Source organism: Phocoena phocoena, chromosome 16, assembly GCF_963924675.1.
Source record: "Phocoena phocoena chromosome 16, mPhoPho1.1, whole genome shotgun sequence".
Taxonomy (NCBI): Eukaryota; Metazoa; Chordata; class Mammalia; order Artiodactyla; family Phocoenidae; genus Phocoena; species Phocoena phocoena.
The window spans coordinates 81,895,557-82,183,914 of NC_089234.1; the positions used below are offsets into that span (position 1 = coordinate 81,895,557).

General features: G+C 50.3%; 1 protein-coding gene and 2 pseudogenes across 1 annotated transcript; 1 reads left to right on the forward strand and 2 right to left on the reverse strand.

Annotated features, from left to right (window-relative positions):
• Positions 1–22,925: 22,925 nt before the first annotated feature.
• GALNT2 (polypeptide N-acetylgalactosaminyltransferase 2) lies at positions 22,926–195,615 on the reverse strand. The gene is made up of 16 exons (XM_065893867.1): positions 195,490–195,615; positions 100,288–100,381; positions 78,920–79,073; positions 55,426–55,524; positions 55,122–55,189; positions 54,799–54,864; positions 48,758–48,879; positions 46,581–46,668; positions 43,309–43,396; positions 42,231–42,334; positions 39,119–39,245; positions 34,027–34,119; positions 33,585–33,668; positions 31,568–31,694; positions 27,323–27,442; positions 22,926–23,081 (listed from the first exon to the last, which is right to left on the reverse strand). Exons 1-16 carry the CDS (start codon positions 195,613–195,615, stop codon positions 22,926–22,928), a joined length of 1,716 nt encoding a protein of 571 aa, XP_065749939.1.
• On the reverse strand, positions 173,686–174,078 carry LOC136136541 (mitochondrial import inner membrane translocase subunit TIM14 pseudogene; annotated as a pseudogene).
• A 3,854-nt stretch (positions 195,616–199,469) lies between the features above and the next one.
• LOC136136073 (actin-related protein 2/3 complex subunit 1A pseudogene) lies at positions 199,470–200,621 on the forward strand (annotated as a pseudogene).
• Positions 200,622–288,358: the final 87,737 nt, after the last annotated feature.

The window sequence follows — 288,358 nt, forward strand, 5'->3', positions numbered from 1 at the left end:
GCCGTGGTCTCCGGGTGATCTCAGCTTCCAGAACCGTCCCCTCCTCTGGGGTCCCCCCTGGGCGAGCCAGGTGACCCTTGACTTCTGACTGGGAGTCTCCCAGCTTCCATTTTGGCCACACCCCCAAAAGGCCAAGGAGAACATAGAGTCTGACCCCGCAGAGTTGGTGGGTTCAGCATGGGCCCCCGACACCCTTTGGAAGTTTCCAGAGGGCTGCCCAGAGCTCTCTGCGTGTCCCCTGTGTGTCCCTGCAGCCTCAGAGGGGCAGCCTGGAGCATCTCAGGAAGCTTCTCCCCACCATCGTGACAGTGGCCGAGTGGGAACGGAGGACAGGATGCTGCAGGGCCGGGCCGTCCGGGGCAGAGAGAACTGGCCCACAGGGAGGGGGAGGCAGAGGGAAGGTGTCTCCTGTGAAGCCCAGGTCCCGCCGGCCCTGTACAGCCTGGCCCTGCCGCGGGGGTCCTGGGGATCCCATGCTGGATGACCCCCTGCAGGGGGGATGCTCTCTGAGGTTTCGGAACTTCCAGCCGAGCACAGGCTCCGCCCTGAACGCGCCCACTGCCTCTCTGGGCCTCGGTTTCTGGGGATAAAATACCTACCTGGCTTCCTTCCCAAGGTTACCCTGATGATGTGAGGGGTGTAGACACCCAGGCACTGCTGACCCCATTAACGACCGCGAGCTCGGCGGCTGAGTGACAAAGCCGGTGACACTGGAGGTCAGCTCTGTCCCACGCCTCCTGCTCTCAGGCCCTCCGGGGGCCTGGTGTGCAGCTACGCACACCCCCCGTTCCCCCACCTCCCCACCCCCCGGTAACGGAAGGCCAAGTAAAGGATGGAACACGCAGGGCGCGTTCCAGGAAGAGGCCGATCTTTCCAGGGTGAAAAGTTAGACCCCCTGAAAGATGAGATCCCGGGGGGGCGGGTTTCATGGGGGATCCCGTGTCCCCTTTTTCTTCCAAGCCACGCACCAGCAGAAGCCGGTGGAGACACAGTCCGGCTCAGGCTGGGGTTAGGGGAGCCGAGGGACCCCACGGGTCCAAGGCATGTGGGCAGCGGGATAACGGCAACGGGCAGGGCGCCGTAGGGGGCGCCCCCTGTCCACATCTTAGGAGCTGGGAGGCCGGAACAGATTTCGGAAGCCTCCTAGGTCCTTCCACCCCCAGCCCTGTAGGGGTTCCTTTCTTCTAAATCTGTGTCTTTCACCAGCCGCCCCTGCTTGCAGAGTGCCCACCCTTCCTTTTGGTAACAGGCGACATTTGCTACTAAAAGGTTCACTAATGTGTGCACATCTCAGGGCACAAGAGAAGGTGCTCAAAATATGGGGATAGATAGAGGACACCCAGGGGCCCAAAGCTGACCGTGGATGTCCAGGTGCTTTCAGAAGAGGGTCTGCCTCCAAGTCAAATCAAAAGGCTTTAATTAGGTATTAAGACTGTGCTCTCTTGACCAACTACCATCAGCGTCCAAAGTAGAAAACAGAGGAGTCTCCAGGCTGGTTTCCGCAGCCGCTGCACCGCTTTGCATCCTCCCAGAAGACGTCCAAGGCTCCCAATTTCTCCACATCCTTGACAACACTTGCTGTCTTTGTCTTTTTGGTAATAGCCAGTCTAACAGATGTGAGGTCTCATTGTGGTTTTGATTTGCATTTTGCTGATGACTGCAATGTTAGCTCCCCCCCCCCACCCCGCCCGCCGTGTACCTGTTGGCTATTTGTATGTCTTCTTTGGAGAAATTAAAAATAGAACTGCCACATGATCCAGCAATTCCATTTCCGGGTATTTATCCAACAGAATTGAAATCAGGATCTTGAAAAGACATTAGCACTCCCATGATGATTGCAGCACCATTCACCACAGCCAAGATGTGGAAACAACCCGACGTCCACCGACAGATGAATGGATAAAGAAAACGTGGAACATACATCGTTGATGAAAAGTTGACCAATGGTCAACCAAAGAAAGAAGTGGAAGTTTTTATTCAAGCCAACATGAGGATTATAACCCAGGAGACAGTCATTCAGAAAAGCTCTGAGGACAAAGCACAGTTGTGTACATTTTTGAGACAAAGGATCCCACATCACGGTAACATGTGGACAGAGTACATAGTCCAGCAAGGTGAGTAGCGGGTCACTGTGACCCCTTACAGGATTGAGAAGGGAATGTTATCTCCTGAACACTTACTACGCTGGCGCCGGGAGGAAATTGTCTTTCTCTTTTGGCGAGCAGGCTTTCCTGCATCCTCTAAGGGACGTGGTTAACATGTAATGCAGATGTGCCACGCACACTACAGAGGGGTAGGGCCCAAACGGACAGAGAGAGCATTTTATGTTTAAAACTTTCGCTTGTCCTGCCTTCAAAAGAATTTTTATTTCGTCAACATAAGATGGAACGTTAGTCTTTGAAAAGAAGGATATTCTGCAAGAGTGACAATGTGGATGAAGCTTGAGGACCTTAGCCTTAGTGACAGAAGCCAGACATGGCAAGACAAATATGGCAGGACTCTACCTACATAAGGTCCCTAAAATAGCCAAATTCACAGAATCAGGGAGGGGAATGGTGGCCGCTGGGGCTGGCGGGCGTGGGGCGGGGGGAGGGAATCGCGTTGCAGTCAGGGGGCATAAAGTCTCATGGGGGCGAGAGGAGTGGGCGCTAGGATCTGCCGTACGACATCCTGTGTCACGTTGGCCGTGGTCAACAGCACCGTGTTGGACGCGTACAAACCCGTCAGCTCTAGGTTCGCGCTCCCGCTGTGCTCTTACCACAATAAGATAAAATGTAAAGACAGAAGACGCAGCAGCCAGACACCCGGCAGGGAGAAGCTACGCTCCCCACCCGTCTCCACTGTGTGCTGGGCTCCAGCAGCTGAATCAGCAGGGCTTCCCTGCCGTCCAGGGGGGCTGCGGCCTCAGGGATGTTGCAGGAAGGACTGGGTGCCTTTCTTTCGGGATGTCTTTTGGGACAAGCGTAAACAAACTGAGAATGAACAGCGTGGACACAGGGACCTCGCGGGTCTCTGATTACCTGAGGATTGGCTCACTCAGCAGGAGTGCGTTAGAATAAGCAAGTTCTCTGCTCCTGCAGATGGTACCCGAGGGACAGTCACAGCTGACACCACGCTCTATGCAAGGAGCCCGGCAGTGGGCAGTGGGCGGGGTGGGCCTCACCCCTATGATCTCATAGACCCTGCACTGTCCCCTGCCCACCTCACTGCCCACCGTCTCTCATTTAAGATAAAAAGTCCCAGGCTCCCCTGGTGGCGCAGTGGTTAAGAATCCGCCTGCCAATGCAGGGGACACGGGTTCGAGCCCTGGTCCGGGAAGATCCCACGTGCCGCGGAGCAATGACGTCCGTGCATCACAACTACTGAAGCTGCGCTCTAGAGCCCACGAGCCACAACTGCTGAGCCCGCACGCCACAACTACTGAAGCCCGCGCGCCTAGAGCCCGTTCTCCACGACAAGAGAAGCCACCACGATGAGAAGGCCATACACCGCAACGAAGCGTAGCCCCCGCTCGCCACAACCAGAGAAAGCCCGTGCGCAGCAACGAAGACCCAACGCAGCCAAAAAAATAAAATAAAATAAATAAAGAAAAAAAATTTAAAAAGAACAGCATATTAAAAATTAAAAAAACAATAATGGCTTCCATTAACTGTTTAATGTAAGTTAGTTCCTTGCCATCATTCATTCAATACATTCAACCAGTCATTCAAGGAAGAACCTTGCACAAATAAAGGATCTTAACTATTTCCTAAATGCCAGCGACACCCCTCGGTGAGACCCAGATCCTCCACAGCAGCGGTCCTGCCAGGAGGGGACGTCCTGATGCAGAAGCAATGAACCCTTGCACACTCAGGTTAGAGTTCTGTGCAAAGTGCCTCGAAACCTGAAAGCCTGCCCTAGGGAGAGCAGCTGACTGAGGGGAAGCTGGGGCTTCAGGGGAACCCGCTGTGCCCCCGGGAGAGATGTCCGCTGGACAGCCACTGTGGGGTGAGGGAGTGCTGAGAAAGGGACCTGGTGGGGACGGCAGGGCAGGGAAGGGTTTGTTCTGCTCCCCTGTAGGGCAGGTGTAGGGGCTCCAAGGCTAAAGGAAAATAGTGTTTTGTGTATGCATATGTTTGGTTTTGTTTTCTGGAAAGACGGCTGTAGAGTTGATCAGATTTGCAAAGGAATCTGTAAGCACCCCTGCCTTGTGTGAGGGCAAGACTTTGGGAGCTTTTGAGTAGCGGTGTGTCTGTACAGAAACACACCGCGCTCTAGAAGGCCCGGCAGACAGCTGCGCGGCCAGAGCAGGACGGCGGCAGTACCACGAGCGTCCGGGCACAGACAGGCCTTTCCTCCTGGACCTCGGGACCCCTGGGCCCTGTGTGAGGGGAGGGCAACCGTCCACCGTCTAGAGCACGAAGCTGGCGTTGGTGCAGTGATTCTCTCTCCGTGTAGAAATTGTGTGTACAGCTCTGTGAAGCCACATCACGTGTGTAGCCCCCAGATGCCACCACCACTAGCAGGATAGTTCCATCCCCACAAAGAAATGGCTCATTTTTTTCTTTCTTCTTTTTTCTTAAGAGAGAAAACGTGTGTGGCAAGTTGTGTCGGTTGCACTAATCTTAAGCATATAAGCTGTCGAATAAAAAAATAAATGGCGACGAAAATTCACTTTTAGTGTATAGCTGTATTGAGACGTAATTTAGATACCCCAAAACTCCCCCATTTGAAGTATACGGCCCAGTGGTTTTTAGTATATTTATAGGGTTGTGCGGTCATCACCGTAATCGAATTTTAGAACGCTGTCATCATCCCCGAAAGAAACCCCCTACCCATTAGCAAACACTCCCCTCTCCCACCCCCGTCTCACCCTCTAACCCTGGGCAACCACTAATCTACTTTCTGCCTCTATAGATTTGCTTATCCTGGACATTTCATATCAGACAATACGTGGTCTCTTATGACTGGCTTCTTTCACACAGTGTAATGTTAGCAAGGTTCATCCATGTATCAGCACTTCATCCCTTTTCAGGGCTGAGTACTATTCTCGTATGTATATACCACATTTCATTTATCTGTTCATCGGTTGGTGGACATCTGGCTTATTTTCACTTTGACCATTTGAATAGTGCTGCTATGAACATCTGTGTACAAGTTTTTATGTAGACATATATTTTCATTTCTTTTGGGAAGATGCCTTGGAGTGGAATTGTTGGGTCATACGGTAAGTCTATAGCTAACCTTCTGAGGACCTGCCAGACTGCTTTCCAAAGCAACTTTGCCACTTTACATTTCCACCAGCAATGTGTGAGGGTTCCAATTTCTCCACATCTTTGCCAACACTTATTATTATTGTCTTTTATATTATAGCCACCCTAGTGGGTATGAAGTGGTGTCTTCTTATGGCTTCAGTTCGTACTTCCCTAGTGATTTCTGAGGTCGAGTATCTTTTCCGCTTGTGATCTCTTTCTAACAAATCACTTTAGATGTTGGGAAAGACAGTATTGAAGAAAGGCAAGCATGGATGCAAAGGGGCCCATCTCGGGGCTGCTGGCCGGCCAGAGAAGGTAGGGGCTTGGTCTGGGGTAGCTGTGGAAGATAGCGTCACCCCTGAATCGGGGTATGTTTTGGAGGAAAGAGTGATGAAGCCTGACTCCCAGGCCTCGGGGAGCATGTGTGGACTGGGGGTCAGGAGCAGAGCCTCTGTTTCCGGAGGTACATGAGCCTGGCTGAGGGGCCTTGACTATGTTGCTCAACTTTTAGCTAAATCACTTATTCTTGACTTGTAACTTGGAGCACCATTGCGGACCCTCGAAGAGTTCCTCGTTGTCAAGTATTTGAAGGGCTGTCAGATCAAGAGCAAATGGACTAATTCAGTAAAATTAGTGGTCAGAGTTAAGGGCAGAGTTGGGCTCCGTGTAAGAGAACTTGTTCTGATAATGTGAAGATCTGCTGTGAGCTGTGCCATCCTGGCAGCTGGGAATCTGTTCACCGAATGGTGAGCTGCTGGCATGGTTCGAAAGGGCTTCTCTCAAAGAAAGTGCGGGTAGATTTGATGGAGGGTGAGGTCCACTATGACCCCAAGCTCTGGACTCTTCCTAGATTCCAGTTTCACCATCCGTAGACGGAGAATTGAGACCAGACGCTATGTAAAGTCATGCGGGTGCTTTCACACAAGTGTTCTTTCGGAATCATTAATAGTTACTGAGTGGAGGCACTGGGTGCCTAGTATATTTCTGGGTGCTGCAGGGCTTATAGAAAAGTTTAATGATAACAGCTGACATTGTTTTCAAACCACTTATTAAGTACCACACACTATATTAAGTGCTGTACATAAATTAGTTCTTTTTAATACTAACAACAGCCCCAGCAGCAGGCACTGTCATGGTCACTAATCTGTAGATGAAGACACTGAAGCACAGAGAGGTTATGCACTTGGTCAAAAATCACACAGCCAGTCAGTGATGAAGCCAGGGCGTGAACTCGGGCAGCCTGACCTCACCCTCAGCTATCACACGGCACCACTGAGATGCGGCTTCAAGTCCGTTTTAGCCAGTTTGGGAAAACAGGATTTCACCGTACGAGACCATTTAGAAAACGCGCAAGGCAACACAAAATCCAGGTTGGTTGTTGTGGCTTCTTAGAAATGCTATTTAGGGACTTCCCTGGTGGTCTAGTGGGTAAGACTCGGTGCCCCTAATGCCCCGGTTCCATCCCTGGTCGGGGGACTAGCTCCCACATGCACGCCCCAACTAAGAAAGATCCTGACTGCGGCAACTAAGGCCCAGTGCGGCCAAAATAAAAATAACTAAATGAAAATGCAATTTACGTTGAGAGAAGCGAAGGTTCAGAGTAAGAGCCCCTGCCCCACATAGCGAGGGGTAAGGGGGCCTGGGAAGCTGCTTCCCTAAAGGTGGGGGGCTGCGGGAGCCCTGGCTCAGCGCCAGGGGGAGGGAGGCTCCAGAAGGGCATGGAGACAGGACCCCAGCCCCACGCCCCGGTCAGCTGGCTCGTGCCGGGCATCTCGGGACAGGGGCCCAGCGGTTCTGACCGCACCACCTGACCCCGCGTCCTGAGCAGCCCGGGAGCCAAGGAACCTCCGAGAGGTGCCTGGGAGGCCTCTGCCCCTCGGGACAGCGTCTGGCCCTTGGCCCCGGGGATCGGGCCCGGGACACAGCAGCGCCCAGCACCCTTGCCCCCGCCAAGCAGTGACCTGCTCACGCGATTCTGTCACCAACCGGTGATGCTAAAGCTTCGCACTGAGCAAAACCCCCGCTGTTATTTTTCTTTTTTCTTTTCTGGTGGAAGTTCAGAGGGTGGAAGTGGGGGCTTTGACCCCTGACTCTCCTGGGAGGTCAGCCACCGGCCAGCGCTTCCCTCTCCCCAGGCTCTGCGAGGGGAGGAGGTCTGCTGGGCTTCCTGACCCCGGAGAGGTGGGATGGTGGTGGGGAGATGGGGGGGTCTGTTAATACAGCCCCCGGAAGCCGGAGCTGATGCTTTTTCTTTCACAGCAACAAATGTGAGGACACCTTCAGCTGCAGCTTTCTCGGGGCGTCTCTAAGCAGGGGCGTCCCGGATCCTCCCTGCACCGCAGCTCCCCTCATACAGGAATCCGATCTCTCCATGCCCAGAGGCTTCATTTCTCTTCCTAAAGTTGCAGGCATTTGTGAGCACAAATTTCTGCCTGTCTTCACATCGCCTTCTCCTCCTTGGTGGCAACTCTCCCCTGCCTCTCTTTTATAAGGACATTTGCTATTGGGTTTAGGGCCCTCTTGCACAATCTAGGGTCATCTCCCCATATCAAGATCTTTAAATTAATCACAACTGCAGAGACCCTTTTCCTTCATAAGGTAACATTTACAGGCTCCAGGAATTAGGAATTAGGACCTAATATCTTTGGGTGGCCATTATTCAGCCACCCTACAGCAGTCCATCCTCTGGCCCCTAAAGTTCATGTCCATTCCAATTACAAAATATATTCACCTCGTCCCAACATCCCCCAAAGTCTCAACCCATTACAGCATCAATTCAAGCTGAAAATCTCATCTAAATCTATAAGCTCAAAAGCCTCAAATCACAACATGTAAATCAGGTTTCGGTAAGACTCTGGATTTGAACCGTCCTGGGGGAAGTTTCCTCTCCACCTCTGGACCTACGAAACTAGAAAATAAATTCTTTATTCCCAAAATACAAATTGTGGGACAGGCCTAGAATAACAGCTACAGAAATTCTCATTCCAAAAGGGGGAAAATGAAAGGGGAAAGGGGGCCACCAGTCCCAAGCCCTTTGGAAACCCAGCAGGGCAGATTCCATTAGGTTCAAGGTCTGCGAGTCACCCTCTGGGGCTTGAGGCTCCATCCTCAGGTCCCGTGGCTCAGGCACCAGGGATTAGGACCTATTATCTTTGGGTGGTTATTTGTTGACTCTGCCGCTAGCACTATGCTGGTGTCCGTTGATATTATTGTGTCAAAGAGTATCTTTATTAAGAGTATTTAGCACAATTGTATCTTAGCTGATAGAATACATTTTAGCACAATTGTATCTTAGTTAATAACAGACAAGCCTGACTGATGCAGGCCGCCTGACCTTTACTGAACTAAACTTTCCAGCCCCGTTTTCTTCCTGGCCTGTGGGTCAGCTCTGGGGTAGCCGTCCACAGCTGTTTCTTTTTTTTTTTTGCCGTGCGCGGGTCTCTCACTGCTGTGGCCTCTCCCGTTGCGGAGCACAGGCTCCGGACGCGCAGGCTCAGCGGCCATGGCTCACGGGCCCAGCCACTCCGCGGCACGTGGGATCTTCCCGGACCGGGGCACGAACCCGCGTCCCCTGCATCGGCAGGCGGACTCTCAACCACTGCGCCACCTGGGAAGCCCCCACAGCTGTTTCTTTCCCTTCTGAGCAAGGGCCTCGGCGAATGTGGCCGCCCCGGCCCTCCGCAGGCCCCCTTGGATGCTGAGGAAGACAGGGGCAGGGGCGCCCGCCTCTCCTCCACTGGCCACCTGTTTGCTCACAGCGACCTGTGAGGCAAATCACTTTGCACAGGGAAGTGACCACTGAGCTGGGAACCCAGCCCTGCCGGGCCAAGTCTGAGCTCTTCCGTCACCCTGGCCCCCAAATTTCCCAGGAGGAGCCCCACGGATTCCTACGTGAACGACAGCCTCCTGTGAGACCCCATCCACAGCCTCTCCCCGCACACGGTGCCTTGGAAGGACCCACACGTCACGTGCTCTGAGGAAGCCAGCACAGTCCGTGCAGGGCAGGAAGGAGGCAAGTTGGGGCGTGGCCTCGTGGCGTGAACGTTCCTGGGAACAACGGGCCCAATCACAGATCCATGTCCTCTTCAGCTGCCGCGAGACCAGGATGTCCCGAGTCCGCAGGGGTGACCAGGGCTCTGCCCTGCAGCAGTGTCCCCGCTGCCCTCTGCCTAGCATCTCACCTCTGCCTCGATTTCTCTCCAGGTGCCTTCCGTTGCCCAGTGTCCCCTCAGCCTCTTCAGAACTCACCTGCCCGTGTCCTCAGAGCCCGCACGCTAGTCTGGACGCCAGCATGGCATCTGGCTTAGCCTTGTGTGCGGTGAGAAGCCGTGTGTCTTCTTAAGAGGAGAATGCCTTAATATAAAGTGTCTTAGGAAGAAGCTTTTATGAGCCTCCTGGAAGTGAGGGCTCTTCATTTCCATGATGACGGATGACTCAGAGAAAGAGCCCTGGGCCAGGCATCGGGGCACAGGCAGCATCTGTCAGGACCCCCATTGCCCCATCTTGTGACTGAACGGGGGTTCTGGCTCCCCTGCAGGTGTCTGCCCACTCTCGCTGCCTGTGAGGCTGTCATCTGGTTGTCAGGGGAGCTCAGTCTGTGAGTAGTTGATGGTCAAGTTAAAAAGCACCGTGGTCCTCCCTTCGATAAGACTCATATCCATTGAGGGACAACTGATTTTAATGATAATACTGCTGGTGGTGTGACAGATTGACAGGTAATGATAGTTTGAGGTAAGGGGATCTTTTAAAATCCCATCACCCAGGCAACCTCTCCGTGTAAGAGCTGGCTTTAGACGCTGGCCACTGGGATGCAGACACGGACCTGGCCATCTGGTCCTTCTGCAGTGGTGTGACCACGGGCATGCTGGAGGCCCTCGCTGCCACAGCGGGCTTCTAACTATTGGAGACATCCCTCACAGTCTGGATCCTCTGTCTCTTGGGGTGACTTGGCTAAAATAAAAGGATGCATCAGTGAAAGCCTGTGTTGGGAGGGAAAGTCTGAGTTTTCATTGAGTGAGAGAGAGAGATGCAGCTAATAAAATTCAGGTCCGGCATGTGGGACTCAAGCTGATGGTCTGAGTAGCTCTTTCCCCAAAACTATCGTCATGAAAAGAGACTTGACAGACGAGAGCACTTATCACTTTGGCAGTTCTGCTTCCGGCCCTCCCTGGGTGGGAGCCACCGGCCCTCTCAGGAGCCCTGCTGTCCCAGGAAGGCAAGGACACGGTGGGTGTTTCTCAGAGGGAGAGGTCAACATGCCCAGGGCCTCAGGAATGCATCTCCTCCCATTCCGCACGTGCTCCTTGCAGCTGAGAACACGGGGTAAAGGCCCGTTTATTACAGGGACAGAGGGACACGTGGTGAGCTCTGGCTGCAGGGCTTGTGAGAGCAGCCACCCGGAAAGAGGACCCGTGTCCCAATCGGATCCTCACTGCTTCCCCTAAAGAACTGGCCTGAAGTCCATATGCTTCCTTAAGGAGTTGATACCAAAAAAACCCATTGAGCTATCAGCACAGACCAAAAGAAGAACCTGCACTAATGTACTTTCTGTAAATACATTTCTCAGCTCTACCTCCTCCCCCTTGAGGGAGGTGATGGAAGTGGGCCTGTCTATGTTAGTTTATTTACCACCTAAGTCCCCGATCCAGCAGGGCTGGTTAGAGGTGTCGGAGATACACACAGACCTTCTCCCAGAGTCCAGGAGTGAGCCGTTGGCCCCAGGCTTGAGCCCAGGGGCCACATGGAACTGGATTCTCTGGTCCCTGCTCCGATCAAGCCGTTCTTATCCCCCCAAGAAGCTCTCACTGTCTATATTTGAATGTTTTCTGCAACCCTTATTCATTTTATTGTCTACTTTATCATTATGATAAGTTCTGTCACTCAAAGGCCTCTGACCCTAAGGATACTGGCTTGCAGGATCTTAGTTCCCCAATCAGGGATTGAACCTGCGCTCTTGGAGCTCATCATGGGCTATGAGCTTAGAGGCCCTGTCCAGTGCTGAGGGCTGTCCCTGCAGATGTGTGCACCCTATGGACATCTGGTTTGGAGCTGGCAGGAGGCCAAGCTGAGCTGTGCACGTGGCTTTGGGGATTCATGAGGGCAACAGTGTATTAGCCAGTCAGAACTGCTATAACAAAGTAGAGTGGTGGGGCAGGCATAGGATAGACATTCACATTCCAAAAGGGAGAAATTGGAAGGAAGAAAGGGGTGACAGTCCAAAGGAAGTCTGAAACCTACCAGGGCAAATTCCATTAGATTTTAAGGTCTAAGAATAATCCTCTTTGATACTGCAAAGAAAGAAGATTGCAGGTCAATAACTTCTTTGGTGAATATAGATGCAAAAATCCTCAACAAAATATTAGCAAACAAATTCACCAATATATAAAAGGGATCATACACCATGATCAAGTGGGATTTATTCCAGAGATGCAAGGATGGTTCAATATCCTCAAATCAATCAATGAGATACACCACAATAACAAAAGCAAGGATAAAAATCACATGATTATCTCAATAGACGCAGAAAAAACATTTGACAAAATTCAACATCCATTCATGATAAAAATTCTCATCAAAGCTGGTATAGAGGGAACATATCTCAACATAATAAAAGTCCTCTATTAAAAACCCACAGCTAGGGCTTCCTGGTGGCGCAGTGGTTGAGAGTCTGCCTGCCGATGCAGGGGACACAGGTTCGTGCCCCGGTCCGCTAAGATCCCACATGCCGCAGAGTGGCTAGGACCGTGAACCATGGCCGCTGAGCCTGCGCGTCCGGAGCCTGCGCTCCGCAACGGGAGAGGCCACAACAGTGAGAGGCCCGCGTACCGCAAAACAAAACAAACAAAAAAACCCACAGCTAACATCATACTCAATAGTGAAAAGCTGAAAGCCTTTTCTCTAAAATCAGGAACAAGAAAAGAATGCCCACTCTCACCACTTTTCTTGAACATAGTATTGGAAGCCCTAGCCATAGCAATGAGACCAGAAAAAGAAATAAAATGTATCCAGATTGGAAGGGAAGAAGTAAAACTGTCCCTATTTGCAAATGATATGATACTATATAGAGAAAACCCTAAAGCCTTCACCAAAATAATTTTTGAGCTAATAAGTGAATTTAGTAAAGTTGCAGGATACAAGATTAATATACAGAAATCTGTTGCTTTCCTATACATTATAATGAGCTATCAGAAAGAGAATTCAAGAAAACAATCCCATTTACAATTGCAGCAAAAATAATAAAATACCTAGGAATAAACTTAACCAAGGAGGTGAAAGATCTATACTCTAAAAACTATAAGATATTGATGAAGGAAACTGAATGATACAAAGAAATGGAAAAATATCCCATGTCCATAGATTGAAATAATTAATATGGTTAAAATGTCCATACTACCCAAAGTAATCTACAGATTTAATGCAGTCCCTATCAAAGTACCTCTGACATTTTTCACAGAACTAGAATAAATAATCCTAAAATTTATATGGAAACTTAAAGACCCTGAATAGCCAAAGCAATCTTGAGAAAGAAAAACAGAGCTGGAGAAATCAGGCTCCCTGACTTCAGACTATACTACAAAGCTACAGTAATCAAGACAGTATGGTACTGGCACAAAAACAGAAATAGAGATCAATGGAACAGGATAGAAAGCCCAGAAATAAACCCATGCACCTATGGTCAATTAATCGATGACAAAGGAGGCAAGACTATATAATGGAGGAAAGACAGTCTGTCTCTTCAGTAAGTGGTGCTGGGAAAACTGGACAGCTACATCTAAAAGAATGAAATTAGAACATTTTTCTCACACCATATACAAAACAAAAACAAAAAACCCTCAAAATGGGTTAAAGACCTAAATGTAAGACTGGAAACCATATAACTCCTAGAAGAAAACATAAGCAGAACACTCTTTGAGAGATACTGTAGCAATATTTTTAAGGATCTGTCTCCTCAGGCAAAGGAAACAAAAGCAAAACTAAATAAATGTGACCTAATTAAACTTAAAAGCTTTTGCCCAGCAAAGGAAACCATGGACAAAATGAAAAGACAACCTACTGAATGGGAGAAAATATTTGCAAATGATATGATAAGGGGTTAATATCCAAAATACATAAACAGCTCATACAACTCAGTATCAGAAAAACAAACAACCTGATTAAACAAATGGGCAGAAGACCTGAATAGACATTTTTCCAGAAAAGATATACAGATGGCCGACAGGCACATGAAAAGATGCTCAACATCACTAATCATCAGAGAACTGCAAATCAAAACCACCATGAGATATCACCTCATACTTGTCAGAATGGCTATTGTCAAAAAGTTAAAAAATAACACATGTTGGCAAGGATGTGGAGAAAAGGGAACCCTAGTACACTCTTGGGGGGAATGTAAATTGATGCAGCCACTGTGGAGAACAGTATGGAGGTTCTGCAAAACACTAAAAATAGAGCTACCATATAATCTAGCAATCCCATTCCTGGGTATATATCTGAAAAAATTGAAAACAGTAATTTGAAAAGATACAAGCACCCAATGTTCATAGCAGAATTATTTACAATTACCAAGATATGGAACCAAGCTAAGTGTCCATGAACAGATGAATGGATACATAAAATGTGGTATATATATGTATATGTGGTGTATACATGTGTGTGTGTGTGTGTGTGTGTGTGTGTGTATAGAATAGAATACTACTCAGCCTTAAAAGAAAGAATAAAATTTTGCCATTTACAACAACATGGATGGACCTAGAGGGTATTATGTTTATTGAAATAAGTCAGACAAAGGCAAATACTGTATGCTATCACTTATATGTAGAATCTAAAAAAATTTTTTAAATGAATATCACAAAACAGAAACAGACCGACAGATATAGAGAACTAGTGGTTACCAGTGGAGAGAGGGAAGGAAGATGGGGCAAGATAGGGGGAGGGGATTAAAAGATACAAACTACTATGTATAAAATAAATAAGCTACCAGGAAATATTGTACAGCACAGGGAAACATAGCCATTATTTTATAATAACTTTAAATGAAGTGTAATCTATAAAAATATCGAATCCCTATGTTGTACACCTGAAACTAATACAATACTTTAAGCCAACTCTACTTAATAATTAAAAGAAAATAATCCTCTTTGGCTCCATGCTCTTCTTTCTGGGTCCACCAGGGTGGCAGCCGTGACCCTTCAGCCCTGGAGTGAAATAGAGAACTCAGCTCTGCCCCCCCGCGGTGCCCTGGGTCGTGTGACAGGCAACCTTAAACCACTCTTCAGGGTCATTCTTCCCTCTGCCTGGAGGATGAGGCATGTTTGCCGGGCTGGTGCTATGGTCCTGTCCTACAGAACCCTGGACAGCCTTTCCTTCATCTCATCCTGTCTCAGTCTCCTTCAGTCCAAGCTGGTGGCATTTCTGCTGATATAAAACTCTCAGAAACCTTGGGTCTGGTGGGCCTAAGCCACCAAACAAGAGGGTCTTCCACAGATCTCCCCTGGAGAAGCTCCCCTCTACCCTGGCTTCTGCTGAGATGGCTGATTGGATCCATCAGGCACATGTCCATAAGTTTCTTAGCAAACACTGCCCAGCACCACTCTAAGTGCTCTCTCCAGAGCACAAGCTTTTCTCATTTTTTTATAGTGTGGATTGGTTGGGAATTTTCCAAATCTACACGTCCTGGTTCCCTCTTCAATTTCTCTCTTTCCTCTTGAATTTTACTATAGGCAGCAAGGAGAAAATCGTCTGCACCTTCAACACTTTGCTTGGAAACCTCCTCAGCGGGACTTCCCTGGTGGTGCAGTGGTTAAGAACCACCAGTGGTTAAGTGGGGACACTGGTTCAAGCCCTGGTCTGGGAAGATCCCACATGCTGTGGAGCAACTAAGCCCGTGCACCACAACTACTGAGCCTGCGCTCTAGAGCCCGCGAGCCACAAATACTGAGCCTGTGAGCCACAACTACTGAAGCCCACATGCCTAGAGCCCGTGCTCCGCAACAAGAGAAGCCACCGCAATGAGAAGCCCACACACCGCAACAGAGAGTAGCCCCCGCTCGCCACAACTAGAGAAAGCCCGCGCGCAGCAACGAAGACCCAACGCAGCCAAAAATAAATAAAATGAAAAAAAGAAAAAGAAACCTCCTCAGCTGTGCATCCACGCTGGTCACCTGCAGGTTCTGCTTCCACAAAACACTAGAACACGTGATGCAGCTGAGATCTCTGCCGCTCTGACAGGGAGCGCCTTCCTCCAGGTTCCCTTCCCCTTCCCGTCTCTTGTTCCTCATTTCCTTCTGAGACCTCACCGGCGGCACCCTCAGCGTTTATGTTTGTATCCTCTCTGTGATGGTGTGTGTGCTCCTCCAAGACAACGGAGGCGGTCTCTGTAGGCCCCCTCTTCTCTCTGGATCACCTTTCACACCCACAGTTTCTTCAAGGCGACCCAGGCTTTATCTAACACGCTCCTCGAAACTCTTCCATTTCTGCCCACTATTAGTTCGAAAGCCCCTTCCATACTTCTTAGGTATTTGTTACAGTAGCACCTCACTTCCTGGTACCAACGTTGGCATTAGTTTGTTAGGGTTGCCAAACCAAAGTACCACAGGCTGGGTGGCTTAGTCAACAGAAATTTATCTTCTCATGATTCCGGAGGCTAAAAGTCGGAGATCAAATGGTTGGCAGGTTGGTCCCTTCCAAGCCCTCCCTCCTTGGCTATTAGACGACCGTCTTCTCCCCGTGTCCTCCTGTTGGTCCTTCCTCTGTGCTTGTCTGCGTCCTAATCTCTTCTTATAAGGACACCAGTCATACTGGATTAGGGCCACCCTGATGGCCTCATTTTAACTCCCGTCTTTAAAGACTGTCTCCAAATAAGAGTCACATTCTGAGGTCCTGGGGGTTAGGATGTTGAGGTCCTAACTTCAACATATGGATTTTGGAGAGGACACAATTCAGTCCCTAACGAGCCTCCATACACTTTCTACTTCCGAAAAGCTGGCCCAGTGGTTTTGTGTCGTCACTCGGCAGCTGTGTCCCCCCTCCCCCTCCCCCAGCCCTTCAGGCCCCTGTTGTCCCCGATGGGAGACACGTGGACCACGTTCTCGCTGTGGTCGGTGGCGCGTGGCCATGGGGAGGGGAGCCCTGGAAACCCAGGGGCGCTTAGCCGCCCTGAGTCCCGGCAGCCGTCCTGTCGGAGGGGCTGGAGGGCAGTGGGGTCCATCCTCCCTCCCTCCCGTCTTCCGCAAACCCCCAGGGCCGCCGGCCTGGCCCGCAGACCCCAGCCTGACTGCGTGCGCGGCCTCTGTCCGCCCACCCCACGTGCCGTCACCCGCTGCCCGCTGGTCGTTGGCCCTGGTGGCGAGCCCACTCGATGTCCCTGCGCCCACGCTCACTCGGCAGCGGCCGGGCCTGGCTTGACGCGCCTCTTCCCCGCCTCGCTCGGCCCTCGTCGGGGTCTCTCCTTCCCCGGCCGGGACTCAGCCTCCCCGTCGGGCCCGTGCCTCCCGCCTCCTCTTCTGCGGCCGCTCGAGGGGGGACGCGACAGCAGTCTCCACGCGCCCCCCAGCCAGGCAGTGACATGTCGCGGGCAACTCAGCACCTGTAACAAGCCTCCCCCGGGACCCGTCCAGGGCCCTCCCTGTACGACCGCACGCGCCCACCGCCCGCCCGCCGTGAGGCCCGCCCCGCCGGGGCTCTCACATCTCACGGGCCGCATCTCACCGTGACCGTGCCCCCCTCTCAGACCCGGTGAAGTGACTTTCCTGTGCTGACCCGGGGGCTGGGAGGCAAGAACGGCGCTGAGGGCCCCTCGGCGCTCGCCGCGCACCCCAAGCCTCCCTCCCCCCGCCGCCCCACCCCGCCGCCTCCCCAGCTTTCCCGGGCGCCAGCCCGCCCCGCCCCACGGCGTCCTGCCCGGGCTCCTTGCCCTCCCGCTGGACCAGGAGGAGGACAGTCTCACTGTGGGTAACCTGGGCAACAGGCTTGTCCCACTTGGCCCTCAGAAAGAAGGCTGGAGCCAGGCCCGGGGTCAAGGTCAGCTCGGGCCCTGTGCAGCTCCCGAAGGCCCTGCGGTTCTCCCCTGCTTCGCGCTGCCCCACCTCCTTCTGTCCTGCAGGGAGAAGAGGCGGCCGCCGAGGCGCAGAGCTGGTCCCAGAGCACAGCTGTGGGTGACAGGTGTCACCTACTCCGAGATTCTTAGAGTTTTCCAGAAGGTTTATTTTGTTTTCCCTTAAACTGAACGTACGTAGCCAATGAGCTGGAAGCTTGGTCACACACACACATCACAGGTATCTTCACATCACGTTAACTAGATTTTTCAAACTACTGCTTACGCGCATTACTACTTTGAAATTATGGCAGCAATCAGACATGAGGCCTCGTTATTTAACGCATTCAGAAACACATATCATAAACATATTTTGATAACCGTCTCGGCATCATTTGTCTTTGCGACCCCAAGCCATACATCTCACTCACCTGAAAACGAAGAGGCCCCACGTGGCCAGCAGGCGCCAGCGGACCAGGGTGAAGCCGCCTTCCACCGAGGACGCAGGAGCCTGTGACCACGTGGCCGCCCCAGCCGTTCGGCCGTACAGCCAGCCGTCTTTCAGGGACGACAAATGCGGCAGGTGCTGCGCCCGCCCTAGCGGCTGCCCCGCCCTGTCCTCCCCGCCGGCAGACCCCACCCCATGACACAGGGCGGTGGCGCTGGGAGGGGACTGCTGCCCCCTGCCCTGGCACCTGGGCGCCGGGTTCTGGGCAGTGGGGCCCGAGAGGTTCTGTGCAGGGGGTGGGGGGGTGATCACTGGGAAAGGGGCGTCTGCGCCGGCGGGAGGGCAGGAAAGAAGGAGAAAGACGCACAGGGCAGCAGGAAACGCTTCCTTCTCGCGGAGGGTTTTCCCGTGTCTGGGACGGACGCGGGAGGGCACGGTCGGGCAGACGAGGGTAGTTGCTCACAATGAAGTCACGTCCCAGAACCAATCCAGAACCCTGTCACCTTGGGCCTTGCTGTCCTATGCGATAATAAATGTCTCCATTTATACTACGTTCAGTTGGATTTCTGACGCCCTTCACTGAAAGTGCTTCGGCAGAGAATTCTTCACAACTTCAAGAACACCGCGGACAGGTAACGTCTGGAAGTTCTTCAGTGAGCCTGCGCCGGCCACTCTGAGTTCTCACATCTTGGCCCTCGACGGTGAACCAAACCGCCGCCCCTCAACACCCCCCCGTCAACCCCGAGGATTCCTTCCATGACCTTCAGGAGGCCAGCACCTTGCTGTGACTCTGTCTATCTTCCTGTGTTCAAGATCTGGTTCCAAGTCGGACTCCCCTGGGGGTGTAACCTGTGGCGGGGACCATGACGGTCTTTTCCGCAGCCCCTGCCCAGCACCCAGGGCCAGGCCCCGCAGGTGCTCAGGCAGGAACTGATGGGGGAATACTTCTCATTACTTCTTTGGGACCCCACAGATGCGAGGGCTTTTGGGAACATGTTTATCATGAGCAGGCACACGTAATACATAAAACCAAACACATATATATAGTATTATTAGTAAGTTGCTCAGGAATATGTAAGAACATCTAGGAAGACAATTTTCTTTTTTCTTTCAGGTAAGTCCGTGGACAGAAGAGGGCATGCAAACATCTTATTTTTCTGGCTGAATATTTTTTAAAACGTGAAATATACTGCAGAATCAAAGAGCCGAGGTGGGTTAAGTATTTTACTCTAAATATATATTTTAAAATATTTCGGCCACGCTGGGTCTTAGTTGTGGCGCATGGGATCTTTAGTTGTGGCACGCGGGCTTCTTAGTTGCGGCATGCATGCCGGATCTAGTTCCCCGACCAAGGATCGAACTCAGGCCCCCTGCACTGGGAGTGCGGGGTCTTACCCACTGGACCACCAGGGCAGCCCCTTACTCTAAATATTTTTGCAAACCTGATACTCCCTGTTCTAGTCCAAGGCTCATATAGCTCCCCTCCCCCCAGAATCGGCCCAAAGTCTTTTCTCAGCATGCGGGACTCCACCTCTGGCCAGACTGACCCAATCCTGTCTCCAAATGCCCCAGCCTGAGCCTGCCAGACACTCTGCTCATCCTCTTCTTCTGGCATTGAACACGTTCCCCCTGCTCTTAGGTCTCCAGGGCATCAGGGCAACATAGAGAGTTTCTCAGAAAATTCCTGTTGTCAAAGCGGTAAACACACACACACACACACACACACACACACACACACACACACAGTTCCTAAAGGCCTCTGATGGGTCCTGCACAATTATGCTAAGAGCTCTTCCTGTTTCTCAGATGGCAGCGGAGCAAATTTTGGTTGTCTCAAATAATGGAGAAAGAGGATGCAGAAACAGGGCCTCCAGAAGGTTCAAAACACTCATCGGGGCCATCTTTTCAGCCTCCCCAGTTGCAACCCAAATTGCTAAAGAACTGGACAGTATTGTGCTTCCTTGACACACCTGTGGGGTTGTCCAAAGGAAGGTAGTTTTAAAGGCCCAGGAAGAGGGGCAAGGACTCAAGTTCGCCTGGAATGGAACTGGAGAGCCCCGGTAACTGGTAAATAGAATAAGCATTTAAAATACTCTAAAAGCTGTGATGATATTGGCCCTTCAGCCTCTCCCCTGCCCTGGTTCGGAGGGCAGGCTTTGGTTCTCAGCGCCTGGGGCTGGCCAGGGGAGTACTTAGGAGTGGCGTGACCTTGGGCAGGTTAGCCTGTGACGCTGAGCAGGCCAGCAGCTTTAAGCACCAGCTTCCCCAGCCAACTGTAAAATGCAGCCCGTAATGCTATCTCCCAGGTTACTGTGAGAAGGCAATGAGGATGTATTTAAGTGCCTGGAGTGGGGCCTGGCACATCATAAACACTCCACAGATGATAACGGTTATTATTCCAAATAAGAATAAACATCCGGGGCTTCCCCGGTGGCGCAGTGGTTGAGAGTCCGCCTGCCGATGCAGGGGACGTGGGTTCGTGCCCCGGTCCGGGAAGATCCCACGTGCCGCGGAGCGGCTGGGCCCGTGAGCCATGGCCGCTGAGCCTGCGCGTCCGGAGCCTGTGTTCCACAACGGGAGAGGCCACAACAGTGAGAGGCCCGCGTACCGCAAAAAAAAAAAAAAAGAATAACCATCAAAAGGTGCAGCAGTAAAAGGTGAACGCATTTTAAAAGTGTGATCAGACATGGTAATCGAGCAGCACCCCTCTCCCAAGAGAGACCATAATCACAGCCCCCAAACACCAGTCAAGTCCATCCTATAAAGACCAAGAGGGACTGCAGCCGCCCGCAGAGAGTATCTATAAAGTATCTCCTCTTTATTTAAGTTAAACAATTTTCAAGGATGGTTTCCATCTATAAAATGGACGAAGTACAAGCTCTGTACAGCAGTTCTTTTTAAAAATCAACTGGAAAAAAAAATTACCAAACTATATTTTGAATTTGCAAAACATATCACAGATACCATCATTTTAGCTTTTATGAAGACATAAGAAAGACCAGCACAGAGAAGACAACTAACTTCGCCACGCTTTGCTCCAAGGGCTTTTAGGAAAGGATCTTTACTTGTAAAAACAAGAGTGGGAGAGGGGGACAGTCCCGATGACTAGAAAGTAATGCAGCCACAGTAAGTCACTTTGGCACACTGTGTCATGTAAACATAGCTCACCCAAGGGAGCCCTCCCAGCCCACCTCAGCTCACAATGCCCACGCCTGCCAAGGCCGCCAACCATACCACCTCAGGGATGGTGGAGCTGCCGCCCAAGGGCCCCGGGGGGACGCATCTCAATGGTACAAAGGTTGGTAAGACTTCTGGGTGGGGTGGAGGTGTGTGGGCAAAGAATTTGTCAAGAACCTGATTAAAATTTGTGTTACTTTAAAGCCAGATTTGTTTTCCGTCCATGGGATTTTTTCCCTAACAGTAGAAGTCGCCTGACAACGGAACCCAGGATCCGGGTGGCTGCTTCCTGCCCCACCTGTGCTCTGCAGCCTTGCACAGGTACCCAGGACTCTCCCTAACAGCCTAGTGGTGGCCACGACCAGCCTCTGAGGATACAGTTGTGCCGCGTTAATCCTACTACGGCCTCCCGGTCCACCGAAGATACACCTGGTTGCTCGGCAGGGGGCAAAAAGACGCAGAACAAGGTCACCCAGCCATGCCTCCAGGCCCAAGCCCACCGTCATAAAGCAAACACGTGGGGGGCTTCTGCAGTGGAGGAAGAAAGACCAACGTCCCCTTTCCTAGAAGAAACAGGCAGGAGAGAGCGGCACTTGGCCAAGTGCCAACCTGGCAGAACTTTCCGGGGCCACTTCTCTGTGACCTCCCAGAGGGGCCTGAAGGAGTGCCCGTGTGACGCCTCTTGGACACTGGGCATCTGTGTGACGAAGTGCTGGGTGAGGGGGCTGCAGGAAGGCAGTGACCACGAGAGTGACCGGGGCGCCCCATGGGGTCTGCGGTTGGGCTACCCCTGCGTGTGTGCACCTCGGAGGCAAGGAGGGCTCTGCGGGGACACGCCTGGGTGTCAGGGCCGTGCCCAGGCCACTCTTCCTGCTTTACTTTTGGTTCACGACCGTCTTGTGGTTTATGCTGACCTGCACCTCCTAAGCCACAAAGCTCCCGTTTTGTGCCCCGAATCGTCAGCGTCATTGAGCGGGTGTTGTTTGGTTTTCACTTTTCCTAACTCTTGACCGAAAGCCCCTGAGGCAGGCAGGACTGGGCCCAGGTGACCTTCACAGTGGTGCCAGCACACCAGGGTCCTCACCATGAGCCCAATGCTGCCTGGGAGAGCTTCCCACCGTCACTGGGAGCCGGCAGATTCTTGTTTACTCATTTTATCCTCAGAGAAAAGAAATCTAATTTACAAAGACCCAAAGCAATAATCTGTCAAATTAAGTAACCCATTCAGGGTTTACAGACACCAAGGGCACGAAAAGTGGATTCCGACACAGAGCATGACACGACTCCCAGCTGAAGCCAAACCGAGATGCCGCCGGGGTCCGGGCCTCGGGGCAGGGCTAGCCTCCCGGGGTGGCGGCCACAGCAGCACCTACCCACCTATAAGGCTCCGGGGGCGAAGGAGGCCCTTCCTCCCTCGGGCGCTGAAGGGCTCAGCCCCTCCTCCTGATGCTGTGATCTGCTTTGTGGACAACTTACAGGATGAGGGTAACCTACAGAAACCATAGGAACTGACCGTACATTCTTTCTTCATACATGTGTGTGTGCAGTGTCCCACCACAGCAAAGTTCATATCCAAAGAGAGCAGGTACGCCACGTGGAAGGGGGTCTGCACCGGGAAGACAGCTGGGAGGGCGGGGCAGGGCGAACGCCGTGACGTGACCGTGACCGTGACCCGGATGGAAACCGGACGTGCTATCCGCGGATCCGAGTGGAGGTGGAGAGCTCCGCTCGCTGTGCTGCGGCCGCCGCCCCTTCCCTCCCAGTCCGGCCGCCCGCAGGCGTGGGGCTCCCGCATCCATCCGCGTGGTGCGGGGCGGGGAGAGGCGGCGGGGCCCGGGGTCGGGGTGGGCCAGCTCCCCCCTCCTCGCCGCCCCGGTGCCGCCCGCCCCGCGCCGAGGTCCTCCGACCTTCAGACCATGATGGAATACTGAGGTATATAGTTTCTCCGAAAGTTTAAGAAACAGAATCAATAACGTCGGGCTCGGTCGGGCTCGTCGTCGGGCCCGACGGCGCGGGAGGACGCGGGCGGCTCGCTCTACTGCTGCAGGTTGAGCGAGAACTTCCACTGCTGGGACAGCGCGGGGCCGCACACCTCCACGCTCAGGCCGCCGTTCTGCGCCCCGCGGCTGTCCAGACACAGGTTGCTGCCCACGTGCCGCAGCTTGGAATTGCCCTCGATCTGCTCCCATTTCTGCAAGAGACAGGAGAACACCTTACAGCAGGGGCGCCGCCAGGAGAGGGCACAGCGGGGCTGCTCTCAGGGTCTGCTGGCTGCACTCACCACAAGGTCTCTGACCAGGACGGACGGGCATCGCAGCAGCCCGGGTGAAACCACGCACCTCAGACTGGGACCTGAACCCACGCGGCTGGAATTCCAACCCGGCCAAAACCCACAGGCTTCCAGCTGAGATTACACTTCCCTTCTCAGGGTCTTGATGTCTCATCGCAGAAAGAATTCAGCGAGAGACAAAGTGATAGATAGGTAAGAAGTGGATTTATTTAGAGAGACACACACTCCACAGACAGCGTGGGCCACCTCAGAAGGCGAGAGTGGCACCAGGGTCTGGGGTTGTCTGTTTTTATAGGGGTGGTCATTTCACAGGCTAATGAGTGGTGAGAGTAGTCCAGCTGTTTGGGGAAGGGGCGGGGATTTCCAGGAACTGGGCCGCCGCCCTCTTTTTGACCCTTGTGGTCGCTCTTGGAACTGTCTTGGCGCCTGTGGGTGTGTCATTTAGCTTGCTGATGTGTTACTGTGAGCGTATACTGGGGCTCAAGGTCTAGTGGAAGTCGACTCGTCCGCCATCTTGGACCCATCTGGTTCTAATCAGTTTATGTGGTGTCCTCGGGCTATGTCATTCTTTCAAAGGTTGTGCCCTGCCCCTTTCCCTCCTGTTTCACGGGGACAAAACAGGGTCCGCTGAGGGCCCAGGAAGAAACCAGCACTCTCCGCTTAGTTTGCAGCCCCAAACCTCCTCTCCGGGCCCTGCTGGAGACCGCTTCCCTGCCCCATCCTTCCCCCTCTTCGGGCACCTCCTCGACCAAGCCCCATGCTTGGGCCCCTGCCCCTCCTCGGTCTTAAGGACTCGACACACGGGGGAATTTCCTGCAGAGACTTGGCATTCTTTCACAAGACGGCCTCATCTGCGGATATTTCCCCTCGAGGAAGCAGCCACAGGAACCAGGCCAGCTCCAGGAGGGACCAGGCTGCCTGCCCCTGGCTGTTGAAAGCAGCCCTGCTGAGGCCGGTGCCGGGCCCGGGCCCCTCAGCGTGCCCGCGTACACGCAGGGCCTCGTGCTGCGCCAGAGGGATGGGGTGAGGCCAATGGGAGGGAAAGGGATGCTTGTGTGGACAGAATGCCGTGCTGTGGAGACCACCTCTTCACTGTCTGTCTCTGCACCCTCTCCACCCTGGCGGCTGTGGAAGCCTGTCTCAGCTACCCTAAGTCCCCGAGCGCTACCTGCCGAGTTCTGCGTGTGCCACCCGTACAGTCCAGGGCGTAGCGCCTTTGTACGCCTGTGGGTACGCACCTGTGCCCCACTAAACCCAAACCGGCCAGGCAAAGAAGCGAACAGGCCCACAGCCCAGCCGTGGGAAACCTGAGGGCCTCTCATGTTGTTTATCCCCACGTAAAAATCTCAAATGTCTGTTCTTTACAAAAAAAAAAAAAAAAAAAAAAAGAACATGCTTTTTTTCTTACATAAGCTCTCCCTTCATTAATGCAGTCTGTGATTCTAGTTAATTTTTTACACTATGCACAGAAGCTCCCTTCCGTTGGTATTTTTGCAAATCCTTTGGACGTCGTGGAATTACATTTTCTTACTGTTGCTTTCCTTTCCCCCTTGACTCTGCAAATGCACACCTAACACAAACACACAGATGTGCCTGGAAAGCCAGTGTTCCAACTGGCAAGAGGAGTGCAGCTTTGAGACAGAACCAGCCGAGAAGCCTCCTCTCAAAGGGCAAGTGAATGAGGTGCAAAGGAGGCAAAGCAAGGCAGGGAGGGGCCCTGCAAGGACACCCCCGTGGGGACCCTGGGCCGCTTGTGAAGCCAGCCTGCCGGCCTGGAGTTTCTACCAACAGTGAAACGCAGCGCAATCCGATGGGCACAGGGAGAGGGGCTGCCCGTCACCTCCTCCTTCATTCCTGTTCCCTCTTTGCTGCCATTCCTCCCGCGCTGTCATACGCTGCCAACATCCACGTGTCACTGAGTGGCCAGGGCTTGCCTGACAAAGAATCTGGAATGGGTGAACTTGGACTCCGTTCCCTGGGGAGCGCTGCCTGTGTCACAGCGTCAGCCAGGTGGAAGGCCTCAACAACGCCCAAACCCCAGCTCCGTCCGTGGGAGGCGGCCTCGGCAGCCCGGAGCCCTGGGCCCAGACGGCTGTGGTGGGGTGGGCAGATTCCCAGATGCAGAGGCTCTACTGAAAGGGCCACATCTTCTCTACCAGGCAAGGAAGGGCTCGGGGTTGACAGTTTAAGAGATCCCCACTTATGTTCACCACACACCCAGAAGAGCTCACTGTTTGCAGGCCTTTCTCCCTCTTAATGACGTGAGCCTTTCAGGGTGAGAGCCAGACGGTGGCAGGAACACGTCAGCCCTTGACGTACAGCAAGCTCTCACTAAAGAAGACCCCTCCAGAGATGGAGCATCTGTCTGTTCTTAACAAAGGTTTGGAGCCCAGATAAAGCCATCACTTTATCCCTCCTTTACCCTGGACGCCGCTGCCTTTACAGCCGGGGCAGGGCACCTGGCCCAGCACCATGCTCACCCGACGCAGGTCCCAGGAGGTTGGGGCTGGGGACAGTGGCCTCCGTGTTTACCAGCCCCTCTCCTTCTCACTCGGGTGCCACAGCAGTCAACACAGATGGGCATTTAGGGACCTGCTGGGGTTCTGCAGAGCAGGGCGGGGGGCACCTGGAAGCAGGCGGTGGGGGGCGGGGACAGAGGAGAGATGGCCCTTTTCAAGTGTTTCCTGACAACTGGGCTCCAAGCAAGGGACCTTGGTGTGGGCCTCGGTGCTCCTGGGGGACCCTGGAGAGGACCCCAGGCTCTGGGCCTCAGCTTCCCTTCTGTGAAAGGAGTGGTGGGTGGGAAGCCCACGTGGGCTCCCGGCTCCAGCCAGCCCCAGGCCTCAGTTTCCCCAGACCCGTGAGTCTCGTGAGGAGGGACGGAAGAGGACAAGCCCGGCTCCCCGTGTGGGCACGCGGGAAAGTCCTTTGGGGGTTGCACTAGCCACTCCCCCTAGGCCCAAGAAAGGCTCTGCCCCCAAGGTACCCTCAGGGCGCAGGTCAGAGAAAACTGGCCACAGAGGTAAACATAGGTTCTGAAGCGTTTGGAAAAAAGTAACACGAGTGTGCGTGTAACGTCTCATCCAGTTGCACCTTAATCGTTTACAATTTGTAAACTTAAAAAGGAAAAATACTTAATGAAAAAACAAAAACACGCGGAATTTCTCTTTAATATGGCCAGTGGTGTGGGGAAGAGAATGAGAACATAATCGGAAATAAGCCACAGCAGGCCTCTGGCTTCAGAAATAAAGGCCGCTTTATATATATTTTTATAAAATATAGGTCTTCCTTTCGGGCTTGGGGGGTTCAACAGCAATGGAAGTGAACCGGGGTGAGACACCTCCTCTGGAGACATCATCGTGAACCTCAACACCTTTTCTAGGCTGGTTTGTAGGTCAGTGTTTCATTAACTTCTCGTGAGTGAAGTCAAACGTTTTCATTTTTAAAGCAAAGCTGAACTCTGGCTGGCTCGGGCCAGCACCGCTCCTGGTGGGGTGCACTGGCTGGGCTGTGCCAGCTACAGAGAAGCCAGGGGCCAGAGACACCGCTGGTCACCCCACCCCCTCCTGGACCAGGGGTCTGTGCCTCCACGCAGGGGTCGGTGGCGTGCTGACCCACGCACACTGGCCACCAGCATCCCCGTCCCTTGGGTGCTCTCGGGCATCACCAGACAGAGCCTTTCTGGGCGCAGCACCCACAGCTGGGCACGAGGGCCGCGTCTGAGGAAGGGCCCCGCCCGGCTCAGCTGGCCGCCAGGGTGAGGGGAGCCGCCTCTGGTGTTGGGACCACCCCCTGCCCCAGTGCCCAGCCTGGGAGGCCCTTACAGACCCGCGCAGGAGCTGAACACGCAGCCTCAAAGCACAGCCCTGCCTCTGCAGCCTGTTAGAGGACAGACCAAACATAAACAGATGGATGCAAGCGGGGAGGAATAATAACCAGGACGGTAACCTCCCGGCAGAAGGACCAGCCCGCGCCCTGCGCCCCTCAGGCATCCCAGCGCTCGCCAGGGGTTCCACGCGGGGACGCAGAACAGCGCGAGTTAAGAGGTGCCGCCTGTGAACACCCAGCGTCCCCGCTGTGATCCAGGCCCTGGGGGGACAGGGGAGCTGGGCCTGCTGGGCTGGTCCCCGGCCGGCACCTACCTGCCGGCTGTCGTTCTCCCGGCAGCCCTGCAGCTTTATGAGGGAGCCAGGCGCCCGGTCCACCACGGTCAGGCACAAGTCCATGTGCTTCACCGACTTCTCCTTTGTCAGGGCCCACTCCTGCAACACAAAGCCAAGGTCAGGGCTCGGCCCGCGGGGCTGCGGGGTGAAGGATGCAACAAGGAAGGGCCCCAGAGGGGACGGCACGCGGGGAACAGGCTTCAGAAGCCCTGACCAGCTCAGGGCCAACAAAGGAGTTTGTGCCTGAGAGCAAGTCTCCAGCCGGGGGTGTTGGGGAGCTTCATAACTAACTGAGCAATCGGCCAACAGTAGTAAGAACTTAAGCCCAAACACAGGAGAGAGCTCCACACCCCATCTCCCATCATGAACCGCGGGCTGTGAACACTGCAGCTCCAGCTTGGCTACCCACAAGGCGGACAGTTCAGGGTCAACATTTCCTTGGAATGACTGCCCCGACACGGGTGTGGTTTGGAAACAGCACTTATGACTGTGGCTTGTCACGTGTGAAGTTCTAAACCACGTGCCTCATCACTGAGCACTAAACTGGCCTACCGATGCTCGGGAAGCTCCGTGAGGTCCCCAGGAATGGACCCAGGTATTGTACCCTGGGTGCCTATGATGTGCCTGGCACTGTTTTAAGCCCTTTCAACAGCAGCCCTATGAGAAGCTATTATCATCTCCATTTTACAGATGAGAAAACTGAGCCAGAGAGGGCTGAAATAACTTGCCTATGATCTTAAAAAATAGACACACGTCCCTTAAGAGCTGAGAGCGGAACTACGTATTCTGAACACTAAACAAAAGCGTCTGAAAGGGCAGGAGGCCGGGGAGGGGACACGATGGGTGAGTGGGGTCACAGGGTGAAAGGCGGGAGAGGAGGTAGGGAGCCTGCTCTTGGCAGGGCTATGGCGGAGACAGGAGGGTGAGGCTTCTGACCGGCACTCGAGGACTTGACCCTTGCAAAGGGATAAAACCCACGTGAGCCCTCAGGATCTAGAAGCAGCGAGGCCTCTTCCAACTCAGAATCCCACAGGGGGTGCCCTCCCCATGCCCCGCTTGTGCTGGACATCCAGGAAAGCTGCTGCAAGTCATCTGTCCGTCCGTCTGTCCGTTCATCCACCCAGTGACTGTCCGCTGAGCGCCTGCAATGACTCAGACTCCTGGCAGCGATCACACAGGCCAGGCCCTGCCCGCTGGAGGCTTCCTCCCCCGTGGGAGAGCGGGTATCACACCAGTGCTTGTGTCATGTAACTTTAGGCACGATCAAGTGCTAGGGAGACGTTGTTTTTCTTGTTTCTGTCCTCAGGGGACAGAGCTAAGGGCAGGAATACAGAACGTTCTGAGAAGCCTCACTGCTCAGTACCTGAATCGCCTTGGAGCAGATGCTCTGCTACCAAGAAAGCATTAACTGCAGGTTCTTTGAGTCATCAATTTTATACACATCAGTGCATACATGTCAAAAAAACAACTCATACTAAAACTTTCTTTCGGTTATTTGTATGGAAATATGTTCATATAAATGTTTCAGACATTACATGAAATTTCTAAAAATCTTATATGTTCTGTTCTGGCATAATGTTAGAAGTCATAATTCTAGTTATTACTTTAAAATGTATACCTCAGAAATAACTAAATTTCCTTGTCAATTGCATTATTATGAACTTTCATCAAATCTTAAAAGAAGAAAGCATTAACACCTGGAGGCCACACGCGCACCCCTCCCCCAGCCAGCGGTGAGACACAGGTCCAGCTGGGAGCGGTGGGCTCGGGCCACTGTCCAGGAGAGGAAGGGCAAGCCCCTTGGCCTGTGGGCAGGCTTCCTTGTCCCCTAACAGGGAGTCAGACTGGGCAGTCCCCTCAGCTTCAACTTTCTCACCTTTTTCTTTTTTTTCACGGGGCCAGCCGCTCCGCGGCATGTGGGATCCTCCAGGACCGGGGCACGAACCCGTGTCCCCTGCATCGGCAGGTGGACTCTCAACCACCGCGCCACCAGGGAAGCCCTCTCACCTTTTAATTAGGGTTTCTCCAAGCGTACTCTGTGAGGAATTCTATGAAAAGCTGGTTCTAGGTCAAGTAAATTAGGGAAACACTGCATTTGGACCCCGCATCTCTCTTGCAGATTCACTAGTAGCCTACCAAAGGCTCTGAAAGGTCCTGCCCGGTCTATTTTCCACCGTTGCCCAAACTCGGACGCCCTGTGCACACCTGTGCACACCTGTGTCCACCTGTCCCTTGGGGCTCTTGGCTCTGAGTCTGCAGTGCCTTGTCAGAAGGGCCACATGCCGGGCCCTGAGGGTTGGTTCCAATCTTCCACAATGTTGTCCTTCCACAGGGGGGTGGGGTGGAATGGGGTGCTTTCAAAGCACCACCAGGTACCACAGAGGTCCCAGGAAGGAGCAGACCATCTGTGTGATCCAGTGACAAAAAGACCCCGTCCCCACTTGGGTAAGAGGAGTGACGGGTGGGATGACTCTGTACGGAGGGGGGTTTTCGGTTGTTCTTGGAAGCAGGTGTTGGAAGGTATTGGGGGGGGTGCTGATGCCCAGTGAAAGCTCACGTCTGAATGTTGCTACAACCTCGCTATGGCGTGCTTCACTATTTTAAAGCAGGCTTTACACTGAATTCCAGAGAAACGAGCTCAGCTCTGCGAACAGCAGAGAGAGCTGCACTTTCTTCTTCTGGCGCATTTCAGTGATCGGAATTTGCAAACTAAAGGGCACGAATATTTAAGAAGCGCTCTTTTGAGCTGCCACTCTTAAAGTTCCCCGTTTCCTGTGTGTCTGCTGAGGCCCAGCCAGAAACCACATGACACACCTTTTTCTTCCGGAGCATGGGCCCGATTTACCGTAAGAAAATGCCGTTTACCCCTCGCTTCTCATCCCCGGGACCCACTTGCCCTCAGTTAGACGGGACTCGCTCTGGAAGGTTCACGAGGGTACCACCTGGCGCAGCCGCTGCGGCCCTGGCTTCCTACCTTCACAGGATGCTTCCCCGGGGCCCCAGACGCGCGTGGCTGAGCGAGTTACAGTTAAACAAAGTGAGCACTGTACATCCCGTCACACTCGCCACCCACAGGTGGCTGCTGTGCTGGGTGGTGCAGATCTAGAACATTCTTGTCAGCACACAAAGGACTGCTGGGCGGCCTGATCTCGGAAGTGGCTCGCTGGCCCAGACTGGTCCTCGGGGGACGGCGGGGCTGGAAGCGGCGCACCGCCTCGCTGTGACCTGCCCCTGCATCCTTCCTGCTGGGAAGCCCTCCTGCCCAGCGCTCACGTGGGGTCACCCACCCTGGGGGCTTTCAAATACCCTGATGCTCTCTGACCCCAGACTCATGAAATTAGGCTATCCGGGTGGGGGACCTGGGACCCGTGTTTCCCAGAAGCTCTTCGGCTCTTCCGCCGAGAGCCAGGGAGGTCATCTGCCTGGGACAGCGGTCAGAGCCGGCTGGGGGCTGCCCCCTCCCTGTGCTTTGCTTGTCTAATCCACCGGGCCTGGGCCACGCCGGGCAGCTGCGAAGACAGCACCACCAAGAGACAGGAGGCCAAGAGTCCGGGGCTGCCGTCTGCTAGGATGTTCCTCGGGAGGATGGGGTCAGCCAACTTCACACAAAGGCAGGCGCCCTTTTGAAACGGTTCTATTTAAAGGAGGCTCTGGGATACACTGAGTTAAACAGCCTTTGTTTAAAATGGCCACGCCCCCGCCCCGAGTAGATGAGCGTTCCCAGCATCACCCGGCCATTTTCAGGCACGAGGCCCTCATTTTACCAAATACCTGTTACTGTCTCACGGGAAAAGCACCTTCTAGAGCCCTGTTCCTCTGGGACACACAGGCCACGGCTGGGCCTGTCAAGCCCTCACTTACCTCCCTCCTTTTCCACGAGGACCGAGGGGGTGGGCGTTTCAGATCTAAGCTTCTATCATCTAATAGCAGCCCTGGCGGCCATGGTTAAGCGTCTGTGAGCAGGGACACGGGCAGGTGCAGACGCGGACAGGGGCCCTGGGAGGAGCACACGGCCAGGCAGGACAGAGGGGGCAGGAAGACGATGGGGAGGGGGGCCACATGGCCCTGCAGCCGCAGACAAGCCTGCCCGAGGCGGAAGGCAGTTCCAGGACGATGTCCCCTCTGGCCCCGAGGCCGGCTGTGAGGGGGCAGCCATCGCAGGAGGAGGGTGGCAGTGGGCCATATGGCCTCGGGCCCCCTTCCCTGGTGCCCCCGTGCACATACCTGGTTCCCCCCAGCGTTGTGACACTCATAAACTCCGACAACGCCGTCAGCAAAGTGTCCCAAAGTGTCCAGGCAGTTGGTCCCCTGCTGCAAGGCCCCAAAAGCTATATCCTGGTGGTCGGGAACCCTGGAGCCAAGGAGAGAGTCACTCGCTGGGCTCGAGGGCCGCAGGCTCCGTGCCTGCCCCCCACCCCGCCCCGTGCTCAGAGCCCTTGCCTCACGACGGGGCCGGGCGGCAAGAAGGCTGCCACCAGGCCACGTGCGCCCAGCGCAGGCCTGGCCGTGCCCCGAGACAGCACGGCTCTGAGCCTCTCGACTCCTAACTCTAAGTGCAGGTTTTAAGTCTAAGCATTCTTTCTATCTCGTACCAGGGACAGTTTTCGGGAAAGAAAAAGCCCCTTGTCTCATCAGGGTTAGCTGTTGACAGGCATTTAGGAAAGCAGTTAATGTGGTCAGATCCTGCTGCCTGGAACTTTCCAGTAGACTCAGGATTGGCCTTTACCTAATAGAGGGGAGGCCACAGGTGGGTCTGTCGGGTGGCCTCGTATAAACAGGGCAAGGCAGCACAATGGGGGGATGGGGCAGGCTTCGAGCCCGGGCCCCGCCCTGGCCGCGGACCAGCCGTGCGCCGGTCAGGCGCATCCTCTCCAGCCCCGTGCCCCCTTCGCACGGTCCTTCCCCGCAGGGCCGCCGCGAGAGCCGTGGGGCACCGCACCCCGGCACTCAGCGCAGGGCCGGGCCCGCAGGAAGCAGGCAGTGGACGGCAGCAGGTGTCGCTGACACACGCGAACATCAGGCTGGCGCCCCCCTCGCCTGGCACGGACAGGGCAGCAGGTCCACCCACCGCCGTGGCGTGAACGCTTGAGATGTGGTCTCAGGTGGTGCAGGGCCCAAAGTCGCCCCAAATCACAGGGGACCTCAGGGCGAAACTGTGCTTTAATGTCACCGCATGGGGCGTCTCGTCACCAAGTCACAGGCCACCGTGACAGCAAAAGCGAAGTGGGCGCCGTTAGGGGCTAGAGCCCACTGCTGTGAAGGCCCTGGCCGACCAGGGGAGAGGCAACGGCCAGGGGCACCCCACGGGTGATGTCCTTCCCCTCGGGGCATGGGGCGCACGGCTTCCCTTTAAAAGCACAGGGAGCCAAAGAGCGACGGGAGTGGACAGCAGGGGACAGGCCGCGGGACCCGACTCTCAAATCTCTGCGACAAGGGCTCTCAAGGGCCCGTCAGCACACAAGAGGATGGTGGTGACTCCTGCAGTCACAGACCCCATGCTCGAGACACGTGACCTGCTATAAGGTGCGCTGGAATATTCGGAAAAAGGAATGTGCCACTTGGAGGCAAAACCCGTCCGGCAAGCCCTTTAAGAGGAAGTTCAGGTGCGGCCTGAAGCCCGCAGACCGGAAGGTCTTCCGAGCGCTCCCTCGGGCCTCGAGCGGGCAGTCCTTTAAAAGGACAGGCCAGGTGTAGAGGGCAGCTCAGGAGTATTTCTGTGTCATCAGGCCTCGTGGAGGGGAGCAGGGGGCCAGCGTCGTCACTCCCGTGACACGTGAGGTCAAAACCAGCCTGGAGGAGGGGGCACCCCGGGCAGGCCATCCTCCGGGCCTCTGCCGGGCATCGTCACCCGCTGGCCCACAGGCGGGGAGGGGATGGAGCTGGTTTAGCCTGGGGTCTCCAGGGCAAGAGGAGCCGGGAGGGTGAGGTCCGGGCCGGGAGGACCTGAGGGCTGGAGGCACAGGGCACCCCTCGGGAGGCTGGGGGCTGCCTCTCTGGCCACTCACGGCACCCCGTCATCTCGCCAGGGGGATGAGCTACATGAACTGACACCTGCGAGGGTTTCCAGGTCTGTGAGGAACGGGGCGGGGGGCCTGGAGAGCAGCTGTTCAGGGAGCCTGTCCTCGGGGGGCCTGGGGACAGCGCTGGGGCCCCGCTCCCAGCCTCTCGCCCCGAGCATGGTCTGCACTCCACCACCTCCAGGCCCCGCGCCCACTGGCAGAGCCCGGCCCCGGGGCCTCACCTTAGCTCTGGGTAGACATTTTCCAGGTACCATTTGAAAGGCTTGCAGCCAAGTTTCTTCCTGAGCTCCAATCGGCTCTGAATACTGCAGAAGGGGACAAGATTTCTTTATAAATGCAAAGAACAGACGGGCTCTACGTCAAAGCCGGAGATCTGCCGATGAGACAAGAGCTGGGGCAGGCGGTGGAGACCGGACCGTCCACACTTCTGTCCCCAGGACCCCGCTGTCTCCCAAGCACCTCCCGAGAGGGCCCTCGCCGGCCTTGGGTAGGGTTCCCCTTTAACACCTGGTGGCTCTTCTCAACTCTGGCCACAGAACGCTGCTTGGGGTGTGGGCTGACCACCCTGCTGACACACACACACACACACACACACACACACACACACACGCACACGCACGGATCCCAGGCAAAGCAGCAAGAGAGGGCACGAGTCACACGTACTTTCCATACGGGACGTTTCTGGCAGAAGGCACTGCTGCGTAATAGAAGTTTTTGTATTCGTCCATCCAGACCTCTGCTGCCCGGCGGGTGTTACTAGAAACAAAACACATCTCCTTGAGTTGCGCGTTGCCATCTTCCTGTCGGCGGCGTCCTGTCGGCACCGAGGAAGTGCCGCTGAGGAGGGTGCTTTGGCGGGGAGCGGGGCCTGGTGGCCCGGCGGCGGTGCTTGCGCGGAGCAGAGGGCAGGCTGCTCCCCAGCCCCCGGGCTGTGTCGGGGTAGCTGGCGTTCCGCAGGCGCTCACTGAACAACAGAACCCGCACCCTCGTCTTTCACAGAACACAGATTGTCACAGAGCACAAGTCCAAGTCAGAATTACAGCACAGGCAGGTATGTTACAGCAGGGACTGCCGCTGTACCAGCGGGAAGGACACAAGTGAATCACTGCAATAACTCTTACCGTGCATCCCGCAGAAGGCTGGTGCCAGGGCGCACGGCCAAGAAATCCTTGGCCTCTGCGCTGCAGCCTTTCTCAGGCGGCTGCGATAGAGAGCTACCACTAGACAGCTCCGGGGAGAAGCTAAGAGCACACCACAGTTACTCTAAAAATTACTTTTGGCAGAGCTGAGCTGAGGGAGTGTCCTGTTTGGACCAGGAATAGTGGGGGACAGTACTGTGTGCCCCACATCTGGGGTTCTTACTGCCCTGCGCTGGAAGGGGCAAGATGGAACAGGCGCCTCTAGAAGGCCAGAGGCATCCGTGCTTACATCTCACAACTGTGGAGAGTACCATGACCCACGATCAACAAGGCCACCGGGACAAGCTGCCTTCGAGTGTGTGACATGTACTAAAGGCTGCCACACACACACGGCATCAGTGTCTTCTCCTGCCGCAGTTCTCTTTAGAGCATCTGTGAAGCAGCGTTACGACAGTGAGTCTCTGTGCTCCGTACCCCTGGACTCTGGTCCAAAGTAGATTCTCACCTTAGGTTTAGATAGAGCCAATGCTCTTTCAGAACCCATATAGAAGACGCTCTGTTCTTCCAAGATAAACACATTAGGAAGGCAACGTTCACCTTTTACAAGAATACCTTCCCTCTGTTAGAAAGGTCTCTTTTAAATGGTGAACCTTTCAAAATCATCTGAGTTACAATTACTAAAACAATTTGTTTGGGGCGCATATCCTTCGTATAAAGTGACATATGTACCTAGATGGACTGCTGTTTAGAAAGCCCCGTAAGAGGCAGACAATTTGAGAGCACCCGTCCTCTGATCCAGCAGTTCCACCTTCTAGAAATTTACCTCAAGGAAATAATCAACCAGGAATGAAAATACGCTCAATTTAGCACAGTGTATAATGGCAGAAAAAATAGAAACTATATGACCGTTAACAGTAAGGTGGTCAAACACATGGACTCCTCCGTGGCCATGAAAGATACTGGGGTACACGTTGCCTGTTGCCATGGACTGACGGCCCTGACTTGACGGGTGAAATTACAAGATAGCAGAACAGTACACAGTCGATACGTGTGTGGAGGGAAAAGAAGGGTGGGGCAGAGGGAGACAGAGGGAGACGGAGATTGAAGGATGTTTTCTCCAAATTATAAGCTTTTATGAATTGCAATCACACAGTGGTTTTAAATCACCTCAGTCATTAAGTGATTAAGTCATTTCTCAACTCCTAAATGCAACACCACCCTTTCTCTGTCTACTTAATAAAAAAGATACGTAGGTAGCTTCAGAGAATGAGCTTCATGTGCCACTCAGCACTAGTTTCAAGTCATTTATTCACGTTTCGTAGGCGCCTCCTATACGCTACGCGGTCTTCCAGGGGCTGCAGGTACTGGGCACCTGGGCCCGCTCTCGTCTATCCGGGTTCCTCCCGCCTTTGCTCCCTTGCTGCCCCCACTAGGTGCAGGTAAGGTAGCTCTAGCGGGGAGCAAGCAGGAGACAGAGAGGGTGGAACTGGCCAGTTACACTGCCTGGTGGCAATAACAGAAAAAAGTCTAGTAAGAGAGTAAGTTTAAACCGCTGTTTCCTGTATTTATTTGTAGTTTCCCTCGCCATGAATTAGTCTCACCATTAACTACTCAACATGAACCCAAATATCCTTCTAAGACACCTGCCCCATGGCTCTTCTGACTGGGAGCTCCCCTGGCCTTTGGGTAAACTCTAATCCACATGCACACGCAAGCACACACGCGACACTCTCCAAACAGTCTATTTAAGAGGCTTGTAAGGGGCTAACTGGAAACGTAGCTGTGTGAAAAACAGAGGCAGGAACCGCCCAACGGTTCGCTCTCAACTGGTCTCCAGGGACGTGAGGTGATGTAAGAGCCTGCAGGTGTGTCATCACCTGGGCCTCCCTAAAGCAACAGGCGCCCAGGGCACACCCAGGGCACACCCAGGGCGCAGTAGGGTTGGGGGGCAGACAAGGCAGGACCCCACGGGGCCACCTCTCCATTCATTCATTCTCCCCTGCTCCTCTTACACAGTGACCCTACACAAATGAGGTGGTCCTCTACCTGCTACGCTAGAATGCCTTTTAGAACCTGTACCTCATCCCGGAGCTCCAGCAGCCTCAGGCACTAACTGTGCTTAGGGGTCCAGATAAAACCTAACGTGGACTCCAGAGCCAAGGGGCTGGACATGAAGCTCACTTTCCACCTGCGTGAACTCAGACAAAGCAGCCGAACCTTTTCGTGCCTCAGTCTCCCGTGCCCCCAAAGTGCAAATTAATAATAGTACTTAACTCATAAGGTTTTATAAGTAGTACGTAAGTGAATATTTGCAAAGCACTCAACAGCCTGGCACACGTGAAACACTCTATAAATATTAGCTATTGCTGTTAAGTCCCAATGTTTAGTGGCGAAATACTTATACATTGAATGCCACATATTAGAGGAAATTAAAGAGAACTGGAAAGGGACCTCAGAAATAACACATTCTACCTCTTTATCTTTTAGGTGAGTCAACCGAGAGAGAGAGAGAGAGAGAGAGAGAGAGAGAGAGAGAGAGAGAGAGAGAGAGAGAGAGAGGGGGAGAGGGGGAGAGGGGGAGAGGGGGAGAGGGGGAGAGGGGGAGAGGGGGAGAGGGGGAGAGGGGGAGAGGGGGAGAGGGGGAGAGGGGGAGAGGGGGAGAGGGGGAGGGAGCGGGGAGAGAGAGAGAGAGAGAGAGAGAGAGAGAGAGAGAGAGAGAGAGAGAGAGGGAGGGCGGGGGCTGTGACTGCCGCGCTGAAGGCCTAACAGACCCACGCTGCCCCCTAGTTCTGAAGCCTGGGTCCCTTTCCTCCCCGCATCTCCAGTGTATGGGACTCCCGGGCTGTAAAATACAACGGAAAAGTTTTCTTTCTAAAAACAAGCGCCTCTTTTTTCCTTTAAAAAAAAGTGCATAAAGCAACGTTTTGTGTGTTTTAACACTGTGTTCTGAAATCCCACGCTCTGCTGGTAGGCATCAGTGCTGTGATTCCAGGTATTTGATGCCTCTAATGAGAGGTTTCTGGGAAGCACTCATGCTGCCCCGGGGGAAAACGTACATTATCACCGTTTGTTTGATTTTGTAGAATTCATCGTATAAGAGCATATTTTTGTTTCTAACAGAGCAGAAATGATGTTTAGACAACATTTGGGAAAGGATACACTTTTGAGAGAAGGTAACTTGGTCAGAAGCATCATTTGACATTTGGCTTCTATTAAGGTTCCCTAGAAAGTTGATACGCTACGCTAAGAATCCACCTTCTGTACAAGACAGGTATACTTATAATCTGTACTTAGTAGTTTTCAAATGCCACATAAAAGATAAGCTGGCCATCCTCCCCCCGTGCACGCCCACCCTGCTCTGAGGTTTCCCTGTGTCCATAGGGGCATCCCGTTAGCAAAGTGTGTGACCGGCAGCCTGGGGGTCACCCTTGAGTCCCCCCGGCCCCCTCCCATCCATTGGTAAACACGCCTGCCTGGGGCCGCAGCTGGCACCTGGCCCTGGCCCCCCAGCTCTGCCCGGCCCTGCGGTGGAGGGGGCACACTTCACTCGCACCATCGTTTCCTCCTGGCATCATCCTCGCGGCCCCCCGCCCAGGGGACAGAAGAACCCCCTTAAAGTTCACAACAGAGAAGTCAAGTATCTGCGTAAAACCCACAGGAGCTGCCCCTCCTCCTGCATCGAAAGACACCCAGTTTCCCTCAACGCACAGGGTGCAGACCCAGCTGGTCTAGTCTCCCTCGGTGCCTACTGTCCCCTCATTCTCTGGGCTCCAGCCATACTGGGCAGCCTTCTGTTCTGCAGGCTCGTCTCGGCACTGAGGAGCTGCTCCCCACGGGCTCCTCTGGCTCTGGGACAAGCGCCCGCCCACCCTGCAAACCCGTCCTCCTGCTCCAGCATGTTGGCCGCGTGACCACATTCTGCCTAGCTCGCAGCATCTCTCGGCGTCTGAAGTCATCTTTTCAGCTGAACGGCCCCGTCTCCCTGGGCCAGGCTGGCCGGCCTGTGCACGGTTCTGTCTTGCGCATCTGAAAGAATTCCTGAGGGAAAAAACGGCGTCCCCCGCGCTGGTAATTCGCTGTTTTTTCTTCAGAAAACTCTTCATTTGGTGTCTTTCATGTTTGCAAAAATCTACCTATTATCTATCGTGTGTTATCTGCCTCTACAGCCCAGTGGGTCCTGGGCTTGAACTTGTGTGGCTGCCTTTAGCGCTGTTCATATACTGCACCTTGAAGGGTAACACGTGATTTAAAAAGTCCAAGCACTCCTCTCTCCTATCTCCCCATAACACGTTTTTGGCACACGGTTCGGTGACCAGTCCCACTGGCCCTACCCCGCCCTGCGCCCCGCCCTCACCCCCGGCCACCCCTGTGTGCTCTCCATCAGGACAGCTGTGTCGCTCTGAGGCTGTCCTGCAGGTGACCTCGTGCCCCATGGATCTGCTGAGCGAAGCATCTGTCACTCAGCGGGATGCCGCCGTCCTCAGTCCCCACAGCTGCCCTCGTCACCGCCGAGCGGCGGCCCCTTAGAGCACACGTTTCCACACAGCCCACGGTCAGCCCTGCGTACGGGGCGGTCAGCGGTGCCCTGGGCCCTGCTCGGCCTCTCGGCCACTTACCGGGCAAAGACGGTGCCACTGCCGCCGGGGAAGGTGTAGGGGTGCTGCTTCCGGAACACGTGTCCCACGCGGCTGCAGGGGATGATCTCCAGGCTGCCGCCACACTGCCACACGCGGAACGAGATCTCTGAGGTGGTGAACGACACGGGGTGACCGAGAGCCCGGGCCACCCCACGGGGTGCGGATGCCCACCCTACCCCCGTGGCCTGAGGCGACGCCCAGGGAGCACTCCCGTTCCAGAGGGTCCTGAACGTCCCGCGTGGGGACCTCTGACACCTCGTCTCGAGGCTCCAGGGCACAATCAAGAAAGTACGTGCGAGGGTTATGGGGCGGGGCGTGCCTAGGCATGTCAAACCATCCAGCTGTGTACCGAAGTATGTGCGATTTTAAGCTGTCACTGAAACCTATGGGGCGGGGCGTGCCTAGGCACGTCAAACCATCCAGCTGTGTACCGAAGTATGTGCGATTTTAAGTTGTCACTGAAACCTCGGTAAAGGTGGAGGGAAAAAAAGATCGAATGAAAGGTCCTACTTCAGTTCACTAAGAGGGTGTCTGCACAGCACGGTGTCGTTTTACAGACCATGTGAAGTAGTGGAGACAAAAAGGAAGAATTCATGCCACACTGGGACATGTACTCCCTTCGATTTTAGCACTGATCAGAATTACAGATGCCAGCTCTACCTGTGTCACCAAATCCCATGTTTTCATGAAAGAATTCTATCTGAAATTTAAAAAGAAGTAAGAGTGAGCCTACGGAAACATTTTTCAAATTCAGACTAGAAGCCCTGAGACAAGAGTGACTCCCTGGTCTACTGAGAACAGAAAGACTCCTGGCGTCAGACCATGCGTCCCTATAATGTCACAAACACTGCATGAGACATGGCCTGGAACTCCTCTCTGGCCGGTTCTCCATCGTGGAGCATTACATGCGCCTTCTGGGAATCAGCCCTGAGTTAGAAAAGGCAACGGACAGTGCACGGCTGTGAATCAAAAGCCATGAAATGCCCACAATCAGCCCTAAGGTTGATGTAACAGGCAATCATATACGCCATCTTCCTCTAAAACTGTTTTTTTTTTTTTTTTTTTGGCGGTACGCGGGCCTCTCACTGTTGTGGCCTCTCCCGTTGCGGGGCACAGGCTCCGGACGCGCAGGCTCAGCGGCCATGGCTCACGGGCCCAGCCGCTCCGCGGCATGTGGGATCCTCTGGGACCGGGGCACGAACCCGTGTCCCCTGCATCGGCAGGCGGACTCCCAACCACTGCGCCACCAGGGAAGGCCTCCTTGTCCTTTTTAATTGCTTCAATTAGACTTACACTGTCGGTCAGGCAGTCTGGCAGCACTAGTGGATTTGGCGGGGCACACCTGGAGGGGGTGTTTGGATTTGACTCGGGCATCCCTGTCCCCTGCCTCTCCTAACTTGGGCCCACACAAGCCCTCAGGCTGGACAACTGCTGGGGGTGTGCAGGCAGCACCCAGAAAATCCAGTCTGAGCAGTACCAAGAAGAGAGGGAGACTCACATCACGGACTCTTCCTGCTGAAACCCTTGTGCCTGTTTAACCCTGATGAGAGAAGACCCCTCCAGAGCGGCCGCGTCAGAGCCTGTCACGGGAGGAGGTGCCAGGATGCTCAGGCCGGGTGGCCCCAGCCCTTCCTCCCCGCCCACCGTGCGTCACCCTACCTGAGCCCCTTGAGCCCTTCCAGGGAACCTCGCACAGGGCACAGCTACATAAACATACAAACCAAACCAACAATAAACTAGGTAACAGAAAAGATTATTTCCCCTCCCGCTGGTCTCTGGGTGCAAGGTCTCCTTTGATACTTAAATCAACACTCTCTCTACACCCTGATACAAAAGGCCACCTGCCCTCCAACCACGTCAGCCTGATGGCACATACTGCTGCGAACCCCACCGCGTTCTGGTCCCCCCAGTGGTGGTCCTGGCTGGCTGGGCTTCCCCGGGGATGTCTGCAGGGCGAGGGTGACTCAGAATTCCCTTCAGAAGGTTAACAATCCTTCTGAAGCCTTACGTGCTCCACGGCCTTCAATCAAGCCCTGCCTGTCAGTGTACTGTTAACAAAACCGAAAGGCATCTGACTCTGAACCTTCGTCCTGGTGTAGCTACTGAGTCTAAAGAAGCTTTCAGCATCAACAAAGGCAACAACCTCTCTCCACAGATGAGATGCTATCACTAACATTGATGTCATAAAATGAGAGAAAAATAATGGGCTTGTCTAGTCTCTTAAACTTAAAAAAAATCAAAGTCTCTGTTACAAGTAAAAACTACTTAAAGTGACAGTGGCATCCTTTTTACCTCCTTTCCTCGCCCCCCTCCCCTCCTCCCAGGGTACGTCTACCCAGGGGAGAATGTAATTTAACAGCATCCAATAGCCAAGGAGACAACTCAAAAGCTTCAAGTGAAACAAACAAAAACCCCTAAACAAACAAATAAATTAAGAGTCTTTTTATCTTTATGGAGTAAATACAATGCAGCTACCAATAAAAACCAAAGTCTATAAAATTCCAATGTCCGTAAACATAGGTAAAATGATTTGTGATTACAAAAAAACAAAACGAAACAAAACAACACGAAAACCAATTAGAACCATTCACAAAGTAGTCAAGAAGGGACGAAGTGCCACGGCCTCTCCACCCCATCTGATTCCCATGACTACAATTCAGCCAGTCCGACAGGCTTCGCCAGGGCTCACTTTCCACCCTATGTGGCTAAAAATGAATCTTAGAAGCTGAAATCCTCCCCCCATTTTTGTCAGCGTGCTTTCCAGACCCTGGATTCAGGTGACATTAAAAAGTGTGCATTTCCCTTCAAAGACTTAATATGTATCTAGCATAATGCCCAACCCAAGACACTTTTAAGAATAAAAAGGGTGCTATTTGTACCTTACGGGGGACTAATTATGTTCAGTAAACGGTCACTTTAATGTCTTTACAAACCTTTTCCAAGTGGCACCTGCATACCACAAACTCTTGCTTTACAGTCCTTCCAAAGCTTCCACTTTTCATTTCTACCCCTCTTGGTGGGCAGGAAAAGATCACGGTTTCAGCAGAATTGGAAACGGTTTGGTGCCCGAAGACACAAGGCTCATACGTACCCAGGTTTTCTCCTCCCCACACATCCATCATCATGTCATATTTCCCCAGTTCTTCAAAATAGAACTTATCCATCACGAACAACCCTCCAGCAATCATAGGGGTTCTAGAGAGGCAGAGAGGGTAGAAGGGAAGAGAGGGAGAGGTTGAAGGTCAAGGTTAGATCGCCAGCATTCTAATGCCAAGGTCAAGCCTACAGGCCGACCTTAAGAACAATAGCACAGCCATGGTCTTCGGCTCAGAGCTCTGGGTGCCCCTCTCTGCTTGACCCCTGCTGTCTTCAAGTGCCCCCCACTCGGATGCTCAGATGCTCCCAAGAGCGAGGGGCTGTGTGGAGCCTCCCTACGAGAGAGCAGCCGCTGGGGCTGGGACACTCGCTGACAGCGCCCTAGGCCGGTGCTCGGCTTTTCTGTGCCGCGGTCTCCTTGGAGGATGACAAACAGTAAGAGGCTAAAGCGCCCAGCGCACGTGGGGAACGCTCGATGACGGCAGCTACCCGTGTCCTCAACCTCGTCCCGGGGCAGCTTCCTCCTCTGTTGGACGGGACCGTCATCTTCTCGCGTCCCCATCAGCCTGGGGACAGGCCAGCGACGGGACCCCGGCCCTGTGCCTGCGGAGTCGCCGTGGTAAGTCAGGGCCCCGGGCCGCACGTCTGGAGCTCACTGCTCACGGGGGACAATCGCCGCAGTGCAGACGGCGCCGGTGTCCGCGGGGTTCCCCGTAACCACACGTCCCTGGGGAGGCGTCCCCACCCCAGCCGGGCGCGGCTCAAAGCCAGCTAAGCCAGCTGGTAGTGAACCCAGCAGCCCGACACCCCACCCTGTGAGGGAAAACGCTCTAGGCCACCAAGACACGAAGGACGTGGAACTGGCAGATTTGATACACGTACATAGAAAACAAATCTCAAAATACTTTACCCTATAAACTGGAGGCAGAGACTCTCCCCTGAGCTAGCATGAGGGGAGATGGGTGTGTGGCTGGGAGGTGAGAGCTCGACTAGGTCCCTAGGGAACATGGGGCCTGCTGTCTCATCTTCCACCCCGGAGAAGGGCACCCGAAGGACGCCCGCCTGCCACTTACTTGATGGGGGCGACGGGGCTCCCCTGTCGGGACCGCCTCTGCTCAGATGTCATGTAATCCCATTTGAACACCAAGTTCCAGTCAAAGCCTGCCGGTCACAGAAGAGAAAAGAGACACAGAATGCCGTGAGAATGGGCTGTCTGCTCCTGGCACCGCTGTCCGCCACAGCTTAAAAATATTTGCTGTTTGGAATGGACTCGCTGTAACCCAAACAAAGGAAAAACAAACAAAAACGACGCAGAGGGAAGAGAGTGACTGGGGGGGGGGGGCAGGGAGACCAGCCGCGAGGACGCACACTGAAATCTTCTTTCCCCAAGAAGCTTACCCAAAACAGAAGGTGTGGGTCAGACTTTTCTAAAACCAAAATGCATAAGAAAAAATGTGAAATAAGAGAACTGGAGTCTGTGAGGACATATCCAAGGGCTGTAAGGAGGCGACAAAGAAGAGGGATTGATTCAAGAAAAACTCTGCCAGGTGCCCCCAACACGGTCCCAGGGAAGGGACGGCACGGGGGGGGGGGCAGGAGTAGGTGGGAATGAAGGGGCAAGCGAGCTTCACTTCTGATAACATGGCACCTGCCCCATGTCACTTCTAGAATCCACAGGCCGTGTGGGTGGCAGAGCCCGGGCCTGGCCCCTGGTCCACAGCTGTCGGGTCTTGTCTTTACTCAGAAGGTACCTGGCACACCCAACCCGTGGATGCTCTCCAGAGCATGGGCCGCGTTGCCCAGGGTCTGACAGCCAAGCCTCACTGCTCCAGGGCTGTCCATCCCTCAGCCCTCTGCCATCAGGCTTTCTGTCCGCAGGGCTGGTGCAATGCCCAAGTTCAGACTTTCCGTCTGTGTGCTCTGAATCCGGCATTATTCTGCCCTGCAGCCTGAACAGGGTAGGATGGCACAGGGGCTCGGGGGCTCCTAGGCCGGCGTGGCACACATTATGGCTCAACCAGAGGGCAGAAAGGTGCCCCAGCTGTCCCTGTAGAGCGCAGCGGGCTGGCAAATGGGAGCGAGGGGCTGGAGGGCCAGGCACCAGCGATGCACGGAGAGGAAACAGACACAGACTGATTGTCTGAGGAGCCCGGCTCTCCCCAGACACGGCCTGCTGCGCACACAAGCACCGCCAGCCAGGGAGAAACAGACGCCCCGGCTGCACTGTTGACAGAACACAAAGGCCTCGACTGGCCAGCTGATGTAACATTACCTGCATTTTGGGGGAATGTTCATTATTATTTAGCTTATCAATTTGGTCCAAAGAGCCAAGCTATATTAGATTTTTAAAAATCTGCTAAAAACATCATCCTTGATTTTTCTTTTTTCCTAAAAGGGGTTTGGTGAAATGCTCTTAGAGTGAATCTGGCCTGGCCCGGGGGCAGCGGGAGGCTGCTCCCACGCAGGGCGTCTCACTGTCCTGCACCGGCTCTGCCGTAAGCGGCTGCCACGGGAGATGGAGAACCGTCACGTCTCAGCTCCGGCAGATCCTCGGGGGGACACACTCTGGACGCTAACGCTTTCTTGACAGCCAAGGCTCCGAACTCTTCATAGCCCCAGCGTGCTCACCATCTTCTAAGACTCTCCTGACTCCTGTTTCCCAACCTAAGTGTGTCCTCCCAGAATGACGGCCCGGCCAGAGGCCTCTGGGGAGCTGCCTGGTCACAGCCCTGCCCTCTGCCGGCCGCCCTGTGCGGCTGCATTATCAACCTGCTTCTCAGACAGGGACGCCGAGGGGCAGGGGAAACACAGCTCCCGTGGCGACACCGCCTGAAAGAGGCACCAGAGCCCGGGCCTCCCTGGCCGGCCCCAGGGTTCTGCTTTCTGAGGTTCCGTCCAAGGCCACGGTTCTACTGTGTTCTTTTTTGGATGTCAGTTGACCCTCAGTCTGTGTGTCTGTCTGGAACAGTCCAACTCCTAATCAGCTCAAAATGTTGGAGATGGGAAAAGAAGCCCCTCATTTTAGAGAAAGAAACAGGGGTGCTAGGATGCTGGAAAAAGGGTTCACTCATCTCAGGTATGAAAAATCAATAGTGAATAAATTACACACAGAAGGTAAAGGCTCTGACATCTCTTTTATCTCTCTCTCTACAGCAGGCTTTGCTGAATACTTGGGTCTCAGCCGAGGTCTGAGAGGCAAGGCTGCCGGCCAGCTGAGATTCAGAGCATGAAGTATTTACTGGGCTGTGTGGGAGCCCTGGGGCCACAGGTCACCCCCATACACACACAGTCCCTGGGACACAGGGGAGCCTGGGGCTACAGGTCACCCCCACGTACACACAGTCCCCGTGACACAGGTCACCCCCACATACACAGTCCCGGGGACACAGGTCACCCCCACGTACACACAGTCCCCGTGACACAGGTCACCCCCACATACACACAGTCCCGGGGACACAGGTCACCCCCACGTACACACAGACAACAGTAGAAGCCTGCTCCTCAGGCGGGGCTAGCGGGACTCCCATGCACCCATCAGCTTCGTGAAGCTCCTCACGAGAACACGGTTTCCCCAGGTGGGGTCCAGGAGCCCCTGGGGTCCTCAGGCCCTTTCAGCGGATGTGTGACGTTAAAACTGCTTTCAGATTTATGCTAAGGCTCTACAGGCCCCTTTCAATCTCATTTTTCCAAAGTGCAGGAAGGAGTGTTCTGGAAGCTGCAGGACGGGCAGCACCCATGTGGCTGCATCACCTGGTGTTCTCACCGTTCTCAGCCTTACCTTCTAACACAGCAAACGCTGATCGGTACGGCCTACCTGAACAAAGCTCTTTGGGGCCTTCAATTTGAAGTTTTAAGAAGGTAAAGAGAGTATCAGACAATTCACTGTGGGACCCCGCGGCGGGAGGGTTTCAGGGGTCACACTTGAGCCGCGAGGACCCCCCGAAAACTGGCAGGGTCATTCAGATAAAGGTTCCACCGCGGCAGAACGTGGGTGGCCGGCGGGCAGGAGAGGCTGACGGCCAGGCCGCGGGAGGGCTGCGCTCTGCAGGCCTCGGGGCCCAGGAGTCACGGGTGAGAAGGGCGGATGGGCTTCCAGCAGGCGATGGACGCTGCGGTGAGGGGGAGGGTGGAGAGGGCAGAACCCCATCGGCCTGGCGTCTCCACACCGGCTCCGTACGCCAAGCCGGTGCCAGGGACGGGAACCACGCCTACCGTCTAGGGGAGGCAAGGCCGTTTCTGTCCCCTGGTGAACCCCGCCAGCTGAACACAGGGGCGCTCTTGGCCGCGGCCCGGCTCGGCCGCGTGCAGGCGCCGTCGCCGTCCCTGGGACCCGCGCAGCACCTACCGCCTTTTAAGTCCGCAGACGCGCCCACGTACTGAAAGTTGTCCATGTTGATGACGTCGATGATGGGGGACACGACGCGGGTCCTGTCCTGCAACGCAGCGAAGGCAACAGCAGGTGTCAGAGGCAGCCGGGACCCGCACGGGCGGAGGCCTGAGCATCACCGCTCACGGGGAGACGGCCGCGCCGGTCCCCTGCCACCCCACGCCCTGGGGGGCCCGGCTGGGCACCTGCAGCCCTGCGCTGCGCTGGGTGTCGGGGGCGCAGAGGACGCTGCCCCCCAGGAGGCGCCCGAGCGCACGGGGCCGCCCTGCGGGGTGTTCACTGGCTGAGAGCAAGCCTCTCCCGGGACCGTTCCTGAGTTGTTTTTTTTTTCCCCCTAACAGCCAGGAGCAAATGTCAATTTTTATTAATTCCAAAGAAGGAGTTCTCAGAGCGCGCCAGCATGAGACTGTAGTGTTTTATTTAGTGTTTTCCCAAATGTCAAACCTCAACCACGGAGGAACTTTCATTCTAACAGGATCTAAGCTCGGCTGTACTTAAACACCAGTACTGTGTGAGCTGCAGGAAGCCTCAGGAAAGGACTCACGGCTGCGACGCCCACACAGATGCGACCCCGGGCCTGGGAGCCGAGTGTGGCGTAGAGGCTCCAACCGCATCACGGCGGACGGCAACCGAACTGACTAGAGAACCCGGAGCCCGAGTCTGTCTTACCCGTGGTTCCACCAAACACAAAACATTCCCTTAGGCTGAGGCCTTTCTTTAGGCCACACTGTCACTGCTCTGGTTAGAGTCTGCGAACACAAGACCTTTGAACTCTCCTGCCCTCTTTAAACCGGACTAGTTGGTGCTGGGGAGGAACTCTGCCCCACGCCGACAGGGAACACAAGGGTGGCGCTTCCCTGAGCCATGGCAAGAACCTGAATCAGCCAGAGAAAGACTTCGAGAAACAAATTAGTAACAGGGCAAGCAGAGCTAAGAACATAACACGTCAGAGGACCACGATCAGAGAACGGAGGGAAAAGTTCAGCCACCACCAGGTGCAGGTTTACAGTGTGGAGCCCCAAGCGCAGAGGGTGACGTCCTCCATGCCTGGCTCAGCCCGGGGATGGCGCCACAGATCATAAACTGCCCCACGTCCAAGTCCACTCCCTTTATTGTGATTTCTTTTGATGGGACTAGAATGAGGGAGAATGACCATTCTCAACTCTTCCCATTCTTTCCTTAGGAGGTGGGGGGGCTGTTTAAATAACCCTGACAGTCTGACCACGAAGCACGCAGCCTCCACGTGCCCGGGTATCTTGGCAGCTTTCATCTTGCCTCTGCGTCCCTGGGACGCACAGCCTGGTGGAGTGAGTAGCCGGGGACGGGGCCCCCGGGATGGGCATGCGTGTGTGTGTGAGAGGACTCAGGGAGGGACTCAGCGAATCCCGCTTTGCAGCCTGGGCTCTGCCCACTGTACGAGTTTTGGTTAAGTGATTAAAGTTCCCTGAACCCCAGTTCCCTCAACTGTCAAATGGGGGCGAAACCCTGGATTAAGGTAACGTGTAAAGCATCCAGCACGTAGTTAGCGCTCAGTAAACGGCAGTGAACGTGACGGTCACAGCACTAGTAGTTTGTCTTATTCATGTCTCAGGACTCACTGTCCAACCGCGATCCCTGCTATGGTGCAGAAAGAATGACTTTACTATTTCTCTAGTACTTTCATGACATCCACTTTACTGTCTCAAGGAAGTGCTTTCTTAGTAGGGAGGAAAGAAAGTCAATAAAGCAAGCAGAAGGCGAGAGAGGTATCACAAGAGGCCAGAGGTCATACTACTGATGATGTTTCTAGAAGGCGAAGGTGCACAATCTCGGGTCAACTGACAGCCTCACGCGTCCCTGTGTGGTTGGGACTCTGCCCCTCCCCACGAGCCGCAGCCTGGGTCTCAGGGCAGCACGGCCGGGCTGGGGACCCCGCGGCCTCTGTCCTCAGCTCTCTGCCCCCTCTGAGCTCCGAGAGTCAGTGCAAAGCTTCAGGCAGGGAAGGAAGACCCCCCTAGGGGAAGGGCTGTCGTAGCCTCTGCTGACCCTGGCCTCCTACCTGACAAATGAATTTCCCCTACTGATAGATTCCTGTGGAGGATAAAATCCTCGCAGGACCATGTCGCAGAGGCCCTTCCCCTGGCCCGCATCCTCACCTCGGCCACCCTCTCCAGGAGGGGCTCCAGCCAGTACTCGTTGCACTCGCAGTGGCTGTCCAGGAACGTCAGGACCTTGGCCTGGGCCGCGTCGGCCCCCCGCACCCGCGAGCGCATCAGGCCTGTAGAGTGAGGTCAAAAACACGTCGCGGGGGAATGCCCAGGGAACGCGAGAAAAACAAACAAGAACTGTACCCCCAGCACCTGCACCGACACCTCCCCACGCAGCCCTCTTGCTGGGCACGGAGTTTATCGCCAACGTGCGTGGAGGGATCAATACCACCTTGCAGTTTACCCAGGTAAGAGTTCTGTCAGGACCTTTTTTTTTTTTAAGTTAATTGGATGACTGAGAAAACAACCTGGAACTCCTGCCTTATGAGGAAGGCTTTCACATAACTGAAGTCTCCTTTATCAAGCAATGGAAATGTGGAACTTCTTAAACTACTTTCCTCTGACACAGCAACAGTTTTCTAATTAACTGGGCTAAGGCACGTGTCACCCAGACACTTCAAGTGCTGATGGGGCCAAATTTAACGGTGGTAATTTAATGATAACAGTGTTGTGAATATCTGTGTGTTCTAAGACTCACCACAAGCCAAATTAACATAAAGGATAAAGCCCAGTTGTTTGGCTTTTACACAAAATTAGTAACACTGTTGGTCAAATTACACAATTTGTATAGCTGTGATCTGTTAGTAATATCATTTTTTATTATCACACATAGTAATATTCATCACTAGATGGTGTGGTCATAAGTGGCTTCCGCTATGTATGCTGGGCTTTTATCTATGCATGGAGATGTGAGATTATTCACAACCGGTAAGGACAGTGTTGTGAGCTCTTAAGGCAGCGCGGTGGTCAGAAAGGGTTTTCCATGATTCTTAAAGAGCTGCATGCGAGAGGAGGAACAAGTTCTGGTATTATGGAGCAGCTTGTAATAGGCAAACCCTCTCTCAGAGAACAGGTATAAACTGAGCAAAATAGAAAATGCAACTATAGGAAAGGGCTAGAGTAGCCGAGGGCAGGCAGAAACTAGAGGGCATTCAACCCTTAAAAGAAGAAAATCACAGAGTGAAATCCCTGTAAACATGGCATTTGCCCCCGATGTTACTCTCCAATCCACTGCAGTGCAGCCTTTTTTGGCTTGAGGCGTCAGAGGGTAGGGTTTGGGGCTGGAGAGTGGCTGGAAACAGAAGGAGGAGATCCTGGGAAGGAGCTAAGTCCCAAATCTGGTGATAACTGCCCTTAAATCCTTGGCTGACGCCTGAACCTGCAGGCACAGGGGAGACCCCAAGGAGTCCAGGAAGAGAAACAATTAGAAGACAGAAAGAACTAAGATTTCAGCTGGAATCAGGGACACAATTTCTGGCAACTGAGTTGTGCCTAGAAGGACTTGGCAAACACCTCATTTCTACAGAAACTCCAGAGGGAACACATTTAGGAATACGGACTACGTCTCAGGAATAAGGGATTCATCCAAGATACACATATGCTTTCAAAGTATAAAGACAAGCCTACACAAGTTCAAAGTCATGAGCTAGTAATTTAATTGCCCAGTATAACGAAGATCAACACCCTAGAGAAAGATAACAGAATCCAGTGTCTCTACAACATACCATTCACAATATCCAATATAAAATTTAAAAAATTAGTAGACAAGAGAAGAGAGAGATGTGATCCATATCCAAGAGAGAAAACGTCAATAGAAACTCACTCTGAGATGAGGCAGATGTTGACATTAACAGATGAGGATTTTAAAGCAGCTATTATGATAACTATAACCAAGAACTCCAAGGAAACGATCATTGGAATGAGCAAGCATGGGGAATCTCAGCAGAGAAATGAAAACCACAAGAATTAAACGGATATTCCAAAACTGAAAACTGCAATTTTCTGAAATGAAACAATTCACTGACGGCACGTAACAGCAGATTAGAGATGTCGGAAGGACGAGTGAACTTGAAGATGGATCAATAGAGATTGATCTATCTGGCGAACAGAGAAAAAATACTGAAAGAGAAAAAAAGCCTGAGTAACCTATGGACAATATCAAGTGGTATATCGTATGTGCGCCCGGAGTCCAAGAATGAGGCATGAAACAATATATGAAGAAATAAAAGACCAAAAAGTTCCCAAATTTGGTGAAAACTTCAACTTACATATTCAAAGAGGTCAGCAAACCTGGAACAGGACAAATAAAAAGCAAATCAAATCTAGGCAAGTGACAGTCAAACTGCTAAAAACTAAAGATAAAGAGACAATCTGGAAATCAGTGAGAGGAAACAACCCATAACGCACAAGGAATCAACAATAAGCTGACAGCTACATTCTAAACAGAAAAACAGAGGCCAGAAGACATTGGAATGACATTTTCAGAGTGCTAAAAGAAAAACTAACGGTCAACTCAGAATTCCATTCAGAGAAAATATTCTTCAGCAATAAAGGAGAAAGAAAGACTTTTCAGATAAACAGAAATTGAGAGATTTTATTGCCTACAAGACAAAATAAAGTTCTAAATGTTCTCTGGGCTGAAGGGAAATGACACTAGATGGAAACCTGAATCTGTGGGAAAAAATGAAGATACTAGAAATGAAAAATACGAGGATAAATTTTAGAGTCCATATATACATTCTAATTTCTTTATAACTGATTATTTAAAGCAAACATTTTAACACTGCACTGTGGGGTTTAAACCATCATTAACAACATATGAAGGAAACCACATGACAACAGCAGTATACAAGACAGGGAACAGAAATGGAATTAAAACTGTTGCAAGGTCTTACATTTAAGGTAAAGTTGGATGGACTCTAAATAGACTGTTATAAGTTAAAGATGCATGATGTAATCCTCAGAGAAGCCACTAAAAGAAATATATAGCTAAAAAGCTACGAGAAAAATCAAAATGGAACACTAAAAAAAAAAACAAAAAAAAACACAAAACATCGCGTCAAACTACATTACAAAGCTATAGTAATCAAAACAGTATGGCCTTGGCATAAAAACAGGCACAGAGATCAATGGGATAAATGGAGAGCCCAGAAATAAACACACACACATATGGCCATTAATTTACAACAAAGGAACCAAGAATACACAATGGGGAAAGGATAGTCTCTTCAATAAATGGTGTTGGGAAACTGGACACATGCAAAAAAATGAAACTGGACCCCTATCTTACAACACACACAAAAATAAACTCAAAATGGATTAGAGACTTGAACATTAAGATCTGAAACCATAAAAGTCCTAGGAGAAAATATAGGTAAGCTCCTTGACATCAGTGGTGGCAATAACTTTTTTAATTTGACACCAAAGCAAAGGTAGCAAAAGCAAAAGTAAACAAACGGGATTACATCAAACTAAAAAGCTTCTGCAGAGCAAAAAGAAGTATTCACAAAATGAAAAGGCAACCTATGGAATGGGAGAAAGTATTTGCAAATCATATAACTCATAAGGGATTAATATCCAAAATGTATAAAGAACTCATACAACTCAACAGCAAAAACAAAAACAAAAGCAAAATAATCAGATTAAAAATGGGCAGAGGAATTTAAAGACTTTTTTTTCCAAAGAAGACATATAAATGGACAACAGGTCCATGAAAAGGTGCTCAACATCACTAATCATCAGGGGCTTCAAACCAAAACTACAATAAGATATCACCTCACACTTGTCAGAATGGCTGTCATCAAAAGACAAGAGATACCAGGTGTTGGTGAGGATGTGGAGAAAGGAGAACCCTTGTGCAATGTTGGTGGGAATGTAAATTGGTGCAGCCACTATGGAGAACAGTATGGAGGGTCTTCAAAAATTAAAAGTAGGGCTTCCCTGGTGGCGCAGTGGTTGAGAGTCCGCCTGCCGATGCAGAGGACACGGGTTCGTGCCACGGTCCGGGAAGATCCCATATGCCGCAGAGCGGCTGGGCCCGTGAGCCATGGCCGCTGAGCCTGCGCTCCGCACGTGACGGGAGAGGCCACAACAGTGAGAGGCCTACGTACTGCCAAAAAAAAAAAAAAAGCACACAGGACAAAGAGAGAACTTAGCCTACGAACACGGCTTTGGCTGCACAACGAGAAGGACTAGGCTTTCAACCTTCAAAGTACATTAGTATTACTGAAATGCAGATGTCCAGGCCCCACCCCTAGAAAAACAAAAATTTTTATTCAATTGTGGGTCGGGTCAAGGCATGGTCTTCTTTTATTTTTTAAATTATTATTATTTTGCGGTACGCGGGCCTCTCACTGCTGTGGCCTCTCCCGTTGTGGAACACAGGCTCCGGACGCGCAGGCTCAGCGGCCCTGGCTCACGGGCCCAGCCGCTCCGCGGCATGTGGGATCCTCCCAGACCGGGGCACAGAACCCGTGTCCCCTGCATCGGCAGGCGGACTCTCAACCACTGCGCCACCAGGGAAGCCCCATGGTCTTCTTTTAAATTCCCCAAGTGATTGTAATGAATAGCCAGGTTAAGAATCGCTGGCACAATTAAATCCCCAACACTAAATGAACCCAAGGCCATGATTTTATGCAACTGATTTTCTCTGTCACCCAGTAGCATTGCTATGAGCATTTGTGTACATGTTTAACTGTTTGGGATACACACACACAAGCACACATACATTTGTGTGTATGCATTTTCTCACTCGACTGTCGTATTCCTCACTTGTTCCATATAGTTCTACCATAATCTGGCTTCCCACAGCTGCCTCTCTTCATTCCTTCCCAAAACAATGCCTCAATGTGGGTTCTTACCCACAAGAACAGCCTAACGTGAAGCAAACGCACAATTTATATTTAGAAGGACTGCTTTTGATTTCTAAGCAGGTTAAAGGCCGTCTCTGAAAGCTAGCACGTGGTTTGTCAGTTACAAAATGCCCACATGAAAGCTAATTTCTTTCTTTTATTCCCTCCTCCCGCCTCATCTTTTTTTCCCCTGTGCCAGCAGACACTTTGGGTTTGAATTCAACAAGTTATCATGTAGTTTCTTTAGGAGCAAATGCAATGCAAGATTCTGGTTTAATCTCAGCTTGGGGGGCAGATGTGAGTCCAGCAAACAGCTTGCTTAGGGGCAAGGCTGACCCCATTGTTTATGCATCTTGAACATCTGGATTGATGACCTTAGTTGGTTAAAATACGGTGTTGATGACATTGCCCTAACGGGCTCACCCACTTTACTGGCCGATTAGATTCTTGCTAAGAAAAACTGTATTTCCCGACTCCAGGTGGATTGCACAGGGAACCAGAAGAAAGACAATGGTCGCTGACCAAACGGCACAGCCACCACTCCAAGGTCAACAGTCAGCCTCAAACAGCCAAAACGGCACGTTTCAAAGCTCTGCCATTTTCCTACAGAAACATTTCTCAGGACCACGGAGGAGCTGAGAATCCAGCCACCAGCTCTGCACCAGCATGGATGCGCTGGATGTTAATTACATTGAGTCCGGCTTCCTTTCCAGACACTTCAAAGTAATGCTTTCCTCTCTGGAGCTTCTCTTATAACTACCAATAAAGTGGGCTCGATGAGCCCAGCTCCAGCAACGACAAGACTGACATCAGGTTTCGAGGCTGGCATTTGCAAAATCCAGTAAGCACGTAACGCCGGTGGGCTTTCCCTTGTTTTCGATGGTTCACCTTGGGCAGGCTGTCAAACTGGAACCCCAGTCATTTTATCAGATGCCTGCAGCATGGAGTCATTAAAGTTCTCATTGCTAAATCTCTGTTTTTCTTCTAAATCCTAGTACTCAAGGGACTGATAAGACTTCGTAGGTTGTGAAAGAAAGAGAGAAGCCAGTTTTCTAAATACATAAATAAAAGCGTAAGTTGAACTATTGCCCTGGTGCACAAACAATTTCAATTAGTTAAGCTTTCGATATCCTTCCTAGGGTTGCTGGGAGAGGCTCCCAAGACGCTCTGCTGGAGGAAGGCAGACAAAACACGAGACAGTTCATTGTTCTTGGAGCTGAAACGCTTCTTCACATTATTACTGGGCTCAGGAAAAGTCAGAATTCAACTGTCTTGGTACTGAATCGAGAAAAGTCTTACCTTCTCGCCGATCATTCCTGAGAACCCGCACTTTCTCAATTTTCCCCAAGAGTGCCCCGTCTTCCGCTAGGAAAAGAAAAGAAGCAAGGCTTTTGAACCTCAAGTTAACTAACGGAGGGCTCGGTGGGCAGGGACGGTGATTCTCCATCACCTTCGGGCTGGTGAGCCCCTCGGGGCATCAGAGAGGCACCCTCTTTCTGCGGCCCCTACTTCTGACCTTTTCTTAAAACTCAGGCTTAGCACCCACAGCCCAGGAAGGCTGGTACCCAGAGGGCCAGATGGAGGGGGATGCTTGGTGGGGGGGGCAATCGGTCTCTACTTACGGTCATTGCTGTAGTCGTCCACCAAAATGATTTCTTTTATCAGGCGGGGTGGGCTTTTCTTAAGCACGCTGAGGAAAGGCAGAAAGATTAAGCTGCAGGCCTTTCGGGCTATGACTGGGGTGTGCAATTCTCACCCCCTGGCCCCTGCGGGGCTGCACAGTCAGGTGCCCTGTCTGCACCCCCAAAGACAGCCCCAGCCCGGCTGCGCTGGGGATCCGGCCCTCGTTCAGCATCCCTGCCGGGGGACGACCCCTGCCCGCATAAGCGGCAACGGGTGGCAACAGATGGCAGCCGCCGGCCTCACCTGACCACTGTTCTCAGCAAGGCCGACCTGGCTTCATTGTGAAACGTGATCACCACGCTGGTGGCCGGCAGATCTACCCGCCACTGCTTCCGCTGACACCTGAAGGAGGAGAAAGAGTGACCTGAACGACGAGCCCGGCGCGCCCCCGACAGTGCGGGCAGGTGGCCCTGTAGGACGGGCACTCGGGGTGGACCTGTCGTCTGCAGGGGGCCCTGGCCTATTCTGAGATACGGCGACAACGGCACATAAGGACACAGAAAAACACAACCAGAGCAACATTTTAAAAGATGAGAGATTTCAGTGAAAAGTAACATATTGAGAACATCTTTCTAACATGTTGGAAAAAAAAGTGTGTTTCAAAACAGTGAAATCCCATTTAGTCTCACATGCAGATACACCTCTATGGATGTGCTTTTCACAGTTCACAGTGGTTATTTCTGAGCGGTGGAACCAACTGTGCACCGCTGCTCTTTTCTCGTTTCCTACTTTGCCTGCAAGCAAGCACGTGAACCGCTGGGATTCTTCCCAAAGTTGCATGTGGTACCTGGCACTACCCCACTGACGGCGCCCCCGATCCTGGCATGCAGGACACACGCCCCTCACCTCGCCAGGCCGCGTCCACACGACGTAGGTGACAGCAGTGCAGGCTGCTGCCGGCGAGGGAAGGATGGGTGGGCACCTGAGCCCGTCGGCTCCCCCTTCCACTTGCGGCAGTACTGAAAGAACCCAGGACCGCTCTGAATAAAGCTGATTCAAGCCTGCAAACTACCGGCAGATTACAACAGGCACTTGTCACGTCTGGTCCCTGCAGACAGACACAAGGCTGCCACGGCCGTAAACGGCTGCTTGAAAACACAGGACGCTGTAGCCCTAGGCTGAAGGTGCATCACCCACTAGGCGACAGAAAGGACTAGTAAAGGGAGACTGGGCTCTGCAGAACCCATCATTAAGGGACCCTTCAATCCCCTGAAGGCTCCATGAACTTGAAGAACATGGCAGTGTCGAGGTGATGCTCCCATGAGAGAACAAGACCCCTGGGCGGGCTCACAGCTCGCGAGGACGTCTGTGAACAGTCAAATCGTGGCGTGGGTGCATTCAGGGAGTTACCAGGCTAGTGGTACTACTGAAGCCGGGAGGGGGGAAGGGGTGGGGCGGACAGCAAAAATATCTTTGGCCTCTGGAAGCAGTTCTCAACCAGTAATTTTGTACCCAAGGTGGAGAGGGTGACGGTCTGGCCTGCAGTAGGGTAGGGAACACCAGCCGGTGCCCAGGACGTGGTCCCTCCAGGCTGCACTCACCATCTGGGGGTCCGTGCACACAGGTATCACTTCAGTGGTTTCCACTGGAGAAGCTGGAAAACCTTCCATGGGGCCAATACGTTTTCAAGAACTTGTTTTACTCCTTAGCTCTTAATGGAATTGACCACAGCTGTAAGTGATCTGCTCCCAGAATTAAAGTATGTATCGTAAATGGGAAATCAGTAGGAAAAGGAGAAAAGATTAAAAAGAAATCTTTGGTGCTCAGCTGTGCCTCAGAGGAAGACAGTCAACAGACACCGATTTTCCCTCCTGACTGGTAAAAGTACTTCAGAGCAAATTTTGAAAATGAACAAGAAAAGCAGCAAAATTAGAAAGCAATTAGGTCAGATCACAAAATGGGCTTCTTTTGTTTATGTCAGTTATGTGGATAGCTGGATTTTAATTAACCGCCAGAAAACAACGTAATATACCAGTCGCTGTTGTTTGGGAAAAGAATGAGTTCTGGAATTACTGTTGTTGATCATTATAGCTCCTGACAGACAAGTATTTAACGACAAGTAGATTGGTAAGGCTGGGTTTTTGTTGTTGTTGTTTTTTAATTTCAAGAATCCGCCAATTGTTAGATTAAGGAAGTAATGAGACGCTGCAAGGTTCAACTGTAAACAAATTACCAACGAATGTCATTCCCAAGAACCCAATCTTGTAATGCTAACGAAATAAGAACCCCAGGATGGGACGCCCTCTGCAATCTGGCCCCAACCCACCCAGTGGCGAGGGCTGAGTTGAGCACACAGCGCTGAATGACTTGCTGAGCTCGGGCTGGAGAGGCCACGTGAGAATCAAAAGGAGAGAAGGAAGCATTTTTCAGGCTCAAATCATAGTAAGCTCAGCCGATCCAATCAGGTCCTATTCTCGCGTTTTCTGTTTCTCTGCAGGAAGCCTCATCTCCAGGCACTTGGAATTCTCAAGGGGCTCTGGAAACATTTTTCAGAACACATAGGGCTGCTGCATTCACATCGTTTTATTAAAATTCCATAACACAGGGCATCAGGCACCTAGTTTTGCTCGGAACTGGCAATGAGGAAATTTCAGAGGTATATCCCATTCCTAAGGTAAAGAGGGATGACAAGTAAAGACTGAGGAGTATCTTATACCCTGTGAGTCTGAGTGTTACAGCTTTAGTATATGAATTCGGATCCTAAGTCCATACACTGTGCCAAGATAAAAGGGGAGGGTGGTATCTGAAGAATTTCTTTAAAAAGAAACAGAATAAATCTTGCATGTAAAGAGCGCTGTCCCTGCCAAGCAGAATTCTCTGCTCCGGAGCTGGGGGAAGAACACCCGCCTGATACAGAAACCTGCCAGGGGAGCTGGCTGCCGGGGGCACCTTCATCCTTGAGCTTCTTTGGGAACTGATAGAAGCTGGGGTTTATTTGGAGTCGGCATCAAGCACAGTCTGCAGTCAGTTCTGTTCTCCCTCCCGGATGACGCGGCTGAAGCAGCGTGATGCTGAAGATGGGCTTTGGGTCAAGTTCACTTGGGTTTCCAACGGTCATTCTGGTAACTCCCTGTCCCGTCAAATGGGGACTTGAAAAAACTGGACACAGTGATTTTTTTTAAATCTCTAATTTAGCTTTACATTTCTCTGAGACTAGATGGCCATCAAATCTGAATTCTGCATCAGCTGACATCAAGTGCAGGGAGCTCCTGAGCCCTCGGGGTGCAGAACGAACCCGGGGAGGCTTGTCTCTGACGCAGATGCTACACTTGCGGTTGGTCGAGACACTGATGACACAATCAAACACACGTCCTCAGACTGGGAAGCGAGAGGCTCCGTTTAATATGGTGGAAGGCTGCTCCGTGGTGTGGAGAGGGGCACAGAAACACACCCTCTACCCCACGCCCCCAGGGTGCCTCCCCAGCCCCACCCCAGCTCATCTGGCCTGTGGTAGCCTTGGTAACTGAGTGATCCGAGGCACTTCATCCCCGTAAATCTTTTCTTTTTAATATGTTATTCTTCTTTTTTGTTTTAAATTAAAAAAAAAAATTTTTTTTGACCGCACTGTGTGACTTGTGGGATGTTAGTTCCCCGAACAGGGATCGAACCCGCGTCCCCTGCAGTGGAAGCACGGAGTCTTAACCACTGGACCACCGGGGAGGCCTGGCCCTTACAATCTTGCCTGGTTGTTGGGACAATCAAATAGCAAAGAAGGACTCTGAATACTGGAACGGTCCCTGTCGTCCTAATGAGGGTTACCATATGCATGGGGCAGCTGTGTGCCAACAGTGCCTGTGGGGATTACCTAGGCATCTTTCCCACCCCTCTAAGCCAGCAGGGTCCCCAGAGAGGGGTGTAGACCCCACGACCCTAAGCATTCAATACCCAGCCCGCGTTGTGACCATGCTCTGGAGTCCCCCGTAGGAGGAAACCTCTGGCAAATGGGGACCCTGAGTGTCAGTCTCCACGGCAGTGACTTCTTACTGCGCATCCACAGCAGGTCTTCCCACCGTGTCTCAGCTTCCCAGGAGACACCTCAAGGGGAGACACCAGGATCAGTCACGATTTTTCAAGGTTCCGGTTGCTGTCACATGCATTTCTCTTTACAAATTATTAAACAGGCATTCTGGATTCATTCAGCCTATGATTTTAGTTTGAGTCTGCCCCTGAGAGAAAATTTAGCTTTGATTTGCTGACAACAAAGCAAAGCAAAGCAAAGCATGGGGAAAAAAAAATAAGCAAAAAAAAAAAAAAAAAAAGTATCTCCCTGGGTTCACAAAGCTAAGGATCAAGTCTTGGATCGTGATCAACTCAGTGTGGTAATGAATGTCCTGTGGCCTGTTTTTCCCAGGTCGTCACCCCCATCATCGTGGTTACGTGCGCAAGACATTTCAAACATAAAACCTAGAAGATGGGGCTTCCCTGGTGGCGCAGTGGTTGAGAGTCCGCCTGCCGATGCAGGGGACGCGGGTTCGTGCCCCGGTCCGGGAGGATCCCACATGCCGCGGAGCTGCTGTGCCCGTGAGCCATGGCCGCTGAGCCTGCGCGTCCGGAGCCTGTGCTCCGCAACGGGAGAGGCCACAGCAGTGAGAGGCCCGCGTACCGCAAACAAAACAAAACAAAACAAAACAACCTATAAGATGTTATACAAGTGCCCACGCACCCTCCACTCAGCTTTTTCAAATCTTAATATTTTGCAACCTTGGCATTTGATGCAGATTTTTCTCTTAGCATGTTTCAAAGTTTTATTTTACTGTTATTGAGAGTGCCACAAGTAACTGGGTTTTTTTCTGGCTGCGCTGGGTCTTCGTTGCGGCACGTGGGGCTCTTCATTGTGGTCTTCTCTCTACTTGAGGCGCACGCGTGGGCTCAGTAGTCCCTGCGGCACGTGGGATCTTAGTTCCCTGACTAGGGATCGAACCCGTGCCCCCTTCATTGGAAGGCAGATTCTTAACCACTGGACTGCCAGGGAAGTCCCTGATTCAGATTTTAATATGAAACAAAACCTGACATGTAATAGTTGTAGGGCTGGGATGTCCTTCCCACCTCAAATCCCATCTTCACCAGCGGTAACCACTACCCTAAATCTGGTAAATCAGTATTCCTGTGTCTGTCTTCAACGAACTACATGTGTACATCTTCACAAATAACACAGAGCCGTGTTCTGCATATATTCAAAACGTGTATGGGTGACAATGCACTGTGCTTTGCTTCTCCGCCTTTGGGAATGTACCTGTCTTGACATGCACGGCTCTATTTCATTCACACCCACTGCTGCACAGCTGTCCCTTGTAGGAACACACCACATCCAATCCCTTTCTGCTGATGGCCAATTTCTCTCTGTTAGGAGTAATGCAGCCATGGACACTGTCTTTTTACATATGTGAGAAAGTTTCTCTGCATCATTTGCCCACAGGTAGGACTACTAGATTTACTTGCTTCAGCAAGCTGATCTCCAAAGGCTGTTCCCAGCTTCACTCATCCACAAGGGTTCACACGGCTCCATATTCTAACCATCTCTTGATAGCATCAGATTTTTACATTTTGCCCACCAGGTTGGTATGAAATAGCCTCTTATTATTCTAATTTTCATTTCCCTGATTACTAGCGAGGGCATACATCTTTTCATATGTTTATGAGATGATTAGATAGTTTCTTCTGTTAACTGCCTGCTCATACACTTGTCCACCTTTTACATCATTATTGTTATTATTTTAATAAATTTATTTATTTATTTTTTTGGCTGTGTTGGGTCTTCATTTCTGTGCGCGGGCTTTCTCTAGTTGAGGCGAGCAGAGGCCACTCTTCATCGCGGTGCGCGGGCCTCACTATCGCGGCCTCTCTTGTTGCGGAGCACAGGCTCCAGACGCGCAGGCTCAGTAGTTGTGGCTCACGGGCCCAGTTGCTCCGCGGCATGTGGGAGCCTCCCAGACCAGGGCTCAAACCCATGTCTCCTGCATCGGCAGGCAGACTCTCAACCACTGCGCCACCAGGGAAGCCCCATCATTGTTACTTGATGATAGGAATTTATATATTCTGGATAGTATCCTTTGTCAGCCATATGCACTGCAAAAATCTTCAAGTCTGTGGCAGATCCTGTAATTCTGTTTAAGATGTCTTCTGTCAAACATAGTTTTAAATTTTGGTTTCTCAAACTGTGGCCCTGGGGTAATGTTCAGAAAAAGGGTTTCTAACCTAAGGCCTGTAATATAATTTAGTAGATTTTCTTCCAAATACTTTAACTTTTACAAATGCTTTTAACATTGAGGTTACCCATCTACCTGCCTAGACATATTTTTATGAATGGTATGACTAAGTAATCTCGTTTTTCCCCATATGGTTAGCCTGTTGTCCCAGTGTCGTTTAACCGTTTACTACGTCATTGCCGACTTGTGCTGTCACACCACATTTTATGTGTGTCCGCGGAGCCCTGGTCCCCTCCCGCTCTGTGCGTCTCTCTGTACTCGTCCCCCACTACTGCCTGGCTGTGGCTCTGAAGCAGACCTTCACATCTGACAGGTAAGCTGACCGCCATGCGGTGTTCCTCAAGGCTTTACGGGCTATCTGTGGTCATCTGCTTTTCCTTATGAATTTAAGGATCAGGTCTTTAAGCCCCGTATGATACTGCACTGAATTTATAGATTAATTTGAAGGGAACTATTATAATAATTTCTTTATAATATTGTTTTTTTAACGTCCTTCAGTTATGTTTTGTAATTATCTAGTTTTCTCCATAAAAGCCTTACGCCTCTTGTGTTGCATTTGCTCTTAAGAGCCTCACAGCCCTGTTGCTACAGGGCACGGGGTCTCTCCTCTTACATTTGCTCACAGGCTACTGCTGGCCCTGGCTTGTGGCTGTGGACCCTGCACTCAGCAACCTCACTGAGCTCTCTTAGTTCTGAGAATTTGTAGGTTCTCTTGGATTTTTCCATTCATCAATTCATCCACATGTTGTCCTCTGCTTTACACTTCTACATCTGCGGTTCTTGTCTTAATAAGGCACTGCTCATGGCATGCAACACAGCATGCAATAAAAAAGGTGGTAGAGAACACCCTTGCCCTGGTCCCATCTTCAAGGTGAATGCAATTAGGTTTGCATGAAGTGTAACGTTTGCCATAGATGTTTTACAGACACCTTTAATCAGGTTAAGGAAATTCCCTTACAAGTGCTAAAGTTTATGATTTTTTTCCCCCTTGCATCTATTAGGGGGATCATATAGCTTTTCTCCTTTAATCCGTTGAGAAAGAATACTATATTAATATAGCTCCTGCTGTTCTATCATTCTTGCATTCCTAAAATAAACTCTACTTGGCTATGGCTTTTTTAAAAAAATATATAGCTATGTTAGATATGCTAGTATTTGGCTTTGAATTTTTTCAATCTCTAACCATAACAGTAATTGATCTACAATCTTCTGTTCTTCTACTTTCTTTTTCCAGTTTCACAGCACGGCACTCCTGTTCTCAAGAAGCAAACAGGGCAGCTTTCCCTCTTTTTCTCCAAATTCTCTAAAATAGTCTGTGTTCTATGCAAACCCACTTGAGCCTTGTGAATCCGGGGAAGGCAAACTTTTTATCGCTGAAAATGTCTTCCATGGATTGTATGTATTCCTATTTTTCTATTTCTTGAATGACTCTGGTAATTTTCATGTTCCTAGAAAATTAAGCATTCCATATAAGTTTTTAAATGTATTATATTTGCATTAAAGTATGCTTACAGTTTTCTTACGATCCTTACAAACTCTACCTATAGTTATATATTTGCTCTTTTATTCCTGATATTATTTATAGTTAATTAATTAACTAATTTTTGTCTGCACTGGGTCTTCATTGCTGCGCGTGGGCTTTCTCTAGTTGGGGCGAGCGGGGGTTACTCTTCGTTGTGGTGCACGGGCTTCTCATCGCGGTGGCTTCTCTTGTTGCCGAGCACGGGCTCTAGGCATGTAGGCTTCAGTAGTTGTGGCACGTGGGCTCAGCAGTTGTGGCTCACGGGCTCTAGAGTGCAGGCTCAGTAGTTGTGGCACACGGGCTTGGATGCTCTGCAGCACGTGGGATCTTCCCACACCAGGGATCGAACCTGTGTCCCCTGCATCGGCAGGCAGATTCTTAACCACTGAGCCACCAGAGAAGCCTTCCTGATATTTTTTAATTGTAGTTTTTATTTTTATCAGTATTCTTAGAGATTTCTAATTTTTGAAAATCAAGCTTTATATTACCCTCTTATTGTTTCTTATTTTTCTAGTTCATTAATTTTTTCCTTTTCCTTCATTACGTCCTTCCTTCTATTTTGAGGTTTACCCTGGTTTTTTGTTTTTCTTTGTAACTTCTTGATTCACAGAGCTGCCCTACGGCTTTAAATCCAACTGAATTCAATCACTGGAGAAACAAAGGCAGTTCTGTACTCAACAGAGAGGAGGATAGGGTGAACCGGGGAGAGGTGCCAGTAGGTGTAATGAGTAGCTTTAACTCTGGGAAAGAGCGACGTGGCACCTGCCTCTGCCCTGCACCAAGGTACACACGTAGGGCGGTGCCTGGGGAGATGGACAGCAAACAGAGCTCTGGGCTGCTCTGACCTCGGTCTCTCCAGCAGACCCAGCACCTGAAAAGGTGCCAGTCTCCACGTGTACCCTCAGTCCAGGCGAGACAAACCATAAGGGCTCATGTGGGGGTCAAGCTCAGACGGCGGGGCCAGGAGGGTTCAAAAGCCAAGCGAGGGCTTCCCGGGTTGCGCAGTGGTTAGGAATCCACCTGCCAGTGCAGGGTACATGCGCGTGGGCCCAGGTCCGGGAAGATCCCACATGCTGCGGAGCAACTAAGCCTGTGCGCCACAACTACCGAGCCTGCACTCTAGAGCCCGCGAGCCACAACTACTGAGCCCGTGTGCCACAACTACTGCGCCCGTGTGCTACAACTACTGAACCTGCATGTCACAACTATTGAGCCCTCACGCCTAGAGCCCGTGCTCCACAACAAGAGAAGCCACCGCAATGAGAAGCCCGAGCACTGCAACGAAGAGTAGCCCCCGCTCGCCGCAACTAGAGAAAGCCCACGTGCAGCAACGAAGACCCAACGCAGCCAAAACTAAATTAAATAAATAAATTAAAAAGAAAGCTAGATTTAAAATGTTTCCTATGTAGTACTCAGTGAAAAGAGCAGGCTGCCCAACAGCAACTGCAGTATCGTGTTGTTTATATAAAACGACATGCATCTAACTACTGGAGGATATAGGAGACAGTTCAGGAAGGATCTACTCTCTTAGCAATTTTCAAATATACCGCACGGCGGTGTTAACTACATCACATCCCCAGAACTTGTTTACCTTATAAATGGAAGTTTGTACCTTGTGATCACCTTTATCCAATTCCTCTGCCTTCTACCCCTGCCTCTGGTAACCAAATCTGATCTCTTTTTCTATGAGTTTTTAAGAGTCCACATATAAGTGAGATCATACAATATTTGTTTTTCTTTGTCTGAATTATGTCACTTAGCATAATGCCCTCAAGGTCCATCCACGTAGTCAAAAATAGCAGATTTCCTTCTTTTTACGGCTGAATAACATCCCATATTTGTGTGTGTGTGTGTGTGTGTGTGTGAGTGTAACGCTTTCTTTATCCTTTCATCCATCAATGGACATTTAGGTTGCTTCCATGTCTTGGCTATTATAAATATGCTGCAATGAACATGGGGGTTCAGATTATCTCTTTGAGACAGTGATTTCGTTTCCTCTGGATGTATACCCAGGAATGGAATTGCTGGGGTCTATGGTAGTTCCATTTTTAATTTTTGGAGGGAACTCCATGTGTTTTTCAGAATCTACATTCCCACCAACAGTGCACAGGGTTCCCTTTTCTCCGCAAACTCACTAATACTTGTTATCTCTGGTCTTTTCGATGAAAGCCAATCTGAGGTGTGAGGTATCTCATTGTGGTTTTGATTTGCATTTCCCTGATGATTAGCGATGTTGAGCACCTTTTCATGTACCTGTTGGTCATCTGTATGTCTTCATTGGAAAGATGTCTATTCAGGTCCTTTGCCCTTTTTTTTTTTTGCGGTGTGTGGGCCTCTCACTGTTGTGGCCTCTCCCATTGCGGAGCACATGCTCCGGACGCGCAGGCCCAGTGGCCATGGCTCACGGGCCCAGCCGCTCCGCGGCATGTGGGATCTTCCCGGACCGGGGCACGAACCCGCGTCCCCTGCATCGGCAGGCGGACTCTCAACCACTGCGCCACCAGGGAAGCCCCTCCGCCCATTTTTTAATAGGATTATTTTTTTTTTTTTTGCGATTGAGTTACATGAGTTTTTTATATGTTTTGGGTATTAACCCCTTATCAGACATATGATTTGCAAATATTTCCTGTCGGTTGTTCTTTCATTTTGCTGGTTGTTCCTTTTGCTGTGCTCACCGCCTGTTTATTATTGGACCCTCGAGCTTGACCTGCACACTCCATGACCTCCATCCTTATTTTCTCTCTACTGCATTTAACATTGTCTTATTCCATATAATTTGATCATTTATTTTATTCTCTTCTACTTTCACTCCCTCACTGTAAGCTCTATAAAGGCAGAGATTTTTTTATCAGTTTTGTTCATTGCTGTTTCCCCAGTGACCAGAAAAATACCTGTCACGTGGCAAGCACTCAAATCCTTGCAGAATGAACAAAGGAACGCAAGAATCAAAAGAAATCAACACTGAATAACATAAAATTTTGAATCCAAGTGCGATATTCCTATTGGGATATTTCCTTTTTTAATAGACTGAATTTCCAAAGACATGAATTTTCTCTCTCCTCTCATCATTGTCAGACGGAGGAAATCATGGTTGATCCAATATAGTTAAGATGAGTGTTGACGGCGGTGGGATTGGCATATATATATACTCATAATGTATAAGACAGATAACTAATAAGAAACTGCTGTATAAAAAATTAAAAAGAAGATCAGTGTTATTTTAAGTCTGTACTTTTAATTTTACAGATTGAAAAGGGGATCTGGGTTCTTGCAGATTCCATCACTAGCACTCAACACCTCAGAGTACGTGTGGACGGGTCAGTTCCACGAGTGAGCAGGCAGCTGTTCTGGGGTAACAGCGTGGGTACGTCCACTGACAACACGGCTGCCGTCAAGCTCAAAAGAAAAGTTAAAAGGAATCCCTGAAATCACACTGTTTCAGAAAAGGTGAAATGTGGGGCCTAAATGACTGACGAGGTTGACACACATTTTAGACTGCTTTGGCTATTTCCTAAAATATACAAAAGATTTTTTTTTAAATGGTTCCATGGTGATGGTGAAGCAACTCATTTAAAAGTGTGGCTCAAACAGGATGGTTTGCTCAGACCCACAGAACAAAGCAATACTCTGCTGACCCCATTTGAATTGCTTTGATTTCTTCTGAAATAGGTAGGATTGCTGTTTCAAAGGTGTTTCTCCAACTGCTTTTGGTCAATAATGAAACCCTCCAATTCGTACTGCAGTGAGAAGACCCAGGTGCCCCTCAGTGTAACAGGTGTCACACGCGGGAGGCGAAATGTCTGCCCTCCATGCCACATCCACGTCAGGAGCAAAGCTCAGTAGAATAACAGTTCGCTCTCTACTCAAAGCCGATTTCACAAACTCACATGCCACTAGGCACATACAACAACAATACAATTACATCCTATATTTGTGTCGTTATTAGCAGTTTATGAAGTCCTTTCATAGACATCTGAGCCTAAGAACAATGTGTAAGATGGGCAGGGCAGGCATTGTTTTGTAGATCACAAGTCCAGGGTTTAGAGAGATTACTTCCACCTTCGTCTGGGAGTGAGCGGTAGAGACATTAACAAAAGCTACACTTCCCAACTTCAAGTCCACTGCTATGTCGATGTACTCTCATTTGGAACAGACATTGCGGCTCAGGGCAAAATTTATGACCTGTGAACTTCATACTGAATTTAGTTCCAAATAAAATACTCAGGTTTTTTTCTTGCTCTCAGTGATAGTCAAGTTCCTTGCTGTAGACCAACCTACCTGCTGAAAGCAACTAGAAATTTTTGATGAAACACACCAGAACATCTATTTGAAGGCACTGGAGTTTATTTAACAAGGCAGCCTGGGGCTGTAGGACCAGGTGCCAGGAAGGAACAGGAGCCCTGAGAATGAGTCAGACGTTCTCTGACCCTCATCCCCCAAACAGTGTGGAGCCCAGAGGCTGAACCAGCCCGGAGAAGCGATGGCTTTGCAGGTGGCAGCCACGCCGGGCTCCTGCCAGAGGCATGGGGCTGGGGCTCAGGGCACCAAGGAAGAGGGCCTCTGATAAACAGCCCAGACCTCCAGGGAGGATCCCAAAGGGCTGTTGCCCAGCAGCACAGAGATCTGGACGCTCACCAGCTCTCTCACAGAAGACAGAAGCCCAGCTCTATTCCAGCTCAATTCCAGCCTCGATCAAGGCCATCTGCCCTATCTTAACTGCCTGCCAGAGAGCAAAACTAGATCCTTTTCGGAGGATGAAAACATCAGCTACGGACTTTTAAATATCTCCGTATCTGTTCATACACAACAAAATACAATAACTGAAATTAAAATTCAATCGGTGGAGTTGAAAGCAGAATAGATTTTCAAAGCAGGGGAAAGAATTAGTGAACTGGAAGGAAGGCCAAGAGAATTATGTCCAGACTGAAGCTCAGGGAATGAAAAAGGATAAAAAAATATGGGAAAGAGTGTAAAGGGGGACACAGGACATGTGGAAATATCCAGGGTGGGGAGAGAAGACGGGGCACAAGAAAACTCACACGGACGCGACGCTACAGATTCAGGAACAGGCACAAGCCCCACCCAGGCTCAACCCAGGCTTAAGTATCCTCAAGGCAACTAGAGGACAAGGTCAAGATGCCTTCGAAAAGCAACAATAAGACCAACAGTCGCTATTTCTCCAGGGACAGTGGAGGCCAGAACATGAGTAAATGACGATGGGTGAGCGCAGAAAGTAACCGTCAACTTGGAAGTCTCTGTTCAGTGAAAGCGCTCTTCAAAAATGAAAGTGAAATAAAAGGTTTTTTCAGGCAAATGAAAGGACAGAATTCATTGCCAACAAATTGGCACTAAGAGAAATACACAAGTTGGATGAGAACTGGGGAAACAGTCTCGGGGGAAAAATGAAAAGGTAAGAAATGAGGCAAAATGGAAATAACAATGTGCGGGTAAATCTAAAGGATATTTACTGCAGAAAAACAATAAAAGGTGTCCAGTAGGGTTTACACATAAAAAGGGAATTGAACCATATGACAATAAAGCATAAAAGGGAGAGGAGGGGAAGCGGTCTGTGCATTATCCAGGAGAAAACAAGAGTATTCATTTATATTAGACTCTAATTAAAAGCTAACAGCTGGGGAGATACTTAATCCAAAGGAAGCATGCAAGGACGGGACAAGGAACAGGTGGGATGAATAGAACCCAGACAGCGAGACGCTAGTGTTATAACCCCCAACAGCCCACCAGCACTTGCGCTAAACGGGAAAGGACTAAAAACTCCAATTAAAAGACAAGACTGTCAGAGGGATCAAAATCCAAAATCCAACTATCTGCTACTTACAGGAGATACACTTGAAATATATATAAGGACACAAAACGACTGGAAGTTGCAAAAACACTGAATTAAAGCAAGGTGGTGTGTCTGCACTGATGCTGAAGACAAAAGCGTTACTAGTGATAAAGAGGGCACTTCGTAACGACAAAGGGTCACAGTCCCCACGAACACAACAGAAACTCACCAACAGGTCTAAATACAAAGGCTGGAGAGAGCTCCATGAAGCCCAATGCAGAGCGGGGTGTCACCCCTCCTGCTTCTGCCCCCCGCATGGCCAGCTCCTGGAGTCCACAGATGACGCTCCTGTCACCGCTGGGTTCCCAGGGTGACGGTGGGAAGGGGCACCCAAGAGAAAGACAGAAGCCTATATTGCTTGTTTAGAGCGATCTGACCATTTCTGCCCCAGTGCTAACCCGGAGGCACAGCTGGGAAACGGGGCCACAAGTGTGGACAGGCACTCGGGGATGAAGCTCTGCAAATGTTTGCTCACGGTCTTTCCAGAGACCTATGCTGGGCCCTTCAGAGACGCTAACACAGGCACAAGCTGGATCGCTATTGTGTAAGCCTTAGACTCCCTCCCAGGCCCAGAGCATTCTTTTTTTCAATTTTTTTCAAATAAAGTATAGCTGATCTACAATGTTGTGTCAGTTTCTGCTGTACAGCAAAGTGATTCAGTTATACACACATATATACCCTTTTTCATATTCTTTTCCATTATGGTTTATCAAAGGATATTGAATATAGTTCCCTGTGCTCTACAGTAGGACCTTGTTGTTCATCCATTCAATATGTAATAGTTTGCATCTGCTAACCCCAAACTCCCAATCCATCCCTCCCTCACGCCCCCTCCCCCCTGGCAACAACAGCTCTGGTCTCTATGTCTGTGAGTCTGTTTATTTCATAAATAAGTTCATTTGTATCATATTTTAGCTTCCATATATAAGTGTTATCATATGGTATTTGTCTTTCTCTTTCTTATTTCACTTAGTATGATAATCTCTAGGTCCATCCATGTTGCTGCAAATGGCATTATTTCATTCTTTTTTATGGCTGAGTAATATTCCATTGTATATATGTACCACATCTTCTTTATCCATTCATCTATCGATGGACACTTAGGTTATTTCCATGTCTTGGCTGTTGTGAATATGCTGCTGTGAAATAGGGGTGCATGTGTTTTTTTGAATTATAGTTTTGTCCAGATATATGCCCAGGAGTGGGATTGCTGAATCATATGGCAACTCTATTTTTAGTTTTCTGAGGCACCTCCACACTGTTTTTCCATAGTGTCTGTACCAACTTACATTCCCACCAACAGCGTAAGAGGGTTCCCTTTTCTCCACACCCTCTCCAGCATTTGTTATTTGTAGACTTTTTAATGATGACCATTCTGACCAGTGTGAGGTGATACCTCATTGTAGTTTTGATTTGCATTTCTTTAATAATTAGCGATGTTGAGCATCTTTTTATATGCCTGTTGGCCATCTGTCTGTCTTCTTTGAGGAATGCCTATTTAGGTCTTCTGCCCATTTTTCAATTGGTTCTTTTATTTTTCTGTTGTTGAGTTGCATGAGCTGTTTGTATATTTTGGAAATTAAGCCCTTGTCGGTCGCCTCATTTGCAAATATTTTCTCCTGGTCTTTAGGTTGTCTTTTCATTTTGCTTATGGTTTCCTTTGCTGTAGAGAAGCTTGTAAGTTTGATTAGGTCCCATTTGTTTATTTTTGCTTTTGTTTTTATTGCCTTGGGAGACTGACCTAAGAAAACAGAGAATGTTTTGCTTATGTTTTCTTCTAGGAGTTTTATGGTGTCATGTCTTACATTTAAGTCGTTAAGCCATTTTCAGTTTATTCTGTGTATGGTGTGAGGGTGTGTTCTAGCTTCATTGATTTACATGCAGCTGTCCAGCTTTCCCAACACAACTTGCTGAAGAGACTGTATTTTTCCCATTGTATATTCTTATCTTGTTTGCTGAAAATTGACCATAGGTGTGTGGGTTTATTTCTGGACTCTCTATTCTGTTCCATTGAACCATATGTCTGTTTTTGTACCACATTGTTGTTTTCTTTTATAAATTTATTTTTGGCTGTGTTGGGTCTTCATTGCTGCGCACGGGCTTTCTCTAGTTGCGGCGAGCGGGGGCTACTCTTCATTGCAGTGTGTGGGCTTCTCATTGCAGTGGCTTCTCTTGTTGCGGAACACAGGCTCTAGGCGCACGGGCTTCAGTAGTTGTGGTGCATGGGCTTAGCTGCTCCGCAGCATGTGGGATCTTCCCGGACCAGGGCTCGAACCTGTGTTCCCTGCATTGGCAGGTGGATTCTTAACCACTGCACCAGCAGGGAAGCCCCACACTGTTTTGATTACTGTAGCTTTGTAGTACTGTCTGAAGTCTGGGAGGGTTATGCCTCCTGCTTTGTTCTTTTTCCTCAGGATTGCTTTGACAATTCCGGGCCTTTTATTGTTCCATATAAATTTTAGGATTATTTGTTCTAGTTTTGTGGAAAAAGTCACGGGTAATTTGATAGGGATTGCATTAAACCTGTAGATTGCTTTGGGCAGTATGGCCATTTTAACAACGTTAATTCTTCCAATCCAAGAGCATGGGATATCTTTCCGTTTCTTTGAATCGTCTTCAATTTCCTTTATTAAATGTTTTGTAGTTCTCAGACTATAAGTCTTTCATCTACTTGGTCAGGTTTATTCCTAGGTATTTTATTTTTCTAGATGTGACTTTAAAAGGGATTGTTTTTTTACATTCCCTTTCTGATATTTTATTGTTAGTGTAAGGAAATGCAACCAACTTCTGTGTGTTAATCTTGTATCCTGCTACTTGGCTAAATTCGTTTATCAGTTCTAGTAGTTTTTGTGTGGAGTCTTTAGGGTTTTCTATATATAGTATCATGTCATCTGCATATAATGACAATTTTACCTCTTCCCTTCCAATTTGCATACCTTTTATTTCTTTTTCTTATCAGAGTGCTGTGGCTAGGACTTCCAGTATTATGTTGAATAGAAGTGGTGAGAGTGGGCATCCTTGTCTTGTTCCAGATTTTAGCGAGAAGGCTTTCAGCTTTTCACTGTTGAGTATTATGTTGGCTGTGGGTTTGTCATAAATAGCTTTTATTACACTGAGATATGTTCCTTCAATGCCCAGAGTATTCTTTAATCGAGATGCAGACAAGGCCTGAAACGGTCCCAAAAGAACATGTAAAGGGAAGAAAAGAGTGGTCTGGTGCTACAAACTTGGAGTTGCTTTTATAAAAACACTAAAAATCATAAAAACAATTGAGCAAGCAGAAAGCAAAGCGGCAGATGATGCATAACGGCATGGTTTCGGTCTGGATTTTGCACGTAAGGTGCACGTTAGCCTCTGCACTGCGTTGGGGGGAGGTGTGAAGCAAAGAGCCTTGCCGTGGCCCCTCCCACTGCCTGGCCACACCGGCTCCTGCACCTGCCCGCCTCTCACGCCGGGACAGGGAGGTCACACTGACGGCACACAGGCAGCAGCCTCACCCCCCTCAGGGCACGAGGACGTCCCAGGGGAACGGAAACAGCACATTCTGCCATTACACTGCCCTGGAGAACCTGAGGCGGGAAAAAGAGGAACAAAAGCCTCGGTTCTTCTCAATTTCTCGGGATTCTATCCGCATGTGGTCAGCTGCGAACACAATTTCTCAGGAGTTTGGCTGCAAGCTACCAACACCCAGGCCTTCCTGCTTTTTGGGTGCCTTTGGGCCTCATGCCGAAGACTCCTGCCTGAAAACTGGGAGCAGACAAGACACTTGTGCAGAGCGGATGGCGAGGCGCTGCGTCTAGAACGTACAACTGTCAGCAGGCACCTGGCCACCGAGAGCTCCATCCCTCCTTCCCTCCCCTCCCTGTGCGACCTCAGGCAGGTGGTCCCACGCCCCAGCGGTGGCCCGGCTCTCCCACCTGCCGTACGGACCGGGATAAAGCACGTGGCACAATGACAGTAACGTCCAGGGCTCCTGAGGAAGGGCTCCAGACACAGAGGGGCGCCTGGACAGGGGCCTCGGGCCATCTCACCTGCCTCTGCCCAGCAGGCTGGGGCCACCCTGCCTGAGCTGCCCTGCCGGACGTGGGCTCCGCAGTCGGGGGCCTCTGGGGACTGGCGTGCGAGGTCACCCAGAGAAGAATCTCCCTGCTGACTCCGAAGGAGCCTCCGCTGACAATACAGTGAAAGCACAGAGAAGCTGAGCGCAGGCCAGGACACCACCCAGTGTCCGGCAGTGCGTGGCTGTGGTCATTGTGGAACAGGCGTTTAAGGCTCGCTGTCACGCCACAGCCAACCCACTGCCCCGACAGCCAAGATGCCTCCGAGGCCAGCAAAGCCCAGAGCAAGCAGCAGGCCCCGCTCCGCGGAGCGCCAGCCCCGCCGACCAGGACCCTGCCCACGGGGCCCCATGGGCCCGGAGCGGGTCCGCCAGGCCCCCAGCTGGCCCTTCGAATGGGGAGCAGGTGGGGCAGCGGCCACGCCGGAGGCTTGGTTGTGCGTGCTCATGAAACACGACTTCTGTAAGAAAAATGTAACGAGCAAACAAGGCTCTTGGCCCCCGAAATGAGATCCCCTCCGGCACCCCACTGACAAGAAGCGGAGACGCCCTTCGGAGCTGGGCTTCCTCTTCCTCCCCCAGATCTGCTCTCCTAAAAATAAAACAGAATCTCACAATAATGGCCTTCAAAGCTTCACGCCAAGCTGCTGAGTTTACGTTGAGAACTTTTCCTTGGCTTCAACAATGTTTACTCTTCCCAAGTAAAAGTGAAGAGTCTGGACGGCATCCCTCTTACAGCCCTTCATCCTGATGAGCCGCTCTCCTAAGACAACCGACATCCACCCGGACGCTCCACCAGAGCAATCAGCACAGCCCATTACTGAAGTGCCTGCCCACTGGATGACATTTTCTAAAAAACAAAAGAAAAGGAGAGAAAAAAAAAAAAACAACAACCCAGCCCCTCACGAGTTCTGATCTCTGTTTGGGCGGCATTAAAGCCAGACATTTAAAAACTGGTCAAAACAGAGTCCTTTAGTGATTCTTTTCAAGGAAACAAAACCAAACCTTACGACTGTAATTTATAAGTTGAGTCAACACGATGTGTCCTTGATGGAAAGGCCGCCGGATAAACCCACCAGGTGTGGGAATTGCACGAAGTCCTCTCCCAGAGAAGGACCCTCGTGGGGTCGTGGTTGATTGAGGCAGCTCTGGTCTCAAGAGCAATACTTCAGTTTTAGACACAAAGGTGTTCCAAGACCCTTCATTTTTAATTTCGTGAGAAAAGGGAAAAGATGGAACTCTCTAACGATTTAACTTTTGAAAGCCGAAGGAAATCTGTTTCTTGACCAAGTGGTTCTCATTTTTAAGGGACTTAATACATAAGTAAATGAAAACGAACAGTGCTGGCTGACGGGGGAGAGAAGAAAACAAGATAATGTTTCTCCCCCAAGGGTTTATTCGATTTTACTTACATAAACAATTTTAAAGTAAACCAGCTCGAGCTCTCCCCGGCAGACAGAACGGTGTTCCATAAACCTCCCGGGCTCTGCCCCACTTCTACGCTTCACTTCCCCATCAGACGCAACTCTGGACAAACAGAACACCAGAAAACAGAACACAACACAAAACCCTTCTGAGCCAGATTCTGGAAAGGCTTTAGCAGGGAGACGGCCCTCCCCTCACGCCAACTCTGCTCTAAAAGGTGGCACAGCATCTCTGCCGGGGCCTCGGCACCGCGTGAGGTCTGAGCCCCTGCAATGCTGGACTGGACCAAGTCAGCCTGGGCCTTAAATTCACTCTCAGTGTTGGAGCATCCAGAGCTGGTCCTGGGCCGCTCTCCTCCCTGTCTCTGTTCATTGCCTGGGGGATGATGCCCCACATCATGGCTTTAAGTACCACCTGTGCACTGAGCATTCCCAAACTCACATCCCCACTAAGACCTTTCTCCTGACACATTTCCAAACACCTACACAGCAGGTCTGCCCACCTTAGATGCTTAATGCACCTTGGACTTAACGTGTCTGGATTTCACCCTCTGACGTGTCCCCTAGACCTGCTCACCCACAGCTCCTCCGTCTCACGAGGGGCCGCGCTCTGAGCCACCTTCCTTGTCTACCCATCAGCCCATCCTGCCGGCCCTGCCTTCAGAATATGCCCAGGTGTGACCGACTCCCACCTTCGATGCTGAGTCCCATTACCTTTTGCCAGGACAGTAACAACAGCTTCCAAAGGTGAGGCGGGGAGAAACAAGCTGTCTGAAAAGGCACCTTCTAAATTCCCATTGGTTTAATTTGGTTTTAAGTCTTGATAATTTATTTGAAATTTCAAATAACATTAAATGAGGTAGAAAATCTTTTTTTTCTTTTTCTTTTTTCTTTTTGAGTTCTCAACTGTATTTTCAAGACTAGGGCGGGCTACCGTCTGTCTAATTTCTAAGAGACTCTAAGAATTCCTGTATGTCATATCAAGTATTTCATACACAGAAGGCTTTTCTATGCTTCCTCCTTCACGTAAATATTTTTTCTTGGCACATTCTTTGTTATATACTTAATAAAAGGTAAATAAAGCATAACCCCAAAGTATGGGGTTTTTGTTTGTTTGTTTGCAAGGCTCTGAACCTGATTCCTTGGATCTACCCCAGAAGACAGTGAAGAAGGGGTAGATTGTAACCGTGTCACTTTCCAGTCCTGGGAGAACCCGACACAGAAGACTCATCTTGGGGGTTCATCTGATCTCCCTTACTGCTTAGAAATCTCCTTTTCATCCGCCTTTGTTCTTTTATGACTCTTCATATTATTAGTGATTTACAGGGCACTCACCATATACTGGCCACTGCACTAGGCAATTCACTCAACAAATACTGAGTTTACCAAGTGCCGGGAGGTGGCCGAAGAACAAGCCCGGGTGTAGCCCACTGCTCTATTGAGTACATTCAAATGATCATGTAAATAGGCAAGACACATGCTGTGTAGGCGGTGATAAGGGTCATGGAGAAGAATCAGGTAGGGAGATGCTGGGGCCGGGGCCTCACTCCTAGGGCAGGAGATCAAGGGAGGGTCTGGAACGAAATCTCAGGGGAGGAGGAGACAGCCCTTGGGAACATTTCTTTAACCCTCACAGTAGCCAGACCAGACGTCATCATGTTACAGCATCTCATGAAAGACAAAGGCCGCAAGATCGGGAACTGGAGAGTCCCGATTGCGATCAAGGTCTGTATGACTCCAAATCCCTTGTTCTTAATTAACCTCCACCTGCACTGCTGTCAGATTTATCACAAGTGAAGACTGAACTCTACTGGGCAAGCATGTCCATCGGTCTATAGAAAGAGAGATACTGCAGAGCCAAAAACTATTGTATTTATATAGGAAGGTCACACACTTTAACAGCCCTCTGTTAGATATGGAAGGAGACGGGATGGATGCAGAGCAGTAACTTGATCTCCTGAACCTGACAGTCAATAATATTGGTTGTTCTAAAGCTGATACTTTGAAGACAGACATGGCCTCAGTTCCAGGCATCAAATTGACTTTGGGGAGATTTTAATTTAGCCCAAACCCAAAAAACGTGGAAGGCATCCCAGCTGCTACTTTCACACATGCAAATGAACGTGACACAGTAGCTGGAACTAAAATTAAAGCCACGTAAAACACAGCCCACTGCGAGATGAACATTCAAACATCTGTTTGGACAAACTCGTATTTCAAAAACTGAAAAAAAAAATATATATATATATATAGTTTTGAGGACACTTAAGGGACTTGCAGTGGAGACAGAACCCCGGCCCACACGTTGATGAGCCATCAGAAAGGACACCCTTTTCTCTCAGCTCTGAAGGAAGGTCACAGCAGGAAAGCAGCTCTTAAACCAGTGAGGTGAAACCCACACCATCTCATGGAGATGTAATTCAAGGCGGTCAATTCCAGTTGCCAGGTACGATTTTTGTTTGTTTGTTTGTTTGTTTGTGCGGTACGCAGGCCTCTCACTGTTGTGGTCTCTCCCGTTGCGGTGCACAGGCTCCGGACGCGCAGGCTCAGTGGCCATGGCTCACGGGCCCAGCCACTTTGCGGCATGTGGGATCTTCCTGGACCGGGGCACGAACCCCTTGACCGCTGCATCAGCAGGTGGACTCTCAACCACTGCGCCACCAGGGAAGCCCCAGGCACGATTTCTGAGCTAGAGTCTGCTAGAACCTGAACCCGCTCCTGAGTTTAGGCCAAGCCCCTCTGAAAAGCCGCGCTGGCCCTTTGTGGCCTTCAGCCATTGCTCGTCACCACCAGGCAAGTTATGGACATCGCTGTCTGTGCAGCAAGGACAACCTTCGTGTCCCACCCATGAGCTGCGTGGAGCGGCTGGCACAGGCTGGCTGCGGTGGGCCCAAGAGCCTGGGGATGAGGGTGGCGGGTACGCGTGCGTGGGACCCTCCCGTGACATGCAGGCGGCTTCAGGACTCTCCCGGAGCCCGCGCGGTCCCTGGACCCCCGCTCAGCAACCCCCATTCCACATGGGTATCTACCAGTTACCCGGGCTGACTTGAAGCAGCAGCCTGGCACAGGGGCCGAGCAAAGCTGCCTTAAATATAAATATAAATATAAATATGCCTTAAATATAAATATAAATATAAATGAATGGGTTACAGGGAATATTAAGCAAAGACAATCTTCTGGGCTGGATTCAGAAAAATGATGAGATTCTTAGTATCCTGTGCAACATATATGTTTATATATCAATCATATGTTTCACATATTATATCACACACACACACACACACACATCCTGAGTCACACACCTGTGAGCTGTTCTGGGTACACAGAGCTGACTACAACCCCCCAAAAGCTTGATAAGGGCAGGGAGAGAGCACCTGTGTGGTTAGGTGGTGCTTACACGGTTACAAAGTTCCCCTGAAAGCACAAGAGAAAAATCCTCTTTCAAGGTGTGCTATTTAACTTAGAAAACAAAGCCAAGCATCAACACGTGTTCACGGGGAGCTTGGTCGCTCTTGTCTCTCTTCAGCTCACCTGCCCCTCATTCCCGGGAACTCACACCCAGAGAAATGGGACCCGGCTGGCCCTCTGGGGGACCAGGGCTGCCTGTCACAGCCCGGTCGCTGGCCTCCTACCCAGATGCCTCCAGCTCAGGACTCACCTGGACTCCCGTCACCCGGGTGCCCTGAACGCGCTGGACTGGAGCAGACTGTCCAAGGGCAGTGCTGCCCCCTCACCTCCTGCCACCCCGTCACCTCCCCATCCGCCAGAGCAGGGGAGGCTTCTCTGGCTGGAATCCTGGGACCCAAGTGCAGCGTCTGAGTTGCAGTGGACGTGGGATCCGCGTACCTTTACGTGATGGATGAAGGGCTCTACAAGTAGCCAGGTGAGCAGGAAGGCCTAGCGACCCAGGGCAACAGCTGCCCTCCAAATGTGGCTCCTTATTTTTTAATACAACAAGACTAACCATCTAAGGACCCCAGTGTGGACAGCCTCCCAATCAAAGATCGTTACCAGCAAGGTTCAGAGTGGCAGCGAGGGTCATGCTATCACTTTCCTAGTCAGTGGTGACAAATGCACATTTGAGCGTCTGGAGGCCCGAGAACCCCCGGGTCCCCGAGGAATCTAGGGAAGGACGTAGAGCAGAGCCTCCCACCAGCCCCAGCACTCGAAGTGGGGAGATGGCCCCAGGCCCCCGCCTCCGAGTTCTGCTTGGTTTAACATCGACCCTGCGGGGCTGTTTCTTTCCCCTTTCTGGTCTCTAGAACATTCCCAACGAAAGCGTCCCAGTAAGCAAGACGTTAGCACTTCCTCCCATTGAGCTTGTGAACGATGGAAAACTATTTTGTGAATGGATTTTAAAAACAACGAGTGACCAGTACAGAGGAGGGCAGTCACACCACTTTCCCTCGGTGACCCTCGTGCTCTGACCAGCGGCCTGCGGCCTCTGGACGTGCCGGGCGCGTCGCGAGGACTGGAACCTGGCCCCAAGCAGCCCTTTCACATCCTGCGGGTGAAGATCCTTTACCGTGTGCCTCGGAATCTTCCTAGTTTTCCGGCCCCGTAAAGACACGGCACACGCTGTTTTGCAGAGCAACAGAAAAAAGGAGCATCCCGGGGGAAGCTACTCACTGTGAGGTAGGAAGTGGCCAGGGTGGCGCCCGGCCGCGGGCTGACACTTACTGGTCATGCCTGGTGTCGGGGACGGCTCTGTCCATCTGCAGCTTATCGCTCTCCACTTGGTTGAACTTGTTGCGGGCATAGGGGTCCTGCCCGGAGCGGACCATCGTCCCGCCAACGTAAGCCTCCTGGTTAAAGTCCCGCCATCGCACTTTCCCTGCAAGGAGCAGAGCACAGGGTGTGGGACGCGGGCACGAGGGAGCAGAGCGCTCGGCCCCAAGGCCACGCGTCAGTGCGACTTCAAGGAACAGCGCCAGGGCTGCCGCTGCTGGCAGTTCTAACCAGCAAACCACCTGAGAGCAGGCAGCATCATGCCTGTAAACTGGCAACAGTTTGCAGCGTGAAAGTTAAAACCAAGACTTCGAGTATTTGTCCCTGAACAGAATTCTACGCCAGTCAAAGTATCCCTGAGAATGGCACCATTGACACTCCGTACAAAAGGAGATACGCTCTGCTTGTCCCACCTTTCGAGGGATTACAGTAATGCCAAAAAGCACCTCAGACACGGTGACAAAGACCCTGAACAAGTGAAAGTAAGGCACCCCATCGTGTGACAGCAGGCGGCACAAAATAAGTGTTTACACAAAAATAACACCCCCAAAGAACAGGACACCTAAACAACCCCGGAGAGACCTCCTCAGAGATACTTCCTGCAGCCACTGCCACATCGACCCCGTGACGTGGTACGTGAAGTCTTTTCTGGCACACTCACACTCTGGCACACTGACGTCCTGGGACACACACGCCCTGGCAGCCTCACATCTTAGCACATTCACACCCTGGCACACTCACGCCCTGGCACACACCCCCTACACGGTCACATCCTTGTACGCTCATGTCCTGGGACACACATGCCCTGGAATGCTCACACCCTGGCACGCTCACCCTGATCACACTCATGTTCTCAGCAGGAGGGGACGGACACCGAGGTAGTCTGGCCTGGCCACACATACGTTACCTTGACTCCACTGCCTGGATTAGCCGTTGCGGCTCCAGGACCCAGCACAGGGTTCTCCAAGAACACGCACTGGCCGGGAAGTTTGTGCCAGGGTTGCGTAAGGGCAGTGCTGGTGTAGCCTGGGATCTGGAGGGAAGGGCACTGCTGGGTGGGGTGAGCCTGGACAAGCCTGGGCGTGAGAAGGCAGAGAGACGAGCAAATGCACCGATACTCAGAGGAAGAACAGTAGGAGGAAAGAGTGACTCGAAATCAAAAAGAGCTGGGACTTAACTGTCCACCTGCCCCACCCCGGGTTGAAATCTGTTTATCACTTGCTACCTCTATGACCTTGGACAAGTTATTCATTCTTTGAAACTAAGTTTCCTAAAAATAAATAAATACATAAAATGAAAAAAGATTTTTCATGAGGATTTAATATGCCAATTCAGTAGATGTGCAAACTCAAACCAAATTAAAATATAAAAAAAAAGAAAGGGAAAGAAAAACAGTAACAACAACCCCTGTCCCCTTGAAGTGGTAACGCTCTAGTGGCCACAGTGCCGTGAGGAAACAGAGAAACAGGAGGCCAAGGGGCGGGCAGCTGGGGGCTGCTGTTCTGCAAGGGCTGGTCTGACTGAGAGATGCCCTCACGAGGGAGGGTGGCCCTGTAGCCCCGGGGAAGAGCACGGGAGCCGCAGCACCAAGGCACCGGGGTGGGGCAGGGCCCCTTCTGCAGCGCGTCAAATGCTGGGCGTTTGGTTAAGATCAACAGTGAGTTATGACACTAGCATGTGTACCTACAGGCGTGCTTGCCGAACAAAGGCCCCTCTGCACACCATCAAAAGAATGCCATGTTCCTTTCTCTATTTCAGAGATGAGGAAACTGAGATCCAAGTCACCTGCGATTTGTTCCAGGTCGTAAGGAAACTTTCTATCTCGAAGCCCATCCGCGTTCTTGTTACAACTGTCCTGCGAGGTCAAAACCCCCATCTCATCACAGCTGGTTGCCATGGAAATGATGCTCAGGGTCACAGAGGTCCAGCCTCTCAAATAGGAAAGCAATTCCAAAACCCACGAGCTCCCAGGCTACGGGGTGATCCCGTGCCCCTGATAAATGTCTGGCTACGGGAGCTGGCCCGCATGCCACGTTCTCTTCCACCTAAGATGAAATGTTTCCAGCACACGTTTTCCACGCTGACAGCCCTAGAGATACCTATGGATCATCCACTCTCCCCACCTCTCTGCCTTCACCCTGTGCTCAGCACACCTAACCCTTCTCACTGCAGGACCTCACCCCTCACAGGCTACGTGAAGCAGGGGCCTCGGCCAAAATCTACCCCGGCTGCGCCGACCACAGAATCCAAATGAGCTGGCTCCCACTGATTTGTTTAATGGCCTGAAAACTCTTGACTGCCACAAAGAACTTGGAACTACGTCGCCCCATCCAAGGCCAGAGGAAGGACCATCACCCAAGAGATGCTCGTCTCTAGTTCTGCTTCTTGCGTGGAGAACTGGGGTCAGCAGGAAGAGGGCTGGTCGTCGGGCGTCTGTGTGGGGGGGTGGGGGGTAAGGCCTCTGCTGAGCTCCTGGCCCTTCAATCTCTTTGTGCCATCAGACCCCCGACCCCTTTCTGCAATAAGGCCGCACGGGGTTTCATGGATGCCTCATGTCAATCCGCTCCGGGGCTGGGGTTTTCCCTGCCTCGGCCCCAAGCCATTGCTGTGTACTAAGTGTCGACTACATGCTAGGTATCTCATTGGCTCCCGCGGGTACAACAGCGAACACAGAGCTGATGCCCACCTGTGGAGGTCACGCTCTGGGAGACTGCGGGGGGGGGCTGCAATAGACAAGAAGATAATGACCATGGTAACAACTGCACCACTGAAGCCTGAGCTAAGTGCTCAGACGGTGAGGACTGTAGTTCTACGGAAGCACCTAACAGAGGAGCCCGGTCTGGACGGAAAAGGGGGTGCCGGGAGGGGAGAGCCTCCTGGGGAAGGAGCATCTGAGCTGAGAGCTCAGCAGCCAGCAATGCAGTGGAGAAGAAGCCCTCTGTGACTTCACAGAAACACATCTTTCTTCAACCTCCGAAGAGGGTGTGACGCACCCCCCCAGCAGAGGCACCCCACAGTGACCCCTGCCCTCTGACATGACATCCTCTATAGCACTCCTGGGGGCCCTGCCTGACCCGGTGACAGTTAATTTCCCAAGGCACACACCATTTTACTGGAGACAGATTATAAATGACTTTATAGCTTAGTGATATGTTAGAGCGCAGCAGGGACTTTCAAAAATGTTCGACTATGACATACATCTCACATCGTGGCCCGGACGTCATGCTGTAAACGCACACACAGCTGAAACGAAGGTTTTCCCCTTGCTACATGTGAACATAATAATATTCTATTGTTTTATGTGGGTGTGACTCATAAAACTGGCTCCACACACTAATAATGGGTCAGACCCACCGGGCTGAAGAAGCATTATAGATCTCAGTTATTTCTGTATTACACAGAATTGCTAGGGTTGGAGCAGAGTCAGGAAAAAGCAGCGAGAGCAGGGTTCTCAGAGGGAATATATGCCGGGGTCCAACCCCAGGCAGGAAGGGAAGCAGCAAGTCAGAGGCTGGAGAGAAACCATCAAAACTGTAGATACCGCGTCTGAATATATTGACTTTTTTAAAAACGACACTTATAAAACATCTTGTATTTTTATCACCTCTTTAAAATCTTAGAGAGAGCATTAGAATAAGAGTTTCCAAAAAATACACGAAAATCTAGTGAAAATGGACTTGGCTAAGGAGAAGCAGTGGATGGAAAATACCCCCCAGATATGAAACTTCTCATGAGAAGACAGAAGCCAGCTTCATCACCGAGATGACAGGAAAAGAGAACAGGTGCTGAAACAACAGGAGGGGAGGAAGGGACCTTTACCCTGAGAAGGGCTGTGGAAACCGCTCGCTTATTACACTAGGCTCTGAAGGTCTTTGCGAGGAGATTCATTTCCAGAAGACAGGCCTTCCTAGACGTGGTCTGTGAAGCTGAAAGAGGGGCTGTGTGACCCTGAGTGTTGACACCTCTGGTTCTGTACGAAGGTGAGGCTTCCTGATGGTTCCGTCAGGCTGACACCCCCCTCCCCACTGACAGCCCTAAGGCAGCCTCCCAGCCCCTTCCACAGACACCCGTGGCCGCCCAAGTCCCCCCCCGCCAACCACCCTTCGAGGCCAAGATCGTCCCCTGATGGCCCTGTGGTTCCATTTCTCCCAGGGTCAGGAAGGGGCTCCTGACGGGCAAGGACCAGCCTCCTGCTTTGCCTGCGGCCCGGGCTTATCGTGGGGAAGCGCATCTCTCGGAAGAAGTCCCGGCTCCCACACGTGGTCTCCCGCTGCTGATACCCACACCTGAGGACTGTTCTCGAACGCACTGGACGTGGGCCTTAGACCTCCTTCCACTGGTTTACAGGCTTTTTCTAAATGGCGCCCTCTCAAGCCGGCCTTCCGTCCCCTCGGCCAGGAGCCACCGCAGAACCCGGGCCCCAGGGACAGGACCTCTGGCTCTGTGAACATTAATGACAGAGATCTGATCACCATTCTGGCCAGCCTCACCCCTTGGCCCTCCACGGGGCGAGGCCCGTGAGCTCTTACTAAACCCTCCCTGACCCACCATCCATGCAAAGCCCAGGCAAAACTGCGACACTAGAAGGCAGGGCTGTTTGGTTTTTGTTTTTTTGTTTTTGGGGTTTTTTTTTTTTTGCAGTACGCGGGCCTCTCACTGCTGTGGCCTCTTCCGTTGCAGAGCACAGGCTCCGGACGCGCAGGCTCAGCGGCCATGGCTCACGGGCCCAGCCGCTCCGCGGCATGTGGGATCTTCCCGGACCGGGGCACGAACCCGTGTCCCCTATATCGGCAGGTGGACTCTCAACCACTGCGCCACCAGGGAAGCCCAGGGCTGTTTGGTTTTAACGCACTTATTCCGCTCTGCCAGCTGCCAGCAGCCTCCCAGGGCGGCCACCTCCTCCAGGAAGCCTCCCTGGCATCCCCCGCTGCAGCCCCTCCCCAGGGCCTTCCTCACACGCTGCTCCATCCTGACAACGGCTTTCTCACACACCTATTGTCGCAGGGCCTCACAGGGTTTACCACTCCTCCATCTAGTAACTAACTCAAAATCCTGCCAAGGCTCACCTCTAACTGCTGTTTGCCCTGCTCTGCCGGCACCTCACCCGCTCAGCGGTCCCCAGGAACCACGTGCCCTGTCTGTTTACGGTCTGGACTCGGAGACGCATTCATTTAAAGCATCTGAGGTCTCTTCAGCCGCTCAGCCTTCAATATTCTCCTAACAGAATCGCTGTAGGCTTTCCAGTCTGGACATCAAGGTCTAGATGGAGAGGCCGGAGATCAGCTCGGTTTCCTCTGCCTCCTGCCGGGGGAGGGGGCGGGGGTGGGACGAGCAGGACGACGACTCAGCCTGTCACCCCACCCCCTGCCCCCCCCCCCCCCGCTGGCCCCAAGCACCTCCCTCGCACGGTCACCTGCTCGGGGACCAACCACCCCCAGTTCTCTGCTTCTCAGGAGCCGACAGGGCTGGAACCCACCACACAGCACACGTTTAATGACTGTTTAAAACCACACCCTGCAAAGCCCACGTCCGACCTCGGCATCCCATACAGCCTCCGATAGTTCTGTGGACGCACCCAGAGACCCAGGGCCCAGCGGTCACTCTGGCCTCCTCTTCTGCTCATCTGGTCTCTGATGGGAGCTCCTCACCCAGTGGCCCCGAGCCGTCCAGGTGGGCAGCAGGAAAGGGCACGGTGCAGCCGCTCCGGCCCTCCAGCCAAGACACACAGCATCCAGAGGCAGGGAGAAGCTGGGGCCCGGGGTAGCTGCCTCTGGGAGAAAAGCACCAGTACCAGGAGAAAGGTGGGGGCTGGGAAGACGGCTTCCTGCCACTCCTGCCGCGGTCCCCTCCGCAGGACACACACCTGTCCACTGGCCGCCCCGCCCTCACCACCCGCAGCTCCCTGGCCCAGCAATTCTTCTTTTCTTCCTTTCCCATCTCCAACTTACTTGGCCACTAACATTCTTCCTCTGTCACCCCTGATGTCCCTCACAAGCCTTTGCACTTACTTTCTGGAACCCAGAGTCTCTTCTCTCTCCCCTTATCCACCCACCAGGCCTTGAGTTACATCTGTCTTTCCAGAATCTTTTTCTTCCTAGTGGAATTTTGGGATTTCCCCTTCTGCCCATCTTAACCAGACTGCAGAACAGCACAGCATCCCTGGAGCAGAGGCCAGCCAGGAATCACAACCACGCATGGTCCATGGAGCCTGCACAGGGCGCAGAGGTCGGGGGGCCCCAGCTCTGTGCCCTGTGGGTTCAGGGCAAGGCTGGCTCACGCAGGGTCCTAGGTGCCACTCAGGACATCACTGCCATGGGAAAGCTCATTCTAAGCTCCTAATACCCAATCCTCCAATTACCTCTTAGAAAAGACGCTTTCATGTTCAAGAAACTGCTTGTCTTTGGACGACTTGTTCAATTAACTTTAAAATAAGTTTAAACATTTCCAAACACCATCATCTCTTTCTTAAAATTTTCATTTTTACTAAACCTCATATTTAAAGAAACAATGATGTAAATCTATGAAAATGAACGTTCAGAGGATTAACCCCACAGAACGTACGGCAACACCAAGACACACGTGGTCTTCAGATTAGAGACCGCTCTGGTGTGACACTCCTTTGGGGGACCAGGACCCCCTGCTGATACCACCCGCCGAGGGCAGCCTTGTTGTCCACACCCACAGGTGCACGAGGGGCAGGGAGGGCCCCCAATGTTGGGGTCCCTCCAGCCAGGGGACGGGGCAGCACGGCCAGGCTGCAGACCTTCACCCAAGTCCTCCCCGGGAAGGACGGCTTGAACAAACTGAAAGCTAGCCTGTGTGAAACAGCGAACCTCTTCCGGGAAAGGGGCTGAGGAGGGAAAGAGAATGAATTCTAAATCACAGGACAAAGCTCTCTGATTTAGTGTAGCCTCTCAGTTGATCTCAGATTGAATGTAATTTTACTATGCTTAAAAGGAAAAAAATTCCTCGTATTCTTCCTCTAGAAGGTCATAATGCTACACCAAAACAGAGAAGACCAGGGTGAGGCGGGGATTACAGACAAATATACCCATTTCAGTAACAAAGACATGTAAATAATACTTTATTATTTGTCACTGGATAGCTCGTGTGACAGGCTTGTTCACCTGTGAGAAACTGTCTCCTGAAATAAGGGATCCTACACAACTCATTTTTAAGGATGAAAAAAAAGAAAATTCAAAGGAGTGATTAAAAGCTAGCTAGAAAAAAATATAAGAAAAAAATCAGACGCTATAGGGTAAATACTCAACTTATTTAAAATTCTTTGTGCTTTCAAAATAACTAAAACCCACCATGAAAGAGCCTGATTTGCATTATGAGATCTACACCTGCCTTGAAATGACAGAATCTTCCTACACACACTTCTTTTCCAAATTTTAAACAGAAACTCCTCTCTCTGCCTCTACGTGTGACAGTGTCTACACACAATAAATTTAGTTTCTTGTACGTGGTTTTTCATCCCAAATATTAATAAAAATATCAAAGTGAACCTACTACGCAGAATTGGGGCTGATACTTGAAAGGCAGGAGGACAGAAAGAGGGCGTCGCTAACCAGCGCCCACAGGACAGGCGCTGCATACAGACCGAACGGAGTACACCAACACCTTGCAAAGTACATGTGGCCACTACTGTTTCCATGGTACTAACTGGGCAAGTGAGACTTGGACGTTAAACTAAAATGATAGAACCATGGGACTTCCCTTGTGGTCCAGTGGTTAAGACTCCGCACTCCCAACGCAGGGGACCTGGGTTCGATCCCTGGTCAGGGAACTAGAGCCCACATGCCGCAGCTGAGAGCCTCGACTGAAAACATCCCTCACATGGCAACGAAGATCCCGTGTGCCACAACTAAGACCCAGTGCAGCCAAATAAATATTATTTCTTTTGTTAAAAAAAGATGGAGCCACAAGTCAAACCCAGGTCTCTCTCTTCCCAAAGCCGTGTTCCTCCCACTGCGGATGACAACTCACTCTGAAGTGGGTGGGGCTGCAACCAAGCACCAAAGAGCCTCACAATGCAGGTCCCATTCCTCCCCCGGGGCACCCGCCCCCCCCACCCCCGGCCCGGCCCAGTGCAGTCTGGATGGAGGGCGTGGGGCCTCTCTTGAATGCTGGAGGCAGAAGGCCCCAGGGATGCACGTGTGAAAATCTCCCCACTAAACCCCTAACATGAAGCCAGCTGGAGTTGCCGGCCTTGGTTCCCTTCTACAGCAATGCTGCTTCCCTGCAACTTCCACTCTCCAGAGTCTCAAATAGAAGGAAAACAATGAGCCTGTCTTCTGTGGCACCTTCTCAAATATTTGGGCATCACGATCCCACTTCGCCCTTGTCGGCCCGCCGTAAAAACATCCATTTTATTTTAAGTGCTCTCACTGGATGCTGTTTCCAGCCTCCTGCCCATCTGAGTCACCATCATCTGGACCGACTCGAACTTACGAGCATCTCTGAACACCCTGCGCCCAGAACAGAACGAAATATTGGAGGGGTGGGTGACAGTACGGAGGGCACTGGATGCTACCGGAATTGTTTTGGGCGCTATATTTCTACTAACCCAGCTCAAAATCATGCTCTTTTAAGAGCTCCACCCGTTTTCCGGCTACCGACCTAAGTCCTCGGTTTTGCTTTCTTACTCATTGGAATGGGGGAAGGACAACAGAATACTTGTTTTTTTGGATTTTTAAAAATTAATTAATTAATTAATGGCTGCGTTGGGTCTTCGTTGCTGCGCGGGCTTTCTCTAGTTGAGGCGAGCGGGGGCTACTCTTTGTTATGGTGCGTGGGCTTCCCATTGCGGTGGCTTCTCGTTGCGGAGCACGGGCTCTAGGCACGTGGGCTTCAGTAGTTGCAGCACATGGGCTCAGGAGTTGTGGCTCGCGGGCTTTAGAGCGCAGGCTCAGTAATTGTGGCGCACGGGCTTAGTTGCTCCGCGGCATGTGGGATCTTTCCGGACCAGGGTTCGAACCCGTGTCCCCTGCATCAGCGGGCGGATTCTTAACCACTGCGCCACCAGGGAAGTCCCGGAAGATTTGTTTTTAATGTTGACTATGGTGCAAGGGATTGGCGCCCTTTGGAAGACAACTTGGCAATTAATATAAAAAAATACTTAAACACATGCATTGCCATTGACCCTGCAATTTCACTTTTAGGAATTTGTTTCAAGGAAATAATTAGGGACACACAAAGATTTATAAGGCTTACATATAAAGATACTGGCTGGAAACCCTGCATATGTCCTATACTATAGGAAAAGTCCCATAAGCTTATAGTAATGGATACATTGCTGTCATTCAAAATGTAGGAGAGGGCTTCCCTGGTGGCGCAGTGGTTGAGAGTCCGCCTGCCGATGCAGGGGACATGGGTTCGAGCCCTGGTCTGGGAAAATCCCACGTGCCGCGGAGCAACTGGGCCCGTGAGCCACAATTACTGAGCCTGCGCGTCTGGAGCCTGTGCTCCGCAACAAGAGAGGCCGCGATAGTGAGAGGCCCGCACACCGCGATGAAGAGTGGCTCCCGCCTGCCACAACTAGAGAAAGCCCTCACACAGAAGCGAAGACCCAACACAGCCATAAATAAATAAATAAACAAAAATTTTTTTAAAATGTAGGAGATATTTAAGGACATGAAAAGGTGTTAACGCCATATTACCCTAAGAAGAAACAGGTAAAGAACAGTGTGGTATCTTAGCTGTAAGAATCTCGATGTAAGCAGCTGGTAGGGGCTGCCTGCAGGCCTTGCCAAACTGCCTCAGGAGGAAAGTGGAGGGGGCCCTCCACGAGACTTGGGGAGAACCCCGAGGTGATACTGCGGGAGAGAGGGGCATGTGTGGGTAGACTTCCCAGTTATGCCCAAGGTCTTTGGCAATGTTACCCGTCTAGTAGACGACTTGGATATTTTTTTCTAAGAATTCATGAGAAAACGGAACTTTGAAGGTGGGACAACATGGACGAGCGGATAGAGGGGCCCAAAGGCCCAGGAGCTGACTCAGAGATGGTGTCTAGGACTCGGGGCCTCCGGTGCTGGGCCCGGTGCACGGAGAGGCTGCAGAGACAGCTCACCTCAGACACGGGGGTGAGTGCACCCAGATGCACACTCGGGATGACGCCGGAGGAACTGCAGTGGGAGAAGAAGAGTGGTTATTTAGAGGTGATCGAATTATGTGTGAATACTGCTTGCTTTTTTTGTTGTCGTTATTTTTTTGGCTGCGTTGGGTCTTCGTGGCTGCGTGTGGGCTTTCTCTAGTTGTGGCGAGGGGGGACTACTCTTCATCGCGGTACACGCACTTCTCATTGGGGTAGCTTCTTGTTGCGGAGCGTGGGCTCTAGGTGCGTGGGCTTTGGTAGTTGTGGCATGCAGGCTCAGCAGTTGTGGCTCGCGGGCTGTAGGCACACAGGCTTCAGGAGTTGTGGCTTGCGGGCTCTAGAGCACAGGCTCAGTAGTTGTGGCGCATGGGCTTAGTTGCTCTGCAGCATGTGGGATCTTCCCGGACCAGGGCTCGAACCCGTGTCCCCAGCATTGGCAGGTGGATTCTTAACCACTGTGCCACCAAGGAAGTCCACTGCTTGCTTTTGCGATGTTTCTCTCGGGATACTCAGAGGTACTTCTTTTCCTGGCAAGGACACTGGGCAGACCCCGGGGCCTCAGGCCCGGGTCGCAGGAGCTGTGTGGTGTTAGCTGCCCTGCCGCCCCCAGGCGTCGCACGTGCTACCCAGGAGGATGCGCTCACAGTGTCCAGGTGCAGGGGCGAAATGGAAGAGTGTTCAACCTTGAGAAGGAAGGAGACACTGACACACGCTACCTACCACACGGAGGAACCCTGAGGACGCTGCACCAATGGAAAGAAGCCAGTCACAGGAGAACAAATACCGTGTGACTCTCCTGTACGCAAGGTGCCTGGAGGAGAGCGGGGAAGTAGATGGTGGGCCAGGGGCTGGGTAGGGGAACGGGGAGTCAGTGTTTAATGGCGACAGAGTCTCAGTTTGGGAAGATGAGAAAGTTATGGAGAGGGATGACGGTGATGGTTGCCAGACAAGGTGAACGCTCTTGATGCCACTGAACTGTGCACTTGAAAATGGTTAAAATGGTAAATTTTATGTTATATATATTTTACCATAATTTTTAAAAAGCACAATGCTGCAACCCACAAAACCTCTCAGAATGTAACAGGGAAGCGCTAAATGGGACTCCACATTATCTGTTTCTTTGACTTTAACCTCTGCTTTTTGTTGCTTTTGTTATTATAATCATACACAATGGCCTGCCTCAGGGAACCCTGTCCACCAGTGGATGGCTGCAAGGAAAAAGAAACTAACACATCCCCTCTCGGAGGCTGGCCATTCCAGGAGACTTCTGCAAGACTGATGGTCCTTTTACTTTACTTCCTCATCCCCTCCCCCGCTTCTCTGTTCTCTACCTCAGTACCTTGTCTCTGATTCACTGGCGAGCAGAGGAAGCTTGCACTTGGTAACAAGAAGGGTGAGAGGTCAGGGGAGCACCCCCCCACACACACACAACCCTGCAGCGTTAGTATTGGAAAACCTGTTTGTGAAAATGTACAGTGGAAATTCTGGCCAATTGTATTCAAGGTCTTCTAACTCATCTGAAACATCACTGGTTCAAGTCAAGTTTATCATACGGGCTGAATACACACACAGGTGGCTCACCTCACCTCTCTTCCAACAGCTGGGAAGCAGAAGAGTTAAGTGTGGTGAGCATCAGAGGCAACTCCCAGCCGGGACTGAAGACCTGTTCCACACTTCGCCATTCCCATTTCATTCATCTTTACATGAACGTGAGCAATTTCTGGTTTTTTTTTTTTTTTTTTTTGCGGTACACGGGCCTTTCACTGCTGTGGCCTCTCCCGCTGCGGAGCACAGGCTCGGGACGCGCAGGCTCAGCGGCCATGGCTCACGGGCGCAGCCGCTCCGTGGCATGTGGGATCCTCCCAGACCGGGGCACGAACTCGTGTCCCCTGCATCGGCAGGCAGACTCTCAACCACTGCGCCACCAGGGAAGCCCGCAATTTCTGTTATGAGACATCAACTGTCATGGGTGATGAAGCAGCAGCGGGTGGGAGAGGGGCGGGGTGAAGACCCAGCCAAGGACGGACAGGACCTCCGGGAGACCCGAAACCTAATCACGACTCTCCTTCCTCAACGCTCTCCCTACCTGCTCTCTCAGGCTCACCCCCTCACACGAGGTTCCCAATGAACATGACGAGAATGACCCTGAGGCTTCATAAAGGCCAGAAGAAAATCTGCTCTCAAAGGCCACGCACGTCTTCTAAGGATGGGAGCTCCCTGGCTCCCTCCACCCACAGCCGTCCTGAAAGCCAGACCTCGGCCCTTCAACCCCTGGCTGGCCTGTTCCTTCACTGGTCTTCTGCGTCACCACTACCCTGCCAACTGGTCTCACCAGTCAGATCAGAGATGCTGTGGAGACAAGAGGAGAGGATACAGGAGGGAGACTTACGAGGAGAAACTGATTTTCAGACCCAAGAGTGTTCTTCTGCACCCAGGGAAAAAAAGATAAAACTCATCTCCATCAGACAGATTTTCAAAAATAAAAAACTGACAAATAAATACTCTATTTGAAACAACACTTTAAAAATCAGCATTGAAAAAAAAATTCAATGGTTCAAGCTAGAAAACATGATGCTGAATTAGAAACAATAATCACGGAATCTAAGGGCAAACATCCTCCACCCTGGACCTGCAACGTGGAGCAAATGCTTTTCGCTCATAGGGTGAGCGGTTAAAAAAGGTTGGAGGCCATTGCCTGGGGGCGTTACTGCGCTCTTCTATCAGGCTCTCCATCTGCCAGTGGATTTCCTGCCCACGCTGGACTGAGTGCTACCTCCTCCCATCCATCCATCTACACATACCAGATACCCAACACCTAGAACACAGGAAGCCGCTGAGCTCCTGAACGGCCGACTCACAGAGCGCAAAGTGCTGTGACCATGGTTCCTCGCAGACCACAGAATTCTGGCTGTGCCCTGGATTCTTGGGGAAAATGTATTTCTTAACCACAACAAAATAGTTTCTAAAGGAAAAAAAACCATGTGTATGATGGCTAAGAAAAAAGGTTTCAACAAAAAAAGAAGATAAAGTCCTTCAAAAGCAAAATAAAAGGACATGGTGCATTCATCAAAGGTTATTAGTAATAACTTAAAAAAGAGGAAAACCAGGGGCTTCCCTGGTGGTGCAGTGGTTGAGAGTCCACCTGCTGATGCAGGGGACACGGGTTCAGGCCCCGGTCTGGGAAGATCCCACATGCCGCGTAGCAGCTGGGCCATGGCCGCTGAGCCTGCGCGTCCGGAGCCTGTGCTCTGCAACGGAAGAGGCCACAGCAGTGAGAGGCCCGCATACCGCAAAAAAAAAAAAAAAAAGAGGAACACCAGTACATTCCTATGCCTTTGAAGATAGGGAAATCAACTGTATAACAGTTAAGGACATGAAAACCCGGGTCAATGCCACATTGATTTTAACTACGGGGTCTGACTCTAAGTGGTCACGTCTAGGACATGCCCTGAACATGACTTCTCCCCCACTCCCCACATATGCCTTAAAATTCAAGAGAACACTTGGCTTTGCTAATAGGAGACAACCCACAGGAAATCTCTCATTAATCCACACAGCAGAAGTACATCCTATTATTATAATAAAGAAACACTTAAGAGCTAACTCTTCCATTCAGATACGCTCTCCACTGCACGGGTAATGCCCATCACATAGGAAGGGACTGTGGCTCGGAGCTTCGGAGTCGGGGCGGAAGGAGGAGGCAGACCTAATGGAGACATCTAACGCACACACATGCCCCCAAGTCTAGTGCAGCTGGGACATGTGGAGGGTGTAACACAGGAGGGTCTGGACTCCCTGGGCTGACGCCGTCCCTCCCCAAAAAGAAATGCTAACAATCAAATTCTCTGTCACCATCAAAGCAAAATTTCATGAACTAACTTCCTGGTTCCAATCCTGCATGTAAAGAGTCTGGACATCATCACTCCATTCCAACAAATAAAAAGCTGAACAGGCTGAAAAGTCAAGTCCTCGTAGATCCCTCGGAGAAGTGAGCTGACAGGGCAAACCGCTGCTCCCAGAACTGGGGAGACCAGCAGGTGAATACAGAGGGTCAAAATTTCCGGGGCAGCAAGTTCTGCAGGAGGTAGAGCCGGGGAGGGACCCGAGCAGCAGAATGAACCACCGGAGGCTCACTGTGGGCGAGCCTGACGGGTAAGAACTCTGGCGGGGGAGGCCCAGGGACCCCACAGTTCCGTGACTTTCACCCCTTCAGGCATCCAGTGGCGGGGGGAAGGAGCCGTTCTGAAATAGCGGAAGCACTCCGTTGTTAACAAAGCCAGCCCTCGAGAGAGCTAATCAACCCGGAGGAAGGGGAATGCCCAGCTCCGGGGGACTCTGACCATCCTGTCCCACCTGAGCGGCAGGACAGCTGAGAAGCGGTTGTGAAGCTGACACCTGGGGCGCAGGTTCACTAGGAGACCGACACCTGCCACATAAGGACAGCATGCCTCCCCTCCCCGACACCTTATCAGCACATCACCAAAGGCCTGGTTACTAGGACATCGTTTCTGGGTTCCTAAGAAAAAAATTCCAAGGCACACTAAAAGGCAAAAAGCATAGTGTGAAGAGACAAGCCAACACCAAAACCAGACTCAGATATGGCAGGATGTTGGAATTACCAGACCAGGAATTTAAAGCAACTATGCTTACTACGTTAAGAGCTCCAATGAAAAAAGTAGAAAATATGGAAGGACAAACAAATACTATAAGCAAAGAGATGAAAATTCTAAGGAAGGATTATAAAAAAATGCTAGAGGTTAAAATCACTAACAGAAATGAAGAATGAGTTTGAGGGGCTCATTGGGAGACTGGCCATGGCTGATGTGAGAACCTCATGGCTTGAGGCTATGACAATAGAAACTTCCCAAATAAAAAGCAAAGGTGAAAGAAAAAAGATTGAAAAAAAAAACAAAAAACAAGCCCAAAACAAAACAAAACAGAATACTTAAGAACTGTGGGACAACTACAAAAGGTGAAACGTGTGTAATGGGAATACCAGGAGAAGAGAGAAAGGAATATTTGCAGTGATAATAACTGAGAATTTCCTCAAGTTAATGTCAGACACGAAACCACAGATCCAGGAGGCTCAGAGAACACCATTCAGGATAAATACGAAAAAAACTACACCCAGGCACAGCATATTCAAACTGTAGAAAATTAATGATAAAGAAAAAAAAAATCTTGAAAGAAGACAGAGGGGAAAAATACCGCTTTAGAGAAACAAAGGTATGAATTACATCCAACTCCTCATAAACAATGCAAGCAACAAGAGAATGCAATGAAATAACTCAAGGGTTGAGAGAAAAATTCATCAACTTAGAATTCTGGACCCTGTGAAATTAATCTCTAAGAGTGAAGGAGAAATAAGGACTTTCTAAAAACTGAGGGAATCTGTTGCCAGTAGATCTGCCTTGCAAGGAACGTTAAAAGAGGCTCTTCAGAGAGGAAACTGATTTAGGTCAGAAATGCAGCTCTCCATAAAGAAAGGAAGAGAATCAGAGAAGGAATAAGTGAAAGTAAAATTACATTTGTAACTTTTCTTATTTTTTTTAATAAATTTACTTTATTTATTTATCTTTGGCTGCGTCGGGTCTTTGTTGCTGCGTGCAGGCTTTCTCTAGTTGTGGCGAGCGGGGGCTACTCTTCATTGCGGTGCACGGGCTTCTCATTGTGGTGGCTTCTCTTGTTGCAGAGCACAAGCTCTAGGTACGCAGGCTTCAGTAGTTGTGGCACACAGCCTTAGTTGCTCCACGGCACGTGGGATCTTCCCGGACCAGGGCTCGAACCCGTGTTCCCTGCATTAGCAGGCGGATTCTTAACCACTGTGCCACCAGGGAAGTCCCATTTTTCTTATTCTTAATTGATCTAACAGATAACAGTTGGCTCAAAATAATAATAGCAACTGTGTATTTGATTCTGTATGTTTATACATGTTTATATATATGAATGGCGTATGAAATGAATGACAGCAATGATACAAAGAATGGGAGGGAGAGATTCATAATATTTTGCTGTAATACACTTGTGCTAACTGTGAAGCAGGACAGTGTTGTCTGAAGTTAGACTTGGATTAGCTGTAAAAAAAAAAAAAAAAGGTAAAAAAGGGAGAAAATGGAATCATATAAAATGCTCAATTAAAACTACCAAAGGCAGGGACTTCTGTGGTGGCGCAGTGGTTAAGAATCCGCCTGCCAATGCAGGGGACACGGGTTTGATCCCTGGTCCGGGAAGATCCCACGTGCCGCAAGACAACCAAGCCCGGGCGCCACAACGACTGAGCCTGCGCTCTAGAGCCCATGAGCCACAACTACTGAAGCCCACGAGCCTGTGCTCCTCAACAAGAGAAGCCACCGCAACGAGAAGCCCAGGCACCACAATGAAGAGTAGCTCCCACTCGCCGCAACTAGAGGAAGCCCACGCGCAGCAACGAAGACCCAATGCAGCCATAAATAAGTAAATAAAATTTATTTTAAAAAAAAAATTTAGGGCTTCCCTGGTGGCGCAGTGGTTGGGAGCCCGCCTGCCGATGTAGGGGACAGGGGTTCGTGCCCTGGTCCGGGAAGATCCCACATGTCGCAGAGCGGCTGGGCCCGTGAGCCATGGTCGCTGAGCCTACGCGTCCGGAGCCTGTGCTCCGCAATGGGAGAGGCCACAATAGTGAGAGGTCCGTGTACCGCAAAAAAAAAAAAAAACTATAAAAGGCAGAAAAAGAGTGGAAGAAAAAAGAACATAGAACAAGGGCAAGGAATAGAAAAGAATAACAAATATGGTAGACATTAATACAACTATATTAATAATCACTTTACATTGTCAATGGTCTAAATATACCAATTAAAAGAGATTGTCAGAATGGATCAAAAAACAAGACCCAACTAACTACATGCTGTCTACAAGAAATCCACTTTAAATATAAAGACACACATAGATGAAAAGTAACGGGGATGGCAAAGAGATACCATTCTAATACTAATCAAAAGATGGCAGAAGGAGCTATATTAGCTTCAGACAGAACAAACTTCAGAACAAGGAAAGTGACCAGGAATAAAGGAGGGCAATACGTAATGATAAAGAGGTCAATTTGCCAAGATGACATAACCATCTTTAATGTGTAAGTGCCTAAGAAGAGCATTAAAACACATGAGATAAAAACGTAGGAACCTGCAAGGAAGGACAGATGAAGCCACTATCAGAGCCGGAAAACTTAGGAACCTGCAAGGAAGGACAGATGAAGCCACTATCAGAGCCGGAGACCTCTCTCAGGAAGGGACACATCCAGCGGGCAGAGAGTCAGTAAGGACACAGGTGAACGCAACAACACCATCATCCAACTGGTGATATACCTGACATCTACAGACGACCTCATCCAACAGCAGAATACATTCTGCCAAGCTCACATGGAACAGTCACCAAGACAGACCACATCCTGGGCCATAAAACACACCTGAACGCATTTAAAAGAACACAAATCATCTAATATCTGCTTTAGGACCACATTGGAACTAAAAATCAATATTGGAAAAACCTCAAATTACTTAGACATTCAACAACATACTTATAAAGAATGCACAGGTTAAGAACAAATCTGAAAGAAATTAAAAATATTTTGAACCAAGTAAGAATGAAAATACAACTTATCAAGATTTGTGTAATGTAGTGAAATCAGTGCTTGGCAGGAAACTGACCGCACTGAATACAATATGGAGAAGAAGAAAGACTTGAAATCAATCATCTAAGCTTCTACCTCAGAAAACTAGAAAAAGAGCAGAATAAACCCTAAGTAAACAAAAGAAAATAAATAATAAAAATTAAAAATCTAAGAAATAGGAAAAAACCCTGAAAACCGGTTCTTTGAAAAGATTAATAAAATCAATAAGCCTCTAGCCAAGCTAACTATGAAAAAAAGATAGAAGACACAAGTTAGAATATCAGAAATGAAAGAGGTGGACATCAATACAGATCCCATGGACATTAAAAGGAGAATAAAGGGATACTATGAACACCTCTACGCCTGCAAATTTGATAACCTAGATGAATGGACCAATTTCTTGAAAGACAGAATCTCCATAACTAGGACAGGAAAAAATAGATAATTTCAACAGGGCTATATTTATTTTAAAAATTGAATCAACAACTATTAACCTCCACAAACGAACAGCACCGGGCCCAGCTGAGTTCCTTGGTGAATTCTACCAAACACTTAAGGAAGAGATTATACTAATTCTCTACAATCTCTTCCAGAAGATAGAAGCAGAGGGAACACTTCCTACCTTATCCTATTAGGCCAGCATTACCCTAATAACAAAACCAGACAAAAAAAGAAACTATAAACCAACACCTCTTGTGAATATAGATGTCAAAATCCTCAACAAAATATTGGCAAATTGAATCCAACAATGAAAAAGGACTGTACACCATGACCAAGGAGGATTTATCCCAGGTATGCAAGTCTGGTTCAATATGAAAATTAATTAATGTAATCTACCACATTAAGAAGTTAAAGAGGGAAAGTCACATGATCATATTAATAGATGCAGAAAAAGCATCTGACAAAATTCAACACTCATTCATGAATAAAAACTCTCAGCAAACTAGGAATAGAGGGGAAACATCCTCAACTTGATAAAGAGCATCTAAAAATACCCCTTCAGCTAACACCATATTTAATGGTGAGAAACTAAAAGCTTTCCTGCTAAGATCAGGAACAAGGCAAGGATGTCCTCCCTCATCTCTCCTTTTCAACATCATACTAGAAGTCCTAGCTAATGCAGTAAGACAAGAAAAGGGAACGAAAGGTATAATATAGATTGCGAAGGAAGAGACAAAACTGTCTTTGTTTGCAGGTGACATGACTGTCTAGGTAGAAAATCTGAAAGAATCAACAAACAAAAAAATTCGTGGAACCGATAAGTAATTATAGCAATGCTTGTTATAATTGGAGGGTACAAGTTATACAAAAGTCAATTGCTTTCCTATATATGAAGAATGAACAAGTGGAATTTAAAATTAAAAGCACAATACCATTTACATTAGCATCCCCCAAATCAAAATACTTTGGTACAAGTCTAACAAAATAGGCACAAAATGTATATGACCAAAACCATAAAACTCTGATGAAACAATTTAAAGAGAACTAAATAAATGGAGAGATATTCCATGTTCATGGATAGGAAGACTCAATATTGTCAAGGTCAGTTCTTACTAACTTGATCTGTAGATTCAACACAATCCGAATCAAAATCTCAGCAAGCTATATTCTATGGGTATCAACAAACTAATTCCAAAGTTTACATGAAAAGGCAAAACGAACAGCCAAACAAAAAAAAACCCAGAAAAGCCAACACAATACTGAAGGGAATGAACAGGTTGGAGGACTGACATTACTCAACAACTTCAAGACCAAATATAAATCTAAAGTAATCAAGACAACATAGTACTGGGGAAAGAACAGACAAATAAGTCTATGGAAGAGAAAACAGAGCCCAGAAACAGACCCACATAAATACAGTCAGCTGACTTTTGACAAAGGAGCAACGGCAACACAATGAAACAACCATGGCCTTTTCAACAATAATACTGGAACAACTGGATATCCACATGCAAGAAAAAAAAAAAAAATCTAGATACAGACCTTACAACCAAACGGATCACAGACATAAATATGAAACACAAAATGATAAAACTCCTAGAAGACAACATAGGAAAAAAATCTAGGTAGCCTTGGGTATAGCGATGACTTTTTAGATACATCGAAAGTATAACCTACGAAAGAACTCATAAAGCTAAACTTCATTAAATTAAAACTTTCTGCTCTGGGAAGGACACTGTCAAGAGAATAAGAAGACAGGCCACAGACTGAGGGAAAATATTTGCCATCACACATCTGATAAAGGACTATTATCCAAAATACTCAAAGAACTCTTAAAAGTCAACAATAAGAAAAGGAGCGACCTGATTAAAATGTGGGCAGAAGACCTGAACGGACACTTCCACAAAGTTTTACAGATTAGGGAATTGCAAATTAAAACATCAATAAGCTACCACTTCCAAACTATCAGAAGGGCCACAATAAAAAAGCAAACAAACCGTGACAACACCAGTTGCTGGTGAGCGTGTGCAGGAAATCGAACTCTAATTCGTTGCTGGTGGAGCGCACAACGGCGCAGCCACTTGGGAAGGTAGTTCGGCGATTTCTTATAAACATAAATGTATCCCTACCGTATGATCCGGCAGTGGCGCTCCTTGAATTTACCCAAATGAACTGAGAACTTATGTCCACACAAGAAAACTGCACACAGATGTTTGCAGCAGCTTTAATCATAACTGCCAGAACTTGGAAGCAACCAAGATGTCCTCTGGAGGTGAATGGATAAATAAATTGTGATATATCCAGACGACAGAATACAATTCAGCGGTAAAAACAAAAGTGCTACCAAGCCGTGAAAAGACATAGATTAACGCTCAATGCATGTTACTAAGTGCAAGAAGCCAGTCTGAAAAGGCTACGTCTGATCTGATTCCAACTATGTGACATTTTGGAAAAGGCAAAAACCAGGGAGACAGTAAAAGGACTGGTGGTTGCCAGGGATTGGGGGGAGAAGGGATAGTAGGCAGAGCACAAAGGATTTTTAGGTCAGTGAAACTACTCTGTAGGATACCGTAGTGGTGAATTCATGTCACTGAATATACAACACCATGAGTGAGTCCTAATGTAAACTATGGACACGGAGCGATAATGATGCATCGGTGTTGGTTCACTGATGATAACAAATGTCCCATCTCGTGGGGGATGTTGATAGTGGCGGAGTCTGTGCGGGGGTGGGGGGTGGGGGGTGGGGGGTGTCTATGGAAACCTCTGTACTTTCTGCTCAATTTTGCTGCAAACCTAAAACTGCTCTAAAAAAAAAAGTCTGTGAAAAAAACAAAAATCTGTGAACCGATACATCCCATCCTGTATTTTTTATTCTACTGATATTTTTTCTTCCAAGAAATTTTTGTCACCTCCCAGTAAACTCATTTCACCACCCACTAAGGGCCTGAAGGAAGACAGCAAAACATTGCTCTAGGGCAGTGTCTCCAGCTGCCCTAGGAAGTGCATTCCCTACCCCGCAGGCGATACACTCCAGATGCCACATTCAGCTCATTCACAGTTAGTGGGCAAGACAGGTCCCCACCACCCACCAGCAGCCCAAGGCTGGCCTGGCCCTGGGAGCTGCTGCAGTACCTGGAGGGAGGGTCTCCATGCTCTGTGCTTTCTCATCCCCGTTGCTGTGATGAAGGTCTTTCTTTTTAATTGGGTCAAGGTCATTCCAGTCCTCCTGGGGGAGCAAAGACACCAGATGAGTCGACAGGTTCCTGGAGCCCACCTTCATTCATCAGGTCAACAAACAATGAGTCCTCCCATCCGGAGGACTGCACCCCAGACCTGCTCGGTGGTGGAGACCCAAGGACAGAAGTGAGTCTGTCCAAGTTCTTGGCGTGAACTTTCCAAGGAAGGACCTGTGTTTCTCTCTCCATTGTCTACGTGTATCACTTATCTATGGAAAGAAATACTCTGGAAACTCCCTGGGCTTTGAGGATCTGGGAGGGTGGGGAAGGGAGATAGGGAAACTGGATTAAATAAGAGAATTCAATAGTGGTTAAATCAAAGCCATTAAAATAAGGGTAGCTCTCCAGATGTCTTCTATGGCTTAAGGGCACCTTAGGATCAGAGTCTCCCTCAGGGCCATTGAGCCCCGCTCAGAGGTTGTTAAATGATTCCTTTCATCCCACTGAATAACAGTGGAGGAAGGGCAAAGGAGGGCGGAGCTTTTCCTCCGCTCCTCTAGAAGGGCTGCCAGTGGAAAAGCTGCAAACTAAGGGCTTAATGTAAAACCAGAAGAAGAGAGACGCCCTGGTAGAATTTATTCAACTCATCTACACGAACAGTTTAATCTATCGACATGAATCAAACAGCCCCACGACCACAGAGCTAAATACATTGTTCAACCACTCGGGGTCTGATTTCTGTGAACACGCTAAGAAATACCCCACGGCCAGTAATTTTCCCACACAGACTTTGGTGGGCCAAGCCCTGTCAACTGGCCATTTCCCCAGCAGATGCTATTAGGATGTTGGCGGCCTTAGGTCCCCTCCCTCAGGGGAGACCCAACCAGTTCTGCTCAGGTCTGTTCCACTAACATTCCTCCAACCAGCATGGGCTGCGTGACCGCTGGGGGCATTTTGGCTCCTAAGATGCGAAGCGAGATCTGCAGGAAGCGTTTGTTCTCAGGGGCTAGGCCAAATCAGACATCTTTTTCCTAAAGGCAACTTGCTCTGCCAGTAATCTGCATTTTTACTCAAAAAGTAGAGTAATTAAAGAGCAACGGCCTCAGTCTCCTCCTCTGGAGGCCAGCTTTTCCTTCAGTTGCTTCTGAGGTGAAGTGAAGCTGGTTTATCCCCTCAAGGCCACCATGGGGGTGATGGGCGGGGGCACTGGGAGGATGACTCCCTGTAGACACAGAGTGCAGGTCAGGAATGCCCTACGCCTGGGTGGTCCTAGCCCACCCCGGCAACCTGTCACAAGGCCTTCTCAGGCTTTCAAGGGGCCCAGGTGCTCCGACTTTTGAAGATCCTAGCCCACATTGTAACAAATGTATTGAAATGCATCTGTATCCCAATTTAAATACTTTTTGCTGCGAAAAAAATGTTTTGAATTGTAATTTGGCTTTCGAGATGACTTGGTTATAAATAAACTTTCAATTTACCACGGGCAAAGATTTCCAGACAATCTTGGCGCCTGCAATGGAGTGAGAGAATCTGGCCCACTCTCTGCCTTCACGACATAAAGAAACGTGCGAACACGAAACCCAGCAAGCAATGAAGTTAGCAGAGTCACACTGGGTAGACTTCCAATTAAGCTCATTAATTTTTATTTTGCAGCTTGCTTGTAACATTTTGCGGCTAACAACTTTTTCCCTCAGGCATCTGGCCTACGACACACACTGGCTAATGGATCACACCATTTAACCTTGTACTCGAATAAAATCGAAAGTGAATAAAAAAAAAAAGTGAACATTGCTGGTGTGGCCACCACACTGTAATTCACCAAATCAACATCTGTGAGTCAATCATCAATGCTTTCTTAGAAAATAAATGTCTCCTTCTTCCCACAAACAAGACTGACTGGTCCATATGTAACACTCCCTAACCTGTCTCCCCTCCCCCCCCCACTCCCCGGGACAATGAATTGAGCCCACCATGGAACTAAGGCCGAGGATGAGGACCTGCTATGTAACGAGGGCACCGCAAGGTCCCAGTAGGTGACATGATGCTACGTGCTATTTATGAATACCTACTATGCACCAGGCACCGTACAAAGATGCTTTTTCATCCTGGCAACAAGCCTGCCATTTTATAATTCCTATCTTACAATGGGGGCACAGAAGATCAGAGAGGTTACGCAAATTGTCCAGGTTACACAGTGGGCGAGCAGCTCGAGTTGGCCCTTTATAAATCAGGATGGGAATGGCAGCCCAGGGCTCAGTTTGAACCAACTTACAAGAGCGTGATTCTCACAATGTCAGAAAAATCCAAGAATACGTTTCTAGGGAGTCATCCACAAAGGACTGTTTTGTTCTGGACTCCAAGTCAAATAGTGCAAATCACCATGTTCACTGCCAATTCCCAGAGTAGGAGGGGGAGGAGGAAGATGAGAGGAGAGGAAGGGAGGGGAGGGGGAGGGGAGGGGAGGGGGAGGAGGGGAGGAAGGGGAGGGGAGGAGAATGAGGGGAGGAGGGAGGAGGGAGAGGCGGGGGAGGAGGAGGGGAGAGGAGGGGAGGGGGAGGGGAGGAGGGAAGGGAGGGGAGGGGGAGGAGGAGGGGAGGGAAGGAGGGAGGGGAGGGAAGGGGGGCGGAGGGGAGGAAGGGGAGGGGAGGAGAATGAGGGGAGGAGGGAGGAGGGAGAGGACAGAGAGGAGGAGGAGGAGGGGAGAGGAGGGGAGGAAGGGGAGGGGGAGGAGGAGAATGAGGGGAGGAGGAGGGGAGGGGGAGGAGGGAGGCACAGGGGGAGGAGGGGGAACACCTCTGCCGCTAATACAGGGCACTTCCTAGGTGCCCAGCCCCATTCTAGACCCTGCCCACAAGTTCATCCTCCTTAAGGCGCTAGTACTGCCCCATTCTACAGCTGAGGAAGCTGGTGCACCAAACACCGAGTCACACAGGACACACAGTGAGGTTAGAGATGAGCTGCAGGAAATTTAGTGCCGGGGCCTCCAGGGTCTCGGTCATCCCAGTGCCCCGCCCTCGGAGAATACAGCTCCCCTCCAGCACCAAGGCAGCCCAAAGTAGAGGAAAACAGTGCATTTCCCAGTCAGAACACGTCAGGTCACTCTATAAATTCCTCTAGTTCGGGCCGGCCCACCTGATCCACCGGCTGAGACGGTGCCCGCACGACCGCCTGTCGTGCCTGCTCTGCGGGTCACCGCCCCGCGCCTCTGCCGGACGTTAGGGAAGGGCCGAGGGCCCAGGGGACACCCCCGTGGGACAGCATGGCCCGCGCCCGTGTCACCGCCCCTCAGCAGAGAGTCCGGACCGGACCCCACAAGAGAAACAAGGAAACAGAACGACAGGGAGGAGAGGCGAGACACTCAGAAACTTGAGACTCGTGTTCTGGAAACGTCACTCTGGTCGTGGTGAGGGGCCGATGGAGGGGCCAGGAGAGGGGCCAGGAGGCCCGAAGGGCGAGGCAGCCAGGGCGGGGCGGCACAGCTGGCAGGGCGTGACAGTGACCCACAAGAAACGGGGGAAGTCGTTTGGGTCGGGGGAGGGGTGGCGCCAGGAAGTGAAGGCCGGTCTGTTCTAGAAATGTTGGGGTTACCGCGAGACGCCAAGAGGCGGAAAAGAGATGGGGATTGGTGACTGGAGCTCTGGAATGGCCCGGAGTGGGGGGATGGTGGGGGTGACCCGAGTGAGGACAGGGTCCAGGGTGGCAGGAGAGGCCAGCATTTCAGGGACAAGTAGGACCCACGACACGCTGGGACGAGCCCCGGCCTGGGAGCCAGAGCCTCAGGTTCTGGCCACGGCTCTGCCGGTGGCCCTGGGGGGCTGAGCAAGTGGCCTGTCTTCTCGAAGGCAGGGACGGGGTCTAAGTGCCTGGAGGTCCCCTCGGAGTCCCGGGGAGCAGCCCCTCGCAGGGGCACTTGATCACTCGTGCTACTTGTAATCCGCTAAGGGTCGGTATCTAGAAGCACTGCAGGTGTCCTTTCAAGGTAGGGGCTCGGGCACATTTCTTTTGTACCCACAAAAGCGTGGCGGTGGTCTTAGGGTAACTGCTCAATAATAAATGCAGCTGAAGAAAACCGTCATCCTATTTACTCAGATTGATGTAACTGGCTTTGCTCACTTTGCAGTGGAAGCTTTTCATTATAACCACCCCCCTCCCATACATTTGCATACGTTATAAGACTAATTTACACCAGTGGAGGCTCCGTTTAAAAATGGAAATGCACCAAATACAAACATATGGAGAGGCTCTCTCGCCCAGTACCTGCTGGTATCCAGGACGCGCCACAACTGCGCTGTTGGTTTTCTCCGTGTTCAGAGACTCAGGGACAGACAGGTCCTCTTTTTAGTGACAACCATAAACTGCTGGGATTAGAGGAGTAACGATGTGGTCTGATGCTGGGTCAAAAGTTGCAGAGAATTCAAAGCCTGTGATCTGATCCGTAAGCCCGCTATTATTTCCCAGGATGCAGACCCATCTCTGCTTTGCTTCTCCCGCCCTCAGAGGGATGCTGATACTATGAATACGAAATGACTCACCCACACACAGAAGATGCTGCAGACAAATGCAGACCAGGGAAGGCTAGCTGGTTCTCACTGAAAACTGAATTCTGTCAGGAAATGTAACCCAAGAACTAGGATTCTCTACCGACCAGACGGAGACGACTCCGCTGCCCGCCTACTCGACTTTACAGCCCTGGCTGCTACATCCACATGCAGCCTCCGGAAAGACCCAGAGAGCCTCGACTAGCGCGCACTGAGACCCTCTCTCCCTTGTTAGATGGCATTTGGGCCAGATACTGCAAACGCTAATTCCCCCTACTCACTAACTTACCTAGCTGGTAGTTATTATTATTAGATATTTGAATTTGATTCGTTTTCAGTCCAAGAGCCCAAGGCGTGCATTATTCTTACAGATGCATACAACAGAAACAGTCTATTACCTGAAGCACAAGAGGAATTAAATCAGGCCATGAGTGAGACCAAATGAAAATAAACGACTGAGGAACGTCTATTTATCTACCATAAGAGTTCGGCCGACAAAATCCATCCTATTTCTAAGTAGGTAAAGCAGCAACGACTTTTAACAAAATGACGTTATTTTCAGAAACAGTAAATCCGATAGGTTGGTTTCTTGAACAGTTATGAAAATTAAGTGTAAATATAGGTTTAGTTATTAAAATGGTTTTCTCCACTCTATTCCCAACGTGATCTGTCTCTGTTTCAAAATAAGAGGAAAAAGGGACTTCCCTGGTGGCGCAGTGGTTAAGAATCCGCCTGCCAATGCAGGGGACACAGGTTCGAACCCCGGTCTGGGAAGATCCCACATGCCATGGAGCAACTAAGCCCGTGCTCCACAACCACTGAGCCTGTGCTCTAGAGCCCGTGAGCCACAACTACTGAGCCCGAGTGCCACAACTACTGAGCCTGTGCTCTAGAGCCCGCAAGCTCCAACTATTAAAGCCCGTGTGCCACAGCTACTGAAGCCCGTGAGCCACAACTACTGAAGCCCGTGAGCCACAACTGCTGAGCCCGTGCACCGCCAACGGAAGAGTAGCCCCCGCTCGCCACAACTAGAAAAGGCCCGCGCATAGCAACGAAGACCCAACGCAGCCAAAAAAAAAAAGAGGAAATAAATAAAACATGCACTTGGTTTTTGCCAGAGACAAAGATCCAGTCCCGGCAGTGGGTGAGCCAGGGGGTGGGACAGAGGTGGGGAGGCCGCTGTGGGAGGGGCGGGCACAGCCGGCTGGCAGGGCTGCCCCTGAGGCTCGGCAGATAGCTGCCAACTTGTTAAGGGCACTAGGCCAACCCTCATGTCACAGATGAGGAGAAAACCAGAAGGGCCAGGTGACTTCTTGTGTTCCCACCTGCTGCCAAACCAACACCCTCAAAACTGAGTAACTTAAAACAGAAAGCACTTAGTATCTTGCACAGCTTCAGTGGGTCAAGAATCTGGCTGGATCCGGCCCACGGTCTCTCGTGAGCCCAAGAGTCAGCTGGGGCCGCCGCCATCTGAAGGTCCGACGGGGCCCAGGGATGCTTCCAGGACGGGTCCCTCCAGGGCTGCTGACTGGAGGCCCAGTTCTTCACCAAGAACTCACCCACAGCTGCTGGCCTCCCCCAGTAAGTGACCTGGGAGGGGAAGAGGGGCAGGGGAGGCGGAGTCGAGGGAGAGAGAAGGACCCCAGGCCCGGTCCTGGAAACCACACGCGGTCGCAGCTCCGCGTCATCCATGAGAGGCGCGTCACCAGTCCCGTCCAGCCTGCACCCAAGAGGAGGGGCCTAGACCCCCTGGCGAGAGGAGGTGCACAGATCCTAAAACCACCACGTTCACCGACGCCGTAAGACTTGACTATGGCAGCGATGAGGCCAGAGTATCCCGCAGGCAGACAGAACACCACTGTACCCCAACGGCGATTCGCGTGTGCAAGTCTGTGCAGTAAGAATGTCATCGCACCTCACGCTGCCCCCTTACCCACCGCCCGATATAAAGACTATTCCCGCCTACGGTAACGTGTTTGAATTACGAACCACCACCAGAATAAACATGCCTACACACGGAAAACTAGATAACAAAGAATAAGTGTATACAGCTAAACCATCAAAGGATGCCTTCATTAAGTTTAAATGCCTAACGCTTTGTTAGCAAAGGTAAAAACATCGCTGGGGAGGAAAAAAGAAAACAAACAGGTTGCTTTCACCCTCTGCTTATGGAAATACATGTTGTCACCTTCAAATTCCTTCAGCTGACTAGACCGTATGCTCAGAGGCAGATCAAGTCATCAAAAATTCCATCTGAATGACCACCTGATTCCTTTCTCACCAACTGTCTACCTTTCACTGTTACTTGATGACTGTTCCGTGATTACCACCACCGTGACCAATCTGTACAGCAACATGCCAGGTTGGGGAAAGAAAGCCAGGTTGCCAGATGTGTTAAAAAGATGCGATAATTTCTATTTCCACAGCCCACTTCTTAAGAGCGCGCTGCCAAGCTAAGACACTGAAAACTAGTTAAGGGGTTTGCTTGAAAGCACGTTTTCAAGAGTGGATTTAGTTTCCGGCTGAAGACCTAGACCCTCCCCGCCCAGCATTCTCCCTCTGAAGTGACCACAGGGGAACCACAGAGGCTCATCCTTGTTCCTAACTGGCCAGGGTGGGGACGAATCCCGAGGTCTTCTCTCCAGAGGGTGAGGAAGGCTCTGATACAAGGTGACAGCATCTAAACCTCTGCTTTCTACCTAGGGCATGTAACCCACTGACAAAGTGACAAAGGTAGTTTTAACTCACTGGGAAAGGGTCCTGAGGAAAGAAGGCCGGAACGCCTGGGGAGGCCCCTCAGCTAGGCTAGGCGTCTCCTAACACCGGGAGCCTGCAGTCCGCAAACACCCACATCTCTGCATTTATAAAGTCAGAGCGTGGTTGCTGCTTCTAAGTAAGAGACCCGCTGGAACGGTGACTTGGTGTAAGAGGAAGAATGTCCTCTTCCCTGCTGGTCGTCACTGGAAGAGGAAGGGGTAGGGCTGGGCCCAGGCACCCCACCGCTTCTGAACACTGTGTGGGTGGCAGTGAGTCCTGGCCCAGCCCATCCTGTCTCATCACTTCGGGCAGAGCTGGTAGAACAGGCTGCAGGAGCTGCAACAGCTCAGGTGAGCTTCCAACAGCAAGCTCCCGCCAGAGTCCCAACCCTTACTCAGGTGACAGTCAACGGGCTGGGGGTTAAAGAATCAGGGCCTGCGCGGCCAGCGAGCCAGGCAGCGAGACGGCAAGGCCAGTCTCCCCGAGGCCTGGTCCTGCCCCCGCCCGCTGCATCCCAGCCTCCGGGCAAGAACATCAGACAAACCCCAGATGAGGGATATTCTACAAAATCCCTGACCAGGCCTCCTCAGAACTGTCAAGGTCATCAAAACAAGGAAGGCGGGAAACTGTCACAGCCTAGAGGAGCCTGAAGAGATACGATAACTAAATGAAATGTGCTACCTGGACAGGCTGTTGGAACAGAAAAAGGACATTAGGGAGAAACTCAGGAAATGAGAATAAAGTAGGAACCGTAGTTAATAATAACATTACCAACGTTGGTTCTTTAATAATAAGCGGAACTGGTTAGGGGTGCATAGGAACGCTGTACTGTGTCCCCATTTTCTTCTGTAAATCTAAAACAGCTCTAAAGATGAAGTGTGCCCGTAGATCTTACTTACGTAAAAGGAAAATAATCGTATTAAATACTCCTGAGCCAACGCCTATCAACCATGTATTTCCAGGGTGTCTCCATTTTTAATGGCAATTTTAAGCCCTCTCCCTTCAGGGAACTAAGGTGTGGGTCAGCATTTCCTGATTTTAAAGCCAATTTTGCAATGAGACACACACCCAGGGGCAACCTATTTCACGCCACAATCCCTTTTCAAGAGCAATCCATCAATCCTAACGCCTGTGCTCAAGGCAGAGCGGCAGGTGGCCCTGCGGGGTGGGAAGGTGGGGAATACAAGGAGGGCTATTAACATTCCTTATTCCTTGCAAGAGTTTACGATGCAAGACCGCTCCGGGTCCCAAAGCAGATGACAAAGGAGAGGCCACAGCTGGGCTAAGCGTCTGACATTTATGGCCTCCTCCTTTATCACGGGCTCTCATTCCACCTCTTTCTTCCTGTAAACAGAGAAACGGCTTCTCCTGTTAGGAGTCTTGGACAAAGCCCCTTCTTAACTGCTGCCCCTCATGTTCTGGGATTCTCAACATTAGCTGAAGCAGGTTCTCTTACTTGAGGCAAATGATGAACTGCAGCAAACTTGCCTAGAAAATGTCTTTTTACAAAAAACAAAAACAAAAAAAACCCCAATGTATTTTAGAAAATTCTTTCCCCCATGACTTATGTAAAAGTCAATTGTCTTTTAATATTGAAAAACAGTAATTCCCAATAGATGAGGAAAAAAGTGGCAGGAGAGACGTTAGCATGTAGCCGCCTGGCCAGGGGCTGAGCAGAGCTGCAGGGAGAGGCAAGCGCTTCCTCGGCGGCCCCGCACCAACACGTCCTCCCTTCCACCTCCAGAGGCCAAGCCCACGCCACCCCCCTCCCCGCATTCTCATCTCCTCCAGGACCCTCTCCACGCCCAGCCTGGCGGCTTCGATGCTCTGGCAAAGCAGCTTCCCCAGTTGCTTGGGCTCCCAGGTGTTTGCGGGCTCGCAGAACCGGCTGCAATGCCGCCCTGTCACCAGTAGGTGCCGCCAGCTCGCACTACGTCCCCTCCACTGGGGCCTCGGGTCCTCATCCCACAGGTCCCTGCCCTGCTCAGCTCGGTAAACACCTGAGTCAGAACTGGCTCCGGGGAGGGATGGGTGAGACGAGACCCTCCATGGGCACCAGATCTTGAGTCTTCTGAAGAGCGGCTCCAGGGGAAAAGTGGGTCCTAGAATGAGATGCGAAGGCTCCAAGGGGGCCCAGGGTTACAAATGAAATAGAAAATTTGTAACTGTTTTTCCCCCTTCTCTAATCGCAAATCCTCACAGAATCATAAATTCCTAGAAGTGTGGCCCAGGAACAGCTGACCAAGCATGAGCGGGAAGGCCTATCACCCAGTGACACCCAATGCACAGGAGCAGGTAACCGCCCACCACGGTGCACGCAGCCGGTACTGGGGGAACAGTCTCAGTTCAGGGACCATGTGGATGTCAACCCACCTCTCTTCTGAGACAACCAGAATCACAGAGACCTGGCGTCGGGAAAAGGGAAGACGTGGTGCAGTAGGGGAGGGAGGCAGCTTTCCCAGAGCCGCCCTGGGAGAGGGGAGGGCAGAGGGCCCAGCCCACACCCACGGCCATGGCCAAGGCCTAGGCCAGGCAAGGCCCGGCAGCCTGAAGGCGGAAGGAGGTGGTGTTTGAAGGATCTGTGAAAATTCACGTCAAGGTCAGCAGGTAAAATGAAGGTGACCACGTGGATTTTTTTAAAGGGAATTAGTGATGTGCCTAGAGTACCAGAAACACCACGCAGGAGGTACGTCTTGAGAGGTGCATGTCGCCGCAACCAAGGCAATAAGCTCGTGAGCATCCCAGTGAGATGGCAGGGGGGATTTTCTGAAATTTCTAGCACATAAGGAACAGTAAATGGGAACTGTTCAGCATTGTTATTAATTTAAAATTTACATGTTCTCATCAACATTCTCGATTTAGAGTTCAACGGCTACTTGCCAGGTGAATATTACCCACACACTCCAGAAGGGTTGTCCTAAAACTATTTTTCTCATAAGGTCTTTATTAATTACTAATTCCCCTTTCACGATGGATTTGTGCAAACTGAACACTCACGCACCATGAGCCCATTTCACAGAGAAGTGACACCTGGGAAAGGGGGTTGAGGCGGTACCACCGGGGCCTGGATTCCACTTGAGCCTGTTCCAAAATGCTGGTTTTTCTACAGTGCCAAGCCCTTTTCCTCCAAGGTTGTTTAGATCAGATTACAGAAGCCAGGTGGACCATTCACATGCAGCCCCTAACGTGAGTGACCAGCCCCTAACGAGAGCAGGACTCCGTGTGGAGAGACCTGCCCCCATGAGCAGGAAAGCCAGCCCCGCTGGGCACTGGCCGCCAGCAGGTTCCAGGGGTGCTGTTTGCACAGAAGCCCCTCCCTCTTTTGTTCTGCCCTGGGACAAGGTGCACGGTCCCAGTCAGGGACAGGCTGCTGGATTCTTTACCTCTGGCACACTTATTTACATGTCCATTCTCTGCCCGGGGGCATTTTCCACACGATTCCAAGTATGTGCTATTACAACATGGGCTACAGATGTCTCACTCCCTTATTTAAAAGCAAAAGGTTATGAAGGGTAAGCTGGGACGAAGTGAGAGAATGGCATGGACATATATACACTACCAAATGTAAAATAGATAGCTAGTGGGAAGCAGCCGCATAGCACAGGGAGATCAGCTCAGTGCTTTGTGACCACCTAGAGGGGTGGGATAGGGAGGGTGGGAGGGAGACACAAGACGGAAGAGATATGGGAACATACGTATATGTATAGCTGATTCACTTTGTTATACAGCAGAAACTAACACACCACTGTAAAGCAATTATACTCCAATAAAGATGTTTAAAAAAAAAAAAAAAGCTGGGCTTCCCTGGTGGCGCAGTGGTTGAGAATCTGCCTGCTAATGCAGGGGACACGGGTTCGAGCCCTGGTCTGGGAAGATCCCACATGCCACGGAGCAACTAGGCCCGTGACCCACAACTACTGAGCCTGCGCGTCTGGAGCCTGTGCTCTGCAACAAGAGAGGCCCGCGCACCGCGATGAAGAGTGTCCCCTGCTTGCCACAACTAGAGAAAGCCCTCGCACTGAAACGAAGACCCAACACAGCAAAAATAAATAAATAAATAACTAAAACTCCTACTCCCAACATCTTAAAAAAAAAAAAAAAAGCAAAAGGATAGAATGTAAATTAGTTGAACTTGACTGGAAAGCAATCTGACGCCGCATACCAAGAACTAGAAAGACATGTAACTTTTAAGCTGAGAAACGTCATTCCTGTGAATTTATCCTCATGAACTAACCCAAAATAAGAAACAGATTTTATGCATGGATGTTGCAGCATTGTTTATAAAAGAAAAAAAGAAGAAACTTAAAACATTCACCAATAGGAGGTGAGTTAAATTATGGTACAGCCCCTCAAAAGAATATTATGCAACCATTAAGAATTATAAAGACCACACAACCATATGCAAAATGCATATAATACATTAAATGGAAAAGGAGACAAAATTTTATGTACACAATGACACAAACTATAAAAAAAAAGGTTATCCATAAAAAAAAAAGGTTATCCATATAGATTAGCCTGGAATGAAATGCACTAAAATAAAAATGGTTGTGTTGAGAGTGGAGAATGATAAGTGTTGTCTTCCACTTCTCAAACTTTCCGTCATATTTTTAAATACCTTCGTGAATAATAAATTTTAACACAGGCGCGTTTAGGTTGGAATTTCAAACCTACACACTATTTCATATCATTAAGGCATCAGGCTCACGTATGTCCTGAGGCTACAAAAGCTGCCCACGGTCTAGAAACAGGTGTGAGCCTGGCCCTGCTTTTAAGGTGTGAGGTCGAGGCACTGTTGTAGAACCCGCGGAGGTCTCCCCTGCCCTGGAATTGGAGACGGGCCCAGAGAGGGCTGCTGTCCAGGCAGGGACTGCTGGACTCTGCCCCGACAGGCCTGTTGAAGGGCCCAGCTCTCTGTGTCCAACGCTTTCCCTACTGAGCATTTTTTTCCAAGAAACTGGACAACAAAAGACCGAACTGATCTTGCGTGCTTGTGGCCACGGCTGGCACTGACCTATTAAACTAAGGGGCAGCTAGACCTTCCCACAAGTTCCCTGGTGATTACGTGCAGAGACCAAAGCCCATTGTTCTACCAGGCCCGTCCCTAACTCGACAGAGAACGCAGGGGGGCGGATCACAATGGCAGTGATGCCGTCTCCACAAACCTGACATTCACTGAGCACTCCCTGTGAGCAGGGGCCCTAGGGCAGCTGCGTGCACATATTTCAGTCACTCTTCAAGGCACCCTGGAGGGGCAGTATTAACGTCTCCATTTAAGACAAGAAAATTGAGAACCAACGAGACTGAATCAAGAGCACATAACAGGGCTTCCCTGGTGGCGCACTGGTTGAGAGTCCGCCTGCCGATGCAGGGGACACGGGTTCGTGCCCCGGTCCGGGAGGATCCCACATGCCGCGGAGCGGCTGAGCCCGTGAGCCATGGCCGCTGAGCCTGCGCGTCCGGAGCCTGTGCTCCGCAACGGGAGAGGCCACAAGAGTGAGAGGCCTGCGTACCGCAAAAAAAAAAAGAGCACATAACAAATGGGTAGTGAGTGCAACAGGGTCACACCCCGGTCTGACCGGCCCAGGGTCCATGCTCCGTCCACAAGGCCAGGCCAGCTCTGGGCGGACGGTTGGCCCCCTAGAAGTTAGAATAACTAAGCCCAGCTCCACGGCCTGACGTGCCCGGCTGGTCAGACAGTAAATGGGCGCAGCCTACCCTCCCTTTTCTTTTATTCAATTTCAGAAAATTATCATCTTATACTAATATTTGTTTTCCAAGGTTGCTTTTCCTGCCCACACGCTTTACCTTGTTTAATCACAAGGAGAAATGGGGTGGAGGTGATTTGCTGCATGGAACTCAGGGTTCACAGACCAATTCTGATTCCTGCGCTGGAGCTCAGAGCAGTAGGAATCGTGACGGCTACCCATGATGACGCTGTAAGAATTAAGTGAGACAGGTGTGCGGAGGATGCTAGCCGGGTGTGACACGTAGTAGGTTCTCAATAAAAAGGAAGCCATGGGGCTTCCCTGGTGGCGCAGTGGTTGAGAGTCCGCCTGCCGATGCCGGGGACACAGGTTCGTGCCCGGGCCGGGAGGATCCCACGTGCCGCGGAGCGGCTGGGCCCGTGAGCCATGGCCGCTGAGCCTGCCCGTCCGGAGCCTGTGCTCCACAACGGGAGAGGCCACAGCAGTGAGAGGCCGCACACCGCCAAAAAAAAAAAAAAAAAGTAAGCCATGTCCCACACCACGGCCTTGGAAGGTTAAGGCACTCCATTTTAGGGCAGAGCAAAGTAAACCACAAAAAAAATCACCCAAATTACTCAAGATCTCACAGTTACAAAGAGCAGTCATGAGACTTCTATCCACTGCAGACCCAGAGTCCGTAGAATTCAGGAATCACCACCAAGATATGCCAACCCCACGGAGTTTGTTCTACGCGGTGCTTGCCTCTCACTGCTAATGCATGTTAATTAAAGTCTGAGAATTAAACCACCTCTTCTGACACAGGTATTTTTAAACGTTGAGTTTCAAACAGCCAGTTTACCTGTTAATTTACTCTCTGCAGCCCAAAGATTCACGTGTCCGTTGGCTTTGGAAGTAGAAAGAACGAGATTCAAATCTGGGTTCCAGAAATGTGTAAATTATCAACCTTTCGAATTCTCAGTAGCATTACCCAGAATGCTAGATTTTGAGAGGACTAAGGAAAGTAAATGTGAAACACTTTGAACACAGTAGATGTTACCACCTTGAGGATGTGTTGGACCAGATGAATGAAGCGCCGGAAAGAACTCATCAGAAGGCTGGCGGGCCTTACATGGGTGTGAAACCGCAGAGTTGAATCGAGTGAAATCAAGCACAACATGCAAACTCCCTCTCATTCATGTGCACCCAGGCCTACGCAACAGCACATAATCCTGCATCCCACCGGCAAAACCCATGAACTGGGAGCGCCAGGATTCGTTTTTAAAGAAATTCCACTAGGGAGCCTCACCAAAAGGCTCATATTCTTCCAAAAGGGACTGGGTAGCTTAAACCAAAAGATCTAAAGAGAAACACAAAGGAAATGGAACATCAGGATTGAGGGAAGGAGGAAGCAAATCTGAATTCTCACTCTGAGCTTCACAGAAACAGAAGTAGAAGAAGTAACAGGAACGGGAATTAAGGTGTAATGAGGACCAGTCAAGGGCAAGGAATCTGCCCAAGGTGAACAGGACATGATCAGGCAAGAGCCCAATTCAGACCAGACGTTCTCATCACACGTGAAGTGCTAAGTACCTCAACACGCACTGGGTTTCTGGTGGAAAATCCTAAAATCTGTCGTGAACGAAATGGATTTGGAATCACGGGTGGTGGTGGAGGAAAGAAGCCGCGTTTCTTTCCTCTTTTTTTACATAAATTTATTTATTTATTTTTAGCTGTGTTGGGTCTTCGTTGCTGCGCGCGGGCTTTCTCTAGTTGCGGCGGGCGGGGGCTACTCTTCGTTGCAGTGCGTGGGCTTCTCATTGCGGTGGCTTCTCTTGTTGTAGAGCACGGGCTCTAGGCGCGCGGGCTTCAGTAGTTGTGGCTCGCGGGCCCTAGAGCGCAGGCTCAGTAGTTGTGGCGCACGGGCTTAGTTGCTCCGCGGCATGTGGGATCTTCCCCGACCAGGGCTCGAACCCGTGTCCCCTGCATTGGCAGGCAATTCTTATCCACTGCGCCACCAGGGGAGTCCTGAGGCCTCATTTCTTCGCTGCTCCCCCCACCCAAGGAGCTGTAGTGCATGGCCCCAAGCCACCTGGACCCCGGGCTGAGCCCTGTGACTTGCTGTAGCCGACTGTGTGTCAGCAGCCAGGAAGCAAGGAGGGGCTGGTCAGCCCCTCAGAACACGGCCCTGTGGTCCTCACACGTAAGAAAGCCGGCTCAGGACCCTAGAGAGCCGAGTCGCCCCAGACAACAGGCAGCAAGGACACGCGGGTGAGGCCGTCTTCGAACACCCAGACCACTCAGCCGTCACTTGACTGCAGGGACGCAGGTGAGCCTCGGGGAGCCCAGCAAAGAACTGTCCGGCGACCTACAGGATTGTGGGAAGTCATACACCAGCCCTGCTTCAGGAGGGTGGGCTGGGCAGCTGCAGGTAAGGGCCACAAGGATGCAGGACAGGCCCAAGTAGGAAATCCCCAACAACGGCTCCACGGCATCAGGAAGCCACTTTGGTACGGCTGCTGCCCACAGACACCCTGGGCGTAGACATGCCAGGGCAGTTCAGGCAAAGGATTCCGTGTGGAGCAAAACCAGTGCCAAACACACAGCTTGAGCAACAGCCTGCATCGTGAATATTAGACCCCCCCCCCGGAAAATATAAAAAAGCATCTGAGCGAGCCAGTGCATCAGCAGGGCTAAAAAAAAAAAAAGAGCGAGAGAGAGAGCTTTTGAGTTTTAGAAGCCATCTCTGATATAACCAATTTAACAGGTATTTCCTTGAATGTTTACCATAGGCCAGGTCCTCTCCTAGGAGGCAGAGATGAAGAGATAATTGTACATGGTCAGGCCCTGCCCTCAAGAGTATCAGACACCTGGTGTGTGATCCTGGGCACATCTGTGCCCTCCCTGGGGACAGCGGTTAATGGTCACCGCACAGGATCTCTGCAGGCTCCTGGTAGTGTCTGACACACACTACACGTGCAATGACACTAGTATCGATACTTATGTTACCAATGACACGGGTTACATGTTCAGTAACCTAGCATTGACACTAACGATATCACCATTAGCATCAAGTAAAATCTTGATACTAATGGTGGTATCGTTGCGCTGGGACACGGAGATGGGCTGGAGAAGTTGCAGGAGGGAGGACGTGAGGAGGGGCTGTCAGCAGATGGCAGTGGTCTGCCTGGGGAAAAAGAGAGGAAGGTCTGCTGAGGGCGCAAAGACTTAGGACGCTGGCCCAGGACTCAGAGAGGGAGCAGCTGTGGCCAGAGGTGGCCAGCCTGGCGGAAGGAGGCCTCCCTCTGTGCTGACCAGTGTTCAGCCGGCCCCGCTCCACAACTGGCGGCCTTCACCCTGCACAGGCCTCCCCTCGGGTCAGTGGTGCCGCCTGCCTGGGCAGGACCAAGAAGGCCCTGAGTGACCTGGGCCCCTGAGGCCAGAGCACACCCTAGGGTCCCCGAAGGCTCCGTGTGTGGTCCCGTGCGGCACGCAGCCCTAGGGCCAAACACGAGCAAAGAACCCTCCCTCCCCCGAAGAGAAAAGTCCGGCACATCTGGTCCCAAACTAGACTCGTTTTCAGGGTCTCCTTCAGACTGGGCCAAAATGCCAAGCAGGGATCCAGATAAAGGAGGGGAGTTGGGTGAAATTCTCTGGTTGACCCCGGCCTCACACTGAGGGCCCGGAGACCCTAATAAACTGAAGGGAGCAGTAAACACGCTGGGAGAAAAGCAATAGAGGGACTTGGTGTCATGGGACAGACAGTTCACGTTTCTATGGAGGAAGGGGCAGCTAGTGAGAGAAAAGGAAGTTCCCGAGGTAAACACAACAGCACGTCCACAGCGGCCAAGTGCAGGATGGAGGGTGCCCTTTCCAGGGCTGGGCAACCGCAGAGCAGAGTTGACAGACGGTGGGTCAGAGGGTGTTCTGTGCGAAGCTCTACGTCACCTGCTGGCCCTCCCCGCCACCTCTAAAAGCGGTGTGGCAGCCTTGCCAGACACGTGGAAGCTGCCCCTTCACCCACTTCAAACATCCTTTGTCAGTAAACAAATCCCCGTCCGGCGGTGGAGACCTGGACGGCGAGGGGCTGGGGCGCTGCTCAGAAACACTCTGGCGCCACAGACCCACAGCTCTCTGCGGACGGACAAGCCCTCCAGGCAGCATCCATCCAACTGACTCGGAGGTTAATGGTGCAGAATCTGCATCCACGCCACTGGGACGGAAAACGCGAGAGCTCCTGACGGAGAGAAAAGGACAGGCCCCGCAAGTCCAGCGGTTTGCGACCTGATGTGATTTCCACAGAGGGAGGAGTGACGGGAACCCCTGCAGGAGGCCTGGCTGCCCGTCTAATGAGGAGCTCGGGCTCTGCGGCTTCAGCCAACCACTTCCGCTCTTCGGCCAACAGGGGGTCCCTGGCGCACATCATCCTGCAGACCATCCACTGGCCCAGCGTCCAGCAGAGGGTCCTGGGAGGCCTGGCTTTCACTCCTGTTTCTGGTGGCTTTTCCAAAACGAAAGTTGGTGACTTCACGGCTTAGTTTCCCCATCTAAGGAAAGGAGTCCACGTTAGCGACAGCCTCAGGCCTCCCTACAGTCCCCTGCTAGACGCACTGTGTTCAGGCCGCATCCACGTGCTGGAGAAACACACCGGCCCCTGACTGGGCCCTCATCCGTCCTTGCACAACACACAATGCCACCCTCACCCTGCCACCCGCTGCCCGGGCAGTGCGGAGGGCCCACCGTGTTACGTCCCATCAGGTAGAGCTGCTCCTTCGATGTCCCTGCAGTCAGACCCCAACTCCACCCCACCCCCTGAGCTCATTTCCCACGGACCCCTCAGTAAGAGGGGCTAGTTTCCGCAGGTACCCCGGATACACCGAGATCGTTTTCACTTCCTTGCCTAGGCTCGAGATTTTCTTTTTCATTTTTAGAGTAAGGTGTAAAATACAGTGAAATTCACTCTCGTGTACAACTCTGATTTCTGACAACTGTTCACAAGCACCACCACAAGCAAGACACAGAGCCGTTCACCACCCAGAAAAAGTCCCCGCGCACCTTCACCCCACCCCAGGCAAGCCCGATCTGTGTCGACTCCAGAGTGCTGCCTTTTCTAGAATGTCATGTAGACGGAATCAGGCCGCACGTGACCTCTGACCCTGGCTTCCTCGGCTCGCATGACGCCCCGGGATCCACCGCGTGTGCTGCTCCCTCGAGCTGTGAGGCCGTCTCCACCGCCAGCCACCGCGTCCCATGTACAGGCGCCCACGGCTGGGTCATCCACTCCCTGGAGGAGGGCCAGTTAAGGAGTTTCCAGTTTGGGGCAAATGCAAATAAAGTCTTGTGAATTCTGGGAGCACATACATTTCCATTTCCCTCCGATAAATATCTACGTGGGGTTGCTGCGTGGCCTGGGAGCGTGTGTTTAACTTTGTAAGCACTGCCAAACAGTCCTCCAAACCGCCTGTGCCGTTCTGCACTCCCACAGCAGGGAGTGGCGGCTCTACCCTCACCACACGTGCCGTTACCATTTCGGTTTTTTATTAAGTCATCCTAATAGGTGTACGTGACATAACGCAGTTTTCTTGTTTCTTGTTTGCTGCAATTGTACTCAGTACACACCAAGTACCATGTTAATGGCTCACACATATCTCAATTAATGCTCATTTGAACTCTACAGTTAAGGGCTTTCAAATGAGGACGCTGAGGTGACCCCTGATCCAGGGTCAAATGACTGCAAAATCCACGGTCTCCAGCGAGATCTCTCCCAGGACGGCCTTATTTATTCCTTCAGGAATCCTTCGTGCTCTGGCTAATACTCTACCTCCTGTGTGACAGTTTCTCCAAATCGTAACATGATACATCCCAGTCTGCCATTTATTGCACTTAATCAATTCCCTAGTTTGCCTCACTGATCTCTAGATAGAGAACCAAAGTATTCTCAAAATAACTCACGCTTCTGGTCTCCCAAGCAAGATGCTTCTTCTTGGGGCCAGAGCACCTGTCTCCCCACCACTACCGGTTCCATCTTGTGCATTTCAGGGACTGACAGGAACGCATCAGAATATGTAGAAGGTGTGTGGAGACCAAGGGCAGAGGTGTGCTCTAAAAAGCGGGCGCTGCCCACCTGCGCGCCACGGCCCCAGGGTCCCACAACTTGCGGGTCGCATCTGCCCTGCCAGGGGCGTCAGACGGTTAGGGCAGGTGAGTTGCAGAAAATGTGGTAGGTTTGGGGTCAAGGTAAAGCCCCACACACACACCCCACCCCCGAAAACACCATAAGCTGATTCATGACAAATGGTAATAAAATACCCAGTCTACAGTGCAGGGTAAAAACAGCTGCTGACGTCATGAGGGAAAGAATCACTGTTTTAAAAACAAACATTAAAGGCAAAAGAAACACAAGACGGAGCCTCCTAGGGTTAATTGAGCAATTAACATCCTCCCAGGGACAAGCAGACACCCCAGGATGGTGATGGAAACCAGGGCTAAAGCCAGAAACGGTCCTGACAACACAGCTGGCCTCGGCCCTGTCCCAGGACGGTGATGGAAAGCAGCCCCACAGGAAGTCTCATGGTGCATGCAGTGATCCCTCACGTGCTGTCCCCACGAGGTCACTCTTCCCCTCGGGATGCAGGAGCCAGGGCTTTGCTCCACGCCCACCTCTCTAGACTCTGCCCCTCCCCCTCTCCCAAGCCGGGCCCCAGGGCGTCACCTCCCCAAGGCCAGGCCTACTTGCTGTTCAAAGCAGCGACCCCAAACACATGCCCTCACAGCTGAAAGAAACAATAGCCTTATCCTCGTCTATTGTCACCCACAGAAGCCCCCGGCACCCTTCCCTCCACCCTCCCCTCCTGCCCCATCTGGGACCCACGTTCCACAGGTGCCACAGCGGTCTCCCTCTCACCACCCCACGGGCCAGTGCGCCCCAGTCCCCGGCGTGGACTCGGTGCTTTTCCCCGGCCTGACTCAACGGTTCCCTCCTCTCTTGTCTAGCGAGCCACTATGGAACCAGGCCCCTGGAAGAAACGCTCTCAGCCCTGCTCGGGATCCCGCAAGCAACCGTCCGCACGCTGAGGCTTCACTGCTCTGCAACCCCCGCGGCCTTCCCTGGACCCGGCCGCTCGTCTCATCGCTCTCCTCTGGTCAGTCTTGAGCTCCTCTACCTGGCTGTTCACTCGGGAATCCCGCTCTGGGCTTACGAGCACGCGAGCTCAGGAACGGCCTTCGGGTTACACGTGCTGCAAGCCCCCCACAGCCTGGCTCTGCCTGTGGGGCTGTGTTGAGGGTCCTGCACTGCTGCCACCGGCCCCTGGGACGCGGCCCTGTTTGGCCGTCAACCCCTCCACCCGTAACGCTCGGGGGGGACGTGGACTGAATGACCTCTCCCAAGGCATCCCAACTCCCAACCTGTTTCTGAAGGTCCTGGAATAAGCTAAAATTTTACCTTAGATTTCTGAGTTAACGGCTGTTCTAAAAAATCTCCTGCCCAGCTGCAGCACTGCCTGGAGTCAGAGGGGAGGTGTGACTCGGACGGTGGGCGGAGGAGGCCCCTCTCTGGAGGCCAGAGGCGGCAGGAGAGGCCAGGAGAGCCCAGCTCGGCACCGGGGCTTCCACGAGCCTCAGGCAGAGCCCGGGCAGGGGGCATGGGGGCGGGGGACACTGCCCTCTGCTGCCCTGTGGTGATGCTCTCAGACAGGAGGGAACCCACGGATCTGGGGAAATACTTTTAGAGAAAACTGTCTGGAGGACGGCCGGAGGCGGTACACTTAAGCTGAAGAATGTACTGAGAACCGAGCAGAGGGCCAGCCCTAGCTGGGAGGGCCCTGGTGTGGAAAGCAAAGCCCCAAACCAAGGCCCCACCTGGCAAAGACCCCACGAGGTCACAGCAATCTTTTAAGTACTAGTGGTTAACTACCGTAACTGCAAGAGGTCTCGGACCGGCATGCCGAACGGTAAAACCTTCCATAAAGCTGATTTATGATAAACTGACAAACACTACCTGAATGCGTTTGCTGCGGCCACCATAACAGAGTATATCACACCACAGACTGGGGGGCATAAAAACAGAAGTTTACTGTCTCAATCCTGGAGGCAAGAAGTCCAAAGTCAAGGTGTGGGCAGCGCCCGCTCCCCCTGCAGGCGCGAGGAGAGGGTCTGCTCTGGGACCCCAGAGTCTTCATATCGACTTCCCTCTGTGTGTCTGTATCTGTGTCCAAATGTCCCCTTTTTATAAGGACACCAGTCCCAATGGAGCAGGGCCCTCCCTAATGACCTCACTGTAACTTGATTATCTCTGTAAAGACCTTTCTTCCAAATAAGGTCACATTCTGAGGTCCTGGGGCTGTTTTTTTGGGGGAACACAGATAATACTCTCTCTCACTGACCTGGGCTATTTGTTCAGGGACCATCTGACTCAAGACTGTTCCTTGGGACTTTCCTGGTGGCGCAGTGGTTAAGGATCCGCCTGCCAGTGCAGGGGACATGGGTTCGAGCCCTGGTCCGGGAGGATCCCACATGCTGCGGAGCAGCTAAGTCCGTGCACCACAACTACTGAGCCCATGCGCCACAGCTACTGAGGCCCACGTGCCTAGACCCCGTGCTCCGCAACAAGAGAAGCCACCGCAATGAGAAGCCCGCGCACCGCAATGAAGAGTAGCCCCCGCTCGCCGCAACTAGAGAAAGCCCGCGCGCAGCAACAAAGACCCAACGCAGCCAAAAATAAATAAATAAATAAATAAACACTGTTCCTTAAAAAGGTGGGTGACTCGGGCTCTGAATCTCCTAGGGAAGCTGGAGCGGCCAGTGTGCTAATGGGCCGAGGTTCTTCTCTATTAAGAAAGTGTCCCACCGGGAAAAAAAAACGTCATCACCAGCCATGCGACTCGGGCTGCAGCTTGCCTTCGAGCACAGGGTGTGCGGCTGCGTGATTTCTGAGGAGACTGGACATTCAATAATTTAAAACATACAAAATACGCATTCTCCTTGCACAACAGGGATAAGTTCTCGGGAAGCAGCTCAACAGGCACTGATTATGCAAGGTCTTTTCAAAAAGCTGTGCGCCTCCAAGAAGCTAATCTGACAGAGACTTATTATTCTCTCCAAATAATGGGTGAAAAAAGAAACCATTTCTGAGTCTTTGTAAGACAGACACCCAGGCAGACAGGCCCACACAATCAATCTGCATAAAAGTTGGTAAGAGGGCCGGGGTACCAGTAGCTTTTATTAACGTATCAATTCCACCAGCTCCCCCCCTCCCCAAGAAGGGAAGCGACTGAATGATAATGAATGGAACGATAAGGGGTCCCGGCGGGAGCCCCCAGGCCCTCTGGCCCCCTGCTGCTGCCGGCCTGCCAGGAGGGCTGGGCTGCGGGACAAAGGGTGTAATCCATCTCACCAGAGTGGGGAGCAGGCCGCCGGGAGACGGCTGAGCTCACAGTGTCTGACAAAAGAAGGTTCACAACCGAGACCTTGCGGCTGGGATTATGAAAAGACAGCAGGGCTGGGGGCTGGGAGGGCGCCATGGGGGGCTGATGATTGGTGAATTAGAAGGCGTCCTCAGACAAAACTGGACGCTCTCTACAAATTATTTTTTGAAAGGACTGGGTAAATTAACACCAAGGTCATTGTAATGCTTGTTTCTCTGTAGAAAGTATTATGGGTATTTTTTTCCCTCTCTTTCCCTAACAAAGAGAATTAAAGTGTACTGGCCGAGATTTAAAAGAAGACAGAAAAATCTCTAAAATGTTTAAGGGTGAACCCTCATAAATGACTGTTTCAGAGTGTCTGTCAAATCTGACTACAGAAATACTCCTGGATGTAAGAAAAACAGAAGGGACCACCAGTGAAAATCTGCGGTCCCAGGCATGGCATCAGGCATATTTGGTTTCATTAGCCCATTTAATTTTATCTCATTTAAACATATTTAAAAGGACTGAACGCATTTAGTCAAGTATTAAGTTTTACTCACAGCGGTGGACAAAAGACCCCGAGGTACAGGAAGATGGGAGTGATTTTCCAGAAGCCAAGCCAGGAAGAAGACAACAGAACAGGTAACAGGGAAGCAAGCCAGAGCCTGGGGACGTAAGGAAGGTAGCAAGTCCCCTCCTGCCAGTACTGGGGACCAGGAGACGTGGGGGGACAGGTGGGCAGTAGACAGGCCCTGTCCCGTGAAGACAGGCGGATCTTAGGGTTGGACCGAGGCTGGGGAGGTGTATGACACTCGTCACGCACAAAAACAAGAGGATGAGCTAGCTCCCTCACGGGCTCTCCTGGCTACGCACCAGCAGCCAGCAGCCGTCAAACTTTTTGTCAAGACGCACAGTAAGAGAGAAATCTGATGCAGAGAAACAGCACACAATTTATATAATAAATATACAGGTACATACGTATATACCCACACATATGCACACAGATACATAAGTATGTAACAAGCTTCATAAAATACTACCTGCGTTTACACTGTGCGACGTGCTAGTATTTTCTCTCTTCTCTATTTATTTTTTTCTTTTAAATACTCCTAAGTCAGTTTCATGATCTACTCAGTGGGTTGAGACTTAACAATTTGGGGCTTGCCCTCGTCTTTGGAAAAGTCACGTTCAAGATTCTAGCCTGTCCGCTTACAACACGAGTCCACGCCCGAGGCTAAGAGGTAGAAGAAGCCATTGGTCTGAGCCCTCGGAGAGCCTTCTTTTTGTTCCCCGCCCCGTAGCTGAGATCACAGATGAGCTCCAGGGGCCCTTCGGCCTGGCCTCAGGCCTGCCCGCTAGAAGCCCTGCCAAAGCAGGGAGGATGCCCCAGGGAGGGTAAGTCTGAGCTAATTAGAGAACAGGAAGTCTACCACCTGGGAGGCCATGGTGGAGAGGACAGGGGTCAGGATATTAGAGCTTTAGGACTTCGCATTATCTCCTCTGTGGCACCCTGTGCTCTGAAGGCAGTTTACCTTTCTGGTAGGGCCATCCCCCCTGGCTTCCTGGGGGCACCTATATGGAGGATCAGACCCTTTACCACCTTTATTCTCACCCGGGTCTGGATCTAAACGGCAGTCAGGGCAAGAGACGCACGACTGAGGTTCTACTGGGACACACACCCTCAGGGCTCGTCCCCGCAGGGGGACATCCTGGCGGCCCTGTGAGTTGCAGGGGACAGGAGAAGCAGAGAGAAGACAGAGGCCATGGTGATCACCACCTGTGACAGGGAAGAGCTAAATGGGACTCCACGCTGGATCTGTTTCTTAGACTTTAACCCTTTGCTTTTGTTATTATAATCATACATAATGGCCTGCCTCGGGGAGCCCTGCCCCTCTGCTGTTCAGCTCACAGGGAGATCATCTGACCCTGTCCACCTGTGGATGGCTGCAAGAAAGGAGAAGCTAACACATCCCCTCACCGAGGCTGGTCATTCCAGGACAGGTTTTGCAAGACCAATGGCCCCTTGACTTTACTCCCTCACCGCCTCTCCCTCTCTGAGGCTATTCAAGAAACTGGCACCCAGGCCCCAGTAAGATGGTTTTCCGGAGACACTAGTCTGCTATCTTCTCAGTCTGCCAGCTGTCCGAATAAAGTCACATTCCCTGCCTCAGCACCTCGTCTCCCAATTCGTTGGCCTGTCGTGCAGTAAGCAGAGGAAGCTTGGACTCGGTAACACAACCGCCCTGTAATCATTATGCTGACAAAGAACGAAGTCCAGTCCACGAGGCCACACAAAATCCTGAACGTATTTCCGCAAGAGAAAGAATCCACCGCTCCAGGGAGCAACTCGGGTAGTGTAGCTTAAGTGGAGAAAAGCCGAGTGGACACACACAAAAGCACACCTGCACTCCCGCTGCATCCAGCCTGGTCCTCAGAGCTGCCATCAGTGGCCCTACCTGGGGGTTCTGGGAGTTGCTTTGAGGCCATGAGGACAGATTCCCCAGGGGAGGAGGAGCAAAGGTGGGTGGATTCCTCTGTGCTCAGAGGACAGCAGGCTTCCATACAGAGCCACACAGTCAGAAATGAGCTGCAGAGCCCCAGCTCAGAAGGCCGACGGCCTGGACGGCTGCTCCCGTGTCCCCGTGCCACCTCGAAAGGGGGAGGGGAGGGCTGGATGTCCCCAAACCTCCTCTAGTGGGTGGCCAGACCCCGCAGCCCCTCTACAGAGGTGCCCTGGACAGAATGGTAAGTGGAGTGCGAAGTCTCAAAACAAGACAAAGCAAAAAAGCCCCCGAAGAACTCCGAAACTACTGTAAAGGGAAAAGGGAACTCTATAAGAAAGGCTCATGCCAGAGAGGGGATGAGACTTTGCTTTCAGAATAAAACAAGACACACATCCCCTCCCTGTCCCCAGTTCAAACTCCAGTGCAGACGTGCATTTTTCGGATAAGGCTGCGGACAAAAACAAACCATAAGGACAGAGGAAACTGAAGTTGTTTTAGTGTATCTTCTTAGAGTGGCTTTCAGAAATAGGTTCAAAAGTTTCCAAAAAGGATTTTCGTTTGTTTTGTCCAAACGTTAAGTTTCTGGGAGATGTATGAAATACTGCCTGTGAAGTCTCTCCTGGGTGTCCTATCTCCGGCCTCCTTGGTGAGAATGAGAGGGAAGAGAAACGGAGGCACAGAGGTGGGCCGCCGGCCAGGCAGCACGTGAGTCACCAAATGAGCTGATGCTCCCTGCTCCAAAGCCCTGGGATGGGGCGCAGCCCCCGCAGGGCTCTGAGCCTGGCAGTCATCCTCACCCTGGGGGCTGTCACACCATGCAGCCGTCACGCTACATGGTGGCACAATTAGGGACGCCACCGGCGTGATACCAAGTGTTTCTAAGGATTAAATCGAGGGTGGGAGGCCCGAATAGGCACCCCGCACGTCAGGATCGATTGCTCCGAAGCCTCCAGAGAAGCTCTGAGGAGCTAGTCCAGCGATCTGCCCGGGGCCGCTGCCCGGCCCCAGCAAGGCAGTCCTCTGGAGGGGGCACGACTGGAGGCGGTGTCCCGGGGGCTCCATCCCACTGCGCCGTTCTGAGCGTGAAGGGTGCTTGGCTGCAATTTCCCGCCCTGGACATGGAATTATTCAATGAATCTGTTTATGTTTACACGGCTGAGACATAAAACAACAAAACCAAAACAAAGCCTGCCACCTGCCTCATTAAGCCGACCTAGGTAGGACAGTGTGCAGGATACACACACACACACACACACACACACACACACACACACACACGCGCGCGAGTGGTTTTCTCACTCCTCTTAATACAAGTAAGGGTCCTCGAACCTTCTGCTGACTCCCGTACACCAAAGGAGTCCAGTCCAGCATGGCCCACCCAGGACCACTGGGAGGAGGGGGAACCTCCCTCCCCGAGACCCAGACCCAAGCGCCACCCCAGTAACTACACACACTGCAGACAGCTGATGGAAGAGCACCCTGTGAGCTGGCGACTAGGCAGCCACCATGACCGAGGCTCCTACACCCTAGGTGGTCCCGCACTGCCCCTCCCAGGAGAGACGAGGTCCAGTCAAAGCACGGCAGCAGGGATCCCTTGGTGGCGCAGTGGTTAAGAGTCCACCTGCCAGTGCAGGGGACACGGGTTCGAGCCCTGGTCCGGGAAGATCCCGCATGCCGCGGAGCAACTAAGCCCGTGCGCCACAACTACTGAGCCTGGGCTCTAGATCCCACGAGCCACAACTACTGAGCCTGCATGCCACAACTACTGAGCCCGCGTGCCTAGAGCCCGTGCTCTGCAAAGAAGAAGCCACCGCAGTGAGAAGCCCACACATTGCCACGAAGAGTAGCCCCCGCTCGCCGCAACTAGAGAAAGTCCGTGCGCAGCAACGAAGACCCAACGCAGCCAGAAACAAATTAATTAAAAAAAAAAAAAAAAAAAAAAAAGCAGCAGCAGCGTTTGCAGCCACGCGGCTGCGAATCAGACAGGAGAGCCTGTAAGAGGCTGAGCACCGAGCGCTGGCTTGGAGGGAGGAGGGAGGGGGGCATCTTCAGGACGAGCCCTCCGGCTGCCTCTGCAGCAAGGAGGGTGGGGATGGAGGCAGCACAAGCCTGCCAGACAAGGGCTGGTCCAGTCCTGTGGGGCTGGAGGACCCACTACCCTGCTCATAGACTCCAAGGAGGACTCCACAGTCACAGAGACTGTGCTGAAACGTCCGGAGCTGAAGAAGACCCCCGCCAGCACTCGGCCCCCGCAGAGCGCACGGCACACGAGTTTCCCGGGTGACCTCGCTCCTCGCGGGCGGCCTTCACACTATCCATCGCCCACCTCTCGTCCAGACGGCGTCTCTGTCTTTTAAGACTTGAAGCCGAAAAATGGGGAAGGAGGCCTGTGTCCACTGGGCCGGGCACACCAGCCAGGTGTGCAAGAGGTCGCACCTGTATTTATTACTGTCAACACCCGTCCTGGGGTCAGCAAGTGGGGACAGTTTCAGGAACAAAGAGGGATGATGCGGGGTTTGGCGGGGGAGTGTTTGCCGTGAAGACCTGGGCTGCAAGCTCGCTCCTGAGCACTTGTAGGGCAGCCTCGGTGAGGAGAAATGGCACCTCGGAACCCAGCTTACTGCCAGCCCGATGGCACGCCCACCCACCAGGTGAGGCTGAGGCATCTCCCGTGAGACTGAAGCCCACCACGGAAGGGAGGAACGTGGCAGGGCAGGGGGGAAGGCAGCCTCAACCCCCAAAAAGGAGTGGGTGAGGTCACCAGCCAGCAAGCTCCATCTGAGATTTTAAAAGGGACAGGGAAGGGGGAGGGGAGGAGAGGGAAGTGGTCAGGGGAGGGGAAGCGGTGGGCAGGGCCAGGGAAGGAGATGCACACAGCAGGATAAGTCCTGGGGCTCCTCTCCTCCCTCCCAAGGAGAGGCACTCACCAGCCTCAGATCACGGGGCCGTCCCTGCATGACGAGCTCTCCAGTAACTTCCACCAGGAGTCAAGGATTCGCAAAGTGGGCACACAGGCAAAACCACACCTTCACCTTGAAGCAGGTAGCGTGCTGTGAAATGTTTTCACCATAATGAATGTTTTTAATAAAACATTAAATCGTTACAACTCATGGTCAGTTAAACTAGGAAAGGAGACGCCAGAGGAAAGGGTTTTGGGGGTGTTCGTTGTAATTGCTGTATTTATTATCCAGTGGCGACATCCAGGAAGGAGCACAAACAATTCCTCCCAACTGAGGATGGTGTAAAATCTCAGAACATCACGTGGGATCGGCCCTACTGTTTCCCCGCCCCCCGCTCTGTGATGCCCCTACCCAGCCCCAGTCCCAGACCCCATGCCACACCACCCGTCTGGCCCGACGACTCGGCCTCCTATTTCTCTAGCTCTGGCCCCTCCCTCCCGATTCTCACAGCCACACGGAAGGCCCATCTGCTCTCTTACCTGGACTCTGCGAGACCCTCCCAATGGCTCACCTGGCCCCAGGCCGGCTTCCCTGATGCCCTCCCTCCAGTGCTGCCAGGGGGAAGACTGCAGAGCGCCATCCACACCCAAGGCAAGGTCTATGTTTCTAATGTGACCTTTCCACGTCCAGACGGAATCACTGCCACCGGGACGACACCTGATGCTCTGTGGGGCTTCCACCCACTCCCCGCCCCCCAGCACCATGCAGCAAAGTCCCGCTAGCTGTGGATCAGAATCCACTGGCCAATGCCCCAGCCCTAACCCTGCGATGCAGGGTCTGAGCTGGGTCTGAGGACCCCCAGGGGATTCTGACGGGCTGAAGACCAGCAGCTTGGCTGCATCTTCGCACCCAGCACCAGAGCATTCTAAGCACAGAATACAACAGCAGGTGGAGACTGGCTTCGAACACCAGACGCACGGGGAACCACGGGCTGCAGAAGACAAGACCAGATTTCCAGGACAAAGCACCTTGGCAGGCCTGGGCTAGACCCAGACTCCAAGCTTTGGGTGCCCAGGGGGAGGTTCAAATGCACATTTCTGGGCCCACTCCCAGGGACTGTGACCCCAGGGCCCGGACCGGAATCCGCCTGTTCTCAGGCAACACGGCTGAGGGGCGGGGCACACTCTGAGAAACGGTGGTCCCAGGACAATCCCGGTACCAAGGGGAAGAAGGAGGATGAGTGAGAGTCTGGCCATCACACGACAGCCGCCCTGGCTCTGGGGTGCCGCCAGGGCTGCTGCTGGGGCCTCGGCCCCTCCTCTCCTTGGTCCCATAGGTTACTGAGCGAGACAGGCCCGACGTCACTCCCAAAGATCTCTCCCAAAGGCCCGAGGGCAGGTGTCTGAAGGCTGCAGAAGATTAACTCAGAGTCCCATCATCCCCACAACAAGTCTGGAAGCCACCATTTCAGAAATGCTCACCGTACCCCCTGCACCAGCCCAGCCACGTCCTCTCGTAAGTTTCCTGTACCTCATAAACAGAGCTTCTGGTCTCTCACTAATCCTCCCGTACTTCTGGCCCCATAAGAGAATTCAGACACACGTTAATGGTGCAGTAAGCATCACAAGAAGAAAAACAATGCCTGGGACTTGCTTGCAAGTACAGTGGCCGAAGGGGAAAGAAAAGCGTATACAGGAAAAGACAAACCAAGCACGGCAAAATCCTGATGGCTGCCGAAGGGGGGTGGTGGCTACACAGGAGTTCACAGCATCAACTTCTCTGGATTTTCCATAATAAAAATATTTTAAAGAAAAAATGCTAGGAGTCTATAAAAATATTTTAAAGAAAAAATGCTAGGAATCTGTAACCATAATTATAATGCCAGGCAGGGGATGGAGGCCACTGGATCTGTGGTCATTTGGTTACAGACAAGTGGCCCCCATCGTCCTGGCCTCCAGCCACGGTCCTCGTGTAATTAACAACCCACGGCCTCCACGCTCAGAAGCACCTGGTCGGACGCTGAACCCGGGGAACAACAAGGTCATCTCTGAAATGTGGCCCCAAAGCAGCACAGTAACGTCTACCCACCCCCCCCAGTGCTGTATGTACATAGCGATCCAGGTCAAAATGCCGGCCAGGTCTTCCCTCACACGCCTCCGCCCGCCGGCGTCAGCCTGCAAAGAGTTCACGGGTGGTGCTTTTGTAAATCAAGTACATTTCAGCAGCTTTCGGAGCATTCAGATTTCTGACCGTTTTAAAAAGCCCCACCTCGGTTGGAAAGGGTGCTGTTTCTAATATGATTAAGATTGAAAGGTTAGCAATTAAAGCCCCTAAAAATAAAACTCTTGGAATCTGACAAATGCCCAAATGACCGGAGGGACGTCACCAGGGAAAAACAAAACGAGCTGTTTACTGCCGAGCTCGGCACCAGTCAAATGCGCCCGAAGAAACATCCGTGAACAGCTGGCGCAGCTGGAAAGTCTGGGCGTCTCACTGACGTCCCCTATGTGGTGTCACACATAAAGGCAGGCGTGACACCCTCTGAATGACGAGAGCGCGGTAGAGGCCTGGGGGAACCAGCGCTGCAGTCACGCGAGCAGCAGGGAGGCCGGAGCAAACAGCAGGGCCCGGCTGAGGGCTGCCTTCCTTCGCGGGCCCCTCTGCATCTGTCACACCCTTTACAGAGCAACAGTGGCACTGGCACTCACAGGACGCCAGCTGGCCCCGAGTGCTGCCTTTGGGGCAGGAGGGTCACCCGAAGGGCGGGAGCTACCCACACCCACACATCCGGAACCGGCTCTGTGCATTTCACCCCCGGGCAGGGCGCCCCTCGAATCCCTCACCAGGAGGTAACTATGCATCACAGAGCCCGCCTGGTTTGTGCTTTCAGGGGTGGAAACCAAAAGCAGGAAAGTGGGGACCCTGCCCCGGTCACCAGGCTCCCGGGCAATGAGGCAGAGTGGCCTGGCCCCCCCGATTCCCAGCGTCCACCGCTCAGAGATCCCTGGGGGTCCTGCCTCCAGGCCGGGCTCCTGGATACCGGGGCCACGCCGAACGTCCCCCGTCCCTGCAGCCACGGGCACACAGGCAGCCCTGCAGCCCACTCCTGCCACGTGGTGTTGGCTGGGCAGCCCCCGCCAGGGTGCAGCATCTCCTCCAGTGTGTACCCAAGCCGACCCCCGCCGTGCACATTAAAAGGATAATTGATAAGTGAGTATTCAGGAAAAGCAGCACACGCAGGCCCCCAGGTAAGGCAGGGGGAAGAGAAGTCGCAAGTCGCTGTCCTGTAAGTACCCAGGGAGCACTCGGCAAATGAGCGAATGTATTTTATTACGGAGGTAAACAGACAGGCAACGCTCTGCTTATAAAGTTAAATTCCAGACTTGCGGGCGCAGCAGAAGCAGGCCTACCTTCACCCACAGCAGAGTCCCTGCTTACGTGGTGCTCCCCCGTGCACGGCAGGTGCTTCAGCTAAACCAGCTGAGCCGGGCCTCATCGGCCCCGCGGGCAGGGACTGCTTTAGTCCCATTCACACAGGAGGAACAGAGGCACAGGGAGGGTAAGCCACCTCCCCAAGGGTGCAATGTAAACCAGCCTCTGGCTCCAGACCCCAGCCTCGAGCCCTGACCACGCGGCTCCCCACCACCCCCAGGACTGCTGGAGTGGGTAAGTGCTGCTTGAAGAAACACCCGGAGTTTCTGCAGGTGTGGAAAGGAGACTGGCCGGGAGCGCACCATACCACCCCCCCAAAGCCTGGCAGATGGGGCTCCCCGGCCACAGGCCCTGCCTGTCTGCAGTCTCCCCCTCACAAAGGCCTCTGTCTCCTCCAGCTCTGGCCTCAGCTGGGCTTCCTGGTCCTGAAACACAGCCCTGTCTCTTGCTAAGCAGTGCGTGGCTTTTCTGGATGGACTGACGGACACCAAGACCAAGTACGATGATTCTCCAAGTTCCAAACAACCAACTCACGGAAAAGTGAAAACCCTTTACGGACCCCTTGAAATCACTTGCCTCCACCTACCAGTAGGACACGGCCCTGGGGTGACAGCAGCGCTGTCACGGGCCCTCAGCGGGCAGCCGCAAGGGAGGGCACGTGGGGTGCAGCCAGGGTCTCTCCTCGGCGTCCCTGTCCACAAGCTGAAACTCAACACAAACTGCTCGGCAAGGCTTTGGAGTGTTTACCAGGCTCTGAGCCCTTTACATGCGTTAACTCATTTCTTTCAACAACCCAAGGTCAAAAAGCAAAGTAAGCCTACCCAAACCCCCCAGAAAACAGCAAGTGTTGGCGAAGATGTGGAGAGACTGGAACACCTGTGCACTGCTGGTGGGAATGTAACACGGTGCAGCCGCTGTGGAAAACAGTATGGAGGTTCCTCAGAGAGTTAAAAGTAGAACTGCCGTACGATCCAGCAATTCCGCTCCTGAGTATATACCCAAAGGAAGTGAAAGCAGAGACTCTGTGCTCAAGTTCACAGCAGCATTATTCACAATACCCTAAAGGCAGAAACAACACAAGCGTCCTCTGATTGGAGGAACGAACAAACAAAATGTGATATATCCATACAATGGAATGTTATTCAGCTTTAAAAAGACAGGAAATTCTGACACCTGCTACGACACGGACGAATCTCGAGGACACTATGCTCCGTGAAACAACCCAGTCACAGAAGGACCAATACCGTATGATTCCATTAATGTGAGGTACCAAAGTGGTCAAATTCACAGAGACAGAAAGTAGAAGAGTGGCTGCCAGGACTGGGGGGAGCGCGAAATGAGGAGTTAATGTTCAATGGGGACAGAGTTATAATTCGGGAAGATGAAAACGTTCTGGAGGTGGGGGACTTGCCTGGCGGTCCAGTGGTTAAGACTTCGCCTTCCAATGCGGGGGGTGCAGGTTTGACCCAGAGCTGGAGGCTATCCTGAATGATGGGTAAGGTCCCTCCTTTCAGCTGTAAGGTTAAGACTCCACGGCACACTGTTTCCAAAACATATCAGCTCCTACTCTTCTCCTGTACCGGGACCTAATTCACCCACCCACCCCACCCCCTAAAAACCAGAATGTTGTTAAGAAACTTTATGTACATAGCTACGCACTCTTGCTTAGTTTGTAGTTTGCTCCAAAACGTACACGTTTGCAAGGAATGCTGAAATTCTTCCATGATGACACAAAACCAGAGAAATAAGGATACAGCTCTTTCAGACCCCAGGAAAGCAGAAGTCTTAATTTTTCTTCCCTTCAACACCACCATTTGGTAATCAGACAGGAGATCCTCTGAATAAATTTAAATACTGTATGAGTGGGTATATAAAGGCACATACCTCTGAGAGCCACCTTACTGTACGTTTCACTAAATGACTTAGACAATTCATTTACCACTGAGGCGCACACAGCCTCTCCCCAGGAACAGAGGAAGGCGGGGCTGAGGGGAGGTTCCTAAACAAGATGGTATCTAAACACCATGCAAAGAATTAGGGTAGGAGGGGGAAGGATGAAACCATAATACATTTGCAAAAAAGCCTCCAACGGTGGGAGGGAGCCAGCCCAGGAAATGCAGCCTGAAGAAATGACAAGTTTCCCCAGCACCGCTGCATCACTCAGTCACAATTCTGAATTTCTATAGCAACAGGCAGTGGGCTTCAAAGGGACGTCACAAGTCACTGTGTTTCCACCCCCATGGGCACCCAGAGGCCGAGGCGCGTCTACTCGGGCACTGCCGGACACAGACCGTGGTGGAAAGGTCAGGAACTCGGCCCAGGTGGCAGAGCCAGGAAGCGGCAGGGGCAGAAACCAAACACAAGTTCTCAGCCAAACCTCCCTGGCAGGGACTGTGGACTAGTACATGAATCCCCTCTGTGCGCACAATACTGTACACCATCCTCCCCTCAAGGCGGGGGGAGCGGGATACACAACCCAGAGCAGGCGTCTCTGTTCAGCCCATACAGCTGGGGGTGGCGACGGGGGCAGCAGACACAGATGGATGCACCCCTCATCATCAGAAAGACACACAGACGGGAAGACGCGCTCAGGCTTCAATGCCAAATCACGATTCTTCAGATGCAGCAACGAGACCTCAGTGCCCTCACCTAAATTTCCTTGTTTAAATATACAGAGACGGGGATGAATTACCCATCTCACACAGTGAGGAAAGGAGTCAGGGAAGTGAGGTGACTGCGATGGTCCATGGTACAGAGCAGCTAAAAAAGCCCGAGGCTCCTGCTTGGTCCCAACAGGCGACAGTCCCTTGGAGAGCGGATACCGGCGGTCATCACCGACAGCTGATGGCACCATGGAGGGGGGCTGCAACCAGAGGACTTGGGAAAGGTATCAGCAGTGACAGGCATGGGCTTTCCATCAAGCCGCCACTGAACAAAGTCCAAGGAGAAAAAGGTAAAAGAGATGAGCGAAGGACTGGAATGAGGCAATTCGTTTGGTAAAACAAATCACAACTAAAATAACGGGAAAACGATGATGATGTTGAAAGACTTGAAGGAAATCTTCATTTCCATAAAGTCAATAGACGTCAGAGGAGAAAGTGTTTCCATTTTCATTCATGAAAGAAAATAAAAGCTGAACCCTATACAACATCAACACTGAGGCAATCTTATTTTATCACTAGTTCCTCCCTCCTTTCAGTGTTTAGTTAACTGGGTTGCAATCCAAGCTGGACACCTCCAGAAAGGCCGGAAGATACCCTCGGCTGTGTCAGGACACCGGGGTCTGCAGCAGTGGGTTCCTGACACTCCGGCCAGGGAGGGCGCCAGAGCCAGGAGAATTTAACTAGAGAGCAATGGCCTTTCTGCAAACAATTAATTCACATCCACCCCTCAGCCTAGGGAGAGACAGTGATTCTTTCCCTGGTTGCTGGAACAGCTGCTGCGGGCTGCCCAGCTGAGGGCAGGTAGCCCCTGGGGCGGTAGCAGGTGAGGAGAGGCAAGACCCTCTCCCTGGCCCGGCCCCGGCACCTGGCCAAGTGCACCTTCCGGGTAACAGCGCAGGGTGACATCCGCCTGAGCACAGTGTGACTCAGAATTGGACGCGGCTCCCAGAGAAATCCTCCTGTTGCATCGGCCACTCCTGCACAGCAGGGATCCCAGCTACCCCGACTCATCTGCACAAGCATCCCGCCTCCTCCCTGCTCGCACCCCTGGCCAGGAGCTCTGCCCCAGGAGAGGGGTGTGAAGCAGAAGCCCGTGGGGCAGGATCAGTCCTCTGCCTGGAGGACAGTCTTAACGCAGGAATGAGCCAGACGCGGGGGAAGGCGGGGAAGAGACAGCTGAGCGGTAGGAAAGGCTCTGGGTCTCAGGGTGATTTCCACAGGCTCTTGCAAGATGACACTGGGCCAGATGCTGACAGCTTGGCTTCCTGTAAAGGGCACGACCAGGAACGTCCTCCCACTGGTCCGCTCCAAGTCCTGGGAGGCTCCAAACCAGCGGTGCTCTGAAGAGTCTAAGGCCGGCGTCAGCAGACTCGGCCCGTCATCTCCACGGGGCTCTGGTGCCCAGGTCTCCAGGGCGAGCAGGACCCCCGAGTCCGTGATGTGACGCCCCCCTCTTCGGGGTGGACGTACCCTCCCAGGGAGGGGAGGCCGTGGCCTGGGCCAGGTGGCGGTCGGGAGGCCACACCGCCTCCTAGAAACCACAGCGGGCAGGGAACCCGGGACAAACGGGCCTTAGGGACGCAGCGTGCCTGAAATGCTTGGTTAAATGTAACGCATACAACCCGACACCTAATCAACAAGGTACAGATCCCACATCCCTCGGAGCTCGATGGCAGGGTCATCTGCAGACGGGGGGCGGCCAAACATGCCTGGACAGTAAGACTGGAGCGAACGGATCAGGTGTGTTCTGATCTGGTGTGAAAAATAAGTACGGGCTCAACAGCAGTTACGAGAGCGGGATTTACATCCCCTGCTCTCCGCAGTGTCGCCCCCAACTCCCAAGACAGGCGAGAAGGAAAGTGACGCTTATGCAGTGTCTCCCGAATGCCCAGGGTTTTACACACTTCAGCTCACTCCGTTCTCCTGACAAGGTTCCTGAGTAAATCTTTTTATCCTCATTTTACAGAAGGGAAAACTGAGGGTCGGAGAGATGCCACTTGTCTCAGATCCCTCAAGCAACAAATGACAGAGACAGATTTCACACCTTCTCAGCCAAGCCCAGCAGGCTCAAAAGGCCCCTCCGTCCCCCACCCCCACCCCCACCCTGCAGGGGGCAGGATGAAGGGCAAGTCACCGTCACCTGGTCATTAAGAGATGTCACCTTCCCGACACCTCCCTCCCCTCCACGGGGAAGGCAGGTACGATGGCGGCATCTGTGGCCTGACAATTCAAAGGAAGAAAGGGGGAAAGCACCTGGGCTAAGTTCAGAGTTTCTCCATCAGCACAGTGGAAGTGAGGTGAAGAAATATGGAAAATACTTTCTCCTCCCAAACAAGCATCACCAAGTAGAATCACAAGGAGAAAGGTCAAACCTCAGGAATCGGTGCAAAATGAAGATCCTGTAAGTATGGGTTTATCGGTGACTGTCCGCCTCTGCAATTCTTACACGAGCATCCAGACCCACGCCTGCGGCCAGGACAGGATCTCCACCATCGCTCCCTCCTCAGGAGAGTCAGGGCCACACACCAAGTGTCACCTGCTCCTGGATGCAGGACTGTTCCCATCTCAACAGCTCTGAGATGAAGACGAGTGTCTGAACACTGCCGGTGGGACACTGTGTCATGGTCTACTTCTTAGAGATAATAAAATGAGGGTGAACCTTACAATCTCTCACACCTAAGATTGGACTTATGTGTTATAATATATAGCTTTGAAATTATATAACGTGTCATTCCTTAACATTTAGATGAGGCAAAACCCTCTCAAATACTCTGTCTCACTGGAGCTTAACGAGAAGTAAGTCAAATAGGTGTTTTAATTCCCACTGTTCTTAAATAAAAGTGGAGAAACAGAGGCAGACTGCTCGGGGATATTTTTAAACGAGTAGCAGCACCAAGACTGGACTGAAATTGTCTGAGCTGGGCCCGCGGGGAGGAGCCTGGAAGTTCAGCGTAGATGCCGCAGGTAAAATGCAGGTGGACTGGCGGCTGCCTCACCCCCTCACCCCCGTGCCACGTGCCGTCTGAAGATCAAAGCCAAGAGACGTCTTGCGCGCTGACCCGGGGGGCGGGAAGGGGGTGTGCAGAGCCGGTCTCAAAAGAGGCTGAGTCAAGGAAACCATCTTCCCACCGAGCCTGGGATGCCCTCCACCTGGCCCCAGCCCGGAAGGACGCGAGGATTGGGGAGGGAAGGTTGGAAATGGGCCGTGAAACAGAATGAATGGCTGTCATGTGTGGACAACAGGGTAGCTACTGGGAGTCTGGTGGACTTAGAGCTCCCCTTCCCACAATATCCAACAAATGCAGGTGGATGAAGAGTTAAATATGGAAAGCAAGCAAAGAAACCAAACACCAGAACACTGTGTAAGTAAATACTAGATACCTGATTTCTAGACGAGAAAGGCATTTCTGAGCTTGAAGGCAATGGGAGAAACCACGAATGAAAAGAATGAGAATTTAACTACACAAAGTTAGGCCTCCTGTTTTAAAAAAAAGAGAAAAAGAAAAAGAAAAAGAAAGTCAGGGGAAATATTAGCCCTTAGAAATAGACAAAGGGATCTAATCTGTAATATTTCTTCAACAGCGAATACAAAATAATGAGAGAAAACAGGCTATGAGATCAATTAATACGTGTGGGAAGCTGTTCCATTCAACAGGACTGAAGAATTGAAAATGGCCATGTCAACTACCACGTACACAATGAACAAAGATTTTATTTGCAAATGTTGACATTTATTGTGGTAAAGGTACAAAAGAGTCTTCTGGTCCAAGGATAAACTGGTACAACCTTTCTGAAAAGGAGGTGACAACATCTACCTCGGAAGAGTTCAAACTCTCTGACCCCGTAACTCTACTCTTAGGAATTTATTCTAAGGGAACAGTGAAAAATGCAGCCAAGGTTTGTGTAAAAAGGTGCTCATTGTAAGTTAAATGCCCGACAGAGAACTAGCTAGGTAGATTGGGAGATATCCTCACATTGTTATAGCTTTTCAGATCACGAAAATTTACTTAGGATGTACTGTTAAAATTTTCAAGGCAGGAAAAAAACTGTACATGTTATTATCTCAAGGATATTAAGAAACAAAGAGAATAAAGCTTAGAAGGAGCCGTGGCAGTGCTGCTTTTGAGGTATGGATCACGTGTTACTTCCTGCTGCGTCCTACGATGCTCTTCCCTATTTTTATAATTAAATGCATCAGTTCTATAATGGGGGAGCGGGTAAGGGACAAATATCCTTCTCTTCTCATCAAAGGCAAAGGGAGGCTGTCACAACAGACACTAGGATATTTGTAGTGGTATTCAGAAAGAGAAACATCTAACATAGTCGTTCTTTATTTTGCAACAAACCGCTCAAAACATTTTTAATCACCGCTTCACAATTCTTTCAACCACCGGCTCTACCTGCTTCAAGAAATGCACAGACGTCCCTTTTCTTAAATTAAGTATCACCATCCTCTCCTTCTTTTCCCCAAGTTAGCGCCAAGACACTCTGCAAGTCACCAGGCTCACAAAGTCCCTTCCTTAAGGCTCCTTTTTGCACATTTATCAGCAAGACTCAGCCTTGCAGCAAAACTGGCGATGGGGTCAGGGCAAGCTGGCAGACAACCCTCCTGTCCCACAGCCATGCTGGGAGCCAGCTGGAGGGGCCTTCCCCGGGTTCCAGGAGCTCCGATGCCCACCAGGCAGCCTGCCCCACTGTGCGGACGCCAGCATCAGCCGGACAGACGGCCACCTAGCCCTCCCGGGAGAGGAGTCGGAACGTTCTTTCCCCAGAAGCCCCCGGGTTCTTGGGTTGGAGGTCCTGGCACCCCCCCATCTCTGTCCCCTTTGGGGCTATGAAACCAGATCAGAAGAGGGCTGGACCCGCACCTGGCCCAACCAAGCCCCCGCTATCTCTCCGAGACTCACCCTCCAGCTGTCTGCTCCCCTAAGAAACAGAGAGCAGTCAGCTGGGGGTGGGGCATGGGGCCAGCCCCTCTGCTGCTTCTGCCCCCATCCCCCCAGCTTCCATCCTGACCCGGTTTGCTGCTCCGCTGGTGGCCCACAAACTCATCAAAGTGGGTCAGCCGTCCTCAGTCAAGCTCGACTAGACACACAGAGCTCAGACCTCCAAATCCGGCTAAGCGGAAATTCCAGACCGCCCGTCTGCAGAGGACCCTCGCGGCAAGTGGGCAGGAGCGCCCCACGCGGGAGGAGCGAGGCCCGTCGTGCTCCAGACACAGTGCCACGCGAGCCGGCTGCCTCCCCCGTGGACCCCGAACCTCCTGGCCTGTGTCCCCTGGGTGCTCCTTGAGGCACCCCACCCAATCGTGGGCTCCACACAAGGCATCCAGACCCCTTCCAGCCGCGCTCCCAGCACAGCGCGTCCTTCTCCCGAGCCCACGCACAGCGGCAGCCAGAAATGGGCATTTAGTGAGGCTTCTCTGAGGCCACGTTATTTCCTTAACACGGAAGGCAGTCGTGGCCTGTGCTCTGCGTGGATGGTCAACTCACATACAAAGGACTCTGGCCCCAACTCAGAAGCCGCCAGGAGCACGCAGGCGGTAGGCAGTGGAGGGGCTGTTGAAAGAACTTCTCAAACCCTAAAGTGTGAAGGAATCAGAGACGTTCAGCTTACAGAGGGAAGATGTGGGTGTCCGGAGAAGGTGGTGCTTTCCAGATATTAGGAGATTTTCATGCGCATTTCCATGGGCACTAGGAGCGGAAAGCTCCACGGTGGTAGAGGTCGGCCAGCCAGAAGCTTCGGAGACAGAGAGGACTGTCCACTGAGCCCTGCACTTTACAGCTCAGAAGACTGAGGTCACACACACCTTTCCCCACAGACTGGACGACACAGGACTGTGCTCCTGCCTGCTCAGAACGTTCCAGCAGGAGGGTCCTCGGGGGGCCGAGGGGGAAACGGCTGCACTGCGCCCAGCTGTGGGAGCTCACAGACCTAATGCTCTGATGCTGAAAGAGCAACAGGGGGAGGAACCAGACACGCAGCCACTCCTGAAGGACGCTCGGCCGGCCGCACTGTCTCCTCTCGAAAGATTTAGGTGTGTGGATTTTGTCCCCAGATAGCATATAGGCTATAGGACAGGAAAGAAAACAAGTAGTAAGAAATAGAAAAATTCACAGCATATCTGCAGTCAGAATTTGGCTTTAAACCCTGGCAAAAGACTCTATTTTGAGCACGAGACAAGTTTGCTAATTCCCAATGAGCCAGATTAGAAACAGACTACAAACGAACAGCAAACTCATCACACAACTACGAGCGCTCAAAATACACCCGGCACTTGACCCGTGTCCCGGGGCCCAGGAGAAAAGGTGCAGAAGTGATGCTGGTCCCCCAGAAAGTCTCCCCCGACCCCGCTGACCCTACGGGCCCAGGACGCCTGGGCTGAGCGGCCCTGAAAGGCACGGGGGAACAGGAGAGCACAGGTGCTCTGCCCTGTGGTTTGGGGCACCAGCCCAGATTTGGAAAGACGGGGGTTCGAGAAGGCTGTCCTGAGCGGGGCCCCTTCAGGAGACAAGGGGAGCACGCCAGCAGAGGGAAGAGGGGGTTCCAGAGAAGGGGAGACTGGAACTTGAGCACGGAAGGGTCTGGGAGAAAGAGGCTTCCTAGCCGAAGCTCAGGTACTTGGACCACTCAGGGAAAGAGCAAAGTCCCACGCGGATGTCCTGGCAAACTCCCTTCTCCGCTCGCTCCGAGATAGTTTCCACTTTTCTCTCCTCCCCTCCCACAAGAAGTGGCGGCTCTCTGGAGACAAACTGGAACCCAGTGGCTCCAACCCCAGGGCATGAGAACCAACTGGGGGTTTTTACTGTGCAGTCGGGAACACAGACGCCTGGGCTCCACGGCCCCAGCGGGGGGACACTCTGGGCAGCACGGCGTCGACCCCCGGCGCCCGGGCCAGCACCGAGTGCCCCCAACCCTGCCATCGCTGGGACCACTGAGGTCCTACAAGAGGCCCCGCTCGGGTACCCCGGCACTTAGGAGTCTGGGACCGTGATGAGTGGGGATGACAGTCCTGCGCCCACGGCCTAGAGGACGTGGACACGACCCCCGCGAAGATGAGACACGCCAGAAAAGGGACAGAAAAACCGCCTCTGAGGCCAACGGTGGGTCTTACTTGTTCTCGCTCCCCCAGCGCAGCCCGCAGAGGCCGTCCGGGGCCCAGGGACCCCGCAGGAGCACTGAGGTCACAGCACCGCTTTCGGGGCAGGAGCACGAGGACACCCTGTCTTCTCCTGCGAAGACGCGCTGTGTCACACACCGCGGAAGCAACGCTGTGGCCACGAGTGCGTCCAGCACGATGACCCCTTTCAGAGGCCCCGTGCCCCCCGCACCGTCTGGAGGGCACTGATGAGTGGGTGGGGCAGGCAGGCGGCCAACGGCAAGGAGGGCACGCAGCTAGGGCGCCTACGGCCCGTTCTCTCGAAAACTTCATAATGAACCTGAAATCAAACACTAAGGCCTCCAAAGCAGGCGACCGGGAGAGCCCCCGAGGGGACCCAGGAGGGGTCAGCCTGTCACAGAGCGGGACTCAGCGGCAGCCTCTGCTCTGGGCCCTCTTCCCAGGGGTGCCCTGGCCCCTGGGCGGGTGCTGCCGGCCTGCAGGGGGAGCGTGCGTTTTCTGCCTCTCACTCAGGCTCTGCTGATGTGCAGAGATCAGCACCCTCCGAGGGAGGGGACACTCGCCGGCGTGCCCATGACCAGCCACCAGAACAAGAAGCCCCAGCAGGAGCAACGGGGCTGTGCGCTTACAGGAGGGAAGGGCTACGGTCTGGGGACAAACTCAGCCCCGCCTCTCCTTGCTCCTGACGCTGAGGGCAGGGCCGTCCTGGGCACTGTTCACCCCGTGCTGGACGGCGTCATCCCCTGGAGTCCCTCTCCTGGCCTCGGGGGGAGGGCACCACGGAGGCCAGGTGCGCCCGTGAGCTGACAGGTTAGCCTGTCCGAGGGCGCGGACCCCGGGCTGTGCTCTCACGCCTGCTCTCTGGCCCGGGAGCACCAACAGATTTCTTCCTGCTGTCGGGTGGGATCGGGGGTCCTCTCCTCTTCAGCCCAATCTTCTCACAGCATCAGCATCCATTGGTCCTCAATTGCAGTCCCTTTATGATCCAAGAGCAACACGGGCTGCCTGGGCTGCAGCCTCCGTGTCCCACTGACCTCCTCAGAGCGCCCCAGGGAGCTCCAAAGCCCGCAGGCTGACCCCCGTCCTGGACCACACTCTTCCTCAGGTCCCTCTGTGCACCTGGCAGAGCAGGGGGTACCTGCCTCCCCCATCTCTCCCTGACCGTGCACCCGCCCTGGGCTCTGGACCACGAGCTCCGGGTGCCCACCCCTGCCCAGGCACCTCACCCTGTGAGGTTCCCCATCCCGGGGTCTCCCCTGGGCTGCTTCATGAGCCAGGACTATCTCACCCCCGCCCACCATCTGGGTAATGCCCGTCATCGGGGTCCCCTCTCCAAGAGGCTTCCCCATCTCCCTCCCTATCAGTCCCTTTATTCACGTGTGGCCTCCGCCAGCCTCTGGGCACTTGGAGAAGCCACCCCCTTCCCCACTGTCTGGCAAGTTGTGGCCACGGAAACACAGAATTGAGTAAAGACAGGAGGAGAAATCAGAACTCTGACGAAAATCCTTTCTAGAAGGGCTGGGCACGTGTGTTCCAGCTCTGAAGAAAAGATGATATGAAACATGACAAGAGTGTTTAAAACGAGCTTAGGTTTTCACGGAAACGGAAGACGGGAACGTCACTGTTGGAAACTCTCAGAGTTTTCAGTGCCTGAAGGCTGCGACCAACCCCCTCCAAATGCACAGCTCTCCTGTCACCGAAATTTACGACCTCTGATGAGAAACCCCCATCCTCCTGCTACACAACTCGGGATATTTTCAAAACTACTGACATTTCCATACGTGCGATATTACAAGATACAAATTTAAGACACGATCTTGGCTGGAAGGCTCACAAGCCAAACGCAGTAAGTCAACCTTTCATCTTTCATTATTTGATCTGCCTTTAATTTAAAACTCGTGATGCTATCAAACTCCAGCCGGGCCTGGCGTGACACTCCTCAGGAAGAGGCTGAGGGGCGCCCAGCTAACTGCAGAATCTGAAAAGCACAGGGACCTTTTACCAGATGTCCTTTCTTCTTCCGCACCTTCTCCCCACCCTGTACAACATCCTTGGCCCCATTTCAGTTTGTTTGATTTGGGGAAAGGGAGCCAACACTGTAATTCTGCGATGGGTTATCACATCTGCAAACGTTTGGCCGTCTTCTCTTGCCGTCTATTGACTTTAAACCAGGCTTAAGACGTCTTCCCATTTGACAAGAAGAGAGAATAAGGACTTGGTGGAAATCAGGTTACATGATGAGTCAAGTTTTTCCAACTTCTTCAACAAATAAAGCAGAATCTGAAGGGAGGTGGTGCAGAAAAGCTGGCATCTTCCAACACTCAGGCCACTGACTGGAGTGCAGTAACCTGAACTTAATAACCACACAGGTGGGTTCTGGAGGGAAAGACCACATTCCCAGACCAAATGGACCCTAACCTGCCGCAGGGGAACCTAGGCGGCGCCATGAAAGCAGGTCTCGCCCTCCCCTGTGACCCCCATTTGGGTTGCTGGATTCATGGGAAGGACTCCGACCAGAAGTAAGCGGAAGGTTCCAAGACCCTGGCCTTTATTTCTCCGAGGACCTGAAACAAGTCAGCGTGTTCAGGAATACCGCAAGCACTTTCCAATCTAACGAGAACTGCCGCCTATCCCCGGGAAGCATCCAGAGACCTGAAATTAACCCCCTTTACGCTATGCCTCAGCTACTTCCGGACGCAGTGCAAGCAGGGTGAGTTTTCATGCCATGGGCAGATTTGGGGAGAATTCCTAATTATACTTTCTTTGCTCTTTAATAACGTTTAATAACACTAGTGACAAGGGGACATGCCAGTCTGTCACAGCCCAGTACAACCACAGCTTGGCTCAAAAGGGCTCTTCCGGTCAAGGGACAGCCCTTTCAGCAATGATCACCAACACAGCATCGTCCCCTCTCCCCACCTCCAAGTTTGCAGCAAAATTAAAGAGAAGGAAATAATCAAACTGACTCCGAGAAAGTACCTATCAGTGTTTTGACTTAATTTAATTCCCTCTGAGGCTACGCTGGGTAATACTGTTTACACTGTACAGATCTGATGACAACGTCTTCTTTTCTTTTCAGACGTGAGCCGGGCACCTGGCTAGTTTTAAGTGCTGCTGGAAGTCCAGAGGGCAGGGACCAGCATCTCAGCTCACCTGCAAGCTGCCACCTGCATGTTTTAATTACACGGTGGGAACTGTGCTTTGGGGCCACCAAAGTTCACCAAGTGAGCAGAAGACTAAGAAGCCAGCACTGTGGTGTTCTCACACGTTCAGAGCGCTCGCACAGTGTGGTTTCTATAACACATTTGCTAAGGTCATTTTCAAAACTGCAGATGCCGAGAAACAAACAAAGGTTATGATCGTGAGGCTAAAGGAGACAAAAGAAGGCAACTGAAACATTCTGTTTCCCACAATATAGGAGAAGGGTGAAGTACACTTGCTGACTTATAACTATTAGGTATGTTCCCCCTTTCCATATCAGCAGAAAACGAAGAAGCAAAAAAGACCTCCAAAAAATGAAGTAAAGGTCTTTCCCAACACGGGCTCGGGCAGGACCATCTCAAATAGGTACAGAGTGAAAGACAAGATGGACAGTGGTGAGGGACCCAGCCCTCCGGGGCCAGAAAGGCTCGGGAGCCTGCACGGAACTCTGAGAGTCAGTACAGGTGGGCTGCTTTCAGATCCTGGAACTCGTATGCCGGTGGTGGGAACCAAACAGTCCCAGGGTAGACCTCTGACACGCCCGGGATGGTGCCATGACTCCAAACATTTCTGGAACTCCTCTCATAGATGGGGCCCCCAGAGCCCACAGCATCATTTTCATCCTTGAAGGCTTTTTCTGGAAGCAGCTAATGACCGCTCAGAGCCAAGAGTCATGAAGAAGGTGGGTAGTTCAGCTCAGTAATTTCTTTCTTGGTCAGAAACTCACCGTGGGCTGAAAACACCCAGTGCGTGTTCTCACATGGCTCGTAACCCAGCTGTGGTGGTGACGCCGAGAGCAGCCCTCCAACCTCGCTCTGTGCAGGGATGCTGCGGGGGGGAGGGGGGCTCCCCCCCAGGCAGGACATGGGGGAGGTCGCCCCTTCTCTGCACCCACGCATTCTGATGAGTCTGAAATCCAGCCCTCCGGTTTACAGTCCCCCGTGATAAATCACTACCGCACACCCTCAACTCAAAGCAACCCCTAACGAGTTGTTATTAACGAGGGTACGCCGAGTGCTTGAACGGCTAATCAAGGTCAGGAACCACAACGCTGCACGGACGCCGGCGCCCAGGAGCGCGTGCAGACCCGGCGTGCACGACGCACGGGGGCCGACACACACGCTGCACAGACTTAACCCCTAGCTCACCCCGATCATCTTTAGTGGGTTTACCCTAAATACAGATAATAAATTCAATGTTAATAATAGCTGAGACCTCTGGAATCCTCTGGAGGAAAACACACGCAGCCCCACCTTGCACATCCCTCCACACTGACTGACTGGCTGGGGTTTTCTGGTTTCTCTATACCTGGAAGAAAAAATCTGCATTAAAAAGGTGCAACTAAGAAACATGAGATAAAGCGCAAACACAAACCCTAATGCGGGACCTCCCCAGAACACCTGCTTCCCAACGTGAAACTGTGTGGGTTTCACCGAGAAGATGGGGCTGGGGGAGAGGCAGGGGCAGCGGGGGGGTCACTGATCTGGGAGCCTCAAGGCTTGGGATTCAGATTCTGTAAACCTGGATCTAATGGAGAGTGAGTTCTTTCAAGGGAAAGTTATGCCACTTTCTTCTCCAAGAAAAGACGTAGCTGGGATCCAGCCAGCCCATCTTCCTTATGATGATGCCACAACTCCCCCCAGTGTGGCCCTCCTCCCAGAGGACACATAGCACTAATGGTTCCAAAGGTCAGACCACCCATCTCCAAGAGGCTCAACATGAAGAAAAGATCTCTGCCCAGAGCCGAGGCTGACGCTGGTGCCCCCTGCAACAAACACACAACCTTGCAAGCCGCCTAACTGAGCACTTGCCTAACCCCCTCTTCTCCGACCCCCGCCCCGAGGATGCTGGGACAGCGCTAAAGCTCCGACCCCCGCCCCGAGGATGCTGGGACAGCGCTAAAGCTCTCCTTGTCAGCGACGCAGCCAATCAGAAAACTGATGAACAAAAGGAAGGTGAGATCCGGAGAGTGAAACTCGGATTGCGGCAGAAGCAGAAGAATAAGAGGGGGAATCAGGAAAATGAAGAGGAGAGCACAGGAAGCAAACAGAGTTGTCCGTTCATGGGCGAAAACCCTGCTGGTGCCTCTTCCAGCGCTGGGCACCTCCTTGGCCCGGGGCAGAGACAGCACTCCTCCAGGGGGCTCTGGCACCCCTCACATCCTTGCACGGAGGACCACCACCCCAGCAGACAAGAGGGATGAGCCAGAGCGGACGCCCAGGTGGACAGGGAAGTGGCTCCATCCCACGGGGACACTGGCTGCAGCTGCTGTAAGGTCGCCCCTGCACGGGGACTGCGTGGCCACACAAGGCAGCGCCACGGAGAGGCACCTGCCACGCACCCATCCTAAGGGGGCTTCTGATGGACGTGCGAAAAGGTGAGACACGCAAACCAAGGTTAATCCACGTCTAGCCCGGCGCCTACATCCAAGTTCGCTGATGAGATGCTCGGCCTGCCGCAAAGGAAGGAAATGACTGGAAACTGTATTTTAACCACCGGGCAGAAGCTGTGCTGGTACAGCCTCGCCATGCCTGGCCACGTTTGATGACCCGGGGCAAGGCCACTGGGGAGCAATACCCTGGACGGGGTGTGTGTGTGTGTGAGGGAGAACCCTCTCCCCCAGGCAGCCTGGGGAGGGGAGGAAGGGTGAGTGCTGAGTCCTGTGGAGGGAAGCGCAGAGGGGAAGCTGAAAGAGCAGCTGTGTCCGGCTCTGAGCCACGAGGGCCTAAACGGTGTGTCCAGCTGGCCCGGTGACGCCAGAGGGGAGAGGCGCACAGGCTCCATTTAATGCAGAACACAGTGCTCTGCAGAGCAGAGACTTGGAGAGACACGGATGGGGCTCAGGCACCAGGAGGATTTGCAGCCTGGCAGCTCCAGACACACGCCCTGGGCACGGACCACACTCTTCTCAGGAAAAGTCCTGGCCAGGCTGATACGGGCGCAGGCACTCGTCCACAAGGTGGCGCGAGACCCAAGCACCTCAAAGGCTGCTAGCGAGCGGCGCCCGGCACGATGGATGGAACTGCGTGACAGCACTGACGCGCTGAGAACCCAAAGGCGGACCAACCTGACACTGAGCCCGGACACGTACATCTCAGGAGAGGACCATGGGATGAGAGATCATCACGTTATATGGCGGCAGTGCCCGCAGAAGTATCAGCCGGGGCACAGAGAGCACCGGGGAGGAGGGCCCAGACGGGGGCTGCAAACGCCACTCCCTGAAAGAGGCCGATTCCAGGTCTGGGGCAGGAAATACACATCGTGACGCTGGAAACCCTGTCGTACCAGACAGCAAGACTCAAGGATCAGAGCAAAAGGACCCAGGAGCCACCTAAAGACGCTCCAACTAAGCAAAGCTGGGACAAGTTTAACGTGACCAAGAGCGGTAACGGCAATCAACGGAAACACAGATGCTTCAATCCACGAGTGCATAATGATACAAAACCACACCAAACACACGGCTTGGTCACCATTGACTGGAAACTGATAAATAAGAGAGAAAGAACCCAGAACTGTGCAGTCTTTCCCAGCCAGGCAGAACCCCAAGGTGAGCAGACAGTCGGACGAGAGAGAGCTGTCCTTTCCAGACGTCCTCTAACAAGGAAGTGAAGTGGCTAAAGAATGAGGTGCTGTGACCCAGGGAGGGGGGGTGCAGGCACAAACGCCAACAGCTGCTCAACTGGACACCCCAGCCTGACGAGCACAACCCCACCCATGAGGGCGGCTAGCCCTCCCCTCCAAAATCAAAATAAAACCCAAACCTGAATCTCACCATACTTCAGATCCAAGCTCCAATTTGCAGGACATAAAAGGGCACCGAGGAACTGGCTAAACTCCACCCTGGGAACGCACCCTGCAAAACCCAGACCACTGAGAACAGTAGGCAAAGCCCAGCCTGCTGAACAAACGCATCACAAAAACAAACCAACAAGCCCAAAACACACAACACAGGAGAGATAAAAGAGGCAACTGTGATTTAAAAAGACAAACACACACTTCAATTGTAAAGGGTGACTCTATCCGAATTTTGCGTTTCATTTTACTTATTTTCTTTTATACAGCAGGTTCTTATGAGTTACCTATTTTACACGTATCAGTGTGTACGTGTCAATCCCAATCTCCCCAATTCATTCCACCACCACCTCCACCCCCCGCCCCTTTCCCCCCCTTGGTGTCCATACGTTTGTTCTCTTCATCTGTCTCTATTTCTGCCTTCCAAACCGGTTCATCTGTACCATTTTTCTAGATTCCCCATATATGCGTTAATACACCATACCTGTTCTGCTCTTTCTGACTTACTTCAGTCTGTATGACAGTCTCTAGGTCCATCCACGTCTCTACAAATGACCCAATTTCGTTGCTTTTTATGGCTGAGTAATCTTCCATTTTACATATGAACCACATCTTCTTCATGCATTCACCTGTCGATGGGCATTTAGGTTGCTTCCATGACTGCGCTATTGTAAATAACGCTGCAGTGAATACTGGGGTGTATGTGTCTTTGAATTATGGTTTTCTCTGGTTATATGCCCAGTAGTGGGATTGCTGGGTCATACTGTAATTCTATTTTTAGTTGTGTTTTTATTTATTTATTTTATTCATATTTATTTTCGGCTGTGTTGGGTCTTCGTCGCCGCGCACAGGCTTTCTCTAGTTGCAGCGAGCGGGGGCTACTCTTTGTTACGATACACGGGCTTCTCATTGTGGTGGCTTCTGCTGTTTCAGAGCTTGGGCTCCAGGCACGTGGGCTTCAGTAGTCGTGGCACACGGGCTCAGTAGTTCTGGCTCGTGGGCTCTAGAGTGCAGGCTCAGTACTTGTGGTACACGGGCTTAGTTGCTCCACGGCATGTGGGATGTTCCGGGACCAGGGCTCGAACCCGTGTCCCCTGTGTTGGCAGGCGAATTCTTAACCACTGAGTCACGAGGGAAGCCCTATTTTTAGTATTTTAAGGAACCTCCATACTGTTCTCCATAGTGGCTGTATCAGTTTATATTCCCACCAACAGTGCAAGAAGGTTCCCTTTTCTCCACCCTCTCCAGCATTTGTTTGTAGATTTTCTGATGATGCCCATTCTAACTGGTGTGAGGTGATACCTCATTGTGGTTTTGATTTGCATTTCTCTAATAATTAGTGATGTTGAGCAGCTTTTCACGTGCTTCTTGGCCATCTGTATGTCTTCTTTGGAGAAATGTCTACTTAGGTCTTCTGCCCATTTTTTGATTGGGTTCTTTGCTTTTTAACTATTGAGCTGCATGGGCTGTTTATATACTTCAGAGATTAATCGTTTGTCCACTGATTTGTTTGCAAATATTTTCTCCCATTCTGAGGGTTATCTTTTCATCTTGTTTATAATTTCCTTTGCTGTGCAAAAGCTTTTAGGTATCATTAGGTCCCATTTGTTTATTTTCGTTTTTATTTCCATTACTCTAGGAGGTGGGTCAAAAAAGATCTTGCAGTGGTTTATGTCAAAGAGTGTTCTTCCTATGACTTTCCTCTATGAGTTTTATACTGTCCGGTCTTACATTTAGGTCTTTAATCCATTTTGAGTTTATTTTTGTGTATGGTGTTAGGGAGTGTTCTAATTTCATTCTTTTACATGTAGCTGTCCAGTTTTCCCAGAACCACTTATTGAAGAGACTGTCTTTTCTCCACTGTATATCCGTGCCTCCTTTGTCATAGGTTAGTTGACCATAGGAGCATGGGTTTATCTCTGGGCTTTCTATCCTGTTCCATTGATCTATATTACTGTTCTTCTGCCAGTACCATATTGTCTTGATTACCGTAGCTTTGTAGTATAGTCTGAAGTCAGGGAGTCTGATTCCTCCAGCTCCATTTTTTCCCCTCAAGAATGCTTTAGCTATTCGGGCTCTTCTGTGTCTCCGTACAAACTTTAAGACTTTTAGTTCTAGTTCTGTCAAAAATGCCATTAGTAACTTGATAGGGATTGCACTGAATCTGCAGATTGCTTTGGGTAGTATATAGTCATTTTCACAATGTTGATTCTTCTAATCCAAGAACGTGGTATATCTCTCCACCTGTTTGTGTCATCTTTGACTTCTTTCATCAGTGTCTTATAGTTTTCTGAGTACAGGTCTTTTACCTCCTTAGGTAGGTTTATTCCTAGGTATTTTATTCTTTTTGTTGCAATGGTGAATGGGATTGTTTCCTTAATATATCTTTCTGATCTTTCGTTGTCAGTGTATAGGAATACAAGAGATTTCTGTGCATTAATTTTGTATCCTGAAACTCTGCCAGATTCATTGATGAGCTCTAGTAGTTTTCTGGTGGCATCTTTAGGATTATCTACGTATAGTATCATGTCATCTGCAAACAGTGACAGTTTTACTTCTTCTTTTCCAATTTGGATTCCTTTTATTTCTTTTTCTTCTCTGACTGCTGTGGCTATGACTTCCAGAACTATGTTGAATAACAGTGGCGAGAGTGGACATCCTTGTCTTGTTCCTGATCTTAGAGGAAATGCTTTCAGTTTTTCACCATTGAGAATGATGTTTGCTGTGGGTTTGTCATATTATGTTGAGGTAGGTTCCCTCTATACCCACTTTCTGGAGAGTTTTTGTCATAAATGGGTGTTGAATTTTGTCAGAAGCTTTTCCTGCATCTACTGAGACGATCATATGGTTTTTATTCTGCAATTTGTTAATATGGTGTAGCACACTGATTGATTTGCGTATATTGAAGAATCCTTGCATCCCTGGGATAAATCCCACTTGATCGTGGTGTATGATCCTTTTAATGTGTTGTTGGATTCTTTTTGCTAATATTTTGTTGAGGATTTTTGCATATTCATCAGTGATACTGGTCTGTAATTTTCTTTTTTTGTAGTATCTTTGCCTGATTTTGGTATCAGGGTGATGGTGGCCTCGGAGAATCAGTTTGGGAATGTTCCTTCCTCTGCAATTGTTTGGAAGAGTTGGAGAAGGATGGGTGTTAGCTCTTCTCTAAATGTTGGATAGAATTCATCTGTGAAGCCATCTGGTCCTGGACTTTTGTTTGTTGGAAGAGTTTTAATCACAGTTTCAATTTCATTACTTGTGATTGGTCTGTTCATATTGTTTATTTCTTCCTGGTTCAGTGTTGGAAGGTTACACCTTTCTAAGAATTTGTCCATTTCTTCCAAGTTGTCCATTTTATTGGTCTAGAGTTGCTTGTCTCTTAGGATGCTTTGTATTTCTGCGGTGTCCGTTGTAACTTCTCCTTTTTCTTTTTTTTTTTTCCTTTTTCATTTCTAATTTTATTGACTTGAGTCCTCTCCCTCTTTTTCTTGAGGAGTCTGGCTAAAGGCTTATCAACTTTATCTTCTCAAAGAACCAGTCTTTAGTTTTATTGATCTTTGCTATTGTTTTCTTTGTTTCTATTTCATTTACTCCTGCTCTGATCTTTATGATTTCTTTCCTTCTACTAAATTTGGGTTTTGTTTGTTCTTCTTTCTCTAGTTCCTTTAGGTGTAAGGTTAGATTATTTATTTGAGATTTTTCTTGTTTCTTGAGGTAGGACTGTATTGCTGTAATCTTCCCTCTTAGAACTGCTTTTGCTGCATCCCATAGGTTTTGGATTGTCGTGCTTTCATTGTCATTTGTCTCTATGTATTTTTTGATTTCCTATGGTTTCTTCAGTGATCTCTTGCTTATTTACTAACCTACTGCTTAGCCTCCATGTGTTTGTGTTTTTTACGTTTTTTTTTTCACTGTAATTTATTTCTAATCTCATAGTGTTGTGGTTCGGAAAAGATGCTTGATATGATTTCAATTTGCTTAAATTTACCAAGGCTTGATTTGTACCCAAGATGTGATCTATCCCGGAGAATGTTCCATGTGCATTTGAGAAGAAAGTGTAATCTGCTCTTTTCTGTTGGAGTGTTTGTTCTATAAATATCAATTAAATCTATCTGGTCTATTGTGTCATTTAAAGCTGTGTTTCCTTAGTAATTTTCTGTTTCGATGATCTGTCCATTGGTGTAAGTGAGGTGTTAAATTCCCCCACTATTATGGTGCTACTGTCGATTTCCTCTTTTATAGCTGTTAGCATCTGCCTTATGTACTTAGGTGCTCCTGTGTTGGGTGCATATGTATTTATAATTGTTATATCTTCTTCTTGGATTGATCCCTTGGTCATTATGTAGTGTCCTTCCTTGTCTCTTGTAACATTCTTTAAAGTCTATTGTATCTGAGTATTGCTACTACAGCTTTCTTTTGATTTCCGTTTGCATGGAATATCTTTTTCTATCCCCTCATTTTTAGTCTGTATGCGTCCCTAGGTCTGAAGACAACATATATATATATGGGTCTTGTATTTGTATCCATTCAGGGAGCCTGTGTCTTTTGGTTGGAGCATTTAATCCATTCACATTTAAGGTAATTATCGATATGCATGTTTCTATTACCATTTTCTTAATTGTTTGGGGTTTGTTTTTGTAGGTCCTTTTCTACTCTTGTGTTTCCCATTTAGAGAAGTTTCTTTAGCATCTGTTGTAGAGCTGGTTTGGTAGTGCTGGATTCTCTTTAGCTTTTGCTTGTCTGTAAAGCTTTTGATTTCTCCGTCGAATCTGAGTGAGATCCTTGCTGGGCAGAGTAATCTTGGTTGGAGGTTCTTCCCTTTCATCACTTTAAATATATCGTGCCACAGAATATATTGTGCGACAAGCAGAAGCTCTGGCTTGCAGAGCTTCTGCTGAGAAATCAGCTGTTAACCTTATGGGAGTTCCCTTGTATGTTATTTGTCATTTTTCCCTTGTTGCTTTTAATAATTTTTCTTCGTCTTTAATTTTTGTCAATTTGATAACTATGTGTCTCGGCGTGTTTCTCCTTGTGTTTATCCTGCCTGGGACTCTCTGCACTTCCTGGACTTGGATGGCTATTTCCTTTCCCATGTTAGGGCAGTTTTCAACTATAATTTCTTCAAATATTTTCTCAGGTCCTCTCTCTCTCTCTTCTCCTCTGGGACCCTTTTAATGTGAATATTGGTGTATTTAATGTTGTCCCAGAGGGTCTCTCAGGCTATCTTAATTTCTTTTCATTCTTTTTTCTTTATTCTGTTCCACAGCAGTGAATTCCACATTCTGTCTTCCAGGTCACTTATCTGTTCTTCTGCCTCAGTTATTCTGCTATTGATTCCTTCTAGTGTATTTTTCATTTCAGTTATTGTATTGTTCATCTCTGTTTGTTTGTTCTTTAATTCATCAAGGTGTTTGTTCTTTAAATATTCTAGGTCTTTGTTAAACATTTCTTGCATCTTCTCGATCTTTGCCTCCATTCTTTTTCCGAGGTCCTGGATCATTTTCACTCTCATTATTCTGAATTCTTTTTCTGGAAGATTGCCTATCTCCACTTCATTTAGTTGTTTTCCTGGGGTTTTATCTTGTTCCTTCATCTGGTACATAGCCCTCTGCCTTTTCATCTTGTCTTTCTGTGAATGTGGTTTTTGTTCCACAGGCTGCAGGATTGTAGTTCTTCTTGCTTCTGCTGTCTGCACTCTGGTGGATGAGGCTATCTAGGAAGCTTGTGGAAGTTTCCTGATGGGAGGGACTGGTGGTGGGTATATGTGGGTGTCGATCTTGTGGACAGAGCTCAGTAAAACTTTAATCCGCTTGACTGCTGATGGGTGGGGCTGTGTTCCCTCCCTGTTGGTTGTTTGGCCTGAGGCGACCCATCACTGGAGCCTGCAGGCTCTTTGGTGGGGCTAATGGTGGACTCCGGGAGGGCTCACACCAAGGAGTACTTCCCAGAACTTCTGCCGCCAGTGTCCTTGTCCCCGCGGTAAGCCACAGCCATCCCCCACCTCTGCAGGAGACCCTCCAACACTAGCAGGTAGGTCTTGTTCTGTCTTCTATGGGGTCACTGCTCCTTCCCCTGGGTCCTGATGCACACACTACTTTGTGTGTGCCCTCCAAGAGTGGAGTCTCTGTTCCCTCAGTCCTGTTGAAGTCCTGCAATCAAATCCCACTAGCCTTCAAAGTCTGATTCTCTGGGAATTCCTCTCCCATTGCCAGATGTTGGGAAGCCTGACATGGGGCTCAGAACCTTCACTCCAGTGTGTGGACTTCTGTGGTATAACTGTTCTCCAGTCTGTGAGTCACCCACCCAGCAGTTATGGGGTTTGATTTTACTGTGATTGTGCCCCTCCTACCATCTCACTGCAGCTTCTCCTTTGTCTTTGGATGTGGGGCATCCTTTTTGGTGAGTTCCACTGTCTTCCTGTCAATGATTGTTTGGCAGTTAACTGTGATTCCAGTGATCTCACAAGAGGGAGTGAGCGCACATCCGTCTACTCCATCTTGAACCAATCTCCCTCTCTATCCGAATTTTGAATTAAGGAAAAACTATAAGATAAATTTATGACATTTATGAACCAACTGGAAATGTGAACAATAATCGAATATTTGATGATATTAAGGAATCTGTTCATTTTGGCGGTATGATCTACAGCATTGTTAGGTTTTTTAAAGAGTCCTTATATTTGAGAGATACATACTAAAATATTTACGGATGAAAAATCATTTCTGGGGTCTGCCTGGAGTGGACCTGGGGGCGGGCAGGAGTGACCACAGGCTGTTGGTGATTGCAGCAGGGTAACAGGTGCGTGGGGTTCATAATACCATTCTGTCTACTTACGTCTATTTGAACTTCTCCATAAGACTTTTTTTTTTTAAAACCAGGCTGGGCTAAGAGCAAGGTCCACCCAGAGGAGGTGAGATCTGGACCAAGTCCTGCAAGATCAGAACTGCAGGCTGGGGTGGCATCCTCACAGAGGTGGCTTGAGTGCAGGGCAGGAGGGGCGACACGAGAGGAGAACCACCAGCCTGCCCACTGCCATCCGCACGTTTGTGTCCCCAGATTCACAGGTGGAAAGCCTAGCACGCAATGTGTTAGGAGGTGGGCCTTTGGGAGGTGATCAGGTCATGAGGGGGGAGCTGGCACGAATGGGACTAATGTCCTTATAAAGGAAAGAGTCCTGTCCCCTCCCCTGTGAGGACACAGAAGCCTGCAACCCACAAGAGGGCCCCCCACAAAACACACCCTGCTGGCCTGAGCTCAGCCTTCCAGCCCCCAGAACCTGAGAAACCAATGTCTGCTGTTTACCTGGTCTGCAGTGTTGTGTCACAGCAGCCTGAACAAACTAAGACATGGTCCTCACAGGGTGGAAGGGAGGCCACGCTGAGGCTGGGGAGGGCAGGGAAAACCTGGTCACGCAGGGCCCTTCCTCCCAAGCCGTTAAGTTGCGACTCCGCGATGGGGTGACTGGCCTTATTTATGATTGAAATACCGCAGGTCACTGTGGTGACCCTGAAGATGGCGGCACCGGTCACTACGCATGAGTAACGCCCCTTGTCAACGGCTGGCCTGCAGGCTGGAGATGGTGGCCTGTCCTTACCGCTGTTATTAATGCCACACCACATTCACCACAGAGATCAAGAGCTCGATCCTGTGTTCTAGACCAGATGAAGGTGGGCTGAGGACACGTTTCCCAGGTCCGGCATACACTCCACCGCAGCAGGCCAGCTCACTGTCAGGTCCAGGACCACCAGCTCAGTGGACTCCTGCCCGTCCCCCTCCCACCCCATCACCAGTGTTGAGGTCATCATGCTGCCGCTTAAGCCCACTCACCCTCCTCTGGCTAAGAAATCCCTCCACCTCACTACCACTCAAAAATAATCCTTTCAAAGTTAAAGAGGTAATAACGTGGAAAATCTCTGTCAATTTACTAACCTCACATGCCTTCCTGAGTTTCAGCAAGGAAGATTCACTTGGGAAAATTCCTTCACAAGTAACAGCTTGAAGCTACCAGGTGACCGCAGAGAAAGGGCAAGAATGACTAAACCTCCCACTGGAATGAGGTGTGAAAAGAACAGGAAACTCAACAGAAAACCTGATGTTCAATGTGGTCAAAAAGGAATCACTGTGGCCCATTTCAAAAACCTCAGATTACCAGGGATGCAGTTCAATGCACGGGAACCTCCAACTCTAATGGAAGCCAGCTCTGAACTTAAAGGAAACAGACGACAAAACGGGTTTCCCTTAGAATGAGACTCTTGACACCCAAGGCTTGTAACACAATGGCCTTCGTGCTGTCACGTCAAGTGCACAGAGAGTAAGTCCTTCGTCCACTGCCTCACCTGTCTGCCAGGTGCACAGCACATGTCAACATTACTCTGCAAAAAAGAAACCAGCCCTTCGCCATGGCGATAAGTGACCAGCCCTTCGCCATGGCGTTGAGTCACAGCAGCAATGGGAAGAGAGGCCCCACCTCCCAAATCAGTGCCCCATCCCGCAAGCCTGGAGGCACCAGTCCCCTCCCCCCAGAATCTCCTTCTCAGAGAACATGGACTCTTACTTACCTCATCAGGCACAAAGAAGTTGCCAGCACTCCCTGGGCTCTGAAGGCAACCGGAGAAGCATCTGAAACCCCACCGCTGTCTGCGCTGGGCAAAGTCCCAATGGGCACCTCTAGCTCCCAAACGGCACTCAGCGATGAGCCGGCCCCATCCCCAGCCCCTTCTTCTGCACTTTGCCTGGGATGCTTCTCTACATCTTCACAAGAGCTCAGCTCTTGCCCCAAGACAGTCTCTAGCTGCTCTGTGCAGGCTTCTTGTCCTTGAGGGAGGGACCCCCGCATCCCCTCCCAAGGGCTCCCGGCAAGAATGGCTGCACCCTTTGGCTCCAAGTATAGACTGGACACAGAGGCTGGGCAGACTAGATGCTGAACGAGGGAGGAGAGAGAGGAAGAAGCTGCACACAGAAAACTGAGGCCCACAGGAGAGCGAGGCCCACCCTCCCCGGCCCCCCAGCTCTAGCTCTAGGCTGGACTGTCGCAGCCCCCGTCAGAGCCCTGGGCGTCACGCGAGGGGACCAGGCCAGGCCACCCTGCAGCTCTCGGGCTCCCTCCCGCCGGACGCCGGGCCCCATGCACTGCGACCTTCTCGCACCCAGCTTTCAAGCCTGGCAGGGGAAGGACCGTGTGGGTCTCTGTCCAGCTGCCGCCCAAGCCATGTGGGTGCAGAGCTTCCCGCGAGGCCAGCAGTGCTGGAGGAGAGCCTCGCGCTTGGGAACACACGAGCACGTGCGTGGTCTCTGCAGGGCCCTGTCCCGCTCCCAGTCATCAGAGACCCCAACAAAATCCTGGGCGGGAACTTTGCTGGCCGTCCAGTGGTTAAGACTCTGCACTTCCCATGCAGGGGGTTCGGGTTTGATCCCTGGTTGGGAAGCTAAGATCCCACGTGCCTCACGGCCAAAAAACCAAAACAGAAAACAGAAGCAATATTGTAACAAATTCAATAAAGACTTTAAAATTGGTCCACATCCAAAAAAAAAAACCTTAAAAAAAAAAAATGGGGCTTCCCTGGTGGCGCAGTGGTTGAAAGTCCACCTGCGGATGCAGGGGACACGGGTTCGTGCCCCGGTCTGGGAAGATCCCACATGCCGTGGAGCGGCTGGGCCCGTGAGCCATGGCCCCTGAGCCTGTGCATCCGGAGCCTGTGCTCTGCAACGGGAGAGGCCACAACAGTGAGAGGCCCACGTACCACAAAGAAAATACAAAACGCCGTGGGCAGACCACAGTGCCTGGCATTGCGGAGGTGCGTGAAGACACTGTTTCCTGGGAGAGACACCTGTCCCGTGTTAGGTTTTTGCCCCGGCTGACAGCCCAGACCTAGACCTCGAGGGCTGACTGCTCCCGGGCGAGCCCGCACAAGGTGGCCTGCAGCTCAGGGAGCCCGATGGAGCTTCCTCTCAGCCCGCCTGCCCCTCCCTCCTGTCCCCTCCTAGCCCTCCCATCCACACAAGAGCAGAGGCCACCCCACAACCCACAAATGGAGGCAGAGCGCTGCCTGACCCTCAGACTCCAGGACAACTAAAGCGCCTGGACGTTGCGGACACTCGTTCAAACGCAGGGCTCCCGGCACCTCCTGAGGCACTGCCTCTTTCCTCTGTGAAGCACCTGCCCCGCATGCGCAGACGGCACGCCACACACCCCTCCAGACGCACCAGGAGTGGGCGCCCACGCCGAGCTAAGCCAGTCGGCTCCTCCCGGGAAGTGCAGGCTCCGCCTAGGCTGGGGGCTGAGCTCAGGACGAGCAGACGTAGGGGTCCTCTGCAGAGGGAGGAGAGAGCAGCCAGGAGGCCTGGAGAAGCGGAGCTGGCACGCAGTGTGGCCACCAAGGTCTGGGCTGCAGCCCCGTTGGTGGTCTGGGCTGTTCCCAGGCCCGTATTCTCACCCGGCCTTCTGAGGCCAGAAAGCCCTCCTACTCTCAGTACCATGAGACACCCTAACAGCCACACGATAAACTCCGTTCTCTGCTGAAGCTAGCCTTCAATAGGCTGCTTTTACTTGTAACCAAGAAGATCTTTTTAAAGGAAATACATTAGAAATCAAAGAAGAGCCAAGAGACTGCTGGTATGAGAATCTGGGGGCCTCCGCACAGGTGATACAGGAAAAGGGCAATAAACATTTTGCTCCCAGATTTCAGGTTCTAAACTCTAGATTCTGTATTCAAGATACTTTTCTCTTTCCTGAACGACACAATCTTCCACGTTCGATCTAACATAAATTATCTGAGTGATACGGTCTTCATTTTAAGAAGTTCTGGTTCAGGCAACCTGACAATTAATTCAATGCAACAAGCGAATCAAAGTAAAAGGTACAACAGCAAACTCGTTTCCATCCAAGTGCTGGGTCTGGGATTTAAAGGAGTGAAAATCAGAACTTGAAACTCTGAAACAAGCCCTTGTGATTTCAGCTGGCAAGAGAAAGCCTACCTGGGTTCCTTTCCTGTGGATGCAGTGCTTTCTCGTGTTGCTGCTTTTGAATACCTGAGAGCATCATGGTCAGACTGAGCTGGGAGCATACACACGTAGGCACACACCCACCTGTACACACACAGGTACATACACATAGGTACACACATGTGCCTCCACACAGGTACAGACACATAGGTACACACACGTGCCTCCACACAGGTACAGAGACACACGCACAGGTACACACACACACACACACACACATATTCCCACAAGTCAGGGATGACCAACACCTTCGACTTATCCTTTATGAGCCTCGCCTGGTAGTGGTGCTTCCTGCATTTGGAGAGAAGAGTGTGAATTTCCCCTCCGAGGTCCCACGGTCTCCCAGTAACCTGCTCTCCTGGCCTGTGCAGAGCTCGGCCAGAAGGGCAGGTGCTGCATGCATGGTGCTGTCCTGCACCTCCGCTCCCTCACCCACTGCAGCAGCCCCGCTACCCTCCAGGAAGGTTGGCTGACGCCCAAAGCCTCTCAACTCACACTCGATGCACCCGCATTGTCAGTCTCACCTCAACCAGAAAAGTCCCCAGACTGATCCGCTGGAGAAAAAATAAAACCCAGGAAAGCACAGCTGAGAGGGACCCTCAGGGCTCGGGCAAAGAAGTTAGAAACAGATAAATAACGTGCGGGCAGCAGCAGGGAGCAGCGTACCGTGTCACTTCCGTGTACAACACACTGCCCCACGTGCTCCCGTCACTCACGCACCCACCCTCTCACGCGCCTTGGCGTCTCCCAGGAGGGGGAGGGCACCTGGCGGCAGGGTCAGGCCCCCACCCCAAGGAGCCACGCTCCAGCCACTTTACAAGTCCTGGCCCATGGGACATGGGGGGCGCCCCGGCCCTCAGAGTCTGTGACTCAGACAAGGACAGCCCAGGACGGTCTCCGTCCCATCCTCAGAGACAGAGACCGTTCTTCCTCCAAATGAGCCTTCTGCACAGGAAGACGCGAAAGAGGGGGTGAAGGAGGAGGCCACAGAACTGAAAGCCCTGCAGCACCGGAACCTAGAGCTGCAAGCCAGGTGCGGGGGGGACGAGGTGGGGCCCGAGGCCACCCAACTTAGACCAACGCTTCCACCCTGAGTCAGGGTGTCGCGGTCACCGGCACGGGCGGGCACAGAGCGGGAGGGCGCCGGTCCCTGCATAGCTCTGCCCGCAAGGCCACCAGCCGGTGCCACACGCTGCACGCGGGGTCCTGTTCCACACCCGTGATGCCACTGCAGGAATCAGAAACAAGCCTGGCACGTGGACACCGTGTCCAAAGACGCAGAGGGTAGCAAACTCACGAGATGAACGTGCCGGCCTCCTGCCTTCGGGGCGCCTGGCCTGCTCGCCTAACTGCGCCCCCTCCCCTCCCCACCCCACAGCTGCTGGCCCTTCTTTCCAGCTCGCCCGGGGTGGTGTTGGGCCTGCTTCACAGACCAATCCCACCTCTGCGACTCCTCCCGGCTACTGCCTCTCCATCAGCCCCACCGGCCTCCTCTGCCTCCACAGCCTCTCCTGCTGCATCCAAGGCCCACACACACACACACCTGGCCCCTCCCTGGGAACCGCACAGCGCGCCCACTGGAGAAGACCCTGCCGCTCCCCGCCCAGGGACGCCTTCTGGATCGCTCTTCCGGAGGATGATTTAACTGATCGTCAAATCCTCCCTACTAGGGCCAGACCAGGCCGGGAGCCAAGCAGCAAAGTCTCGCAGTGCAACGGGGTTCCCAAAGACAATGTGCTTTACGTCAAAGGCCATCAGTGGACAACGGCTCGAGCAGCCTGCAGAGGCGTGGCGGGCAGAGTTTCCAAGAGCCGCCTCCCCAGGACCAGGGCTCGCAGCCCACGGAACTCTCCACCACCACTTCTGGAACCAGCTCCCGGTCCCCAGCGAACAGGCCGCCACCCCCATGCTGTTCCTGCTGCTCCAGGCAGCACCCCACCACCCCCAGCTCCAGCCACACCTGGTGGGGGCACCCTCAGGCCGCGCATCACCCTCACACGTGAAGCACTAAGACTCTCTAGCGTGTTCTGTCAGCTGAAGAACGTGCGCTGGCCACCACCGAGGGCCAGAGGCACTGTGCTGGGACACCAGCGCGTACGGCCCGCCTGCCGTCCGAGGACTCGGCATGTGCTCGGCAAGACTGACTGTTAAAGGAGGACCGAGGACAGAAGAAACCCGCCATAGGTGTTATCAGCAGATGCCCTCTCACGAACGCCTGGCACACAGGAAACGCTCACCGGTCACTCATTCCTGTTACATCATCCTGTCCCACCTCAACCCCCCAAAAGCCCTTGACATCAACTGAGATGAACAGGCACTAAAGCCGAACACAAAACAAAAGCACTGAAGCACCTCCAGGGGTGGCTGGGTTTCCAAGGCAGTGGCCAAATGACCAATGGTTTCAGCAAACTGTAGGGACGCAGGGCCTCAGGTGTCCAGGGACCCACCCAGGCCCCACGTGCTGTTTTCTCCAGCTGGTGCCCCTCCTCACCCGCAGCTCTCTGGGCGATGGAACCGCCCCTCCCCCACAGGCATGGCCAACCTCACAGAGAGGAATAAACGCGCTGTCCAGAGGTACGTGCCTCATTCATGGGGAGAACCCAGAACTCTGCTATCACTCAAGAGTCCAGCAGACAGAGCACGACGCCCGGTCACCATGCGTGCGCAGCCCTGAGCAGGAGAAGCTGGCACGGAGTTGGCACATGGTTAATATGCAACTATCGCACAAGACCAGCCTCTGAGAAGTCAGGTTCGAAGACTGACCTAAAGAAATGAATCATCTCTACTGCATCCGCTGTCGCCGCTGAGGCACCGACAGGGCTGAGAGGAAAGGTGAGTGAGAGAGGCTGGAAAGATGCAGTGAGCGCGCTGACAGGTGACAGGCCTGGACCTGGCGTCAGACAGAGCTAGGTCTCTGTCACTTACTAGCCGTCCATCCTAAACGAGTCTGCTGCCCACACCCCAACGTGTAAAAGAGGGGAAATCATACTTATGAGCCCCTAGGACGCTAACCCCGAAGCAGATGCAAATACAGGCAAGTGTCCTGTAGAGCCGCGCTGCAGCGGCACCCACAGGAGCCCTCACTCTTGTACGCTGCTCTCTGTGTACCTTCATCCACGCTGACCACCACGAGGGCAAGGTGGCTGAGAGAGACCACGTCCCTACCAGAGCTGAGGCAGCAAAAAGCTCATCGAATCCAAGACCCATCAACTGCAGGGCCGTTAAGTTCACCTAACGCTCAGGAGGAAAAATGTTAGCAAGCAAACCACGAGGCACCGTCCATGACAAGATGCGACCTGATTTCAGAGATGTTAAAATGTGAGCGGGAAGAAGTGCATTTTCAAATCAATGAGGCACGGTGCGATGAGAATCCCAGGGGGCCCTAGAGCTCAGGGTCTGGTCCTGACTGGGCAACGTCCAAGGCCAGTTTGAGCCCATGGAGAGGTGGCGTCCAGCAGGGGCCGCTCTTCAATAACCCTGGACCTTGTTCGAATTCCAGGCTCCCTGTCCCTCATGGAGATTCTCATTCAGTGGATCTGGGCTAGGGACATGCCACGCTCTCGAAGGGGTAGACGGTAGAGGGTTCCTGCCGCCCATCAGCCAGCCCTCTCATGCCCCGCCCACTGCCATGCCCTGGGCTGAGAACGTGCAAGGTGTCTGTGCCTACGGCGCCCTGTGCCCGTCAGTGCGCAGGGCCCAGCAAAGCCAACAGGAGGGGTCTGCCCACCAGAGGCCCCCTTCTCCCGCTGGCCTCCGGCATCAGGACACCCCTCTGGTGAAGAAAGGCCCACCAGAACAGAGGTGGGGATCCAACCCCGCACGCTCTGTGGTCCTCCCACACCTCACTCCTGGCTCGTCTCTCCCGCACACTTTCCCCGATTCTGATTCATCTTCTGAGTGTGCCGCTGCAGACCTCCAATTAGGACGGGGGGCTGGAGGCGTGCTAGGCAGCCTTCCCCTAAGTTGGCTGTGACTCAGCCTGGCAAAGCCCCAAGCGCCGTTACAGAGGCCGCCCTCTGCCCCTTTATTAGCTCGGCGAGCAGCAAAGACCAGTAATCACAGGCTCAAATCACTGCTCAAAGCACATTCGCCAGCACCTCCTGAGACCTAGAGAAAGAACAGGCGCGCAGCTCCTTTTTCCCAGCTCGGCAAAGTTCATCTGCATTTTGAGCAACGGGGACACGGGTGGGACTCCGTGGCTGGTGAATGATGCACTCCAGGATTTCTGAAGCCTATTAAGAAAGGAGAGCCTCCGTGGGTAGCGAGCGCGATGCAGCTCCGGCCACCCGTTTCCCTCCTCCCGCCCGCACTCAGCACATCTCACTTATTTTATAACTCAAGGCATCCAACTAGGCAGGGGTTTTAAAGCTTCCCGTTTCTGAGGCTAGAGAGCCAGGGGGCTGAATGCCTGACGATCCCGCTACAGCGACAGCCTGCTCTCTGAGGCCCACCAGCTGCTTCTGATAACCGATTTTACCATGATAGGAAAGGACTGCAGGGCTGTCTATGCCCAAATCCCCCAGAAAATAGGATTTCAGCCCTTTTAGACAGTGTTCCATTAAGCTCTGGAGAAAGGAGTGGAGGAGACACCGGGGGTCGGGGGGTGGGGAGAGAGGCCCCCGCCCGGCTCCAGCTGCCCCTTCCAGTCCCAGAGCCCCCAGTCTGTGCAGGCATCCTACATCCTGAGAGAATACGAGGGGCTTACGGATGCTCGGGAGTTAGAGGGAAAAGGCCGCTAGTTACGGAGCAGGGGCAGGGTGTGCGCCCAGCCCGGTGGGTGTACAGGGAGCAGTGGCTGAATCAGTTAATTAACGACACCAAGTCCGTGGCTTATGGGGGTAAGCGCCTCCACCCTGAGCAGCGAACTCTGCTGGAGGAGGGAATCGTTACTCAGGGAAGGTCAGGTCATCACTCGCCAAGTAAATGACTAGGGGAAAGGAAAGAATAAATAACAACCCGTGACCTGATAAAGGGTTCGTCTACATCGGCTGACTCATTCCAGAATTGAGGCCAAAATCAGGGTTAACTGCAACAGGGCCGACACAATAATTACGTGTGTTTTGGTTTTTGGTGTTTTTAAAAGCCACCAACTCCTTTCCTTAGAGCCACACACAAAATCCTGCAGGGAGCTCTTTCCTGGAAGTAGAAATGCGTCCTCGGAGAGCCCCACTGATGCAGGCAGCCTTGTAGCCCACCGACACCTGCCTCAAACCGAGCAGGAGAGCCGACTGGCATTTCTTCCCAACCCCGGGGCTGAGGATGGAAATGTGTTCGCGGCGGTGGACTCTTGTCCTGGAGGAAAGACCGCGGATGCGGGAAAGCTTCTCCACGCTCACCCCTGCGCCAATCCTTGCTGAATAAAGATAGTCACCTTCACACAAAAGTAGGGTCGCTTATGGATACAAAGTAAACCGCAGTGGAGAGAGTAAAAGCCACACTAAGGGTCTCTGCTGTGCAAACCGAGATTCCACGAATGTTATTAAAATCTATTAAGGGGATTTTGGCCTCCGTGAAACCTAAGTAAAGATTATTAAAGGAAAAAGGACCACAGCTGTCTCTCTACCTCTGTAAATGGCTCTTTCAAGCAACTGTTTTTCTGGACAGCCTCACCCCGGAGGAAGTTGAGGCTGTTAAAAATTCTGCAAAGCAAATGACTAGGATTATGAGAATCCCTGAAGCGTTATGCTCTAAACACCATCTCAGGAAGACCAACAGATGCCGGTCTCAGCCTCAGTGAGACCCATCGAAGCAAAATGTCACTTCTTCCAGCCCCAGAGGGAGTCCTCAGATGACACCTTGTCCATGCTCCTCTTGTGGCCCACCCCCCCCCCGGGCCCCCCCAAAGACAGAGTCCCTTGGAGTTCCACTGTCACAGCAGCTGGATGTTTTCACTCTCCACTACCCAACACTCTCTTTGTTATTTCCCCTATGGAATCTGTTTCCATCAATGCCTAGGGAAAAAACTGAGAGTGCCTTAGTTTGCTCTGTCTCTCTTGGGGGGAAAACAAGCTGTCCTCAGTTATCACCCTAAGTACGTGTCATTCTACCCAGACGCAGGGGCAGTTGTCACAAAGCCCGTGCGGCCTCACGTCAGATCAATAAGCAACTTCTACCTGGCTTTTGCAAATACGAATACTTCAAAGACCCCAAACTGGAACCCCCGAGGTATAAATCTTCTCCATAGAACCACATCTGCTGCAAACGCTTCCAGAAAATAAACTGGGAATTCTAAAACAGGAAGTCAACCATTTAGGCTTATAATTCCAGAGAGACACAACTTCACTCTTGAGACCAAAACTGCTGCATTTGTTGTGAAGCCGCGGTTACGTCTCAAGCAGGTGCTCCCTTCATGATGCTTCTTCGCTCCTGCGTTTACAGCATGGAAAATCCCACCTCCCACCAACGGTTGGGGGTGCCCACTGTGCCGGGGACCAGTCGGGCTCCGGAGACTCAACAGTAAACAAAACATACCTGTCCCCAAAGGGGCTTCAGCTAATCTCCCCTTTCCTGACTTTAAAAGGAAGAGTCGAGCCTGTTTTTCAGGAGAAAAAGAGATTCTTCTAAGAGAACCAAAATATTTTGAGCCTTGTAAGTCCTTAAAACGTACTAGCACTTAAAATTAGCTCCTCGGACAGACAATTTGTCTTTGCACTTTCACACAATGAAGACGGCTCAGGGGAAGGGCGAACTGTGCCTTGCCAACCAAGCAAGCATCGGGAACCACCAGGGAGAGCTCATCTCAGGAGGCAGCATCTCATTCCATCCACTCTTTGCACTTCTGTTTGGCAAAGGGGCAGAACGGGAGATAGGGAAGTTGTCCCCCAAATCTCTGCTACGGACTTCGATCCTCGGCCCCAGGCCACCCTGCTCCAAAGGACCAGGAAAGGGGTCCACATTATAGAGTTTCATGTGGAAGAGAGGAAAAGATCAGAACAGGAATCGTCACATACAAAAAACAGCAGGAACAACAGCCCATCACAGATTTATGGGACCCACAGTCCCACTTACGACACATTTCCTTTTCCATCGCCCTTACGTTGTTTATCAAACATTTATTCCTGGTCCTGAGCTTGGCTGACCAGGACCTGAAAACTTGTTAAAACACCATCAGGATCATGTCAAGAAGCCTTTAAGTAGTCTAAAAAAGGCACGTTGTTTTTATCCGTCTTGACAGACCGGGAGTAGTATTCTGCAGGCTTAAGAATTTCAGTTCAATAAACACATGCTGGCACCTGACGTACCTGGGAGTGGGGAGGGCGTGGGTGAGAGCGGCCAGCCCCCTGGCAGCCCTGACGGAGCTGACCACAAGGCCCGAGGGTCCCAGCCCCTCCCAGGGAGGAAAGAACGGGCAGGGGTAGAGGGCGGGGGGGGAAGATGCTTATTTAACGTTTACTGCAAAAGCCGGAATTACAAGGAGGCACCCCTGGAGTGACATGTTTAGGAAGCGGAGGGGTGGATTATATATACATACACACATATACATATATACATCCATACACGCACACATATACACACACATACATGTGTACAACACATTTAGGAAGTGTCGGGGAAATATACACACATCTACATACATGTGTATGGATGGATATATACACGCGTGTGTATAGATATGTGTGTATTTCCCTCCTACACTTCCTAAGTGTGCCCTGCATGGGGTGGGGGGGGTGTAGGTTTGTGTGTCCATGTATGTTTCCCCCAGACACTTGAGTGTGTAGATATACATACGTACGTACACGTGTGTGTACACACACACACAGGCTGTGGAGTGAGGCAGCCCTGCATTCTCACCGTTGTAACACCTCTCTGCTGAAAGAGCGTGTGGCCTTGAGTAAGTTATTCAGCACCTACAGGTGCTCACTTGCAGAACCGGGTCCGAATACCTATGCCTCCCAGGACTGTCGATGGTGAAAAGGAGCGCTGGGCGGCCCCACTGTGCACAGCGCGAGGCGCACAGTAGGTGCACAGCAAGGAAGCCTCTCCCGTGCCCTGTGGAACCATTTGAGGTATAGTAGCCACACCTGAGAATTTAGAAACCTGAGGTACAGAGTGGTGCGGCAAGCGGCCTGGAATCGTAGCAAATTGAAACTACTTCCAGCACTCAATCCTTCATTTTTTAAATCGTTCATTGAACAAACAAGACACTGAACCCCTTGCTCTTCTCCATGGACCGTGTGGGCAGCTGGGACGAGCCAGCAGACAAACCACGGGCCTGGCCCTCGAGGAGCTGCGGGCCTGGTGGCGGGGGAAGATGCTATGTATTCACTTGTGCAGGACTGGTGATGCCACGGGTATGGCAGCTCCTGGGGGTCGGACGCCTCAGACCCTAGAAGGGACAGAAGCCGAGAAGAGCCGGGAACCAGACTGGCCCCTCCTACAGGCGCCAGGCCCAAGGGGAGGGCCGGGCCCTCGGGCCTGGGTGCGCAAGGCCATCTGCAGGGCCCCAAGGGCGCGGGGACTCCAGGACACGACTGGGGAGAGCCCCCCCGGCAGCCGTCACAACACGAGGAAGAAAACGTCTCCTTCGAGGAACAAAGGCCAGAATGTCATTCAGCCAAGCACCCTCTGCTGAGCCCTCTGAGGCGGCCGCAGCGCCTCCAGCCCGGTTCCAGCCGGCACCTCCTGGGCGTCAGAGCTCAGACGGCGGAGGAAAGCCCTCCAGGGGCCAAGCCAGACCTGTGTGGACTCGCTGGAGGTTCCGGAAACACACCGGGGTGTTAATGATTTCGAGAAGCTCGCAACAATGAACGCACTAGCCTCCTGACGGCCCGAGGCTCCCAAGGACGGCGGCCCCAACCCCGGGCCCCGGCCACGCACCCTCCACCCCGGCCCCGGGCTGGCTCCCGAGGATGGCCGCCAGCCTGGGTGCCCCCACTCCTGCCGACAGGGGTGAGGAAACGGGTGAGCCAGGCGGGGGCACCGACACTGCTGCAGCCCAGGGCAGCCCCCTTCCCTCCCCCCCCACCCCCACCCCGCCCCCCGTCCCGGAAGCACACGGTGGCCGCCTGCGCTCCATGGAAACACCCGCATCAGAGAACAACCACCGGTGGATACGGGCAACAGGAGCGCAACTCTTCTCAGAAAGCAAGCAAGCAAGCACGTGGTCAGAGGACGGCTGCGGCGAGGGCTCAGACGAGGAGGTGATTCGGCACAGCCGGGAGCATCTGAGCCAGGGCGGGGCGGGTGGACTCGCTTAATGCCTGGGTCTAGACACCAGCTCAGCTAGAACGGCAGCCCCATTATGGAGTGAAAGCTACCCCGCCCACCGCCCTGCCTCACCTTGGGCTCAGGAAGCAGATTCCTGGAAACACCCCGGCAAATCCACAAGCTACACAACTCACAACTCACGCCCACGAAGTCTAAAGAGATGCTGTCTCACAGGAGGGGCCGCACACTGGATAAAAGCAGACAGACCAAGTGACGGGGAAGAAAGAAGACTGATTCGGCGGGGGCTGACTCGAGAGAAACCTACCTTGCCTCCAGATAGGCCTCCAAACCTCCCAATCCCACGAACTACCCCCATGCAGTTGAAGTCTGTGCTAAAAAGAGTGTAAGGGTTTGAAGTTTCTGGAAGAAGGAAGTTATTCCAAATCTCTACTATGAACATCTGCTCACCAGAATACAAACAAGAAAATTCAGAATTTATTCTGGTATTAACTACTAAGAATTATGTACTTCTTTTTACATGATACACTCATACATATTAACTCATTTTTACCCCCGAAACCTTAGTAGAATTAGTATCATTACCTGTTTTATCGATGCCAAACCTAACGACTCAGAAATGTAAAAGCTGCCCGAAACTGCCAGCCAGTTAAATATCAGTGACACAATGTACATTTGGTAATTTACTGTAACTTTCCACTATTAAAAAGATATTCTAAACTTTGCTGATACCAAGGAGAGATTAAACTATGATGTTTCATTTTCATGTTAAAATATAAGAAATAGCAATATTCGCAAGAGCCAGAAGGCGGAACTACGCCAACTGTCCACCAACGGATGAATGGATACATACAATGAAATATTATTCCACCTTAAAGAGGAGATTCTAACACATGCTGCATCGTGGATAAACCTTGAAGACGTTATGCTAAATGAAGTAATATACCAGTCACAAAAGGACAAATATTCTACGATTCCACTCACATGAGGTCCCTTTAATAGTCAAATCCATAGGAACAAAACGCACAGTGGTGGTTCCCAGGGGCCGGGGTGGGATGTGGACTTAGTGTTTAACCGGGACAGAGTTTCAGTTTTACAAGATGAGAAAGTTCTGGAGACGGACGGTAGTGATGGCTGCAGCAATAACGTGAACCTACTTCATGCCACTGAACTGCATGCTTAAGAACAGTTAAGGAATCTTTTATGTGATGTATGTTTTACCACAGCTTTTGTAAATTTTTAAATATTTTTAAAAAGAAAATGAAAAAAGGTAAGGAAATCTACTTGGTTCACTGAAAACGGATCATCTCAATATGATAAAAATTGTATCTCGAGGCTTCCCTGGCAGCGCAGTGGTTAAGAATCCGCCTGCCAATACAGGGGACATGGGTTCGAGCCCTGGTCCGGGAAGATCCCACAGGCCGCTGAGCAACTAAGCCTGTGCACCACAAGTACTGAGTCTCCGCTCTACAGCCCACGTGCCACAACTACTGAGCCCGCGTGCCACAACTACTGAGGCCTGCGCGCCTAGAGCCCGTGCTCCACAACAAAAGAAGCCACCGCGATGAAAAGCCCGCGCACCACAACAAAGAGTAGCCTCCACTCGCCGAAACTAGAGAAAGTCTGCACGCAGCAACGAAGACCTAATTCAGCCAAAAAAAAAAAAAAGTACCTCCTGAGCAAGTACACAGTGTTCTAACAATTTGGATCAATGGTTCATTAAATTAAGAGTTTGGTGTGTAAGGTCTCCCGTGATCCTGGGTCTGAGCTGTGAAATGCCAGACGAGCCCTTTCGTTTTTGGTTACTTTCCTTCCCCCCTTCCCAGACGCAACTTTGGACAGTAACTCAGTATGATCCTGATGTTCTCATAACATATTTAATGAGAAAAGGGAATCATTCTGTTTGCTTCTAAACAAACCATTCAGACAGAAATGAACGAATTACTCATCCTACAGAATCTGTTTACCATCTGCTGCTGAAGGGAAGTCTTCACTGAACTGGAGGACCTCTGCATGAATTAGACCCAAAAAGAAAAAATGCCTTCGAGGTTTCAAATCTCTTTGATTCTGTGATTGTACATACTTCAGACCAAACCGAGTCTATCTTTGAGAAGGGATATTAAGGAGACTCAACAGGGGCAGCAGTTCCCAGCCCGGCACCCCCAGGCTGCTAAGGATTACCAGGGAAGGCTGGAAAAATGGAATTAATTGGGAATTAAGAAGGACTTTGCCTAATAGATAAAAAAAAAAACTTCAAATAAGATGAGGGTCAAAGGCAGAAACATTTAAGAGGTCCTGGTGAGCAAGAGGGAGGGAGGGAGGGAGGGACAGAGGGACGGAGGGACGGAGGAGGGGAGTGAGCCCCATCCCTGCCCTCAGCAGCAAGCAGCCATCCCTTCTCACAGTCACCTGCCGCTAGGGATTCACGTTGACAAGATCCTCATATTAACAAACATCACAAAGAAATCACTTAAGCAAATGACTGATCTGCACTGATAAGGAGTTCCTTAGTCATAATTATCACACATAAGTACGTTTTTAATATGTTTGCTTCAGTAATTAAAATCTTCTTAAAGGGGTAACTTTCTACCACGGCTCAACCTAAACTGGCAGGTCCTAGAATCAGAAGACTCCACAGATGTAGTTGGTGTGTAGTTCTTCTTAAAACGGAAAGCCAGCGGGGCAGGAGCTGGCACGGCTCAGTGAGAAGTCACTCCAGCAAACACTCCTTCTGACACAAGGCTGAGCAGGGTCCTCGCTCTGCACGGTGCGTGCCACTCTACTGTGAGAAAACAGCCGCGGTTTCCTGCCTCTCAGGGCCCTGGGGCCACCCTGTCCTCCTGGGGTGGCACCTGGCGGGGGCGGAGCCTCTGCTCCATCCTCCGGGGGGCCCCTCTCACCCCAGGGCAGCTCGGAGGCTCCCTTCTCTGGTGCAGCAGCCTGGACGGCTCAAGGCCGGCGGCTGGGCTCCAGGAGAGCAAAGGGAGACTGCCAGGCCTCTCACGGCGGGGCCACGCCAGCCTGGGGTCACACCACCTCCCGCCCCCCCGCAGCCACTGGGCAAGGAAGCCACCAGAAGGCTGGTGGATGGGGAAGCGGCGGGCAGAGCGCACAGGCCGGGGGGAGAGGGGGCTGCTGGGACAGGGCCGGACGGCCTCTGCCACCATGGGCACCGGCGTGGCCATGTCCCGTAGGCCACTTCCCCCCAGAGCTCTCCCAGCGGGCGGCTGGTCTGAGTGGGCGCCGGGCAGAGCGCAACGGAGAGGGTCGATCCGGGGCCGGCACGGGTGGGCTCCAACCCCACCACGTCCACGCGAGTGCCAAGGCAGCCCATATAGCCTTCTCCACCCCGCGGACACTTCATCCACAACCTGGGGATGACAGCGCCACCTCGCAGAGTCTCATAAGGACTAAATGCGCACACACGCGGACACACGCGCGCACACACAGCTTTAAAGAGCACGCGGGCGCTGGCCCTGCTTGCAGTCAGCGCTGCTTTTCATTTGCCGCTGCAGGGGTCACACGTAAGCCCATCCAGGGCAGCAAGGGCAGCCACAGACCCGGGGGCCACCTGCTGCAGCAGCTCCCCGCTGGCTGGGGGCCTGGGGAAGAGCCAGGCTCTACCCAACCCCTGGAACCAGAGGCGGAGGGGCGATTCAGAAGCCAGAGCAGCTTGAACAGAGGCGCCAGCGTAGGTCACCATGAAAACCCAGGGACCACGGACTCTGCGAGGGGCTCCAGCCCGAGAGCCGTACCTGCATCTCTTTATTTAATCCTCGCCACCACGAAGGGGGCTGCAAGCACACCGGACGCAGGGTTAGATTCTGCATGTCTCAGCCTGTTTCCCATCTAAAAAGCGGGAATAACACGTACCAGGCACCTAACCACACTCAGGGTCAGCCCCCGCCCGCCCCATCTTTATCACTCCTCCCCAAATTGTCGGGCTCTGACTGTTTATGTCTCTTCTGATCGTTTTTAGCTCTACCAGATATATTCCTTTGACCATAAGCTCTCCAGATGTTTCGGAAAAAGCACATGTATTTCGATCCAAAGAACCGTAACGCTATGATCGCCCCCATTTAATAACTGGAGAAGCTAAGGTTAGAGAGATGAAGCACCTCACGTGGCCAATAAATGGTGCAGGGTGGATTCAAACCCACTTCTCAAAAGCCTGCCCTCTTAGCAACATGCTTTGCTGCCTGTGAGGCGTGAAGTGACATGGAGGCTGAGGGACGCAGCCTGCGTTGCCCTTGACCAGGTCAGAGCTGCGGGTCTGGCCACTGACGGAGGCACCGTCTCCCCTCCACAGACCTGCCTCCCGGCCTCGGCTCAGCTGATAAGGAGTTCTTTATTTTTATCATATTGAGATTATCCGTTTTCAGTGAACCAAGTAGATTTCCTTACCTTTTTTCATTTTCTTTTAAATCAGTATAGGTACTGATTTAAATAAATGGCCACGTCTGCATCTCTCCATCTGGTGTTTGGTATTTTTTTCCCCAACGCCATTAGGATGCTCACTGAACTTAAAGTCTACGAGATTCTTATCAAGTATGAGGGCTAAGAAAATGTTTATTGTTCACAAGAAATGCTTCATTTTATTAGAAAATGAAAGCTATGCAACGCACCACGGTTCCCATGTGCTTCGGCTACCAAGATACAAGTTCGCGTTGCACTGAAGAACCGGTCCTGGTCTCCTGGGTGCAGGCCCGCTGAGAGGCATGTGTACACAGCCCTGCTCGGCCGGCTCTCTGGGGCCCGGGCTCCTGCTCTGTCAACGGGGACCACAACAACCCTTCCCCGAGGGTTACGCTGAGTACCAGACTCAACACAGACGGGAACACCCCCAGGACCTGCCCAGGGAGACACTCAGTACCGGTGCCCCTTCACCCTTTCTTCTCCATCCTCTTCCTTTCTTCTTCTCCTTTTTCTGCCCGCCCTACCCCTCTCCCCCATTATATGGCCCTAGATTTTTTTTTTTTGGTATGCATTTATCCATAATTCTTGAGTATTAACCTATAAATATTCTATAATCCAGTTTAAAATCCTCAAATTTAAACAAATTTATACCAAGGCTTTGACTTAGCTTGTGCTAAATCATTTTTAAAATCTGTAGTTTTATTTTATTATAAAAAGCTGGTACTCCTATACATAAATGAATAAGAACTCAAAATTCATCATACGTTTACTTCACTTATTAGCTTGACCTTCTAGTAAATCTTTAGCGTCACTGATTCTGGCTGCTATATAAGGAGATCCTCCCTTGTCTGGGTGATTTAAAAGCACAACTCATCGATGAGCATCTCTTATTTTTCCTTTATTAGCAGTAGGGCTTACACCTAGTATTAATGCTGCTTCCCGCTTTGCCATTTGGGGCTCAAACCCACCTCTGTAATAGCCACCACTGAAGGCAGATTTTGGTAGACTTTGAAAAACTTGTTTTACTTGAGGCTCCATGGCTTCATGGCTTGCAAAGCGTAACGGCCTACAACTCCTGCAGCAGCAACGATCAGTCCAGTTGCTACCACTGTACTGGCCGTGGTTCCCGCTGGGCTCCCAGGCGCCACCTGGAGCGCGGCTCATCCCAGCCCACCCACCAACTCTACGCCTCTACCACAAGGCCGGCCCTAGATCTTTGAACTCCTGTTCTAATGAATCTGTGTTTACAGATAATATGCTTTTTTCCCATAAAGTGCCTCAAATCTTTTTAGAAGTATACGTAGCTTAAGTACACGACAGCCATCATCTAGAAGTGGAAGGAAATTTCAGAGCTGTTCCATAATGGACACAGAAGTGGGAGATAAGGTGGTACGATGTCACCCTCCAAAAATAAAGCCAAAGAGAACCAACGGAATGAATGATGCGAGCCAGCTGTGGCCATCTTTCCAGGAAATAGCTCCCTCTAATCGCAGAGAAGAATTGAAGCAAAACACCCAAGGAATGTAAGGTAGGCTGTAATCTAACTATAATACATTTGGGAAATAGTTCTACTGACTGCTTACTGAAGAATGTTAAGAAGAATGCCAGATGCGTCCGTCAGGATCCGATTTCTAGAATTCAGACGACGGACAAGCTTTTAAACAGAGGCTTCACCGTCAATCGTTAACTCGGTATCAAGCTGTTAACTAGGTAACTGAAAGGGCACGAGGAAAACTCCAAGGCTTCAGGCAGGCAGCATGTGCAGGAAGCAGCCACCACCCCTGGGCTGGAGGGAACCAAGGGAAGAAGTGGAATCAGTGAGCCTTACAAACTCAGAGGGAGGGCCTGAGGCCACCCCGAGAAGGGGGTCTGCTCAGCTGGTGCTGGGGTCTCTAGGATAGCGATGAGGCTGTTTCTTTCTGTGCTGGGAGGAGGGCACAGCGGGTTCTCCGGGGCAGCTAAGGGGGAGGCGTGTCCCCAGGGGCTGCTCCAGAGCGGGGGAACAGAGAGGCGGGATCAAGCCCCTTCCCTGCCTACCGCCCGGCTGGTGCTTGGACCGCCGCCCATCCCGGAGGGCACAGACGTGCTGTGCAGAGTCCTAGCTCCAGCGGCACAGAGGGGAGCCTAGAAGGATTTGGAGCTGAGACAACAGTTTAACAAGCTACGCACTGGGTTTTTGAAAAATGAATCTCCATCAGCACCCTAGGGGGAAGGTATTGATTCTATGCACAGAAATATCCCCAGAATGAAGGCCAATCCAGCTTCCATAGAGGGAGGGGAAACATGCCTAGGAGAACAGCTGCTCGCGCTGGTTTCCTGAGCACACGCACCCCGGAGCCCTCTCCCCCAGGCTCCGCTCCCATCAGCCATTCATGACCCAGAATCCTTATTTACCAACATTTTACAATACTGGTTCATGGAAACCCCGGGCTTTGATTGATAACCTTCTAGATGAACTAATACCATCTAGTTTCCAAACCTATGAAACCCAGAGACCCAGGGTGATTCTCTCTTTAAGTTCTGTCTGAAACAGCTCGCTGGCCTCTCTTTACCCACTGGAAAACGGACCAGTGGGTAAAGAGAAGTCTTTTGAAGAAAATAATCACGTAAGCCTCGACTGTTTCTACAAATGTGTTACACACACACGATGGTACAGAAGTAAAGAAAACAGACAAAGAACTCCAACTTCCCCCTGGAAAACCTACCTCGCCATTTGTAAATTCTGTGCAGTGTATTATCCTCCAACAGAGGAATGAGCCCAAGTCCAGGGACGTCAGAAACCTCGGAAGGGCGGGTGCTCCACACGCCCCCTCACATCCAGCCCGCACCACCTGATCCCTCCCGAGCGAGGGTCTCGGCTACTGGGCGAAGGACCCTGCTGGACAGCCTCCACTTTCACTCAAGGGGGCACGTGCAGGGCTATGGGGAGAGCAGACGGGGTGCCGTGCGGGACGCTGCGCGTCACCCACCGATTCCAGGTCAGACTGGAAGGGATGGCTCTGTTCATTTCCCCGAGTGGCTCGCAGGACACTAATGACCAGTGTCCTCTAATCATGAAAAAGTCCCCAGTGCTTCCTTCCAATCAGCTGGTACTTGATCCAGAGTTCTCCTCGAGAATTACATCCACGTGGCCACTGACCCTCACACATGGGGTCATACCTCCCCCTGCAAACAACAACGAAAACAAAGCAACCCCAGATTAAAATAAGATAGGAAAATAGAATCCAAGACTGCTCGACTACCGAACACCTCAAGCCACTCCCGATACTCATTCAGTCCAGTAAGGAAGCTGTAGTTTCTTTACGCTCCAAACTGTCATTTTCATATCTGTTGTTCGTTACTTTTACTGTCAACGGTAAGCGTCTCAGAGCCTCCTGAATAAGTGCTTATGACAAGAGCACCACTCAGTAATCCAACGGGCACTTCACTGTATACCCATCAATATTCACCCCTGAATATAAAAGCCAGCATCCAAGTCTTCCAAAAGAAAGACCAAACTCAAGCTCAAAGCCCTACAAAATAGACCAAATATATATGTGAGGACTCCATGCGTTTTCTTTTTCCCCCCTCTGGCCGAGTGGCATGCGGGATCTTAGTTCCCCAACCAAGGATCGAATCCATGCCCCTTGCAGTGGAAGGGCGGAGTCTTAACCACTGGACCACCAGGGAAGTCCCTGGACTCCATGAGTTTTTAAAAACACGCTTCAGCTCAAGAGCCGATGTTCTGATTTAACTGGCCTGGGGTAGGTTCTAGGCATCTGTATTTTTTAAATCTCCCTAGTTGCTCCTAACATGTGGCCAGATTGAAAACCACTGGTCTACAGTGTGAATTGGGGGGAGTGGGGCGCAGCACCCAGGCTGGGTGGGGGAAGGGGGATAAAAGGATGAAAGACACAAGCTGCAAGGAAAACCGACGAAGACCCAGGGGAGAAGGACCAGGGCGAGAAGAGAGAAGGTGACAGCAGCCGGTCTGAGGCTACTGCAGTCCTGAGATTTCACTTTAATGCAGCAATGTGAATCCAATCAACAGGCAAAGTCCTTCACCCTGCAGATTTTTCATATGTGAAATTCAGTAATTAGGGCTGGTCGTCAGATGAGACAGCTCTTAAAATATGAACCCTAAGCACGCCTGTGTGCTGGGTTCGAAGGGGCTGTGCGTCCGGCACGTGAAAGAAGAGCGCGGAAACCAGGACCCAGCTGGGGGCCTCCTGTACCTCTGCCGGCACCTTCCCAGGTGAAACAACGTGGCTCCCTGGGATGGAAGAAAACGTGCTGACCTCCACAAAACAGCTTTGCATTTCTAACGAAATTTGCCGTGTACACCTTTTTTGGCCAGGAAGAAGGAAAGAGGCATGCACATGTCGGCATCTGTGTGCACACGTGTACGTGTCTCTAGCTGCAGACATAAAACAACTTTCCAGCAGCTGGATTAAGATGCGAGCACACACACGCGCGCACACACACACACACCCCTGCACACACACGTCTGGAACACTTTTACCGATAGGCAAAGGGTTAAGAGGCAACACCTCACCTAATCCTGGTAACAGCCCCGTGAAGTAGGCCCTGTTCCTGTCTCCACCTCGCAGACGAGGTGACACTGTCTTGGAAGGGCACCTGTGCGAGGACACAGCAGGAAGGAGGGCTGAGACTGGATCCAGGGGGATCCAGGGACCAAGCGCCCTCCGCCCCCTCCCCCAGGGCACACTCAGTGTCCCACAGGCACCACGGCAGGGCGGACACACAGCTGGGAAGACAGGACTGTGCCCTGAGCAAGCCGTTATTAATGACAAGTTATGACCCGCTCCAAGAGATCCCGCCCAGAGAGCCAGGCTACAACCGAATCCTTGTCGCTGCAAAAGTTCTGCACTGAAACGAAGGAGGAGGAACAAGGGGTGAAAAGGAAAATAAATCTCCTGAGAACGCAAAGAAACCCGCTCATTTTACAGCTCTTCTCCTCCTCGGCCGATGAAGAACCCCCCACCCCGCAAAAAAAAAAAATGTAAGAGAGAGAAAGCCTGATGTCCAAAGGGTGAGTTGTCTTGCTGTAGAAAGTCCTCCCCTCGTATGCTGCCCTCCCATCTCTCCCCCCTGGACCTATGCATTTTTCCAACCCCCATGCCCACGACCAAAGGACTGGGAGAATAGCTAGGAGAAGCCCTGCTAGTTCTTAGAGGCTGAGCTAACCACTTAGCGCGCAGGGCAGTGACGCTACTGCATCACTAACCGCCATAACGCCCTCTCGCTAAATTCTCGCTCCAAAGACGCCAGATGCCGTCGGCTCACAGGACTCTGTGCCCCCCTCTCCAAATAACTGAGGGCACAATCTCCTCAGTTCCTCCTCTCGCACCTCAGAACGCCAAGTACCGGGATAAATCCTATCACTGGTTCTCTACAGTCCACGAAGGTGGACAAATCTCGCCGGTCCCTCGGCACATGTCTGGCGGCACCCGCGTTCCTCCCTCAACTTGGGAGGCTGGCTTCAGACCCTTCACAGGTCGCTTGCGGCGTTCCGACAGATGCTACCGAAGGGCCCGCTGCCTTCCGCAAATGACTTTAGGGGCACTGCCTGAAGTGCGGACTGGGTGCCCACCCCCATGGGTTCAAAGTGTTGCCTAGAGGTGCCCCAACACTTCACAAACATAAATCCACCTCCATCTTGTCTGTCCAATGTCCCTGCAGCTCCAAGCCCCTACACCACCAGCCAGTAGTATATCCACAGTTTTACAAGTGCTCATCCAAGGCACAGAGCGTTAAAATGACGAGCCAGGGGTCGCTCCAAACACTCAGGAATGTAACGATACAAGAACATCAGAGGCCTAACCCCCAGTCTAGCGGTCTGTCCCCACACAGGCAGGCTAGGCTGCTCAGAACCCACTGTAACCAGGTGTCTGTCCAGAGATGACCGTCTAAATGTAGAAGCGCTTTACGATGATGAATCAGTGGAAGGGGGGTTAACAATGAAAAACTCTTCTAAACACAGCCGGAAGGGACTAGGCTGCTTAAACACAATTTAAATCCTATCACCCGCGACCTCTCTCCTGTCCCCAGAGTCCCTGCACAGACCCCTGTCCTCAGACAAGGTGAAGCGGCACCAACACCAATTAAGGGGCGATGATTTAAAAGCTTAACCTACAAACAGAGCCAGGCCCACGCAGCTGCGGCATCAACGCAGCGCCTCTGGAGGGAAAGGTGGACGCTGCCCTTGTCTTCAGGTCCACATTCTCGCTGCAAGTGCAGAGAAGCCAGATCTGCACCCAGAAACGACGGCGACTCCCTACGCTGAGCAGTTCTGCCAGACCACGGCTGTCGCGGGCGGGAGGCTCGGTGTGAAAGCGGCACAGTGGCTCTCTAACCCCAGGCTGTAACAGCCGGCAGGAGCAAAGCCCAGGGGGGAGGGAGGGCAGGGCCAGGACGTCTCACAACAGTGCAGAAGACCCTCTGCTGAGCCCAGGCTCGCGGCCCTTCTCACCACCACGACCCCACCAGTCTCAGCCTCGTCTCGCTTACCGATATTACGGAACACCAACCAGAGCACCAATGACATGCCGGGTGCCAGGCCACACCCAGGGAACACGGCGACATGCACAAGTAAATTCCTAAATGCATACCATGCCCTGAGCACCCTCTGACCCTGTGTGGCCCCTGCCCACCACACTTCTATTCGCTGACCTTTTTGCTTTAGACTGTCCAAGCACACCAAGTTCATTCTGGCCCCAGGACGTTTGCACATGACGTTCTCCATGCCTGGACAGTCTTCCACCACATCCTCATGGCTGGATCCTTCTAGTCATGAGCTCTCCCCCAAAGGTGCCCTCCTCGGTCCTTTGTGGTGAGTCTGTGAGCTCCCTTGGAGCTCCACGTAGAGCTGCCCAATGCTGCCTTGGTGGCTGCCAACCCTCACCCCTCCCAGAACGCACGTTCCCAGGCCCTCATCTGCCTCACTCCCCTGACCGCCCTGGGGCAGCCGCATCACTGCGGCCGCTGCTGCATCTCCGTGGGGAAGCAGAGCTGAAAGGGGAGGGGCTGAGCAGGTGCCGGCCCGCAAGGCGCTCACAGTCTAGTGGATGCAGATGCCCAGCAGCCTGCGGAGTCCTGGGGGTCAACAGCGGCGCCTGGTGAGGGACCCAGGACGACGGGGGGCTGCGAGCCCTGCTCTCTGCTGGACCAGCAGGATCCCGGAGATGCAGACCCCCCACCCACGCGCACCTGGCCCAACATCTGAGGGCTGGTGGAGAGAGCTCAGGCCCACCCACAGCTCCAACATCCCGGGTCCCTAATTAGCACTTAAAAGTGCATGGTCTGGGGACGTCCCTGGTGGCACAGTGGTTAAGGATCCGCCTGCCAATGCAGGGGACACGGGTTCGAGCCCTGGTCCTGGAAGATCCCACATGCCGCAGAGCAACTAAGCCCGTGCGCCACAACTACTGAGCCCGCGTGCCACAAGTACTGAAGTCCGCACACTTAGAGCCTGTGCTCTGCAACAAGAGAAGCCACCGCAATGAGAAGCCTGCGCACCGCAAGGAACAGTAGCCCCCGCTCTCCGCAACTAGAGAAAGCCCGCGCACAGCAACAAAGACCCAACGCAGCCAAAAATTAAAAAAAAAAAAAAAGTGCATGGTCTGTGCATATAGGCCCCTGACTGTCAGCTGGCGCAACGGCTAGGTTTCTAGGCTTTGTCCACTGTTTCTACGTGTGCAGACCTCTGAAACTAGTACTCTCCTCACAGCTCCAACACTCCCTTCCCGGAATAAATAAGTAACCAAGAAAATACGGAAGGTACCAGAGCCAGACTGTCCCCCCACTCAGCACTAAGGGGGAGGGGCACGGAGCACGGGGATCCCATGGGGGGGCGGCTCTGAGGCCCTGGGAGGAGACTGCCCGCCAGAACATCTGCGAACTGCAAAGGTAGGACTTGAAGCCAGACACCCACGAAACTACCATCCTACCAGCTTGCTCCATCACGCCCATTAACGCATTAGGTCTGCTTTGCTCTCGGTGTCCCTGGGAACGTACACTGCACTCTGGCCAAGTACAGTCTATCTCTCTTAAATGTGCCCCAAACGTGACATTTCTGGCCCCGCTCAGCACCACAGCTTCAACCTGAACAAAAACAGGGAGCTTCCCGGGTCCACGGCAGGCCCGAGAGCGGGAGGGCGAGCACAGAGGGCGGGAGAGCTTCCTTCCTCAACGTTCTGCCCTGATTTACATTCTAGTCACCGATGCACACCGCGAAGCTACCCTCCACCTGGGTGTCTGCCCCCAGCCAGGCCCCTGCTCTGCCAGAGGGGCCCAGCGTCGCCCCAGAAGCATCTGTGAGAAAGAAGGGTGAGTACACACGCCAGTGAAAATAAAAGGAGCCCTCATCAAACTGCACCGGCATCGTCCCCACCAACTCACTCATTTCCATCAACCCCCTTCTCACAGACAAAGACACGAAGGGTCACAGGCAGTAACAGCGGCATTTGCATCCGGGTCTGATGTCACAGCCGGGCTCCTTGGATTATCATAACCAAACACCAGGTTTTCATGTGGATTTCTCTCCTTGAAATCATCACACAGTGTATCTATTAACCTGCAGTCTAGTTCTAAGTTGTCTTAATCAGGGCCATCAGAGAAATCCCATGAACAGTGATCTAACTGACAGAACTAGTCCAAGGCCCTCACAGGGGTGCTTTGCGGTGTTGCCACGATTATTAGTTTGTCTTCCACTTGTCACTCACCTACGGTTTCAAAAGCAAGTCAGAAACTGAACACATGAAACTAAAAGAATATTTACTGATTAAAACCTTGTGGGAAAGTTTCCAAATAACATGCCGTATTCAGATAATAACAGCTCAAGATATAGAAAACAACCAATCGCCAAGTAGTTTTTAAAAATTAATTACACAGCCACGTAGTGAAAAACCACGTCCCGGAACAATTTTCAAAGACAAGAGACTAAGGGGTAAAACTGGGAAACAACGTCCTGGGGGCGGGCGGGGGGCATCGAGAGGGTTCTGGCCTACAGCTTCCTGTCTCTCCCTACAGAGACCTGGGGTCCACTTGGCATTCAGCCACCCTCTCTGGGGCTCGGTTTCCTCACTTAGAGGGGCAAGGGCTGCAGGCCCCCTGGCCTCACCCTCGGTCCAGGGCAAAAGCCCCAGGCAAGGTCCACAGAGGTGGAGGTGCTTCCTGGGAAAGGAGGCTCTTGGCTTAAACACGGCCGCGGAGGGCTGGCTCAGTGGGCCCAGATGCCCTCGGCTGGTGATGCCAACCAGAGGATGGCCCAGCCAGCCGGGGCACCAGCCTCTCCTGCCCCGACGCCAGGAGACTTCACATCCACACGTATGCCATGGGTATCAGGCCCTGCTCTGATTTATTCCCCGTTGAAAAAAGTGAGGAGATGGGTACATGAGGAAACCGAGGCGCAGACGGCTCGAGTAACTTGCCTGCGTTTACAGAGCCAACTAGAGAAGGCAAATTCAAACCCAGGCGGTGGCCCCTGGGCGACGCATCCTGTGGGCCCCTTCGGCCCCATCGCCTGAGCCAGCCACCCACCCGACCCACCCGGCAGCATCGCCCTGGGCTTTTCCTGGCAGACCCCTGCGCCGGCGCCAGAAGCCAGCCGGACGGTCTCCGAACGCCCGGCGTGGGGATGCTGAGCTGCCCCTCAGCACCCGGGGGCGCCTAGGGCATCGGACTCATGGCGCAGGCAGCCTCCCTCTCTCGGCAGAAACCTCAGCTAAACTCTCCCAGGAGCAGGAAAGCTTGACTTTCAAACACCCCTCGTGCAGCGGGAAGGAGCGTTAGGTCATCAGGGATCAGGAAATCCCTCTGGGACAAGATGCCACCACAGCCTCTCCACTGGGGACCGAGAAAAACTCTTTCAGCTAAAAATTATACCTCAAGTACAAACACTTACAGCCACGTTGGATTCACTCCCCAGGGATGGGATACTTCACCTACATTCCATTTCTTTTGAAAACAGAAGAGTCACCTCTTGATGCAGACTGGCCTGGGGCCTTGCAACTCACCAAGCATAGACGGAGGACAGGCCTCGGGAGCCCTCTGCACAGGGGGCTCCTCGTGAGGCCTCATCTGCCGCTGGGGGGCCCATCTGGGTGGCCTTTTCTGCCACCCAGCCTCAGACCCACAGCTCAGACCACCCAAGAACAGCTCGGGCTGGATCCTGACATCAGCACTTTGCAATATAAAGGTTAAGGAGTGATCACCGGCCCAGGTAATCAGCACCTTCCAGGCTGAATTGGCAGCTCTGCAACAGCAAGAGAGAAACCTGCCATTCGTAAGCTGATGGTGACTCAGGACTGCAGTTCTGAGACCAGGACTGCCGCAGCCGGACTTTCTCCAGGGCCGGAGGCAGTTTGGGGAACGTTAACATTCCAGCCCGGTTAACTCACTTTGTTATACAGCAGAAACGAACACATCATTGTAAAGCAATTATACTCCAATAAAGATGTTAAAAAACACATTCCAGCCCCAGCCCTGCTACCACATGACCGGTGGAGCACGTTAAGAACCTCGGGGTCCACAGGACACTGCAGTGTGAGTGCAGAGGGCCGGGAGGAGAGGTGAATGAGCGGCAGCTCCAATCAGGTGTCTCGGAGACGGCGCTGGTGTAAATTTGCGGCACCAGGAATTTATACCTTACAGAAAACACGCATCACCGTATATCTGTCAAAAACCTCTCATTTACAAATACAATGTAAACTATGAGGCTTTCACATTAATATCCTGTTGGGGAAACAGAAAGGAATAATATATATTTATTACAGGTCTCCCACTGTGGCTTCCCAAATCATCCACAGCCCGAGCGGGTCACGTATGACAGCAGGCAAACTGCCTGCGATGTGTGAACGCACAGGCGTGTGTGTTCCGCCCTCCGGACGCCTGTCACACGAGAAGCGGTCGGCAACGTAAGAAAACATCCAACACCAAACGCTGCTGTGCGACAGGGTCTCCGGGCCGCTGAGAGGTCTGGTCAAAAGTAAGCAATCTGACAAACTACCTAAATTGCTGCTCTACCATCCAAAGGTCCACGAGAAGCAGCAATTTCCAAAGAACTTCGGTAATTCTTAAGAGAAGAAACAGTACCAAATGTAAGAATATTTTCCTGGTGATACAGCCGACAATTCAGGATCTTAGGCCACCTCTGAAGTACCCTTTTAAAAGAATCATCGCTGGATATTCCTAAATTACAGAAGGTATCGAGGCTGATGTACGTTTTTACTGACTGTGACATTTTGATTTATGAGAAATACGTATTTGGTCATTCAGATGTAACCAAATATGTATTTGTCATATGTGTATCTGGTCTTTCTCCCTGACTCTGGCTCGCGGCTCCCAAAACCCTTGGAATGTCCTGAGCAGTAAGAGCCACAGAAGCATCTTTTGTTCTACTTGGTCTCTTGTCCTCGGAGCCACAAAGGTGACACGGGTGTCTTGTTATTCACAAGCCCCTTTCCACCACTACTGGGCTTATGTCAGTGAGGTTTTTGGAAGCACCTGCGGATGAGGGCTGGTTGCCAGGGGAACCAACCGTAAACAGAAGGGTGCAACTTTCAGTCCCACCCCCTGATTTCCGGGGAGGAGAGGGGCTGGAGGTTGACTCAATCACCAATGGCCTATGACTTGATTAATCACGCCTATGGAGTGAAGCCTCTGTAAACACCCAAAAGGACGGGTTCAGAGAGCTTCCAGGTTGGGGAACCAGAACACGTCCATGTGCCACCATGCTGGACCCCAAGCACCACGAGGTACCCTCAAGCTGCTGTGTGTCTCTTCATCTGACTGTTAATCTGTATCCTTGAATATCCTTTGTAACAATTCAGAAATCTAATAAATAAACTGGTTTCCTAAGTTCTCTGAGACACGCTAGCAAACTAATCGAACCCAAGGAGGGGTTGATGGGAACCTCTGATTGATAGCCTGTTGGTCAGAAGTAGAGGTGACCACCGGCGCTTGCGAAGGGCATCTGAAGGGGCGGGGGGGGGGGGCAGTCTTGCAGGACTGAGCCCTTAACCTGTGGGACCTGATGTATCTCCGGGTGGATAGTGTCAGAACTGGCTTGAACTGCAGGACACTCAGCTGGTGTCTAAGCACTGACTGGTTGTGCAGGGGAAGCCTCCAGCCCCCACCACACACACACACACACACACACACACACACACACACACACACACATACACACACACACTGAAATTGGGAGTAGAAACCTTTCACTGACCATATTACAAAGCCTTAAATTTGCTTTTTAAAAAAATATTAGTTTTCGGGCTTCCCTGGTGGCGCGGTGGTTGGGAGTCCGCCTGCCGATGCAGGGGACGCGGGTTCGTGCCCCGGTCCGGGAGGGTCCCACATGCCGCAGAGTGGCTGGGCCCAAGAGCCGTGGCCGCTGGGCCTGCGCGTCCGGAGCCTGTGCTCCGCAACGGGAGGGGCCACGACAGTGAGAGGCCCGCATACCGCAAAAAAAAAAAAAATATTAGTGTTCTGCTGCTTTGCTAATTTAAGCTACATATATCTATAAACTTTTTTAGCTTTTTAAATAAAATTTTCTAAGTAGGCAAAAATAAAATAGCATGATGAACTCCAGATGCCCATCAGTCATTCAGCAACACACTCGGCCAATCCTGTTCCCTCATAATTCTCCCACAGGCTCGGCGTCACCCATAAATACTTCAGTTTGTATCTACTGGGTTGGCCAAAAAGTTCATTTGGGTTTTCCCGTACCATCTTACGGAAGAACCTGAAGAAACTTTTTGGCCAAGCCATACAAAAGATAAGGATTTTCAAAAACATAAGCATAAGGCCATTACTGCCACTCAATAAAATTAATAACAATGCCTTAAATTTCATCTATTATCCAGTCCCTAGTCAACTTACCCCTAATTATTATTTTTTTAGATCTTTCTCTAGTTGGTTTGGTCAGTGACTGTGAGCTCCTTAAAGGATGACGGAGCACCGTGTTCACTTCTGCAGATCCCAGCACTCAAGAGGGTAACTTGTAGCCAGAAAATGCTTAAAAACCTTTCGACACGGGTTCAGACTCACCAGCTGCTGATCTCTCAACAATAAAAACCAGGAAGTCCTTCTGCTTACATGGATTGGGAGTGAACAGATGCGAATGTACACATTTTGATGAGGCTACCATCTCCCTTTATCAAGGCCAGGGGGCCTGGAGCTGGGATCTCAGAGAGGGAAGTAACTGACACTTGAGAAGAAGAAAGACCCTAACTCACGAATTCTAAGATGCGCTTTTTTTTCACAGTTTGACATGCAATTGGGGTGCAGCTCGTGACACCTTCTGATGCCGCGGCCAGGTCTGGGCCGTGACGCACCGTCATGACCAGCACTACCTCAAACACAAAACACGCCAGCAGCAGAGTCTGTGGAATGCATGTTGGTGCCTTGGAAGAAAATCCCAGAAGCAACACTCAAGCACTAGTAATCCCAGACAGCAAATCAAGTGGGACAGAAGTGGACGGTGAATTGGGGAGCTAGGCAAAATTCCCAGAAGAGTCAAAAGGTGGCCAACCCTATAAAATGCCAAGCCATGGTGAGAGCCCAGAACCCAGGGCTCGTAGGAAATGCTGCCTCCACCAAAGAGCTTGGTGGCACAGGGGAAGGAAGACTTTGTCTCAGGAAAACAGGCACTAATATCTCTGAGGCAAAAAGCAGACACTCGAAAATTTTAAGGACCACGCTACCCGATGTATTTCATGTATATTTTCCTTTTTATCTGTGCACAAGAGGGATAAATGGAAAAATCGATGTCTAATTAAGTCTAAAAGAGCTCTTTAAATAAGTAGAAAGTAAAAACATTGATAAGAAACCACTGCGTCACAGTTCAACAGTGTTTTTTCTTTCCTAGTGATACATAAAATGATGGTTTTACAAATAATGGCATCTTAGATTTGACGAAAAAGGGTATATTCCAGACACAGGGGGACGTCAGTGATCATCCAAAGTGAGACAGGAAGATAAACAGGTGCATCACTTACTGCACAGAGGAACTGGGGGGGGGGGGGTGGAGGGAAAGGAGGAAGGGGACAAGCCTCGAAGGTCACAGAGCAAGGGTCTCGGTCAATGGGGAAGCCCTTGAGGCAGGAAGGACCAGGGCGCTGACTTGAAGGCTGCCACGCCGGGCCAGCCGGTTCCGCATCCAGGACAGTCACACACAGCCCCCCACACGAGAGTCAGTGTTAATTTACGGGCGTCGCTGAAACACAGGCCTTTACTGTGCATCAGCTTCTACGCTCCCGCAGGGTGACTCGTGTGAAGGGTGTCCCCCTTCTGGAGCAGGACCCCTTCAGGAAGAGATGTGCTCCCTTTCTGGGCCGGCCCCTGAAGCGGTGACGAAGAAACCTCGAAGGGCTCCCGAGTCTGAGGCCCTTAAAAGGACCTCTTCTCTGCAGCCACATCCACGTTCTCGCTTCTGATCCAGAAACACGTTGGACGCACGGCACACACCACACCCCAACAAGGCATCTGATGGCCCCTCACAAACGCCGGTGGCTACTATGAAAAGCAGCTGGATGCTCGCCCTTGGGAAACAGGAGGACCTGCGATTTCCCGCCGTCCCACTCCCTCAAGGGCTGTGGGCAACGAAGTCAACACGTCCGTTCTATTTCCCACAAACATCACAAATCGCAGTGCTTCACCACGACCCCATTGCCAAGAACAACCTCTCCAGAGCCCAGGGACCGGGCAGGCCCCTGACCTCCGGTTTCCTGCAGATGAGAAACCCACAAGTCCCATCACCACAGCAACTCGCCGAGACGCCATCCTAGTGGGGACCAGCGGGACTTCTCATTAAATGGTGTTGTGTGTGGAAAGCACCCTGCAAACGAGCCATGTGACTGAACGGCGTGCCTGACGGTGAACAGGGTATGGATGCTCGCCCAGTCCAGCCCGGCCCTGCAGGGATCAGCTCAGAAATCACACCACGAGACCGTTCCACAAGCACATTCCACAAAGTGAAGCAGCAAACTAACCTGCGGCACCTAAAGCAGTCCCGGGCCCCAGGTGGGAGCGGGTGGCCTGGGGGTGTGCATTCCGCGTTATTAACCAGGATGAGAACGCTCCTCGCCCAGGACTCCGTGCGGGGCAAGAATGTAAGACCCCACGTTGCCACGGGATGGAGGAAACTCCACCACTGGGAGACCAGAGGCGATAGACTCCCGGAAAGAAAAGTGGCTCATTTATTTAGCAAAGGAAACCAAGGAACACAGAGAGCACCCAACAGGCTGGACGCCCTGAAGCCGGGGGCTGCACCCAGGCAGAGTGAGCCAGGGACTCACCTGCTCTGGGTCTCGGCTGCAACCTGCTCAAGCCACCCCTCCCCACGGCGCCCATGGACCCTGCACTCACTATAACCTTCTCCTCCCCTGCTCCTGACCCCTCCCGCCGCCCCCACTCAGCCCCTTCTCATACTACGTCACTTACTACCTATGGTGTTTAGTCCAGCTGCGCCCAGGGGGAAAGCTCCCCAGGGGCCGAGATTGTGTCTCCGTTCTATTCACTGCTGCACCCCAAACACCAAGCAGTGCCTGGCACATAGTAGGTACTCGGTAATACTCATTGAAAGAACACGTGAAAGGGACCCCAGCCTGTTTGCACGTCTGCTCCTGCCAGGGGGCAGCTGAAGACTTCAGGACAGGCAGAGACCTGAGGACAAGAACACGTGAGACCTTCCACAGAGCACAGGGTTAAAACGGAGAAAGGACCCTCCCATGAGAGGATGACTGTGGGCGCATCTGCTCCAGAACGCCTTCCAGGAATGTCCCGCCACCATCAGCAGGACACGGGCACTGCCGGCGCACGGGAAGCCTGGGAAGCCAGAGCGAGCCCCATGCCCCCCGCTGGCCGCCCAGACCACCCTGGGGGTACCACCCACTAGCTCTGCAACCTTGGGAAAGTGACTGAACCTTTCTGTGCTTCAGCCTTCATCAGTAAAGTGGGAGGAATAAAAGGACCGTGATGTGGAGTCGATGAATTAGTATCTGTAAAGTATTAGGACCACGCCTGGCACATAGTGGAGGCTAATAGTGTGTTTATTAAGTGGAAACCCTTTCCAAGGGGTCCACCCCAGACCACACAGAGAGGCAGTCCGGCTCCAGGAAGACAGCAGAAAACAAAAAGAAATCACACTTAACACTGACTACGGCAGTGCTTCTTAAGTGAGGGCGACCCTGCCCGCTGGGGATACCCGGCAATGCCTGTAGATGATGTCGGTGGCTGCCACTGAGGCGGGTGGTACCCCTAGCATCCAGTGGAAGCTACTAAATGGCCACAGCGCACGGGGTTCGGCCCCCAAAACAAACATTACCCGGCTCAAAGTGTCAACCATGTGGAGGTTGAGAGGCCCTGAGCTAGAGTGACCGCTGCCCCCCCAAGCACCCTCGTCCCTGCCAAAATGCTGGTCATGATTTGGGCTCTGGGAACTCAGCGACTCTATCCCCAGCCGTCCAGGCCATTCCTCCTCCCAAAGAGTCAGCAGGCAGGACCAGGTGGCCAGCAGGAGGGGCCTGGGGGGCCGGGGCGGGCAGCCCAAGGGCAGGCTGAGCCACGGTGACCAGGCAGCCCCCGTAAGAGCCGTAGCAAGGGCCACAGGACTCCCAAAGCCGAGGAAAGCTATGTAAATGGAAGGCCAGGAGTGAGATTCAATGTGACCATGTTTGGTTTTTTCAAATCCAGCCACGATGAATCACTGCCATCTTCGTCCCAGCATGCTGAGAAATTTAATCCGTGCACAATGACACATGCTTCCCGGGCCTAAGATACCGGTCATGACTAAATGCAGAAATGCCAAGTGCCTCAGCCTGCCCCGCAGGAGGCAGATAGATGCGAGCAGGGGCCCAGACCTGCCCGCCTCGGGCAAGGGACACGGGGCGGGGGGGGGGGGGGGGCCGGTGCCCCCCAGGGGAGGACTCGTTGGCTCCTCGAGCCTATGGGGGAGGCTCTCCCGACTGGACAGATAAACGGGAACCTCCACACTGGGGGTTCACCCTTAAGCTCAAGCACGTGGCCAAAGGTCAGAGCGTCCTCACAGCAGTTAGAAAGCAAGGTCAAGTTCTACTGCGAGGGCAGGAGTGTCCACGGGAGGCTTGCACCAGTGCATTCAGCGTAACGCTCCACGGAGAAGAGCTCCTCGCCAGGCCCGGCCTGTGCCAGATCCCACCTGGGAGGTCTGCCTGTGGAAGCGCCAGGAGGTCCTCCCGAAGAAACCGCACCACAGGGCACTGCGGAGGCAAGGGCCCAAGACCACAGCACTGGAACGAGGGTCCCCGGCGGCAACACAGAGGCAAAGGTGGCCTCGAGCGGGAGGCCACCTTTCAGGTCACTCCAGTGAGATCAGGCCAACACCTGCTTTGATTCAAGCAGCATCTCTACAGGAGCCACGCTCAGCGTGTCCAAGCACCACTGTGGCACGGGCATGGAGGCCAGGTCCAGGAGGCCCTGCAGTGGGGACGGAGACCATGGAGCGGGGGTCCCAAGGGAAGATGAACAGGGCAGCCGGGGGCTGGGGGTCCCCAGAGAGTGGCGTTTATTTAACATCCGTACGGAAGGATCTCACCGTGGCATGTGTACAGCGTGCCTGTGGGTGTGTTTCCACCTGGACATCCGCCCGGCTTGTATCTCAGCATCACCCACACAAGCAGAGCTTCCAGGAGAGGGTCCATGAGGAGAAAAGTGGAAGAACCGAAAGGGGGCGTGGGCTCGGCCAGGTTTGGCTGTTTTCTCACCCCATGATTTCTGCTACGCCAGCGAGGAGACTTCACAGATTTCTCCCAGGAACACCTTGCCTCTTCCGGGATCCCGGCCAGAACCTGGGCAGTCAGCTCCTGTGCGTGCCGGGTCTCTGCCCCAGGCAGCCTCACCACGCCCCTCCTTCCACTAAGCCAACAGCCGCTGGATCTGCTGGAAGTCAGGCAGCGGGGGCATTGCCCGCTTTGAAACTCACACCTTCCCAAAGTGACTTCTCTCTCCCCAAAGATCTCAGAAACATGAATGGCAGGAACGAGAAATTATACACATGAAACTACATATGTATGTATGTGTCTCCCCGCTCACCGTCCCATTGTTTTTCTGGCCTTCTCTCAAATACCTCTTCCTCTGATCCAAACAGGGGACCTACCCCTCGCCAGGAGTTAGGGTGGGGAGAGTCACAGGGGGCCTGAAGCCTCCCGACACCACTACCGGCCCCCTGGGTGCCCCGGACTCCACCCCGAGGTCTGCCGCAGCCCAGGCAAGCTGGCCCCCTCGGTGCTGGGGGCAGGAGGCGGCAGGCTGTTCCTCACTCTCACCAGAGGGCTGGGGGAAGAGCCCATCACTTGTGCGCCGTCAGTCACAGCCGGCTTCCACCATGTGTGAGCCCCGGAGACAGCATGGCATCACTCCAGAAGAGCGAAACTTTTATTTTCTTTAGAGAAAAGTTTCTCATAGACGGCCGTTTGTCAGCTTCTCTGGCTCTGCGGTGGTTTTCCCCCAATACTGCACTCCCGACCTCAACTTCAAACTCTCCTTTCAACTGTAATTTTTTTTAACTGACTCTAGCTGGCCGGGTGCGGCCTGGGTCCCCCTTCCCAACCGCCACCCCCAGCAGACCCATTCACAGATCTGCTGATGCCCACGAAAGCGCGTGGGTGATGAGAGCCACCTCCTCTCCCACCAGGAGGGGCAAAGCTGCAGGCAGAGGGCGACTGGGTGCCCAGAGCCTGGAGGGAGTGGGCGGCAGGCCGGCCTCCCGACCGCGGGAGCCCCACTCAGGGACATGACCAGCAACACGCCCATGGTTCACAAGGCCACCAAACGACGGTGTGTCCTGCACCCACTTTCCCGCTGGCTGTCCACTGACGGGAACCCCTCTCTGACACCATGGCTGGGGACAAGAGAGCCGGCAAGACGTCCGGGTCACTTCCCAAAAAGGCAGTCCTTGATGTGAGTCGGGGTCACGCTGCCAGCCCAAACGAACCAACCAAATCGACCTGGGAGGAATGGATAAGGGATTTAAAAAGAATTCCAGGGATCAAGAAGAAGACAGTTAAGCGTCACAGTTCACTCCATTTTCAAGTAGATATTTAGGCTTTCTTCCTTTCCCCCCAAGCCCTCCAAACAGCATCTATTCTGCGCCTACTATTTGCCAACACCTCCTAGTGGCAGTTGGTCTTTGGCTACAAGAACTATCCCCACTATAAAGATGAGGAAACTGAGGGTCAGAGAGGTTCGGCAAATTAGTAAAGGTCACTAAGCAGGAAGGAGCAGAAAGCTAGTCTTAATGTCGATAAATGTATCCACACCATTCCCCTTAAGTGTCCACCGCCCAGCTCAAAAAACACCAGTGGTTCCCTGTGGTCAGTAGAAGAACCAACAAGCCAGCTTGGCATCCGAGGCCCTCTATGATTTATTCCCAAACTCCTCCAACTGTATCCTCCACGCGTACCCGCTCCAGCCAAGCGAGGCCCTCCACTGCCCCAAGAAGAGGCCCAGCCCGCTCTCCCAGAAGGCCTCCTCCAGGTCTCACCCAAAGGCCTCCAGCATCCACTCATCGAGGAAGGGCGGGGGAGTAACCGGGCCCTGGCCGTGCCCCTCGGGAATGCTCTCCCTGCCTCCCAAGGGCGTGCGGTGGGAGCACAGACAAGGGGTCCTGGGCGTCACACACTCTCTCTCAGGAGAGACCGTGCTTCACATACTGGAAAACCCTTCCCTCTCCAACCTAAAGAGCCACACTTCACCCAGAGGCAGGTTTATTTCGACAGAAATCTCTTCCTCTCTCTGCAGCTCCATCCACTGCCAACATACCAAGGCCCAGGGGAGACTTAACATGATTAAAATTTTAAAGCATTTAAGGATGCTCAAAGGAAAGGCATCCTTGAAGTGCAAATCATCGATTTAGGGGGAAAGAGTGAAATATGGGGGAGGGAAGGCTCTCTGCCAATGTAAATAAAATATAATTTCAAACCATATTATGCCATCAAATGATTGACCGCACACCCCGAACTTCAGCGCTGAGTCCTGGGTAGGGCAGCTCCCGCCCCTGTTGCGTTTATGAACTCTGCAGTGTGAGGTGAGTGGGCGCTCTAAGTTTCGCCAGACGGAGAATAAATAACCATCCTGAGGGGAGTAATTTAACAGGCAGGGTAATTTAACAGTGACAATCCCGGGCCAGGTGCTGAAGCAGCAGAAACTCTAGTCAGGCTCCCATCAGACAAACAATCCCCCAAAGCCTAATACTGAAGCCTGGTACCCTGTGAAAAAAATCAGGGCGAAGAGAAACTGGCTAAATATGGAATTAGACCCTTGACTTGAACGGTATGAAACGAGAGAAGAAATGTAAGTCCACTTACACCTAAAAAACGACAGCTAGTATTCAAATTCTGCCCTTACATGCATGCTACCGTATCTTTTTTATGTCCATACTTTACAAGCTAGAAAAATCTATATATTACCTTTTATCACGAGGATGAACTAAATTTGAAGAGACTTTCTGGTCTCTGAATCCATGGAAACAACTCAGGAGGAAGAAAGACTATGCGGCTTTATACTCTAGATTAGGAAATTCAGGACAGCAGATTCTACCGACCCCCCTCCGGAGACGGTCTCAGGGCGGTTACTTTAATACCAGGGTCAACACTACATTAACGAGTCTCCTCCAGTTTCAAAAGCTATTGCATGTACACACCTCTTCCCCAACTGACAAATCACCAATCCATGGATAATTGTTCATTTCGCACACTTTTTTCTACGAGGTCTCTGTACCTTCCTACTGCCACCAGGCCACAAGGAGTTCTCGGATTTTTTTTTTTTTTTTTTTAACTAAGGATCAAAGGGAAGACCCCTCAAGAACCATCCACCAGCTGAAGCCCACCAGGGAGAAGCCAAGCTCTCCAGATGCTAATGCCACCCTGTTGCTGTTTCCAATCACATGTGCTAATGAAAGCGGCAGACCAAGGAAAGGCAACGCTAAGCATGGCTTATGTATTCGGTTTTCTTTCACATGAAAGGCAGGAAGCTCTGCCAGGTCTCACCAGCACACCAGGCTACGTGGACCTGCGAAGGCACAGTTTACTGGGAAGCAAAGCTTTTGAAATAATTCCAGTTTAACACGGCCACGGTTTTCAAAGGGCTGCACTGCTTCCGCTGGGCGCACTGCTCTTTACCATTCAAGGATGAACGGAGACTTCATGCATGTGAACAACAGTTCCCTGGATTAAAATAGGTAAAAAAACAGGGCTAACAGCACATGTCAGCTCAGAAATAAGCTAGGCCAATTCTGCACATGGAAAGACTTTTCATTTCTGCCCCTCTCGATAAAGCAAGCCTACGAAATTTACCATGAATCTAACACCTTCAGCTAAGCATGAATGAAAGGAGGAAGGAAGGAAGGAAACCTCGGAAGCAGCTGAACCTCAGCGTTGACGTTTATGGTCTGACTTTAGGGCTAAAGTCTTTTCATCCAGTTACTCTGGCTTGCTTGTTCCAGGACACCATTCCCTGGTTCCTGCCCAACCCACGGTCCACCTCCACTAACTCAGAATTTCCTGGGTTTGCGGTGACACCAAATGTCACAGCAGAGGGGTTACACCGTGTGGAGGCCGCTTTCAAAGCCTGGTTGCCACCAAACCCCACAAACACCGCTGGCGGCAAGTGCACAGCCCAGAGCCCCGCTCTCCCAGCGGGATCGCAGGGCCCCGGCGCCCTGGGCGATCCATTTCCTCCCGAAGGCGCCCGGCCGTCCAGAGCGGCTCACGCGGGGCCCACGGCCCACCCCCTCGGCCCCCGGAGCCCGCCGGGACACACACAGCAGAGGGACCACCCCACGGAACGGGGGCGTGGGGCTGGGACAGGCGGGCGCCGGGGGCCGCGCGGGAAGGCCGGCCGAGTCGGGCGCGGGGGCCGGGAGGGGACGGTCTCGGGGTGTGGGTGGGTGGCCGGCCTCGTCCGGGGCGCAGGGGCGCGGGGGCCCTCCGCCTGCATCACCGGGGAGGTCCGTTCCGTCGAGCGCGGGGCTGGCGGCGCCCCCGTCCCCAGGGGTACCGGGCCGATACCGAGAACTGCCCACCCCTTCCCGCGGGGCGGCGACAAGGGGGAGGGGGCATTGCGGCGGCTGGTATCAAAGGGCTGAAAAGAAACTTGTACTCCTGTCTCCCCAGGTACGTGACACGTCGCAGAGGCGGCCGCCTCTCGCCCTCCCCCCCACCCGCTTTTGTGCTTCCCAACATCCCCACCCCCAAACGTCCCACCGCAGGGGACCGGGCTCCCGGCAGCCGGACGAAACTCAACTCAAATTACGTGGAGCGGAGAGCTGGGGCGGGGGGCGACAAGAGGCGTCGGCGGCCCCCGTCCCGGGGGCTGCGCCGGGTCGCCCTCTCCCGAACCAGGCGAGCGCAGAGGGGCCGGGGGCGCCCCCAGCCTCGGGGACACGGCCGAGAGACCCGGGGCGGGTGGCCGGAGCGGAGGTCCGGGCGGAGAAGGGCAGGAGGGACCAGGAACCCCCCCTCGGTGCCCCGCGGCGCGGCCGGGGCGCGTGGGCGCCGGGGGTTCCGGGGCCGGGCCGCGGGCGGGCGCCCCACTCACCTTCCTGCCGGCGCCGCCGCCCGCGCCCGCGGCCAGCGCGGAGCCGCCCCCCGAGTACATGTAGTAGGCGATGCCCAGCACCCACAGGAAGGCGAAGCAGAGGAGCATCCGCGAGCGCCGCCGCATCCTCCCGACTCGGCCGCCGGCCGCGGCCGCTGCTCGCGAGTCTGCCTGGGGCCGCGGCGGGAGCGGGCCGGGGAGGAGCGGAGGAAGGGGAAGGGCGCGGCGGCTCCTCCTCCGGCGCGGCTGGCGGCGAGGGCGGTGCGCGCCCGGCGCCCGAGCTCCGCCCCGGCCGGGAGCGCCGAGCCGCGCCCGAGCAGGAAGCGGCGGCCGCGGAGGCAGCGAGGGGGTCAGGGAGCAAAGGGCGACCAATCGGCGGCGGCTGCGGGGGCCCGGCGCGGGCGGAGGAGGGGATTACCGCGTCTCCACCGCGGCGGCGCGCCGGCCCCGCGGGGAGGGCCTCCGCCGGCCGCCGCCCCGCCAACGCCGTGAGTGACAGGTGGCCGCCGGGCGCCCGCGGGGCGCGCGCACATGTGCGCACACACACACGGGCGCCCGCACCAGGGACCGCCGGTCGCTGCTGCCGCGCGCTGCCCGGCCGGGAGCGCCACTTCCGTGGTCCTCGGTCTTTGGGACCACCCCAGCCCCCTGGCAGGCTCGCTCTTATTGGCCCACCGACCTGAGTTTTTTGGTGCAAATCCCCCTCCGGGACGCGACTGGGCTGCCGCTCGCTGCAGTTTTCTTACTAATCTTGCAGCAAAACATCCCTGGTGGGGATGGATCCCCAGGTGTCCATTTTATTTATTAATTTAGGCAGAGGTGGCGGCCTGGAGGTAGAAACCGAGAGGTGATTTTTCAGGGGAGCATGTTTCCAGGGATGTACGGAGTGCTGAATAGCAGGGTTTTCTTTTTTGTTTTTAAGTAAACACGAAATGAGGAAGAAGGAAGGCAATATATACTTTTTAATTGTTTTCTTTGTGACTGGTTGCTATATTAAAAGAAGAAAGAAGAGGCAGCACACGAAACAGCTTTAAAGATGCAAGAAGACAGACCTGTCTTGTAACAGAATCTGTGTAACCTTGACGATGCCCTTGTAACAGCAAAGTTTCCAGTGTTCCTAGGGAAGAAAGAAATGTTACTTAGCGCTTGATATTTTAAAAGGGATTCCGGAAGCTGACCAGTCCAGAGGACAAAAGCAGCTGCCTGCATCTGAATCTCTACTCACATCCCCAATAAAACACAAGCACAAACAAACAAGCCTTCCGCTCTACTAGGAGAGCAAATGCCACGAACTGAACTTCAAATTACTTCTTAAGTAGAAGAAAGAAAATACCTCAAATTCCAACAGAGCTCCCTCCACTGTTGCCAAGGACTTAAGTGAAACCCAGGCTTAGATCCTTCTATGAAGAGAAAGTCCAACACCAAGGACTAAATACTGAACACAGGTCGGATACTTGAGTGGAAAAGAGAAGAGGTTTGAAAGAGAATGGGACAGGAGGTGGCAGCCTTGAAGAAGCCTTGCTTCTGGGAAAAGTCAGATAAATAGAGAAAGGGCAATGCCCTTCGGAGGTCTTGTGGTGAAGGAAAAGTGAGAATTATAGATCCGCAGAAATAAAAGACAACCAATCCCTCCCTCAGTGTGGTTATCTATTAAAAACTGCACTTCAGTATACAGTGAAAAGAGGACATTCTTGAACTATGAACCCTGTGTCAAAATGTCTAGTAGCACTGAAACGTCAAAATATCTGCATATAAATCTGCAAAAAGAAAAAAAATACATTTCTTATGATGAGAAGATGAATCATAACATTTCCCCTGATGAAAATCCCCCCATAAAACGACAAAGCAGAGGAAAATTGTAAGACCTTATGTCAAACTCTCAAGCTGAACAAAGTATCATATATTTGGATACACCCCCCACACACATACACACACACACAGAATCAGAAATTCAAAACCTAAGAATATATTAGGCAAAAATTAGGAAAAAATACAGCAGGAGTTGATAAGATTCAGGATAGAAATTGAAAATAGAGACAAAACTATCCCAGAAACAAAGAAGAATTACAAGACGCCCAAGGGAGAATATATCAAATACAGATATGTAAAAGGACACTGAAGAATGGCAAGAAAATATTCAAGAAGTTGAAAATAAAATAAAGAAAGGAGTAAAAAGCTTTCAGAGATAAGTGGTTGAAATGAAAGCCAGGAAAGAAGAACCAAAATACATGTCACTGGAGTCTCTAAAGTAGAAACACCAAACAGTGAAGCCAAATTACTATTAACACCGCCATCCCAGATGTAACATACAGCACGATGACGATGGTTACCACTGCTGTATGGTACTTTTGAAGGTTAACAGAGTGCACCCTAAGAGTTCTCATTACTGGGAAAAGAATCTTTTTTCTTTCTTTCCTTTATTTGTATCGAAATGAGATGATGAATATTAACTAAACATTGTGATATTCATTTCACAATATATGTTAGTCAAGTCATTATGCTGTGCACAGTGCTAGATGTCAATCATATCTCAGTAAAACTAGGGGGGAAACTATAATCCCAGAAAATAAGCCAGAAATAAGAGAAAATTTAAATTATATATTGAAAGTACCTTCCATGTACCTTGGAAAACTGAGTGAAATAATCAACTCCCAAACATGTTTTAGTAAAACTATTAGATTTTAAAGGCAAAAAGAGCAAATTACTTGTAGAAATAAAAATATTGAGGCTGGCAACATACAGAGCAACGCAACAGTGGAGCAGTATTTACAAGACACTAAGGAAAGAAAGTACCAGCCAAGGATTTTTGTGTCCAGCCTTTAAGGGTCAAAGCTATAGACAAACAGATGAGGACTGAGTACAGAAATTTAGAGAGCATCTTATGCCTTTCCTGGGGAATGAGCTTCCCCCAAACAAGAGCTAACTGAGGAAACCACCAAATGATGGATGGGAAGACTAGTAGATACACATACTTTCTAATCAAATAGAACAGGTGCAACTGAAAAAAACTGAAGGAGAAGGGAGAGCAAAAAGGAGAAACATAATGCAACTGACTGTTAAATAGGTAGTAGTTACTAATCAAATGACACCATATAAAATGGACAGGCCAGATGTTAAAGGGTTAAGAAAAAAGAAAAGAATTAATGTAAAAATATAGAAACTTAACCACTAAAGCAAAACATAAATATTGGAAACCCTGTTCCAAAACCCTAAAAGAAAAAAAATTTTAAATAGCAAAGAATACACACCAAGTGGTGAAAGAAACACAATAAGTATACCGTAATACATGCAGTAATTATAACAGAAAATAACAGGACAGAGTGGAGACCAAAGCATACCAGTATATGAATTTACAAATGCACTTAATTTGCCTGTTAAAAGATTTCCAAATTTGGTCATAAAGGAAAAGCCAACTCTAAAAGAACAGAAGCTGTGATCCTGGTATCAAACAAAGTAGGACAGGCTAAAGAGCATCCGAGGTGAAGAAGGACGATCTATGGCCAAAGCTTCAACTCCATTGTGCGTGGCAGTGGGTCTGAAGCCTGTAGTTTGTAAATCTGAAGTCAGAAGAAAGGCTAGAAGCGAGAGGGGAAGCATAAGGACAAAGAAACTGCAAGAATAAATAGACCTCATGACAGCCACTAAAATCCATGAGGGCAAACTGGAACCTACCTCCAACATCGGTAATGCAAAAAACAAAACAAAACAAACGCCACAATGAGATATCTCCAGTAGTATGGCTATTCTTTTTTAAAAAGCAAAAACGAAAACAAAAAACCAGAATATAACAAATATTGAAAAGGATGTGGGCCTCGGTCCTCTGCCCACACCCTCTGGAGCCTGTTCACGTTGATTGACCAGAATCCGGGAATTTCACACTCCAAGCCCATCCGGATGGCCCCGACCCCCAGCTTTCTGTCCTTTGAAAACACGAAGAATAATGTCCCTGCATCAATTTTTGCTAGAGCCAATCACCTGTCATGCCTGGAACAGGGATCGTACCCATTGCCCTTAGCCCCAATAACCACGAAATGCACATCTATGAGAAGAACGGGAGGCAGTGGGTGAAAACTCATGAACTCAAGGAGCACAACAGACACATCACAGGTATCGAATGGGCTCCCAAGAGTGACTGTGTCATCACTTGCGGGGTTGACCGCAATGCCTACGTCTGGGGTCAGGAGGATGGTGTCTGGAAGCTGACCCTGGTGATTCTGAGAATTAACCGTGCAGCTGCTTTTGTCAAGGGGTCCCCGCTAGAGAACGAATTTGCTGTGGGCAGCGGAGCACGACTCATTTCTGTTTGTTACTTCCAGTCCGAAAATGACCGGTGGGTAAACAAGCACGTTAAAAAACCCATTCGCTCCGCGGTCCTCAGCTTGGACTGGCATCCCAACAATGTCTTGCTGGCAGCAGGATCCTGTGATTTCAAAGGCAGAGTGTTTTCTGCCTACATTCAAGAAGTGGATGAGAAGCCAGCCAGTACGCCCAGGGGCAGCAAGATGCCTTTTGGTCAGCTGATGTCAGAGTTTGGTGGCAGTGGCCCTGGCGGCTGGGTGCGCAAGGTCAGCTTCTCCGCCAGCGGGAGCTGCCTGGCCTGGGTCAGCCACGAGGGCACCGTGTCCGTTGCCGATGCCTCAGAAAACATGCAGATCTCAACTCTGAAGACAGAGTTCCTGCCCCTCCTGAGTGTGTCCTTCATCTCGGAGGATAGCGTCCTGGCTGCTGGCCATGACTGCTGCCCCATGCTCTTTAGCTGCGCCGACCGCGGCTGCTTGACCTTTGTCTCCAAGCTAGACATCCCGAAACAGAGCATCCAGCGCAACGTGTCAGCCACGGAGTGCTTCTGCAACATGGACAAGCGGGCCACGACCGAGGACCGCAACCTGGCCCTGGAGATGCTGCACCAGGACGGTATCACTCAAATGTCTATTTATGAGGTAGACAGGCAAGATTGTCGCAAATTTTGCACTACTGGCATCGATGGAGCCATGACCTTTTGGGATTTCAAGACCTTAGAGTCTTCTATCCAGGGCGAGCCTCCCAGATCCAGCATGAGGACGGACAGGCTGCGCCGGGCAGCTCCGCCATTCGCATCACGGGGAGGAGAGCCAGCCGCCAGGAAACACTGAAGACACATATGGCGCAAACCTTGTTCTGTGTTTTGTTTGAGAATAATTGGTGAAAGTGTCGGTTTTTTAAAAGCAGCAGTGATTTGGGTTTTATTTTTTGTTTTTTTTGTTTTGCTATTCCATTCCATTCTTGACCAAAGCTTCTCTTTAAGTAGTATATTATGGAAAATTGTCACACTAGCTTAAAGGAAGGGGTAGGGGAAATATGTAACTTGTCTGCTAAAAACTTAAATGAAAATACTGAATGTGAAAAAAAAAAGAGGAAAAGGATGTGGAGCAATTGGAACCCTTGTGTGTTGCTGGTGGGAAGACGAAATGGTACAGCTGCTGTGGAAAACACTTTGGCTGTCCCTTAAAAACTTAAACCTAGAATTACCATATGATTCAGCAATGCCACTTCTGGGTACATACCTAAAAGAAGTGAGAGCAAGGACTTGAACATGTGCTCCCATGTTCAATGGCACCGTTATTCACAAGAGCCAAAACATGCAAGCAGCCCGGTGTCCATCAACAAATGAATGGATCAGTGAAATGTGACATACAATGGAATATTATTCAGCTTTAAAAAGAAAGGAAATTAAAAAAAAAAAACATGGTTCTGATGCACCTAGGGGCAGGACAGGAATACAGATGCAGACGTAGAGAATGGACCTGAGGACAAGGGGAGGGGGAAGGGCAAGCTGGGACGAAGTGAGAGAGTGACATGGACGTATATACACTACCAAATGTAAGATAGATAGCTAGTGGGAAGCAGCCGCATAGCACAGGGAGATCAGCTTGGTGTTTTGTGACCACCTAGAGGGGTGGGATAGGGAGGGTGAGAGGGAGACATAAGAGGGAGGGGATATGAGGATATATGTATACATATAGCTGATTCACTTTGTTATACAGCAGAAACTAACACAACATTGTAAAGCAATTATACTCCAATAAAGATGTTAAAAAAAAAATAGTAATGCATGCCATTAGAAGAGCTCAATGGCCACACACCCCTTTAGAAGACAAGTTGCCTTTGTTTAAAATGCTCTGATTTTTTATTAACAGCTTCACTGAGATATAGTTGATTCATTTTAAGTGTAACGTTCAGTGATTTTTAGTACATTAAAAGGATTGTGCAAACATCACCAAAATCTGTTTTTAAGCATTTCTAACCTTCCAAAAAAGAAACCTTGTACCCATTTATAGTGACTCCCTCTTCCTGCCCCTAGCCCTACATAATGAGAGACCTACTTTCTGTCTTTACGTGTTTTATGATCAATTCTTCATGAATAATTTGTGACTGGAACTATGTTTTCAGTTAAATTCAAGTTTGGATTCTGTTTTCCAAAGTTTTATAATTAAATAATTTTTAATGTCTAAAAAAAGAAAGAAAGGAAAGGAAATTCTGACGTAAGTTATAACATGATACTAAGTGAAATAAGCCAGGCATAAAAGGACAAAAACTATGAGCCCACTTACATGAAGTTCCTAGAGGAGTCAAATTCACAGAGACAGAAAGTAGAAGGGTGGTTGCCAGGGGCGGGGAGGGAGGAAGGGGGAGTGATTGTTTAGTTGGTACAGAGTTCCAGTTTGGGGAGATGACAAAGTTCTGGAGATAGACTCTGGTGCAGAACTATGTGAGTATGCTTAAAGTCCCTGAAATGTACACTTAACAACGATTCAGGGACTTCCCTGGTGGCACAGCGGTTAAGAATCTGCCTGCCAATGCAGGGGGCACGGGTTCGAGCCCTGGTCCAGGAAGATCCCACACACCACAGAGCAACTAAGCCTGTGCACCACAACTACTGAACCTGCGCTCTAGAGCTCGCGAGCCACAACTACTGAGCCCACGTGCCACAATTACTGAAGCCCAAGTGCCTAGAGCCCATGCTCCGCAATAAGATAAGCCACCACAATGAGAAGCCTGAGCACCGCAACGAAGAGTAGTCCCCGCTCGCTGCAACTAGAGAAAGCCCGCACAAAGCAACAAAGACCCAACGCAGTCAAAAATAAATTAACTAATTTTTAAAAAATGATTCAAATTTTATGTTATGTATATTTTACCACAATAAAACGACATGACAAATTGGAAGAAATTGTTTCCACACCTATCATAGATAAAGGGGTAAGGTAATATCACTAATATATAAAGAAGTTAAACATTGAGATGGGCAAAACACATAAACAGACAATTCACAGTAAAGATCTTATGAGTTCACAAATATGTGAAAAGAGGTTAAACTTTACTCATAAAAGAGATGCAAATTAAAACTACAGAGGTACAGGTTATCCCCCCCAACAAACTGGCAAAAATTTGAAAACTTGACCAGATACTGTATTAGCAGGGGTATAAAAAAGACTAAGGAAGACTTTTGTGAACAGATATGGAGTGATTTAGAGGATATATTATTAAACATGAAATGAAATATTAAATGCAAAGTGCAATAGCTTATATATTTCGTGCTACTTTTTGTGTAAGAAAGAAGAGAAAATAAGAAAACATACAAATATCTGTTTATTTGGGCAGCACACACACCAATGATAAACCAGAAAACAATGAAATGAGTTACCTGTAAGGAGTGGTAGGAAGAGGCAGAAGGGACAGGAGGACTGACACCTGTCACCTTTCTTCTAGGCTTGACTTCTGGAAACATGTTAATGTCCTACATATTCAAAAGTAAAGTAAGGGCTTCCCTGGTGGCGCAGTGGTTGAGAGTCCGCCTGCAGATGCAGGGGACACGGGTTCGTGCCCGGCGCGGGAAGATCCCACATGCCGCGGAGCGCCTGGACCCGTGAGTCATGGCTGCTGAGCCTGCGCGTCCGGAGCCTGTGCTCCGCAACAGGAGAGGCCACAGAAGTGAGAGGCCCGCGTACCGCAAAAAAAAAAAAAAAAAAAAAAAATTAAAGTAAACACAGCAAAACTATGGGGGGAACGCTAAAAATTGAATGCAAACAGAAATGCCTGAACCCAGCTATATTGCAAATGTATAATATAACTAGATTGAAAGGGGATAAAGGGATTAATAGGAATAACTTTTAAGTAAAGTACTTGGGCTATATACCCTCAGCCTAGAGAACAAAAGAACTACAAGCAATTTTTGAACTCTTCTTTATGGCTTTTTTCATAGTGTTATCGTTGCCTCAATTAAACTATTCTATACATATTGTGGAACTGAGCAAACCAGAAAACGCCTTGTTTCAGAGATCTAGGGTTTTCATCATGGAAGAAGGGACATACAGTATGGAATGAGAGAAGGCAAGGAAGATTCCTTTGGAGTAGATTTGGAATCAGAACAGTATGAACTCATTGTTTTATATACACATGTACATATACACACGTATCTATGCTCATCTGTGTGTCCACATGTAAACAAATATTTCTACATATACCATATGCATGTATATACATATTTCCTAGATCTGCCCACTGAAAGAGCCCAGAGCAATGATACACTGGTAGCAATGAGCACACCTGGCAAGCAGATCTCGGTTGCTAAATACCGATCTCCACTATAAGAAGGTTTCCTTGGAGCAGCGTTTGATCCATGACTGGAGCCTAGAAGGTAATAGAGAAGCCTAGAACATCTTGTAATAGAAAGTTAGGAAGACTTTTAAAAAGGTAGAGGGGCTTCCCTGGTGGTACAGTGGTTAAGAATCTGCCTGCCAATGCAGGGGACACAGGTTCGATCCCTGGTCCGGGAAGATCCCCCATGCCGTGAAGCAACTAAGCCCACGCACCACAACTACTGAGCCTGCACTCTAGAGCCCACGAGCCACAACTACCAAAGCCCGCGAGCCTAGAGCCCGTGCTCCACAACAAGAGAAGCCACTGCAATGAGAAGCCCGCGCACCGCAAAGAAGAGTAGCCCCCACTTGCCGTAACTAGAGAAAGCCCGCGCAGCCAAAAAGAAAGGGGGAGGGGCTGGTTAAAAGGTCACAGGAGCCAGCTTGAAGGGCACCCATTGGCTAAATCTAGGACATATATGTGTCACAATAAATATTGAATAAAATAGAAATCTATGAGTACATGCTGATAATTAATAGATAAATAAATAGAGGAGATGGGAGGGCTGTTTCAGTACAATGCCAACTGATAAAGGTGAAGGGAGGGTGAAGGTGAAAATCATTGTTTTGCAACCATCATAGTTATGATTGGAGAAGACTCATCAATAGATTCTAAAGTGTGTGTGTGTGTGTGTGTGTGTGTGTGTGTGTGTGGCGGGGCTTGCAGGGGAGGAACAGGGGAGTTTGATGAGAGGGAGGATATTTACAAGGTCTGCAAATGTCTTTCATCAGAATACTTATTAGTTACAGAGGGAAACCAGTAACTGTACAGTGGAGAGACTGGGCAGCACCCTGGCCAGGTGATCAAATGACTCACTCGTGAGGGTCAGGTGGACATCCTGTGTCTGCAGAAAAACCCTGAGAAGGACACGACACACCATTTTGGTATTCTGGCCAAGGATACATAACTTGAATCTCATAGCGAATAAATACTGAAAAAAAAACAAAATTGAAGAACAGTCTGTAAAATAATTGGCTTGTGTTCTTCAGAAATGTCACTATGATGCAAGACAAGGAAAGGGTTAGGAGCTGGTCCAGACTGCATGAGTACGTGATGCCCTACGAGTGGCTGAAAACGTGACGAGGTCAATTTACAAAAGTGGACGAGACCAGTGCGTGTTCCAAGGTCATGTCTAGCAGTTCCTCCCACCCTTAGTGAGGTCTGAGGCAGCTTCTTCACTTTGGGTTTGACCAACGCTGCCAATCTTTTAAGTAGTGAGAGGCTAAGCTGGGGCTGGAAAGATCATAATATATATCTTCTTTGCGTTCCTGTTTTACACTAGTATGTTTCAAATGTTGTTTCTTTTACTAGAATGTTTCTTTAGATTCAGAATCCAAGTTTATAAATGACATGGATCACATATTTGTTGTTGTTTATCAGGTTTAAGAGTAAGAGTTTTGGTACTGTGTAGTACGATGTGAAAAATCCTTGCATCTTTTTGGGGTTCTGGAATGAGATAATATGGCTTTGGAATAGGAATTTTCTTGGAAATGTGAAAGAATGCTGTGGTTTTAAAATGGATGAAAACGAAGTAAAGTTTAGTCAAATCTTGGTTTGTCTTATTCACCTTTGTCTTTCTCTTTGTAAAATTCAAAGATATACACCTAGACGTCCTCAGCTTATTCAAGAATGCCGACAAAATTAAATAGTAATAAATTACAAAAAAAACACACAAAAGAAACAAAAGTGGATGAGAGATGCAGAATAGGTGATAGCATAGCTCAATGCTATAGCACGTGCCAGCTTACGTAGAGGGTTACGTATTCTGGTTGTGATAGCCGTAACAGGATTACATAGGAGACTCTTGTTCTTAGGAAATAGGAACTGAAGTATCAAAGGTTAAAGTGACATGATAAACACAAGCCACCCTCAGGAAAAATATAGACAGAGGATAACAAAACAGCTATGGCATAATTTTTAAAGGTGATAAGTCTGGGTAAAGAATGTATAGGAATTGTTTTGGCAAATTTCCTGCAAGTCTGATTTATTTTCTTTAAAAAGTGATTTAACTGACAGTGTGGTTGAGCCTGATGATTCGTTGCATTTTACAAATTAGGAAAGATGCAGAACCCTGACATCATTTGGGTAAAGCTACCCAACTCAGGCCTCTAAACTTCACTGCGTCTTGGTTCCCTAGGCAAGGTTCCTTTCCGTTTCTTTTGCCTGTTTACCTTCCCGACACACCTCCACACACACCTGCTTGTGCACAGGTCCTGTGTTTTTCTCGGTGATGGGCTGAGTGCAAACTCTCCTTAAGTGCTGCCTTGTCCTCTGCGCAGCCTGGGCGGCTCTGTGGCTGTCATTCTTCCGGGTCATCTTTTTCTGCTGGAAGCCCTCAGGCATTTTTCTTGAGTGTATGATACAGCAGGAACAGCGCTTACTCAGAGCAACACATCAGTGCGGCAGAGGTACTTCTGCAGCCGTTCATCGTCCCAGTTGTTTTTGGTAGTGATGTCAGGAGCCCGGTACAATTTGCTGGTATATTGTGTCTTTACGCAGCAAGAACCTTTTTTGTAATCTGATTGTTCAATTTTCCTTTTTCTAACATATTTTAATAGGAGGAAAATAAGGAGAGAAATTAGGAGAGAAAAGAAAAACAAACTTTTAACTGCTTAAATAGGACTAAAATATTATACGCTGAAATTGGATAATCCGAACTCTTTCCCCCACAAACTTTGAAGTGTGTTTATACAGAGGCTATTGTAAAAAGAAGATACTAAAGAGTGCTGCCTGGGTCCTCCCATGAGCTGGCTTTAGTGCGAGGGGACACTTTGAAGTACAACAGTCCCATCCACGGTGAGTCGAGGACTGCTGTCCCTCCCATACCCAGTGGATACATACACTGACCACCTGCTATAATCTTCCCAGAAATTTCCTGACTTGAATTGAGACTGAGAAATAATTCATCGATGTCACTTAGGTTAAAGAATTCAATTGCCCTGAAGATGTAAACATTAACGATGTGCTTACTACACGCCAGGCGTTGTTCCAAGTGCTGTTCGTGTATTACTTTCCGTGATTATTATTAATCTTCACAACAGCCTGATGAAATAAACACTATTATTATTCCAGTTTTATCGTGCGGCCCAGCGCTGTTGTATTACCTGCCCAAGCCAGCTCAGTGAGCAGGAGAGTCTTTGGGGAAATCGAGGACCTTTTGGGTTTGGGTCTGGGCGCTGGTTACCGGATGTGCTGAGTTTGTGAAAAAGTCCAATGGACTGGACACCTATGACAGATGCACTTGCTATATGCAAGTTACGCTTTAGTAACATAATCAGAAAGGAGGAGGAATCACTGCCTCCCTTTCAGTCTCTGTAACACGTCAGTGAAACTCAGCCCCGCTCATCAGCCTCCGTCCAGAACCCTGGCAGCATCGCCGCCCCCGTCACCACTTCCCGTCCTCAACAGCCATCACAACCCACCCTCTGGGAACAGAGCAGCCCGGAAGCGTCCACATGGCCTCCTCGTCCCACGTTAGGGGAACATCAAGCCATGGGGAGGCTACATGCCTCATCCCTGCTCTTCATTCTGGATCGTTCTGCCGGGAGTCACCCCAGCCTCTCCTGGTCCAGACTAGAGCTGGGGAGTCAGCACAATGGCCCCTTTCGTTCCAGATGGCTCTTCCCCCACTGAGTGCCTGGGACAAGGAGAACATCGCCACGACAGCCCTGTGGTCAGCCCAGGGTGTTCTTCTCGCCCGCCTCCTGCCCATGTGAATCCTCTCACCCAGGGCTCCCAGAAAACCCGTCCCGGGGGTGGCGGTGCCACCAGCGCTCCCCGCAGTGCCATCTCTGCTGGAGCATGTGCAGGGCGGGCTGCCCGTGGTTAGAGTGAGCCCGAGAGCTGCCGAGGACGCACTGCGGGCCTTGCTCTGTCCACACTCCACAGAGATGACGAGTTGTTGTACATTCTTGTACTGCACATCCTGAGCGGGGGCTTGGGGGAGAACCTTCTGGTGGCCAGCAGCTATACTCCCCTAACCTCAGAAGTACTCTTCTCCCTCCTCCCCTCCAGCCCACGGTTGCTGCCCTCCTTTACGACGGGCTTCTTCCCAGGAGGGCTCGGTTCCTGGGGTACTTGAACCCCTGGCACGCTTGCCCTAGCGGTCCCCTGCATACACCTGGGGTCTGGGTGAATAGACTTCCAACTCGGCTGGACTCCTACTGCATCTTTTATAAAGTGCTTTCACAGGCACAGCTCACTGAATCCTCATGAGGTATTACTCTGCTCATCTTGGAGGACCACCTGAGGCTCAGAGAATTCAGGTGAGTTTTCCAAATCGTCCATGCAACTACAACCTAGCAGGGCCAAGTGCAGAACCAGGTCGTTCACTCTAAGCTCACAGCAACGCCCCCTCCCTGCTTCAGCTGCAGAGTCCCAAGACTGGAACGTGTGCATGGTGTGCTGGGAAAGTCTCTCATTTATTTATAGTCCATACACCACTCACATCCGAAGATAATTGGAATCATCTTACAAAACCCACAAATACATACACGTAAGATGTAGAGAGAAGTGTTGTGTGGGCAGACCGTGTCATGGGGGTTTTCCATCCCCCCTCTCCCCCCGCCAGACTTCTAATCCTGGAGAGCTTTGTAAAAATAAGATGTCCTGAGATTCCCACCCCACACCTACCAAATCAGAATTGGCAAGAGGGGAGCTGGCTCGTTTACAGTGTTTAAATTCTGCAAGGCAAGTAGGTAAAGGACACTCGTAACAGATCGAAGAGAGAGCGAGGTCGTACACTTACAGCTGTAGGGCTCAGAGGCTGCGACAGCCATGTGGGATCCAGGCAGCCCCCAGTGGCCCAAAACAACACTCCTGCTCGTACTTGAGGATGGACATGGCCTGTTCCAGAAACAACCCATCCTTTGGGCTTGACTAACCCGTTATCACCCCAGAACCAGAGACTGCAATGAACTATAGGTCTTTCCTACCCCTGTGAAATCTGGTGAATTTGCAGGGAACAGTGAGTAGAATTCAATTTTGGAAAACAAAGTTATTGTGTAATCAAAAGACAAACGTCTCCACTTTAAGAATAAACGAAGGGATATTAGATTATATTTTGAAATGGTTATTACTTTTTAGCTCTGATAATGCCGTCGTAGTTATGTTGACAAATGTTCTAAGTCTTAGCAGATGCAGGCCGAAGTACTTAAGGGGTGAAGTGTCGTGATGTCTGCACCTTTCTTTCTTTTTTTAAAAATAAATTTATTTATGCAACTTACTTTCAAATGACCCAGCGAAGAAGTATTTATAAACATATAGAGTTATAAACATATATAGAGAAAACAAATGCGGAAACATGTTCATTGTTGAACCCAGGTGGAGAGCATAATAGGGTTACTATCCTATTCTTTCAGCGTTGTTTATTTAAAAATGTTCAAACTGAAAACTCGGGAGAAAAAAAGAATAAAGAAAAAAGAAGGGAAATCTGAAGAATAATTGCAGTGAAAATAATCACAATTTTTCCTTAAGTAAAAAAAGAAGAAAAAAACTCACACGCTGCAGCCAGACAGAAACATCCGGCTGTCTGTCAATCAGTTACTCAACACTTGTTTATCACAGGTCTGTGCTGGGTTTAGAACTTCTCTAAAGAGTGAAAGGGAACCAAAAGTGTACACTATGGGGTTCCTGTTCTCGAGCTGCTAAGGATTAAGCTCAGCTCCACAACATTGTTTTGCTCTGGATCTAATTTCTTTGGAGGTTCACGCAAACACCTAAATTATCCATACCTCTGTTAGCAAAGAGGTTTCACCCCCGAGAAGAATGTCTCTTTAGAAACTTCTTAACCAGGAAGAGAAATAATCCAGGATGTTCCAGAATGTCAGAAAAGAGAGGTTATACTAAAGTAATTCTCGAATCAGATCCCAAGTGAGGCCAAAGGTGCTGGACACGTGCCGTGGTGTGTCTAGAGGTCCCAGGAAGGAGGTGAGGGCAGAGCTGGGTCAATGTTAAGGACGAAGGAGCAGAAGAAAGGTTTGACTTCTGTAGGGGTGAGGGACGGGGTAGTCCTGGAGAGAAGAGGGCTGGAGGGAGAGGTCTAACGAGCCTGCAGGCTGGTGATTCGGCTGGTGGTGGGGGCGGCCACAGCTGGTCTGGGAATCAGCTCACCCCCGGCCCGGTCAGGCCAGCTACAGGATCAGGTGAACAGGCCTAGGGGTCATTTCTGGGGGTATTTTTGCTTAAAGAGGTACAGGAAGGGAGAACATTTCTCCCCCAAGAAGATAATTCCTGAGCATTTCATTGAGTAATGGGGGGTAAAGGGTTCAAAGTATAAACTCCCACTGAACCGGGTCACCCATTCTGCAAAGACTTTTGTGACTATGCACTTTTTGCCAAGCTCTGTTCTAGATTACTGGGAACATGGATGAAGAACACAGAGAAAAATCTCATACCTTCTAGTGTAGTGTGTACAAGGCAGAGGAGATGGGTTTCAATTCATCACCAAACAGAAAGGGCAGCCCCCCCAGGTCCCTCTGCTCCAGACTGGGCTGTGGAGCGGGGAGGTGAAGGTGGGCCCCGGAGATCAGCCCGAGAGGCCTGGAGAGGGCGCTGCTGAGGCTGCAGATGAGAACGGAGCGGTTCCAGGCATCCGGGGCGAACCTCCAGACTCCCACACCCCCTCAGCAGGCCCTGCTGACTCCAGGACGGGTAGAGACAAGCAGAAAGAGCACTGAAGTATCTCTGACATGCAGCTGTAAGCAGGCAGCTCTGCTTAGAATGACTTATGACGAGGTTTTCTGTTTGGGTTTTTTTTTAATAAATTTATTTATTTTTGGCTGCATTGGGTCTTTGTTGCTGTGCACGGGCTTTCTCTAGTTGCTGCGAGCGGGGGCTACTCTTCGTTGCGGTGCCTGGGCTTCTCTTGTTGTGGAGCACAGGCTCTAGGCGCGTGGGCTTCAGTAGTTGTGGCACGCAGGTTCAGTAGTTGTGGCTCGCGGGCTCTAGAGCACAGGCTCAGTAGTTGTGGCGCACGGGCTTAGTTGCTCCGCGGCATGTGGGATCCTCCAGGACCAGGGGTCCAACCCGTGTCCTCTGCACTGGGAGGCGGATTCTTAACCACTGAGCCACCAGGGAAGTCCTGAAGAGGTTTTGTTTTTAGTTTTGAACATAGTCGACTTTGAATCAATGAACTTTGCTCCTGAGGAATTTCTAATCAAGGTTATCGCTCTATAAAACACCCTTTACCCTCGAGGAACTTATTGCCTTGTTTGAAAGACAGAACACAGACACAAGGAATAGCTAGGAAGGCAATAAATAAAGTGGCAAAATGCTGGGCGAGGACAATTAAGAGGTCAACAGAAAGTTTTAAACGCAATGTATGTGATAGAGAGCAAGCCAGGTTTCTATCAAAGCCTCTTTTGGGTTTCCAAACGAGAAAAGGTTTGCTGTCCTTAATTGGCCGCTGCATTGATCTGGCTTTAAATCAGAAGCCGCCCTCAACTGAGGTTATGAGAATTCAGAAAAAGCACAGGTGAGTGTGGACTGGAGTGCCCGGGAAGGGTCGTGAAGGAGAGTTTGAGTTGGGCTTTGAAGGATGAGTATAATTTAGCCAAAAGTGTGAGCATTCTGGGAGGAGGAGTGCAGGATGGGGGACGCAAAAAGTGGGACAGGTGACAGGCAGAGAGGCGGCGGCGACGGAGGTGTGCGGACAGCTGCGCTCCAGGCGGCCCCTGGACGGAGGGCCTCCGTAGGTGGAGGCAGGCCTGCAGGCCTGTAGTCTGAACTTGATCCAATGGGCATGGGGGGCAGAGTGACAGACTAAAAGCAGCTCAGGGTTTTCAAAAAGATTAGTAGATGACTTCAGGACATACTGCGGTTACGCGCCTGCCAGGGTCGGCTGCGGTGCGTCTGACCTTGGCTGGACTCCCAGGCAGGAGTGTCAAGGGCAGGCTGTGGAGAAGTGGGGGCTTGTCCCCACGGGGAAGGGTGTTTCTGCAGGGCTGGAGGACAGTGGTGGGTGGCCTGGGTGAAGAGTTCTGTTTACTTGTTCAACCAGTATTTTGAGGTGCAGGCCCGGCGCTGGGCGCTGTCCCGGGAACTTGGGTGACATCAGAGCCCCAAGCGGCCCGGGTTCCTTCCGGGGTTTACGTTCCAGCACAGCGATGAGATGAGCCATGACACTGACCGGGAGACACGGAACGAGTAAGGCACTTAGTGAACACTGCGTTGGAAGGTGGAAGTGGGGCGGACGGAAGGGCAAGCAGAGTGCGGGAGGGCACGGGGGGTGTCAGGCTGCAGCATGAAGGGGTGACCCGGCGGGCCTCACCGCGCCCAGACTGGAGGGGGGTGAGAGAATTAGCCAACAAGCCCCGGGGAGGGCCTTCCAGGCAGGAAGCTGGAAGCTCCCCACGGGAGCTTGTCTGGCCTGCGGGGTGAACAGGGGAGGCTGGTGTTTCTGGAACAAAACGGGAGTGGAGGGAAGGAGGTCAGAGCCAGGTCAAAGGTTGCAGCGAGTTGGACACGTGGCACCCCCGCGGGCTGCCGTAGGGACTTGGCTTCTACTCTGCGTAAAACGAAAACCTCGGGGAATCTGGGGGCAGAGGAGACCTGATGGACGCTGGCTGCTCTGCTGAGGTCTGATGGCGGGGCGCTCGCAGGACAGGAGCAAGAGGATCTTTCAGGAAGGTTCTGAGACGGGGAGGTGGCTCAGACCAGGGTGGGGATAGTGGAGGAGGTGAAAAGGGTCTGCTTCTGGGTGTTTTGAGGGTAGAACCAACAAGATTTCCTGCAGGTGGAAAGTGGGATCTGGGAGAGAGAAAGAAGCTAAGGTTGACCCTGAGGTCTTTGCCCCGAGCTGCCCTCAGCAGAGCAGGAAGGCGGGAGGTAGGGCCAGTTCTTGGGAAACGACCAGGGGCTGCTTGCTGCATGTGTTGAGTGCAAGGCGTTGCAGAGACTCCCCTGAGACGTCACGGAGCCGTGGATGTGAGTGTCTGCAGTTTGGGAGGGAGGCGAGGCCTGAGATGGACGTGTGAGTCCCGGGCACGGAGGGACGGCTGAGGACACCAAGGACGCAGTGAAGCTGGGCATAGGTGGCCAGGGACCGAGCTCTGGGTCTAACACAATAAGATACAGCTGGAAGTCTAACATCAAATAAAGAGAGAGAGAAGGAGGAGGGGAAATGAGGGAGAGGATTTAATGAACTCTTTGGAGCTTTGCCGTAAGGAAGGCCAAGGAAGCGGGGTGATGGGAGAGTTAGGAATCCGGACACTCATGCTGTGTTTGGTGACGGGCATTTGTTAGGGGAGCTGGCGGGAGGCCCTCTCGGTGGGAATGTCAGTCAAGGTCAACCGTGTCGTGCTCAACTGAGGAGGGCATTGTACCACCGAGGCCACCGGCGGGGTCTGTAGGCTTAGAGAAAATGGAAGCCACGCACGGTAGCCGGCCGGCACCTCACCTGGGCAGGGAGGTAAAGGCGTGAGACGGGGCAGAAGAGCCTGGCAGGGTGATGGCTCCCAGGTACGTTGGAGGGGCAGCGACTCCTTGAAGGGCCAGGGGCCGGCCTCGTGAGGAATGATGTGAGCAAGCCCCAGGCAAGGAAGACGGAGGTCTATAGTGTTGAGTCCACTGGGGCCGCCATCCAAGCTACACAGACCAGGGGATTAAACAGCTATTATCTCCCAGTTCTGGAGGCTGGAATTCCAAGATCCTGGTGTCTGCAGGGCTGGTTTCTCCTGAGGCCTCTCTCCTTGGTGTGTAGATGGCTATCTTGTCCCTGCGTCTTCACAAAATCCTCCTGTTCTCTTTCCTCTGCGCTTGCCTATGTCCTAATCTCCTCTTCTTATAAGGATACCAGTCAGATTGCATTAGGGACACCCTGATGGCCTCATTTTGACATAATTACCTCTTTAAAGGCCCTGTCTCCAAAGAGAGTCACATCCTGAGGAACCAATACATGAATTTTGGGGTAACATAATTTAGCCCATAACACACAGAGATCAGATTAGATCCCATTTCCCCCTGAGAAGGCAAAGCTAGAGTCGGAGAAAGCTGCAGTTAAGACGGGGCAGAGGCCGTCAGCTACATCTTCCCACCAAATTAAAAGTGAGGTCGACAGCAGCAATGGTTATGGGGACAAGACACAGAAATGCCCCAGCATAAGTAGGCAATAAGGGCGAAGACAGGCAATGGGGCCAGGCTGCAAAGGGGCTGGCTCTCGGGGCGGAGATCTCCACAAGCCCGGCGTGCCACCACCTCTCAGGGCCTCCCGGGTCTGCTTCAGACTTCTCAAGTAAAGTCCCTGCTCCCTCTACCTCAGGGCTGATGGGCTAGCCGTGGCCCTCCCAGGCCCAGTCCTGCCACCTAGCAGATTTTAGGGGTGATCTCCGAGGCTCAATTCCAGATCCCTAGGAACTGAAAATCCAATTGGCTGGACTGAGAAAAATGCATCCCCCTCCCCCAAACAGTTAAGCGCATGGAATACAAGTATGGCTGAAGGGTCCATCCTGGGATGCCCTCGGTGAGGGCCGGTGTGGGCAGGACTCTAAGGACCCTGCCAGTGAGGGGAGGGGCGGGGGCGGGCGGGGAGGAGTCAGAGCTGGGCACTGGCAGGGAACCCGGAAGAGCCCCTGTGCAGAGCAGATGGCAGCCGGTGAGGGACGAGGGCAGCAAAGATGGCTCTGAATGGTATGGGAGGGGGAGGTCCAGAAACGCGCAGAGAGGAGAGTGAAGTTTCCGCTGGCGAGATGATTTAGGCAGGTGGTGAACTTCTATAGAACGTGAGTGCATCAGCCTGAGGCAGAATGGCAGGGAAGTGCGCGGGGCCTCAGACACTTTCCAGGGGTTGATACGGGCAAGTTGCTCTGGTATTGCTCCTTTCCTGTGTTTAGAATATGTCGGGCAACTTCAGGCCACTTAGTTCTTTCTCTGTGGAATAAAAGAAAAAAAAAAAATGCCACAGAGAATGCGTTTATCAAATATTGACAGCTCGGCCCTAAAGCAGAAATCAATCCACCGCAGAGTGAAATGAATCTGCCCAAAGAAGCGGAATATTCGGAGATATTCAAACAGTTAAAAATGATGGACTTTGCTGTTGCTGATTGAACTTTAGCAAATAAGATGAGTTCTGCTTCCTTTCTCTGCCTCTAACCCGTGAAAGGCAGAGAGTCACCCGTGACAAATCTTTTCTCACTGGGCCTCGTCTTACTCCCTGTAGATGATGGTGAGTCACACTCCCTTGGAGTCTTAGTTTACTCGTCTCTAAAACGGATATCACGCTACCTGTCCTGCCTGCCTTGCCAGGCTACCTGACACTCACCTGGGCTACCTGAGAGCATGGTAGAAGGATCTGGCAAAGAGCAGAGCTCATCCGTCCCTCAGCCCTTCTGCCCCTGAGATGGCATTCCCTGGTGGCTTTTGTGCTACAACCGCTGCTGTCAGAGGTGGTGGCCGGCTGCGGGCGGGAGACTCGCTGCTGTCCCATCAGACGAGCCCCAAACGGGGCTTCATACGGGGTGTCACTGCCCTGCAGGCTAGGTGGCTGCCTGCGCAGGCCTGCAGGGGACTGGTCCTGTCACGCGTATTTCAGCAGCAACTGTAAATGACGCTGACGGGCGTGCTTCAGCTGCTGAATGCACCGCGAGACAGTTTTATAAACCATCTGTGAGACCCCGCCTCCCGCGCCCCTCCTCCACTCCCATGCTGGTTCATGTAGATAGATCTGTGCTCAGGGTCTTCGAGTTTATTGCTTGGTGGTCTGGACCTTGGCACCAGAGTCAAAACACCATATTCACAGAAAGGTGGCCCAACTCACTCTCATCGAGGGTTAAAACTTTAAATCTCGTTTCATTTCATAAATAAAATAAATTTTATGACTCTCCCTTTCTATCGACCCAACTCAGTTTTCACTCCTTTGTCCCAGCGCCCCAAGGTACAACGTGCTAGATCTGCAATCCCAGGAAGAAGGCCACGTGACCTACCCCCTTGTGAATATCACTGGGGCAGCCACTGGCAATTCAGCTCAAGCTGCCAGAAAGCCTCCTGGCTCCGGTGGGATGCTCTGGCTGTGAGCGCAGTTAGAAGCGGCTACGGCTATTGCTCACGGACCTGGGGAGTCTGGAGATGGTGGTTTCTTGTACTTTTGTCATCCTCAGCTGCTCAAGAGCGCTCAAACACCCTCCCCGCGTTTTGATTTTTGTTCAGGCGGTGAACCCCACCTTTGCAACCCAGAGGCACCACCTCCTTCCTGCTGGCTGGCAGGGGTTCTGCCAGTCAGCTGTGCTCTCCTGCAGACTCGACTGGATGGTGGGTGACCAGCTGTCCTCGTTTCCCTGGCACTGATGGTACGTGAGACTTTCAGTGCTGGAATCGGCAAAGTCCTCGGCAACCCTGGCTGATCTGATCCCTAACTGAGGCCTCCTGTGTGTGGAGTGGACGGGGGCTGGGCACCCACTTTGCTGGCCTGGGCAGGGGTGGCCTGGGTTGACGGTTATAGCAGCTCCCTTCACACCAGTCCCTCAGAGGAGTGAGTGCTGGGAGTTGTGTCTCGAAATGCACCACAGATGCAATTTCCCAGCGTTTTCTGGGCTTCTGAATATTGTCTAAGATTTTATTTCCTTTGAGAGCTGGAGGGAGCTCTGACCAGACAGAGAGGCTTCAGGTTTAGTTCATCAGAGGCTCAGGGGTGGCACTGGAGACTTTCTATTTCTCCAGTTAGCTGTCCGGCTTAGGGGGCTCCCCTGTGGTTGTTGGATGGCTCACATGTGCAAGAAGACGGCAGACTTTTCTCATTGGTGTCCAGTGGGAGAAGCAGTGCTTCTGTCCCAGAATTCCAAGCAAGACTCTAGAAACGTACCCTGATTAGACCCACACGGAGCACACTCCCCACCCCAAAACGATGATATGGCCAGGGGAACGGAAGCTGCTGATTGGCTTAAGGAGAGTCAGACATTTCCCAAAGCACACGGACTGTGTTGGCAAGAGACAGATGCCAGAATTAAATCGGTTTTCTGTGAGGAAGTGGAAATGTGAGGGAAATGGGGGCAGGGGAGGCGCCAAGAAGTGCCTTGGCTGCCCACGAAACCTGAAATTCAGCTCAGAGGTGGCCTCTGGCATAAGCCCTGCTGCAGACCCAGCCATGGGGCTTTCTTTTATTCTTTTTATTGAAGTATAGTTGATTTACAATGCTGTGTTAATTTCTTCTGTACAGTAAAGTGATTCAGTTATACATATATATATGTATTCTTTTTCATATTCTTTTCCATGATGGTTTATCACAGGATATTGAATATAGTTCCCTGTGCTATACAGTAGGACCTTGTTGTTTATCCATTCTGTATGTAATAGTTTGCATCTGCTGACCCCAACCTCCCAGTCCATCCCTCCCCCACCCTCCTCTCCCTTGGCAACCATCAGTCTGTTCTCTACGTCCCCACGGGGCTCTTTCTCCTCCCAGCTCTATTCTGCCTACCTGGTACAGCATGCGTGCATACAGCCCATATGTTACTCTGCGGTACCTATTCCTGTACCTATTCATCTCCCCGACAGTGCTGCTGGAAGAGGCCAGGGCCCTGCCTTGCACATCTCCAAGTCCCCTTCCTGCAGACCGTGGTGCACCCAACAGGAGAGAGGGGCTGCTCCAAGTTCCTGATCCCAGCCCCTCCTGGGAGCCTGAAGCCTGGTCTACCAGAAACTCTGTTTTGTGAGAACTTGCGCTATGGAAATATGAACATCTCAACTTTTTGTGTGTTTTAAAGTCTACTGTACAGTGCTGAGGTCTCAGGCCTCCAGATTTCCCTGGACACTCTTCATCCCCCGTGAGCACTTCTCTCCTTAGAGGTCAGTCACCACGGAGCATCTTTATCCCAGGAAGCAGAGCCCTCACCTGCTCATTACAGATGGAGTGACGCAGGGTGGGAGACCTGTTTTGTTGTGGAAAGCGGCCTCCAGTGGGATCAGACGAGCACGCAGTCTGGGGTGGAAGTGGTGATTCATTATTTAAAAGGTTCTCCTCCCCGACGTGTTCTTTCGCTGGTGGGGTGGGGATGAGAACTGAGAAGAGGACTTATCTTAAAGACAGCTTTAATCAAAGAGTTCAATAAGGGCTGGAAGAGAAAACCCATCGTTCTGAAATGAGCAGGCCAGTTGTTTCAAAGGCATGTATTAGCATATTTCAAGAACAGCACTGTTACGGCAGGTTTGAGAAGGCAAAAGCGAGACAATCAACGCTGCATGTAAACAGAGATCACCCAGGCCTGGTGCTGAAGGGGCTGCATCCAGAGAGCAGCAGCCGCCGTCCTGTGTGTTATTTCTCAGCTTCACAAGACGCCGACGTGATCGCAGAGAGGCCCAGGCAGCTCCCCCTCACCTGAGGGCTCCCTCGTGACAATCCCGGATAAAGCAACAACGGGAAACAGGCAAGACGAAGATCCACGCCCCAACTTTCCCCAAGAGTGTTCTGCAGATGCTCCGTAATCAGGTAAGTTTGGGAACTGCTGCGCTCCAATTCCCCTGCAGGTGTATTACAGGTATTAGCGTAATAACAGCCCTGAGAAGTCCAGCAGCAATGGAGTCTGTTTAGCCGCTTCTAATTTCAGATTTCTCAAATATATTTGACCAGATGGATTCTTTTTTTTTCATCCGTAAAATGCCCTGTGGAGCTAGTGTTTCACAGGACTGACAAAATGAAATTCATATTTTATGGCAAGACGAGAAAAATTTAAGCATAGAATTTTAATTTAAGCATTGAATTTTCTCTGCCTGTTTGGGCCTCCTCCCTCCCCTTTAGTGTGTATTAACCAGACCTCCTCGGGAGATATCCTTCCTTCTTAATCCTCCAAGGGTTCACGATGACCCACTCCTCGCTTTATACACACAGAGCTGGATTGTATAAGCTGTCAGTATGTCATTCGATGTATTGATATAACCCTTCGTCTCAAAAACTTACATGACTCTACTTTGACCTCTAGCGGGCAGAATAATCCTCATAGCTTTCTGAAAGACTGTCTCCCGGGTTACAGCCTCAGGCTGGCGCGAATAAAACGGTCCATTTCTTTCTTAGATCTATTGTTGATTCATTTTGCGTCAAAAGGACACGATAGAGAAATATTGCCTTGGCCCATTCCCAGGCCTCGTTTTTGGCTATCAGCTTCAGAATCTTCTCCTACCGGAACTTTCTCAAAGAACTGAAGTTTGACATGGGACTTTCACGTTTGCATGTGTCAACACTCCCAGGCGCTAGGGTGGAGCTCAGGAGCAGGGGAGGATCCCTAAGCAAATGCTGGGCTCAGGAGGACGCCCAGACCCCACAAGCAATGAAGTCCTCCCACAAAGACCCTGCGGGTCAGGCTCAGGGTCGGGGGAGGCCTGGCAGCATGCGGGGGAGGGGTCAGAACAAGGCCAGCTGATCAGTGTGTGTTTGAAGGGCATGGTCTGGGCTCCTTTGGAAATGGGAGTGGCTAGCCGGAACACGGAATCGGGGAAGGCCTGGCTGGTCGTGTGGACTGACAGCTGAGGGTGGGGTGGGTGGGGAAGCCACAGCTCAGTTCCCATAAGGGGTCCCAGGAACTCAGGTCACTGCACGCAACCTGGACGGCAGACCCTGGCAGACGCTAGATTCACGCCCCCAGTGGAGAGGCGGTCTCTCCTAAGACAATTCTTGTCCTGACCAGCACTGGTTCAAGGATTAGCAGTATGAAGCAGATAGGCCGCAGGTATCATTTGGAAACCTGGGCGGGATTGGGGCCAGCCTGGGGGATCAAATGAACTGACTAACAACACCCAGCAAATTAAGAGTCCAGGGACCTGCTGGGCAGGCAAAGCCACTATGAATTGTTCATACCAAGAAAGAAGTCAGGAAAACAAGGTAAAAAGATCAAGGGCACGTGGCAGCTGTGCACAGGTGTGTGGGTCATACACGGTGCCAGGGCAGCTGGCCAAGGAGGTGGGCAGGGGCTGAGATCTCACCTCCATTCCACCTGTGAAGCTAGGGGCCCTCATGTGGGACTACGCACATTTATAAAAAAGGGGCACATTTTACTAATTCATGCAAGGTCTGGAAGAGCCCCTGATGGGAGGCCAGACCTCAGCTTGTGAAGGAAAGAATGGGGACCTGGCTGGGGACACTCAGACACTTGTCATATGAAATTTGGGCAAACCTTGGGTAATAAACTGAGAATATAGGCAAATCCAAAGCTAGAGCTGGGGAGGACTGCCAGGCACACTAGGCCCAGAGGAAAGGCCTCGTGTGTGGTCCATACAGGTGAAGCCAACTGGCCTGTCCACCCAGCCCCTCTCTGAAAGCTCCAGCAGCCCAACCCCACCCCCGCAGTGCGTGCTGTTTCCCAAGAGTTAAAGGCGTGTTTCTGACCTCAACGTCTGACCGTGGATGAACTCTATTCTATTTTTAGTAGAGTAACAAGAGCCGGGAACCCCAGGAAGGCTTTACAGCCAGACCTGAGAATGGGGCTGGGAATGCAGCCCCTTCCACTAATGGTGCATCGCCCTTGCTTGGGTGTCTGGTGGCTGAGGCAGCCCTGAGAGCGACTGTCATTAGCACTCAGCGTATGTGAACCTTGGGTTTCCTGAGCAGTGATCTCCACAGTCAAGCACATCATTTCAAACAGGGCGTGCTCCTGCCAGCCAACTTACCTTTCTCCTTGACTGGCATCGTTACAAATGTGCAGTTTCCAATCCGGGTCCTCTAGTCTGGTCACCAGTCTGTTTTTATCTTCCCTAATTAGCTCTACTTTGCACGCCGTGCCTCCACCAGCTGCTCTCTAAACCTTACGTCTTTTACCATTTTTACTGGATTACTGTAACTCCCACATCACAGAGAAAATAAATGTCACCAGAAACGAGCATCTTGGAACTTTCTGCCCAGTATTGCTGTGATATAATAAGAAATGTGTATTTTGGTCTTCGTCCCTGGCTCCTGGCCAGAGCTCCTAAAACCCTGGTAATTTCCTAAGTGATAAGATGCTCTTGCATCTTTGGTTATAATATTTGGAGTGGAGTGATCGAGGTGAAAGGACCCCCTTTCAACCACACCCGAGTTTATGTTAATGAGGGGACTTATGCCTTGTCTCTGAGGATGGGGGACTCTTTGCAACCACCATATGATTAGAGGGTTGGAACTTTCAGCCCCACCTCTCACTTCTGGGAAGGGAAGAGGGGCTGGAGGTTGAGTTGATGGATCACTGATAGTCAGTGATTTAATCAATTGTGTTATGTCATGAAGCTTCCATAAAATCCCTAACCGAAGGGGTTCAGGGAGCTTCCAGGTTCCTGACCACAGTGAGGTGTCGGGAGAGTGGTACACCTGGAGATGGTGTGGAAGCTCTGTGTACCTTGACCCCCAGACTTGCCCTATGCATCTCATCCATTGGCTGTTCCCAAGTTGTATCCTTTATAATATATAAAATGCATAAGTAAGTGTTTCCCTGAGTTCTGTGAGCTATTCTAGCAAATTATTGAACCCAAGGAGGGAATTGTGGGAGCCGTGATTTACAGTTGCTTGGTCAGAAGAGCAGGTCACAACGTGGGACTTGCAATTGGTGTCTAAAGTGGGGACAGTTTTGTAGGGCTCAGCCCTTAACCTGGGGGGTCTGTGCTAATTCCGGGTAGTTAGTGTGAGAATTGTCTAATGTACAGTGTCAGAAGTACTGTGAGGGTAGAGAAAAACTGTTGCTTTTTTTTCTTTTACTTGCAGACTTTAGCTCTAATGGTATTTATCCTTTGTTCATTCTCTCTTGCCCACAGAAGGAAACATGTTTTCCAACAGAAAGACAAAGTTTCCCTTGCCTCTGTCTAAATTTTAAGCTACTGTTTCTCCCCCCTCCAACACAAAATTTCTTAAAAGAATACCATGGACTTCTGCTTTCTCCCATTATAGAATACAGGGACTAGATTTACTCTCATGCTTTAAACAAAGTGTCATAGAAATTTGTACAAAATTATTTTTTAAATGTGTTTTAGAAATCACACGGCAGGCAATACAGGATTGATCTTGCTGAGAGAATGGAACCAAACAAGATTAGCCCTACAATTGCTCCAGCTTCGTGCCTGCAGACAATTTCCAGGTGGCGTTGCAGGGGAGGGGTCCCAAACAAGCTGACGATCATGCTGACTTCAGGATAAAGAGATCAGAGCTGGGGGAGGTGGGAGGCAAGGTGACTGGAATTTGTGGGACAGAGTGCTGAAGGAAAAAAAAAAGAGCTTCCCAGAGAAAGAGTTCTGGATATCTGTAGAAGGAACCACTCCAGTGTCTCGATGAATGCTGATCTTCCTCTGTATGAAAGGAAGTTACCTGAATATGGGAAAAGAATCCTCCAAACAAAAAGCTAAACATTTTCAGAGTTCACATGTGGACAAGAATCACTTGTGTTTTCAACAGGGAGACTGGACAGACTTTGTAACATGCAGAATGTCAGGTACAATCCCCAGGAAGATACACCTTAGTAGTTGGGATAAATTAGACCTAGACTAAAGACTGCTTGAGACCTGCCCTAAGAAAACTTAACAGCAAGGCATGAAAGGAACAAAGATATTCCATGGAACTTAACAGCTTTCTATAACAAAGTCCTACGCTTTTTAAAGGAACAACAACAAAAAATCTAGCACCCTCAAAATGTAAAAATCACAGTGTCCACTATCTAACCAAAAATTACTAGGCATGCAAAAAACAGGAAAATGTGAACTATTATTAGGAGAAAAAATAATCAGTAGGAACACACCTGGAAATGACAGATATGATAGAAATAGCAGACAAGGTTATTAAGAATTATAAATATGCTTCATTGTTCAAGAAAGTACAGGAAAAGACAAATATGATGAGGCAAGAAATGGAAAATATAAAAATATCCGAATGGAACTTCTAAAGATGGAGAATACAATATCCAAAATTTAAAAACACACTAGAATTAACAGTAGATTAGATATATCAGAAAGAAATATTAGTGAACGTAAAGACATAGCAATGGGACTTCCCTGGTGGCGCAGTGGTTGAGAGTCCGCCTGCCGATGCAGGGGACACGGGTTTGTGTCCCGGTCTGGGAAGATCCCACATGCCGCGGAGCGGCTGGGCCAGTGAGCCACGGCCGCTGAGCCTGCGCGTCTGGAGCCTGTGCTCCGCAACGGGAGAGGCCACAACAGTGAGAGGCCCGCGTACTGCCAAAAAACAAAAGATATAGCAATGGAAACTCTTCAAAATCGAGTACAGAGAGAAAAAAAGATTGGAGAAAAACCCCAGAGTATCAGTGATGTGTGAGAAAATATCTAGCAGTCTGATAAACATGTAAGTAGGGTCCCAGAAATTGTGGAAAAGAGAGAGAGAAGGAGAAAAGAAATAGTGGCCAAAATTTTCCAAACTTGATGAAATCTGTAAACCAGAGATTCAAGAATCTCAACAAAACCCAAACATAAGAAACAAGGAAGAGTACGCGAAGGCATATCATAATCAAATTGCTGAAACCCAGAAATAGAGGGAAATTTTTTCGAGCAGCCAAAAGAAAAAGACAGAGAGAAAGAAAAATAAGAATGTCAGAAGAATTCTTGTCAGAAACTATGTCCGCCAGATGACACTGGAATGACATATTTTAAAAAAATGTTTTTCTTTTTAAAAAATTAATTAATTTATTTTTTGGCTGTGTTGGGTCTTTGTTGCTGTGCATGGGTGTTCTCTAGTTGTGGCAAGTGGGGGCTACTCTTTGTTGCGGTGTGCAGGCTTCTCACCGCAGTGGCTTCTCTTGTTGTGGAGCACGGGCCCTAGAGCTTGTGGGCTTCAGTAGTTGTGGTGCGTGGGCTCAGTAGCTGTGGCTTGGGGGCTCCAGAGTGCAGGATCGGTACTTGTGGCTCATAGGCTCCAGAGCGCAGGCTCGGTAGTTGTGGTGCATGGGCTTAGTTGCTCCACAACATGTGGGATCTTCCCAGACCAGGGCTCGAACCCCTGTCCCCTGCATTGGCAGGTGGATTCTTAACCACTGTGCCACCATGGAAGCCCCTGGGATGATGTATTTAAAGCACTGATAAAACAAAACTGTCAATCTAGAATTTCATACCCAAGAAAAATAGCTTTCAGAAGTGAAATAGAAATAAAAACTTTTTCAGATAAACAAAATTGGAGCTATTTATCACTCTCAAACCTGCACCATAAGAAATATTACAGGAAGTTAATTCTTCAGGGAGAAAATGGTACCAGATGGAAATTTGGCTCAATACAAAGGAATGAAGAATGCAGAAACATTTAGAAATTAAATCACATACTACTAAATAGCCCATGGGTCAATGAAGAAATCACAAGGGAAATTAAAATATATCTGAGGAAAAAAAGGGGAAATATAACACATCAAAAGTTGTTGGTTTCAGTTAAAACAGTGCTTAGAGGAAAATTTATAGCATCATATGCTTATATGATATACATAGCTCAAAAAAATCAATGAACTAGGCTTCCTTCTGAACATACTATAAAAAGAAGAGCAAATGAAGGCCAAGGTAATCAGATAAAAGGAAATAAATAGTAACAAAATGAAATGAATAAAATGGAAAATATAACAATAGAGAATAATCAATGAGACCAAATGCTAATTCTGTGAGAAGATCTGTAAAATTTATAACCCCCTCAGCCTGACGGATAAATAGACATTAAAAGGATAAGAAAAGACAGAGAAAATTAAAAGAGAAAAGACACAAATTACTAATATTAGGAATGAGAGAGGGGCAGTATTCCAGATTCTAAAAACATGAACAGGATATGAAGGAATAGTATAAACAATTTACATCAACAAATTCAACAAATTAAATAAAATAGGCAAAGTCCTTGAAAAACACATACCTAACTGAAGAAGAGATAAGTTATTGATAGCCCTATATCTATTAATGAAATTAAATTTATAGTTTAAAACTTCCTAAGAATAAAAAGAGTAAAGTTACAGTGAGGAAACCTGAAAAACATTATCTCAGCTAGGTGATCAAAGTTAGTATCAATAGCGATAAGTTATGTTAATAGCATGTGCCCTTAGTATAATGTGATGAGAATGGTACTTTTACCTCTGTGGTCTTCCTCCCCAAAACTCATCACCCCAGTCTAATCATGAAAAAACATCAAACAAGTCCCAATTTAGGGACATTCTATAAAATACCTTGACCAGTACTCCTCAAAACCTTCAAGATCATCAAAAAGAAGGAAAGTCTTAGAAACTGTCATAGCCAACAAGATCGTAAAGTGACATGATGACTAGCAGTACTGTGGTGCCCTAGATGAGATCCTGGAACAAAAAAAGGACATTAGGTAAAAAAATTTAAATATGAATAAATTATGAACCTTAGTTAATAATAGTGTATCAATATCAGCTAATAGTTATGATAAATGTACCATGTTAATGCAAAATGTTAATGGTAAGATATATTTGATGTGGAGTATATGGAAACTCTCTGTATTATCTTCATAGCTTTTCTGTAAATCTAAAACCATTCTAAAATAAAAAGTGTATTTTTTAAAAAAAACACTTCACTGGTGAATTCTGACAAAGATTTAGAAAAGGAATAATACCAATACTATATAAACTCTTCAAGAAAATGAAAGAGGGAACATTTTCCAACTCATTCTGTGAGGCCAGTGTTGTCCTGATAACAAAACCATGCAAAGACATTACAAGAAAAGAAAATTGCAGGCCAATATCCTTCAGGAACATAGGAAAATTTCTATTTATTTATCTATTTATTTCTGCTGGGTCTTAGTTGCAGCAAGCAGGGCTCCTTAGTTGTGGCAGGCAGGCTCCTTAGTTGTAGCTCCAGGGCTCCTTAGTTGCGGCTCACCGGTTCCTTGGTTGTGGCACATGGGCTCCTTAGTTGTAGCATGCATGTGGGATCTAGTTCCCTGACGAGGTATTGAACCCGGGCCCTCTGCATTGGGAGCACAGAGTCTTATCCACTGCACTACCAGGGAAGTCCCGAAAATTTCTTAACAAGTGTTTAGCAAATAAAATCTAGTAATATGGTCCAGAATACATCATTACGAAGTGGGGTTTATGCTAGGGATGCAAAGTTTGGTTAACATGTAAAAATCAATGGAATTCACCACGTTAAAAGATTTGAAAAGAAAAACCATTTGATCATCTCAATAGATGCTGAAAAAGCATTTGACAAAATTTAGTACCCATTTATGATTTTGAAAAATTCAGAAATAAATGGAATGGAATAGAAAGCAGGAAAGCAGGAATGGAAGAGAATTTCCTCAACCTGATACCTCTAACAATTATACTTAGTGATGAAAAACCAGATGCTTCACCCCTAAGATTTAGAGCAAGACAGGAATATCTGCTCCTGCTTTTTCCATTTCACTTATACTGGAAGTGCTCATTGGTTCAGTAAGTCCGGAAAAAGAAGTCAAATGCATAGACATCAAAAGTAAAAAATAAAACTGATTACATTCACAGATGATGTGACACGATTGTACATGTATAAAATATTAATGAATTAACAAAAATGGCAGTTAAACTATTAGGCGAGTTTAGCAATATTGATAGAAAAAAATCAATTGTATTTATATATACTAGCAATGAGCAATTATATTTAAAATATAATGCCATTTATAACGACATCAAAAACATTCAGTGATATATTTCAGAAAATATGTGCAAGGTCTGTACACTGAAGACTACAAAATAGTGTTGAGAAAAATTAGAGAAGACTTAAATAAATGGAGAGATATATCATGTTCATGAGTTGGAAGTCCTGATATTTTTCAATGTCACTTTTCCCAAAATTGATCTATAGAGTTAGAGAATCCCAATCAAAATCACAGCTGGCTCATTGGGTAGACATTGGCAGGCCGTATCTAAAATTTATGTGTAAATGCAAATGACCTAAAATAGCCAAAACCATTTTGAAAAATAAGAACCGAGTCGGAATACCCGTGCTACCTGATTTTAAGATTTACCGTAAAGATACAGTATTTGTGTTTAGGTAAGCATATAGATCAAAGAGACAGGATGGCAGCAAGAATGGCAGAGTAAGAACCTCTGAAACTCTTCTCTTCCATAAGGACAATGAGACCACTGGGAATATGTGGCAGATTCAATATTTTCTTATCCCTGGAAATTAACCAAAGACTTGCAGCAAATCGGGGAGTCTTTATGAAGAAAAATAGCTGAATTTCTGTAAGAACACAGCCTCTGTGATGTTTTAACCCACCCAATTTCCATGCCCATTTCCCCAACTCTTCAGTAGCTTTGAAAACACACAGCCCACAATCACAGTGGAAACCGGCAGCCTGACAGCCACTAGACGGGGCAGAATGGGGTTGGAACTCTTTTGAAGCCTCATTCCCAGAGATTATCATTACTCGACCCATTTGGTGGCTCACTGAAAGAGACCACTCACAAGCTTTTTCTTCATTTGACCTGACTAGGAGCTTGCCCAGTGCAAAAAGCCTTTTCCCCAGGGACGTTTGTTGGAGACAGTCAGAAGCAATTGTTTAACACTGCAGCTGTCTGAAGGAGTGATTTAGCATTTGGGGAAAGAATGTGTTCCCCAAAAGTTTTAATTAAAAGCTGAGCAGTGAGATGGCCACGGGAGGCTTTGAAAAGCTCTGACATATGCCCGCGAGGGGCTGTATGCATGCTCAGAGCTATGTGCATCCTCGGGAAAAGCCTGAGAAGGCTCTCTGCTCTCACCTCTGGCGACCTTCAGGCTGTGTGCAAGCAGCAAGTGAAGGCCAAAGCAGAAAGGTAGACTGTCTGGCTGAGTGGCATTTAAGGAAATTTCTGATGAGCTGACCTCTAAGCTGACCAAGCAGAGACTTCAGAGTGCACACATGATCAAAAAATACAGACTTGGGGCTTCCCTGGTGGCACAGTGGTTGAGAGTCTGCCTACCAATGCAGGGGACACGGGTTCGAGCCCTGGTCTGGGAAGATCCCACATGCTGTGGAGCAACTAGGTCCGTGAGCCACAATTACTGAGCCTGCGCATCTGGAGCCTGTGCTCCCCAACAAGAGAGGCCGCGATAGTGAGAGGCCCGTGCACCGCGAAGAAGAGTGGTCCCCGCTTGCCACAACTAGAGAAAGCCCTCGCACAGAAACGAAGACCCAACACAGCCATTAAAAAAAAAAAAAAATACAGACTCAACAGAATGAGTTCAGAAAAGTCACTAAACAAACCATCAACCATAAACCCTAGAGAGAGAGAGATTCTGACTTCCAGAATTGCCACATTGTATCATTTCAACAAAAAGCTTTGAGAGATGCAAAGAAAAAAGAAAGTATGGCCCATGCACAGGAAAGAAAAATCAGTCAACAGAAAACCGTCTCTAATGGAGTCCAGACTTTGGACTTAGTAGACAAGACTTTTTTTTTTTTCCGGTACGCAGGCCTCTCACTGCTGTGGCCTTTCCCGTTGCGGAGCACAGGCTCCAGACGCATAGGCTCAGCGGCCGTGGCTCACGGGCCCAGCCACTCCGCGGCATGTGGGATCTTCCCGGACCGGGGCACAAACCCGTGTCCCCTGCATCGGCAGGCGGACTCTCAACCACTGTGCCACCAGGGAAGCCCCATAGACAAGACTTTAAGTCAGATATTTTGAATATGTTCAGAGAACTAAAGGAAATTGCATATAAAGAACTAAAGGAAAGTATGAGAACAATGAACAGAGCCACAGAGATCTGTGGGATACTATCAAACATACTAACATATGCATAATGGGAGTTCTGAAAGAGAGGAGAGAGAAGGCAATAGGCAGCAAGAATATTTGAAGAAATAGTGGCTGAGAACTTCCCAAATTTGATGCCAAACATTAATCTACACACTCAATAAGCTCAACAAACTTCATGTAGGATAAATTAAAGAGATCCACACCTGGGTACTTCATAATCATACCACTGAAAGTCAAAGACAAAGAGTGAACCACAAAAGCAGCAAAAAAATAAGCAACACATCGGTATGGAACCGCGTGAAGATCAACAGTGTACTTCTTACTACGGTGGCCAGAAGGTGGTGGGATGGCATAGTCAAAGTCCTGAAAGAAAAAGATTGTTAATCAAAAACTCTATATGGGGCTTCCCTGATGGCGCAGTGGTTAAGAATCTGCCTGCCAATGCAGGGGACACGGGTTCGAGCCCTGGTCTGGGAAGATTCCACATGCCGCGGAGCAACTAAGCCTGTGGGCCACAACTACTGAGCCTGCGCTCTAGAGCCCATGAGCCACATCTACTGAAGCCCGTGAGCCACAACTACTGAAGTCCGTGTGCCACAACTACTGAGCCTGTGTGCCTAGAGCCTGTGCTCCACAACAAGAGAAGCTACTGCAATGAGAAGCCTGCGCACCACAACGAACAGCAGCCCCCGCTCACCACAACTAGAGAAAGCCCGCGTGCAACGACCAAGACCCAACGCAGCCAAAAATAAAAAGTAAAAAAAAATGTCTATTTAAGTCTTCTGCCCATTTTTGGATTGGGTTGCTAACACATATATATGGAATCTAAGAAAAAAAAATTTCATGAAGAACCTAGGGGTAAGACAGGAATAAAGGCACAGACTTACTAGAGAATGGACTTGAGGATATGGGGAGGGGGAAGGGTAAGCTGTGACAAAGTGAGAGAGTGGCAAGGACATATATACACTACCAAACATAAAATAGATAGCTAGTGGGAAGCAGCCGCATAGCACAGGGAGAAGAGCTCGGTGCTTTGTGACCACCTAGAGGGGTGGGATAGGGAGGGTGGGAGGGAGGGAGACGCAAGTGGGAAGAGATATGGGAACATATGTATATGTATAGCTGATTCACTTTGTTATACAGCAGAAACTAACACACAATTGTAAAGCAATTATACTCCAATAAAGATGTTAAAAAAAAAAGTAAAAAAAAAAATTCTGTATGTAGCAAAGTAATCTTTCAAAAATGAAGGAAAAATTAAGACATTCTCATATAGCAAAACCTGAGGCTTTTTGTTTCTAGCCAACCCACCCTACAACTACTGACGGGAGCATTTCAGGCTGAAATCAAAGGGCTTCAAATCAACATGAAGAAACAAAGAGCTCCAGTAAGGTAACTATGCAGGTAAATATAAAAGACTATATAAATGTACTTTTATTTTTCTGGCTCTTATTCTCTTTTTTCTCTTGACTGATTTAAAATACAACTGTAGAAATTAATGATTAGATCAAAGAGAAAAAATAGAGACCAGGAAGGCAACCATACGTATATGTTGAATTGATTTTGGGCAAAGATATAAATTCAATGGGGAATGGATTGTCTGTTTAACAAATACTAGGACATCACATAAAAATGAATCTAGGACCATATTCAAAGTTAATTCAAATAGGATAATAAACCAAAATTTAAGATGTAAAATTATAGTGGAAACTTCTAGAAGGGAAAAATAGGAAAAATCATGAACCATAGAAGAATAAATTGATATACCAAGCATCATTAACATTAAAGATTTTGCTATTTTAAAAATGCTGGTAAGAAAATGAAAAGGCAATCCACGGCCTGGGAAAGAATATTTGTAAGCATATATCTGATGAAGAATTTGAATTTAGAATATACAAAGAACTTTTACAACTCAATAATAAGACAAAGAACCCAATTAAAAAGTGGGTGCAATTTTTATTGACACTTCACCAAATTAGACATATAAATAAGCCTATAAAAAGATGTTCAAATTATTTATCAGTAGGGAAATGCCAATTAAAATCCCAGTAATAGTCTACTACATACCCATTAGAAAAGCTAAATTTAAAGAAGTTGTCAATATCAAGTTTTAGCAAAGATGTGTAGTTCTTTGCCAAAACTTAATATTTTTGATGGAACTCTCGCCCATTGTTGGTGGGGATGCAAAATTGTACAGTCACTTTGTGAACAGTTTGGCAAATTGCTTGTAAAGTTAAATATAAACTTATCTTATTCCCAGAAATCTTTTTACTAAGTGTTTATCTAAGAGAAATGAAAAAAATATGTCCACATGTTCTCATATTTCTAGCAGTTTTATTCATAATAGCCCCAAACTGATAACAACCAAATATCCATCAACTGGTGAATGGATCAACACCTCTAGGTATATTCATGCTAAGGAATACTATTCAGCAAGAAAAAGGAGAAAGCTGCTGAAACCCACAACAACATGGATGTATGTCAACAGCATTATGCTAAGTGGAGAAAATCAGAAGAAAACACACACATACAAAAAACATGATTCCATTTACATGAAATTCTAGAAAAGGCCAAACTGTAATGGCAAAAAGTAGATCAGTGTTGCTAGGAAACAGAGGATTGACTGAAAAGAGCACAAGGGAACCTTTTGGAAAAATGAAACTGTTCCGTAACATGATTACGGTGTCAGTTATACAACTACAGTCGACCCTTCGTATCCACGGGTTCTGCATCCTTGGATTCAACCAACTTTGGATCCAAAATATTTGGACAAAAAAATTCCAGAAACTTCTAGAAAGCAAAACTTGAATTTGCCACACACTGGCAGCTAATTACACATCATTTACATTGTATTAGGTGTCATAAGTAATCTAGAAATGATTTAAAGGATACAGAGATTCTGTACGTTATGTGCCAATACCATGCCATTTTATTTAAGGGACTCCAGCATGTCCGGGGTTGGGGGTAGGGGCTGGACCCAATCCTCCGAGGATACTTAGGGATGACTGTATATACACATTTGTCAACAGTCATCAGCATGTACACTTAAAATTGGTGGGTTTAACTGGCTTTAAAATTATACCTTGGGCTTCCCTGATGGCACAGTGGTTAAGAATCCACCTGCCAATACAGGGGACACGGGTTCAAGCCCTGGTCCAGGAAGATCCCACATGCCTCCCCTCACAGGATCTCACTCACCACTTCCAAGTATAACAACCCAGACCCAACCCAGTCTTGGCACCCCAGGGTGTCTTAAATTGTCATGGGATAGAAAGAAAACCTTAAGAGAAAGGAGTTTAAACTTGTTTTAATTTAAACCCAATATATACCGTATAACTAGACGGGATGTGTGAGAGATATCAATACATGATTATAGTAAAAAATCAAATGAACGTCAGTGTTGCAACTCCAATGAAAGTTTATACTCACTACCCTCCAATCTAATCCAGTGTAAGGTTTACAGCCACATAGAGGAGACCCCCCACCCCGCATAATATGACAGCATTAATGTGCCTTGCAACCCCTTCCCCATCCCCATGACAGCTCCAGCCCTTCTCCAGCTCAGCCCTTAGCACGTGTGCAGGGATGATCACGAGACAACATGCCCGCTGGGACCTTTGTCCAGACAAGCAAACCTCCCCTTGCTATCCATTCTTCTTTTGGTTCCAGGCTGCTCTGCAATCCAGGAAAATACTTCATAAAGCAATGTGCCAGCTACCCTACACGAGTCAAAGGAGCATGTCACTGTGAGTTTAAGAAAATAAAATCACTGTCCACAAATGGATTTAATGGTCACAGTGGTGTTCATAAAACACCTCTCCTCAGCTTCTGAAGCACAGACTTTAATAGTTTAATGTTTTTTCTGCGGTGACACTAAGATTTTCTGAAACAGAGGGAAAGCCCGCAGTAAGAAGAAGCCTACATCTCCCCCATTTTCATGGCAGCAGAAATAATGCCTCTTTTGCCACCTTTATATTGCTCCGCTGTGCAAAGTCTCTTCACACCAGGGCACTGATTTGAGATGCCCATCTCCTCCCTGGCTGATCAGGACGAAAGCTCCAGTTCTTGAAAAGTTTAGCAAAGAAAAAGGATTTCAGTATTTGCATTTGACCTAGCTAATTTATTTTAAAAAGTTTCAAATTCTGAATCCTTACCCTAAAAACAAAAATAACTAACATATAACAAGATAAAAGCAAAGCAAAACACCTGTTATCCTGCCATATTGATCAGATATACGTTTCAGAATCACTTTCCCTCTTATGGGTTTATTATCGTTACTAAAACTTTCCCAATTAAAGCTATATACCCAAGGTTTTAATACATTAAAAAATATAAACACTTTTAAAATATAAAAAGTAGTAAATATTCCCTCTGAAAATTTGGAAAACAGAAAATATACACAGAAGAAAACTACAATACCCATAATTCCACTGGCGAAGAATTATTGTCACCATTATTTTATAGCTTTTCAGTTTTTTTAATGGACATGTACACAGATTACCTGTTTATGAGGCCATACAATATATGTTGTTCTATAATCTGTTTCTTTTTTTTTTTTTTTGCTGTGCGCGGGCCTCTCACTGCTGTGGCCTCTCCCGTTGCGGAGCACAGGCTCCGGAAGCGCAGGCACAGTGGCCATGGCTCACGGGCCCAGCCGCTCCGCGGCATGTGGGATCTTCCCGGACCGGGGCATGAACCCGTGTTCCCTGCGTTGGCAGGCGGACTCTTAACCACTGCGCCACTAGGGAAGCCCCAAAAGAGTATTTTTAATGTCTTTATAGCATTAAAGACATTATAACCCAGATCCTATTTTTTGAAAAATGTTTCAGCTGTTTCTATTTATTTGCTCATAAATAATACATCCTCGTGTATTTATCTTCAGTACATCTCTATTTCCATAGGATGAATTCCTGGATGATATGCTATAATTTTTGACAAGATAAACGTAGGATTCTGAATATCCCTTGAAGGTCTAGGACATCCCAATTAAGAGCCTGTGCATCTAATAAACTTTCCAATAATTCTTCTTACGGCTCAGCTGCAATCCCGTCCTTTGCAGAAGGCCTTTAAGAGCATGTACTGAATTAGATATTTATTTCCAAACGTGGCATTCCAAGACCCTTCTTCTACTTATGTATCGGGCTCTTTACCATTCCTTACCGTGGACCAAGGCTGGTGGTATTGTCTTATTGTCAGCTTATAAGTATGGAAATTGATACTGAGAGAGGTTTCATCACTTACCCAAGGTCACATCACTAGTAGATGGGTCTTTGAATTCAGATCAGTGAAGCATGTGTTCTTTTCCTAAGTGACCCTCACTAACGTCCACCTACCCTCCAGAGGAGGGGCAGGCATCGCACTGCAGGAGTCAGTCTGTCTGGATTTGAACTTGCCTTATGTCTAGTCTTGTGACCTCAGGCAAGTATTGTCCTTGTTGTATTTACTTCCTCATTTCTAAAATGTGGATAATAACCGAACCCACCTCATGGGGTGTGGAGAGGGTTAAATTAGTCATTATACTTGAAGTGCTTAGATTTGTGCCTGATACATTGGAAGTATTAATTGCATGTATTATCATCGCTGTTTTTACTTCTACATTCCAGGTGAACCAGCCGTACTGGCCATTTCCCAAACACAGCTTGGTTATTGATCTGTGCCTCTGCTCACAGTTTTCTACCCTTGGCGTGCTTGCCCCATGACTTCATACAACTGACTCTACGGCTAATATTTATTGATGAGGCTGGTGAAATACATCCTCTTCATTCTCCCGAAGCCATTCTCTTCCTTATTGTTCATGGTCCCTCCCTTGCTCTTACTCTTACTCAAACTTGCTCTTGCTCTTACTCTACATGTAACTTACTCTACCTGTAACTCATTTATATTTTTCATCCTGTCTGGTTTTAGAGTTGGGTGTGTACCTGCTTACTTCCTTACTAAACCAAAAGCTTGCTGAGGGCAGAGACTGTCCAGTGTGGAGGACACTGCAAGGACAATGCCAGAGAGTCCATGTTTAATTGCAGGTCTGCCCCGTTACTATACTGTGCATTATTTAACTTCTCTGTACCACAGTTTTTCATCTGTAAAATGGACATGATAATAAGACCTACTCCGTAGGTTTGTGGGGAGGACCAAATGCATCAATGTATGTAATATGCTTGGAACTGTGTCTGGAGCATAGTAAGTGCTCAATAAATGCTAGTTAAAATTTTACATAGTAGCCACTGAGTGAGTGTTAGCTGAGTGAATGCCAGCACACATGAATCACATTTGTCTGAACTGTTCCCTTTTCCATATTTGCATGTAAAGCTGTGCAGACACTCTCTAGCTATCATTTGGTACAATCAGGAATTATTTCCTAAGATTAGTCTTCTCATTTGTGATTCTAATGGGGAGGGGGTAGTAGTCGTAATTGTTGAGCTCTAAGCTCTGGGTCAGAAAGTGAAGATATCGGTAAATTTTTAAAAAATAAACAAGAAAATAACTCCTGGCAAATGACCCTTTAAGATTTTTCCAAAATCAAACTGTTTCTGAGAGCACGGTCCCACTCTGAGACCAGCAGCAACCGCCTTGCTGAAGGCGTCTTAGGACCAAAGGAATAAGCCTGTTTGGCTATTAGTGACACATCCAGAGGGGCAATACAGTGTAAGTAGAGACTGGGGAAGCTGCAGCTGTCCAGTTACATTTCCTGTTTCCCTATGACTTTTGTTCCCATCCCAAAGAGCAACATGGCTACCATCCACCTCATAGTCCAATTTATTTGCTGGTGCTCGGACCTCTGACTTCTGACCGCTTATTCAATTAGAGCTCAGTCTCCAGCTCTCAGGCTTTCACAGTTTCCTTCTTTTAGTTGGGATGTTATGCAGTCTGCTTCTATTCATTCAGTGGCTACCCTTGGAATCATAATGTATGTTCTTAATTTATCATAAGCTAACATTAATCTATACGTTTACCTTCCTTCTGGATAATATACTGCCTCTTTGCAAAAATTACTCTCTTAAGGACTTCCCCTGGGGAGCAGTGGTTAAGAATCTGCCTGCCGATGCAGGGGACACGGGTTTGATCCCTGGTCTGGGAAGATCCCACATGCCGCAGAGCAACTAAGTCCGTGCGCCACAACTACTAAACCCGTGCGCCACAACCACTGAAGCCTGCGTGCTCTAGGGCCCGCATGCCGCAACTACTGAGCCCACCTGCTGCAACTACTGAAGCCCGTGTGCCTAGAGCCCATGCTCTGCAACAAGAGAAGCCACTGCAATGAGAAACCCGCACACCACAACAAGGAGTAGCCCCCGCTCGCTGCAAGTAGAGAAAGCCCGCACATAGAAATGAAGACCCAACGCAGCCAAAAAAAGAAAAATTACTCTTTTATACCATATGGTACTAAAATACATTTCTCTGGCCATGGTGACTGAGTCCTTCTAGTCATTAAAGAGGTTATTTCAAAGAAGGAAAATGGGTTTCAATTTCCATGTCCACATCGGTTAGTAATAGCCAGAGTTCTGAGGCAATGCTCAGGTTCAGAGGGGAAAATAAACCTTGAGGTCTCTAAAAGACCTCCTAAAAAGCCCAGTAGAAATCAGAGATTAGATCAGAGAGTAATCAGAGATAAGATCTGGCTAGAAACTACAACCTACCAAGATTGAATCATGAAGAAATAGAAAATCTGAACAGACGAACTGGTAAAGAGATTCAATCAGTAATCAAAAACCTCCCAACAGACAAAAGTCCAGGATGAGATGGCTTCACTGGTGAATTCTACCAAACATTTAAAAAAGAAGAATTAATACCAATCCTTCTCAAACTCTTCCAAAAAATAGAAGAGGGAGGAACACTTCCAAACTCAATTTATGAGGCCAGAATTACCCTGATACCAAAACCAAACAAGGACACCACAAAAAAAGAAAATTTTAGGCCAATATCCCTGATGAACATAGATGCAAAAATCCTCAACAAAATATTAGCAAACTGAATTCAACAATACATTAAGAGGATCATATACCATGATCCAGTGGGGTTTATTCCAGGGATGCAAGGATGGTTCAATACCTGCAAATCAATCAATGCGATATACCACATTAACAAGATGAAGGATAAAGATCATATGATCATCTTGATAGATGTAGAAAAAATATTTAACAAAATTCAGCATCCATTCATTATAAAATCTCTCAACAAAACAGTGTGGTTTTTGTGTAAAACAGACACATAGATGAATAGGTCAGAATAGAGAGCCCAGAAGTAAGCCCACACATATATGGTCAATTAATTTATAACAAAGGAGCCACAAATATACTGGGGGAAGGGATAGTCTCTTCCATAAAAGGTGTTGGGAAAACCGGACAGCTACATGCAAAAGAATGAAACTGGATCGCTATCTTACACCATATACAAAAACAACTCAAAATGGATTAAAAACTTGAACGTAAAACCTAAAACCGTAACGCTCCTAGAAGAAAACATAGGGGTAAGTTCCTTGACATTGGTCTTGGCAATGATTTTTTTAAATTTGACACCAAAAGCAAAGGTAACAGAAGTAAAAATAAACAAGTGGGACGGCATCAAACCAAAATGCTTCTGCATAGCAAAGAAGACCATGAAGGAAATTAAAAGGCAACCTACTGAATGAGAGAAAATATTTGTAAATCATGTATCCGATAAGGGGTTAATATCTAAAAAATTGAAGAACCCATACAACGCAATAGCAATAAAACAAACGATCTGATAAAAAAAAATAGGCAGAAGAACTGAATAGACATTTTTCCAAAGAAGACATACAAATGACCAATAGGTACATGAAGAGTTGCTCAGCATCAGGGAAATACAAATCAAAACCACAATGATATGTCACCTCACACCTGTCTGAATGGCTATTGTCAAAAAGACAAGAGATAACAAGTGTTGGAGAGGATGTGGAGAAAAGGGAACCCTTGTGCAATGTTGGTGGGAATGGAAATTGGTTGCAGCCACTATGGAAAACAGTATGGAGCTTCCTCAAAAAACTAAACATAGAACTACCATATGATCCAGCAATTCCACATCTGGGCATTCAAATGAAGGAAATGAAATCATTATCTCAAAAAGACATCTGCACCCCTATACTCTTTGCAGCTTTATTTACAATAGCCAAGACATGGAAACAACCTAAGTGTCTGTCAATGGAAGAATGGATAAAGGAGATGTGGCATATATATACAATGGAATATTATTCAGCCATAAAAGAAGGAAATCTTGTCACCTGCAACAACGTGGATGGATCCTGAGGGCATTAGGTGAGTGAAATAAGTCAGACAAAGAAAGACAAATATTATATGATCTCATTTACATATGGAACCTTAAAAAATCAAATTCATAGCTACAGAGAACATACTGATGCCAGAATGGGTGTTTGGGGCGGGGATAGGTGACAGTGATCAAAAAGTACAGACTTTCAGTCATAAGAGAAATTAGTTCTGAGGATGTAATATACAGCATGATGACTGTAGTTAACAATACCATATTGTATATTTGAAAGTTGCTGAGAGATCTTAAAAGTTCTCATCACAAGAAAAAAGAATTTGTAACTTGGTTATAGATGTTAACTAAACTTACTGTGGTAATCATTTCATGTCACATAAATATGTCAAAACATTACACTGTACCCCTTGGACTAATACAATGTTTTATGTCAGTTGTATCTCAATAAAACTGGGGAAAAAAGATCTGGCTAATGAAAGACTTAACACGAAATCTTCCCTGGGGGTTGTTTGAGGGTTTCCTGACCTACTGGCAACTCCTTGCAATATAAAAGCATGGGCTGTCTAGCACAGGGTGGCAGCTGTTGGAGGGTTGCCCTGCACATGGGGAAATTGTAAGGATGCAACACTTCTGCTTGTACCAGGCTGGTCACCAGCATATCAGGGGAATTGAGATGCAGAATAGGGTGTTAGCAAACAGAAAATACCAGAGCAAGGAAGTAGGTAATTCATTTTGGGCAGGGCTTACTCCTAAGGTAGAATATGGGGCACGGCTTAAACTGACAGTGGTCATGGTGGGCCTCCGCCTTGAGGTGACCTTAGGAGGACTGGGTTCTGCTTCTTCCATGGGGCAATATGTCACAGTGAGATTTCCTTAAATCAATGTGGTGTGAGGTTGACTGAGAGAGAACCAAGCTGTTGAGTGGCCAGGTGAGAAAAACGATCATCCCCCATGCTGGGCACAGGCTGGGTGTCCCTGAGACCCAGGTTTCCGGACCCAGTGCTCGGGAGTGCCTGGGAGTTCCCAGTCATTTGCTAACAGGGGAATCAGCCCTCCTGGGACACCCGGAACCCGGAAGAACCAGGCTTTCTTCCCTGCTCCCCACCTGGGGGCCTTTGAGACTCCAGGCAGCAGGCGGTTAAGTAGAAAGTCGTGAACAAACGTGGAATCTCCTAGAGCAGTAGGCTTTCTCCAGAGGCAGAGACGTGCACACCGAGACATGCAAACGAAGGTCCAGGAAGACACCAGGGAAATGCAAGCCAGGAAGCCCAGCCCTTCTTTAAATGGCTTTTGGAAGAGAAGGAATATGATGACACCCCCTTTCCTCCACAGGCTTCATAAAATGAGAGCACTGAAGGAAAAATATTAAACTGAATTAGGGCCTAGTTTTGTTTTTTTTTTTTTTTGAGTATAATTGCTTTACAATGTTGTGTTAGTTTCTGCTGTACAACAAAGTGAGTCAGCTATATGTACACGTATATCCCCTCCCTCTTTAGCTTTCCTCCCACCCACCCCCTCATCGCACCCATCTAGGTCATCACAGAGCACCCAGATGAGCTCCCTGTGCTATACAGCACCTTCCCACTAGCCATCTATTTTGCACAAGGTAGTGTATATATGTCCGTGCTACTCTCTCAATTCATCCCGTTCTTCCCCCTCTGTGTACACACGTCCGTTCTCTATATCTGTGTCTCTTTTCCTGCCCTGCAAATAGGTTCATTAGTACAATTTTTCTAGTGAATTAGGGCCTAGTTCTTAATCTTTCTAGGGTGCAGGCTGGGTACCACTGAGAAGGGGTGTACGCCAATCTGGACTGATGTGCGAAACTCAGGGGCTCCAACCCCACCTCCCACCAAGGCCAGAGGATTGCTGATAATACCCTTAGGTGACGCCACTCCTAGGGACTTTGCATTTTACTGTCCCAAACCATCAAACCCAAGTCTTGTCTGACAGGAGGAGCTCTCCCTCGGGCCCCCAGACTCTCGGGGTTCACCAGGCTTCCTCAGCTGCTGGTCTACTCCCTGTGGCCCAGGATGATTCTAGATAAAAATGACTGGGAGTTCCCTTTTTTGAGTGGCTCAACTAAAGCCAATGTAAATGGATACCATTTCTGTGTCCTTGTACTCCTCTCCTCCACCCGCTGGCAAGTCTAAACCTCGTCAGCCAATCAATTTATTACTGCCTTCCATCTGACCGTGCAAAACTTAATCTAATTTAAAACAATCAGGTGAAGCAATCAGCGCAATATGGAAATCCAGGATTTCCAGCCTCTGCATAATGTATTACAAATAAGAAAACATATATTTACCGGAATAATTAGTAGTTTCAAAGCGTCCAGTAATCATTCCCTGCTGGGAGCGACCCTTTGGAGCAGAGGGAATAATCCAGGGGGATGATCACGAACGTGCTGGGTTACCTCGCTGCTGGGGAATAATGAGGTGTCCACTCGCTGACCGGAACCCCTGGCCCAGGCAGACAGGAGAGCCGGTGACACCCTGGCAAGGATGTTGAGAATGAGCTAGGGTGCCCATCTTGGGTCCTCACAGGCTTAATCTGACAGTCCTGATCTGATGGAAGGGGCAGTGAATTTTGCCCCTGGAAGGTCTGTCTCGTAATCTATGACTCCCTATGGGATACTCAGTTTTCTTATCTAGCCAGTGGGGAACCCGTTCCTACCCATCGTGGTGGTTACAGGCACCACCTGGGTCGAAAACCCAAGCCATTCATAAGCAGTAAAGCACTCCATAGATGTTAGTTAGTCTTTATCAAAGGAGACTGGTTATACAGTAAACAGTCATAGAAAGCAGTTGTATAAGCTAATTGACCATGTGTCAGGGGCACCTCGCACTGGCAGAGCTCAGGGAACACAGGACACCCAAGGGCATACTCCGTGGTGCGCACGGCCCTGTTGGAAAGGGGTCACAGGATAAATTTGGGCAGTGGGTGTCGGATGAGTTCTGAGAACGAGGTAACGTCTGGGTAGCTTGAGGAGTTTCAGCCTATAAGGATGAGGAAGCATCTCTTCAGGGCTCACTCACTCATTTAAAAACTTATTTGCTCAACAGATGTCTATTGTGTGTTTGATCTGGATCAGGTAGAAGAGCAACCGCCGCGAGGCAAGAATGTGCAGTGCATGCTGGGAGCCTCTGAATAGAGCTGTGAACGCACCAGAAGAAAGAGGGGGTGGGGGGAGCTGGCAGGTTGCGGTGGATCAAGGAGCTGGCCTGCGTGCGTGCAACTTTGATTCAGAGGCGCAGAGCCACTGCCCTTGAAGGCAGACTCAAGGAGAATGAATAAGTCTCTCCTCGGTTTTCGGCGATGCTCACCTCGCTGTCAGGGCTGATTCGGGAGTGGATTGGGAGGTGGATGGGCAGCAGAGTTCCCGGAGCAGAGGCGCTTCTGAGGGTTCTCAGATGGAGCCCAGGGGAGGTTCCGAGCTGCCCCCGGGTCAGTCAGCCGGATCTCACACACACACACACACACACACACACACACACAGCTGGCTCAAGCCTGGGGCCTGATTCGATGACCCTTGCCCTAGTGAAAGTCCTGGTCCCAGCTCCCCAAAGCCTCTATTTGAAGCTTCTTAGAATGCATAGGATTCCAGGGAACAAACCACACCTTTCAGGGGTGTGGGGGAGGGTATTTGCTGTCAAGGCAAAACCACGGCCCTGGTGCACATCCCATCAGCCCAGGTGGGCGAGTGAGCGGCACCTACAGCCAGGGGGTGGGCAGAGACGCTCAAACCTGCTTGCTCCCAATGCGTTCTCGGTTTGGAAATAAGATGGGTACAACCCAAGCCGTTATTGTTCCTCTGTACCCCACATGCACTGGGTAGAAGTAAGGGAGAGTTCTCACTGTCCGCTGAATTGGTACATTGTGGAGATGACCAGAGGCTGGAGGGATCCGGAGGCCTGGAGTCCCTCGCGGCTCCCTGATTGGCTGGTCTGACGACTTTGGGAAGTCACCTCGTCCTTCTGGGTCTCCGTTCACTCCCTTGTAAACTGGAGGTGTTGGGCTAGAGCTGTGGTCCTCACCTGGAAGGTGGTGATGGAGGGATGGGCAATCAGCCTCACAGAGGATGGGGGAGGTATGTGCAAATGAGCACTCCCACTCTGTGCCGCGTTGACCCCTCCCCGCAGCCCCTACCCACAGGTTCTAACTCACCCACCCCAGGTGGGTGTGGGCCCTGCTGGAAGTGTGCTGCTTGGAAGAGGATGAGGACGCTGGGGCCGCAGGGAGCCTGTCACCTCACCCTGCTGCCCTAAAACCCGTGTTGACTTTTTAAACTCCAGACCATTTCCTATATGATCATTATCATCCCCACGGCAAGTACAGCAGAATTGACCTTCCTGTCTCCAAAGAGGAAATCAATAAAAAACTGGCACTTTCCAGGAAACAGCTGAAAGGATTTATTATGCAGAATAGGGTGTATAATAAATCTGCAAGAATGCTGAGGTACAAACCACTAATCCCCAAATTTCAGAATGTCACCAAGTTATAATTGATTGTTAGCCCTGACACTAAACTGAAATCGCCCCCGAGGAGTGACATCTCATGAGCCTTCTTGGAGTTGGGGGGGGGGGGAATTTTCAACCCTGGCCTCCTCTCCAGCTTTGGTTCCAGCTCTCAGATGCACTGGGCAGTATGTGGTCCCCCTTCCGGCCTCTCCGCCCTCCTCCCTCCCCACTCGGTCCCCCTCTACGCCCGTCCTTCCTGCCCTCACCCGCTCCGAGGCAGTGGGCACCTGTCCAGGTCCCGCGGGCCCTGCCCGTCTCCTTTCTCTCACTGCTTCCCGTCAGGATTTCCAGCTTCGCCACTTTCCTCAGACCTCCCCATGCCTTGTACTTACTCCACAGAGAAAGCGGGGCCGTCGGGAAGCGACGTCCTCCCGTCCCCGCTGATCCCCCCGCATGTATCTTTTCAATTATCGTTGATTTACAATGTTGTGTTAGTTTCTGCTGTACACAAAGTGAATCCATTGTACATATACATATAGAAACTATTTTTTAGGTTCTTTTCCTCTGGCCTCAGGGCCTGCGCCCCGGACCCCTCTCTCAGCCGCCGCATCCCCTTCAACTCGTGAGCACCTGGACTGGGGAGCACGTACAGGAAAGAACGGTGTGTTAACGGCAGAAGAGCTGTGCCTGGCAGTCAGGAGACCCACGACCCAGGGCGGGGCAGCCTCCCCCCGCCCCCCCCCCCCGCCCCCGGCCCGTCCAGCCCACCTCGAGAGGACACCGTCTGGCCCCTCCATCCTGCTCCTCCTCTGGCCGTGGCCCTCCGCCCTCAGGTCCTGCAGCTTCTGGCTCTGGGACTGGGGCTAGGGTGCTGGCTCCGGAGCGCCAGCTGGTCTCCCTCCTGGGCTGGAGGAGGGTGCACGGCTCTGGGTCCTGAGGGCGGAGGGAGGGGATGGAGGAAGATGGCTCATCGTGGTGCAGCCTCCAGATGAAACACACATAAGGCAGACCAAGCTTGCTTTCTTTTTTTTTTTTTTTTTTTTTGCGGTACGCGGGCCTCTCGCTGTTGTGGCCTCTCCCGTTGCGGAGCACAGGCTCCGGACGCGCAGGCCCAGCGGCCATGGTTCATGGGCCCAGCCGCTCCGCGGCACGTGGGATATTCCCGGACTGGGGCACGAACCCGTGTACCCGGAATCGGCAGGCGGACTCTCAACCACTGCGCCACCAGGGAAGCCCTCAAGCTTTCTTTCCTTAATATTCATAGCATAATTCTGTTCCACGAGACTTTTTCTCTCTTTTCTCAGACTTTTCTCATTATCCTTCCTTGTCATGAGGGAAGGACGACTGTATCTCCAAGGCACGGCGGAGGGGAAGAACTCCCCCTTACAGAGGAATGCTCTCAATGCCGAGGGAAAGCAGTCCTCCTCTGACCTCGTTCCTGCTGCAGTCGGCCTGCCCTTGCGGCTCCCTTCACCCCGTCATTCCCACCTGGAGAACCTGGAGACTCCCCACATCACACACGCGTCCTTGGTGCCTGGCTCACCCCACCTGCTCGCTGGCCCACAACACCGTCCTCTGAAACTGTCCCCCCCAGTCCCTCCAGTTGTTACATCCAATGCAGAGCTTTAAATTCCTTTTTATTGGACTCTTCCGGCTCCTGGGGCCGAAGCAATCCTTGCTTTCCTCTCATCTATAGGCTGTTCCTTCCCGAATTCTCTGCCTCTTAGATGTGAGTATTTCTTGTCTGCTCTCTTGACTCTAACTGCCTGCGGCTCCCTCACAATTTTCAAACCTCAGGCCATGACTCGGAACCTCTCCATGCAACTCCAGGCCCTCAAAGCTCAGTACCTATTACATCTCTTACCAAATGTCCCCCAGACATTTCGAACTCAATCTGCCCCACATTGAACTTGTTGCCCTCTTTTCTAAATATCCTCCTACTATTTTTTCTCTTTTAACGAATGCCACCATCGTTCACGTCGTCACCCACACTCAGCTCCCATTTCTACTCTGCCACTTCCTCTTCACGCCCCGCCCCCCCGCCCCGCCCTGCCTCCCAGCACACGCCTTCTCTGACGCCTCATCACTCTCCTCCTCTAGGACACGCTCTGAGGTGCTGCCAGGATGAGCTTCCTGAAGCCACTCCTGGGATTTAGACCCTTCCATGGCTCTCTATCGACTCCTGTCCACTGAAACCCAAACCTCTCGTCGGGGCCAAGAGGCTCTTCTCATCCGAAGAAGACGAGAAGCCGGGAGACCCAATGGTACCCAAGCTTGACAGCGCCCTCTGATGCACCCTGTTTGAGGCAACATCCAGTGTAAAGAGTTTGCTTTTTACTTATTTATTTAAAAAAAATGTATTGGAGTATAGTTGATTTACAATGTTGTGTTAGTTTCTGCAGTACAGCAAAGTGAATCCATTGTACGTATACGTATAGAAACTCTTCTTTAGGTTCTTTTCCCACATAGATCATTACAGAATATTGAGTAGAGTTCCCTGTGCTATACTGTAGGTCCTTATTAGTTATCTATTTTAAATACAGTAGTGTGTATATGTCAATCCCAATCTCCCAAGTTATCCCTCCCCCTGCTTACCCCCTGGTAACCGTAAGTTTGTTTCCTACATCCGTAACTCTACTTCTGTTTTGTAAATAAGTTCATTTGTACCCTTTTTTTAGATTCCACATATAAGCAGTATCATATGATATTTGTCTTTTCTCTGTCTGACTTACTTCACTCAGTATGACAATCTCTGGGTCCATCCACGTTGCTGCAAATGGCATTATTTCATTCTTTTTTATGGCTCAGTAATATTCAATTGTATATATGTACCACATCTCCTTTATCCATTCCTCTGTTGATGGATATTTAGGTTGCTTCCATGTCCAGGATATTATAAACAATGCTGCAATGAACATAGGGATGCGTGTATCTTTTCAAATTATGGTTTCCTCCGGATATATGCCCAGGAGTGGGATTGCTGGGTCACATGGTAGATCTACTTTTAGTTTCTTAAGGAACCTCCATGCTGTGTTCCATAGTGGCTGTATCAGGTTACATTTCCACCAGCAGTGCAAGAGGGTTGCCTTTTCGCCACACCCTCTCCAGCATGTGTTGTTTGTAGACTTTTGGATGATGCTGGGTTTGCTTTTTAAATAAAGGAGACAAGTAGAGATACAGAGGATCCACAATGACCAGAGGATGGACTTGGGCCTCCTGGAAATAACATGAGTAGTGGACTGTGGTAAGCAGGGCAGCCCCTTGGCGTATTTAGGTGTCTGCCCCCAAAGCTTCTGCGCTGACAGCTTCCTGTGGTGTCCTTATTCTTTTCCCATTAGGGTCACTCTTTTAAATGCAGCTGTTTTTTGTTTTTATGTTTTTTCTGAAATGCCCTCTTGTAACTGTGATATAGCCCTCCCATAGTATATGTTTAATAAATATATTACATAGTCTTTGAAAGGATGGATGGATGTGTCTCCTGGACCAGCAATGTGATAGTAACCCAGTGGTACCCAACAATAAATTAGCCTGGATGAATTCACCCTAGAAATCCATGATCAAGTGGTGGGACAAAAATCACAGACTTTTCTGGGGGGAGGGGGAATGGGTTCAGGGAAAAGAGGAAGATCCGTAACAGGGCGTGATTCCAGGGGCCAGGCTGGGACAGGCCCAGCGAGGTCCCGTAGCGAAGGGCCTCTGGAAACACAAGGTCGCCGGAGTCTGGCAAATAGCGGAATGTGGTAGAAGCAAAAAGATAACAGGAGGGCCTGAGGCCCCTGGTCTCATCTAAGCCTGGGCCTTGCTGGGTGCCAGGGATGGGCCCCTGAAGCCCCCTCTCCCTGCTGCAACCCCACTGGGCTTAGTAGTTTCTGGAACCCACCAGGTTCTTTGATTTTAGTCCTCTCGGTGTCAGGAGTGCTCTCCTCCCTTTTTTTTTTTTTTTTTGCGATACGCGGGCCTCTCACTACTGTGGCCTCTCCCGCTGCGGAGCACAGGCTCTGGACGCGCAGGCCCAGCCGCCATGGCTCACGGGCCCAGCCGCTCCGCGGCATGCGGGATCTTCCCGGACCGGGGCACGAACCCACGTCCCCTGCATCAGCAGGCGGACTCCCAACCACTGCGCCACCAGAGAAGCCCCCTCCCTTTGTTTTAAGCTGTAGGTTTCATCACTATTCAAGTATGGTGAGGCCAACAGATCAGGAGACGACTGCCATTGAAAAGAGTCTGCTATTGCTGTGGACTGAAGGTTTGTATCTTTCCTTCAACTCCTATATTGAAAACCTAATGCCCAGTTCGATGGTATTAGGAGGTGGGGCCACTGGGAGGTGATCAGGTCATGAGGGTGGAGCCCTCGTGAATGGGATTAGTGCCCTGAAAAAAGAGACCCCAGAGAGCTCCCTCACCCCTTCTCCATCTGAGGACACAGTGAGAGGAACCAGGAAGCAGGTTTCACGGGACACTGAGTCTATTGGCACCTTGATCTTGGACTTCCAGCCCCCAGAACTGTGAGAAGTAAATGTCTCTTGTTTATGAGCCACCCAGTCTGTGGTTTTTTGTTATAGCAGCCTTGAGACAGATATACTCAGACAGTTGTACTCACACATCCCAAGAGAAGGGGGCACACCATGCCATGGGTGAGTGGGGGGCATGTGGGGGAAGCACGAGGGTCGGTCAGGGGGCAGAGGGAGGGGGGAAACATGGGCAGGAGCCTTTACTGTGGTTTCTGGGGGAAGGAACAGGTGAGGCAGGGTCAGCAGGCTCAGGACTGGCTGGTTTGGATCATTTCAGGCTCTGGGGCACAGGAGCTGGCCCTGGTTGTCTGGTACCCAGCCCTGGTGCTTAGGGCAGGGGACAGTGGCCTGGAGAGTGAGAACCACAGAGGAGGTGGTGGGCTGTGGGCTCTGGGTGGTTGGTTTGCATTTGAAAGGTGCCCTACAGGAGAGCTGTCCACTCTGTAGGAAATGGGCAGCCCAGGGGGCAGTGCCTCTGGGGTCAGCAAGGCCCAGATGTCAACACATCAGAAAACAGAAACTAAAAAACACGATTAACACATCTTTGCTCCTCTGGGCTCCACCCTTCTCCTCTTTCCAGGTTCAGCCTAAAAGTCACCTCCTTGGAGAAGGCAATGGTCGGGGAAGGCTTTTCCCTTTATTTCTTTCAGAGAACCCAGCACAAGTTAAGATTATTGCCTTAGCTTCGGTTCCCTGGAAAACAGAACGAGGCCAAGATTTAGTGGCAACGTATTCGGGAGGTACAAGTTCGAGGCAGTGAGAGAGAGAAAGGAAGAGAGGTGGGGGGCAGGCGTCACGTGCCCGGTGATACACTGCTCGCTGGGGCAGCTTCTGGGGACTTCAGGGGACACAGCCGGCCACTCAGCAGGATCCCCTGCTCCGCCCCCAGCGCAGCACTGCTGCCAGACAGGCCACCCAGAGACAAGGGAGCGTGGGGTCTCTGTCCTGCTCTCTCTCCACTGGTCCCTGGGCTGCATGGTCCGGCCACTTGAAGCTGGACTTTCAGACCAGTGTGGTGGCCTTTACCTCATGTCTGGAAGTGGCAAGAGAAGACATCAACTCTGAACCCAGGGAGAGAGCTGGATTCCCAGGGCAGTTCACCGTGGGTCTGTCCCTGGAAGGTCCAGGGGATGTCGGAACCGAGAGGTCTGGAGATACGCCTGACCCAGGTCCCCCACTGGACCAGAAGTATCTTCCAGAAAGAGACTGGGTCTTCCTGATTTATACCTTGTTGCCAGGCCCAGTGTAGTACCTAGAGGAAAGTAGGTGCTGAACCCAGGCTTGCAATTCCAAGTTCAGCTTCCCAGAGTGAGCCGCTCAGGCCGTGTGTTCCCCAAGTGATTTCACTGTTCTCTCCACAATATATTCACAGCTAGGCTGTGAGGACCCCAAGGATGCACAGCATTTTCTTTTTTCCTAGTTCCTAGCTCCGAGCCTCGTACGTAGTAGGTGCTCAGTGAACATTCGCTGTCATTCACACACAGCTGAATGAGCAGATGCAGCCTGCCGAGGGGAATGGCTAGACCTTCCGGATTATTTTATGGGTGGGCCCACTTGACTTGCAAGACACTTTCCTGTGTGGCTTGTTCAGATACAGTGAGACCAAGATGCATTTGTTCATTACTCACTTGTGATAGCAAAGACTTTCTTTTCTGGCAATATGCTGGATTAGACAACCTGAAGACTTTCCTGCTTATAGAAGGTCCTGGAAACAATGATCAAAATATTACAACTGTAACCAAGCTGAACCCTGTGGGTCCTTCCCAGGGCAGAGACCCCACATCCTCCACCTGCCTCTTGCTTGTAGAAAACCTTAGTCTCCCAGGCCTCCCCTGAGCCACAAAAGCCTGGCTCAAGAATTAATGGTCAAAAGAATGTGAACACGTAGTAACAACAAAAAACCAGCAGTTGGGCCAGGAGAAATGATAACAATTTAAACTATAGATCAGCCATATAGCAGTCACAGAATCTTTACTTCCTCCCTGAAGAACATAGGTAACAGTGTCTGGTGCACATTCCTGAGTTGTTTTACAGGTGCTAAAACCCCCACCAGGTCGAAGAAGTTAACTGCGTGATGACCACGAGCACATAGCCAGCAGACCGGCTGGAGCCTGGGGATTGATGATGTGAACCCCTGTGACACCACCCTGCTACCTCTCCATCAGCCAATCAGAGAATTGTGCATGAGCTGCTCACATACCCTCTGACGCCCCCACTCCCTCACATGGCCTTTAAAAATGCTTCCCTGCAGCCCGTCAGGGAGTTCCGGTTTTTCGAGCACCAGCGGCCAAGACTCCTTTTTTGGCAACTGGAATAAACGCTGCACGTTCCTTCACCACAACCCAGTGTCAGTAGACTGGTTTTACTTCATGCGGGCGAGTGGACCCAAGTTTGGTTCGGTGACACAACTGTTTATTGAAATGCATAATCAAGCTTTCAAGCAACTAGGAAAACTCCCCAGAGGCAAAACCAAATAGCTACAGGTGACCCTCATTATTCATGTATCCCATACTTGCTAATTTACTTATTTGCAGAATTTATTTGTAACTCCCAAATCAATACTTGGGGAGCACCCATGGTCATGTGCAGATGTGTACAGATCAGCCAAAAAAAAAAAAAAATGTGAGTCACCCTGTGTGCACGGCCAGCTGAGGCTGATCAAGGTGATGCTCTAGTCTAGGCTCTCACACTATAGACAGGTGTCCTTTCTACAGTCTGTTTAGTGCTACATTTTCACATTTAAGTGCTCTGTGTTGTTGCTTTCGTTGTTTAAAATGGCTCCCAGCTGTCATGCTGAAGGGCAGTCTGGTGTTCCTAAGTGTGACAGAGCTGTGACATGCCTTATGGAGAAAATACACGTGTTCGATAAGCCTCATTCAGGCATGAGTTATAGAACTGTTGGCTGTGAATTCAACTTTAATGAATACACAAAAATATTTAGTAAACTATCCTTAAACACACACACACAGACAACAAAATTATGTGTTGATCAGTTGACGAAAATGTTGTGACCAGAGGCTCGCAGGAACCTAATTGTATTTTCCCTGGGAGCAATGATTCAGTATTCACTAATGCAGTGATTCTCGACTTTGCAGAATGTGACTACCGCAAACAACAAGAATTAACTCTGTCTAATAGGACTCTCAAGAGAGAAGAGGGAAAGATTGATGTTTGAAGAAAAGCGGCTGAGAATTTTCCAGAATTGATTTAAGACACACATCTTCAGATTCATGACGTACAGTGTGTCCCATGCAAGATCAGGAGAAGTAATTCACATGCTGACTCGTCATACAGAACCTACAGAATACCCAATATAAAGCTCTAAAAAACAAGAGAAAATAGACACCTAGTATAAAAAGTAAGTACTATTAGATTGACAGTACAATTCTCGATAGCAACAGCAGAAGATAGAATACATTGGAATTTCATTTCAAAGTACTAAAAGAAAATAACTGATATCCTAGAAATCTATGTCAATATAAACATTATTTAAGAATCAGGGTAAACAAAGATATTTCTAGACAAACAAGGACTAAAATGATTTTTTTTTTTTTTTTTTTTTTTTTTGCTGTACAGGGGCCTCTCACTGTTGTGGCCTCTCCCGTTGCGGAGCACAGGCTCTGGACGCGCAGGCTCAGTGGCCACGGCTCACGGGCCCAGCCACTCCACGGCACGTGGGATCCTCTCAGACCGGGGCACGAACCCACGTCCCCCGCATCAGCAGGCGGACTCTCAACCACTGCGCCACCAGGGACGCCCTAAAATGGTTTTCTGTTAACAGAAACTCGCTGAAAGAATGACTAAATATATGTTTCAGGAGCAAGGAAACTGAACCCACAGGGAAAGAGCAGGTTGCCACAAAGGATGCGGAAGAAGGAAATTTATCAGCAAAGAAGTAAGTCTACAGAAATACTCCATGTGAAACAAACACAGAGAGAGCTTGAGCAATATTCTCAACATTTGTTCATTCAATAAATATTTATGGAGCGTGTAAACTGTGCCAGCAACTCTTTTAAGTGTTGGTAAGATAATGGTGAATAAAACAGACCAAAAATGCCTGTCCTCATGAAGATTATAAATAACTAGATAAAATGTCCAGTATGCTCCAGGATGACACATGCAATGGAGAAAAATTAAGCAGGGGCAGGGGAGGGGGTCGGAATGTTGGAAAGGAGGACAGGGATAAACAAGGCTCCATCCTCACTTTGGAGTCCCGTCAACTAAAAGGTCACGTGCAGAGCTGTAAGAAGCTACCTGAAAGTTGAGTGTAAGATACTTTGTTCCTGTCTCTGCCTTCACCATCTTAGAGGCAAGACTGCCATTTTTTTTCCTCATCCAAAGTGACTTAAAAAAAGAAAAGGTCACTGCGAGCAGCCACCTTGACCTCCTCGCAAAGGGGCAATCTGTGACGATCAGTGCAAGTGGCAAAGTCGCAGGAAGTAAAGGCAGTCACCCTCGGGCAGTTTGGGAGTGGAGGTTGTCTGCAGCCAATCGGTTCTTCCCAGCTTTAGGGAAAATGCAACAACCTAACTGGGCAGAACCCCATGGGACTGAAAGGGTCCTGGTAAGTTGGAGCATTATTAGAATTCAGCATTTGGAAGCATTTGGGAAGAAGGGTATTTTTTTTTTTAATATCTTTACTGGAGTTTAATTACTTTACAATGGTGTGTTAGTTTCTGCTGTGTAACAAAGTGAATCAGTTATACATATACATATGTCCCCATATCTCTTCCCTCTTGTGTCTCCCTCCCTCCCACCCTCCCTATCCCACCCCTCTAGGTGGTCACAAGGCACGGGGCTGATCTCCCTGTGCTATGTGGCTGCTTCCCACTAGCTATCTATTTTACGTTTGGTAGTGTATATATGTCCATGCCTCTCTCTCACTTCGTCCCAGCTTCCCCTTCCCCTTCCCTGTGTCCTCAAGTCATTCTCTACGTCTGCATCTTTATTCCTGTCCTGACCCTATGTTCTTCAGAACCATTTTTTTTTTTAGATTCCATATATATGTGTTAGCATACGGTATTTGTCTTTCTCTTTCTGACTTACTTCACTCTATGACAGTCTGTAGGTCCATCCACCTCACTACAAATAACTCAGTTTCGTTTCTTTTTATGGCTGGGTAATATTCCATTGTATATATGTGCCACATCTTCTTTATCCATTCACCTGTCAATGGACATTTAGGTTGCTTCCATGTCCGGGCTATTGTAAATAGAGCTGCAATGAACATTGTGGTACATGACTCTTTTTGAATTATGGTTTTCTCAGGGTATATGCCCAGTAGTGGGATTGCTGTGTCATATTGGTAGTCCTATTTTTAGTTTTTTAAGGAACCTCCATACTGTTCTCCACAGTGGCTGTATCAATGGACAGATCATCCAAAATGGAAATAAATAAGGAAACACAAGCTTTAAAGGATACATTAGACAAGATGGACTTAATTGATATTTATAGGACATTCCATCCAAAAACAACAGAATACACTTTCTTCTCAAGTGCTCATGGAACATTCTCCAGGATGGATCATATCTTGGGTCACAAATTAAGCCTTGGTAAATTTAAGAAAATTGAAATCATATCAAATATCTTTTCTGACCACAACGCTAAGAGACTAGATAATAAATTACAGGAAGAAATCTGTAAAAAAATACAAATGCATGGAGGCTAAACAATACACTACGAAATAACCAAGAGATCACTGAAGAAATCAAAGAGGAAATCAAAAGATACCCACAAACAAATAACAATGAAAACACAACGACAGGCAGATTCTTAACCACTGTGCCACCAGGAAAGTCCCTGTTTAGAGAACTTTTAAATGAATGTCGAGATCTTAAATAAAAGTAGCTTTCATGAAACAATTTCCAAGATTTTACTCAAATATACAGATATTTGAAGAAGCAAGCCAAGCATATACGCCTAAGAATGGTCCTTGCAGCATTGTTTATCATAGCAAGATCTGGAACCCACCCAAATGTCTATTAATAGGCAACAGTTACACACGTTATGGTAGAACCACACGATGGACGAATAATAATTCAACTGTTAAGAAGAATGAACCAGATCTCTATGTGCTGACGTGAAATAGGGTCTGGAGATGCTATCTCACGAGAAGAGCAGTATGTATGGTTGGAATTCATTCTGGGTAAAACAAAAGTGGGTAGACACAGGTATTTGTGTTTTTATGTGCATAGAGCACCGAGAAGGGAATGCAAGAAACTGTAAAATGGAGGTCCTTCAGAGAGTGGGAAGAAAGGTTTGGATAAGAGAGGCATCTTGTACCTGGTTTACATCTGACAATCTTATAAATGATTTGAATTTTACTATGATCGTGTATTTCTTTCGTAAAACAAGATAAGGCAAATAAACTAAAATAAGGAAGTAAAGGCTCACCCATATACACACTCAGCGGCTGTGGGGATGGTGGCCTCATTTTCGGGTCTCAGGCCCTGCAGCGGTCGCCCCTGGAGCGCCCACCGGCCCACCCTGGAGTTTTGCCGCAGGCCTGTGTGCTTCTGCTTTCTACCCCAGACCCTGACTGATGCCCTGAGTTTGAAGTCCAGGGGATTCAAAGCCCCCAGGAGCCACGCTGATGGGGAAGTGGGTGGGTGGAGCCTCAGCTTCCCAGAGGGGCCCCCCGCCATGTGTCTTCCTTCCCACACTCCTGCTCTGGGTCGACACCCAAACAAACAACCACGCCCAGGAACCTGGCTCAGGGTCTGCCTTGCAGGGAACCCGGTCAGAACCGCATGCTCTTGGAGGTCCCCGTCCCTAAGGCTCTGGCACGGCCGTGTCGAGCGTGTGAGCCGCCCTGACAGCAGTGGTGGCATTCAGTGATAATGACTCAGCGGCAGTGTCACAGCAGGCCCTCCACCGGGGGCTCTCCGGGGCTGCGCCCATTTCATCATCCTTACGACCTGCAGGGCGGATGCTATTCTGATCCCCATTTTACACTTGAGAAAACTGGGGTGGCTGCAGTCACCGAGTCCAAGTCTCAGAGAGCTGGGATGGACCGGTGAGCAGTGTCCCAGCTTTAGATGGTTCACCTCGTGCTCCTTGGGCTCTTGCTTGCAGAGTAAGGGGCTTACAGGCCACGTCCTGTGGGGCTTCTAGTCAGTGGAAATAAGAAGCTGACTGGCAAACCTAAACTGGGCAAAACCAGTTTAAGATGCCAGAGACAAGCAGTTTGAGAACAGAGGATAGAGATCTAGAAAGCGTTTCTTCCCAGGAAGCAGGAAGGTGACCTGTGGAGGAATGCCTTCAGCAGGGGTCCAAGGGACCACCGCTTTACGCTGTGTCCACACTCTTAGGCATGGGCCTGGGTGTGGCCTGCAAAAGGCGGTGAAGGGCGGGGGAGAACGGCGTGGGAACAGTCGATCAGCCTGACTGTGAGAGGCAGCTGTGACTCTGGGTCTCAGGCTCTCAGGGAAGAGCTGGAGACTGAGAAGAAAGCCCAGTTTGAAGAGGGGTCCACCGCTCCACCAAAGCTCTTGTGGCCTTGAACTCCCTCCATAAACACCTGTCAGACAAAGAAGAACATTCTGCCCGCAAAACCATTGTGTTTGCTATGAAAATGTGGCTTCAAGATGAATCCCCAGCTGTGCCTTCCAGCACTGATGCCACCCCAAATCCCCCCTCCCCATAGATAATTTGGAGCTTCCTTTGGAGATGGCGGGGGGTACTCAGCAAACTGGTCTTGGTCTGCATAGAAGTTCTAGCAAGGCTCTCTGGGGCTGGGCTCTCCGCAGGCATCACACGAGCCATGTCTCCGAAGACGGCCTTCTGAGTTAAGATGACAGCTGCTGCTAGATGCAAGTTCCTTGCCCCGAACCACAGGGTGTCCTTCTGAAATCTCATGGATGAGGGGGTCCGAGGAGGGTACCAAGCATGAAGGCAGTTTAGAAGAAGAAGGGGAAACCGTTTTATTAGCAGAAAACTCCAGGAACGGATTATTTGTCCTTTTACACTGACCAAAGCTCCAAGTCTTCTTTGAATCATATTTACTCAAAGGGGTATTTTAAGTGGATAGACCAGCAAACATCTGAACCCAGGACTGACTGAAATTCTCTCAGGGGAAATAATCCTGGATGTGGGTCCTGCCTCTAAGGTCTCCAGAGAAGGGAAGCACAGCTGGTCTAGCAACGTGCTGGAGCATTAAGGTTTCTGGCGCTCCCCAAAGCTCAGATAAGCCCTGACAGGTGCCTAAGTTTCCAACCTGGAGCTTCCTTCAGTGGCTGGAAAGTTCTGGTCCCCCTTTAGTGTGCAAATACTGGGAAGGACTGGGGCACTCTGGCTGTTAGCAACCCTTTATTCCTGCTGGGAATGAGGGCTTTGAGAAAAGGTTTTGAAAGAGAGAGAGGAGAGCTGTTACGGGTTGAATTGTGAGCCCCCAAATTCACATCTTGAAGTCCCCCCAGTACCTCAGAACGTGACCTTAATCAGAGGTAGGGCTGTTGCAGATGTCATTCATTAAGACGAGGCTGGGCCGCTAATCCAGTATGACTGGTGTCCTTATAAAAAGGGGACATTTGGACACAGGCATGCACACAGGGAAAACACCACAAGATGATGAAAGCAGAGATCAGGGTGCTGCTTCCACAGCCAAGGAGCACCAAGGATGGTCAGCAAATCCCCAGAAACTACGGGAGAGCCCTGAGGTAGACGTCTCCCTCAGCCCTGGGGAGAAGCCAACCCTGCCGACATCTTGGTCTCCGACTTCTGTGCCCCAACCTGTGAGAGGGTCAATTTCTGTTGTCACCCAGTCTGGGGTTCTCTGTTACCAACACCTTGCGCTACCAAGTCCAAGCTTGCAGCGCTTACCGCTCGACAGGCCAATAAATCAGGAGATGAGTCCTTGGGGCAGGGAATAGTGACTTTATTCAAAAAGACAGCAGTCGGAGAAGATGGTGGACTAGTGTCCCAAAGAACCATGTTACTTGAGAAATAATTCAGGATTCTTTTATACTAAAAGCAGGGGAAGTGTGGTTGGGTTCGTTGGTGCAGTATTCTTGGTGCGGGAATCTTCGGCCACGTGGGTCAGGTCACCATGTCCCTGTAAACCTCCAACAAGGCAAATGTAATTCTCTGTTCTGCAGCTTTATGTCTCTATGTGAATGGAAAGTGTTACACCTTTAAAGGTCAGGGCCTTGAGAATGGGCTACCCTGTATGTTTCAGGCTACAGGCAACATTCTGAACTTGTAGCCAAAGCAACAGAATACAAAGGTTAATGTAAAAGAAACGTCCAATGTGGAGTCAGGTTTGTTCTTCCCTGTTACCCTAGCTGACTAATAATACAAGGGATATGGACCCCAGGGGTGGGGGCACGGGGCACATGGGAGGACAAAGGCCACACCTGGGGAGCTGGGGCCACAGGGCAGGCTGCTCCAGGCTGGTGACTGGTGAAAGCACGCAGTCCTGGGGGACAGTCAGGGGCCAGGCCAGGGAGTGGGGAGAAAGTTCGCCTCCCCTACCTTCAATTCTGAGCTGGACATTCACCCAAGATGTAAAGGAAAGCTAAGGTCCTGCCGTCTCCCTCAGGCCATCTGCTCAGTCCGAGAAGCAGGAAGTTCAGATGACTCATTGCTGTCTGAGGCCGAATGGTGACAAACACTATGGGCGACAACCAGCCCCGGGAAGAAATAAGAACGCCTGTCGCGTCCAGCCCACTTTCAGCAAAACTCAGTACTCTGTCTGCTTCTAACCTGCCGTCTTTTAGGATTTGCTGACGAATTTTGGTCCTCGTGCCATGGGGACCAACCCAACGGCGACTCATCATTCTTCCAAAGAGTCTCCCTGAAAGAGGTTTCGTTATCTAGAATTGTAGTTTCACACTGGCGTCCATAGGAAAATCCCAGAGTGCTGAATGTGACTCGCAAGACAGACATCCGTGATGGGCAGAAATGGCTCTGCTCTGGTCTGGGGTCACAGAGCTCTGGGCAGCCTTCTCGGACACCAGACTTTGCTGGGAGCTCCCTCTGAGTGGTAGGCTGAGGGCAGGGACGTGGTACCGCCAGTGCTGAAGCCCAGCGACCTTGGCCTTCCCCATTTCTCCTCCCCGGCCTGTGGCTTGACCTTGTACGGAGTGTGGAGAACCAATGGCCCCAGGTGGGCCATCCAACCAACCTTGCAGCCTCTTCCAGAGCACGGCCGAGACCTGCTCCACCTCAGCTGGGCCCCGACCAAACTGCCTACTGCCTCGCCCCCTCTCCCCACAACACACACACTCAGGCTTTCCTCCTTCCCTTTCTTTCCTTACTCAGTTATCAGTACAAACATCCTCCAGCCTCAAAAACCTCAGCTTGGTCTGTAACCCTTGCCTCCCCCGAATCTGCCAACCGCAGGCCGTGGCGATGCCAGGATGCCTCTCTCACGTCTTCATTTCTTTCCGTGCCATCTGGCTTTTCCTGAGTACAGCTCTTCACCACGTCTCCCTTGGATAACGCGGAAGCCTCCAGACTGCCTTACTGCCTGCTCCCTCCTTCCCCGACCCTGATCTATTGGCCCTGGACTCCAGGTCACCTTCAGAAAGTGCACCTGCCCTGCCCAGATCCCCTCCATGGCTCCTAAGATCTGTCTATGAGATGCTGTCAATCTGGGATGGAGATCAGCATGGCATGTGTGGTGAGCACAGGGCTTTTTCCCTCACCTGCTCCTTGTGGGGGACTTGGCAAAAGGGAGGAAAGAAACTGCTCCTCCGTTAGCATAATACTGCCCCAGGTCTGTGCTCTGAGGAGGGGCACAGGTGGGCTTGAGGTAGGAGGTAGACGGGCCCCCGGGCTGGGCAGCTGGAGCTTGTCAAGCAGAGTAAAGTGAAGCTTTGTGTTCCGTCGACACTCCCAGGACCAAGTTAATGGCAGGAGCTGAGCTCTGCCGGAGCAAAGAGATAAGACGACCACATCTACCACTCCTGAGGTCAGGGAAACCTCCCCAACTGCACATGCGCAGGAAGGCTCCTCAGGGGTCAAAAAGGAGGGAGTGCCATCCCATAATAGGTGATGTCAAACCTCCCACAGGCCTCTGTGCTGGAATCCATCTTGGCAAAAAGATGTGCACACATATAGGGGAGGGCCCTAGGGCAGGTCAGATGTGGGAAAGGAAGTGAGATGATTGGCCAGGGGAGAACAAAGACTGGAAGGCCTGCCCCATATAAGTGATTTAACCACCCCTTTACTGCTCTCCTCCTCGTTAGAGAGGATGCCCACACCCTTCTTCGAGTGTGTATTCCTGTCTTAAATAAATAAACGACTTCTCTGTGTGCTCTCCCGCACGTTGTCTCTAATAATGAAATTTGTACCTGTTTTTACAGCTTCTGTCTCCTTGAAAAATTCTTGTTTTCATAAGGACACAAGAGCCAGGGCGGCTCTGCTTCTCGCCTCTAGCCTCCGGTGGACCGGTGGCTAGGATTCCTGGTTTTCACTCAGGCTGCCCAGGTTCAATTCCTGGCCAGGGAAGTAAGATCTGCTTCAGGACCACTCACTGCCATCTCTCCGAGATCAGGCTCTCACCTGCTCCACTCTGAGATGCCTGAAGTAGTGGCGGAGAGGGAACAGCAAATTGGACCCAGGCAGGCCCAGGGCTGGGGCGTCCAGAAAGCTGGGACAAGCCCTGGGAGCCGAGGGGCACCCACGTGGCCCCTCAGTTTCTGGGGAGGTAGTGATGCAAAGTCAGGTGAGGGCCCATGGAGAGAGCCCAGCAGGAGGGCTTGACCCAGGTCCCCAAAGGAACCAGAGGTGATGGGTAGAGGGCAGTGAGGTGAATGATTCCTTTCTTCACCTCTTGCCTGTGGCAGGAACTGGGGCAGAGCTGAATCTGGGGAAAGAGAGAAGGAGGGTCCAGCGAGGGGCTGGAGGATGGGGGGAGCCAAGGCAGACTGAAAACCCTGAGCTCTTGTCTTTCTTTTTTTTTTTTTTTTGCAGTATGCGGGCCTCTCACTGTTGTGGCCTCTCCTGTTGCGGAGCACAGGCTCCGGACGCGCAGGCTCAGCGGCCATGGCTCACGGGCCCAGCCGCTCCGCGGCATGTGGGATCCTCCCGGACCGGGGCACGAACCCGCGTCCCCTGCATCGGCAGGCGGACTCTCAACCACTGTGCCACCAGGGAAGCCCTGAGCTCTTGTCTTATCTCCTGCTCTTCCCCGACGGGCACCAGGGGCCCTCCTGACTCATTGCTCGTGTTGACACTTCCCTCTGTCTGCACAGCTCTTCTCTGTCTCTAGGTGTTAAAAGTCCAGCATCACTTAAGACCAGCTCAAGTAGTGCCTCCTCCGGGAAGTTTTCTCTGATTTCCTAAGTCAGGATTAACTCCCTTCTGTATTCTTCCTTGGTACTTTGTTCATCCATCAAATCATTTATCATGTTCACGTATGATTGTATCACAGTGTGTGAGGCCCCAGAACTTGGCACTGTGCTTGACAGTGGGTAATAAACAGGTGCTTATGGACTGAATAAAGGAAGAATGGACAAGTGGGTGTAGTGCAAAGCCACTTCTATTCTGGAGTCCTCTGCAGTACACAGCCTGGTCTTATATCTTGCTGCTTCTCAATAAATGTTTGTTGATTTGATGGAGCTTGTGATTATAATAATCTTATTTTGTGTCATTATTTTTACCCACTTCCTATGGGAGAGAATAAAGGAAAATGCACGGCCCTGAGCTCACGACAATTGTATCTGCTGACTATTTCAGGCACCATGAACTGTTTAGGGCCCTGCAGCTTGCACTGGGTACGTGGGGAGGCGCAGATGGCTGGGCTGCATTCTTGGAGGATGCCCAAGCACCAGGTCACAGGAGCGTCTTGGATTCTGTGGAGCACCTTTTCGTTATTTTCACAAGTCTCTCGCACTCACTCCGTCTTATTTAGAGCTGCCAGTGTCAGGATGTGTGGGCAGTGCTGGTCTCGTCAGCCTGGCTTCCTAGACGAGGAGGTGCTCCTCCGGGGAAGGAGATACAGGGCCTCCCCTGGGCCACGAGGCAATCAGCTGGAGACCCCGCTCTGCCTAGAGCCCAGGCAGGACGCCTCTTGTTCAGTCCGGGGCACAGGGAGGTCCCATCGCAATTCACGGCCCTCGGGGACAGCCCCCAGGGGGCTGCCTCCTTCTCTTGCGTGGACCAGCATCTTGCTCCGGCCCACTGCGATTCCAAGGCAGGAAACGAGGATTAGTTCGGCTCCAGGCCAAAGCAATCTTGCTGTCCCCTCGGTGCAAGAGTAAGGCTGGGACACTGCCTGTGCCACTTGTTTCTTTGTTGAGAAAATTCCATCAACCTCCTCCCCCCACACCTCCCCGCCATGGCCCACTGCCCCCTCTCGCTCTCAGAGTCTGAGTTTGTTTCTTTTCAAACTCACAGCTTTTGCAAACCACTGGAGAGAAGAAAGCCATCTGGAATTTTAAGCTTCTCAGCAGATCTGGCTCTGCCTGCGGCCCCGGGAAGGTTGGAAGCAGGAGAGTCAGCCTCGGGTTCCTCACTCCCGGGGAGGCTGTGATTCAGATCAAGGCTCGAGGCCGCAGCCTGAAGCCACTTCCTCACAGCCTGGGCATCGCCGCTCTCCCAGCTCCTTCGGCTGCACCGGAAGGGGGCCTGGGACGTGGGCTCACTGTCACGAGAACGCACCGTGGTCGACGGGCATCGCGCACAGGGCTTGGAGCCTCGTTAGCTCAGGCCACACTCACCATCAGCCCCGAGGCTGGTAGAAACCCGGTCTGACTCCAGCCGAAGCTCTCAACAGGACCAGGTTTTAGGGTCTGGATACCTGGGCCCCTTGGAAGAAGCTGACCCAGAGGGCTTGCTTTCTGGAAACCTCTCTTCTCCCTGCAGACCTTCTTGTAAGACCTTGGATCAGGCACTTAATCTCTGAGGCACCTTTTTGTTCTTGCCTTGGGTATAGGGTGCCGATGCTAGACTCTACCAGCCCTCCTAAGTCCCAGCATCCTCTTTTTCTAACGTCCAGTGTCATGGCCTCAAAGACGTAAAGGGATGTTCTGACCCAGCACGAGGGGCTGGTGTGGAGGTAACAGTGGGACCCTGGAACTGCTCTGCCCACATCCAAATGCTGGTCCTACCACTGCTCTCTGTGCGACTGAACTTTTCTGTGCCTTGGTTTCCTCATCGGAGAAATGGGGGTGCTATGGGCTAAGTTGTGTCCTCCCAAAATTCATATGTTGAAGCCCTAGCCCCCAGTGCCTCAGGATGTGACTATATTTGGAGACAGGGTTTTAAAGTGGTAATTAAGTTAAAATGAGGCCATCAGGGTGGGTCCTAATCCAATCTGACTGGCGTCCTTATAAGAAGAGGAAATTTGAACACACAGAGAGTCATCAGGGAAGTGCGGCCACAGGAGGAAGGTCATGTGAAGACACATTAAGAGAGCAGCCGTCTGCACAGCAAAGAGAGAGGCCTCAGGAGGGACTACACTGCTGACACCTTCATCTCGGACTTGCGGCCTCCAGAGGAGTGAGAAATAAATTTCTATTGTTTAAGCCCCCCAGCCAGTACTTTTTTTTTTTTTACGGTACGCGGGCCTCTCACTGTTGTGGCCTCTCCCGTTGCGGAGCACAGGCTCCGGACGCGCATGCTCAGCGGCCATGGCTCACGGGCTCAGCCGCTCCACGGCATGCGGGATCCTCCCGGACCGGGGCACGAACCCGTGTTCCCCGCATCGGCAGGCAGACTCTCAACCACTGCGCCACCAGGGAAGCCCCCAGCCAGTACTTTGTTATGGCAGCCCCAGGGGACTAAGACAGGGCGTGTCTGTAACTGTAACTGTTCCAGGACCCATGCTGGTTACATTCTTCTCAGACTCAGACGGCCTGGGGTCAAATTCTTTACTAACTCTGTGATCCTGAACAAGTCATCTACTTTTCCTAAGCCTTTGTTGTTCAGTCTATACAAGGAGGATACTTATAGCACCTGCTATGAGGTCTGGAGAGTTTGTGTACATTAAGTGCTGAAGGCCACAGAGATGGCGAACGTGCAAGCAGGGATTCAAACACAGGTAGTCTGATTCTAAATAAATGCAACAAGAATAACTCTATGGCAAGTCCGTATTTTTCATCATAAACCTTATCTCCCTTATCTCCATTCAGTCAAAACTGAATGCTGGGAGTTCCCTGGTGGGGCAGTGGTTAAGAATCTGCCTGCCAATGCAGGGGACACGGGTTAGAGCCCTGGTCCGGGAAGGTCACACATGCTGTGGAGCAACTAAGCCCGTGCACCACAACTACTGAGCCTGCGCTCTAGAGCCCGCGAGCCACAACTACTGAGCCCACGTGCCACAACTACTGAAGCCCGTGCTCCTAGAGCCTGTGCTCCACAACGAGAAAAGCCACCGCAGTGAGAAGCCCGCGCACCGCCACGAAGAGTAGCCTGTAACTGTAGAAACTAGAGAAAGCCCGCAACTAGAGAAAGCCCGCACGCAGCACCGAAGACCCAATGCAGCCAAAAATAATTAAATAAAATAAATTTTTTAAAAATTAAAGAAAAATGAATGCTGTATGTAAAGTATAAAGTAACAGAATTTTTTTTTTGCATTTATATATTTTTTTGAATTTTATTTACTTTTTTTTTGTGTGTGTGTGGTACGCCGGCCTCTCACTATTGTGGCCTCTCTCACTGCGGAGCACAGGCTCCGGACGCGCAGGCTCAGCGGCCATGGCTCACGGGCCCAGCCGCTCCACGGCATGCGGGATCTTCCCAGAACGGGGCACGAACCCGCGTCCCCTGCATCGGCAGGCGGACTCTCTACCACTGTGCCACCAGGGAAGCCCTATTTACTTATTTTTTATACAGCAGGTTCTTATTAGTTACCTATTTTATACATATTAGTGTATATATATCAATCCCAATCTCCCAATTCATCCCACCACCACCCTCACCCTGTTTTCCCCCCTTGGTGTCCATATGTTTGTTCTCTACATCTGTATCTCTGTTTCTGCCTTGCAAACCGGTACATCTGTACCATTTTTCTAGGTTCCACATATATGCTAAACTAGCAGAATAAATAAATAAAGCAACTATTCTCCAATAAAAATTCTAAAAATAATGCCAGCAATGTCTGACATGTAATAGGCACACAATAAATATTCCTTATTGGCACAGTGAAAAAAAAAAAAAAGAATGCTGTGAGATGTAGAATGAAAACTAGCATTGCCCTCTGGACGTAACTCTTAGCAGGACTTGACTTTTCTTTGGCCACCGAGCAGAGGAGAGGGGGTCCCGTCTGCTGCGTCCTTCAACTCTCCGCGTCCCCCGAGGCACCCCCCGGACCCAGTCCACTAGCACCTCCCATCCAGCACACAGCACAGAGCTTCCAGAGAAAATAACTCAAAACCCCAGCATAAAATTAGTGATTTAGCTCACGTCCGGCAAACATTGGAAATGGGACCAAAAATAGCACCAGCCGCTGCTCATCCGTCAAGTGGAAGCAGCGTCTCATGGCTGGTGAGGCTTATGAGTCTTTGGAAGTTGTGTTAAGTTTTTCAGAATGGAGCTTTTCAGGCACCCCTGATCCACCAGTGGCGGGCATCTGGGCGCAGGTAAGTCGACTTAATTAGAAACAACAGGGCGTTTTGAGCACAGGGGCCCCGGGGTTCACGTCTCGTTCCCATGGAGCCCTGTTCAGAGGCCACGTCTCATTCTGTTTAGCAACTGTGTGGGCAAAATCCAGGCCCTTTCTTTACTCTACCAAGTGGGTTCTGCCATGGAGGAACTCACGCCCCGTAGGGAGATGGAGTGTCCCCTCTGCCTGGCCTGCCGTGGGTCCCCAGGGCTTGGGCACATCCTGGCGGATGGCTACTACATGTTGACAGTGTGACAAAAGCCCCACTTCCACAAATATCGACTGTACCTGTGCCTCGGTAAGATTTTAAAAAGAGACCCCTGTCTTCTGCTTCCCAGCTGGAAAGTGCACTGCGGCGTGTGTCCTCTTATGTCCTCAGTGCCCCCAAGGCGCGGAATTCTCCATATTTTTCCTGGGTCCACCCCAGGTAAATAATTCACCACAGGCTGAAGTAAAATGTGAAGCCAAAAGAGAGAAAACAAAGGAGCAGAGTCCTTCAAACTTGGTGACAGTGTCTGCTTCTGCAGACTGTCATGCGGCCTCCAGGGGGTGGGCGTCCCTTCTGGGCTTGGTCACCAGGATGCCCGTCGGCCGAGGTCTTTCCTCTTTCACCAACTTGCTTCGTTTTCAGCAATGCCTTGTCAGCTTCTGAGGGGAAGGCAGGTATTTCCTGAGGCAGCTTGGATGATATGTTTGGCCTTTAGGAGAAAAAATAAGAAGGAGAAAGAGAGAAAAGGTGAAGAAAATTTGCAGCACGCTATTTCTTTTTTTCCTTTGGTAGAACTAGTGCTGAGAAACCGTTGCCAAGGTTGAAGCATCTGCTCCAAGCAGAATGATTTAGTACAAATTCCTTATTTCCGTTTCCCTTACTTCCCTTTTGATTAATCATGGGAATGTCTGGATTTTCCCCTTAAAGGATCATGGCCCAGAACTTTCCTTGGCAGTCAGTCATAACTGCTTCTAAAAAGGTTCTTGTATTTCTCTGAGGCCATTTCTCAGAGCTTCAGAAAGTTGTACAGAACCTGAGAGCCTCGGGCTCAGACTGTGCGGATCCTCCCATTGCACGCCTGCAAAGCCAGACGGAGGGACGTTAAAGGCCCCGTTCAGGTAGATCTGGCCCACACACCCTGAGACCCAGAGCCGTTCAAGAGGAGTACACGAGGAGAAGCAGGAAAGAGACCCTGGGTTGACATGTCCTCTCCTGAAAATTCTTATTACAGCTACTAAAACCCCAAGGAAGCCCTCGCCGATGAGAAGAGAGCAGAGGCTCACTGCCTCTCGGGTGCCTGTTCCTGCTACTGATGGGGGAGGGGACGGGCCATCAGCTCCAAAGCTAGGAGACCCTACTTGGCCTGGCCCACGGCGACCCACATTCCTATGTCCCCCAGTGACTTAGGTGAGTCACCCCCTTCTCTGAGCCTCACCCTGAGGCATCAGCAGGAGGGCCCAAAATTCCCCAGGGAAGCTGCTGGGTGTAGCCGTGGTCTCCCCACACCCTCCACGTTTCATTCATTTATGTGAACAGGTCATAGTAGCAAACATGTGTATGGCATCTACTCGCCGGGCCCTGCTCTAAACCTTTACACGCATTCATTCATCTAAGCCTTCCAGCCACTCCAGAGGGAGATGCTGTTATCATCCCGACTCACAGAGGAGGATATGAGGCCAGAGAGATGAAGGTTAGAAGATGAACAGGTTAAGAGATTAAGGCACAGAGAGATGAGCTTCCCAAACTCCATGAGCGGGGGTAGAGCCGGGCTGGGATGCAGGCAGCCTCCCCGCGCCCCACCCCCTGCTCCGGGCCCTTCACCTTGAGGTCCTGACAGCTCTGTCCTCCAGGATCCCAGCTCCTCTCTCTCTAGGCAACCACTGTCAACAGTTCTTGTGGATCTTTTCCAAAAAAATATTGCGTGGCATTTATACATTTACATACACACAGGAACATGCATAGTATGTTAAATATATAACACAGTTACATATTCTTCCTTCAGACAACTAGCAGCATTTCTATGCTTCCTTTTTGCACCAAATACAAAAATGGGATCTTTCCATTTTTTTAACAACTGCATAGTATATTCCACTGTATACACTGCCGCCTACCGCTTCACACTTTGGTTGTTTCCATTGTTTTGTTATTGCAAGGAATATTCTGGTAGATACACCATTTTGCACAAGTGAGGCTGTGGTAGGCAGACGGTCCCCCCCACCCCTATCCCCCAAGATGCTCGTGCTCTAATCCCTGGTACTTGTGAATACGTTACGTTCCACGGCAAAAGGACTTTGCAGATGGAATTACGGTCTAGACCTTAAGAAAGGGAGATGGTCCTGAGTTCCCTGGGTGCACAGCCTAATCACATCAGCCTTTAAAGGCACAGATTTTTTTCCAGCTGGAGGTGGTAGAGATGAGGAGATGCCAGAGACATGTGAATCGTGAGAAGGACTCCGCCCACCACTGTTGGCTGTAAAGGTGGCGGGGACCTCGAGCTGGGGAACGCGGGCAGCCTCTAGAAGCCGAGAATGCGTCCTGGCCCACTGCTAGCAAGGATGCGGGGCCCTCAGCACCACGGTCGCGTGGAACTGAATTCTGCTGACAATCTGGCTGAGCCTGGCGCTGGATTCCCCCCCGACAGCCTCTGCGTAAGAGGTCAGGCCGCCACCCCCTTGATCTAAGCCTCGTGGGACCTGGAGCAGATACACGAGCTGAGCCTTCTGACTCTCTGAGCTACAGAACTGTGAGATGATACATCTGCGTTATTTTCGACACCACATTTATGGTCATCTGTTACAGAAGCAGTTGGAAACGACTATGCTGCTGGATGTCTACAAGTAGAATAGGTGGCTCAGAGGGTATATGCTTCTGACATTTAGATAGATCCTGTCAAATCGTTCTCCTTGGAGGTATAATCAATTTGCAATCTCACCAGTTATGTATGAGGGGCTGTTCCTCACATCTTCGTCCATCCAGTACGTAATCAAACTCTGATCTTTGCCAATTAGATACAGGAGATTGCCTTGAACTTGCACTTCTGTAGCAAGACCACTGCTTCAATTTAGATTCGGTGTCTACTTGGAGTTGTTTTGGGGAAGGAGAGGTTCCTCGTGGAAAACTCCAGAGCTCTCCTGGGTGCTGCCACTGTCAGACAGACTAGAGTGACAGCTCAACTTCTCCTCCTGTGCAGTGACAGGTGGGTAGGGAAGGTGAGGCAGGGGAGCCTGGGGCCGGGAGGTGTCCAGCCAAGGGAGACTAAAGTCAGTGGTCCAAGTGCAGGTGGGCACAAAAAAAGGGGTCCTCTGCTATCTCCTTGAGGACAAGGGGAGGACAGAGCAGCCTGAAGCCAGCTGCAAGAGATGGGCTGCAGGGTGTGTGTCTGTGAGGCTGAGCCCGGGAGCCCCTGAGACAGTGGCGTGCAGACCACGGCGCTTTCTAAGGAGCCCCATGGTTCGACCCGGCTGTCAAAGGAGGACGGTGCAAGGGAGCCTGGAAGGAAGGGAGTCCAGGGCAGGTGATTCCAAACTAGGAGCTCAGCTTTTCATCAGCCGTGAGACCTTCCTGAAGAGGCCCGCAGGCTTGGGGCTTCACCTTCCGAGCCACAAAACAAGAATAATGACGACTTGGGGGCTACTGTAAGGAAGAGAAATAAATAGACACGTACACACAGCCATAGGTGTATGTCCATGTGCGCAAGTATCTTTGTGTGTATATACTTATATGCCTGTGTGTCTACATACGTCGATGAAAAATTAATGTATTGATTTAAGAAAAAAATGGAAATTTTTATTCGTACCACATTTGAGGCTTATAACCTGGGAACAACATCTCAGAAAGTCCCAAGAATTGTCCCTCCCGTTTGCAGTCCAAGCACAGTTATATAAGTTTTTTGAGACAGAGGGCAAATGACATATTATTGACAGTTTACACAGTCCAGATCTAAGTGTCATCGTGGCCCCTTACGAGGTCAAGAAGGAACGTTATCTTCAAGGGGTTGTCTCGACGCTGGGAGAAGGTTGGTCCTAACGTTGATTTCTGCCCGTGGGGGAGGTTTGGTCGATGCCTAATGCAGACACACAAGGCACAGCATGGGGAGAGAGGAGGCCAAAGGGCAAAGAAGAGTTTGTATGTTTACATTTTTCTTGCCTTGCCATAAAATGTGAATTTTCTTTCACACATATATATACGCATATATACTTACATACGCAGGTGTGTGTATCTACACGTGTGCATTGCATATACCCAAATAGGGTATGTATACACACAGCACACATGCGTGTGCATGTACGCGTGCATGGATGTGCACACACATTGTGTACACACACCTGCATATAAATATATTCACACACGCATCTTAGAGAGAGACCCCTCGTGTGCCTTGTATATGGTAAGTACTCGGAAAATGGTAGTTACTATAGTTTCAGATTTAATTGAATTGTTTCTGAAAAATCACCTCCTGCAACTGCTTTAGTTTGCAGGTGGAAAACGGGGGCTCAGGAAAGTCTGGCGATGTGCCCAGGGGTCAGGTCACAAAAGATGCAGGCCCTGGTCCCCTGGTCCCAGCACTGTGTCCAGCTGCCAGGGGCAATGACAAGCCGCCTTGGAGGAGGACAGGTGTCCTTTCCAGGGAGGGCACTGCACCACAGCAGAGCCTGTCCCCGGGTGACCGCAGGGCTCCCCTGCGGAGTGCTATGGTGCCCTGTGTCCTCCTGTGGGGCTGGGATGAAATACAGAAGTCAATGAGAAATGGCACGGAGACAAAGGTGGCAGGACCAAGTCCTTTTCTCCCCTGGAAAGAGATAGAAAGGATTATTATAACTGACCTCTCCATGGGACAGGGCAAACTCTAGAGAAAATAATATCTTGAAGTGAACCGTTTTTAGATTATTTATCGAAGTGTCTCCCGAGTGCCAGCTCCCGCACCGCTGCACCAAAGCCTCCTGGGTCCCCAGGGATGAGGTTAGGGAAGCTGATGTGTGATGAGCTCCTCTGGCGATGCTTATTTGCATCCGGGGGTGGACGCTGCAGCTGGGCCTCCTTGACAGCAGGCTGACGTCCCGGCTTGCTTGTGCCAAGTGGCGGGAAGCCCCCTGCACCAGGAGCCAGCCTGTCTGGTGTCACAGCCCCAGTAGAACGTTCTTTCCAGGAACCCGTGCGCCTCCTCCTTTTAATTCCGGTTCAGCATGCCTTCTGGAAAATGAAACTCAACAGCTTTCCAAGTATTAAGTGTCAACCAGGCAAATGTAGCCTTTGCTGGCCTCCGAGCTCCTCTCGCGCACCGGGACTTCTTCCTGCCTCTCAGCTGCCCTCTCAGGGGTGCCCCCCAGGCCTCCCCACACCTCTTTCCTCTCTCCATTCCAGGCCCTGCTTCCTTCCGCATCGGCGCTAAGGGCTCTGCTGTCACCGTGCTGATGCACGCAAGAGTGCCCCGTCACCTGGCTACATGTCTGTTGTGAACAGGAGTCTTTTGGAGGCGCAGCCGTGATCCAGTGGGTGCTGCGGTGCAGGGGAGTCAGGGATGCAGGCGATGTGCAGGCAGGGGCGGGGCACTGGCCGCAGGGAGAGCCCCGAGAGGGTCTCTGCTGCTCTGTTATCCTGTCCAGGTCCACAGTCAACCCTGAATCTGAGATGATGGCGTGAGTTATCTGCGTGTCTCTGCCTTGTCACCCTCGTACCCCAGCTGTCTTGACTCTCGCCCTTTTCTGGCCACCTCTTGCTGTCGCAAAGTTGTGCTTCCTCCCATTTCCAGTTTTACTGATTTTATCTGTGAGACCAGACGGGCTCTTGCTCTCAGTCACCGAGGTCCCTCGCCCCCCGCAGTCATGTGGTGGGACGTTCTGTGGATCAAGTGCTCGGGGGCTTCGGTGCTCTCTAGACACCAGACCTGTGATGCAGGTAACAGGTGGAGTATGGCTGGGGGGACAGCCAGGCAAACATTTTGCCAGGTGTATGTGCCCTAAGGAGACATTCTCAGTAACTGCCAAGAGATCAGAGACCACTTTACAGAAGAAAAGACTGAAAATCAGGAAAGTATCATAGTATTTCTAAGACTGCAGAGCATGTAACTGAATCAGAAATAGAACTTGCAGGAATTTTATGGTAGTTTATTATTTTATTGTGTTTTTCATTAGGTCACACATAACACTTGGTTCAAAATCAAAACGACAGAACAAAGATATATGTCATGATGTCTTTTTATGACCCCATCCCGGTCTCCCTCTTTCCTCTCCCATCTGTTCCGACTTCATTTTTGTTTCTTGTGTCCCCTTCCAGTATTTCTTCATGCAGGTATAAGCAAATATGAATACATCTTGGTATTTTCTACCCCTTTTGCCCCAAAGGCAGCGTATTAAACATACCACACTCTCCATTTTGTCTTTTCACTTATGAGGTCCCAGGCAGCTTCTTCATCACCTTCAATAGCTTTTTTTACAGCTGCATTGTGTGTAGTCCTTTCTGTTGATTTACTATTTTTTTAACAATTTTATTGAGATATGATTCACATGCCATGAAATGTTTAGTCTATAAATTAGAGGTTTTTAGTATATTCAGTGATGTATGATCTCCACAGAGTACCATAGCTTTTCAACCAGTCACCTATGAAGAAACTACCTATTTCTAATCTGTAACTATTACAAAAAAAAAAAAAAAGCTGCAGGAGCATTCAGGTTTGCACCTCTTTGTACACACGCTTGGGTGCTTCACTAGGGTAAGAAGCTGAGGACGGACAAGTAGCAGGATTGAAGGGACACATGTGGAGATTTTGGTGTCTGCCTTGTTCTCCAAGTTGACTGTGCTAATTTATCACCAACCTTGAGGGAGAAGACCTTTCCTCCCTAATTCCTTCCCTCCCCCAACACGCCAGCTCAGAATAGTATTATTCTTTTAATTTTTACTTATCTGAAGTATAAAAAAGTGGCTCTCATTGTAGCTTCAAGTTGTCATCAACTATACCTTTATCTTAAAAATACATTTTCCATTGCGGTAGCGTGGTGGTTCCACGATGACCCCTAATGGTCCTCGCCCTCTGGAGGTTCCCCTCCCGTGAATCAGGGCTGCCTGCTCCCCTGATGGAACACGGCAGCTGCGACGTGTGTGACTCTAGGACCAGGTCATGAAACGTGTTGCCCCTTCCTCCCAGCCTCTGGATGGCTTGCTCTGGGGGAAGCCGACTGCAGTGCGCTGAGGCTGACGTGGACAAAACCAAGCGTGCCCGGCTTGTGAGCCAGTCACCTTCACAGTGGATTCTCCAGCCGCAATCAGACCATCAGAGGACTGTGGCCTCAGCTGGCATCTCACTGCAGCCTCAGGAGAAATCCTGGGCCGGAACCACCCGGATGAGGCCCTCCTGCATCTGTGCCTTCAGAAACGGTGAGAGAGAATAAATGGAGTGATTTGTTACACAGCAGAAGGTGACTACCGTATTCACTGAGTGTGCAACGCATAACTGCTACCTCTTGGCATATTTCTTAAAATAGCTCAACAGAGAGCGAGCTATAAATTCTCACACCTTGACATAAATCAGTACTTTCTATCTCAGCTTTAGCTGTTGTTCATAATTGCTTGGTCCCAAATTCTGCTTTAAGGAGAAATCATAGCGTGCCTGCTTACCCTCTCCGAGTGGCACAGGGGGCAACATCTCTCTCCTGGCCTCCGAGCTGGGCTCTACCTTCCCAGGAGGTGGGGGTCAGAACTGTCAGCCCGATTTCCCCTGACCTGACAGCAGGTGTCGGTTTGCCTCTTCGGTTGTGATGATGCTACTGAGAGGGTACACGTCACCCCCCCATCGTGCCCCGTCTCCTGAGGGTTCCTGGCATCTGCTCCATGGGACTTGCATTTCAGGTACAAGCGGTTCTGCATTCTGGCGGTGGCCCGAATTGCTTGTGGCTCTTTCCTTTCCAACTGGGACAAAGATTTTGTTTTGTTTTGTTTCTGTCTGATCTACCTTTGCAGCCCGAGACCCACAGCATCTCTGGGCTTTTCTTCCCTGAGCCATCCTCTATATTTTATACTTATGAGTACAGCTTAACAACAAATTGATGGTGAACAGGAAATCAGTAGATTTTACAGTTTAAAAAAGCAACACAGTTATGGAAGAGCCTGAGGAAAGGGAATGTTCTCCCAGGGCACCTAGCCAGCCTGTGGCAGCCTGCTTTCAACAAATACACTCCCCCAGAGGGATAGTTACATGCACCCCAGTGTTCATTGCAGCATTGTTTATAATAGCCACCTGCACCCGGAGGCAACCAGGACACAGGGTCACTTTGAACAGAGCATGAAGCCCCCTGCAGGGGGGGGGGGGGGTCCAGCAGTTTTCAAGCCTGACTTTTCTAGAGACTTTTTAAAGTGGCCAGATATGTCTATTAAAGACCTAAAACTCATTTTAAAAGCCAAGTTTAAAACAGGGATATATAATTACTTTCCTTGTGGCCACAATCCCTCCTACGTGTGTGGACGACTTTTTTCTCTTTTTAAATTGATGTATAGTTGATTTTCTTGCGTTCATTTCTGCTGTATAGCAAAGTGATTCAGTTATACATATGTAGATATACTTTTCCATGATGGTTTATCACAGGATATTGAGTAGAGTTCCCTGTGCTCTAGAGTAGGACCTTGCCGTTTATCCATCCTACAGGTAATCGTTTGCATCTGCTAATCCCAACCTCCCAATCCACCCCTCCCCCACCCCCCTCCCCCTTGGCAACCACAAGTCTGCTCTCTATGTCTGGAGTCTGTTTCTTTTTCATAGATAAGTTCATTTGTGTCGTATTTTAGATTCCACGTGTAAGTGATACCGTGTGGTATTTGTCTTCTCCTTGTGACTTACTCCACTTAGTAGGATCATCTCTAGGTCCATCCATGTTGCTGCAAATGGCATTATTTCATTCCTTTTTATGGCTGAGTCATATTCCCTTGTGTATATGGACCACATCTTCTTTATCCATTCATCTGTCAGCGGACACTTAGGTTGCTTCCACGTAGACAACTTCTTGCTCAGGTGTTGGAGCCATGCTGTATGATGTGGTAGCCACTAACCATGTGTGTCTATTTAAATCTAAGTTCAAAGTATTCGTATGAAACTAAATAAAAAATTCAGTCCCTCGATGACACACCAGCCACATTTCAAGTGTTTGGGAGCCACGTATGGCTGGTGGCCGCTGTACTCAAGACTGCAGATTATAGAACAGTTCCACCACTTGGAAAGTTCTATTGGTCACCTCTGGCTCAGTTTCGCCTGGTCCTTTTTTGTGTGAAAACAAACAGAACAAAACACCTCCCCCTACAACGGAGCAAGACATTAGAGTCAGAATTTTCTGACTCAAGATTCGGTTAATATTTCCTCAGTAGGGAGACTCAGTGGTTAAAAGTCATCAAATATTGAATATATGCAAAGCCAAGAAGTAGCCCCCTCTCTCCCCTGTTAAAAACAAACTAATCCAAAAAAAGAACAACAAAGCATGAGGTTCACTTAGTGGGGGGTTGAGATATTTTGACCAATGGAGGAGACGACTTTATAGAAGCAACGCTTGGAAGAACTGGTTAATGCTTGCAAATCCTTCTGAAGATGGAAAGCACAGTTACATAACTGCCAAGTGCTATTTCCTTTATTAACATCTGTATTAATAATAGGAAAAGGAATGCTATGTTATGATGGGTTTTCTTCAGATATGTGAACTCCAAAATATATTTTGTGTATCCAGCTCTTTTAGAATTTAAAAGAGGAAATAAAATACCTCAAAAAAAGAATGCATGAAAGTCTACCAGGAAAGTAGACAATGTCCGTTTACAAGGCACGTATAGCTCTGTGATTCATACACGTCTCGCAAGATCTAAGTTAGAGTCAAGAATATTCTCCAGGGGACACCTGGGAGTACCTTGGGAACCTTTGTTGGCATCTCCTTGCTTCACAGAAACAAACTTATATGGGTGGCACATCTGCAAGCCAACACCACTTGTGAGCAAGTAGCAGCAATAAAAGTAACAGTGAACATTCTTTGAGAACTTATGTCAAGCTCTGGCCAAGAGCTTCAGATGAATCATGTCCTTTAATTCCTACAAGATCCACAAGTTAGAAACTACAGTATTGCCTCCATTATACAGGTATGCCAACTGAGGCAATGCAGGGTTTTCCTGAAGGCATTGGGAGACTGGGAGATGGCCAGAGACAGCATTCTTTATGGCTGGAGTTCTGCATTCTGTGAAGGGATTTGGCTCTAGAAGTTTCTGGAGGATGCCTGAAACTGAGCAGGACCCTGCAGGCCTTCCTGGGTACAAAAGCCACTGCATGTCCCCTGTTTCTTTTTTTTCCAATTTACAAGGGTTTTTATTTGAGGACCCCACGTTTCTAACATGATTCGTTTAAGTCAGTTCTTTTTTATTTTTAACATTTTATTTTATATTGGAGTATAGTTGATTAACAATGTTGTGATAGTTTCAGGTGTATAGCAAACTGATTCAGTTATATATATACATGTATCTATTCTTTTTCAAATTCTTTTCCCATTTAGGTTGTTACATAATATCAAGCAGAGTTCCCTGGGCTATACAGTAGGTCCTTGTTGGTTATCTGTTTTAAATATATCAGTGTGTACATTTCAATCCCAAACTCCCTAACTATCCCTTCCCCCTACCCTTCCCCCGCTGGTAACCATAAGTTTGTTCTCTAAGTCTGTTTCTGTTTTGTAAATAAGTTTATTTGTATAATTTCTTTTTAGATTCCACATAAAAGTGATATCATATGATATCTCTTTCTCTGACTTACTTTACTCAGTATGACAATCTCTAGGTCCATCCATCTTGCTGCAAACAGCATTATTCCATTCTTTTTAATGGCTGAGTAATTTTCCATTATATATATATATATATATATATACCACATCGTCTTTATCCATTCCTCTGTCGGTGGACATTTAGGTTGCTTACATGTCTTGGCTATTATAAACAGTGCTGCAGTGAACATTGGGGTGCATGTATCCTTTCAGACCATGTTTTTCTCTGGATATATGACCGTGAGTGGGATTGCAGGATAATATGGTAGTTCTATTTTTAGTTTTTTAAGGAACTTCCGTACTGTTCTCCATAGTGGCCGTACCAATTTACATTCCCACCAACAGTGTAAGAGGGTTCCTTTCTCTCCACACCCTCTCCAGCATTTATTGTTTGTGGATTTTTTGATGATGGCCATTCTGACCAGTGTGAGGTGATATCTCACTGTAGTTTTGATTTCCATTTCTCTAGTAATTGTCCCCTGTTTCTTGTTTGTAGGGAAAGGCTGCAGTCTCCTAGGCTGACTCAAGCATTTACTAATTAGGGAAGTGAAGAATGCAGAAATGAAGGAAAAGCAGTCAAGAAACAATAGTTCAGGGATAACACAGAGATCTAGTTCCTCCTCCAGGAATATATGTAATAATCTGACACATATCTCTGAGTTGTTCTGCAAAAACTAAGACCCCACCCAGGTGGAGGATGGTGACCACAAGCACGTGGACCCCAGACTGGTTGGAACCAGAAGGTTGATGATTAAGATCCCCAGAACATCACCTTATCACCTCACCACCAACCAATCAGAAGAAATTCATGCCCCCTCCAACCCTCACCCCAAATGTTGCTTTAAAGGCCCTTCCCTGAAAGCCATTGAGGAGTTTAGGTCTTTTGAGCACGAGCTGCCCATTCTCCTTGCTTGGTGCCCTATAAATAAATGCTGTACTTTCCTCCCCCACAAACTGGTGTCAGCAGATTGGCTTTGCTGCATGGCAGGCGAGTGGACCCAAGTTCCCTCCAGTAACAAGCCCTGAGCAGAGGAGAGTCCACTTTTTATGCTGTCCAAAAGAAAAGACAAACCATCTGAGGCCCCAAACTCATTGCCAGTTGAGACTGGGATCCAGACAAGAGTGAGAAAAAAATTTATAAATGAAACAATATATCATGGTGTCCTGGACCTCAGGGGTTTCAGTCAGCTAGGAAGGAGGACATCTGGAAAACTGGATCCTAATGTCTTCAGCAAAAGTGTATAGGAGGGCTTCCCTGGTGGCGCAGTGGTTGAGAGTCCGCCTGCCGATGCAGGGGACACAGGTTCGTGCCCCGGTCCGGGAAGATCCCACATGCCGCGGAGCGGCTGGGCCCGTGAGCCATGGCCGCTGAGCCTGTGCGTCCGGAGCCTGGACTCCGCAATGGGAGAGGCCACAACAGTGAGAGGCCCACGTACTGCAAAAAAAAAAAAAAAAAAAAAAAGTGTATAGGAAATAGAAGACTGTACTGAGAAAGTCAGAGGGTTGAACAGCTCTTAATTCCCAGCCCCCTCTGCGATCTCCACTTATGAGACACTTATGACACCCTTTTCTGGGAGGTCCATGGAGGGGGGTGGGTGCTGTGCTGGGGAATCACCCCCAGTCCATCTTCTTCCTTCCTTCTTCTCTGGAGACCAGGGGCTCAGGGAGGAAAGGACCCCCAACAGCGCTAAGGGGACATTTAGGAAGCAAAGCCCACCCCTGCCCTCCCGTTTGGCTCCCATCTTCTCCATGGGGCTGTGAGCTGCCATCCATCTTGGGGTCAGTTTCCCAAACTTGCATAAGAGAGGAAGTTGACAAAGGTGGGGTGGGGAAGGGAGGGCCCGTCTTATTCCTGGTGCCTTCAGAGGTGGTGAAGACCCTTTTGGTGAGTTTCAAGCTCATTGATATTCATCCCAAGCCTTAATTATTTTCATGTAAGTCACAGGAAGACTTTAGATAAGAATAGGTCAATGAACAAAATTACATTGATGTTCCCAAGCTCCTTTCTCTCTGACCTGTTAATTCAGCCTTTGATGTTTGTTTCTTAGAGCAAGGGAGCAGCTTATGTGCTGGGAAGGGCTCTGGCTGCCTGGTGCCTTTGATGCCTGAGTCCTGGGGCCCAGGGGTCCTGGGGTGAGTGATGTAGCTGCAGGTGCAAGTCTCCTCAGCTGTTAGAATTTGCAAATTCCGGGAATGCAGTCCGTGTAGTGGGAGCCGAGCTTTCAAAGACTTTTCTATTATTTCATTGTTTTTGGCTTCCTCAGGCATGGTTCCCACCCTCAAGGTGTTTGCAGTCGCCTGGGGCAGAAGAGGCAGCCTCTTGTACCTGCCTCTGGTGTGTCTCCCTCAATGGGGTGTGAGTTCCCAGAGGACAGGAATCACTGACTTGTTCCCTGGTGTGTGGCAAACACCGGGAACAGTGGCAAGCAGTAATGGATATTCCCCTTGCGTTTGTTGAATGAATCTAAGGTGAAGGACAGGGAAACACAAGAAAGATCCTTAATGATACGGAAATTAGCAGGAGGCATCTTAACTACCAGCGAGAGGACAAAGAAAATGCTTACAAAGAAGATGGTGCTTAGGGCTTCCCTGGTGGTGCAGTGGTTGAGAGTCCACCTGCCGATGCAGGGGACACGGGTTCGTGCCCGGGTCCGGGAATATCCCACATCCCGCAGAGTGGCTGGGCTCGTGAGCCATGGCCGCTGGGCCTGTGTGTCCGGAGCCTGTGCTCCGCAACGGGAGAAGCCACAACAGTGAGAGGACCGTGTAAAGATGGTACTTAGCGTCCTGTTTTACCATGTTTTTTTTTTTAAACCAAGTTAACTGAATTTACCACTTGCCAGTTAATATGTATATAAAGAAACAGCAGTTCATCCACCCTGCCAAATGTGACATTTCCAATTAGCAATGGAAACCGTACTGAAACTCGCCCCTGTATTGTCTTTATTAAAGCATAATCGCTCTGAAGGCACGTTTTACAAAGTGCACGTACATTTCTTTTAATGTTCAATTCCAAGTGCTTTTCATCTTGTTCTTGCAGTTTATGGGTTGAAGGAAGCTGTGGAGTGGTATATGGTTATTAGAATCAAGCATTACTTGCGTCGTATTTTTTGGTAAGTTAAAGCGTGAGGCCGAATGCTTGATTTTGAAATAGAAGGTTGCAGATACTGGGCTGCATTGATCATTTCATTCAGGAAGGCCTGTGGGTGACTATCTCGTGGGGAGATGGAGCGCTGATGAATGATGGGGCGTCTTCCTTGAAGGCCGAGGTGAATCACCTTCATGTGACTGCTGGAACGGGAGAAGACGGGCGAGGAGAATTCTCAATGTGATTCTGTGATGCTGCCTGCTGTTGAATTGTAACAACGGAAAGTATTTACCGACCACAGTGTGCGAGGCCCACGCTGTTTACTGAAACGTGTGCAATGAGTTGTGAGATACGGTCATCACACTGCCTGCAAGGAGCAGGTGGAAGGACAGGTCATGGCAAGCAGCAAGTGGGAAGTGACAAGTGCACGTCAGGCCTCGCCCAGCCCTGCCTCTGCCTGCCCCACGCCATCACTCAGCGCAGCCTCAGTCTGCCCCAGGCCTGGGCCAGTTCTCACAGGCAGGAACGCACAAGTAGCCCAGCCCAGTTCAGTCCCAGCACATGTGGGATGCTGGACAGAGCCCTAGAAGTTTCTGACACAGTAAATGCTCAACAGGGACTTCTGGACGAGTGCATGCGTATGTCCAGGTGTGCAAGAGCAGGTGGGAGCGGAAGGGGACGTGACAGGAGCGGTGCAGCACGCGGGGGAGGCGGGGAGGGAGCTGAGCACGCACAGGACACGCGCAGACGTGATGGGAACCGCTGCGGTCGCTCAGAGAAACCTCCTGGAAGAAGGCAGGGCTGGCCCCAGTCTTGAAAGCGTTTGCCAGGGCTGTACGATCCGGGGAGGGCGTCCGGCGGCGCGTCTGTATTGGGAGGGGGCGGGGCGCGGCTGAGCTCCGCTATGGCTGGGGGCCCAGTGGCGCTTGCTGCCGTGAAGGCACCCACGGGGGCCGTTCCCCGCGGGCACTGTGTGTGCAGGGTGCTTGCACGGAGCATCTCACGGGCTGGCTGCGTGAGGCTCCAGTCAGCGAATGAACCGTTAGCGAAGTCATTGGGCTCTTGGTCCAGTGACAACGGCGGGGTCCGCCTTTCCCCTTCCCTGAACCCCCGTCCCCGCCAAGCACAAGTTGGGGGCCCAGTGCCCTGAGGAGAGGGGGGCCCTGCGGTGAACCTAGCCTGGGCCTCAGGCCCTCACTGGCCGCGGAAGGGAGTCTAACGACGTGTTCGTAGCGCTGTATGATTTGCAAAGTTTGCAAAAGTAAGACAGCTTTTTCTCAAGCGTACTCGCAAACCTGTATTAGCCCGCGCCTCGCAGCATGGGCCCTGGCGCTGCCTGGGAGCGGGCTGGCGTGCGCTCAGCCTGGGCATCGGGGCGCCCGGCTCCCCAGCGGCCGCGCCTGGCCGGCCGCGGGTTTGAGAGCTGAGTCTCCCGGTCCCTCCCCAGGCCCAGCCGCTGTGCTAGCGATCCGGCTTCTGCTCGCGGACAGGCCTGTGCTCTGAATTGCTCACCCACCCCTGGGCCTGCTGGGGTGCGGGGACCGGGACGGGACCGAGGCAAGAAGAGCGCGGAGAGACCGGCGGGGCCGCGCAGACGGCAGTGGGAACCGCGCCCAGCAAGGCCGACCTCTGCTGAGCGTCTGTTCTTCAAATCGATTTGAAAGAATGGGAACAAGGCACCTTCAAGTACAACCGGCTCTGAATAAACAGACGTTGAAATCACAGGGACAAGTGGCGCACACCGTGCTGCTGATAGAAGAGAGGCTTGGTTCCTCCAGCGGCCCGCTGGGTTTGCTCTGGGGCAGAGGTCTTGGCAGGGCTGGCCTTGGCCGGGTGAAGCCCATGGAGTCCCAAGGGGGGGGCTCGCACCACGCAGAGATCTTAGACAGCCCTCCCGAGGCAGGGATATAAGCAGAGACCAGGAGGAGGGGCAGCTGGTCTAGACTGGAGGGCTGGCTCTGTAGCTCAGTATTGATCCGTTCGGCTGATGGTAATCTTTCTGCTTAGGAAGTACGCTGGCTTGTCTTCCTGTTGGCCTTCTGCCCTCATTTTACCAGAGGGAGTCCCAGCCCTTGCTGGCCGTGGAGTTCATTGCCAAGTGCTCTCTGGGCAGCCCGTCATCTGCGGTGTGCAGGACTCCAGGGCATGCCCTTTGCCCTCTTCAGCCGTCTGGCGCGTGTGTGCCATTGCCTCCAATTTAAGTGTTCTCAGCGGGGCACTTCCCACTCTACATCAATGCTCCCCACTCTACACACGCCCTGAACCGGCTGAACGGATGCCCTTCTCCCACCTGCCCGATAGTTTCTGTCCTCGCAGCCTTGCTCAAGCTCTTCCTCTGCTTGGAAAGCCCCACTGCCCACTGCAAATCTCTCCACCCCTTCAAACGCCACCTCAATTCAGGCAGAAATTCAGAATCTTCCAGAGAGTTCTCCCGATTCCCCAAAATCTTTAACCAGGAGTGGAGGGGAGGGGAGGGGAAGGGCCTGCAGACCAACAAGTTTCCAACTAGGGCTCTGCTTCCTTCTCTTTGGGAGTCCCCAGGGGACCCAGGGAATGGACCTGACAATGGTTTTGGCTTGGAGGTCAAGCAGATAAGGCCTAGAGATCAACTAAATCAGCGGTCCCCAACCTTTTTGGCACCAGGGACTGGTTTCGTGGAGGACAGTTTTTCCGTGGACGGGGTGAGGGATGGTTCAGGCGGTAACGTGAGCGATGGGGAGCCATGGGGAGCGGCAAATGAAGTTTCGCTCGTTTGTCAGCCGCTCCCCTCCTGCTGTGCGGCCCGGTTCCTAACAGGCGACGGACCGATACGGGTCTGTGGCCTGGGGCTTGGGGACCCCTGAAGTAAATGCTACCAGATGATCACTGGGGGTCAGTTTTCTTGGTGAATAAGTCAGAACAGAGAGTGTTCAACTTCAGGGGCAAGTTGTGTGACAGCTGATGTGATGGGTTGGCCCACTGGCCTCTAGGCAAAAAGCACACAAAGAGAGAACTGTGTATCTCGTTGGGAGATTCCGTAAGCCCCTAACAAGCCCTCCTTAGGACGGATAGAGGCATCTTTCGGGGTTAGAAAAGGACTTCTGTTTTAGACAGTGGGTGGCAGGCATAGTGACTAAATTTTGAGAATTACTCTGAATTATGGAAGCTCTGGGTAAAATAATAGGATTTTCAAAGTGTTTGTCATTCCTTCAACATACACCTACTGAGAGCCTATGTGGCTGGCACTGGGATGTGCACCCAGACCTGGTTTCGTGAAGGGTCTGTGACCCAGGTGCTGGGGGTACCGTCAGCAGACACCGTCACCTGTCAGCCCCTTCGGGGTTGCCTCACTGCAGGAGGTGTCTCACCCCACATCAGGCTCTTTTTTCAGCACAGTGACTGATTTGGGGGTATAGGGGCCTGGCCATCTTGGCCCAATGTGGGACATGTCTGAAGAAGGGTCGGTTTAGTTGCAGAGTTCCCCGTGGGTTTGGTTGAGTCTGTCGTTGGGCCTGAATCCAGTTTACTTTCTCCCTCGGCCCAGGCTTGCCTCCCTCCCTGTCATCCGTAGTGCTGGTACCGAGGTCATTCCTTAAGACACACCCTGCATGCTGAATTTCCATTCAGCACCTGCTTCCTGAGGGATCAACAACATGCGTCCTGCTGGGCCAGCGCCGTGGACAATTACCATCATGATCTCAATTATACGTGTTTGAGAACTATTTAGAATTCCCCACAGACTCAGATATAATGTATCCCTAGATCTCCATAAATATTTAGTAAACAAAAGAATGCGGGCTTCCCTGGTGGTGCAGCGGTTGGGAGTCCGCCTGCTGATGCGGGGGACGCGGGTTCATGCCCCGGTCCAGGAGGATCCCACATGCCGCGGAGCGGCTGGGCCCGTGAGCCATGGCCGCTGGGCCTGCGCGTCCGGAGCCTGTGCTCCGCAACGGGAGACGCCACAACAGTGGGAGGCCCGCTTTCCCCACGGACACCTTCTTTGCGTCATGTCCACAGGCATTGGTTGGAGAAGATGACCTTCCCAGAGAAAGCACATGGCTCTTGAGTCAGCATAAATGGAGTCCTTCAATTAGATTCTGGTGTCAAAGCCCAAGGCCCGCAGCCAGACAGTGGCTGAGCCAAGATGAGAATGGAGCATCCCCTTCCCAGTCCAGCCCATCTCCATGACTCCTCTGAATTCATCTTGGGGGCTCTTCAAAAATGTCAGGAGTTATTTCTGATTTAGTTTGTCAAATCCTATTTCACGTAGTCTTGCAAGTCAGTGGGGACCCTGGCCTTGGGCTACAGTGGCAGAGACAGGCATCACTGGATTTGGCAAATGTTGGCATCCTCGGTACAGGGAGGACTTCTGGCCGAATCCAGACCAGGCCTCCCAGCATTCAGATGGCCCTTGAGCTGGTGAAGTGACAAGATGTGAGGTAGGCGGAACCTATGGGGCAACCACTAGTTCTTGCAACTTGTAATCCCGAATTCAGGTGTAGGTCTTAAAGACGTGACCAAACATTAAATGTGCAATTTTTACAAGTTTTATGGAAAAAGAACTAGGCTAAGAGCCAGAACAGTTGGATTCTGAACCTAGCTCTGCCTCTAACCCATTACGTAATCCAGGAGAAAACAATCCATTCATTCATAAAATTATTCGTTTTCCATAAGCAAAACAAAGGTGATGAATTAGATGCTATTTGAGGTCTTATGGCTAAACAAAGTTAGGGAGGGGTTTCTCTTTTAAGGGAATTTGTTTCAGTAGATCATTCCATTTTAAAAAAAAGAATGGATTTTATTGTTTAGAGCAGTTTCAGTTTTAGGTTTACATGTATCTGCTATTACAGTATCCTACAGAATAGTGTCCCTGCTCTAAAAATCCCCTGTGCTCTACCTGTTCGTCCCTACTGCTCCCAAACTCCCGGCAACCACAGATCTTATTCCTGTCCCCATAGCTTGGTTTTTTACAGACCGCCATATGGTTAGAACTATACAGTACGCAACTTTGTCAGGTTGACTTCCTTTATTTAGTAATATGCATTGAAGTTTCCTGCCTATCTTTTGGGGGTGTGATAATTCATTTCTTTTTATTGCTGAATAATAGTTCATTGTCTGGATGTACCACAATTTGTTTATCCATTCACCTACTGAAGGACATCTTGTTTGCTCCTAAGTTTTGGCAATTATGAATAAAGCTGATATAAACATCCACGTGCATGTTTTTGTGTGGACATAAATTTTCAACTCCTTTGGGTGAATACAAAGGAACATGATTATTGGATCATATCGTAAGAGTATGTTTAGTTTTATAACAAACCACTAGACTGTGTTCCAAAGCGGCTGTATCATTCTGCATTCCCACCAGCAATGAATGAGAGTTCCCATTGCTCCACACGCTGAAAGCATTTGGTGTTGTCAGAGTTTTGCATTTTAACCATTATAGTAGGTGTGTAGTGGTTTCTCATGGCCATTTTAATTTGTAATTCCCTAACGACATATGATGTTGAGCACCTTCTAATATGATTATTTGCCATCAGTATGTCTTCTTTGGTAAGGTGTCTGTTCAGGTATTTTGCCTATTTTAAAATTGGATTGTTTGTTTTCTTATTGCTGAGTTTTAAAAATTCTTTGTGTATTTTGGATAACGGTCCTTTATCAGATATGTGTTTTGCAAAGATTTTCTTTAGCCTGTGGTTTGTCTGTTCATTCTCTTAACAGTGTCATGAACAGAGCAGTCGTTCTCAATTTTAATGAAATCCAGCTTATCAATTCTTTCTATCATAGATCATGCTTTTGATGTTGTATCTAAAAAAGTCATCACCAAACCTAAGGTCACCTAGATTTTTCTCTTACATTATCTTCTAGAAGTTTTATAGTTTTGCATTTTACATTTCGGTTTATGATTCCTTTTGAGTTAATTTTTGTGAAAGGTGTAAAGTCTGTGTCTAGATTCATTTTTTTCCATGTGAATGTCTAGTTATTTCAGCACAATTTGATAAAAAGATTACCCTTTCTCCATTGAAATGCCTTTGCTCCTTTGTCAAAGATCAGTTGACTGTATTTGTGTGGGTCTATTTCTGAGCTCTCTACTCTATGCCTTTGATGAATTTGTCTGTCCTTTCACCAATACCACACTGTCTTGATTACAGTAGCTTTATAGTAAGTCTTGAAGTCAGCGAGTGTCAGTCCTCCAGCTTTGTTCTCCTTCAATATTGTGCTGGGAATTCTGGGTCTTTTGTCTTTCCATAGAAACTTTAGACTTAGTTTGTTGATATGCACAAAATAACTTGCTTGGATTTTGACTGGGGCTGCATTGAATCTACAGATCATGTTTGGAAGCACTGACATCTTGACTATACTGAGTCTTCTTGTCTGTGGACATGGAATATTTCTCAACTTATTTAGTTCTTCTTTGGTTTCATTCATCAGAGTTTTGTAGTTTTTTTCCCATAGATATTATAATATTTTGTTATATTTATACCTAAATATTTCATTTTGGGGTGCTGCTGTCAATGGTATTGTGTTTTAAATTTCAAATTCAAATTGTTCATTGCTAGTATATAAGAAAGCAATCTTATATCCTGAAACCTTACTATAATTGCTTATTAGTTCCATTTTTTGTTGTTGTTTTTTGTTTATTTATTTATTTTTGGATTTTCTACATGACAATCTTGTCCTTTGAGAAGGAATATAATTTTATTTCTTTCTTCCTGATCTGTATACATTTTATTTCCTTTTCTTATCTTACTGCATTGGCTAGAAATTCCAGTATGATGTTAAACAGGAGCAGTGAGAGTGAACATCTTGATTTATTTCTAATCTTAGTAGGAAAGCTTCTAGTTTCTATTAAGTATTAAGTTGTTAGATGTAGGTTTTTTGATAGATGTTCTTTATCAAGTTGAGCAAGCTCCCCTCACTATTCCTAGTTTGCTGAGAGGGTTCTTTTAAAATCAGAAATAGGTGTTACACTTTGTCGAATGCTTTTTCTGTATCTATTGATATGTTCATGTGAATTTTCTTTTTTAGCCTGTTGATGTAATGGATTACATTGTATTGAATGAATTACATTGATTTTTGAATCGTGAACCAGGCTTGCATACTTGGAATAAATCCCACATGGTCGTGGTATATGATTCTTTTTATACGTTGTTGGACCTGATTTGTTAACTCTTTGTTGATGATTTTCATGTCTATGTTCATGAGAGATACTGGTCTGTACGTTTCATTTTTTATAATGTCTTTATCTGGCTTGGGCATTAGAGTAATGCTAGCCTCATAGAATGAGTTAGGATGTATTTGCTCTGCTTCTGTTTTATTGAAAAGATTGTGGAGATTTGGTATCATTAGTTCCTTAACTATTTGGTAGAACTCAATCAGTTAACTCATTTGTGCCTAGTGCTTTCTGGTTTTGAAGGTTATTAATTATTGATTCAATTTTGCACATAGATACAGGCCTATTCAGATGATCTATTTCTCCTTGTCTGAATTTCGGCAGATTGTGTCTTCCAAGGAATCGGCCCGTTTCATCTAGGTTATTAAATTTGTGGTCACAGAGTTGTTCATGATATTCCTTTATTATTTTTTAAACATCCATGGGATCAGTAGTGATGGCCATCTTTTTAATTCTGATAGTAGTAATTTGAGTCTTTGCGCTTTTTTATTTGTTTGATTGTTGACCTGGATAGAGACTTGTCAACTTTATTAATCTTTTCAAAGAACCAGTTTTGGTTTTGTTGACTTTCTCTCTTAATTTTCTGTTCCACATTCATTGATTTTTGGATTTAATTTTCTCTTCTCTTCTTCCCTTTCTTGTTTCCTGTGGTGGAAGCTTAGTTTATTAATTTAAAATCTTTCTTCTCTTTCTATTATATGCATTCAATGCTATCAATTTCCCTCTAAGGATTGCTTTTACTTAATCCCATAGAACTTGTTAAGTTGCATTTTCAGTTCCATTTAGCTTGAAATATTTAAAAATTTTTTGAGACTTCTTCTTGACCCATATTTATTTGGACATGTGTTGTCATCTCTAATTTTGGGTTTTCCAGCTATCTTTCTGTTATTGAGTTCTAATTTAATTCCATTGTGGTCTGAGAGAATACTTCATATAATTTCTACTCTTTTAAATTCACTAAGGTGTGTTTTATGGCCCAGATTGTGATCTGTCTTGGTAAATGTTCCATGTGAGCTTGAGAAGAATGTACTCTGCTATCGTTGGAGGATGTATTCTATACATGTCAGCTAAATCAGTTGATTGATGGTGTTGCTTGGTTCAGTGATATCTTACTGATTTTCCACCAGCTGAGTCTGTCTATTAGTGAAAGAGGGATGTTGAGGTCTCTAATTATAATAGTAGATTTGTCTATGACCCCTTGTAGTTCTATCAGTTTTTGCCTTACATATTTTGAAGCTCTGTTTTTAGGTGCAAACACATTAAGAATTATTTTGTCTTCTTGGATAACTGACCACTCTATCATTACACAGTGCCCCTCTTTATCTCTGATAACTTTCTGTACTCTGGAGTCTGCCTAGTTTTAAATTAATATAGCTATTCCCACTTTCTTTTGATTAGTATTAGTATGGTATATCTTCCTGAATCCTTTTAATTTAAGTCTGTGTTTTATATTTAAAATGGATTTCTGCAGACAAAATGTATTTGGTTTTTTATGTACTCTGACAGTCTCTGTCTTTTTTTGAACTTTTATTTCTTCCAGTTTCACTGAGATATAACTGACATACATCACTGTATACGTTTAAGGTGTACAACGTAATGCTTTGACTTACATCATGAAATGATTATCACAAGTTCAGGGAACATCCATCACCTCATAGAGATAAAAAGTTAAAGAAATAGAAAAAAGTGCTTTTCCTTGTGATGAGAACTCTTAAGATTACTCTCTTAACAGCTTTCATGTATAACACAGAGCAGTGCTAATTCTATTTATCATGGTGTACATTACATCCCTAGTACTTATTGACCTTATAACTGGAAGCTTGTACTTTTTTGACTGCCTTCATCCAATCCTCCCGTGTCCCCCATGTCCCTGGGCTGTGTCCTTCACAAGTGCTTCTCAGCACCTGAGGTGAGACAAGGTGGCTAGAGGGGCTGGAGTTGTGTATCTCCCCTCTCACACATGGAAGGCTGTTAGGAGGGCTGGAGTTGAGTATCTGTCTTTGCTCAGGTTACTTAGGCTTTGAGAAAACCCTAAGAGCAGGTTAGGCTCTGGTAAAGTAGTTTCTCTCGAGGGTAGGCCTTGTTAAGAGCAACAGAATGTTCTATGTATTTCAAAGTGGTTACTTTTCTCTTCCCCCTGCCAGAAGCATTAGATATTTCCCCCTGATACTGTGAGAACCTCATAGGCTCCCGGAGGTAAAACACAAAAGTGTGGGCACCTCTCCAAAGAAAACGGGCCCCCCTGGAGTTTTTAACTCTCAGACTTGTCCACACTGAGCCTCCAGAAATTCGTCAGCTACTGTTCAGGTTTTTCTACTCCGGTACTGGTTCCCAGAGATTTACACTCCAGAAGCTGTATTTTGATTTTTTTTTTTTTTCAATTATAGAAGTAAGGCAAAGCAGTATGGATGTACTATTCTTGTATGCACTACCTCATAAGTGCCCCTCTCCTTGTGCAAAGGCAACCATTGCTTCTGAAGATTCAGAATTGTTACAAGGCAACAAAATGTGAAAGCCAGAGTCAATGGTCACCTTAACTGCCAAAGCAGGCGTTTGAAACTAATTTCAAATTCAGTAGCTTGGAAAGCTAAAACTTTGGATATGCAGAGGCTCAGGTTTTGTGAGAGAGAAGAAAAGATCATGAAAATAAAAAAAAAAATAGTCTTGAAGGAGCAGGACATAAAGTTTACCCATAAAGATTAAATCATGTATTCGTCAAGAGTAGAATGGATAACCAAATTGTGCTATTTTATACAAAGAACCATTACATAGTCGGAAAAGTGAAAAAAATGATTGTTACCTGTGTCCATGGGGATCAGTCTTGAAACCATAATGTAGAGTTGAAGAAGCAAATCAAAAAGAAGGTTACAGTGTGATTCCAGGCACAAGTAGCTTCAAAGGGGCAGAATGTATTTATAGGGATACATGTAAATATAGGTGATTCAGAAAAGAATAACAAGAGGGAATGATTAAGGAAAATTCAGGATGGTGTTTCCCTAACTTGAGCACAGGGTACATGCTCCCAGGGTTTGCCCTGTGCCCAGGAGTTGAACAGGAGACCAAATACCTCCTGGCAGCCCACAACACCCAGGTAGGAGGCAATTCTAATCCTTATAGACATTCAGAGCCTCAGAAGCTCCACAGACTTTTGTGTTGTAGGGTGGGGAGTAGGGGAGCAATTATTATTTCCAAGTCCCACCGATACGAGGGGAAGATGTGAGGTTATACTGGGTTGCCCTTGAGTAGGAGGGTGGTAAAAGAATTTATAGCTGAAGGCTCATTCTGAAGAGCTGAGACCAGGACTGGGGTTTACAGTGTTGAATTTTCCTTCCCAGTTTTTAAAATATACATAGACAAACCACAGACTGGGGTAAGATATTTGCAAATTCAATACCTGATAAAGGTATATAGAACATAGAATATATAAAGAACACTCAGAATTCAATAATAAGAAAAGCACCCCCAGCTTTTAGAATGGCCGAAACAACGACAAGAACAACAAAAAGGCAATAGTAAGCATTGGTGAGGTTGTGGAGCCACTGGAACTCTCATCCCTTGCTGGTGGGAGTGCCAAATGGGGCAGCCATTCTGAAAACCAGGCTGGCACATTTCTTTTAAAGTTAAACATACACTTACCAAAGACAAAACCTGTACGCAAGTTTATTCCTTATTCACTGCCCAAGCTGGAAACAATACACATGTCTTCACTGGTAAATGGATGAACAAACTGTAGTCCATCCATCCAATGGACACTATGCAGAAATAAAAGGAACAAACGTACAGTAACATGGGTGAGCCTTATGCTGAGTGAGAAAAGCCAGGCTCCAAAGGCTATATATATATTGTAGGATTCCCT

Excerpts from the sequence above, each read along its gene's own strand:
- GALNT2 (XM_065893867.1), bottom strand. The coding sequence starts at position 195,615 with ATGCGGCGGCGCTCGCGGATGCTCCTCTGCTTCGCCTTCCTGTGGGTG. Across the intron at positions 43,397-46,580 it reads GTCTGCGGACTTAAAAGGCG|GCTTTGACTGGAACTTGGTG; the intron begins GTAGGTGCTGCG and ends TGTGACCGGCAG. Across the intron at positions 34,120-39,118 it reads AGTGGCACCGTCTTTGCCCG|TAACACCCGCCGGGCAGCAG; the intron begins GTAAGTGGCCGA and ends TTTTGTTTCTAG.